This window comes from Polypterus senegalus, chromosome 13 (genome assembly GCF_016835505.1).
Source record: "Polypterus senegalus isolate Bchr_013 chromosome 13, ASM1683550v1, whole genome shotgun sequence".
Classification (NCBI taxonomy): Eukaryota; Metazoa; Chordata; class Cladistia; order Polypteriformes; family Polypteridae; genus Polypterus; species Polypterus senegalus.
The window spans coordinates 107,328,260-107,591,381 of record NC_053166.1 but is presented as its reverse complement, the minus strand read 5'-3'; the positions used below and the strand labels follow the sequence as shown (position 1 = coordinate 107,591,381).

Genomic DNA, 263,122 nt, shown 5'->3' with positions numbered 1-263,122 from the left:
AGACGCGAATCTGTATTTATACGTTTTTGTATCGTTTTTTAATAAATGAGGGTGGTAAAACCGTGGCATAAATGCGATAATACAATTGGCAGAGTAATACGTAATATTTTGGCACTTGATATAGCACTTTGTCATTAAAGGATCCTCTGGGGGAAAACGACAACAGTGCTGTTAATTGAACTAACGAAATTCATTAGAAGCACATGAGGGGAAAAAGAATTTAACATGCTAAATGGAATGTTTACTTTCCCTCCGTACAGCAGGTGGCGGTAAAATACCAAGAGTAGCCAAACCACCATAAAACAGAAAATAAGATATCAAATTGAATTTGACGGTCTACGTCGCACTATGTCAATAAAAAAGTCACATCAGTTACAGAGAAGTGGAAAGTGTTCATGATGTCCGTTAAAAAATAAAGCTTGTGTAGTTTTACTTGTGTTTCGCTTAAAAGATCGGGGTCAATGAGACGAAATTTTCCAACAGAGTCACGCTGCAGACTGCAATACCTCACGGAACGCCCTCCATATCACGGAATGCCCATAGGTTCAGTCACGGAACGCCTTTCAGAGCACAACATGGTACACATGCATGTAATGACGCAATTTATCATAACGCCCTTTCCCAGCGTCACTCGTATCATGCCCTCTGCGAGACAGTGTTGACGCGCTCGTTGTACAGAATGCTGTAGATGCTGTAGTTGTACAAATTACAACAGTTTTCTATCTGGTCAAACAGAAATGACTTCCAGTTTCGTACTTATGCTATCAAATCATTCTAAGCTTTTTCATGATTCTAACACTTCGCCGATATAAAGTACAGTTTTATGTTGTTTTTTTTTTTACTATTTTGAATGGTTGTTCATTACGTTTTCCCCTGAAGTGTTACATTATAGTAAAAGTAACAAATCTTATTACTATCCAGTGTTTCAAACGGAATGTGCCTCATGAAACTCATACCTATAGATTTTCAATCTATAAATGTATTTTATATTCCCACTAGCAAATTATACACATGTGAAACAATAATAAAGCTTCATTATTTTTAGAAGGTTTTCAAAAACAGCGCTACATATAAAATTAGTTTTAAAACTGACAAGGAAACATTTTAGGAAACAGTCATTTATTTATTGATTTGATCCATCATCGTTTTCATTACTAAAAGCTGCATGTGTGAAGTACTGGATGTCATGTCCATATCAATTGAAAGGCATGTGACAGCCAGTAGATTTTACATAATTTTACATTTTTTAACTTTTCAGTTTGAGACAATCGTGATTGTTCTTAAACCTTTTTTGTGCAACATTTAAGTTGATTGCAAAGACCCAACTTATACCAACATAAACTCAAACTGTCTTTGAGTTGTCGTCTTTGCAAAATTTTTATAAATATCAAAAACTGTTACAACTACTAATAATTATAAATAGTGGATCAGTTACAGTGTGCTTTCAGCAGGGAATTATCCCGAGGTGATCTCATCATTAAACATACAGTATTTATTGTCTTGTGCATACAGTACAATAATATTGTTATTTACTCTACATGCCTCTCCAGAACAGTAATAATATAATAAAACACAACAAAGATATAGAATACAATTTACAGTATAGATATATATTCAGTTATATTACAAATATTTATACCTAGTCTTTTTCTTACGTTTCTTATTATGATTGGCTGTTCAGTAACTCTTTAACTAAACACTTTCTTTCAAGCCATACTTAGCGCCATTGGTTCTTTACTATTTGCCAGAAGGGAGGATTAAGAAAAACTTGTGCAGGATGGCCGAGTGTGTAATAATCTTAGCAGAATGTCTTCTAGATATCCTGGACAGAAGGCAGCTGGGTGCCAGTAATAGTTTGTGGCTTTCACCACCCTCGCGTGTGTGCCCTACCAGGATGTGATGCCGCCAGTGAAGATGGTCTCCAGACAGCACATGTGAGACATCTCAGGAAGGCATTGGTGAACTTGGCAATAGGCAAACCATGCTGTTCCCTCCTCAATTCATCAGTGATTGTTACTGTACGAAATTTAAACAAGCTCGCCATTTCCACAACACCCCAAAAAAACAAACCACAGCTTAATCCATTCTCTGAAGTCTATGACCTGCTCCTTAAATTTTGGCCATGAAAGTTCAGATTGTCCTGGGACCACTGAGTTAGCAGATAGACCTCTTATCTGCAAGCCATTTAATCATTGGTGGTGATCAGGCCTATGATGGTGATGTCAGCAGCATTTTTAATGATGGAGCTGGTGTGGTGTCACACATTATCATTATATATATATATATATATATATATATATATATATATATATATATATATATATATATATATATATATATATATATATATATACAGTGGTGTGAAAAACTATTTGCCCCCTTCCTGATTTCTTATTCTTTTGCATGTTTGTCACACAAAATGTTTCTGATCATCAAACACATTTAACCATTAGTCTAATATAACACAAGTAAACACAAAATGCAGTTTTTAAATGATGGTTTTTATTATTTAGGGAGAAAAAAAATCCAAACCTACATGGCCCTGTGTGGAAAAGTAATTGTGCCCTGAACCTAATAACTGGTTGGCCACCCTTAGCAGCAATAACTGCAATCAAGCCTTTGCGATAACTTGCAATGAGTCTTTTACAGCTCTAGAGGAATTTTGGCCCACTCATCTTTGCAGAATTGTTGTAATTCAGCTTTATTTGAGGGTTTTCTAGCATGAAGCGCCTTTTTAAGGTCATGCCATAGCATCTCAATTGGATTCAGGTCAGGACTTTGACTAGGTCACTCCAAAGTCTTCATTTTGTTTTTCTTCAGCCATTCAGAGGTGGATTTGCTGGTGTGTTTTGGGTCATTGTCCTGTTGCAGCACCCAAGATCGCTTCAGCTTGAGTTGACGAACAGATGGCGGACATTCTCCTTCAGGATTTTTTGGTAGACAGTAGAATTCATGGTTCCATCTATCACAGCAAGCCTTCCAGGTCCTGAAGCAGCAAAACAACCCCAGACCATCACACTACCACCACCATATTTTACTGTTGGTATGATGTTCTTTTCTGAAATGCTGTGTTCCTTTTACGCCAGATGTAACGGACATTTGCCTTCCAAAAGTTTAACTTTTGTCTCATCAGTCCACAAGGTATTTTCCCAAAAGTCTTGGCAATCATTGAGATGTTTCTTAGCAAAATTGAGACGAGCCCTAATGTTCTTTTTGCTTAACAGTGGTTTGTGTCTTGGAAATTTGCCATGCAGGCCGTTTTTGTCCAGTCTTTTTCTTATGGTGGAGTCGTGAACACTGACCTTAAATGAGGCAAGTGAGGCCTGCAGTTCTTTAGATGTTGTCCTGGGGTCTTTGTGACCTCTCGGATGAGTCATCTCTGCGCTCTTGGGGTAATTGTGGTCGGCCGGCCACTCCTGGGAAGGTTCACCACTCACTGTGGTTCGCTGGAGTCCCAAAGCTTTAGAAATGGCTTTATAACCTTTACCAGACTGATAGATCTCAATTACTTCTGTTCTCATTTGTTCCTGAATTTCTTTGGATCTTGGCATGATGTCTAGCTTTTGAGGTACTTTTGGTCTACTTCTCTGTGTCAGGCAGCTCCTATTTAAGTGATTTCTTGTTTGAAACAGGTGTGGCAGTAATCAGGCCTGGGGGTGGCTACAGAAATTGAACTCAGGTGTGATACACCACAGTTAGGTTATTTTTAACAAGGGGCAATTACTTTTCACACAGGGCAATGTAGGTTTGGATTTTTTTTTCTCCCTAAATATTAAAAACCATCATTTAAAAACTGCATTTTGTGTTTACTTGTGTTATATTTGACGAATGGTTAAATGTGTTTGATGATCAGAAACATTTTGTGTGACAAACATGCAAAAGAATAAGAAATCAGGAAGGGGGCAAATAGTTTTTCACACCACTGTATATATTAATAATCCTGATTTGTAATATGGCATTGTTTCATACAGTAGTTCCCATATTCAGTCCCAGGGGCTGTATATTTTTTACCCCCAACTAATTTTTGCTTTTAATTAGACTCCCTTCTTGAACTTGCAAGCCAACAGTCTAGGTTTTGAAAATTAAAGTGATGTATCAAAACACACTGTTATAATTACCACATAGGGGAGTGTAACCTGTGGGGGGCATTTTAGCACCCAAACCCCTCAAACAACCACACACACACACACATAAGATCCAGGTTCAAATATGAATTTATTTTAAAGAAATAAAGCACACAATCCCAGTTGGGACATCCATCTGTGTCCTCCATCCATTACATTGGTCATTTCAGTAGACAATGAACTATTGAAGCAGGTCAGAAAGCCAGTCCATCCCCACTTTTCTTTACAATGAATCATTGATCAAATCCACTGAACAAAATGACATCACGGTAGGTTTTTCCACATGAAAAAGAATAAAACACAAAAATCTAATTCGTCGAACAGCAGTAACTGATGGGAATATTTTTTTTAACCCGTATCTCATCAAGAAAAAAGTGTCCTTCAGGCATTCAAAAGTAAATAAGAAGGTGGACATGACTTCTTCAGTCTCTTCATCGTCTCCCCTTTGTTCTTATTTTTCAATTGTGTATGTAACTTCATCCTCGTCCATTTCCAGAATTCTTGGCCGGAGGACTGTCCCAACAAGTTGGTCTTTGTTCGCATCCAGCCAGTCACAAGCAGTTAGGATGTTTTGGATCAATGAAGACTTTTTTTATGAAAAAGAAAAAAAAATACTGCCAAGTACTTTATTAGGAATATCAATATATTAACTCCACTTTTACTCAAAGAACAATCAAATTGGCTTATGAAATAAACACACCAATATGACCACAGCATGTCATAGGAATGCTTAGCTCAATTGATTTCTCTCGCTTTTTGTCTCTACTGCCTGTAGGCATGAGGTGGAGTGAAAAATAAAAAAATAAACTCCAGTGTACAACCACAGCAGTTCATCTTCAAGGGAACTTGTCTTGTTAGAAACCATTCAGAAAGTTCACAAATAATTCAAAATGACTAAGTTCTCTGTAGTGAAAAAAGCATTCATTTTTATTTACTAATACATTGCTGTAAGACCCATTTCAGTTCAATCTGAACGTCTACTGGAATTGTACTGAAGTGAGTCCCTGAAAGACAAAGAGTCCAATTACCACAGCATTGTCACTTGTGAAGGCCAAATTCATCATTTCAAATAATATGTAATTTAATTGTTCCCAGTTTAGTAAGCATGCTTTAAAAACTGCTGAAACATTCACCCAAACATATTACAATAGAAATGCTACATCTAAAAAGTTATACATAATGGAAAGTGTTTACCTGAAGCAAACAATCACTCCATTCTAGACTGGTTGATTTCTGAATGATATTGAAAAGGAAAAAGAAAGTCATCACCTTTAAGGCATTTGCTGTGCCGTAAGAGTCATTTCACTACATACCTGACAGGACTGTGCCTTTGTGAGGTACAATTTGCTAACTTAATGTAACCATAAATATGCTTAATATGATTGTACTGGCATAAATAATTCAGTCAACATTTTCATATTCTTTAGTAATGGAAAAGAAGGGTGGGGGAGAAAAGTCCTTGCTCTTTCCTATCTTGTCTGGAATTGCTGGAAGCAGAAATAATTGCCATTTAATAAATCAGTTAGAGCACAAGCACACAAAACACTCATTTTTAAGACCACCATTCTCTGCCCCCATAACGGCACTGACACACCACAGGGCTGACGAGAGACACAAGTTACTGACAGCCTCACCGGAGACCTGCTGTGTGACCAGTTGGTCAAAGTCTTTTTGTGAAGTTCTATTTAAAATTAGTGTCAGAAAGCTTTTCAACTGATAATTACGAAGCACTGCCCGTGGGGCACAGAATGTCCTTCTTCTCGTGTGGAAAGTGAAGACCGATGTCTTGGCTGGAAGATAAAAAAAAATTAGAAATACTGTAAGCTGACAAATTCTTATAACTGTTCTTCCCTTAAAAAAAGCTTGAAAAGTTACACACCTTTAATGCTGGCTTTGCGAAGTAAGAGAAGACACCACCATCTTCTAATTTTTGGCATGTCTTCCTAAAAAATGTAAATCGGGAAATTACAATAAATTCTATGAATAAAAAAAATCACAATATTCAAACAAATATTACACTTAAACCACTGACCTGACTGAAATCAAATGCTCTTCCAGTGGCAATGTAGAGAGCATACTAAATAAAAAAGCAAGTTATTATTTTAAATCAACATTTACATCTTACTACGGCAAAGTGTCCTCCACTTACCCTGAGCAGTCCAGGCTGTCAATCTGTTTGTGTAGATTCGATCATTTGAAGAGGTGATTAGTAAAGGAGATATCTGTGTGTGTTTTTTGTCTTATACTAGCAGCACATATTTATATTTACATTACCTTCTTCTGTGGTTCTTTCCAGCTACCTGGCATTATTTTAGAGGCAATTTTCCTACAGATAAAATTTGTTTTGTCAAAATTGATTTATATTATATTAATATATATTAAAAACAAAGTTGATATGAACTTTGCAGATGGAATATCATTGTAGAACTGGATTAATAATATTTAATTCTGAAAATGTGCCAATTAATAATTTTATCACACAGAAGAAAGAATTACTTAACCAAAATTTAGCTGGAGCCTTTCATCACTTTTATGACAATGATATTCATTTCAGATTACAAGAGTAGAATTATTAGTAATAGAACAGGTAGAGAAATAGTGAACATCAGATAATATAATCTCTAACAACTTTTAAATGAACAAATAATTTATAAAGGGAGTGACTTTGGCTTCACACATGAGACCACAGCACACCATTACCAATATTTTAGAACCTTGAGGATGTTTTACCACTGTGCCATTACGAATTATTTACACAGCTCTTCCAAAATAGCTTAGTGAAAACTATCCATTCATCCATTTTCCAACCCGCTGAATCCGAACACACGGTCACGGGGGTCTGCTGGAGCCAATCCCAGCCAACACAGGGCACAAGGCAGGAACCAATCCCGGACAGGGTGCCAACCCACCGCAGGACATACACAAACACACACCAAGCACACACTAGGGCCAATTTAGAATCGCCAATCCACCTCATCTGCATGTCTTTGGACTGTGGGAGGAAACCCATGCAGACAGGGGGAGAACATGCAAACTCCACGCAGGGGCAGCGCTACCACTGCGCCACCGTGCTGCCTAGTGAAAACTATTAGGATCAAATTATTTAAAGAAGAATAGTTCAAATGGGCAGCAGTCATCACTAGGTAACAGAAATAACAGAGTAAATAAGGAACAGTCCTGCTAAAATGCTAATTTTGGGAGATTTGGGCTGAGGTTCAAACTGAGTAAATTGAACATATGAACAAAGATATAAAAAAGAACATTAAAACTTTTGAATGCTGGGACTGAACAGTTGAACAAAGATCAAGAACAAAGAACTTGAACTCAGATGGCAGAGGCTGGGCAGTGACTGGTGCAGTGGGCACGGAGGGCAGAGACTGGGTGGTGACCGGTGCCATGGGCACAGAGGACAGAGACTGGGTGGTGACTGGTGCAGTGGGCACGGAGGACAGAGACTGGGTGGTGACTGGTGCAGTGGGCACAGGAGGACGTGCTGTGGGCATAGAGGGAAGAGGCTGGGTGGTGACCGGTGCCATGGGTATGGAGGGCAGAGGGAGCACTTTAGGACCTTTGCCACAATCTGACAAGTGCCTGAGGAACTGACCTTTATGAACTACTGTTTTCTGACAATAACAGCAATGGTAATGGCCTGATCCCTGGCAGTTCAGTGAACACTTGTATATTTTAAAACCTGAAACAGTACAAAGAAAAAAAAATATTCAGAATTATTTTGCTAAACATTTAAAACTTAACGAAAGAAATTCAGATAATCCTTAAATTTAATAGAGTTAAAACAAGCAAATCCTGTCCTATTATTCTTTTAAACAGAACAAACTAAGTAAAGATTCTGTCAATGATGTTTTTAAAAATGTATGAAAATATACTATATGTTGCCTGTCAATTGTAGGCAATGTAATTCCACACTTACATTCTGAAAAATTAAAGTATTTGTAGTATGATCTTTGTCATATTCTACTAAATATTTTAAAAGAGAAAATTGTTAATACACAGTCATGAATTAATCTAAAATTATTCAAAGCTAGCTTTTCAAAAGGTTAAAAAGTACACAGTATACTATTTTGTCAAATAAAATCATGTTGTTAAGGTGGATATCTAGCTGCATTATAGTGTATTAAAAGTGTCAATTAATCAAATTTTACAAGTTACAAGATATATTCTAGAGCACTTCACATACCTCCATGAACAACTACTGTCCTTTTGTGGTTCTGTAAGTGGCTGATGATGCCTGCATAATCTGATCTTTTATAGCAAAACAGACAAGCAAACTCCTGAGCACCAAACACAACTGTAGGTTCCTCTGTGGTCTTCAATATACTTATGTGTCTCTGGTGAATATAAAATAGATATAAAGTTCTTAAAACTGACAAACATGCACGAGGACAATCACTTCACTTTATTTCAATTGAAAAAAAACTTCAAAAGCAGTATTTTTGAAGAATGCAGGAGAGGTGGGCATAAAACATTTAATATTGTTTTAAGAGTTCAAACAAACTGTACTATCATTGAAAGAACTTTATAAAATAAATAATAATAATAATAATAACAACAACAACAACATGATTCTATCCTGGCTGTTCTTTTCCTCATTATTGTCTACAATCTAATTTGAACTTTCTTGAACTGAAGGAAATTGAATATTGCATTCACACTTGCCCTTTGTTTGTAGCTACTTATTAAAATGTTCAGTTATGTACTGTAAATATATATATACAGAACTATGAAAAAAGATCATCTAAAGTGACCTAAGTATATTCAAACTTCAGACTACCAACATTACTATAATTGAAAAACCAGTATATCCACTATTAACTGTGTTTGTCTTAGAAAATTATGCAAACAATAAGCTTTCTGTGGAACATTACCTTATAATGGCTCTATCTCTCTGTATTGTCTTTCTGAAATATATTTTGATATCTAAAATATCAGGGGCCTCATGTATAAACGGTGCGTACGCACAGAAATGTTGCGTAAGAACTTTTCCACGTTCAAATCACGATGTATAAAACCTACACTTGGCGTAAAGCCACGCACTTTTCCACGGTACCTCATGCCTTGTCGTACGCAAGTTCTCCGCTCGGTTTTGCAGACTGGCGGCAACCAGCGTCAAAGCAATGGTACTGTTCCTGTGTGATTAATCATTATTTTCATGACGCGGCTTTATAAATACACCGAAACTAACCACATATTGTTTATTAGTGTAATGCATCTGATTGTAATTAAGTCGTAACAATATAATGGTCCAGGGAACAGCCATAGTATTCCAAATACCATAACTGCTTTATCGTTGTTACTCTCACTGCACCTTCCTCGTCTTCTTATTTTTCTTCTTCTTCTTTCAGCTCCTCCCGTTAGGAGTTGCCACAGTGGATCATCTTTTTCCATATTACTCTCACTGCACCACGCGGAGTATTTATATCACTGTATCTGAGTGTGAATCACAGCAGCAGCTGATCGGAAAGAGAATTATCGGTATACAGCTTCAAGGACACGCTGTCTCAGCCACGGCAAAACGTTTTAAAGCCTTTCCTGTACAGACCTCGCGGTTCAGAAACAGTTTCATCCCAAGAACTTTAAATGCAGTCAATCAAGTGCTCCTTGTAGAACTGTTTGTACTTATAAGTACAATCACCACACTGTAAACTTGCACTACAGTTATAATATCTCACAACCTGAGCCACTTTATAAAGCGCGTATTTACATATGATGACGATATCATTTTTAAGGTGAAATGCAGCAAAATATGTTTGTTAAATTATACAGATAAAATTTTAACTTCATTTAAATAATCTATATTCTTCACTGGGAGTGTCGTTAATTAAGCATGTACTACGAAGATATTTCAATGTTCTTTAAACGTTTTGAAGAATCGGCGCTAAGCTTACAGATGGCTTAACATCTATTACAGAGCTGATTGTATGGCGATCAGTTACTTGGGGAAAGAAAAGAACTGACTGCAGTGACAGCTACGCCAATATATATTGAATATAAAACAGAAAGAGAAAATAACAACACAGCAAAAAACGCAGCGACAAATTTTGGCAAAAGTTAAATGCTTGTGTCATGAGCACAAGGCGGCTATGCAGTGTTTGCAACGGACGTGGCCATCCACCGTGCATGACATTGGCGGGCGAAGGAGCCACCGATTCTTCCTCTGCCCAGTGCCACCACAAGCCTAGAGCCGCCCTGAGTACTGCTGCAATAAATTATTTCATCGAAGTGAAACACATGTTTAATAACGTGCTTTAACTCCTATCATCATGAAAATGACATCACGTATACATCTCAGTATTTTAGTTATTCAGAGAGATGTAATAGCACAAATGTAATGGACTCTGTGTCCAGTTGGAGGAAGAGAGCCGGTTTAAGAAGCAAGTAGTGATTCACACACACAGAGCACATAGAAGATCAAATACAAAACAAAGCATTTAACGTGCTACTTTAATTACGATGTGGTTTGAGAAACTGGTTAATTAAACGATTTTAAGATGAAGTTTATGATGTTCTACTTTAATGACAAAATAAACTACGTGATTAAAGTGGAAATGTTTAGACTGAAGTTGACATGTCGTGCTTTTTCCCCACTGTGTGCCTTTTTTTCTCTGTACCCTAATAAGCTTTCATATGACACTCAGACAGTGGGCTACAACTCGGCTTTTCACGGCAACTTTGATATGTGACTTCTTTTTTATTTCCGGCACTGTGCAATTTTGTGAACGTGAGCTTTCAAGTTTCTCCAACACGCTATGTCACTCGATCAACTTCCTTTTGTTGATTATACCATGGTTTATTTGAACAAATAGTATGTTTTTCCTTTGCCTCCACTTGGTATTTGCTGAAATTCTTATATTTCCCCCGTGCTTTTCCCATTGTCTTTTCACAGAAGGCAGCGCTTAAGGGGGGCGATTTATATTATTTTGCATATTCAAAGAGGCGTAATTCTGGGAGGAGTTGGGGCGTTACATAAAGCGTTGCACGAGCGTTAGTTTTCACGCTGATCGGGATTTATGTAGCAGAAGAACGTGGAAGTTGGAGTACGCACAGATTCCTGCATCTGGATTTTTCTGTGCGTAAGCACATTTCGGCTTTTGTACTTACGCCATGTTATAGTGCGAGTTCTATGCACGGCGTTATACATGAGGCCCCAGGTTACTGGTTACTGGTTTTGCTTCTGATTAACTTGCATATACGTGATATACAGGACAAATGGTGAATGATATTCTGGCAATTATAAGAACTTAATCACGGTAACTTATATTTGATTACAGTCCGTTACACTTCACTATGGTTAATTATACTCAACAATGGTCAATTGCATATTATAACAATTGTTATAAAAAATTATTGACTGCTGAATCCGTCGATTTACTACTCAGAATCGAGTATTCCGATTAGCCCTGTAACAATTAGCTACACAAACCATCCTGTTTGTTGTTTAACTGTTAATACTTTCTTAGAGCGCTTAGTACTGCACGGAACCTGAAAGTTGATTCAACATCTTTATTACACTGTGGTATAATTCGTACCCTAGCAGTAAAGTATAATATTACCTAATACTAGTACAACTTGCAACAAACTCACTGCCATCTTAATTTCCAACACAAACTCTTCTTCTTTCCTCGAAAATCTTTCAGAAAGATATATTCTAAGTCCACCATTCCTCCGGACTCCGACAAAAACAATGATGACGTCTCGAAACTAACATCAGAGGGCGTTCCGTGATTAGTGCTGGGGGGCGTTCCGTGATATGAAGGGCGTTCCATGTCTAAATTCCTAGGTATTGCAGGCTGCAGCCAGACCCTTCTCAAATTTTCACGAGTACCAGACTGCAGGAGGAGCTTGACAACACGTGTTTGCTCCCAGGGCCCAATAGATGCCTCTCAATTTCGAATAGAATAGAATCCAATTGTATCCGGCTGCAGGTCGCAGACTCGGCCTTCCACGCCCCTGGCCTTCCACACCACGCCCCCAGCATTCACATCCGTCTTCTTTCATATCGCTTTCGTTGAAAAACTAGTATCGTTGATTTACCCTGTAACCCTAAAAGAGATATTAATATACCTTCCTCCAATCACAAGGCAAGAATCTGAGTTTCTCTTTATGGTATTACTGTCGTATTTACTTTTAGAAACAAAAAACAGTTTTATAATTTATGAGTAAGCATTCGATAGTTAAAAGAAAGAGGGCATAACATATTTTTAGATTAAGGAAACACCATACTAAATATGAATGTGGTTGCTCAAACTATTATAGTGAATTCTATCATTTAAAATATTTGAAATTATTTTTACAGTACTTGTGTACTAAATGGCATGTTTGACATTTCTGGAACCTCGTTCAATAAAGTAAAATTCAGTTAATGACATTAATTTATTATGTTACAAAATAAATGATGTTCAATAACACAACAAAGCAAAGAACATGCATGAAAATGAAGGTCTAAACTTTCGAGTTCTCAGTAAAAGAAACTTTTAAAATTGTTTATATTGAACAATTTTTTAAATGATCCAGCTTACTATATAGTTCATATACCTTTATTTCCATTGTCTGTCTTTAATTGTGTTTTCTTAATTTTGTTCTACACTGCTGCTATAATTTTGATCAATTTCAAATGGAGTTATTAAACTTTAAAATGTTTACCTGGTTTTTAATTTTAATGTGTAATTGTTCACCCTGGTACCCTAACTTATAAGTATGTACTTAACAAATAAGAGTGAAGCAAATCTCTTAAATTGCTTAATAAATATTGTATTGTTTATTTTTCTAAAGAAGTGTCAAAATTTGCATTATTAAAAGTTCCATAAACCGTCTGTTTTATTTATTTTGTAACTGAACTAACAGGTTTTAAACTTAACTTTAAAAATGTTTTGTTTGGGTACAAAAACAACATTTATTTATATAGCACATTTTCATACAAACAGTAGCTCAAAGTGCTTACATATTAAAGAATAGAAAAATGAAAGACACAATTATAAAACAAAATAAATCAACATTAATTAACATCGAATAAGAGTAAGGTTCAATGGCCAGGGGGGACAGAAAAACAAAAAAACTCCAGACGGCTGGAGAAAAAACAAAATCTGTAGGGATTCCAGACAATGAGACCGCCCAGTCCCCTCTGGGCATTCTACCTAACATAAATGAAACAGTCCTCTTTGGATTTTGGGTTCTCACGGAAAGGCTTGATGATGATGATGGTCACGTAGACTTCTGCCTTTTAATCCGTCCATCATTGTTGGAGCATCATGAAGCTTTGAGTAGGTGGTGGTGGCGCAGAGTAAGAGTGTAGGGTTCAGTACGGATTTTAGAGCCACCATGAATAGTTATTATGAGGAAATTGAACATATAGAGTATCAGGATTAAGTTAAATTAAGATTAAATTGAAGTTATGGAAAGGCCATGTTAAAGTAATGTGTTTTCAGCAGTGTTTTAAAGTGCTCTATTGTATCAGCCTGGCGAATTCCTATTGGCAGGCTATTCCAGATTTTAGGTGCATAGCAGCAGAAGGCCGCCTCACCACTTCTTTTAAGTTTTGTTCTTGGAATTCTAAGGAGACACTCATTTGAGGATCTGAGGTTACGATTTGGAATATAAGGTGTCAGACATTCCGATATATAAGATGGGGCGAGATTATTTAAGGCTTTATAAACCATAAGCAGAATTTTAAAGTCAATTCTGAATGACACAGGTAACCAGTGTAGTGACATTAAAACTGGAGAAATGTGTTCGGATTTTATTTTCCTAGTTAGGATTCTAGCAGCTGCATTCTGCACTAGTTGCAAACGATTTATGTCTTTTTTGGGTAGTCCTGAGAGGAGTGCTTTGCAGTAATCTAGTCGACTGAAAACAAACGCGTGAACTAATTTGTCAGCATCTTTCAGTGATATAAGCGGTCTAACTTTACTTATGTTTCTTAAGTGAAAAAATGCTGTCCTAATGATCTGATTAATATGTGATTTAAAATTCAGATTACAGTCAACAATCACCCCTAAGCTTTTTACCTCCGTCTTGACTTTTAATCCTAATGTATCCAGTTTATTTCTAATAGCCTCATTGTATCCATTATTGCTGATCACTAAGATTTCAGTTTTCTCTTTATTTAACTTGAGAAAATTAGTATTCATCCATTCTGAGATACAAGTCAGACATTCTGTTAGTGAATCAATAGAATCAGGGTCATCAGGAGCTATTGATAAGATCAATAGATGCAATAGATGCAATAATTACAAATTAATTTTTTAGTGATTTTAAATCCTTTAATCGCCATATACAATTTCTTGTATTAGGAATTTGTCATTTGTCGCATAACCCGACTTACTCTCCAAATGGAGATGTGCTTTTTTGTAAATAAAATTACCGTTATTTGGTCATCGGTCTCACTGCTTGCTAAGGATTCATCTCTTCCCATAGTGTGTTCAGCTGTCTTTGACCACTCTGAGCCTGCGTGTGTCCTCCTCACTGTTGTCTAATCTGGTGCAACGCCTGAATCTTACAAACTGCACCCTGGACAGTGTCCTCTCTCGATTAGTTAAGGGTTTTTTTGATTCTGTCAGACCAAGTGCGGTTACTTTAATAAATGCTAGCTTGATTTCTGGTTGTGTTCCTGCTGCCTTGAAACACACTGTGGTGCAGAAACGTATTAAAAAATCAAAATAAGGACCCTCTAATGTGTCAAATTTCAGGAAAATTTTAAACTTCCTTTTTTATCTAAAGTCTTAGAAAAAGTTGTCCTAACGCAAACATTTCTGGATGAAAATAGTATTCTGAAAAAATTCCAGTTCAGATACAGATGTTCTTACAGCACTGAAAGAGCCTTGTTAAAGGTTTATGATGACCTCCTCTTCCCAACTACTAATACTGGTGATTATGTCATTCTTGTACTGCTAGATCTTACCTCAGCTTTTGATATTGTGGATCTTACAATTCTTATATCCTGCCTTGAACAGTTTGCAGGCATCCAAGGTAATGCCCTGAAGTGGTTTTAAGAAATAGGAGCATTTCTATTAATTTGGGCGAGTTCTCACCCTCTGTAGCTCCTCTTAGTTGTGGGGTTCCATCCTTGGACCAGCTATCTTTTTGATATGCATGTTACCTTTAGGCTCCATTGTTAAAAAGTATGGCTTCTCTATGCTGATGACACTCAAATATATTTGCCACTAAAATCAAAGCGAGAAAATATAGACCCTCCATGCATGCTTGAATGATATTAAAACTTGGATGGCAATGCATCTTCTTAAACTAAATTATAATAAAACTGTGATCATGGTGCCCAAAAGTTAACAAAGTTTGAGTGTCTCTGATGTTGCTCTTGGACCCCTTGCCATATACATATCATAAAGCTTCAGTTAGGAGCCCAGGTGTGATCTGTGACAGCTCATTTATAGTTGATAAACAGATACATTGTGAGGTTAAATTAAGCTTTTTCCAGCTGAGACTTTAAGGTAAAGACCTTTCTTTCTTTCAGTGATCTTGAAAAGGCTATCCAAGCTTTTATAACATCTCATTTGGACTATTGTAGTTCTTTATATGTAGGTGTTGGTCAGGCCCTGTTACGACACCTACAACTATTCCACAACTTTGCTGTTCGCTTATTGAATGGCTCTCGTAATTGTGGCCATATTTCACCAATACTGACCTTGCTTCATTGGCTTCTGGTCCGTTTCAGAATTGATTTTAAATTTTTATTTCTTGTTTTCAAATGTTTGAATGAATCAACTCCATCTTGCCTCTCTGAACTTCTTCACTTGTTTGTGCCAACAAGAGCCTTTGCACTCTACTAGCCAGATGCTCTTAGTTGTTTCGAGGTCAAGGCTGAAACAAAGGAGGAATCGGGTATTTGCAGTGGCAGCTCCTTTGCTCTGGAATTACTCACCTTATTATATTAGGTCTGCTCCAACACAGGCCATTTTTAAGTCATCATTAAAGTCTAATTTCTTCTTGCTGTCATTTAATCCGGCAAGAGGTTGAAATTGTTTGTATATGTTGGCTCATGTACATTCATGACTATAAATATGTATATATGGGTATTTTGAGTTTTTCTTTTATGTAATGTTTGGTTATTGCTTCAGTTTTGTGATGTGTAAATGCGGTATATTTGAACTGCTTCTTTTACTCTTTCTTGTACAGCACTTTGGTTCAGTTCTGGCTGTTGTTGTAAATGTGCTTTAAAAATAAAAAATTGCCTTGCCTTGCTTTATAAAACATTATTTTAATACATAACACTAATAAAGTGCAGATCTGAGACAATGGACTGTAAAGATGAAGTTGGTTTGCAACATTTATTACAAAAAAGTTAAAGAAAATATAAAATATAGAACAAGAATTGTAGGTCGTAACTGAACAATGAGAGACATGTATGTTTGTTACATTTTCTTACAAAACACAGTCATTTTCCTTTTTCCTCTCACGTTATCTAAAAACAGATGCATGTCTTCCATATGTGAAAAAAAGGATGATGTAGGGTCTAAGGACATATTCCCTCTCCTCTTCTAGATATTCAGATAGCAAATCAGATTTCTGAGGGGCCTCCTCAATGTCGTCTTTGTCCATTGACAGTAATGAAGGGAGTGAGATGTGCCCGCAGAATAACAGGTTTACTATCAGCACACAACTTCTCTGCCTCAGTAAAAATGCTGAAGGATTCAGTGTTGCTGTAATACATTTTATTAAAAAAAATAAAAAAGGAAATTCTTTAAATGGTCATTATAAAGCTTATAGCCCTTTCCTACACATTTACAAGGAATGTAAGAAAAGGAAAGTAAAAAAATAATGTACAGTATATTCTGAATTCTGCGGTGGGTTGGCACCCTGCTCAGGATTGGTTCCTGCCTTGTGCCCTGTGTTGGCTGGGATTGGCTCCGGCAGACCCCCGTGACCCTGTATTCGGATTCAGCGGGTTAGAAAATGGATGGATGGATATTCTGAATTTGTTATACATTATTAAAATATTAACATTACTGCCGATTCTACAAGTCTTCAATGTTTCATACACTATTATTAACACAGCACACAATTCCTTTCAAATGTTTTAAGCCTGTTAAGAGTACTAGCACTACAGTTTGTCAGAAGATGTAAAACAGGCTTTTAGTCTTTTGGGCTTTGACTCCTACTGCATAACGATTACCAGTAGGCATCTGAGACAAGCATTAAGTTTTTTTATACATTTTATTCAAAATACCATAGCATTATAAGCCAGCATCAACAAATGTAATTCATCTTTCTTATGGAAGTTTACAAAATGATGTGTCTGTACCTGCTTATCTGTGCCATAAACTGGATGTTTGAGAAGGGGGGCTGACGATTCTTCTTAAAGAAAAGATCTGAAATGTGCATGAACACAGTGCTATGGAACAGAATAGCAAGACATTTTTTTTTTCATTTCAGATGTAGTGCAAGTCTTTACTCTGTCTTCTCATTAATGGCACAATAAAGTCTAAACCTGAAAACAGAGAAAATATTTACCTGAGGAAATATTAAAAAAGAGGGGCGGCACAGTGGCGCAGTGGTAGCGCTGCTGCCTCGCAGTTAGGAGACCCGGGTTCGCTTCCCAGGTCCTCCCTGCGTGGAGTTTGCATGTTCTCCCCGTGTCTGCGTGGGTTTCCTCCGGGCGCTCGGTTTCCTCCCACAATCCAAAGACATGCAGGTTAGGTGGATTGGCGATTCTAAATTGGCCCTAGTGTGTGCTTGGTGTGTGGGTGTGTTTGTGTGTGTCCTGTGGTGGGTTGGCACCCTGCCCAGGATTGGTTCCTGCCTTGTGCCCTGTGTTGGCTGGGATTGGCGGGTTAGAAAATGGATGGATGGATGGAATATTAAAAAATAACCAAAAGAATAAGCACATAAAATAAACTTGTTTTGGCTGTCCATTATTTCTATACCTTCTAATTTTTTCTTTAGTTTTTGGCCTTCATTTAGAAGGGTGTTTGCTCGCTCAGTCTGATGTGAGCAGTTACTTCAGTGATTTCAAAAAAGAAGCACTAAGTTTAGAATGGAAAACATTTTGACTATTTGTCTGTGATTTACAATATGGCTAAGTATATTTGCCACATTAGCAAAGAACTGAATGAAAGTTATTAAAGAAAATTTAAATTAAATTTACCCCTTGGGGCTGGAGTTCTCAAGCAGAATTCTACACCAGCACTTCCTCAAAGCCGGCATGTCATTCTAAAAAGGACTGAGCAGAGTCCATTGTTAAAAGGAGTTTAATGTTACAAAAATATTTATGCAAACCATTATAAACATATATCTAAAATATCTGTATTTTGAAAGGTAGGCATTTCCGGAACTTTAAAATACCACTAGGGACAGTATGCTGAAAATAAAAAAAATACAAATATAATAAAATAAACATAACACAAATATCCAACACAAATTGTAGAAGGTGACAAAAATGGGAACCAGCAACCAGATATAATCCTTCCTCTACAAATACTATAATGAAAGAAGAGAGTACTAAAGTTGAGACACAACTCGTTAAAATTGAAGGGGGCATCGAGGATGAAATACAGAGAAACCACAAAATGGTCATTTTGGAACCTGGACACAACATTAAATACAGACAGACACAAAAAGATAGTTACAATATGAAATGGTCATACCATCAACATGACAATTCCACAGTCATGGCTATTCATCTGACTTGCAAGGCCTTAATACAAGGGGTAAAAAAATTATTCAAAGACAAATATTAAATGCTGACATACAGTAAATTGTTGACAATGACTTTTAAACAAAAACAACAATACAAATGGCCACTTAGGACTCACCCTGTGTTACTTCTGTAAATAGTAAAACCTGCCAAACAACGGAAAATGCAGGATTAGCTCAGCTTTTTAAACTGTATTTTGAAAAGTTCTAGTTCAGAAATCTAAACGTCAGTATTGTTTGACAATATGGTCTTCATGACTCTAAAGGCAGGTAGCAGGATGCTGCAGTCTCTTTGCTTTTTACAAATAGGGCACTTGGATTCACTTTGATATTTAATCAATGTAATCAAAGTTGGTTTTATATTCTCGGCCTTTATGGAGAAATATGACTCTGGAAATCAAGACAAAAATAATATGTAATACTAATTTGGCAGAAAGCGCTATCATGCTTTTATAAATAGCTAACTTAACTACAGAAAAATCAAGTCAAATAAGATATTTAACAAATGTTAGTGACAACAATAAACATAAATACCTTTCATATTGTACACTAACATTGCAGATTCTCTACATAACATCTCATAAATAAGTGAAAAAGTTAATATAGATTAAATAATATGGTAAATATTAAAAAAAAATACAAGAGGTAAAAAATAAATAAAAGGAGACATGACATTTTAGTTTTCTCAGTATTCATAAAGATTAAAAGTAGAAAACTATTCAAGTATGCTTTCAGAAAACATTTATTTTGAGGTTGATCAATTATGCTTTGGGAGATATGCAGGTTAGGTGCATTGGTGATCCTAAATTATCCCTAGTATGTGCTTGGTATGTGGGTGTGTTTGTGCCCTGCGATGGGCTGGCGCCCTGCCTGGGGTTTGTTCCTGCCTTGTGCCCTATACTGGCTGGGATTGACTCCAGCAGTCCCCCTTTGACCCTGTGTTATGATATAACTGGTTGGATAATGACTGACTGACTGGTTAAAAATAGGATATGTCAGTAATGACGATAAACAGAGAACACTTGGATTTGCTATACAGCATATAATCGTACATCATATTAGTTTTATTTAATGGATCTAAAGTTTATTTAATTATACTGAGCTTTTTATTCTGTGAGTCCATACCTGGTTCTATTGTGTCATTGTTCCGTGTCGGAAAACGTTTTCAGCTCTTTTTCTTTTACGAATTGGAAAAAATGTACAGCAGCTGTTCTCCTCTTTCTACGGACTGTGGCAGGCAGGAGGCTTGGAAGGCCGAGTCTTCGACCTGCAGTCTGCAGCTTGACTCTGTTTGAACATTCTCATAGAAACTGAGGAGGTTCTGTCATGACACTTCTCCCTCCGTACAGTAGGCGGCACCAAACACCAAAAACTCTTAATATATTTAAAACACAACTCGCCAGCCGCTATTAGGCGAGACATATGCAGTTTGATTCAAAAAAAAAAAAAAATGTCTGAAAACGAAGCTCCCCGTGTGTTTTGCTGTGGAAGATGTCGTGTTGTATTGGTAGATTCAGTTACTTGGATTGGTAATGACCAGGAGGAGACCGCTTTTGTATTTACTGGTAAGCCATACTGACTTTTAAAACTATCTGAGGAAAGTTGGTAATAGCACGCTTTTAATGTACGATGAAAGTAAGAAACGTTTCTACCTTCAATAATTGTATACTTTAATTCAAATATGTTGTTACTGTTGAATTAGTAGCAGAAGTACTAAATCGTGTGATCTGTTGAGTTTAAAGTAAGACCAAACGAAAACGGAAAACTACGCATTTGTGTGCACTTCGCTAACGTAAATCAATAGCCAGTGCAGCGCATTCCAACATTATACGTGGTGTTTCGCTTCTTAAAAATAATGAACACACGTCCCCAGCAGGTCATCAGTGAGTTTAATTTTGTATGGTGGCGCCTTGGCGAAGTCCCACCCTGTTGCTGCATTTTCCTTGGCTGCGCGCGGATGCGAGTTTTTCAATTCAGGGACCTTCAATGTGTTTTTAGAATGAGGCCGAATGTGATTATTTTCGTAATTTGTTTAGTTAATGTTTACTTGCACGATGCAACTGTGGATAAAGAAAGCAAGTAAAAATGAGATATGTTTTGTTTGTATTCCAAAAGACTTTGTTGTATCCAGCTTTAAGTTACAATATATAGTAGTCGGATGAATTGATTCCTGCAACGTGTGGCCATTTGCAAGATGTAAAATTAGCTGATCGCGTTGCGAATTTTGTGTGCCCGTGTTGTTAATACTGTAAACTCTCGTATTATCAGGTGAGTTTTGTCCGTATCAGGTGTAAGAGACCACATATGGGTTAATTTCGTGTTCCGGCACATCTTGTTAGTAGCAGGGTTAAATCAAGTTTGGTATGGCCGCCCCTGTCTCGACAGGTCTTAAACAAGATGATTGTGATGTAATAATAACTTTATCATGAAAAGTACAAAATGTGTCATTTAACATGCAATTAAGGTTAACTTGGATTATTTTGCCATTGAGGGTTATTTATATGATATCTCACTGTTTGATATGAGAACAAGTTAATAGGCAGTATCCCACTTGCTTCAGACATTTTTCTTTCCTGACTGGACACAAACCCATGAATTTAGAGCCATTTCTGCCATGGTGTTGTAAACCAGTAATTGCATTTTCTATTTGAGCAACTGCTGTTTTTAAATTTGCTGTTCTTATTGCGTGATGCTGAAACAGTTGTTATTGCAGTCTCAATTTTGAAAATGAATAACTTTTATTTGTAGAATATGGTAAGAAATTGAAATTGGCCTGACTGCACAGCAATCTTTTGAAAAAATGTGAATGTGCAGTGCATTATTGGGGAAGACCTTATTGTCCTCTTTTCATTGAGTTTTATAAGAGCTGGCTGACAGCCATGTAGTTTATTACTGTGCTAGTTTTGGCAGGCTGATTTTGTGGTGAAAAAGCAGGGAGTAACTAACGGCACAGTATACACAATGCTAATTTATATAATTCACTTGGCCATCCGTGTGTCTTCAAATAGATCAATCAAGTTGTGTTTTCCACAAGTTAATGTTTGGAGAGAAGTTTAAATAGACTTGCAAAAATAAGTCCATGTTCTTAATACAGGTGGGGCTTATTACCACTTTTCTGTTTTACATAATTCTTAACTTGTCATCCTATGAACAATATAACTAATAAACACTGCTTAAACATACTGAAAATCAAGGTAGATTTCAAGCAATTGAGGCTGTTTCTGTACCTTTGACTAGTGTATAGGTTAATTCCAAAATAAAATGTATTTAGGTAATGTTTCAAAATCTTCATATTAACCAGACTGTTACTGTTTGTGGTACAGCTGATGTGTGAAGGACGAGGCATTGTAATGAAATATTGGAAGCAAATTATTCCAGAAAAGCGCAGTTAACATGACTGAACTGTATATACTTAATTTCTGAACACATTCATAAATGCTAAATTAGTTTGATTAACTGAGTTTTTGAAGCCAAAACAATGTTAAGTAAGTTGGGTGTTTGAAGCCAAAGTAATGCCAGTGTTATTTACCAATGTCTCCTCCACGTACTGATTTAAAGAGAAAGTATCAGAATATCAAATGTCACTAAACTGACAATCACTTGTTCACAAAAATGACATTGTTACAAAAAACATTAAAAATTATGCTGACGAAAATTTAATGGTTATATGTAATCCATATGGCAGTGTTATATTCTTTAATATTTTTTTAACATTGAATTTAAGTGGTATGTTTTCAATTACTGTGCAATGTTAGTGAATACATTTAGTATGGTCTCATTAATTGGGTAGTCCATGATGATATTATTACTTATAAACCTTACTTATTACTTAAATCCCCCACCTCTCTGTGTAAAATCCTCATAATCTGTTGTTACACTGTATCAGTGCAAGCACTTTAGTAAGTTGTATGTTTAATACATTAACAATGGATTAATATTAGATTTACAGGCATTCAGGACTCAGATGTGCAAGCCTTCCAATTTTTAGAAAGTTCATCGTGATTTGTGAAAATAAAACCCAACCAAGTTCTGGGCTGCAAGCTGTAACAGACTCAAAATAAAGAGCAACTAGTACCTTTACCACTTAATTGTATGTTGCTCACTTTGCACTCAGTATCTTTTTGCTTGTGTAGCCTTTAACATATTAGGTTATATAGCTATATACGTAAGCATGTAGTTTCGTAAAAAAAATTGGAACCTGCCACCTAGCCAAATTACATATTATGTTGATATTTGAAGTAAAAAAAATAGTAAATAGAACTTCAACAACAAACAAACTAAAACAATGGCATGTTTCTGTAAATTTTAATGTACAGCATTGGTCAAAACTTTTTGGTAGTGACTCAAATGTTGTGTTTTGCAAACTTTGCAGTTTCAGCATTTTCAGAATATTTTTTTACATGTTTCTATAGTATATTGAAGAACAATTATGAAGATTTTATAAGTTTCAAAGTCTTTTATTGGCAATTACATCAAATTTATGTAAAGAGTCAATATTTACATTGTTGATCTTCATAACTTCTGCAGTTTGGTTTGGATTTCAACTTCTGGGCCAAATCCTGACTGATGATAATCCATTCTTGCCTTTTTAATGCTTGTAGTTGAACCAAATTTGTGGGCTTCCTCTTGTCCACCCACCTTTTGAGAATTCATCACAGTTTCTCAGTGGGATTAAGATCTGGGAAGTTTCCAGGCCATGAGTCCAAAATTTAATTGTTTTGACCTCCGAGCCAGTTTGCTAGCACTTTTGCCTTGTGACATGGTGCTCCGTCATGCTGGAAAATACACAAATCATCACCAAATTGTACCTGGAATGTTAGGAGAAGTTGCTCTTGGAGGAGATTTTGATACCATTCTTTATATCAGTGTTCCTGGGCAGAATTGTGAGTGGGCCCACTCCCTTGGATGAGAAGCAACCCCACACATGGATTGCCTCAGGATGCTTCACTGTTGGCATGACACAGAACTTATGGAAGCGTTCATCTTTCCCTTCTCCGGATAATTGATTTTCCAAAAGCCCCAAACAGTCAGAAGGAGGATTCATCTGAAAAAATATTCTATCCTTGTATGTCCTGAAGAATTTCAGTCTGTCCTTGATGGTTTTTCTTCGAAAGAAGTAGCTTCTTTGTGGCCATTCTTGACACAATTCCATTGTCCAGAAGTCTTCGCCTCACGGTGCGTGCAGATGCACTTGCACCCATCTGCCTCCAGTACTGAGCAAGATCTGCACTGGTAGCCGTACAGTTCTGTAGCTGACACCTCAGGAAGAGAGTGTCCTGGCACTTGCTGGACACCTTTAGCTAAGCATTTTGTGCTTTGACCAAAATAAGTGAAAATGGATTTTTGTTATAAAATTAACTTTTTTATGCTAATAAAGCTCTTTGCAGTGAATTAATATGCACCTGATCACTCTGCACAATAATATAAAACCAATGGGAATTGCCACCACAAAAACTGAAGCTGCAAATTTTGTAAAACGCAACATTTGTGTCACTGTCAAAACTTTTGGCCACTACTGTACAGTCATTTATTTGAAATAAAAAATGTAAAAATCAATAAAAGTGATTGTGGCATTTGCAAAAAATGTGGGCACCCTACTAAGTCCATACTTAGTAACACCCCCTTTTGCAAAAATCACAGTTTGCAAACATTTTTTTTGTAGCCAGCCATGAGTTTATGAATTCTTGTTTTTTCTTGCATATTTCTTCCTGCTAAGAAATACTCAAGGGGTCATCAAATAAATCATAACAGTGTATTAACATTTTTATAAAAGTGATACTGATTTCGTATGTTTACTATTGAAGTTGAATTTAGTTTTGTTTTATACTTAAAATTTCAGCAAAATTATATAATTTGTCTTGGGGTATTCAAACATTTGCATAGAACTGTATGTTTGTTTATCCTATTTAATATGTTTTCCAGTTTTGTTTGTTTATTTGAATAATACTCTATCTCTGCTTGTTTATATTAGAAGTGTGTCAAAGAAAATTGATTGTAACACCTTATTTACTGTTATTGTTGAGTAAATGGTGGATTTTACAAATTATTTCTGTAGAGAGAAATGATCAGTCTGATGAGCGCCACTGGGTCTGTTGGCACAGTCTGCATCCTCAGTAGTACTATTAGGAGACTGATGCTCAGTCAGTGTGCAGTAAAACCGTACTCCGAGGTAGCATCTTCAGATGATTTTGCACATTGCTATGCCGAAGCAATATTAAAGGTTTACATTGTTTTATTAAAATTAAACTGAGTTAAAAAAATAGTGTCTATCAGACATATAACAATACTGCTAACGTTAACCATATACAATTAGCTAAGCACAGAGGTAAAACACATTAATAGCAATTTCTTAATGATCCATTAAAAATACATAGGGTTTATGTGTATGGAAATCATGGACATCAGTTCCTCCAAATTCCAAATACATGTTTGAGTACTTAACGTGATGAAGCAAACTGCTTTGAAATTGTTCATTTGAAATAATGTTTCTGTTGTAATTGGCCTGCGATACATTACATTGCTTACCCTGTTATTTTATTGAACGTTGCAAACATAAATATTGTGTTACTGCATTTTTTATTCACTCATATACAAGCAGTGCCCATTATATTGATTTTATTATGTTGCAATTCCTTTAATGTAAAGTAAAGCCATTTTTAAATTAGAATATATTTGGTTTTATGCCTTTTTTTAAAATAAAATTCCAATTAAGATTCTGAACCTCCTTGACAATTCTAGGCACACACTCTTAGTCCTCACCTGACAGAGAATCTGAACTCCTTCAGATAGTTAATATGATTTTCCCCTTAGTTGGTGTTGTGATGCTTCTGCCTTTCATGGCAAATTCCAGTCCAGTTCCAATTCACAGATGGGTCGTCACTGGAAAATGTGTTTATTAGTTAGGAAGGTGACACACTACAATGTGGAATATCTTGTTATGTAATGACATTTGTGCTGTAACATTTTTCACAATGCAAACACGTAATTACCATGAATTTGAATGAAGAAAATTTTAAGTCAATCAATCAATCAACATTTATTTATATAGCACATATTCATACAAAAAATGTATCTCAAAGTGTTTTACAAAATGAATAGAAAAATAGAAGACACAATAAAAAATAAACATAGGTCAACATTAATTAACATAGAATAAGTAAGGTCTGATGGCCAGGGTGGACAGAATAAACAAAAAAACTCCAAAGGCTGGAGGAAAAAAATAAAATCTGTAGGGGTTCCAGACCACGAGACCGCCTAGTCCCCTCTGGGTAATCTACCTAACATAAATCAAACAGTCCTCTTTGTATTTATGGTTTTCATGGAAGGACCTGATGATGATGGTCACGTAGACTTCTGGCTTTCAGTCCATCAATGTTGGTGCATCATGATGCTTTGAGTAGGTGGTGGTGGCGCAGGCCGTCACCACAAAGAAACCGGAAAAGAAACGGAAGAGAGAGTAGGGGTCAGTATGGATTTTGGAGCCACTGTGAATAATTATTATGATGAATTGAACATGCAGAGTATCAGTATTAAGTTAAAGTGAAGTTAGGAGAAAGCCATGTTAAAGTAATGTGTTTTCGGCAGTGTTTTAAAGTGCTCTACTGTATTTGCCTGGCGAATTCCTATTGGCAGGCTATTTCAGATTTTAGGTGCATAACAGCAGAAGGCCGCCTCACCACTTCTTTTAAGTTTAGCTTTTGGAATTATAAGGAGACACTCATTTGAAGATCTAAGGTTACGATTTGGAATATAACGTGTCAGGCATTCCGATATATAAGATGGAGCGAGATTATTTAAGGCTTTATAAACCATAAGCAGTATTTTAAAGTCAATCCTAAATGACACAGGCAACCAGTGTAGTGACATCAAAACTGGAGAAATGTGTTTGGATTTTCTTTTCCCAGTTAGTATTCTAGCAGCTGCATTCTGCACTCGTTGCAAGTGATTTATGTCTTTTTTGGGTAGTCCTGAGAGGAGTGCGTTACAGTAATCTAGTCTACTGAAAACAAAAGCGTGAATTAATTTCTCAGCATCTTTCAATGATATAAGAGGTCTAACTTTTGCTATGTTTCTTAAGTGAAAAAATGCTGTCCTAGTGGTCTGATGAATATGCGATTTAAAATTCAGATTACAGTCAACGGTTACCCCTAAATTTTTTTACTTTCGTCTTAACTTTTAATCCTAGTGCATCAAGTTTATTTCTGATAACCTCATTGAATCCATTATTGCCAATTACTAAAATTTCAGTTTTCTCTTTATTTAGTTTGAGAAAATTACTATTCATCCATTCAGAAATACCAGTAAGACATTGTGTTAGTGTATCGAAAGAGTTGGAGTCATCAGGTGCTATTGATAAGTACAGCTGTGTGTCATCAGCATAGCTAGCTGTGGTAACTCACGTTGTGACCTGAGATAATCTGACCTAACGGAAGTGTACCTTTGTCCGAATAATAACACCTATTTGTACTCCAGTAACACTATAATACATGGGAATTGACAGAATTTGTTTAATAATAGCATTGGTCATCCACATAAATCCAAGTAAGACATTTTCTATTCCTTAAATACTGTTAAATAAAAGGCTATTTAAAGGAATGGGGCCTTCAATTTTTTTGGCCTTTTTCAGCACTTCTATAATCTTTTCACAAGCAATTTTTTTTCAAGATGAGAGGAGACATATGAGGAACACACATTGTGTAAGTTAATCCATAGCTCATAAACATAGTATTACATATAAGAGTGATTAAACCTGCAATTTGTGCATCACTACCATCAACCCCTGCTTCAACCATTTAGTGCCTTCTGTTCTGCAGGCTGCAGCAAGGTGCACTTGGAATGACTATAAAGATGATTCGGTGTTAGTCTGTGTGCAGTAGAGCTGGAAGCTCTGTCACCCATAGTGCACAGGTTTGTTTGGGGGTGCAACCAGACTACCAGAATCAGTGTACCTTATGGGCGAACAAGAGCACAGTCATGCAGGAGGTTGCAGATGTAAAGGCGCATGCAAGGCTGTTTAAAGCTTTGTAAGTTAGTAACAGAATTATATTCAATCCTGTAAGGCAAGTGGAGCCAGTGAAGACAGCGGTGAATGATGCTTTGTGCTCTCTGTTTTGGGTCCTTGTAAGAACTCTTGCAGCAGAGTTTTGAAACCACTTTAGCTGTGAAAACACATTCTAAAACACTTGTTTTATAATGGAGCTGATTGGTAATTGAGAAGTATTAAGTATGTAATATATGTATTTTATTAAAAACCTTAGATTTTTGAAAAAGATAAAGCCACCTGCATATCACACTTTCTGTCGTATATTGTGTGCAAAAAAAAAAAAAAAATTAGAACATTAAAAAGGCAGAGTGGGCAATTATACATAACTATGAGGAAGCACATTAAAATGCCACAAACCAATTATCCTTTTTTTTTCCTTTATATATGATTTTGTTTCTCATTTTAAAATGTTGATTTCTTGTCAACTTTGTTAAACAAAATAAATAAACTGGTCAACAAAAAAGCATTATTAGCCTTGTTTAGAATGTGGTAATAACAGGACTAAGGACAGTATTTTTGAGATCTGGGCTTTGACTAGGCATTTCTAAGACATTTTAAATATTCCCCTTTAAACCACTCTAGTGAGGCTTTAGCAGTAGGTTTAGGTTCATTTTGCCTTACAGCAGGACACTTTTTTCTTTGTCTCAAATTTCTGGCAGAATGAAACAGGGTTTCCTCAAGAATTGCTCAGTATTTCGTGCCGCCATCCATCTTTCCTTCGATCATGAGCAGTTTTCTTGTCCCTGCCAATAAAAAATATCCTACACAGCATGATGCTACCACCACCATACTTCACTGTGTGGATGGTGTTCTTGGGGCGATGGGAAGTGTTGTTGGGTTTATGCTATACATGGCGTTTCCCATGATGACCAAAAAGTTAAATTTTAGTATCATCTGATCAGTGAACCTTCTTGTGTTTGGGGAGTCCATCACATGCTGTTAGGTAAACTCCAAACTTTTTTTTTTTTTTCCCTAACTCTTCTGTAGATCTTTGCAGCTTGTGAATTTTGGTGGGTGGCCTTCTCTTGTCAGACTTGTATTGGTGCTGTTTTCTTTTCAGTTTGTTACAATGGATTTAATGGTACTCCAGGGGATAATTAGCATTTGGGATATGTTTTATAACCCAAGTGTGACCTATACTCCTCCACAACATTGTTTCTGACCTGTTTGGAGTGCTCCTTGGCCTTCATGTTGCTCTTGTATAGTGGTGTTACAGAGTCAGGGGCCTTTCTGAACAGGACAGTTTATATAGACATTATGTGACACCTTGATTACACACAGATGCACCTGATCAACTAATTATATAACTTTTGAATTTAATTGGTTGTAGAAGATGTTATTTAAAGGTTTCATAGCAAAGGGGTGTTTTTGAATTTATACACACATACAAGGTATTTTATTTTCATTCCAGTTCAACAATATTGACTATATTGTTAAGTCCATTACATAAAATCCAAACGAAAATTCTAATTCAATGTTGTAATGCAACACTAAGGGCAAACTCTGAAGGGGATGAATACCATCATTAGGCACTGTAGTTTTCATGTAACTTTTTTCAGTTATCATTTAATTGTCTCTGATCTGCAGACAACATTTCACATCTGGGCATCAAATTTCAATGTCAGTAACTGCGCTTGGTGGCGGCTTTTCTAGGTAAATTCATGCCTCAGGTCCTGGAAGGTTGCCGCGGAGGAAGCCGAGCTTCAAAGTGAAGTGTACAGCCAGTATCCTTTTAAAATGGCAGAATTTTACAATGTTTTGCTTTTTGTCATCCTTAAAACATAATGGATGCACGTTTTTACAATATTTAGGTAATCTCATGATATGATCAGTACTTTTAACATTTTCAGCTTGAAAATTGGACTTATTCGGTAAGTTTTAAGGATATGGGTGTCCACATACCCATCAGCTCTATTATAAAACACAAGAATGGACTAGTTGTTGTGTTTTTTTTGTTTTTTGTTTTTTTTTTAAATTTATAAAATACGCTTAACTTTAGAATGCAATTTCAAGTTGCAAATTAATATATGCCATAGGAGTGTAACAATACACATATTCGTATTGTGCCATTTGGCTTGGTTATGCATTGTGATCCAAGTGAATATAGTCTAGCTTTAATAACGCATTCTACATGCATAATATTTTTTAATGGTCTGATGTTCAGTTGACCAAAGTGTTAATGAGTAAAGTGATACTATACAAAATACAGCATGCCCTCACTTCTTTATTTCTGTGTGCGGTATTAAGATTAGAAGGCTACGTTTTCTCTCCAACTCCATAACAGTGCTGTAACTTAGCAACTGAATTAGCTCTGTGATGCAGTCTCAAAAGTATAGCCACTGCAAAGCCAGAGCGTGAGGAACCCCCAGCATCCTTCAGGTCTTCGTTTTGGAAGCATTTTGGTTTTCCAATGAATTACAGTATCAATTGGCAAAGACAAGTGGTTAACATGAGGGCAGCGTACCAGTATTGTTTAACTGATGTTGTGTACATTGTTGGCAGTGCTTCTAACATGACTACTCATTGGTATCATCCAAATGTAAATATCACCAGTACAAGGAGAAAACATGTGGAGTGAAAACACTGCCAACCATGCCAATTAAGCAACTTCTCCCTGCTAATTCAGATCAGGCAAAAGCAATAACGAAAGCCATTGCTGTTTTTTATCACATGAGATCTGTGTCCATACTTCTTTGTAGATAGGTTGTAAACAAGTTAAAATTGATTGAGGTCTCTCTATAACATCCCCTCTCACCCATATTTCAGCCTACAAGTCATACCAGCCATTTATAAACATGAAAAAGCTGTAGCTGTATCTGAGGCATCAGCCCTTGCTTACATCACTAATGTGGAAAAATGAGTTCTCGTATTAGCAAAGTGCTTCCTTGCTGTACCCGCTACCTCTGTCCCAAGCAAGAGTGTGTTTTCATCTGCAGGTGGCTTAGTTAATGACAGCAGATCTACCATTTCTGCAGACAATTTTTCTAAAAAAAAACATGAGAATAAAATAAATCTGTAACTTTGTACATGCTACACTTTAGTGGATCTTTATTCTTTTAACGTATATTATTATTGTTGCTATTATTTATTTGACATTTAGAAGCACCAAGTTTTGTTAGTAGGTTGCAGCAATATTACCTAGGAATAGGTCTTTCTTAAGAAAGAAACCTCTGTGCCTTTGTTTGCAATCAATGTGTGTTTAGGAAATAATGGCAAGTTTGCCACTGTTCACAAGTTTGTGTATATGTGTATTTCCCTAATTAAATTCATAATAAATGAAAATAAATGTTTTGCATGACTTTTTTTTATTTCACTGCACTGAAAACATACCGAACCATGACTTAAAAACCGTGGTATGTACTGGAATGTGACTTTTGCATACTGTTAAACCCCTAATATACCAAAGAATATGAAAAAATAACTTTGACTTGAAAAATGCTGGCATTATCCTTTTAACACGGTTTGATAAGAAAAATATATTTTTGTGTGAGAGTTTTTTTGCGTACTGAAACATTCAACCCCAAGTGGAAGAACAGATTTTAATTCAGAGTTAAATTATGGTCTATGTTAGAGATCAAACAAAAGGTCCTTTGCTCCCTTATTAATTTTGTTCAAACAAAAAAGAAACTAAACACATCGCCTGTTTAATGTAATATACTCACCAACTAAATCAAACACCCCCAGAAATAATAATATCATTGGATGCAGAAAAAGCATTCGACATGATTGAATGGAAATACCTTCTTACTACATTGGAGAAGTTTGGGTTTGGCCCGAACATTTGTGCATGGATTAAATTACTGTATACTAACCCAGAAGCTTCAGTTTGCATCAACAACATTTGCTCAGACTACTTTAAACTAGAACGTGGTACTAGACAAGGATGCCCCTTGTCACCGCTGCTGTTTGCAATTGCCATTGAACCACTGGCAATACATTGTCGAAATACTGATCAGATAAAGGGGATTAGCAGAGAAGGACTGGAACAGAAAATTTCATTATATGCAGATATGGTATGGTACTGTATATATCGGACCCAGAAAATTCTGTGCCTGCAGTCTTAACAGCACTCACAGAATTTCAAAAGATCTCTGGTCTCAGAATTAATCTGAATAAAAGTGTACTCTTTCCAGTGAATTCTCAAGCATATAATATTAGATTAGATACACTACCTTTTATCATTGCAGAACAGTTTAAATACCTAGGGGTAAACATCACAAGTAAACATAAAGCACTTTATCAACAACATTTCGCTGTCTGCATGGAAAAAATTAAACAAGACTTGCATAGATGGTCAACCCTTCATCTCACACTAGCTGGAAGAATTAACACTGTTAAGATGAATATTCTTCCTAAGCTCCTTTTTTATTTCAAAACATTCCAATATACATTAATAAATCATTCTTTAAGCAATTAGATTCAACAATAACCTCATTTATTTGGAATTCAAAACATCCACGCATCAAAAGAGCGACCCTACAAAGACAAAAGGCAGAAGGTGGCATGGCTCTACCTAACTTCCAGTTTTATTACTGGGCAGCAAATATACAGGTGATGAGAACCTGAACACAAATAGAACATACACAGGCTTGGTCCGCAACAGAAGTAAAATCCTGCAGTACTTCTTTGTATTCCTTGCTTTGTGCTCCAATAATCACACCTTATCGGCAATATACTAATAACCCAATTGTGCTCCACTCACTTAGAATCTGGAACCAATGTAGAAAGCATTTTAAGACGGAGAAGCTTCTATCTGTGGCACCTCTGCAAGAGAACCACCTCTTTCAACCTTCACAAACATATGCAGTTTTAATATCTGGAAAAATTTGGAATTAACTTGCTTAGAGATCTTTATATAGACAACGCCTTTGCATCCTATGAACAATTACATTCCAAATTTAACATTCCAACTACACATTTCTTTCACTATCTTCAAATCAGGAACTTTGTTAAACAGAACCTTCCAGATTTTCCTCATCTTGCACCCACATCCATGCTGGAAAAAATATTGCTCAATCTCAAGGACTTAGATGCCATCTCTACAATATATAAAATCATTTTACAATCCCTCCCTTTCAAAGATCCAAGAGGACACTGGGAAAAAGATCTCTCAATTAATATATCAGAAAAGGAGTGGAAAGTAGCAATGCAGAGAATTCACTCAAGCTCCATATGTGCAAAGCATACAATTATACAACTAAAATTATATATCGAGCACATCAATCTCGACTAAAACTCTACAAAATGTTTCCAGGGCATGATCCAACCTGCTAACGCTGCAAACTAGTTCCAGCCTCACTGGGTCACATGTTCTGGGCCTGCACCAAATTAACATCATTCTGGACAAAATTTTAATTACCTTTCAGACAGCCTTGGACTCACAATCCCTCCTAACCCATTAACAGCTGTGTTTGGGGTTCTTCCAGATGGGTTTAAAGTGGAGAAAGACAAACAAATTGTGATTGCATTCACTACACTCTTGGCACGCAGACTTATTCTGATAAACTGGAAGAACCCAAACTCTCCTCTTTTAAGTCTGTGGGAAACTGATGTGTTATACTATTTGAAATTGTAAAAAATCAAATACTCAGAGGATCTGTACAGACTTTTTTCAAAACATGGCAGGATCTAATCAGTAATATTTTAAAATAAGCTCATAAAGCACAGAGAATTTATTAATTTAGGTATGTTTACAGGTCTTAAATTTCATGCCATTTGGCTTGCTCTCTCTCTCTCAGGGGTGGGGATTGATTTGTTCTTAACTTATTTTTTTTTTTTTTGTAAAAACTTAATTGATTTCTTTGGATTGTAATAAAATTAATAAAAAGGAACAAAAAAAAAACTAAACACATCAAAGTGGTATATGCCATAAACAAAGAATGCTAAAAGGTGTAGCCATACTTTTGGGTGAAGTACATGCTTAAGATGAAAGTGACACCCCTTCATAATTTAGTCTTGTGTTTCAAATTCAGATTTACAGCTGTGTACTTGGTGCAGTTAAAATTTTAGCAGTACAGTTGCAATCAGAAATATTCAACTAAAGGTATTATAGTTTTAAGAATTAAGGTAAATGGAAAATATAACAAGTTAAAAATATGAAATATTGGCACATTTTAGAGCTATTTTGAGAGCATAAATTGACTTAGGTCTGAGTTCAGATGAAAAATGTAATTGTCTTCATAAATGTGCATGTGCACTATTGTTTAGCCCCATCACATTAGTACTTTGTGGAGCATTCTTTAGCTTTATAACTTCTAATAACTGCTTTCGGTAAGTGCTGACAGGCTTCTTCTACCTCTCTTTTGGAATCTTTGCCCTTTCTTCAGTGCTGCAACTGCCTTCTTAAATCCCACCAAAACCTTTCAATGGAATTGAAATCTGGGGACTGAGAAGGCCTCTCCAGGACATTCCATGATCTATTTTTCAAACCAAACTTTGGTTAACTTAGAGGTGTGCTTGGGATCATTGTCTTGCTGGAAATTCCAATGATCATCAAGATTCAAATTCTGAACAGAAGGTACTACATTCCTGTTTAAAATGGCCAGGGGCCTCATGTATAACGCCATGCATAGAATTCGCACTATAACATGGCGTAAGCACAAAAGCCGAAATGTGCTTACGTACAGAAAAATCCAGATGCAGGAATCTGTGTGTACTCCAACTTCCACGTTCTTCCGCTCCATAAATCCCAGTCAGCATAAAAAGTAACGTTCGTGCACGCGCCTTTTGTTCCGCCCCAACTCCTCCCAGAATTACACCTCTTTGAGTATGAAAAGCAATATAAGTCGCCCTTAAGCTCAGCCTTCTGTGAAAAGACAATGGGAAAAGCATGGGGGTAAATTTAAGAATTTCAGCGAATACCAAGTGGAGGCAAAGGAAAAACATACTATTTGTTTAATTAAACCGTGGTATAATCAACAAAAGGAAGTTGATCGAGTGACATAGCATGTTGGAGAAACTTGAAAGCTCACATTCACAAAGTTACACAGTGCCGGGAATAAAAAAGAAATCACATATCAAAGTCGCTGTGATAAGGCGAGTTGTAGCCCACTGTCTGAGTGTCATATGAAAGCTTATTAGGGCACAGAGAAAAAATAGGCACACAGTGGGGAAAAAGCACTTAAATTTTGACATTTCCACTTTAATCATGTGGTTTATTTTTTCATTAAAGTAGAACATCATAAACTTCATCATAAAATCGTTTAACTAGTTTCTCAAATCACATCGTAATTAAAGTATAGCATGTTAAATGCTTTGTTTTGTATGTGATCTTCGTGTGTGAATCACTATTTGCTTCTGAAACCGGCTCTCTTCCTCCAACTGGACACAGAATCCGTTACATTTGTGATATTACAGCTCTCTGAATAACTAAAATACTGAGATGTATACGTAATATCATTTTCATGATGATAGGAGTTAAAGCACATTATTAAACATGGGCTTCACGTCGCAGTGATTGTGCGCAACCTTCGATGAAATTATTTATTGCAGCAGTACTCTTGGGCGGCTCTAGGTTTGTGGCAGCCCTGGGCAGAGAAAGAATCGGTGGCCCCTTCGCCCGCCAATGTCAGTAAGGTAGCTTATGCACGGTGGATGGCCACGTCCGTTGCGGACTCTGCATAGCCGCCCCGTGCTCATGACTCAAGCGTTTAACTTTTGTCGAAATTTGCTGCTGCGTTTTTAGCTGTTTCGTTATTTTCTGTTTCTGTTTCATATTCAATATATATTTGCGTGGCTTGCCCCTGCAGTCCTTGCTTTTCTTTCTCCAAGTAACCGATCGCCACACAATCGGCTCTGTAATAGACATTAAGCCATCTGTAAGCTTAGAGCGCCGATTCTTCATAACGTTTAAGGAACATTGAAATATCTTCGTAGTACATGTTTAATTATTCTATCCTTCACGCCAGTCCCAGTCAAGAATATAGATTATTTAAATGAAGTTAAAGTTTTATCTGTATAATATAATAAACATATTTTGCAGCATTTCATCTTAAAAATGATATCGTCATCGTATGTAAATACGCGCTTTATAAAGTGGCACAGATTGTGTAATATTATAACTGTAGTGCAAGTTTACAGTGGGGTAATTGTACTTATAAGTACAAACAGTTCCACAAGGAGCAATTGATTGAGTGCGTTTAAAGTTCTTGCGATGAAACTGTTTCTGAACCGCGAGGTCCGTACAGGAAAGGCTTTAAAACGTTTTGCCATGGCTGAGGTAACGTGTGCTTGAAGCTGTCTACTGATAATTCTCTTTCCAATCAGCTGCTGCTGTGATTCACACTCAGATACAGTTATATAAATACTCAGAGTGGTGCAGTGAGAGTAATATGGAAAAAGATGATCTGCTGTGGCAACTCCTAACGGGAGCAGCTGAAAGAAGAAGAAGGTGCAGTTAGAGTAACAATGCTAAAGCAGTTATGGTATTTGGAATACTATGGCTATTCCCTGGACCATTATATTGTTTAAAGTTAATTGCAATCAGATGCATTACACTAATAAACAATATGTGGTTAGTTTCAGTGTATTTATAAAGCCGCATCAGACAAATAAAAGAGTAACCACACAGGAACAGTAGCACTGCTTTGACGCTGGGTGCCGCCAGTCTGCAAAACCGAGCGGAGAACTTGCAATCGACAAGGTATGAGGTACTGTGGAAAAGTGCGTGGCTTTTTATGCCAAGTGTAGGTTTTATACATCACGATTTGAATGTGGAAAAGTTCTTATGCAACATTTCTGTGCGTACGCACTGTTTATACATGAGGCCTCGGGTGTTTCTGGGAATCCATGATGCCAGTTACAAGGTCAAGATTGCCAGTTGCTGCAGAAGAAAAACTTCCTCTCATCCGCAATGACCCACCTCTTTGCTTGACTGTGGGGATGGCATTCTTCTGGTCATGAGCCTGGCCTTTCTCATACCAGACATAATCCTGGTCCATGTGTCCACACACCTCCAATTTACTTTCATCAGTCCATAAAACTGTTTTCCAAAACTCTGCAGGCCTATCCAAATTTCCCCTAGCATATTCTAGTCAACCTCTGATGTTCTTTGTGGCCAAGAGTGGATGGAGTGTGAGCGTAAAATCGTTGTTAATTCAGTGCTCATCTAATAGTTGCCACTGATGCAATGGTCCCAGCGTTCATCAGATCATCCTGTAGGTGTTTTGCAGTAACATGAGTATTTTTCTTAATTGTCTTGACTGAGTTAAGAGCTCTTGATTAAATTTTGGGCTTTCTCCCTCAGCCAGGCAGGTTTGCAAATGTGATGCAAGTTTTAAACTTCCTTATAATTGCTCCCAATGTTGCCTCTTGAAATGTTCAATTTTTCAGAGATCTTCTTATACCTGATGCCTTCAGGTTCAATTAAATAATTTCTTCTCTCAGCTTTTGTGCAAGCTCCTCAGTGTTAACCCATGATTGCAACTCATCTTCGCCTTTTGCATTCTATTGATTTTATTAAAATCAAATGGCATTATATTCAAGCAAGTCAAGTTTAACAAAACTAGGTTTGAAGCAAATGAACCCTCACCCATGAGAAGGAGAACTAGGCCAGCAGAGTAAAACTTTAACCTAGTAAAAATAAGTAAATAGATCAATTAATAAATGAATAAAAATAAATAGAATAAAATAGGGGTGAGTATCCGCTTCCTCTATTTAAATGCGTATTCTAAAATATTATTGATTAGATCCTGCCAGGTTTTGAAAAAGTTTTGTACAAATCCTCTCAGTGAGAATTAGATTTTTTCCAATTTCAAATACTGTATTACAGGTGCTGGTCATAAATCAACTTTGTCATTATATTCTAATTTTATTTCAGTAATTCCATTCAACAAGTGAAACTTGTATATTAGATTCATTCATTACACACCGACTGATGTATTTCAAATGTTTGTTTCTTTTAATTTTGATGATTATACCTGACAACTAATAAGAGTCCCAAATTTAGTATCTCGGAAAATTAGAATATTGTGAAAAGGTTCAATATTGAAGACACCTGGTGCCAAACTCTAATCAGCTAATTAACTCAAAACACCTGCAAAAGCATTTAAATGGTCTCTCAGTCTAGTTCTGTAGGCTACACAATCGTGGGGAAGACTGCTGAATTGACAGTTGTCCAAAAGACGACCATTGACACCTTGCACAAGGAGGGCAACACACAAATGGTCATAGCTAAAGAGGCTGGCTGTTCACAGAGCTCTGTGTCCATGCACATTAATAGAGAGGCAAAGGGAAGGACAAGATGTGGTAGAAAAAAGTGTACAAGTAATAGGGATAACTGCACCCTGGAGAGGATTCTGAAATAAAACCCATTCAAAACTGTGGGGGAGATTCACAAAGAGTGGACTGCAGCTGGTCAGTGCTTCAAGAACCACCACGCACAGACATATCCAAGACATGAGTTTCAGCTTTCGCATTCCTTGTGTTAAGCCACTCTTGAACAAGCGACAGCATCAGAAGTGTCTCGCCTGGGCCAAAGACAAAACTGCTGCTGAGTGGTCCAAAGTTATGTTCTCTGAAGAAAGTAAATTTTGCATTTCCTTTGGAAGTCAAGGTCCCAGAGTCTGGAGGAAGAGAGGAGAGGCACAGAATCCATGTTGCTTGAGGTCCAGTGTAAAGTTTCCACAGTCAGTGATGGTTTGGGGTGCCATGTAATCTGCTGGTTTTGGTCCATTGTGTTTTCTGAGGTCCAAGGTCAACACAGCCATCTACCAGGAAGTTTTAGAGCACTTCATCCTTCCTGCTGCTGATGAACTTTATGGAGATGCAGATTTCATTTTCCAACAGGACCTGGCACCTGCACACAGTGCCAAAACTACCAGTACCTGGTTTAAGGACCATGGTATCCCTGTTCTTGATTGGCCAGCAAACTCGCCTGACCTTAACCCCATAGAAAATCTATGGGCTATTGTGAAGAGGAAGATGCAATATGCCAGACCCAACAATTCAGAAGAGCTGAAGGCCACTATCAGAGCAACAGAGGCTCTCATAACAGTGAGCAGTGCCACAGACTGATCGACTCCATGCCACGCCGCATTGCTGCAGTAATCCAGGCCAAAGTAGCCCCAACTAAATATTGAGTGCTGTACATGCTCATACTTTTCATGTTCATACCTTTTCAGTTAGCCAACATTTCTAAAAATCCTTTTTTTGCATTGGTCTTAATTGATATTCTAATTTTCCGAGATACTGAATTTGGGACTTTAATTAGTTGTCAGTTATAATTATCAAAATTAAAATAAATAAACATTTGAAATACATCGGTCTGTGTGTAATGAATGAATCTAATATACAAGTTTCACTTTTTGAATGGAATTACTGAAATAAATCAACTTTGTCATATTCTAATATTCTAATTTTATGACCAGCACCTGTATATAACATCAGTTACCCACTGACTTAAAATTGGTGAATTAGGATACTTCCAAATAAGCAAGACAAGTCTTTGTGCCAACAGTGTAGTAAAGGCAATCACAGTTTGTTAGTCCTTCTCCACTTTAATCCCATCTGGAAGTAGAGATGCACTGATATGGGAATTTTGGGCCGATGCCGATATCCGATAATGTCTATGTACTTATCTGCTGATACTGATATACATATTTATATGATACAGAGAAAAATGAGGCTTGATCTGCCTGGACAAGAATTACAGACAAAGTGAACACTTACAATGCATCCGGAAAGTATTCACAGTGCATCACTTTTCTCACATTTTGTTATGTTACAGCCTTATTCCAAAATGGATTAAATTCATTTTTTTCCTCAGAATTCTACACACAACACCCCATAATGACGACGTGAAAAAAGTTTACTTGAGGTTTTTACAAATTTATTAAAAATAAAAAAACTGAGAAATCACATGTATATAAGTATTCACAGCCTTTGCTCAATACTTTGTCGATGCAGCTTTGGCAGTAATTACAGCCTCAAGTCTTTTTGAATATGATGCCACAAGCTTGGCACACCTATCCTTGGCCAGTTTTGCCCATTCCTCTTTGCAGCACCTCTCAAGCTCCATCAGGTTGGATGAGAAGCGTCGGTGCACAGCCATTTTAAGATCTCTCCAGAGATGTTTAATCGGATTCAAGTCTGGGCTCTGGCTGGGCCACTCAAGGACATTCACAGAGTTGTCCTGAAGCCACTCCTTTGATATCTTGGCTGTGTGCTTAGGGTTGTTGTCCTGCTGAAAGATGAACCGTTGCCCCAGTCTGAGGTCAAGAGCGCTCTGGAGCAGGTTTTCATCCAGGATGTCTGAATGTACATTGCTGCAGTCATCTTTCCCTTTATCCTGACTAGTCTCCCAGTTTCTGCCGCTGAAAAACATCCCCACAGCATGATGCTGCCACCACCATGCTTCACTGTAGGGATGGTATTGGCCTGGTGATGAGCGGTGCCTGATTTCCTCCAAACGTGACGCCTGGCATTCACACCAAAGAGTTCAATCTTTGTCTCATCAGACCAGAGAATTTTGTTTCTCATTGTCTGAGTCCTTCAGGTGCCTTTTGGCAAACTCCAGGTGGGCTGCCATGTGCCTTTTACTAAGGAGTGGCTTCTGTCTGGCCACTCTACCATACAGGCCTGATTGGTGGACTGCTGCAGAGATGGTTGTCCTTCTCCAGATCTCTGGAGCTCTGACAGAGTGACCATCGGGTTCTTGGTCACCTCCCTGACTAAGGCCCTTCTCCCCCAATCGCTCAGTTTAGATGGCCGGCGAGCTCTAGGAAGAGTCTCCAACTTCTTCCACTTACAGATGATGGAGGCCACTGTGCTCATTGGAACCTTCAAAGCAGCAGAAATTTTTCTGTAACTTTTGCCAGATTTGTGCCTCAAGATAATCCTGTCTCGGAGGTCTACAGACAAATTCCTTTGACTTCATGCTTGGTTTGTGCTCTGACATGAATTGTCAACTGTGGGACCTTATATAGACAGGTGTGTGCCTTTCCAAATTATGTCCAGTCAACTGAATTTAGCACAGGTGGACTCCAGTTAAGCTGTAGAAACATCTAAATGATCAGGGGAAGCAGTATGCACCTGAGCTCAATTTTGAGCTTCATGGCAAAGGCTGTGAATACCTATGTACATGTGCTTTCTCTATTTTTTTATTTTTAATAAATTTGCAAAAACCTCAAGTAAACTTTTTTCACATTGTCTTTATGGGGTGTTGTGTGTAGAATTCTGATGGAAAAAATGAAATTAATCCATTTTGGAATAAGTCTGTAACATAACAAAATGTGGAAAAAGGGATGCGCTGTGAATACTTTCCGGATGCACTGTATTTGTATAACAATTTTGCACACCACATTCAATCATTAAAAACAAATGATATCTGCCACATTTGGCTGGCTACCTGTTGGTTATATGGGAAACAGTTTTGCAGGTTGTTGCTTTAAATAACACTTCTCTCTTTCTTTTTGATGGAACAAATACAACAAATTCAACAATAATTGAAAAAATGAAAACTGAAAGAAATGGTAAAATGTACAATGACAATGAAATAAGCAATACCACTTAAGAATAACAACTTTTGCAGATTATTTACAATCATTAAAATGGCTTCTGCTCAACCACATTTGGCTGGATATCTGATCCTTTGTTTTACAGTCTGCAGTATTAAATACCATAACTTTTTTTCTTTCTTTTTGACGGAATAAATCTAACCAATCTATAATTTTAAAAAAACAGAAAAGCGTACAACAGTAAAGAAATAAATAACTTTTTTTCTCGAGGCTTATTATTCTTTTCTATTTTTTATGCATGATGAGGAGGTTTTTCTTAACGAACAACAGCATCTCTGCCTTGTTGGAGAAATTCTGTTTCTCTTTTCGTTGATCACATTAGAAGCCAAACTGAATAATCTCTAGTTGTCCACGCTAGTACAGGTAGCTGACAGGAACTTGCGTGCTCATTTGGCAATGGTAGGAAACCGACTCCAGTTGTTGTTCCAGTATTTCAGTGGATTTTCATTCCTCCGGATTGGTGCTTCAGAAAGAAATCCCTGCACCTGCTGAGTAGCATGCATACATATACAGTATTATATTCTGTGTCATCTTTCATATCTAAAAGATAGATCTGCATTTTGGCTTTTACCAGGGCTGTCCGATTAAGATTAGAATCCTTACAATAAAAATAAGTATATGGCATTTGAATTGAATGCATGTCTGTATTTTATTTGCTGTTTTTTGAAACATTTTGTTATTAATATTTTTGCTTTTCACTGTAGATCATGATCTGCTTACAAATTGCTCATTATTGCGTTAAGAGATTCAGGTGAAAACGGTGACTTCCATGAATGTGATTGGCTCTCCCACAAAAAGCAACGCAAAGAGACATAAGACACGTACCGTACTGGCACTTTCTAAAGACAGATGTTCAAATGAAAAGCAAACAACATTGTCAGTGATTGCTCAAATAAAGTAAATGCAGTCATTTTTTTCTTTTTTTTTTCTTGAGGCCAGAGGACCTTATATCCCTGTGTCTATTTTTACAGTAAATAAACAGAAGCATTGTGACCCTTTAAGTGTTTTACAAATGAAACAAGTGTATTAAATGTTACTTTGTGTAGGTATTTTAAGTATTTTGTGTATTATAATCAATTATTAGCTGACAGCATTTTTCAAAGTAACAAAAAAATGTGTAAAACGAGTTTTTGTTTATTTATGAAAATATTTAGTTAACACGCAGCGAACAAAAATGTGAAGCAAAGAAGCATAGGCTATAGTTGGCTCAGTCGCTTGCTGAAAACTAGCGATCTTTAAAATGGGTGTGTTTAACACAGAAGATGCTGACCGTTTTAACTAATGACTAATAACAATATGGGTTAACAATTTAGAAACATGTATAGACTGATCCTAAAAAGTTACGTGCAAAAACAGATCTGTAAAATCCCCCAATAGTGCCCAGCACGTTTTAAGTAACATCAAGCCAAAGTTAGTGCGAGGTAAAACCAACAACCGCTCTTTTACATTCTATTGCCGTTTTTCTTTCTTGCCTTCCAAAATTTTTTTATACATTCGAATTATGTTACAATAGTGATATTTGATCTGACAGCCCTAGTTATTTACTTAAAACTGTTGTAAAGATCTCCACATAGCTTCTTTTTTTAAAAGAAAACTCACCTCTGTTGCCATCTGGCTGTTTTCCAGAGGCATCAATTGTTCTCTTCAAGACTTTCGTTGTATTGTACATTTCGAAGAGCGTGCATGCCACCTTGTCATTTATCTTGGCCCTTTTCTGTTGTGGACCGTCTGTCTGTGATTCACTCGTTTGCATTTCGTTTGATGCAAGTTCCATCTGAGCTTGTAACATTTTGAGTGCTAGTGATTTTACATCTGCATCGAAATAGCAGTCTTTGTATCTCGGGTCTACAATGGTGGCAACACAGTACATGGATTTTGTGTAAATCTCAATGAAACAATGTTTACAGCATCCAAGAGAGCGTTTTTACTGGTTTTGACTCCGAAGTCAGTATGAACGCTTTTAGGCAACAGTCGTTTTAATGCATTAACTGAGGGAATAACGTTACAAGCCAAGGCTTCAGACTGGCAAATTTCTTTTGTCAGTTGTTCAAATGAAGCAAAGAGTGTGATTATGTTCTCGGTCAAACCCCACTGATTAGGCGTTAGAGTTGCAAGTAACTCAAAATTTGAGGCATAAGCCCCAAGGGCTCTTTTCTGCTCCAGCAAGCTTTGTAACATATAGAATGTGCTGTTCCATCTACAGTAGTTGAAACATCTTGTTGAAGCATTTTTGGCTGCATACCTGTATAGCTGCATGTGTATAGTTTTGAGACGCGAGTTAGCTAATTGTGAATGCTTGAAGTGACCGACTATTTTTCTGACGATCGCTATTGTATCCGAGTCGCTGCGCTGGGATAGTACGCTGTCGTTCACGGCAAGCTGTAAAGTATGAGCCATACATGGCAGACTTGGGATCCCGCATTCCTCCATAGCCTTTGCAACGTTGCATGCATTGTCTCGTAATACTACACGAACATTCTCTTTGGGTATTTTCCATGTTTCAAACTTTCTTTTAAACGCCACAGAGAGTGCAGCACCCGTATGTGATCCGGAGCATTCTTGGGCGTGCAAGATTGCTTTCTGCAATTCAAACTTGCGGTCGATCCACAGAACAGTTAAACTAAGCATACTAATAGCACTCATATCAGATGGCCATATATCAGTGGTAAAGCTTATGGCTGTGACATTTTCAGCAAGGAGTTTGTGCACATGACTTTCCACAGTCTTATGTAACTCTGGAAGCGCTATGTCAGAAAAATAACGGCGACTGGGTACCTGGTAATGGGGCTCAAGATGCTCAAGCAGCCTTCGAAATCCTGTATCTTCTACAACAGAAAATGGCTGATCGTCCAGAGCAGGGGTCCTCAATCACGGTCCTGGAGAGCCGCAGTGGCTGCAGGTTTTTGCTCCAACCCAGTTGCTTAATAAAAAGCACTTATTGCTAAAGTAACACTTCTGCTTCACTTTAGTGATTTTGAGCCCTTATTGCTTAATTTTGTCTTAAACAGCTATTTTAATTGCTCCTTATTATCAATAACATGCAAATGACAAGAGAGAGCAGCATTTCTCAATTTAGCTTATTTACATTTACACCTGTGTGTATTTATCTGCACTATTGGGTTTAATTAAATACTTGGAAGAAAAATGAAGAGAAAAAAGTGAAGGACTGAGAATTACTCGTCCATTTTAGCCTTCAAATCATTTGCATGATAGAAAGGGAACGGAAATCTAGGATATGAGAATGACCTGACATAGCAGAGTTAATTTAATTTCATAGCGTGTTAGTGTTTTATTGGCAAGAATTGCTTTCTAATTAAGCAACCAGGTCAGAACAAAAACCTGCAGCCACTGCAGCTCTCCAGGACTGGGATTGAGGACCCCGGGTCCAGAGCAATAAATTCCATCACCTTTGCAGTAATTGTTTGAGCTTTAGGGTTATCAAATTTCTTTGATCAACACGTTGAGCAACTACAGTTTTTGATTTTGTGGTGCAGGATTCTCCTCTTTTGGTCTGAGGAATTCTGTATATTTGTCAGGATGGCGTGTGTGTAATTAAGTTGGTGGTATTGAAATTTCGCACTTTGGTCCCTCCGCGCAAAACATTAGTCGAACAAGTGTTGTAAATGGCATGTTTTATGTTGCTCTCACTCACTTTGAAAAACTTCCACACCACAGACATTTTCGCACAGTAGCCCAGTCTTGCCTAAACGTCTTGCACATCCGGAACACAGTGAATTCGTTCGTCATCAATATCGGTTCGAATTATCGGTCCAATGCGGATTAAAATTTATTTTAACTCGTTATCTGCCGATACAGATATAAATCCGATATTATCGTGTTATCGGTTAAGGGCCTTGCTCAAGGGCCCAACAGACTAGGATCTCTTTTGGCAGTGATGGGGATTTGATGTGGCAACCTTCTAGACACCAGCGCAGATCCTTAGCTTCAGAGCCACCACTGTTAATTTATTGCATTCCCAAAACATTTAGCCCAATGTTGCTGGTACTTGATTGCAATGTTTGCAGGTTAATTCTTGCCCTGGAAATATTTTGCACAATTTTAAATAAGACAGATGTGTTTGATTATATAATGTTAAGTTGAATAATTGTATGCTTTGTGCATATGGAGCTCGAGTGAATTGTGTGCATTGCTACCTTCCACTCCTTTTCTGAGATGTTGAGTGAGAGATCTTTTTCCCACTGTACTCTGGGATCTTTGAAAGGGAGGGACTTTAAAATGTTGTTATATTACAGAAATGATGTCTGAGTCCTCAAGACTGATCAGGATTTTTTCCTGCATAGAGGTAGGTGGGAAGTGAGGAAAATTGGGCAGGATTTGTTTAGCAAAGTTTCTAATTTGAACGAAGTGAAAGAAATGTGTTGCTGCAAAGTTAATCGCAAATGTTTTCCAGACATTAAAAACTGTGTATGTTTGAGAAGGTGGAAAAAAGTGGTTCTCGTGCAGAGGTGCCACAGATAAGCTTCTCTTTCTTAAAATACTTCCTACATTGGTTCCATATTCTGAGTGAGTGAAGCACAATTGGGTTGTTAGTATATTGGTGATGACTTTGTACTTATTGGGGTGCAAAGCAAAAAATATGAAGAATCTCTGCAGAATTTTATTTCTATTGAGGACCAAGCCTGTGTATGTTCATCTATTTTTCTCAATGTCCAGTTTTTTATAGCTGATATATTTGCCGCCCAGTAATAAAATTGAAAGTTAGGTAAAGCCATACCACATTCTTCCTTAGGATTTTGTAGGGTCGCCCTTTGGATACATGGGTGTTTTGAATTCCAAATTAATGAGGTTATGGTTGAATCTTAAAAAATATTTATTGATGTATATTGGAATGTTTTGAAATAGAAAAAGAAACTTAGGAAGGATATTCATCTTGACAATGTTAATTCTTTCAGCTAAAGTGAGATGAAGGGTAGATCATCTATGCAAGTCTTGCTTAATTTTTTCCATGCAGACGGCAAAATTTTGTTTATAAAGAGTTTTATGTTTACTTGTGATGTTTACCCCTAGGTATTTAAACTGATCTGCGATGATTAAAGGGAAGGTGTCCAATCTAATATTGTGTGCTTGAGAATTCACTGGAAAGAGCACACTTTTATTCAAATTATTTCTGAGACCAGAAACCTTTTGAAATTCTGTTAGGTCTTCAGGCACAGTATTTTGTGGATCTGATATATACAGTACCATATCATCTGCATATAGAGAAATTTTCTGTTCAAGTCCTTCTCTGATAATCCCCTTTATCCCATAATCATTTCGACAGTGAACTGCCAGTGGCAATTGCAAAAAGCAGTGGTGACAAGGGGCATCCTTGTCTAGGACCACATTCTAGTTTGAAGTACTCTGAATTATTATTTTTAATACAATCTGAAGCTTCAGGACTGGTATACTGTAGTTCGATTCATGCACAAATGTTCGGGCCTAACCCCAATTTTTCCAGGGTAGTGAAAAGGTAGTTCCATTTAACCATATCAAATGTTTTTTCTGCATCCAACAATAATATCTTCCGAGTGTTAGACTTTGTGGGTGAATATATTACATTAAACAGACATCAAAGATTGAAAGCTAAGTGCCTGCCTTTAATAAATCCATTTTGGTCTTGTGATATTACAGAAAGCAGCACTTTCTCAATCCTTCTAGCTAGGATTTTGGAGAGTATCTTAACATCTTTATTCAGAAGTGAAATTGATCTGTACAGAAGCTCTGAACTGCACAGTGAAAAAAATTATGGGATAACCCTTATCTCCTGTGTATGTGAAAATATCTTGTACGTATGGGATACTTTCCTGTACATACAAGATAAAGTTGGATTAAAAAAATGACAAAAGTGCACTTCAGGGCTACCTAATTACGCCTTTATCAAGGCTACAGTGCTTTAGTTATACATTGCTTCCAGCTCTTGTAGCGCGGTGATATGAAAAAGCAGATGGGTAGGCGTTTACTGTATGTATTAAAGGAGTATGGGATGGTTGGAGATTGGTCTAACTACAGCCTGCAATAACTATGACGTATGTCAGGTAATGGCCACAACATCAGTCACGAAATGCCCGTTGCATACCTCGTTACACTATGGTTAAGATTAGGCTTGTGAGAGGGTGAGGGTTTAGGTACGTGCTTTAGGTACAGTAATCCCTCCTCGATCGTGAGGGTTGCGTTCCAGACCCCCCCGCGATGGGTGAAAATCGGCGAAGTAGAAACCATATGTTTGTATGGTTATTTTTATATATTTTAAGCCCTTCTAAACTCTCCCACACTGTTTATAAATATTCCCTGCACAGATATACAGCATAATCCCTTTGTATTCTCTTAGATATTAGGTAAGATTCATTGAAGTTCTGTATATAAACACACTGTTTATATACAGTAAAACCTAAATATTATTTTAAAGATATCGAGTGTCTCCGATATCACATATGTTACAGCCATTACGATAGACAGGCCACCAGGAATAAGTACGTACAATGCAAGAAAAATAGTATACAGAAAATGTGTGTACAGTGACACTAAACATACGTACATGTACTAAGTACTGTAAGTAGAAAATTAATTATGGTTACTCACCAACAATGACACGATGACTTGTCTGATTAACAATGAGTTTAATTTTACTGCACAACAAAGGAGAGCGTTACAGCCCTTCTAAAGGAGCCTCTTCAGGCGATTGTGTAGCACTGCCGTTGTTGTTCTTCTGGCAGTCTTCAATCCAAATCCCTAAAGCAGATTCCATCCAGACTACTGCCTTATTACATCCACTTACAACTCGTTTTGCACCCTGGTTAAAAGGACACTGCAGCTGTAGATCTTATATTCCTTTCCTACTTTTTAAATAAAAAGAATCATAGCCTCATTGATGCTGTAATGGCGTCCTACAGCGGTGTAGCTTTTCCCGTCCTTCAACAAATCCAAAACGTTTACCTTTTCGCAATCGTAACATCTTTCATTGGCGCTTGGGCACGGCCCCTGAAGCAGTAGCAGGAGCAGATCATTTTGGAGCCATAATGAAGGGCTTGACTATGCACAAAGATAAACACAAAAGAGCACAAAATTTAACTCTTTACACAGCGAAACACGTTGATGCTGAATGAGTGAGACGAGACTTCCTGGTTAACACTGCATTCAGCACACAGGAACTTAACTGCGTGCTCTGATTGGTTAGCTTCTCAGTCATCCGCCAATAGCGTCCCTTGTATGAAATCAACTGGGAAAACCAACTGAGGAAGCATGTACATGAAGTAAAAAGACCCATTGTCCGCAGAACCCGCGAAGCAGCGAAAAATCCGCGTTATATATTTAGTTATCTATACTAATAAAAGGCAAAGCCCTCACTCACTCACTGACTCACTGACTCACTCACTCACTCACTGACTCATCACTAATTCTCCAACTTCCCGTGTGGGTGGAAGGCTGAAATTTGGCAGGCTCATTCCTTACAGCTTACTTACAAAAGTTGGGCAGGTTTTATATTGAAATTCGACGCATAATGGTCATAACTGGAAGCTGTTTTTCCATTTACTGTAATGGAGATGAGCTTCAACGCCGGGGCGGAGTTTCGTGACATCATCACGCCTCCCACGTAATCACGCAGTGCGTAGAAAACCAGGAAGAGGCCCAAAAGCGCTGAAGAAAACATGCATTATATAATTGAGAAGGCAGCTAAACAATAAGAAGCGCGAAAGTGACATATACAACCATATTCATGAGTTCTGCTACTGAAACAAAGCACAATGTAAACCTACACTAAATTAAGTTCATAGACAGGCTGCGCTGGCGCTTGTAATTTAGTGCCTGCCCATATAAGGTCGTCCGTCAGCGCAATCCAATAGCAAACTGCCACGGGTAAATATTCACGGGTGAAGGACTGTCCTTATGCAGAGGAAGATGAGATGGTCAGGGTGGTGTTTCGCATAAACTCAGCTTAAACTGCGAGAAAGTTTTAAGTGCCAGGACTAAGGTAACATTAAATACAGCCATGGACATAGCACGAGATGGCACCAGCACAGCTGGGAACCTTCGATGCATGTACACCGAACGGCTCACGGAACTGACGCAGTGCACAGATAAAAGCAACAGTTCCAAAGAGCTGAACAAAACCGAATTACACAATTGAAAAGGCAGCAAAAATATGAAGCGCCTGATAAGCATATTCATAAATGCAGCTACTGTGGAAACAAAGCACACGTTGGAAAAAGTCAATGTCCCGCTAAAGGAAGACAGTGTAAAAAAACCCGTGCATGCAGTGTGTCAGGTCTCAGATAAAGAAGAAGACGAGCTGTTTATTGATGCAGTAAGAAACGAATCGATGAATGAAACCTGTCATCTTTAGAACGATTGACAAACACGGAATGTAACTTGAACACAACACATCCTACAAATACTAACCTGATTGAAAGAAATAATGATAATCAAATCCTTGATGACAGCAACACTCAGTAACACTCACAAAACAAATACTGTATATTGACAGTCATGTTACGTTATTTTTAAAATGTTCCCTTTTCTTTTCTAGCTTTTAACACACTACTTCTCGCTACACGGGTATACACGGGTATATATATATATATATATATATATATATATGTATATATATATCCCGCTCTACATACTCGAATAATGGATACTTTATTCGCCATCAATGATTGTTTTGGTAAAGCCATACTCAGTGTATTCATTAGATGAACGGTAAAAAGTAAGAGCGAGGGAGGATGACTTATTGAGGCATGCAGGCTGTAGTGCGCAACTCTATCTGAATTGCACGATCACATTTGAAAAAATATATCTTTTCAAGTTCTATTTACTCCATATGTGTCAAAGTCAAGGCCCGCAGGCCACATCCGCCCGGCGTAATTATATCCGCCCGAGATCATTTTATATACTGTATTATTGTTATTAATGGCCCGGGGATATGAAGCACTGGTAACACAATAAACTACAGATCCCATAATGCAGCGCTTCAGCTGCCTTGCCGTCTCTTCAGTCGCTTCCTTACTTTGAAGGAAGCAGCTTTCTCAGAGCTTCTGCACTGTTTTATAAACGAACATATATAAGAAAGTCCTTTTTCCTTGCTTCGCCAACAAGCAGCCTTTTATTTAATCCACGGTTCTCCGCTGTTTCATTGTTCATTTATTACGATTTTTATAGTTATTGTGTAGGTTTTATTTAATCCACGGGTATTTCACCGCTGCGAAGCGCGGGTATTTTGCTAGTGCTTACATATAAAATCCGCAATAGAGTGAAGCCGCGAAAGTCGAAGCGCGATATAGCGAGGGATTACTGTAAACAGGTATTCGTGTGCATACTCGTATGAAGCCCCTGAGGAGATATGGTGTATTTTTTTTTTTTTTTTCTTCCTGGGAAACAATTTGGTGCATACAATGTACTGCCTCATACCCACCATGTGTATATCTCGTGCCCACCACTTACCATAGTTTGCGCACAAGGTACTTTAAGGTCGCACCTGCCAATACTGTGTGTGTGCCGCATACATTCAGATGAGCACCAAATACCATAGTGTGCTACTGTACATCATTTTCTGGAAACAGGACATACAGTATCAATGAACAGTTTGATGTTTTCCTCACACAGTTACATTCCACAGAAATAGATATTGCCAAGTTTTTAAAAGCAGGCTATGTATTTAAGCCTGGATCATTGGCTCCACAAAAGAGCAGCGCTAACCACTGCACTAATTTTATAGTAAAAGGAAATGACATTAGTTAGCCATCTACTTACTAGCCTGCAGCTTCTTATTCCCACAAGTTACGAAAGGAATTCATGTTTCACGAATTGAGTGCATGTGAGTTTACCCAGTCAAATGTGGGCTCGCTAATTTAATTCTGTGGTAAACCTGGCACAATCAATGGCTTATCTGCACTAATGAACTGTGGGATTTAACGTGCATGTAAAAAGTTAAATCCAAATCGGGGAACTTTAATTCTCACCATTTTCAAAGATGAAATGTACCATTGTTAAAAAGGTAAACTTGAATATCCTAATCTAATCCACTGGCACACTGGGTCATCTTTTGCATTGCGCAAAACAAACTGCAATATTTAAAGGCATAGCAGAGAGCTAAATTGTGTTACGGCTGTTTTTATTGTCACGTTTTTGACAAGATGGATCCCTAAGTTAAATTGCAGAGTATATTAATTGGTTAACTTATCACGTCATTGTGTTTACGGTAATAGGAAAAAGAAAAGTCGCCTTCTTTCAGTTTTATTACATATCAGCGGCACGGACAGTTATTCAACCATTGATTGCCCCATAAACATCAGAGTCCGACTTGTGCTCATATGGGAATGTGTAAACTTTGCTAGAAAAAAAGGACTTGTATCCGCATTTGGCTGTCAAAATCTAACTGCTGTTTGAAAACAGCAGTCTCTCTTGCCACAGAACTATGAAATGAAAGTGAGCCAAACTGATTTAACAATTTAGAGTGTGACTTCAATATTACAATCGGTCCAGTGCCGTTTATATGAAGAGAGATGTATGCCAAATTTACCATTCAATTTGACAATTCTACCCGGGTTGGTCTAGGAAAAATTCGACTGCATTTAACAAAAAAAAAATATATCTCCTTGTCGAAAAACTTTGAAAATTAACGAGATCCAAATCAATTTAACTCTTTAGAGCGCATATTACATATCACAGTCAACTGAAAGAAAGTGTCTTCTTCGCATCACCGATAACAGGGCAAGTTAGTCAATGAATTTCCCTTCATTTGGGCTAAGGATGTATTACCTGCAATTTACCTTAGGGATCCATCTTGTCAAAAACGTGACTTACCCACAAGCCTAATCTTAACCATAGTGTAACGGGGTACGCGATGGGCATTTTGTGACTAATGTTGGGGCATTACCTGACATACGTCATAGGTATTGCAGGCTGCACTTAAACCATCTTTATACATCCCACACTCCCTTAATAAATAAAAGCCCACCCATCTGACTTTTTATATTGCCGCTGTACGAGAGCTGGAAGTGACATGGTTAGATACCCCAGGAGCACACTTTTGTAATTTTTAAATCTAACTTTATCTCATACTTGGGCGAAAACATCTTGTACATACACGAAAGTATCTCGTATGTACGAGATAAGGGTTGTCCCATAATTTTTTTCACTGTGCAGTTTGGAGCTTCCATAGGTCTGTATGATGCACATTGTAATAAATCCTTATTTTGCTTAGAAAAGACAGTAATTAATGCTTGACGAAAAGTTTGAGGTGGAATGTCTCTAGCTTCTGTAAATGTTGCTAATAAAAGGGGGGCTAGCTTAATTGAGAATTTATGTATAAAATTTAGCTGGGTAGTCATCAGGGCCTGCTGCTTTCCCACTCTGAAGTGAGTTTATAGCATCTAGAAATTCTGATAGTGCCAGTAGTTTATCCAATTCCTCTGCATTTAAGTACTTATAGTAGTCTCTAAATTTGTGCATTTTATTTTTATGGTCTGTGATTTTGTCTCCATCTTTGTTGGTGATTGCATTGCGAACTTCCTGCTTGTGGATTTGTGGAGCTAAGATCTTATTAGCTTTCTCTTCATGTTCATAGTAGTGATGTCTTGATTTAAAAATTAGTTATTCTGTTTCTTTAGTTGTCAAGAGGTTGAGTTCTCAATGCAGAGCCTGTCTTTTCCTGTCACGTGCCTCATTTGGACACCTGGAATGTTCTTGATCTATTCTAGTAATTTCACTGATTGGTAATTTCATTGGTTTCAAATTTACTTCTGTGGGAAAGACAGGGGATAATCTGGCCTCTTAACCAAGCCTTCAGGGGTTCCCAGAGTATTTCTGCAGAAACCCCTGAGGATGTATTTGTCTCTAAAAAAGAAATCAATTTGCTTGAATATAAATTCTGTACAGTTCTCATCTGCTAATAAAATTGGGTTAAGACTCCAACTTTGAGATGAGTGTGTAGGGCATAATGATTTTAGCTCCATGATCAAAGGGGTGTGGTTGTAGATAACAATAGCGTTGTACTTACAAGATTTAATTGTAAGCTAGAAATTGTTATCTACAAAGAAACAATCCATTCTTGAGTAGCAGTGATGCACTGGTGAGTAGAAGGAATATGCTCTTGAGTTTGGGTTTTGAAATCTCCAGGGGTCTGATAAGTTGTGATCAGTTACAAACTATGTATTTGTCTTTGCAGTCTTAGATGTCATTGCCCCAGTGGCAGGAGACCTATCTAGGTCTGGATTTAAAACACAATTAAAGTCCCCAGCCATTATTATTTTATGAGTGTTCACATTGGGAATGGATGCAAATACATTTTGGATGAAATCCCTATCATCCACATTGGGTGTGTAGATATTTTATCAAAATCATTTTGCAGTTAAATAAATTACCCATAACAATGACATATCTCTCTTTAGGATCAGATACTACATCTGATAATACAAATGAGATTGTTTTATGTATAAGAATTCCCACACCTCTAGTTTCTTTGTGAAGCTGGAATGTAATATTAGGTCAGTCCAATCTCTTTGCAGCTAAAACTGATCCTTGCTTATTAAGTGGGTCTCCTGTAAAAATATAATTTTAGCGCTTACACCTGTTAGGTGAGAGAATACTTTCTTTCTCTTTAATTTGTGATTCAGACCTTTAACATTCCAGCTCACAAAGTTAACTGTTCGGTCATGGAAACTTTGCTTCTGAACTTTTGTTGTAATTTTGTAGTCTTAACTTTAATATAAGATAGCTTTGACCTTAATTTCCAATTTTCCCAGGAGTTATTTCCATGAAGCCTATTGTTACGTTGGCGCTTATAAGGATTAAAAGGACAGATAAGAGAGAGCATGCTCTGTTTCTTTCCCCCCTAGTCCTCCCTCACACCCTTTTTGCCTCCCCACATGAGGCTGGACCCCACTTCACAAAGACCCAGTCCTCTGACATACCTAGAGACAGAGCATGTCCAAAACAAAACAAGCCCCCCAGCAGCGGCGTATAAGGATTAAAACAGAAATATCTATTGACGATATAGTCCAAATATTATAAGGATAAAATATAATTTTAAACAGTCTTGAGAGACTATACCGAGAGAATGAGGTTAAACAGTAGCCCAGGATAAGCATGGTAAGCCCTAATTCGATAAACCAAGGGTATGATGTTAAACAGTCTTCTTAAAAAAAAAAAATACACATACATATATGCATTTAATTGTAATTAAAGCATAAACAAAAAATGTCCAAGAAGGGAAAAGGATGTATAATTATGGTACCAGTATCATTGCAAGGGATTCGAACAGCCAGTATGATCTTCTTTGCCATGCCAGGATGCGACTCATGATCGTATTTCAAAAAAGTGTCGGGTTCAGTTTTCTTAGCTCTTTTTCTGCTTCCTCCGTAGAAGTAAAAATTTAGAGCTTGCTTTGAATGTCCACTTTCAGGTTGGCAGGATACAAGAGGCTGTATCTGATCTCGGATTTCCGTAAACGCTGTTTACTGTTGTAAAAAGTGGCATGTTTAGCAGCTGTTGAGGGTGAAAAATCAGGGAAAATGTGAATGTAGTTATTTTCAAATATAATCTCTTATTTCTGTCTGAGAAGTGACATTACGTTAAATTTAGATTGTGATTTTTCGAAATGCACGACAATAGTCCTAGGTTTAGAGGTAATTGATCCCCGTATGCGGTAAGCTGCTGCTGTTGTCTTGGTGTCTGATTTGAAGTACTCTCCAAATATGTTAGACAATAGTTCAGGTACGAATTTCACTGGGGTTGGACTTTCACGATTACAATACAGGTTATTTTTTATATAGCCCAAAATCACACAAGTGCCGCAATGGGCTTTAACAGGCCCTGCCTCTTGACAGCCCCCCAACCTTGACTCTCTAAGAAGACAAGAAAAAACTCCCAAAAAAGCCCATGTAGGGAAAAAATAGAAGAAACCTTGGGAAAGGCAGTTCAAAGAGAGACCCCTTTCCAGATAGGTTGGGTGGGCAGCAGGTGTCCAAAAGATGGGGCTCAATACAGTACAATACACAGAACAGAACAAATCCTCAATACAGTATAAAAAAAATTTTTTTAGAAGTACGGAGTAGAATTTAACAGTAGAAGATATCACATAATATGATTTGGATTTGTTTAGAGTCCTGGAGACCTCATCCATCAAGCTGCCTCCCTCATTTGGCCAATCCACAGCTGAAATCGTGCTAATCCGATGAGAGGATCCCTCTTTCCCACGATTCCTGTGATCTTCCATCAGGGATGACTTTAGGAAGACAAAACAACTTGGCAGGTGTGCCGTGGCACCAAGTGCCACATTTGAGTACTGAGAAGAGAAACAGAATAGGTGAGGGTTAGTATCCAATTATAACTATCATATTACTTATGTTTTAGTGCTAATGACTAACAACAGAGATGCAGTCTGTACAGTTAATCAGCAGCTGTAGTCTGGATATGCTAAACTGAAGTAGTGAGTCTTCAGCCAGGATTTAAAAGTTGAGACCGAAGGGGCATCTCTTATAGTAGCAGGCAGAGCATTCCACAGTTTAGGGGCCCTGCAACTAAAAGCTCAACCTCCCACTGTTATTTTATTAATCTTTGGAATCATAAGAAGACCGACATCTTGAGATCTTAATGTGCGCTCTGGTTTGCAAGTCATGATAAGTTCAGACAAGTAAGCCAGACCTTGGCCATTTAATGCTTTATATGTTAAAAGGAGGATTTTGTAATCTGCCCTAAACTTAACTGGACGCAAGTGTAAGGATTTAAGAACTGGAGTAATGTGTTCATATTTTCTTGTTCTTGTAGTAATTCTTTCAGCAGCATTTTGGATTAACTGCAGGCTACATAAAGAACAGTTTGAACATCCAGTGAAAACCGCATGGCAGTAGTCAATCCTACTAGAAATAAATGCATGATTCAATTTCTCAGAATTCTGTTTATGTAGAAAGCATAGACCTTCGATTCTAATATTATTCCTTCTGCATCCATCTTCCAGTGCATCAAGTCTGTCTCAGAGTACTTTGCATTAGGAGTATGCAGCCAGAGCTTTTCCGTCAGCGGTAGATGCCAGTTGTTCAACTATTTCAATTCGAGTCGTAAACATTTGTTTAACTTCTTCCAACTGAGCGCCAGGTGCTCTCCGTTTATTCTCAAACTTGGACGCATTTTCCTGTATTTGCTCCTCAATTTGTTGTAGCATACCTTTTAAAGATTGCCTCAAAGCAATTATTTAAACATTTTTCCTGATCTTTAATAGCCTGAAGCAGCTTCTTGTTTGTCTTGTGTGTGTCATTTTTCTTCCTTATATTATTTATTTCTTTATTTCATATCTTTCTTTAAATCATTCTTGAGCTTCTTTATGTCTTGACCGGTGGCCATTGCAACAATCATTACCTTCAGTTTGGACAGATCATTTTGGTCTTCTCCGCACTACGCAGGTGAATTGGCAAGCCCAGTTAAAGTCGATGTTCCTGGCTTGAAAGGAGTAAATGACAACGCGGAAGGTAAGGGCATTTTCAGTTTCAATGAATCTTCTGAAGTCGACAAGCTATAGTGACCTGATTCACTTGCACATTCACTCCCACTTTTGCTTTTGGCTGGAGATGATGCAGCAGCGCCAGGTCCCAGGAAATCCTGTGCTTTTGCCTGCCTGTTCTAGGTCAGTCTCTAAAAGGCTGTACCTTGAGCTTGGACTTGATGCCAACCTAGGCTTCGATGAAGCTTTACCTTGCTTTTCTGTTTCTTTTTGAGCCCTTTTCCTGCCACTGATGTTTACTGTAATTGAACCCCTTCGGGTTGAGTAAATGTAGGATACCTTGGGATGATAAAAAACAAGAGAAAAGAAAAGAAAGAAAACAACACCGCTGATAACGGTGTTACGCTTTAGACATCCATCTCCCATAACAGACGAGACCCACTCCAATATCTTCAAGGGTGGGTGTGGTTTGTATATAATGCATATATGCATTCCCAAAGGCTTAATTATGTCTCAGTTCCCCCTTTTAGTCCATAAAAACTGTCAGAAGGTTTTAAAAAGATCAATAATATATAGGTATTAAATAATTGTTACATGGCTATATTAATAAAATATCCTGTTACTCATGAATACTACATCATATATTTTCTTTGTTGATTTTGCATATAACTCATGTGAAGTTGTGGCGTATGTTTGGATTAACACTAGACTCTCCGAAGCCTACAAAAAGAGTCGTAATGCTGGGCACCCTTACGTTCCTTAGAACCTCTTCATCTGCGTCTTTGTGTTGCTAAAGTGTCATTCAGCACAAGCAGCCTGCTATTCCATCCCCCATTGACTCAGTTGAAGTCAGTTGCAAAGTTCTCCCAGCTCAAGTCTGTTTATCTGGGTGTGAGGTGCCTTGACTTGTATAGGGTAAATGATAATAATAAAAAAATTACATTTATAGAGTGCCTTTCACAAACCCAGGATCGCTTTACATATTGATGGGGAAAAACATAAATAAAAAAGGTCACATAGAAGACAAAATTCATTGAGGAGGAGGAGGAGAAGTTAATTTAAAGGTGGAGAAAGAGGTGCAATCTTGGAGAGACTGAGGAAGAGAGTTCCGGAGTTAAGGGGCCATAACACTGAAGAACCTGCCTCCTTATGGTTGAAAGTCTGATGTGTGCGACAGTAAGGAAATTACTGTGCAAGGACCTGAGAAAGTGACAAAGAGTGTATGGAGTTGAGTTGAATGAGGTAGAGAGGACCAAGTTATGTAGGGCTTTAACCTTAATTATCATAAATATTTTCCATATATTTAAAGTATTATTAAGTTCACAAATGTTTCATAAAATAATTAGTTTTACATGCAAGACAAAACATATGTATATCTCTTGTGCTTTACGAAAGTACACATTTGAAGTAAAACTGCATGAACGTGTAACTGCTAATTTTGTTTTTTGTCATTTTAGAGACACATCTCCAATGAAATAGATGTTAGTCTAGTGCTTTGTGCTATTCTTTACCTCATACTTTCTCGATTTAGATATATTGAAGTTTCACAGGGTTAGGGATCCATTTAATTATGATGTGGACAGTGCAGATCTGCTTGCCAGTGTTGTTCTGTCATGGCAGGACACTACTAGGACTGCAATTCGAGAGGTCACTGGAAAAATTTTAGTTTGGTGCGATACATGAATATCCATAATTGCCATAAAACTGTTTGTTCCTTTTCCATGAATTTATTTGTGTGAAGCAGGATTTGGTTCCCTTGTGTTCATGAAGTCAAAAACAGCATAGGCTGGATATAACATCAGAGGTGAGATGCGTGCTTTCTACTGCACTCTTAAAAATTAAAGGTTCTAAAAAATGACACTTTACTGTGTTGTGTGGTTCATGAACAGATTTTTGAAATACTAATAGCTAATCTACTGTATTCATGGTTATTTATCGAACCTACTATGGATCTTTATAAAAGTTCTTTCTGGAACCTTCGTGTTGAAAAGGGTTCCAAATCAGGACAGTGGCTGCAGGTTTTCTTTCAGACCAATTTTCTAATTAGAAGACCATTCTTGCTGATCAAGAGATTTGGTAGTTAACTATATGTCTCGTTAGTGCTTTCATTGACCTAAGACAAATTATAATTACACTAGCCGACACCTGCTGTAGCATACGGCGGTGTTAGAATAGGAACGGAAAACGGTGAGAAAGGAATTCAGAAATCAAGAAGAAATAAATACTTTTTGAAAGACGCAGTTGTGAATAGGTGTTTTGGTGGAGACGACAGATAATGAGTCGAAAGATCTAACCCTAAAAAAAGCCACGTAGAACTGACCTTGGCTGAATACTGGTTGTTGTAGATTAACGTAAATCTTTGCAAACGTTTGTCCTTGGGACTTCTTGATAGTCATGGAGAAGGCGAGTCTGAGTGGGAATTGTATGCATTTTAAATTTAAAAGGGAGATTCTGGGAATGAAGATTGTTTGAGAATTTTGGATAGCGATCAGTTTGCACTTAATAATATTTGTGTGTATTCGGGTAACGATGAGTCTTGTTCCGTTGCAAAGACCTTTTGATGGCATAATATTTCGGAGGAGCATAACTACAGCTCCCACCTTCAGATGAAGGATATGGGAGGCATGCCAGTTGGTGTGAGGGTGTGTAAAAGCTCCTGTGGGTACATTGGTTGATCATTAGGATCGTCACTGACTACTGTATCTACACTCTTGAAGAACACTTTTTCACCTTGTATAAGATCAAGAACTTTGTTGTTAATATGTAGAGAATCGTCATTTGTGACGCTCAGTATTTTCTTGCAGCAAGTTCTTGGGGAGTCACAGTCGAGAAATTAATATCACCGTAAAGTTGAGCAACTGGGTCTTGTTGTTGTGGTAAACATTGCGAAGGTAGTTCTGCCGTGTCTGCAGTTTTACCTCCCCCAACTTGAAGAAGCCCTTGAACAAATTTGAGTTTCACTTTTAAGAGCTCTCATATTTTTTGTGAGTTTTAGGACCTTCATTTCATTCCACAGCCTGTGTTTGTTGATGCAAGAGGCAGCAGTGAGGGCTCAAGAACCGCGGAAGGTAACAGGCAGTATTTGGCGGAAATCTCCACCAAGAAGAATGGTTTTATTACCGAAAGATGCATTTTCCTGAGTGAGATCTCGCAGTTGTCTGTCAACAGCTTGAAATACATAACAATGTATCATTGGTGCTTCATAAACTCCAGATGTTGGCATGTATTGATAGAACTCCTGACTTGTTGTGATAACTCAACTTGCGTTGGAAACAACAACAGGAAGAATGTCTCCAAATCTGTCCCAATGTGATGAAACGAAATCTACTGCCCTATGTTGTTGTGAGAGTGCATTGCCATCGTCAACCTTTTGTGTCAAGTAATAACCCACTGATAGGAACAGGCAGTTGCCGGACCCCGGAATAGAGATCACGTTGTACAAAAACCCGTCGACAGAGAAGATATTGTCATTCATTTTATAACAAATGCTTAGGAAACAACCGTCGCAGTATAACAAAAATAGGTAGGAGCAAAACCAATGCCAATGGTCGAGAGAGTACCTTCCTGTAGCAGGCTATGGAAAAGACTCCCAGGCGCACACATGGCCGAAGTGAAAGGTCACTCGGTCAGGCCAGATATAGGGTGGTGACGTGACACCAATGGGGTCATGAGAGATGAGCCGGGAATGCGGTAGTCCGAAGGAGGAATGGGAATTGAGAAAAGCGGCGTGCTGGTCTATGGGATGCCACAGGCAGCGTGGGGAAGGGTTTGGAAGAGGACAAATAGGAATCAAGAAATGCCGTGTCGGCTGCGTGTGGGCGGGACCGGTTTTGAAGAGGAGCCTCAGGGCAGCATGAGGAAGGGTTTGGAAGAGGACAAATAGGAATCAAGAAATGCCGTGTCGGCTGCGTGTGGGCGGGATCGGTTTTGAAGAGGAAGCAGGACGAACTAGAAGAGAAATATATATAAGAGATTGTAGAGCAGGGATCCTCACTTACTGTCTTGGAAGGCCACAGTGGCTACAGGTTTTCACTTCAACCAATATATTCATTAGAACACATTTATTTTCTGCTAATGCAATTTGTTTTAGGGCTTACATTTAGCTTACTCACTTGTTACGATTCAGAACACTCAATTGCTGTTTCAGTTTAAGCAGCTGTATTCAGGTTTTAACTGTTTTCTGTTTCTTAACCAGCTATGCAGTGAAATGCCAATTAAAAAAAAAACACCAGTTGTCCCGCTAACTTGGTTCCATTTACAATTGTGAATGTGTATCTTGAAGTATTAGTGTTAATAAAATGCTTAGAAATAAAGAAAAAAGGGGGAACATTGTGATGTGCAAATCTGTTATTGTCTACAAACCATGGTTAATGTTCTTAGAAAAGAAACTCTATAATGTAATTAAATTTTTTTGATGAATGAAAGCATTAACAAAGCTGGGATTGTAACCACAGTGCTGCAAGACATTAAGTTGCTCGGACATTTGAAGCAGTAGAAGAAAGGTTCTTGATGGAGATAGCACTTGGTGAAGACGAGGACACCAGTTCCCTAGAGGTTACCCCCATAAAGCCAATGATGGAGCAGCCAGGAGGTCACAAAAAGATCAACTGGCCAAATGCAACTCATTAGACAGAGTTGCTGAAAGTCTACTCTGACTTGAGCCAGCGTTTGAAGTTGTTATTTTGAGGCAGAGTAGAGAATAAGCTTACCATTCCTACAAGAGATCATCTTTGATGAGTACAGAGAGAGATTTGGAAAACTTGTAGGTAGAAGTCGATAGCCCCAAACAAAAGGAGAAAGAAGGACATTAAGCAGCTTGTTACAACTATGCTTTGTTTCCATCAGAGGTGAAGGAAAGCTTACATCCAAGGAGAGAGTAGGCTTGAAAGTGCTATAGATGAGTTAAAGCAGTGACTTGCCAAGTTATGAAGAGGATTAGAAGGTAGAGGAACAAAATGGAGAAGCAAAGACCTAATTTCTTCATAGATCTCTTTAAGTATCCTTGCCAAATGTTGGATGAGAAGTGTGAAACTGGATACTACAAAGGAAGAGCTGGAGCAATATATCAAGAATCAGTACAGTGACAACAACTAAGCTATACCTATTGGCTCAGCAGAACATGTGCCACACCCAGCTCTGCCGTCCTTACCTTTTAAAACTTTCCCAACTAAACTGCGGGAGGTGGAGGAAATTATACAGAAGGCAAGGTCGGTGTCATCCTCTTAACCTAATGAGCTCTCCTTTAAACTTTTATAAGAACTGTTTCTGAGTGTTAAAGGTACTATGGGGGCTTGAGAAAACCATGTGAAAGAGGCAGCAAATTCCATTGGAATGGTAGCAATTATCGGAGTATTAATTCCCAAACAGCAAAACTCTTATATCACCAGCCAGTTCAGAAGTATTGCCTAGCTAAATGTGGTGGGGAAGATTATCTTCTCCATCTTGGCCATGAGAATAACCTATTACCTCCTACAAAATGGATACATTGACACAAGCTGCCAAAGGTTTGGAATCCCAAGGATCCCCTGATGTATCAAATATTCTGCTATGATTTGGGAACAAATCCATCACACAAAGAGAGAGAAATGCCGTCTACATGTGTGGTTAGACCTTGACACTTCAGGTAGTGCCATAACCAAGTCCTAGAAAAGCTGGAGAAATGTAAGGAAGTGATGAATCTCACTGCAGAAGCAACAAAACCCACATTTACAACATTCATCAAGCCAGGCAGTATGTCACAAGCACCTGCGTGGAAGAGAGACCTCATGCTCAAACTGGGTAAAGTGTGACAAATGCTGGTGAACCTTGGAAGGCAGTTGGTCTTTCCAAAAAAAAACCATAACAACCACTCTATGGCGATATTTTGTGTTCTGCAGTGGAAAGAATGGCATAGTGATGCTCTGATCGATCAGGCAATTTTTCACTAAAAGGCTCGATCAGTGATCGGTAAATTGGCCGATCACAGAAAACAATCTTTTCTGCTCCTGATAATTTAGTTGCAGGTACTCCAGTAGAAGATGGGAATATTGGCCTTTACATTAAAGAAAGTGTAAAAAAATAAATGGAGAACAGGATTCATAGAAGTCGCCCTGTCCAGTTAGAGAAATGCTGAACAGGATTCATAGAAGTCGCCCTGCCCAGTTAGAGAAATGGCAAGGAAAGCTACTTTAATTTAGACCATTTTATTTTGTCCTTTAATTAAAACTGACGATATTTATCTGAGTTTGGACAGTGAGCAGTGTTCTCCGTAGCATCTTTTAGCCAGGCGCTCCGCCCGGCTAATTTAGTTGAGCGCCCGGCTGTCATCTCGCATGACATTGTGAGAAGACAGCCGCAAATCTAATGATCTGCAGAGATGGCAAGGGACGAGCGGGCGGGTAGGCAGGTGGGCAAATATTTTAGAGGTAGGATCGCAAGTTGCGAGGTGCTAAAGCTAATAGCGAGGACGAGGCGGAGCGGAGTTCGCAAACAAAGAGTATGGGTAGGTGAGCTTTCGAGAGGTGGGTGTACATTGTAATAGCAGGAGTGGTGCATTTTAATTACAGTAGCAAGGAGTATGGAGAGCTGGGCAGGCGAGAGGAGGCTGTACATGGTAATAGCAGGAGCGGAGCAGCACTTCACAAGCAAAGACTATGTGGAGGTGGGTGAGCGAGAGGAGGACTATCCATCCATCCATCCATTCTCTTCCGCTTATCCGAGGTCGGGTCGCGGGGGCAGCAGCTTAAGCAGAGAGGCCCAGACTTCCCTCTCCCCGGCCACTTCTTCCAGCTCTTCCGGGAGAATCCCAGGGCGTTCCCAGGCCAGCCGGGAGACATAGTCCCTCCAGCGTGTCCTGGGTCTTCCCTGGGGCCTCCTCCCGGTTGGACGTGCCCGGAACACCTCACCAGGGAGGCGCCCAGGAGGCATCCTGATCAGATGCCCGAGCCACCTCATCTGACTCCTCTCGATGCGGAGGAGCAGTGGCTCTACTCTGAGCCCCTCCCGGATGACTGAGCTTCTCACCCTATCTTTAAGGGAAAGCCCAGACACCCTGCGGAGGAAACTCATTTCAGCCGCTTGTATTCGCGATCTCGTTCTTTCGGTCACTACCCATAGCTCATGACCATAGGTGAGGGTAGGAAGGTAGATCGACTGGTAAATTGAGAGCTTTGCCTTACGGCTCAGCTCCTTTTTCACCACGACAGACCGATGCAGAGCCGCATCACTGCGGATGCCGCACCGATCCGCCTGTCGATCTCGCGCTCCATTCTTCCCTCACTCGTGAACAAGACCCCGAGATACTTGAACTCCTCCACTTGGGGCAGGATCTCTCCCCCAACCCTGAGAGGGCACTCCACCCTTTTCCGGCTGAGGACCATGCTCGGATTTGGAGGTGCTGATTCTCACCCCAGCCGCTTCACACTCAGCTGCGAACCGATCCAGAGAGAGCTGAAGATCACGGCCTGATGAAGCAAACAGGACAACATCATCTGCAAAAGCAGTGACCCAATCCTGAGTCCACCAAACCGACCCCTTCAACACCCTGGTTGCGCCTAGAAATTCTGTCCATAAAAGTTATGAACAGAATCGGTGACAAAGGGCAGCCCTGGCGGAGTCCAACTCTCACTGGAAACGGGCTCGACTTACTGCCGCAATGCGGACCAAGCTCTGACACCGGTTGTACAGAGACCAACAGCTCTTATCAGGGGTCCGTACCCCATACTCCCGAGCACCCCCACAGGATTCCCGAGGGACACGGTCGAATGCCTTTTCCAAGTCCACAAAACACATGTAGACCGGTCGGGCAAACTCCCATGCACCCTCCAGGACTCTGCTAAGGGTGAAGAGCTGGTCCACTGTTCGCGACCAGGACGAAAACCACACTGTTCCTCCTGAATCCGAGGTTCACTATCCGACGGACCCTCCTCTCCAGAACCCCGAATAGACTTTTCCAGGGAGGCTGAGGAGTGTGATCCCTCTATAGTTGGAACACACCCTCCGTCCCCTTTTAAAGAGGGGACCACCACCCCGGTCTGCCAATCCAGAGGCACTGTCCCCGATGTCCATGCGATGTTGCAGAGACGGTCAACCAAGACAGTCCTACAACATCCAGAGCCTTAAGGAACTCGGCGATCTCATCCACCCCGGGCCCTGCCACCAAGGAGTTTTTGACCACCTCGGTGACTTCAGTCCCAGAGATGGGAGAGCCCACCTCAGAGTCCCCAGGCTCTGCTTCCTCATTGGAAGGCATGTTAGTGGGATTGAGGAGGTCTTGAAGTACTCCTCCCACCACCCACAACGCCCGAAGTCGAGGTCAGCAGCGCACCATCCCCACTATATACGGTGTTGACACTGCACTGCTTCCCTCCTGAGACGCCGGACGGTGGACCAGAATCTCCTCGGCCGTCCAAAGTCGCTCTCCATGGCCTCTCCAAACTCCTCCCATGCCCGAAGTTTTGCCTCAGCAACAACCGGCCGCGTTCCGCTTGGCCTGCCGGTACCTATCAGCTGCCTCCAGAGACCCACAGGACAAAAAGTCCTATAGGACTCCTTCTTCAGCTTGACGGCATCCCTCACCGGTGTCCACCAACGGGTTCGGGATTGCCGCCACGACAGGCACCACCACCTTGCGGCCACAGCTCCGTCAGCCGCCTCAACAATAGAGGCACGGAACATGGCCCATTCGACTCAATGTCCCCACCTCCCTCGGGACGGGTTGAAGTTCTGCCGGAGGTGGGAGTTGAAGCTACTTCTGACAGGGGACTCTGCCAGCCGCTCCCAGCAGACCCTCACAACACGCTTGGGCCTACCAGGTCTGACCGCATCTTCCCCACCATCGGCCAACTCACCACCAGGTGGTGATCAGTTGACAGCTCCGCCCCTCTCTTCACCCGAAAGTGTCCAAGACATATGGCCGCAAGTCCACGACACCACCACAAAGTCGATCATCGACCTGAGGCCTAGGGTGTCCTGGTGCCAAGTGCACATATGAACACCCTTATGCTTGAACATGGTGTTCGTTATGGACAATCCGTGACGAGCACAGAAGTCCAATAACAAAACACCGCTCGGGTTCAGATCGGGGCCATTCCTCCCAATCACGCCCTTCCAGGTCTCACTGTCATTGCCCACGTGAGCATTGAAGTCTCCCAGCAAAACGAGGGAATCCCCAGAAGGTATGCCCTCTAGCAACCCTCCAGAGACTCCAAAAGGGTGGATACTCCAAACTGCTGTTCGCATACGCACAAACAACAGTCAGGACCCTTCCCCACCCGGCGGAGGGAGGCCACCCTCTCGCCCACCGGGTAAACCCCAATGCACAGGCTCCGAGTCGGGGGGCAATAAGTATGCCCACACCTGCTCGGCGCCTCTCACCGGGGGCAACTCCAGAGTGGTAGAGAGTCCAGCCCCTCTCAAGGAGATTGGTTCCAGAGTCCAAGCTGTGCGTCGAGGTGAGTCCGACTATATCTAGCCGAACCTCTCGACCTCGCGCACTAGCTCAGGCTCCTTCCCCTTCAGAGAGGTGACATTCCACGTCCCAAGAGCCAGTTTCTGTAGCCGAGGATCAGACCGCCAAGGTCCCCCCGCCACCACCCAACTCACATTGCACCCAACCTCCTTGGCCCCTCCCATAGGTGGTGAGCCCATGGGGAGGAAGAGAGGAGGACTAATAAAATAAAAAAAGACTTGTGGAACCAGCCTATCAGATATCAGAAAAGGGTGTCAGGAAGTGACGTCTCTGTTCTCAGTATCAGTGCAGTCTGTGTAGTGCTGCTGAGCTTATCTTGACATGTTGACTTTATTCTCATAGTTTGTTGTTAAAGTAGAACATTGTAAACTAAACTAAACTCCACCTAAAAATGAATATTTAATTTACTAGATTTTCTCAAACCCAAGCATAAATTATGTAGTGCATGAAATGCTTTGTGTTATCGTGTGGTGATTGGTTATGTGGAGAAAGAGAAAAAGGAAGGAGAGGAACTGGGGTTTTGGTACGTCAGACAGCACGCATGCAATAAAGAAAGCCCGCTCAGTAGAACATCCATTGAATTCTGTGTTCATGTCTCCAACCACCAGATCACGAATCCAACATTTACACAATATTTAAGTTAAACCTGTGCGATTCCCATTCATAAATCCAGTTTTATGGAGACTCGTCACACATGCCATAAAGTTCTCTACACTGAACGTACACCTGGGGACCCCTTACTGCGAGGGAGCAGCACGACCGCCACACTACCATGCCTGTTTAATACATGCTTTAATGCATTTCATCATGAAAATGATATCAAGTATGTATCTTAGCATTGTAAATGTTCAGAGAGCAGGAATATCATGAAGTTAATGTATTCTGTGCAGCGATCCCTCCCAGTTTCTCCTCAATGCAATAGAAAGTCCGGTTAAGAATCTTGTAGTGATTAACAACTCGGTCAGGGAACATTTAACACAAAGCATTTAATGCACTACACTACCTTATGACGGGGTTTGAGAAAATCTAGTAAATTAAACATTGATTTGAAGATGAAGTTTAGTTTATGACATTCTACTTTAATGACAAAATAAACTATGAGAATAAAGTGGAAATGTCGACTTTAATCTCGACATAAACGGCGAGAATAAAGTCAACATGTCGACTTTATTTTCAACATACAGTTTTTTTTTCTTCACCGTGGTCCTAATACGCTTCCGTAGTTTTGTTAAAGTGTCCCATCTGCCATTCCTTTTTTTGTTCATATCTTGCCCTGCCGTAGTGCAAGTGTACATTGAATATCCAACAGGCTCTCACTTTCCCGCTCAAAAGTCTTATTCATAGGTACTTTAAATTTTTTCCAAACATTTTACCAACATGAGCAAAAAAAAGGTGTTCAGAAAACAACACTGCTCAGTTATTTCAGAAAAGAGACGCCACAAACTAATGAAGGTGCAGCGTCAACTCCTCATGTGGCAATTTCAGACAAGTCATTGCAGAGGCTGGTCCATCAGGGGAAATCTCTACAGCACACACACTGCCAATTGATAAATCTAAGCACCGCTTATCCGGCATAAAAAAACAATGGTTTAAAGATTTTGATTGGCTAATGGTCAAAGAACATGGTATGTGGTGCTCATTGTGCATGAAATATTCAAATAAACATCCCCAAAGGAGGGAGTTACCTTGGGTAAATGTGCCATGCACAAAAATTCGAAAAGAAAGCTTGCTGGATCATGAAAAAAGTAAAATGCACATTGAGTCTTCTGCTGACCTTTTAGGAAAGCGTGTACTAGAGCAAACTGGAATCGGTCAAATTGAAAGATCTGCATCTGTGTTAAATAACTTACAGAGAGATGCCTTTGTGGGAGCTTTAAGATCTCTATTGGTTGGCAAAAAACGAGTTGCCACATACAACGTTGTTTGAAAAGCTGTTGGAACATTGTAAAGAAATGGGTTGTACCTTTTTTAGGAAGAAAACAAAAATAAATATTTAACTGAAGACACCTGCATATGCAAGTTGGCTTTGAAAAATATTTCTTAATTTTTTTAATTGTTTTCACTTTTCGTCCCGACAGTGACAATACTTGTGCCTCTTGGTTTATGTCATAACAATTGTTATTTCAAATTTTTGTTAGGGTTGCAGGATCCTGAATTGGATACTTCTTAAATTTAATAAAAAATATTCTGGCACAAGTGTCAAACATTAAAAAAGTAAGTCATATTGAGCATTGGAAAATAATTAATAATAATTAACTAACCACCAAATATTCCCACCCACCCGGGTACTTTTTCATGCCACCCGGCTGGAAAAAAATTCTGGGCAGAACATTGGTGAGCTTGTGTTAATTACAGCAGTTTAATTATTCCACTGAAAAAATGAAACAATGAAGAATTTGAAATTGCTGCTTAGTAAACAATAGGCTTGTTAGCAAAATGTGTCTATTTTACTTGTAAACATGTTTAGCTTTGTATCTTCTTGATAAATAACTTATGAACAGTTGAAAGATTTGCAGCTTATTAAATGATTTGTTCTATGTTGTTTGTGCATGACGTATAATATGAGTTTTTTTTAAGAAAGAAGTACTGCATAATTAAAATGGCAATCCATATTTTATAATTACACCAAGATTTATGAATGTCTAGCTGGTACAGCGATGAGATAAAACACCTGCATAAATATATTAAATTTATATTTTAAAAGCGACAAAAATGCTGTAGTGCAATTAAAGATTACAATTATTAAAACCTATAAGTACATTTTAGCAATGTTTAATTCCTGCATAATAGCTGCCTCAGTTACAATTTGTTTTGAGTACAAGCACTGATAGCCGTGTACACAGGTATACGCAATAACAAAATGTGATCACTCACATAAGGAAACTTGAAAAAATCAAAACAAAGACTGTTTAACAACAGTAGTTCTGAAATAAGGGATTTATGTTAAAATGACAAGAAACTTTAAAGTAGGGACAAATGTGAAAAAGGAGGGACATATCTGGAAAATAAAAGCACAGTGAGTTTCCTACTTTATTAAAAAGCCTTCAAATGGGATTTCTGTTTTTGCCATGGTATTGAATATTGTAAAATTTCAATGATATTGGTATTCTGACACCTCTGCTACTAATTATAAAATTTAACATCCCCTGGGAAGAGGGCATGATGACAGCCCATGGAAAACATCTCAAGTACACAGGGCTGTCATTGGAATGCCAAGATGCTGGCAGAAAGGCCGAGGTGTACTCCACAGAGATCAGGCTTTGTTAGCAGTTGTTGCAGTAGTTTAACTGGTCCACCGTGCTGGCATGACTGGGTCAAACCTACAGAAAATTGTAGAGTAGCTGGGAGAAGACGCATAGAAAGCTAGATAGTGACTGATTCAATAGAGGAAGTACAACATTTGGGGGTATAAAGCACTGCAAATTCAGATGCATGGGGTGGTGGGGAGACATCCCTAATGCACCATTGTCTCTCCACCAGGAAATATACTTGAGTAGGGAGCTAAACATCAGTGAACGGGGGCCTCCAGCTGATGTCCCTGCAACTGACCCCAAAGGGCACCTGTGGATGTGCAGCAGGCAGAAATGCCAAAGGAAGAATAAACATCTAACATTTGCAACAGTCAGTTAAAAACCAAGTTTCATTATTATCAAAGTCTGTCTTTTAATTGGGAAACTGGTTGGAATGAAGACCTGAAGCCACTGTGAGTAAACATCCCTAATTCTATGGTATCAATCTGAAGAACCACTTTGGCACCTTATTTGATGAGTCACAGTGAGGTTTTAAAAATATGTATTGCCATTGGTATAAAGGAGCCCCAGTAGTATTTCTTGACACACTTCAGCTGAATAGTTTGTTACCTTGAATTCTTAATGATAGTGTATCAGACACAACACTCAGTTTTGTTTTCATTCTGTCCTTCACTACTACTTCCAAAGGGTCAAGATTACAACTAAGCCTGCCTCTTTTGATTCAGTGGGCCTCTTTCAAAGTGATGTTACTGGCTCAGCACTCCACGGCATAGAAAATTCTACTAGCCATCAGAGTTGTAGACCCTGTAAAGGATGCCACTAAAATGGTTAATGGTAATAAGACTGTATTATGGTAAATCAGTAATTACGGTACAGGGGGTCCTCGGGTTATGACATAGTTCCATTCCTACAACAGTGATGTAACCCGAATTTTCATGTAAGTCGAAACACACCCTAGCCTAAGTCACTTACCTATCTTAACACATTTGCCAAATCATAATCTAGAACATAAAAACACAACTAAACCACAGAAAAAGAAAAAGGAGATAAATATACTGTACTGTACACTGTACTGTAGGAACGGAAAAAATGAGTGTAAAAAAAAAATCCTTACCTTTATTTCTTATCACGTCTCAAAGTTTTTATGGGAGTGAGCATTGTAAACTCGAAATGTTGTATGTCGAGATTTTGTAACCCAAGGACCCCCTGTATTTAATTTTTTAGAACACAGGTTTTGCCAAGAACATAATTCATTTAGAAAGGCTAAAAAAAGTGTATGTCAGTTTAATGTTTTGTGTTTTCTAATATTTATGTAACTTTTGTAGATTTATAACCATTTATATTTTTTCTCCAAGGTGTCAACCATAATGTCCACATTAAAGGAAAGAAGCTGATATCTGGCATAGTTGAAACAAATGGCTGGTAAATATTAATATTTACATTCTTCCATTTTCAGCATACTTTGAAAAAGTATAAAACCAAGAATGAGCTAGCTTATGAAGAAAATGTGTAACCTTAATATCCAGAACACTTACGAGCTGTCAACTATTACTGCTTTGTATTTTGCATGCGTTGTTGAGTGTAAACATAAGCAACTACCCTTTAGAGGAGAGAAGTTGCTCTGTCTAAAAATTATAGTAAACAGGGACCAGTAAATAGGACTTAGAAAGGAGGGACATAAATAGCAATATTTAGTACCTGAAATACTTATTCTTAAAGTAACACCAAAAGCTAGACTCTGTCACAAGTATATGCACTTTTCTTCATTAAATTGTGTAACACCAAAGTGGAGGAAAAATTGAGCCATCTGGATGGTACCACAATAGTCATTTAAAGTAAGTGGAAAAGAAATGCCATGTTCCACTAAGTTAGAAAAACCATATTGGAGAATCTGTATTGTACATTGCACTGTGAAGAGATAGAAAAGAGGGTTGAACTGATTTGTTTTATAAGACTTCATTTGTCTTGAACACTATCCCAGTTTCTGCGTGGGTTTCCTCCGGGTGCTCCGGTTTCCTCCCACAGTCCAAAGACATGCAGGTTATTGGCGATCCTAAATTGTACCTAGTGTGTGCTTGGGATGTGTGTGTGTGTGTGTGTGTGTGTGTGAGTGTGTGTGCTTGTGCACCCTGCCCGGGGTTTGTTTCCTGCCTTGCGCCCTGTGTTGGCTGAGATTGGCTCCAGCAGACCCCTGTGACCCTGTAGTGAGGATATAGTGGGTTGGATAATGGATGGATGGACAATAATCCCTGAAGCCTACAAAAAACTCTTAATCCACGGGCACTTTAAATTCCTTCGCTCCTCTCCATCAGCATCTTTTCTTTTGTAAATGTGTTGATCAACACATGCAGCAAGCAGCCTGCTATCCCATTCTTCCACCCTCGATGGAGCTCAACTCGGGCAAAAAGTTCTCGTAGTTCAAGGCTCCTTATCTGCGTGTGAGGTGCCTGGAATTGTATAGGGTAAATAAAACAGTATATCATTATTTTCAACACATGCATTCCATGTGTGTTCTGTGTCAAAGTGGGGGGGGTGGGGGTGGGAGAGGGGGATAGCAGGCTGCTTGCTGCTTATTCTGATGGACACATTTACAGAAGAAAAGACCATGATGGAGAGGTGCGAAGGAATTTAAGGTGGCCTGGGATTAAGAGTTTTTTTGTAGGCTTCAGGGATTCTAGTCCATCCATCCATTATCCAACCCACTATATCCTAACTACAGGGTCACGGGGGTCTGCTGGAGCCAATCCCAGCCAACACAGGGCGCAAGGCAGGAAACAAACCCCGGGCAGGGTGCACAAGCACACACGCACACACTAGGGACAATTTAGGATCGCCAATGCACCTAACCTGCATGTCTTTGGACTGTGGGAGGAAACCGGAGGAAACCCACGCAGACACTGGGATAGTGTTAAAGACAAATAAAGTCTTATAAAACAAATCAGTTCAACCCTCTCTTCTATCTCTTCACAGTACACTGTATAATACAGCCTTTCCTAGGCTTCAGGGATTCCATTGTTAAGCAGTAATCAAGCTAGTGTCATACCTTTTCAGTAGTATTTGAAGTGTAATTTAGTATGTTGGATTAGATATGTGTGTTGAAATCTGTGTTTGGTAAGACAGTTTTTTTATTGTAGTAAGTTACCGTGTATACGACTTAAATGAGTTAAGATAGTTTTGATATGATTCACATTGTTTGGTTTGCTTATATTTTGCCATTTGGCATTGTTTGGCATTACCATCCTACTACTTCTTTTCCATTTTGAGCATTTATCTCCATTTTGTAAGATTTTGGGTTTTCTTTTTGCAATGAAAAGGAATTTGTCTTAGATATATTCTTTGGTTTGTGTTTTTATGACCCTTTGTCTTCCAGGAAAAGTATTCAGACCCCCTTCAATTTTTCACTCTTTGTTATATTGCAGCCATTTTTTAAAATCATTTAAATTAATTTTTTTCCTCAATAATGTACACACAGCACCCTATATTGACAGACAAAAATAAGAATTTTTGAAATTGTTGCAGATTAAATAAAAAAGAAAAACTGAAATATCACATGGTGCTAAGTATTCAGACCCTTTTCTCAGTATTTAGTAGAAGCACCCTTTTGAAATTTCTATCTTTGTCTCATCAGACCAGAGAATCTTATTTCTCACCATCTTAGAGTCCTTCAGGTGTCTTTTAGCAAACTCCAAGATAGAACTTTTTGGCCTTAATTCTAAGCGGTATGTGTGGAGACAACCAGGCACTGCTCATCACTTGTCCAATACAGTCCCCACAGTGAAGCATGGCAGTGGCAGCATCATGCTGCAGGGACAGGACGACTGGTTGCAATCAAGGGAAAAATGAAGGCGGCCAAGTACAGGGATATCCTGGACAAAAACCTTCTCCAGAGTGCTAAGGACCTTAGACTGGGCCGAAGGTTTACCTTCCAACAAGACAATGACCCTAAGCACACAGCTAAAATAACGAAGGAGTGGCTTTACAACAACTCTGTGACTGTTCTTGAATGGCCCAGCCAGAGCCCTGACTTAACCCCAATTGAGCACCTTGGAGAGACCTAAAAATGGCTGTCCACCAACGTTTACCATCCAACCTGACAGAACTGGAGAGGATCTGCAAGGAGGAATGGCAGAAGATCCCCAAATCCAGGTTTGAAAAACTTGTTGCATCTTTCCCAAGAAGAGTCATGGCTGTATTAGCTCAAAAGGGTGCTTCTACTAAATACTGAGCAAAGGGTCTGAATACTTAGGACCATGTGATATTTCAGTTTTTTTAATAAATCTGCAACAATTTCAAAAATTCTTTTTTTTTATCTGTCAATATGGGGTGCTGTGTGTACATTCATGAGGGAAAAAAATAATTTAAATGATTTTAGCAAATGGCTGCAATATAAGAGTGAAAAATTGAAGGGGGGTCTGAATACTTTCCATACCCACTATATATATATATATATATATATATATATATATATATATATATATATATATATATATAAACTGCTCAAAAAAATTAAAGGAACACTTTGAAAACACATCTGATCTCAATGGGAAAAAGAAATCCTCCTGGATATCTGTACTGATATAGACTGGGTAATGTGTTAGGAACGAAAGGATGTCACATCGTTTGATGGAAACGAAAATGATCAACCTACAGAGCCCTGAATTCAAAGACGCCCCAAAAATCAGAGTGAAAAAATTATGTGGCAGGCTAGTCCATTTTGCCAAAATTGAATTGCAGCAACTCAAAATTGTACGCAGCACTTTGTATGGCCCCTGTGTTCTTGTATACATGCCTGACAACATCGGTGCATGCTTCTAATGAGATGACAGATGGTGTTGTGGGGATCTCCTCCCAGATCTGGACCAGGGCATCACTGAGCTCCTGGACAGTCTGAGGTGCAACCTGGTGGCATTGGATGGACCAAAACATAATGTCCCAGAGGTGTTCTATTGCATTTAGGTCAGGAAAGTGTGGTGGCCAGTCAATGGTATCAATTCCTTCATCCTCCAGGAACTGCCTGCATACTCTCACCACATGAGGCCAGGAATTGTCGTGCACCAGGAGCCACTGTACCAGCATAGGGTCTGACAATGGGTCCAAGGATTTCATCCTGATACCTAATGGCAGCCAAGGTGCCTTTGTCAAGCCTGTAGCGGTCTGTGTGACCCTCCATGGATATGCCTCCCCAGACAATCATTAACCCACCACCAAACTGCTCATGCTGAATGATGTTACAGGCAGCATAATGTTCTCCATGGCTTCTCCAGACCCTTTCACTTCTGTCACGTGCTCAGGGTGAACCTGCTCTCATCTGTAAAAAGCACAGGGCACCAGTGGTGCATCTGCCAATTCTGGTATTCTATGGCGAATGCCAATCAAGCTGCATGCTGCTGGGCAGTGAGCTCAGGGCCCATTAGAGGACATTGGGCCCTTGGGTCACCCTCATGAAGTCTTTCTGGTTGTTTGGTCAGAGACATTCACACCAGTGGCCTGCTGGAGGTCATTTTGTAGGGCTCTGGCAGTGCTCATCCTGTTCCGCCTTGCCCAAAGGAGCAGGTACTGGTCCTGCTGATGGGTTATGGACCTTCTAGGGCCCTCTCCAGCTCTCCTAGAGTAACTGCTTGTCTCCTAGAATCTCCTCCATGCCCTTGAGACTGTGCAGGGAGACACAGCAAACCTTCTGACAATGACACGTATTGATGTGCCATCCTGGAGAAGTTGGACTACCTGTGCAACCTCTGTAGGGTCCAGGTATCACCTCATGCTACCAGTAGTGACACTGACTGTAGCCAAATGCAAAACTAGTGAAGAAACAGTCAGAAAAGATGAGGAGGGAAAAATGTCAGTGGCCTCCACCTGTTAAACCATTCCTGTTTTGGGGGTCATCTCATTGTTGCCCCTCTAGTGCATCTGTTGTTAATTTCATTAACACCACAGCAGCTGAAACTGATTAACAACGCCCTCTGCTACTTAACTGACCAGATTAATATCCCATAAGTTTCATTGCTATACTCTGATTAAAAAGTGTTCCTCAAATTCTTTTGAGCAGTATATATATATACTAGCAGAATACCCGAGCTTCGCAGCGGAGAAGTAGTGTGTTAAAGAAGTTATGAAAAAGAAAAGCAAACATTTTAAAAATAACGTAAGATGATTGTTAATGTAATTGTTTTGTCATTGATATGAGTGTTGTTGTCATATCTATCTATTTATATTATATATATATATATATATAGCAAAATACCTGCGATTGGCAGCGGAGAAGTAAAAGAAAAGGAAACATTTTAATAATAACGTAACATGATTGACAATGTAATTGTTTTGTCATTGTCATGAGTGTTGCTGGTATATATATATATATATATATATATATATATATATATATATATATATATATATATATATATATATATATATATATATATATATATATATATATATATATATATATAGTAGTACTAGGTTGTTGTACCGTGTTAGCCATTATGAATGTAGAAAAAGCCAAGCAAAATGACACCTTTTATTGGCTAACTAAAAGATTACAATATGCAAGCTTTGAGGCAACTCAGGCCCCTTCTTCAGGCAAGAACATCTTGCCCCAAGAAGTTGCCTCGAAAGCTTGCATATTGTAATCTTTTAGTTAGCCAATAAAAGGTGTCATTTTGCTTGGCTTTTCTATATATATATATATATATATATATATATAAATATATATATATATATATATAATGAGTCAGTCAGTGAGTGAGTGAGTGAGGGCTTTGCCTTTTATTAGTGAGTGTGTATATGTGTATATATGTATATGTATATATATATATATATATATATATATATATATATATATATAATGACAAGAACAGAGACAGTAATTCACATCTGGGCATCAACAGTCAATAACGGCACTTGGTGATGACTTTCCAAGGTCAATCCATGACCTGAGAGTGAAAGATCACCACGGAGGAGGATGAATGACAGAGTAAAATGCACAGTCCGTCTTCATAAAAAATTCTGTAATGTCTCTATAATGTTTTGCTTTTTTCCTTATTAAAATAACATTGATATGCTATGTAATCTCATGACACAGATCAATACTCTTTAACATTTTTGGCTTGAAAAATTGATGTATTTAGTAAAGCTTTTCATATTAATGTTCCTGTACCCTTTACATCAATTATAAAAGGCAAGAGTATAGTTATTTTTATAAATGTTTAAATTATCCTTCACTTTAGAACACAAGTTCATGTGGCCAATTAATATATGCTATGATTAGGAAGAAATAAATTATACAGTGATCCCTTGCTATATCGCACTTCGACTTTCGTGGCTTCACTCCATCGCGGATTTTAAATTTTTAAATGTAAGCATGTCTATAGATATATATCACAGATTTTTCGCTGGTTCACAGATTTCTACAGACAATGGGTCTTTTAATTTATGGTACATGCTTCCTCAGTTTGTTTGCCCAGTTGATTTCATACAAGGGAATCTATTGGCGGATGGCTTAGAAGCTACCCAATCAGAGCATGTATTACGTATTAAATAAAGCTCCTCAATGATATACGATATGCTTCCTGCGCGTTGCTTGATTGTTTGCTTTTCTCTGTCTCTCTCACTCTCTCTGCCTGACGGAGAGGGTGTGAGCAGAGGGGCTGTTTGCATAGAGGCTGATTGCCTAGAGGATACGGACGCTCCTCTAAAAAATGCCGCTTTATTGCGGTGCTTCGGCATACTTAAAAGCCCAAAAGCACGTATTGATGTTTTGATTGTTTGCTTTTTCTCGCTCTCTCTCTCTCTCTCTCTGACATTCTCTGCTCCTGACACGCATTATTTGAAGAGGAAGATATGTTTGCATTCTTTTAATTGTGAGAAAGAACTGTCATCTCTGTCTTGTCATGGAGCACAGTTTAAACTTTTGACTAAAGGGTGTTATTTCATGTCTAGAGGGCTCTAATAATGTTAACAGTGTGGGACAGTTTGTAAGGGCTTAAAATATATAAAAATAACCATACAAACATATGGTTTCTACTTTGCGGATTTTCACCTATCGCGGGGGGTTCTGGAACGCAACCCCCGCAATCGAGGAGGGATTACTGTACTTTGATATACAAAGTATGATTATACAAATGACAACTTTGAAAGAGATGGGAAATGTTATATTGTGGGATTAGAAGAAAAGGGAATTTCAAGATCAATTGAAATAGGCCTTCTTGCCCTGCTGGTCACATGATATCATCAACATCTTTTTTTCCTTTTTGCTTTATGCAATGCCACTGATATTCAATTTCACTTACATTTTGTATGTATTGTGTGACCATTACCTTTAGCAAGATTGATCTGAAACTTTTAGGATGTGTTCTTGATCCTCTGAGGAAAGTTTTTGAAGGATTCCACATTAAGTTCTGATTGATAAACTGGTAAATTCATAAATATTTTAGCTGTTTTGTTATAACACTTTCCAGACTGATAAGCATTAAGAATATACAGATTGAGCATCCTTAATCTGAAATTCCAATATCCAAAACAAAATCTGAAACTTTTTGAGCACCAGCATAATGCTACCTATGTTCCATCTAAATATTTTTACACTGCTGAGTGGATATGAACAGCAAATGTGCAAATTTCAGACAGGTTTATTCATTCTGCCCCAGGAGGTACAGGTTGTCTTCCATTTAGTGCCATGAAGTTAGGACACATGGTTAAGGGTTGGGTTCCCCCATGTAGCAGCTAGCTCCACTGTTGGGGTTTCCCTGTGAAATGCAGTGACACTGGATAGGTGCTTCATGGCAGTTTCAATATGCTCTGCGGTGGTTTTGAGAGTGAAAAGACAACACCCTGCTATGCATTAAAGGAATGTCACTGGTTACAGCTACAAAAATAGTTTAATTCTAACCAGCTGCCTTTATTGAATATGAGTGCAGTAAATTGCTCTGATTATGCTAGGAAACCAAACACTACTGCAGATTGCCTTTTTATGTTGGCAAAAACTAATTATGTGTTATGTATGTACACAATATACAAACACGAAATCATAGTTCCCATTTACTTTCAAATTTTTTTTTTTTTGTTTTATTGTTTAAATAAAGTGGTTTACTCATAAAATCCCCTTGGGATTAATAAAGTATCTATCTATCTATCTATCATACTGGAAGAAGAATTTCTTCCAACATGCTGCCTTGCTTCTGACTGTACTGCACTAACAGCACCAGATTAAATTCAATTTGATGATTTTCTTTGCATAGTATACAGCTTCCTACACTATTGAGACTAATGTCTCAATGATTGGTTAATTATTTTAGCCATGTTTGTCTCCTGAAGAGTTCACTTACTGTAACTTTGTAACACAAGCTATTTTTTTTTACTTATTTCTCTATTGCATGCACCAGTTCATCTGAACTAGTGGTACTCAACTTAAGTACTGGTGCTCATAATTTTTGTTCCAGCCAACCTGTGCTTTTAATTGGAACTCCACTTTAGTTGCCATTAATTGTCATTATTAGGATACAAGTAAAGGGGAACTCCTCCATATAAAAATACAAATTAATAGGAAAATATTAAAGAAAGGTTGAAAATGTAAAACTATAGGGAAAATACTACTAATTCCTTTAAAAGTAAATTTTACACTACTGTGGTTTTGTCCTTCTAGAATAAGAAAAGTAAGATTTAAAAAAACAGCTTTATCTTATCTTAAATTACCTAATTTACAGATACATTATCCACTTATTGTAAAAAAATGGTTGGAAATTAATCCTGAAGCCACCATGGGATTGGGCTGCAACAATTAGTCGACGTAATCGACGACATTGACTACAAAAAATCATCGACGTGGATTTTTTATTGTCGACGCGTCATATACAGATTCTCCAATAGAGGCTCCAGTCACAAAGAGCCACATTGCTTTTTGTAACTGCAGTGCACTACATGAAGGTCTGGCAGTATTGTTTGTTATTGTTTGTCAAGACTGTACACAGTCATACTAATGAAGAAGAACGTCTGAGGAGAAGAACAATGTAGAGGAAAATAAATGTGGTTGCAATGGCGAGTCAGATAGAGGAGGGGGAAGGAGATGGAAAAAATTTGAGACAAACTTTAAGAAGCACGTCACCAAAAAAGAAAAAAAAGTTAATGCAGATTATGCAAAGCAGAGCTTTCTTTTCATGGCAGCATCACCGCGATGCATGAGCATCTGAAATGCAAGAATCCTGGAGCTGTGATGCCGCCATCTCTTGAGAGTTAAGTTTTTGCGAGTAAAGTTAGTGTCACGTGTCAACATTGACTTTTGTACTATAATGTGTATATCACGGTTTCGACAATGACAGTTAACCCTTAAACCGACACATACTTGGGGGTTAATGCACCCCTGGACGCCAGATACTTTTTAGCTGTACTTTTTAAGTAAACGTCACAATTCACAAAGAAAATGTGAAATTTTAATGGAACACATTTTTTTTTCTTGCAAAGAGCATCACAATTACTGCAACACTGATCATTTTACACACTGCAAATGAACTGTAAAAAATATTAAAAAAAAAAAACTACTGCAACAATCTATTATGTTCAAGGTGCAACTGAAGCCATTGATGAAATTCAGTAAATCACTGAGCCAACTGTGCTTGAACTGGCTGCACGCAAACACACAGAGGTAAATGCTGATGATTGCAGACTCGTGTAGTGCAGTGCCAGAATCCCAGAGACAGTGGTGCTGCAGTTCTGCTGGGGCCAGCAGTGCTCATAAGCTGGCTGCTCAACGAATGTACGGCACTGACTGATCAGCTCTGGTGTGCTGCAAAATTGCTCTGTGAAGCAAATATAGCCAGATGAATGTACATCGACGAATATACTCGCCCCCTGCATGCTGGCATATTGCACTGAGACACGACTACAGCCAGCTGCAGCATTCAATGAATATACATCGCCAAATATACTCCGCTCCGGCGTGCTGGCATATTGTACTGCGAAATAACTTTAGCCAGTTGCAGAGTTCAATGAATATATGTGGCCAAATGTATGTCGCCACATATACTCGGCTTCGGCATACTTCCAAATTGCACTGGGAACCGACTCTAGCCAGTTGCGGCAGTTTAAGGGTTAAGTGAATATAACTTCAGTTTTGTTTGCTAACGTATTTGGAGCTATAGTAAATGAGTGAATTCAGCTGAGCCGTCCTAGTTTTTTTTTTTTTTCTTCTTTTTTCGTATAATATTTAAGTTCATATGAATAGTAAACCATCTCTAACTAACGTTATGTAACTTGTGTTTTGGAGAATATCAGTAATTAGCTTGTTACATATTTTAGTCCGTTATTTTTTTATTTTGGCATAATATAGTACACTAGCCAACCCGCGGTGTACCTTACGCCGCATAATCAGGCCGGTTTTTAATGATTTTTAAGCACAGAGAGAAAATTTACATTTGAAAAATCGGTAATGTAATAAATCAGCAAGAAAAGCAACATTGTAACAATACACGGAACGAACCAACACACAATTGTCCGTGACTGAAAACTGGCGGACCGCAATCGCACCTTCTCTTGCCAGACGGCAGATGGGGGTGCACGGTGCGGAGTGTGGAACGGGAGGAGAGGAGAAGGATGTCCATTCAGCTCCCTCCATCATGCTAGTCTCCTGAATTCTCGTTCAGTATGCACTGCCCGCTCATGTGCCCACTTCCAACTTGTCACTTGAGTCGTTGGCTGCTTTTCTAAATATAATCCACCAAGACACCCGACCATGGCAGTAGCGAGGTGGGAGGGGGGTGTGCACAAAGGGTAGGGACGCAACCAGTGAGAGCGTATGAGTTGCACTTAGTGGGAATTCCACGGTTTGCAGCCCGAATGGGGTTCAACGGCTTACCCACGTCTCTCTGCGCCGTGTAGACACGCGCTCAATCTCATGCATAATTATTTATTGAATGCTAAACACTTCTGGAAAGACACAGTTGTCTAAAATGGGTTGGTGTGAGAATACAACAGTAAGTGAATGAAAAGATGGAACTCTGGAGAGAGCAAAACACAACACAATAGTGAACCCACGGCATAACAAACGCCGCATAATTATTTATTGATGGTTGAACACTTCTGGAAAGACACAGTTGTCTAAAAAGGGAGGGTTTGAGGATACAACAGAAAGTGAATGAAAAGATGGAACTCTGGAGAGAGCAACATATAATTGTCCGTGAGTGAAGAAGACGCATGTTTGTCGCGGATGCGAATTGCTGTATGTAGCGTGTAAAACAGTTTGCTATGGTGCACGCGGCCGTGCGTCGTAACCAAAAACTCGGTTTTTAAAGACTGCTTACTTCATTGTGTTTTAACCTCAGTTGTAAAGGATTGTTCTAAGGATCCCATGGGATACCCCTCGCAAACCGTTTTACACGCTGCATATGGCGATTCACCTCCACGAGAAACATGCCTCTATGAACAGTCAAGGTGGCTCGGAGGTACATGAGGCCTCTATGACAGACGAATATAAATGACGCCGTTCTTTGTGTCGTCGCGGCCGAGTTGGTGGGCGTATCTCTGCGAGTTGTCATCGTATCCAATGGTCTTGGAGTTGGTGGGCGTGGCTCCTCCCAGCGTGCGCCATAGGTGTCTTACTTGTCAGCGGCTTAGTGAATCCACGCCCCTTCCGGCCTGCTTTCCATGGGTGTCTTGCCTTAGTGAATTATATACAGTCCCGATCAAAAGTTTAAGACCTCATGACTGAGGGCCCTTGTCTGTGTGGTAACGACTGGGTTTTTCAACAGGACAACGCTACAGTACACAGTGCCCGCAGGACAAGGGACTTCTTCCAGGAGAATAATATCACTCTTTTGGCCCATCTTGCTTGTTCCCCTGATCTAAATCCAAATGAGAACCTTTGGGGATGGATGGCAAGGGAAGTTTACAAAAATGGACAACAGTTCCAGACAGTAGATGCCCTTCGTGCGGCCGTCTTTCACCACTTGGAGAAATGTTCCCACTCACCTCATGGAAACGCTTACATCAAACATGCCGCAACAAATTTTTTAAGTGATCAACAATAACAGTGGAGCTACTCAGTACTGAGTTCATGTTTGGAAGTTTGATTTCTGTTTTGGGGGGGTTTACAGGTTTTTTTGGAGGTGTGGTCCTAAACTTTTGATCAGCTGTAAAACAGCCTGTTTCAGTTTAATCGTTGTTTTCATTAAATTGCATGCTCAAAAAATGTTTTGTCTCACTCCCATTTCTTCTTGTTGCATGTTGAAGCTCTACTTGGAACCTTGTTAAGATCCAACCATGCAAAATATGATTTTTTGCCATTTTTCAAGTGGTCTTAAACTTTTGATCGGGACTGTATGTAGATGATGTGATAAACTACAACACTTTTCCTTCAGAGTGTGATGATTAAAACATCTTTCTCTGTCTGTAAAATCATTCTTGTGTATTACTGCTACCTCTACTCCATTTGGGCGTCTTCTCAGCAGCTGAGAACATTGTCTCAAAGAAGAGAGCCAGCCTCACACCAGTGCATGTCGAAATGCTCACATTCCTGCACTGCAATCAGGAATATATGAACTGAATCTTTTATAAACTATACATTATTGTTTTATTTTATTTGTATTGAAGCTTTATTTAAACTTTTGGACTTTAAGATATACCAGTGGCCATTTTTGGTTAAGTTAAATGCACTTTTTTTGTTTAAAGACCACGTGCAATTACATTTGTATTGTTTAATGTGTTTCTTTTTTTATTGTGATGGTCACACTAATATAAAACATCTGATTTTCAAATTCATATGTTTCACTGGTTGTTGTTTTAATTTGATTATTTTTAATTTTAATTGTATTAATGCAGAGACATCAGGGTGACATTTACAGGTGGACAGACGTGAGCAGATAAGACATGCACTAGAACTCAGAACAGGATGTGCAACCACAGGTCGCAGGCATCAAATTAGTCAGGCATGAAATAATCGTGACTAATTGGGGAAAAAAAATTGAACGATTAGTCGACTACCAAAATAATCATTAGTTGCAGCCCTATCATGGGACCCCATGCCTGAGCATGAGAGGCTCTGATTGAAACAAGAAATAAAATTTGTCCATGACAGAGATTTCTTTAATAAAAGCAAGCAATATTGTTCACTAAATAAGATAAAAAAAAATTGTTTTATTTAGGTGCAAATTGTAAGCATCACTATATGATTTTGCTTCAATATGTGTATTTGCAGTATTTGTTGATCTGTACACTATTGAGTGTGTCCCATGGTATGCAGTGAAAGTGTGTGTCATTGAATAGAAAAGTCAAACTGTGTATTTATTTCTTTTCTTTTTTATTTTGCAAGTAATCAAAATATATATGAAGCACAAACTAATTCTCACATGTTCTTTGTTTCTGTCTTTCAGCGTATTTTTCCCATTGGTGTGTGATGGTTGTTTTTCTACTGTGGGAAAGATTTACAAAGCAACGTCAAAAGATTTGGATTACAAAAAAAATCTGTTCTTATTATTTGCTAATGCTGTGACAAGGTATAAAATCTTTAACTTTTATTTAAAGGAATAGTTTACCCAGATTTTTTTATCCTAAAATTGAGAGAGAGCCAAAGTTAAAATTTTGCTTTAGACTCTTTCAATAGTATTGGTAAGGTAAGTGCTCTTTCCAGGTAAGCACAGTCTATGCAATATTTCAGAATCTCTATGCAACATCTTTAGATCAAAGTTGTACCACAAAAAAAAAAACATGCAATTAGAGAACTTGAGGAAAGGGAGGTTAATCACTCAGTTAATGGTTTTGCCTTCCACAATAGTGGTAATTATTAAATCAATCAACAAGATGCCTGCAACGGAGATGCCAAATTAATGTAGGCTGAGTGAGGGATCTCTGTTTCACTTTCTAACTGGGACACCAGAAATTTAAAGGAATCTGTACCTTTTATTAACAAGGTTTATAAATCAACAAAAGTCTGCATTGCATGGGCGGCAGCTAAAAGGCTTGAATGAGGATAATTCCGTGCCAGACTGGGACTTAGCAGAGTGAAGTGACTCCTTTTCTCGCTTTTCTACAGACCGTTCACGGGTAATCCCGCCTGGTCCTGATGACATCAAGCCTGCTTCCAACCCCTTTGATGTCAATTCCGGTTCCGAGGCTATGGATGAAGACCCTTCCAGGTCCGGGCCCTCTAATGTCATTTCTGGGCTCAAGCCTATGGAGGAAGACCCTTCCAGTTTTGACCCCCCTGATGTAATTTCCTATGTTTGCCTTTAAAAGCTGCCATTTTTCCCCTATCCCTTCAGTTCTATTTTGGACTCTGAATCATTCACATTAGTGCAATCATTTTGCAAATTTTGCAGTAAGGAAATAATATATGGGTGATTACCCCTAACCTTGCTAGGGCTCTTGGTCAAGTTTGTGACAGTGGTGGAGCCGGCAGGATACAGGGATCCCAGAAGAGAAGGGGACAGGACCTAAAGCCTAACCAGGTGGGAAAGTACCATGGCCGTGTTTCTGAGCGGGTGGTGTGTACTGGGATTCGGAAAGACTAGGTATAGGCTCCGCTCCCAAAACACATCACAGGGCAGAATAAAAAAACATGGGGAGTGTTTTGGAAGAGCACACAGGATTGGGTTGGACCCTATGGGGAAAGCGAAGGGGGCTTACTATGCTCTCTCAGCTAGCTGCTACCCCCGCATATAGGGGTGATAATTGTAAGCAAACATAAAACCGAAGCGTTATTTGATTCTGGCAGCAACATTTTCATTGTTGCCCGGCGGTTTGTGCTACAGCGACAGTGGTTAAAACATAAGACCAGTCTAACCTGCATCCATGGAGAAATCCACTGGTACAGGTCCACCACCTGTACCAGCCACTCCTAAGTCAAAATTGGTTCTAATTAAAGACGGAGATGAACCATCTCAAGCTGCCTCCACGCCGTGTAATCGTGATGGACTGCTCGATACTGACATTTCGACACTGTGTCGAGTTTAAAAAGCGCTGGTGCTCAAAGCACCCCTTCGAGGCTTCTTTCAAATGCGCCCGTCACGTGATTTTGAGGAACGCTAGCGTAATGATGTCATTGATATCTGCAGAGTCAGCAGCCGATTTGGTCAGTCACTCATTGGCTGAACTTCTTTGGCTCAAAGCATAAAAGTAGTTGGCCCTGCTGCATCAGTAAAGTGTGCTGATGCGAGTTCCAATCCTAATTGGATTAATGAAAACACTCGAGCTCTTAAGAGTGTCAAAAACTGGAGCGTAGATGGAGAACAACAAAGCTACATGTCTTTCAAATTGCATGGACAGAGAGTGTTAAAAAATATAAAAAAGCTCTCTTTAAAGCTCACTCAGAATACTATTCTACAATAATAGATAGCAATAATAAAAATCCTCAGGTACTATTTAGAACAGTGGCTAAATTAACAAATGGAAATTCAGATCTACAGTGCAAAATACCAACAGATATTCGCAGTACAGACTTTATGAACTTCTTCAATGAGAAAATTAAAATTATAAGATCCCAGATATCAGCATCACAGTACAAACCGTATACTAGTTTAGCAGACCCTGTCTCACATTGCATTTAGCACTTTAGTAATTTTAATCCTGTAACTGAGCAGGAAGTCTTAACCCACTAGTTGTTCCCTAGATCCAGTGCCAACAAAACTAGTAAAAAGTGGAATGGATGTTCTTGCAGCACCTATTCTAAACATTATCCATAGTTCATTATTGCATGGCACAGTACCTGATGCACTAAAAGTGTCAGTCATTAAACCATTACTTAAAAAGTCAGACCTAGACCCACACATACTTAATAATTATAGACCTATTTCAAATTTACCCTTTCTCTCTAAAATACTAGAAAAAGTAGTTGCCAATCAGCTTCAGTCACACCTTACGCATTACAATTTATTTGAGAAATTCCAGTCTGGTTTCCGCACTGGTCATAGAACAGATACGACACTAACACTTATTTCTTCTGATGAAGGAAACTCCACTGTAATTATACTAGACTTAAGCACACCATTTGACACCATTGACCATTCTATTTTACTGCACAGGCTAGAAAATAATGTTGGCCTTACAGGCACAGTGCTCGCTTGGTTTAGTTCTTATTTATCAAATCGATTCCAATATGTACAGAAATGTGCTGACAGTACTCCATCATTATACACAGAAGTGAGATATGGTGTCCCGCAGGGCTCAGTACTGGGACCTTTACTGTTTTCACTTTACATGCTTCCACTGGGATCTCTCATTAGGAAACATAATGTTAATTTTCAATCGTATGCAGATGACACCCAGTTATACCTTTTATTTAGATCAAATGAAGTTTCTCCAATGTTGTCTTTAATTAGTTGTGTTGGTGAATTAGTGGATGGATGAGAACTACCTGTCTTTAAACACTGATAAAACAGAGATGTTAATTGTTGGAGGGAATGACACTGATCACAACAATATTTTGTCATCATTTAACTCCGTTGGAATCACCATTAATTTTACTGAATCTGCCTGCAATGTAGGAGTTCTCTTTGACTCTAGCATGTCATTTAAATTTGCACATTACAAAAGTTTTCCAAATCATGTTTCTTCCATCTTAAAAATGTTGGGAAATTAAGGTGTTTTCTAAATAAGTAGGATTCTGAGAAATTAATTCATGTATTTTTTTCTAGTAGGATTGACTTCTGCAATGCGGTGTTCACTGGATGTTCAAACTGTTCTTTATATAGCCTCCAGTTAATCCAAAATGCTGCTGCAAGAATTATTACTAGAATAAGAAAATATGAACATATCATTCCAGTTCTGAAATCCTTACACCGGCTCCTGGTTAAGTTTAGGGCAGATTTCAAAATCCTCCTTTTAACATATAAAGCATTAAATGGCCAAGGTCTGGCTTACTTGTCTGAACTTATCATGACTTACAAACCAGAACACACATTAAGATCTCAAAATGCAGGTCTTTTAATGATTCCAAGAATTAATAAAATAACAGTGGGAAGCCAAGCTTTTAGTTACAGGGCCCCTAAACTGTGGAATGGTCTGCCTGCTACTATAAGAGATGCCCCTTTGGTCTCAGCTTTCAAATTCGGGCTGAAGACTCACTACTTCAATTTAGCATATCCTGACTAGAGCTGCTGATTAACTGTACAGACTGCATCTCTGTTGTTAGTCATTAGCACTAAAACATAAGTAACATGATAGTTATAATTTGTTACTAACCCTCAGCTATTCTGTTTCTCTTCTCGGTACACAAATGTGGCCTAAGGTAAAGTCATGCCCTATGGAGGATTGCAGGAATCATGGGGTAGAGGGGTCTTTTCATCGGATTGGCTGGCCCAGAGCTGACTCAGTTGTGGAATGGCCAAATGGGGGAGGCAGCGTGAGGTCTTCAGGACTCTAAACAAATCCAAATCATATTATGGGATATCATCCATCCATTCATTATCCAACCTGCTACATCCTAACTAAGGCAGGAAACAAACCCCAGGCAGGGCGCCAGCCCACTGTAGGGCACACACACACTAGGGACAATTTATGATCGCCAGTCCACCTAATCTGCATGTCTTTGGACTCTTGGAGGAAACCCACGCAGACACAGGGAGAACATGCAAACTCCACGCAGGTAGGACCCGGGAAGCGAACCCAGGTCTCCTAACTGCAAGGCCACAGTGCTACCACTGTGCCACCATGCCGCCCTGTGGGATATCATCTACTATTAAATTCTGCTCCATACTTGTAAATAATTTATTTTTTATACTGTATTAAGGATTTGTTCTGTTCTGTGTATTGTATTGACTCCCTTCTTTTTTACACCCACTGCACGCCCAACCTACATCTTTTTGAACTGCCTTTCCCAGGATTTCTTCCATTTTTTTCCCTACAAGGGTTTTTTTGGGAGTTTTTCCTTGTCTTCTTAGAGAGTCAAGGCTGGGGGGCTGTCAAGATGCAAGTCCTGTTAAAGACCATTGCGGCACTTGTGTGATTTTGGGCTATACAAAAATAAATTGAATTGCATTATAATTGGGGCTCATGTATGCTCCATGTCCAAAGTTTAAAAAAAAGGATTTATTAAAAATAAATAAATAAAAGTTATGTAGTACTTGTCTGTAAGTTTACAAATACGTTTAGGAGACATTATGAGTGATTTACATGAGGTACCTCATTCCTTTGTGTTAAATCAGTTCCATCTAGAATCTGTAACAAATTGACAAGCATATTTTGCGTAAGGCAGCACGTATTATAACAATCCAGAATCTATTCTACCCCATGTTGATCATATCAGAGAGGCTAACAAATGCTTCACTAAAGCTGATGTGGTAATTACACCAGTATATGCGCAAGACACTCCTCATTAAACGTTTTTACTATTCAGTGATTCCCAGCTCTGTAGCTGATATGTATTCTGTTTTTCCAAAAAGCAATGTAAGTAAAAGTGTGTGCTGTATATCTAATCACAACTGTCTTTAAAACAGAATCACTGCAATCGGCAGTGTGTTCTGCAATTTAGGGAAAGCCTCAGGATTTATGTGTTAATGAGATAAAAAAAGTTGAAAAGAAACCTTGTGAATTCATCCAGAGGTGGACATAAAGATCACTCAAGTACTAACAAGAATGAACAGCTGGACAAGCACATCTGGAGCCAAACTTTCAAAATAAAAAAAAAAAAACACCTGACTTTGTCAGCAACATCCTTTCCTTATGAATGAATCTTATCAAAGGCTGCAGTGGGGGGTAAATAAGTAGTCTTCCAAACTGCAGCACAGCAGAGTAAACTATTTATGTAAATAGAATTATTGAAAGACTAAGCTTTTGTCGTTTCTGTATTCTTAGAACATCTTCCAGTTTCACAATCCCCTGCAGTCACTGACACGTTTAAAGTTCCCTGCTCCTTACCTGTCTTGTTACCCAAAGCATCAACACTGAGTGTCATTTAAAGCTTTACCATTCTTACTTTCATACACATAAAATGAGACACATATTTCCTCTACATACGTGTTCAATAATAATAATAATAATAATAACCGTAAACTGGCAGGAATGAGAAAAAGCACAAGATAGGAATATTTTTGAGTAGAGTGTGGGCATCATGGTGAGGAAATGCCTTGTCTCCCATTACGTGAGCTTGTCTGCCACCCCTCAGTTACACTGGCATGCGTTACACTGGGGACAAATGCAATGGAGAATACCAACATTGTACACCTTCAGAAGTGGAATAAATCGACTGTATACTAAAGCATTTCATTGCCAAACGTAAAAATACAAAGTAGAACATTTCGGATAAACGATGAGTTTTGTTAATCATAACATGCAACCTAACTATTATATGTGTTGTTACTTTTTTATTTATTCTCACTTCACCAAACGTTACATATGTACATGGGTAATATGTTTATAATAATTCTCATTAAAATACACTGTCAAAATATATTAATGAACAAATTGAGACACATTGGCCTTTAGGAAATATCAAAAAAGTTTGTGCGCTGTCATTTAGGATAGAATGCATTGTTAACGTCACACACTCTCTACTGCCACGATATCACGAAATAAAAGAAACAGCACAGTCCATGCAAATTCATATCCTCTTTGATTTTTGACCTTATGATTAATTGTCAATATGAAATAAATAGTAATTTTAAGAAGATGACAAGTCCACTATAGTCAGTTGAATTAACACTCCTTTTAAAAAGTTTTCACATAGAGAATATAAAACAGAATCTCAATGATGCGTGACTCACGAGTAGTAACAAATAATATGTGACACTGAGAAATTGTCATAATTCATAATAACAGGAACAAGTAAAAATACGACTTCCTAAAATGGACACTGTAATTGTAGGCATTTCAATATCGATTTAAGAACTAACTAGGCCACCTGTTGTACTAATATAGCTCAAACAGCACTTAACAGTAAATAGTCTAACAACTATAATACACTATAATAAAGGCTCATGCTGTCATTCTGCATGTTTAGAAGGCGCTGATTTTCTGAAACTGTTTATAGCGAATTATCCTATGATGGAAGTGACGCATAGCGATCAGAAATGAAAAGACACATTTAAGCATGCTAGACAGTAGTTTGTTTTTCTACAATACAACTTCAGTATGACACCAGGGTCTCCAAACACTTAAATATGAAGCTTATTACATTTTGCAATGAAACTCTTTACATGCACAATTTAGTTAGGGATGTGTGCCCCCTGGCCGAATACGGCGGCCCAATCTTCCCTCGTTTGCTCGATTCGCTCGCTGTCCATCCAATTTGGAATTTTTTGTTAAATAGAGGAATAAAAAAAATACTTTTTCACAAGAGGAGGATCAACGACACGAATCTCTGGTATTTTTACTGAGAGACAGTTGCAATACCATCGAGCCACCTCTTCTTCTTTTGGCTACTCCCGTTAAGGGTTTGCTACAGCGGATCATCTTCTTCCATATTTTCCTGTCCTCTGCATCTTGTTCTGTTACACCCATCACCTGCATGTCCTCTCTCACCACATCCATAAACCTTCTCTTAGGCCTTCCTCTTTTCCTCTTCCCTGACAGCTCTGTCCTTGGCATCCTTCTCCCAATATACTCAACATCTCTCCTCTGCACATGTCCAGACCAACACAATCTATTAAGCCACCTAATCAGGATAATTAACGGGATTCAACTGAACAACTACTACTACTGTTCTTACCGCAATGGATGTAAACAATGTATGTTGTTTGACATATGCATGTTAAGTTGGCTTAATTTACACAAGAGTATCATTGTATTATCCTAATGAAGACAAAAAAATAATATTTATAGATGTATACTATATGACGTATGGTTTTGAAAAAGTAATTAAAAGGTGCATAAAAAGGTTGCACGATTTAACTAATCCTGTGTTAAATACATCCATACATCCTATATGTGTGTGTGTGTGTGTGTGTCTATATATATATATATATATATATATATATATATATATATATATATATATATATATACTGCTCACAAAAATTAAAGGAACACTTTAAAGAAACACATTAGATACATCAGATCTCAATATGAAGTTGGATATCTATACAAATAACGACAGGGCAATGTCTTAGGAACAAAAGGATGCCAAGTCTTTTAATGGAAATAAAAGTTTTCTGCCTACAGGGGCTCAATTGTGTAGACACCCTAAAATCAGAGTGAAATGAAGATGTGGCAGGCTAGTCCATTTTTCAAAAACTTAATTTCTGCTACTCAAAATGCTTTTCAGTATCTTGTGTGGCCCCACGAGCTTGTATGCATGCTTGACAACGTCGGGGCATGCTCCTAATGAGACGACGGATGGTGTCTTGTGGCATTTCCTCCCAGATCTGTATGAGGGCATCCCTGAGCTGTTGTACAGTCTGAGGAGCAACCTGGCGGCGCCTAATGGACCGAAACATAATGTCCCACAGATGTTCTATTGGGTTTAAGTCAGGGGATCGTGAAGGCCATTCAATTGTTTCAATTCCTTCATCCTCCAGGTACTGCCTGCATACTCTTGCCACATGAGGCGGGCATTGTCGTGCATTAGGAGGAAACCAGGACCTACTGCACCAGCGTAGGGTCTGACAATGGGTTCAAGGATTTCATCTCGATACCTTATGGCAGTCAGAGCACCATTTCCTACGCAGTAGATGTCTGTGCGTCCCTCCATGGATATGCCTCCCCAGACCATCACTGACCCACCACCAAACCTGTCATGTTGAACGGCGTTGCAGGCAGCATATCGTTCTCCTTGTCTTCTCCAGACTCTTTCACGTCTATCACAGCTGCTCAGGGTGAACCTGCTCTCGTCTGTAAAAGTACAGGGCCAGTGGCGGACTTGCCAATTCTGGTGTTCTTGAGCAAATGCCAGTCGAGCTCCACGGTGCTGGGCAGTGAGCACAGGGCCCACTACAGGACGCCGGGCCCTCAGGCCATCTTCATGAAGTCTGTTCCTGATTGTTTGGGTAGAGACATTCACACCAGTGGCCCTCTGGAGGTCATTCTGTAGGGCACGAGCAGTGCTCAGCCTGTTCCGCCTTGCACAAAGGAGCAGGTTTTGGTCCTGCTGATGGTTTGAGGACCTTCTACAGCCCTGTCCAGCTCTCCGAGAATAACAGCCAGTCTCCTGAAATCTCCTCCATGTTCTGGAGATTGTGCTGGTAGACACATTAAACCTTCTTGCTGCAGCACATGTGGATGTGCCATCCTGGAGAAGTTGGACAACCTGTGCAACTTCTGTAGGGTTAAGGAATCGCCTCATACTGCCAGTAGAGATGATTACTCAAGCCAAAACTAGCAAGAGTGGAAAACCAGCCAAAAAGATCAAGAGGGAGAAACTTGAAATGACCTCCACATGTAAAACCAGTCCTGTTTTGAGGGTTTTCTAATTGTTGCCACTTTAGTGCACCTGTCGTTAAGTCCATGAACACCAATACAGCTGAAAGTGATTAACAATGACCTCAGCTGCTTAACCAACCAGAAAATTATCAGACAGGTTTAATTGATTTCATGCCAGGCCCAATAAAAAAGTGTTCCTTTAATTTTTGTGAGCAGTATATATATATATATATATATATATATATATATATATATATATATATATATATATATATATATATATATATATATATATATATATATATATATATATATATATATAAAATATATATATAATAAACTCACCTAAAGGATTATTAGGAACGCCATACTAATATGGTGTTTGACCCCCTTTCACCTTCAGAACTGCCTTAATTCTACGTGGCATTGATTCAACAAGGTGCTGAAAGCATTCTTTAGAAATGTTGGCCCATATTGATAAGATAGCATCTTGCAGTTGGAGATTTGTGGGATGCACATCCAAGGCACGAAGCTCCTGTTCCACCACATCCCAAAGATGGGTTGAGATCTGGTGACTGTGGGGGCCATTTTAGTACAGTGAACTCATTGTCATGTTCAAGAAACCAATTTGAAATGATTCGAGCATTGTGACATGGTGCATTATCCTGCTGGAAGTAGCCATCAGAGGATGGGTACATGGTGGTCATGAAGAGATAGACATGGTCAGAAACAATATTCAGGTAGCCCGTGGCATTTAAACGATGCCCAATTGGCACTAAGGAGCCTAAAGTGTGCCAAGAAAACATCCCCCACACCATTACACCACCACCACCAGCCTGCACAGTGGTAACAAGGCATGATGGATCCATGTTCTCATTCTGTTTACGCCAAATTCTGACTCTGACTTCTGCTATTTGAATGTCTCAACAGAAACCGAGACTCATCAGACCAGGCAACATTTTTCCAGTCTTCAACTGTCCAATTTTGGTGAGCTCTTGCAAATTGTAGCCTCTTTTTCCTATTTGTAGTGGAGATGACTGGTACCCGGTGGGGTCTTCTGCTGTTGTAGCCCATCCGCCTCAAGGTTGTGCGTGTTGTGGCTTCACAAATGCTTTGCTGCATACCTCGGTGGTAACGAGTGGTTATTTCAGTCAAAGTTGCTCTTCTATCAGCTTGAATCAGTCGGCCCATTCTCCTCTGACCTCTAGCATCAACAAGGCATTTTCGCCCACAGGACTGCCGCATACTGGATGTTTTTCCCTTTTCACACCATTCTTTGTAAACCCTAGAAATGGTTGTGCATGAAAATCAGTAACTGAGCAGATTGTGAAATACTCAGACCGGCCCGTCTGGCACCAACAACCATGCCACGTTCAAAATTGCTTAAATCACCTTTCTTTCCCATTCTGACATTCAGTTTGGAGTTCAGGAGATTGTCTTGACCAGGACCACACCCCTAAATGCATTGAAACAACTGCCATGTGATTGGTTGATTAGATAATTGCATTAATGAGAAATTGAACAGGTGTTCCTAATAATCCTTTAGGTGAGTGTATACAGTGGTGTGAAAAACTATTTGCCCCCTTCCTGATTTCTTATTCTTTTGCATGTTTGTCACACAAAATGTTTCTGATCATCAAACACATTTAACCATTAGTCAAATATAACACAAGTAAACACAAAATGCAGTTTTTAAATGATGGTTTTTATTATTTAGGTAGAAAAAAAATCCAAACCTACATGGCCCTGTGTGAAAAAGTAATTGCCCCCTTGTTAATAAATAACCTAACTGTGGTGTATCATACCTGAGGTCAGTTTCCAGTAGCCACCCCCAGGCCTGATTACTGCCACACCTGTTTCCATCAAGAAATCCCTTAAATAGGAGCTGCCTGACACAGAGAAGTAGACCAAAAGCACCTCAAAAGCTAGACATCATGGCAAGATCCAAAGAAATTCAGGAACAAATGAGAACAGAAGTAATTGAGATCTATCAGTCTGGTAAAGGTTATAAAGCCATTTCTAAAGCTTTGGGACTCCAGCGAACCACAGTGAGAGCCATTATCCACAAATGGCAAAACATGGAACAGTGATGAACCTTCCCAGGAGTGGCCGGCCGACCAAAATTACCCCAAGAGTGCAGAGACGACTCATCCGAGAGGTCACAAAAGACCCCAGGACAACGTCTAAAGAACTGCAGGCCTCACTTGCCTTAATTAAGGTCAGTGTTCACGACTCCACCATAAGAAAGAGACTGGGCAAAAACGGCCTGCATGGCATATTTCCAAGGCGAAACCACTGTTAAGCAAAAGAACATTAGGGCTCGTCTCAATTTTGCTAAGAAACATCTCAATGATTGTCAAGACTTTTGGGAAAATACCTTGTGGACTGATGAGACAAAAGTTGAACTTTTGGAAGGCAAATGTCCCGTTACATCTGGCGTAAAAGGAACACAGCATTTCAGAAAAAGAACATCATACCAACAGTAAAATATGGTGGTGGTAGTGTGATGGTCTGGGGTTGTTTTGCTGCTTCAGGACCTGGAAAGCTTGCTGTGATAGATGAAACCATGAATTCTGCTGTCTACCAAAAAATCCTGAAGGAGAATGTCCGGCCATCTGTTCGTCAACTCAAGCTGAAGCGATCTTGGGTGCTGCAACAGGACAATGACCCAAAACACACCAGCAAATCCACCTCTGAATGGCTGAAGAAAAACAAAATGAAGACTTTGGAGTGGCCTAGTCAAAGTCCTGACCTGAATCCAATTGAGATGCTATGGCATGACCTTAAAAAGGCAGTTCATGCTAGAAAACCCTCAAATAAAGCTGAATTACAACAATTCTGCAAAGATGAGTGGGCCAAAATTCCTCCAGAGCTGTAAAAGACTCATTGCAAGTTATCGCAAACGCTTGATTGCAGTTATTGTTGCTAAGGGTGGCCCAACCAGTTATTAGGTTCAGGGGCAATTACTTTTTCACACAGGGCCATGTAGGTTTGGATTTTTTTCTCCCTAAATAATAAAACCATCATTTAAAAACTGCATTTTGTGTTTACTTGTGTTATATTTGACTAATGGTTAAATGTGTTTGATGATCAGAAACATTTTGTGTGACAAACATGCAAAAGAATAAGAAATCAGGAAGGGGGCAAATAGTTTTTCACACCACTGTATATATATATTTTATTTATATATATATAGATATATATAGATATATATAGAGATATATAGATATATATATAGAGATATATATATATATAGAGAGAGATATAGATATATGACAATATATCTTTGACACTATGTATCAGACAAAGGAAATCACAGCAATCCTTAACAACTACTGAATTCTCAGCAACTACCTGAAATGTTGTTTCAGGCCGTCACTTAACTATATCAACTGAAGTATATAGTGTCAATACAAATTACAAAATATAACTAGAGAGTTAAGTGTCAGAGTCTCAAAAATATAGAGGTCAATGCCTTAGAGTGTGTTGAGGCTTAACAACATACCTTTAACTGCTCACCGCCTTGACAGTTTAGTAACCAGTGCGCATGTCTGATCAGTGCTTCGAACTGCATGTCATGATGCAATCCCAGCACGCATGTCTGCTCAGTGCTTCGAACCACGTGTCATGATACAATCCCAGAGCGCATGCCTGCTTGGTGCTTCAAACCACACTTCACGATGCAATCCCAGTGTACATGTCTGCTCGGTGTTTTGAACTGCGTATCATAATACAATCCCAGTGTGCATGTCTGCGCAGTGCTTAGAACCGCGTTTCATGATACAGTTCCAGTGCGCATGTCTGCAATGTTTGGGGGCTACACGGTAAATGTGTTAGTGACTGGGATTGCGCCTCTGTAATAGGGAGATTGCTTAGGAATGATACAGACTGGAGAACTATCATATTTGTTTAAGGAAATGTTTTATTAGTGTATTGTGCTGTGACTAAGACAACTTTTTACTGATCGCCTATCCGGATCTTGCACAATGTGTTCACAAGGGAGGGATGCTGCTGGTAAAGGCAAATACTTTTACGACAGCAGGTCCAGATGTGTTTATCCCGCTGCTTTTTGTAGCCTCAGCACTCGAGGATCTTTAATGCCGACCTTGATACATGCAATGTTCACCTGTGTGAATGTGTCCCGTGTGTGTCTGTCTGTGTGACAGTGTACTGGTGACTGATCTGGACAGTGTCTCTCAGCCACTCTGATGTGCTCCGGATTGACACCTTTGAATGTTTGGTGCAGCAGAGCAAATTCAAAATTTTTTTCCAAAGTGGGTTTGTTATTACCTTATTCAATGATGGGATTCATGGATGTCAAATGGCAATGAATAGAACGTGGAATAATAAAAATATGTGAGCTGCTTTCCGCCATTAGTCATCGCATTTTGATGGTGATTCTAAGTGGGGATGATTCCTGAACAGATCTCTTGTGCGATCCTTCCACAGTATCTCTCAAAATTATTTAGTTCAAACTCATGATAAGATTTCACTCCTGATCATTTTTTAATATTATTAATTTTATTGACTCTTTAATTCGGATCGAACTTGGGTTTGCACTTTGCTCAGAATCTGAAAAGCAATCACCTTAGTCAGCTGAGCCACAATCAACTGTGATGGCGTTTTTTCTTTGTAGCGAACTCGTTAATTTTGTGCTCCACAAAATATTGTAAAGTATTAATAAATGAAATATTTCAATACCTAATTGAATTATAACATCTGTGATTTAAGGATTTCATCTTTCTTAAATGTGCTTACCTATATCATGGCAAAGTACAAGGATAAACCTTTATTTTCTGTCTGCTTTGTTTTAATTAAGTCGGAACAAAGAAAACGTTTAAGGAAAATAACAAGGCTCGTTTTCAATTTGGTTTTTTTTTAAACTACAACATTAGGGCCATGGAACCCCAAACGTCGAACTATTAAATGTGATCTCAAGAAAAGATGAGGGTTAATTATAATACTAATAACAGGAGCAATAATAATGATACAGTGTAAAAGTGAATATTCATTGAAAGAGTTGGGCTCCAAGAGTGAGGAGACTTTTGTTTAACTCTTGCTATCATATAGTACATTCTGCCTGTCGGCGTTAGTTATATATACATATTTTTTTATTTTTTAGACCTCAGACACTGAAATCCACTGATAAGCCCATCTCTTTATTGCTAGTCTGTTGCGGCAAAAAAGTAAAAGCAATAGAGTTTTAACAGACATCATTCAAGTTGATCATGAGTTTATGTTACGTTAATGAAAATGGCCAGGAGGTGTCACTAGAGAGGTGAGTGTCAAATGCTTCGAAGCTTCGATATGATTTCCGACATAATTGCTTCAAATGTTTAGATGCTTCGTGAGGCTTCACTCCTCCAATCACTGGCCAGTGGAGAGAGATGAAGCGGCCTCCCTGAGTGATGTGGCGACTCCCGGACTGTCACAAGCCAATACATCATCAAGTCGGTGCCAAGACAGGACGGGAGGAAAATTACACCCCTTGAGATTGGCCCTGACCCTCTCTCCATCCTATAATACCAATTTATAGAGACGCTGGCTTCTTTTGAAAGGGAGCAGTGGAATGACAATTCCCTTAAGTTTGCAAAAAATGCAGTTGTCCTTGTCCTTGTCAATGGCCAGCACACTCATCAGCCCATGCCACAGGGTCCTAACTTTGTTTTAGAAAACAACCTTTTGTATCGGTTATCCTCACTTTGTTTTAGAAAACAACTTTTAGTATCGGTTAGCAGTACATGAGGGGGAGGTGTGAAAACTGCTGGTAATCCCACAGACCTACTGGCAACACGCCCACCTCCTAGGAGGCCATTTGGGCACCGAAAAACTAGCTTCACTTTTATTGGCCGGGAATAAATGAGGAGGTTTGTTGGTTTTGCACTTCCTGTCTGGAGTGTCAGTTGCGACATATTCCTAGGAAGGACCGTACTTCTCTCATTCCTATTCCCCTAATTGTTGTCTCATTTCAGAGAATCGGGGTAGAATTACTCAGACCCTTAGAACTCTCAGCATGAGGACACAAGTATATTTTAGTCCTCATGGATTATGGTACCAAATATCCCAAAGCTGTTTCGTTGCGCTCAGCTACTTCTAAAGCTATCACACGGGAATTGGTAGGGGTCTTTGCGCAAGACAGCATCCCTAAGGAAGTCTTGACGGACCAAGAGACGCCTTTTACCTCGGAGACGTTCAAGGGAATGGCCAAATTTCTCAAGATAAAGAATCTAAAGACCTTGGTGTGTCATCCTCAAACCGACGGTCTGGTAGAGAGATTCAATCAGACTGCCAAACAAATTCTTCGTAAGGTGGTCAGCAAGGACAGAAGGAACTGGTATCCGCTCCTCCCCCTCATCCTTTTTTCCAATTGGGAAGTCCCACAAGCCTCAATGGGGTTCTTACCTTTCGAGTTATTGTATGGATGACAACCCCGGGGCATATTGGTTATTTTAAACCAAACCTCCACAAACATATTATAATATATTGTACAATTACGCAGTAGATTTGGTAAAATTCGACCCAAATCGATGCCTATCTGATGCCACGAGTGGATGACCTCCTTGAGAGACTAGGACAGGCTGAGTATTTGACCACACTGGACATGACAAAGGGGTACTGACCGGTTCCCTTAACGGACTCCTCAAAGGTTAAGACTGCGTTTAGTAACCCTAGTGGTCACTGGCAGTATTGTGTCCTCCCATTTGGGTTACACGGGGCTCCTGCAACTTTCCAGCATCTGTTGGATAGAGTGCTCCGGCCTCATAACACATATAGTGCTGCCTACCTGAATGACGTGGTCATCTATTCTGGCACGTGGGAGAAACATGTACAGCAAGTGCGAGTAGTATTATAGACACTTGGTGAGGCTGGAATTCGGATTAATCTAAAGAAATGTTTCTTTCTTCCTGATGACGTCAAGCAGATGCTGGTGTCTCTCCAGGTCCTCCCAACATACTGGCCTGCCTGCTGGGTAAGGATTCTTGTTATTATCTGGTCAAAGAGCCTGTCCTTCCAGTTTGATATATTGGGGTGTCCTGTCCAGGCATGGAATTGTATATACTGGTTCTATATGTACAGTATTTTAAATCACTGATTTTTACTTTAGTGTATTATTGGCTTTCATGTTACTTTATGGAATACAGCTATTTGCATATGTTAAGGCATTGTGTGACTTTTAATCTTTCAAATAGTAAAATACTGTGTTCTGGTACTTGACAAATGAGACCCTTCCAACCAAGCCTCTTCCCAATATGTAACACTAAAATACAAATGAAAAATTTATTGTACAACATACATTATTGTGGTGATCAGTGAGTAACTCCTTATCTTCAGAGAGACATATTACTGAAACTCTTGACAATATTTGTAGTAATCAGCTAAAATTTGGAAAATAACTGGTAAATTTGCAATATGCTTCTGATGTGATAAATTTGTGTATTTGCAATGAGGATGAAATATAAGGTTTTTTTTTCTGTTTTTTAGTTTATTAAAGAAGAATCATAATATTTAACTTGTGTGTTATATTTTAGGATTATTTAGATACTAGTGAAATGCCCATTTAATAAAGGAGGAATAGGAAGAGTGAAAGTAAAAGAAAAAAAGGAAAAGGAATTGTATATTATCAGAATATTAGGATTGCAGAATATACCATTTCTGTTAAAGTTAGAATCATGTGATAGATAAGATAGAGCCCATGTTATAGGAAGTGTCATGTGAAAATTTCCTCATCATATACTGATATATACACAGTGGAACCTCGGTTCACGAACGTCTCGGTACACGTGCAAATCGGTTTACAACCAAAAAGTTTGCCAAAGTTTTGCCTTGGGTCACGACCACACACTCGGTATACAAAGAAGCCAGTTTCCCTTTCGGTTTGTACATGCTCAGTCTCTCCCTGGAGAGAGAGAGAGGGGCACACACACGCTAGAGAGAGAGAGAGACACACACACACACACACACACACAGGCGCTCCAGGCTCGCGAGCGAGAGAGCGAGAGAGGGAGGACTGGACACTTAAGGTAGAAAAGGCTTGTTTTTGTTTTCAGTTCTGTTTACAGTGATTGGGTTCATAGCGTGCATTGTGGCAATGTTACTTTTCTTGGTGGTTTATTAAATTATGGATTTTTTTTTGTTCCTAGCACTATAGCGCAAACTATTGCAGTGTTAGTTTTCTCTGTTGTTCAAGGTTTTCTCAGTGTTATTCAATGTTTTTACATTTAGTTTACTATTACGTTGTGCATTCTATGGTATAATCTATACTAATAAAAGGCAAAGCCCTGACTCACTAACTGACTCACTGACTCATCACTAATTCTCCAACTTGCCGTGTAGGTAGAAGGCTGAAATTTGGCAGGCTCATTCCTTACAGCTTCCTTACAAAAGTTGGGCAGGTTTCATTTCGAAATTCTACGCATAATGGTCATAACTAGAAGCTATTTTTCTCCATTTACTGTAATGGAGTTGAGCTTGAAAGCCGTGGGGGGCAGAGTTTTGTGTGACATCATCACGCCTCCCACGTAATTACGCAGTACGTAGAAAACCAGGAAGAGCTCCAAAAGCGCTTAAGAAAACATGCATTATATAATTAAGAAGGCAGCGAAACAATTAGAAGCGAGCGAGTGACATATAAAACCATATTCAGTGGCTTACGTGAACTGACGCAGTGCGCAGACAAAAAGCAACAGTTCCAAAGAGTGCTGAACAAAAACCGAATTATATTGCTACGCTCAAATAGATAAACCACACGCCGTGGCGCAATAGTAGAGGCTTCGCCTCTAGCGCTGACGTTCCGAGGTTCGATTCCCGAGAGGGGATGCACCGAGTATGTATGCATGCATTTTTATTCATTTTACCTTCGCATCCCCTTGGTTTGAAACGTATGAAAAAATATGCGGTTAACGCAGAAAGACAGATCACCAATTGAAGCTTTATGAATAATGGATACTTTATTCGCGATCAATGATTGTTTTGGTAAAGCCATACTCAGTGTATTCATTAGATGAACGGTAAAAAAGTAAGAGCGAGGGGATGGTAACTTATTCAGGCACGCAGGCAAAACCACAATAGCACGCAGGCTCGATGTACTGTAGTGCGCGTCAACTCAATCTGAATTGCGTGATCACATTTGAAAAAATATTATCTTTTCAAGTTCTATTTAGTCCATATGTGTCAAATTCAAGGCCCATGGGCCACATCCGGCCCGGTGTGTAATTAAATTCGGCCCGCGAGATCATTTTATGTACTGTATTAATGGCCCGGGGATATGAAGCGCTGATAACACAATAAACTACAGATCCCATAATGCAGCGCTTCAGCTGCCTTGCCGAACACTTACCGCGTTAATCAAGTCTAGCTTATGATGCTGCAAGTTATTGCGAAGCTAGCCCAGACGATGCCAAAGAGAAAAGGTGATTCTGAACATAGAGCCTTTAAGAACCGATGGGTTGCTGAGTATATGTTTACTGACATTGCCTGTAAACCCGTGTGTCTCATTTGTGGAGCTAATGTGGCTGTAATTGCAGAATTTAATCTAAGACGGCACTATGAGACAAAACATCAGGATAACCTGAAAAACCTGAATGCAATGCACAAGATACAGAAAGCAGAAGAGTTACAGAAGAATCTGACACTTCAGCAGACGTTTTTACCCGTGCAAAATCACAAAGTTATTTCAAGTGAAGCTACTTTTATGGGAGACACAAATGCACCAGTGCAACTTGCCCCACTTTCCCTGTTGCCAAGTAATGTTGAACCAAATCGGCACTACCGATTTTCGTAGTGATCACTTCAATGAATGAAATCTGTTAAAAAAACGCATTACACAATTGAGAAGGCAGCAAAAGAATATGAAGCGAGTGACGCATACAAGCATATTCATAAGTGCAGCTACTTTGGAAAAAAACATGGTGTAAACCTAAAGTTTAAGTTAAGTTCATAGACAGGCTGCCGCTGGCGTTTGTCATGCCTACGACGAATTCGTTATTCGTGAGATACAAGTTTAATGAGAAGACGCAGGGTATAAACAAGACTTTTGATCACTTTGTAACAGAGTTAAAATTGCTGTAACGGAGTTAAAATTCCTGGTGAAGGACTGTGCTTATGCAAACGAATAGGAAGGCAGGGTGTAAAGCTTAACTTTAAATTAGGTTCATAGACACGTTGCCACTGGCGTTTGTCATGCCTAAGACGAATAAGATATTCGCGAGATAAAACTTTTAAGTGCCAGGTCTGAGCTAACATTAAATAAAGCCGATGACATTGCGAGATCCCACGAGATAGCACAAGCACAGCTGAGAAGCTTCGATGCATGTATTCCAAGCAGCTCATGTGAACTACTGCGAAAACCCTCTGATGCTAAACAAGCCTTTGCCTTTGTACACATATCAATAGGAAAGCAAGGTGTAAAGCTTAAGTTTAAATTACGTTCATAGACACGCTGCCACTAAATATTCGCAGGGAAATCCACAACTTCATACCAGGAATGCCTGTTAAACATCTTAGATTCACGAGTACCAATTTGGGTAGTGATCACTTCGATGATTGAAACCTGTTCAAAAAACGCATTACACAATTGAGAAGGCAGCAAAAGAATTTAAAGCAAGTGACGCATACAAGCATATTCATGAGTGCAGCTACTTCAGAAACAAAGCACGGTGTAAACCTAAAGTTTAAATTAAGTTCATAGACATGCTGCCGCTGGCGTTTGTCATGCCCACGACGAATACGATATTCGCAAGATAAAAGTTTAATGAGAAGACGCAGGGTTTAAACAAGACTTTTGATCATTTTGTAACAGAGTTAAAATTGCTGTAACGGAGTTTAAATTGCTGGTATGCCAGGTCTGAGCTAACATTAAAAAAAGCCATGGACATCGTGAGATTGCACGAGATAGCACAAGCACAGCTGAGAAGCTTCGATGCAGGTACCCCCATCGGCTTACGTGAACTGACTTTGCAGGACTGGGAAAGGTTAAATTAAGTTCATAGACACTCTGCCGTTAAATATTCGCAGGCAAATCCACAACTTAATACCAGGAATGCCTGTTAAACATCTTAGATTCACGAGTACCGATTTGGGTTGTGAACACTTCGATGAATGAAACCTGTTATCTTTACAACGGTTGACAAACACGGAATATAACTTGAACACAACACATCCTCTAAATACGAACCTGATTGAAAGAAATAATGATAATCAAATCCTTGATGACAGCAACACTCAAAACAGTGACAAAACTATTACATTGACAATCATGTTACGTTATTTTTAAAATGTTTTCTTTTTTAACACACTACTTCTCTGCTGCGAAGCGCGGGTATTTTGCTAGTTAACTATATTTGTGCTTAAAAACTAAAAAAATATATATTTACATACTGTTTGTACGGGCTGGAATGGATTAATTGTATTTACATACAATCCTATGGTGGAAATTCCTTTGGTTTATGACCAGAGTTTTGGAACGAATTATGGTCGTGAACCGAGGTTCCACTGTAATCTTTAGATAGATAGATAGATAGATAGATAGTGTTATTAATTGGTTTATTTTATGAATTGGGATTGTAGTAGAAAGACTAAAGATTTCTTTCTAAACAGTGTTTTTGGTGCACTTTCTTTCTCCATTACCTGGATGTAATGCACTGAAACAATGGTAAAGTGTACCATTAATTTAAAAACAGTATGGGCCAAAACCTGGTCTAGGAAAAGTACAGTGTCACCTATGAAATTAAAATGCGCCCCAACAATTAAAGGTGCACCATAATGTCAGCACATACTTTTAAAGAATGCCTCCGTCAAAGGCAGTTATCAGGAAAACAGCCTGACAGGGGAACCTTTGTTAAAAATATTTGTGCAGCATTTTCAGAGATAACTATGAGGGGCAGCCGAAGAATAATTCCTCTGGAGCCTGCTAAGTTATAGACACTGGCATTTTGCTAGCCAGCTTCAGCCATCTGCTGAGCTAGCCAGCCTCCGGTAATGTTCTTGTTCTGTTTGATTTGTGCATCCCTTCAATGGTAATGATCTGGGAAGTCTCAGAAGGGGTGCAGCTCTTGAAGGATTTTGTGACCTTTGCTAAGTTAGTGCGAAAATGTAGCCCTTTCAGGATTAGCGATTAGTGCAACTTGTGAATGAGGCAACTTCTGGCCCTTGCTAAGGTATTGACATTAAGGTAGTCCACATCACCCAACACTGAGATATTGAAGCTGAGGGTGCCAGCCTCTGCCATGTGATAAGAATGAATGATGAAGAAATATCACATAGGTAAGTATTGTAGGGTGTATATGTAAATAAAGGCTAATAATTTACAGTATTAACATGTCCACCAAAATAAAAAAATCTTTTATAAACAACTCCAGCAACAGCTTCCTTAAATACTGTTGCACTTAAGGGCTACAAGAGTCCAGTGTCTGTAGTGTTTCTTTGTGGGGCTATTTTACACAACATGCTTCTTAATCCTTAGCAGCATCTTCCATTTTGCTAACTGGCCGTGCACTACTTGCTGGTAGAATAACCTCAAAATTATCAAATGTTATAAGTTGCCCCCTAGTCTCAATTAAAGACGTCATTCCTGTGACCTCAGTTTAGAGGAGAGTCTTACCGTAACTATGTTTGTTACAACAAGGAAATAAAGGAGGCTGGCGACTACAAAAGCAATCGGGGTTAAAATTTATGTTACACAATATTCAAACTGTGTGTTAGAGAGCACAGTACATGTGTGAACTTCTCTGCTTGCCTGTAGTGTACAGGATGCAAAGGCACCTAGCTTTACCATAATTTAAAGAACAAAATCACAATTGTTGAATGTCCTAGATAGAATATTCTGTGCCTTGCTTAATGGAATGAGAGATGGTTATTAATAAATAAGTGGTGTGTAAAAGTTGTAAGTTGAAATGTTTTTTATGAGACATTTTGGGTGATATGTGAGTGAGAAAGTTTTTTGTGCAGCTGGCCTGAATGAATGTGTACGAGCCAGTACTATTACATAGAAGCTTCTGGTGAGACAAAAGGATCACCAATGCATAATGGAATATAGTGGTAAAATACAACTATTAAAAGAAAATTAAGAAGCGTCTCTTCAAGAAATGACAATTTTTTAAAAATGTGAAAGTGTAAGATGAGTTGGGTGGTGGCCAAATGCAGGGACCTTGGCGGTCCGATCCTTGGCTACAGAAGCTGGCTCTTGGGACATGGAATGTCACCTCTCTGAAGGAGAAGGAGCCTGAGCTAGTGCACGAGGTTTAGTGGTTCTGGCTAGACATAGTCGAGCTCACCTTGATGCACAGCGTGGATTCTGGAACCAATCTCCTTGTGAGGGGCTGGACTCTCTACCAGTCTGGAGTTGCCCCCTGTGAGAGGCGCCAAGCAGGTGTGGGCATACTTATTGCCCCCTGACTTGGAGCCTGTTCATTGGGGTTCACCCCAGTAGACGAGAGGGTAGCCTCCCTCCGCCTTCGGGTGGGGGACAGTGTGACGATGTGGGTTCTGGCTCCACACTCCCATGGCTGTTTGGGAACCCTTGAACCCAACACCGTCGATAATGTTACCGAGTGAGCTAGTCAATGGAGGCAAATTACTGAGCAAGGGGAAGGTAAAAAGTGCAAAAGTGCTTTTATTTAAAAACCAACAAAAACAGTGTTCCATAAATAGTGCAGTTTCAATTCAAATTCTTCATCAAATAATCCATAAAAACCCGTGGGGGATAAAACCAATTAACCTAGAAAAAAAAACACATCCTTAAAACCAGAGGTTAAAATCTTCTCTTGGAAGCAGTCTTAAAAACAACAAACAAGCTCCGTGCTTATTTTCTGTTAGCGTCTCACCTGCTTATCCCGTTTGGGCCAAGCAGCAGGCAAGACGCTCTTTGCAGCTGCCCTCTTCTAGACACACACACGAGACTGGAGACCTCCCGATCCCTGGCTCCGGTATGGCACTTATCCCAGTCCCGGAGAACTTGGTTTCCACCAACGGCCAGGTCGCTCACGTTGGGGATTCCCACTATCAAGTCTCCCGACTTCCGCTGCCTTTCAATGGCCTCTCTGCGGCCAGTCGCCTTCACCTGGTCACTCCCGCTACATGGTCGCTCAGCGGGAGCAACCTCAACTCAAACACCTGGGTGTCGGCCTAACACCCAGCTTCCTTGCAGCTGTCCACGAGCGCTCGATCGCGCGCTCACCACACTCACGCACTGCCTGCTTCCTCTCCTGCTCCCGGTAACCTCCGTCCTCTCCTTTCCTTTTTTCTCTCTCCATTTTTTTTTCCCCCCTCCACACCAACTCGCGCTTCTTTTTAAAACGTGAGGGGCCATCACAGCTGTAGCATTAGCCACGGGAGCAATCACGAATGTGGGCAGTTCCTCACCTATGCACACGGTGAGAAACGCCCACATTGACGACTGCCCGCTGCTCGCATAACATCGCCCCTCGCGAAGCCCTCGGTGCGGTGATTATTTATTTAAAATGAATGGCCTTTTGCTCAACTAGCTGTGGACCCATAACACCACAGACAGGTCCTAACTGTTTGCGCGTATGCGCAGTCTGGGGTACCCACCCTTTTTAGAGTCCCTGGAGGGGGTGCTAGAGGGCACACCTTTTGGGGACTCCCTCGTCCTGCTGGGAGACTTCAGTGCTCACGTGGGCAATGACAGTGACACCTGGAAGGGCGTGATTGGGAGGAATGGCCCACCCCGATCTGAACCCGAGCGGTGTTTTTTTTTTTGGACTTCTGTGCTCATCACGGATTGTCCATAACGAACACCATGTTTAAGCATAAGGGTGTCCATATGTGCACCTGGCACCAGGACACCCTAGGCCTCAGCTCGATGATCGACTTTGTGGTTGTGTTGTCGGACTTGCGGCCACATGTCTTGGATACTCGGGCGAAGAGAGGGGCAGAGTTGTCAACTGATCACTAACTGGTGGTGAGTTGGCTTCGATGGTGGGGGAGGATGCCGGTCAGGCCTGGTAGGCCCAAACGAATTGTGAGGGTCTGCTGGGAACATCTGGCAGAGTCCCCTGTCAGAAGTCGTTTCAATTCTCACCTCTGGCAGAACTGCGACAGCGTCCCAAGGGAGGTAGGGGACATTGAGTCCGAATGGGCCATGTTCCATGCCTCTATTGTTGAGGAAGCTGACCAGAGCTGTGGCCGTAAGGTGGTCAGTGCCTGTCTTGGTGGCAATCCCTGAACCCATTGGTGTACACCGGCGGTGAGGGATGCCATCAAGCTGAAGGAGTCCTACAGGACCCTTTTGTCCTGTGGGACTCCGGAGGCAGCTAAAAGGTACTGGCAGGCCAAGCAGAATGTGGCTTCAGTTGTTACTGAGGCAAAAACTCTGGCATGGGAGGAGTTTGGGTAGGCCATGGCGAACGACCTCCGGATGGCTTTGAAGAGATTCTGGTCCACCATCCGGCATCTCAGGAGGGGAAAGTGATGCAGTGTCAACACTGTGTATGTTGGGGATGGTGTGCTGCTGACCTCGACTCGGGACGTTGTGGGTCAGTGGGGGGAGTACTTTGAAGATCTCCTCAATCCCACTAACATGCCTTCCAATGAGGAAGCAGAGCCTGGGGACACGGAGGTGGGCCCTCCCATCTCTGGGACTGAGGTCACTGAGGTGGTCAAAAAACTCCTTGGTGGCAGGACCCCGGGGGTAGATGAGATACGTCCGGAGTTCGTCAAGGCTCTGGATGTTGTAGGACTGTCTTGGTTGACACGCCCCTGCAACATCGCATGGACAGCTCTTTTTAAGAAGGGGGACCGGAGGGTGTGTTCCAACTACAGAGGGATGACACTTCTCAGCCTCCCTGGAAAAGTCTGTTCGGGGGTCCTGGAGAGGAGGGTCCATCAGATAGTCGAACCTCAGATTTAGTGTGGTTTTCGTCCTAGTCGCGGAACAGTGGACCAGCTCTACACCCTTGGCAGGGTCCTGGAGGGTGCATGAGAGTTTGTCCTATATGTGAGGCCCCCAGTGAAGTAGATAGATGAACTCCATTCAGAAGGTAGTGAAGGGGCAGTGAGGAAGGAATTAAATAAATTAGGAGTTGTTGAGCGATGAATGTCTGTAATTATAGCTGAAGCATGGAGAGGAATGGATAGTTGTTTGAGTAGCTGAAGGAAATAGACAAACGTTTGAGATGACAGAGGGGCTTCACCTGATATCAATTTAGGGGCCAGTTTTGAAATGTGATTTGCAGTAATAATTGCAATGAATAATGTGTTTGTATGATGTGTTTTTATAACATTATTTTTTTTTAATAATTACACATGGATATAATGCTTTACTCCAGTTCAGGGTCACAAGGCGTAAGGCAGGAAAGGATGGGGCACCAGTCAATTACAGCACCCATATTGATAAATATCCTTGTAAATTTCTATTTATTTAAGGTAATGTCCTTAAAAATGTGTAGAGCCATCATATAATTTTATCATTTCTAAGTGAAATTTTTATTATTGGTATTTGTTAACTGCAATACATACCGTATATACTCATACAGAGCATTCGATCAGAAGAAAATTTGAAGCTGGTTTTAAATTAAACGTCGTTGAAGTGGCGAAAGAAATTGAAAAATGCAATGCTGCAACAAAATTCGATGCGTCTGAGAAATTGATGTGAGATTGGAGGAGGCAAGAAGATGTAAAAAAAAAAAAATTAAGTCTCATATTTTTGAATGGACATATAAGTTGGGGTCTGATTTTATGATCGATTTTTCGGGTTTCATGACTCGATTTATATGTGAGTATATACAGTGTTCAATAAATATATAAACATAGTTTGGCAAAAAAATTGTACTCTTGTCTTACTTTACTATCTTATACTTAACAAATATATATCTTAAAATGTTAATATTAAATTAAATGTATTATTTAATTACTAAGGGGCTCTGCCCCCTGCTCGCTTCGCTCACCAACTCCCGGATTTGGTTAACTGGATATACAATTTAAAGAGATTTATTTTAATGGGAATTCTTACAAATTCATTATTTTCACTTTTACTTTAAAACTTCAGCAAAAATAATATTTGGAATTAACTTTTCTTCAAGATCACATTGAATTTTGATTCCGTGTTTGGACTTTCAAATACAAGAAAATTTCTTTGTCTGTGGTTTGCAGATAAATTTAGTGCGATACTTTTGGACGTATGGATTTGTATCCATTATTGGCTGTTTAATTTCTAATACTGTACGTCCAGTCATTTAACTCTTTTGATTCTATGTTGTATCGCTTCTCCATGATCTATACTAATAAAAGGCAAAGCCCTCACTGACTCACTCACTCACTCACACACTCATCACTAATTCTCCAACTTCCCGTGTAGGTAGAAGGCTGAAATTTGGCAATTTCCTTACAGCTTACTTACAAAAGTTAAGCAGGTTTCATTTCAAAATTCTACGCGAAACGGTCATAACTGTTGACAACGTTCGCCATGTTGAACTTTCTTATTTATGGCCCCATCTTCACGAAATTTGGTAGGCGGCTTCCCTGCGCTAACCGAAACCAATGTACGTACTTATTTCAGTGGTATGATGCCATTGTCGGACGCCATATTGAACTTTTCAACTGTCTTTGTTACCTATGGGCCCATCTTCAAGAAATTTGGTACGCGGGTTCCCAACGCTAACTGAATCCTACTTACGTACATATATACATCCATAGCCTGCAGCTCAGTCACCGCGTGAGGCGACATTGGGTCCCCCATCCCAACGCCTCCCACATTGTTGGCTGCCTGCCTGTATAAGGCCGTCCGTCGCTCCTGTCTCTACATTCCCTTCCTTGCTTCGCCACGGGATTCACGTCTCCCTGCTGATAACTACAGCCTTTTTATTTAATCCACAGCTTCTCCGCTGTTTTATTGTTCGTTTATTACGATTATAGTTATTGTTTAGGTAGTTTAGACTTACTTTACATTGTTCAGGTACCCATTTCCTTTATCATTCCAACCATACCCCCATTATCATGTCTATCGAGGTGATCACCATTGATCAAAGAACTGTCACTTACCGAGTGGTTTTCATGCCCGGAGATGGCACCTACCTTTTCCATTCTCTGTGTCACATATTGCACGGCCTTATCAGGCTCACTCTTGATATCCGGAGGAACATTGTGTCTTATGTATTGAATGACTGGGACAGGTTCAAGGTGTGGACTGATGACGGTACAGGAGATAATTATACTACACAGGAGCACTAAAAGAGTGAAATGCTTAAGCCCTTCACCTATGGTTCTGCATGTGAGTTGATGGCTGCCGCTGAATTGTACGGTTGTCGCTTTCAAGTGCACAGAAATAGCCAAATATTTTACACCTTTCGACAACCGCCAATGCCTCTTAAACATCTTAGATTCACAGGTGATGATTTCAGTAGTGGACACTTTGATGTTTATGAATGTTTAAACTCTCAAAAGCTGGAAGTGAAGTTATCGATGAAACCGGTTGTATGCTTACAACGCTTGACAGATGCCGAATGTCACTTCAACACAAGTCCTGCAAATACTGTCATAATTGAAACAAACCATGAAACTCAAACCGATTATGACAGCAGCAATCCAAGCTGTGAGATTTGAAACAAGATTACTGTTCACATGGCCAACTGCACGTTGCATGCTCAAGAGTAAGCTGAGCGCACAGCTTGGTCATATTACAACCGGAGGGCCGAACTCAAAATTTGGTATACAGAGAGATCCTTAACAAATAATTATTTGTATATTTTCCCTTAATTTATAAAGGTTTAATTTTCTTCTTAATAAAAATAATCCGTACTTCATCGCTGCGAAGCGCGGGTATTTTGCTAGTCATAAATATACACCTGACCGAATTGTGGTTTCTTTGAAATTAAACTTGCTGTAGCTTTAATTGTTGTTGGACCACAGTTTCTCATGGCATATGATCCATTATTGTGTAAATTCATTTTATGATTCGAACATGAGCAGATTATTGTAGATTCGGATATTTTGCCTGTAGTGTTTGTGGATTTCACTTTCAACAAACAACAAATCTTTTCATTCTGGCGGATACGCCTCTTCATTGGAAAGAAACACTACTTTTCCCTGATGGCAACATGAATTAGACAATCTACAAGTCTTTGACTTAAACTTTAAAGCCTTACAATATCTACATACTATTGACATATCACCTATGTCCATATATTCAATCTCTGTTCACTGTTCCATTATTTCACAGAGTAATAATTTCCGTTTGTTAGCCCTAAAGTGGTCTTTCACTATAATTTTTTTCATATATTCGAATTTTACTGTTTTCATAATCTGTAACTTGCTCTGCATGTGTATCGCAACGTTTTTTTGAGTCTTTCGAATTCCACTGCTTTCATAATCTCTAACCTGCTCTACACGTGTTTTGCCCCAACGTTTTTTAACCTCTTTACGACGTTCTACTTTGTCTTCTACTCTTTGTCTTTTATTTCTGACCCCGCTTGGACCTGCTAGGTTTTCAATTCTACCTGGGCTGGGATGATTATTACTTTCCCTTATTTTACCGAGTAATAATTTCCACTACTTTCATAATCTTTAACTTGCTCTGCATGCGCATCACATCATTTTCTTTTTGAGCCTTTCAAATTCCACTGCTTTCATAATCTCTAACCTGCTCTGCATGTGTATCGCGTCAATGTTTTTGAACGTCTTTATGAAGTTCTACTTTCTCTTTTGCTCTTTGTTTTTTATTTCTGACCCCGATTGGACCTGCAAGGTTTTTAATTCCACTTGGTCTGGGCTGATTATTACTTTCCTTATTTTCAGAATTTGCACATAGATGATTATTATTCTTTTTTGCATTCTTTTCTGTCTAATGCTTATGGCCTCTTTTCGATGCGCTACTCTTTCTTCTTTGCTTAGTCATTGACGTGTCATCTAGAACGTATAAAATTATTGTCCTGATAAAATTTATTATAGCTGAGAGCATAGGAAGTGTGTCTGCCAAAAGCATTCAAATGACTGAGAAGTTAGATGACCTTGATCTTATTTGAAAATGTTTGTAAGTAGGGACTGACTTGAAAGAATCTAATGGCAAAAGTCACCGCCTTGAGGGACTTGCATCCAGTGGTTGTAAGTATGATGTGAATTGAAAGAATCTCATGTTAAAAGTTTCTGTCTCGCGGGACTTCATTCCAAAAAGTCTCTTCAAAAAGTTATGTCTTGTCCCAAGATTTTTTTATTATAATAGAGAGAAATGGTAAAATATTAACTAATGTGTGTAATATTTTTGCTTTTTTACTTCTAGCTATCAACTCGGGTCTACAAATGAGAATTTTTTAAAATATGACACTGAAGATCCAGTTACTCTTGAACATGTATCCTACTTAAGGATGGAGATTAAAAAGGTGAGCATTTACTTTTTTGATCTGTGTTTTAGAAGTAATAGTGTTATATAGCACACTAGCAAAATACCCGCGCTTCGCAGCGGAGAAGTAGTGTGTTTAAGAAGTAAAGGAAACATTTTAAAAATAATAAACATATATACATATACATATAAACATATCAACATATACACATATGTACACATACACACATATATATATATATATATATACACATCTACATATATATACATATATACACATATCAACATATATACTGTATACACATACATATACATACATACATACATGTGAAAAAGTAATTGCCCCCTTGTTAAAAAATAACCTAACTGTGGTGTATCACACCTGACTTTGGAGTGGCCTAGTCAAAGTCCTGACCTGAATCCAATTGAGATACTATAGCATGACCTTAAAAAGGCGGTTCATGCTAGAAAACCCTCAAATAAAGCTGAATTACAACAATTCTGCAAAGATGAGTGGGCCAAAATTCCTCCAGAGCGCTGTAAAAGACTCATTGTAAGTTATCATAAGCGCTTGATTGCAGTTATTGCTGCTAAGGTGGCCCAACCAGTTATTAGGTTCAGGGGCAATTACTTTTTCACACAGGGCCATGTAGGATTGGATTTTTTTTCTCCCTAAATAATAAAAACCATCATTTAAAAACTGAATTTTGTGTTTACTTGTGTTATATTTGACTAATGGTTAAATGTGTTTGATGATCAGAAACATTTTGTGTGACAAACATGCAAAAGAATAAGAAATTAGGAAGGGGCAAATAGTTTTCCCACCACTATATATATATATATATATATATATATATATATACATACATACATACATACAGTGGTACCTTGGTACACATCCTTAATCCGTTCCAGATCCCAGGACTTATACCAAAACAAATTTTTCCCATAAGAAATAATGGGAAAATGATTAATTCGTTCCCATGAAAAAAAAATCCTATTGTTATTGGCATATTATACATTGATGGGGTTGTATAAAATAAATTAAACACTGCTTAATACTGAAATACATAAATACAAAAGCAATTAGATGAAATAAATGAAAATGACTTGTCCGATAACAATGAGTTTAATTTTACCGCACAACAAAGGAGAGCGTTACAGCTCTTCCAAAGGAGCCTCTTCAGACGATTGTGAAGCACTGCCGTTCTTCTTCTGGCAGTCTTCAATCCAAATCCCTAAAGCAGATTCCATCCAGACTACTGCCTTATTACATCCACTTACAACTCGTTTTGCACCCTGGTTAAAAGGACACTGCGGCCGTAGATCTTATATTCCTTTCCTACTTTTTAAATAAAAAGAATCGTATCCTTCAACAAATCCAAAACGTTTACCTTTTCGGCAATCATTAACATTTTCCATTTGCATTTGGGCACGGCCCCTGTAGCAGATCGTTTTGGAGCCATAATGAAGGGCTTGACTATGCACAAAGATAAACACAAAAGAGCACAAAAGTTAACTCTTTACACAGCGAAACACGTTGATGCTGAATGAGCGAGGCGAGAGTTCCTGATTAACACTACATTCAGCACGCAGGAACTTAACTGCATGCTCTGATTGGTTTGCTTCTCAGTCAGGAGAACTTAACTGCATGCTCTGATTGGTTAGCTTCTCAGTCATCCGCCAATAGCGTCCCTTTTATGAAATCAACTGGGCAAACCAACTGAGGATGCATGTACAGGAAGTAAAAAGACACATTGTCCACAGAACCCGCGAAGCAGCAAAAATCCGCGTTATATATTTAGTTATGCTTTCATATAAAATCTACGATAGAGTGAAGTTGCGAAAGTCGAAGCGATATAGCGAGGGATTACTGTACAGGTTAAAACTTTTTTTTTTTTTGAAGGCACGCGCCCGGTATAACACACGTGTTGTTCTAGCACACGAGTCATATTCCAAACAAAGGTCGTATACCAAGCAAAATATTTCGCCTCTAAACAGGACGTATACCAAGTTGGACTTAATCCAAAGCAGACGTATACAGAGGTACCACTGTGTGTGTGTGTGTATATATATATATATATATATATATATATATATATATATATATATATATATATATATATATACATACACACACAGTGTATGTGTCTATATATATATAGCCCGTCAACGTGTCCGCTTGTCTGTGTCCAGGACAGCTTCCACTATATATATATTCAAGGCATTCGTAGTCTGAATCACAATCTGACTGTATGGGTGGTTACCTACCAGGTAACGCTTGTGGTTGGTCAGCAAGTCGGCTAACATCCGCCACGGTGCCCTCTTTCAGTTGCGAGAAGCAGATCATAGAATGGTTGAAATAGTTTTATTGTCAAATAATACAAAGAGTACGCGACACGTGTTTCGCCCTAATTCTGGGCTCATCATACTGTCAAATAAACGAACTACACACCGTGGCACAACGCCAGAGGCTTCGCCTCTAGCGCTGACATACGAGGTCCGATTCCCGAGAGGGGGTGCAGTTTTTGGCAACAAGTTCGTTTATGTTTGGTGTGAGGTTCTGTGTTGTGGAGATTCTCAGAATGGATTGCAGGTGCTCATCAGTGAGGCGACTCCTGTGTGCTGTTTTGTTAGTCTTTATCACTGAGAAGAGCTTCTCACACAGATATGTGCTACCAAACATGCACAAGGTTCGAGCCGCATGTAGACGGACTTTTTTTGTTCTTCAAAGTCACCAAAGCGCCGTGCAAACTCAGTGCGCTCAGTTTATCAGCAAAGTGCATATTTGGGAACACCGTAGTGACGACTTGGTTTAACATTACTTGGCAACAGGGAAAGTGGGGCAAATTGCACTGGTGCATTTGTGTCTCCCATAAAAGCAGCTTCACTTGAAATCACTTTGTGATTGTGCACGGGTTAAAACGTCCGCTGAAGTGTCAGATTCTTATTTAATTATGCTGCTTTCTGTATCTTCTGCATTGCATTCAGGTTACCCTGATGTTTTGTCTCATAGTGCCGCCTTAGATTAAATTCTGTAATTACAGCCACATTAGCTCCACAAATGAGACACACGGGTTCAGTAAACATATACTCAGCCTCCCATCGGTTTTTAAAGGCTCTATTTTCAGAATCAACTTTTCTCTTCAGCATCGTGTGAGCTAGCTTCGCAATAACTTGCAGCATCATAAGCTAGACTTGATTAACGCGTAAGTGTTCGGCAAGGCAGCTGAAGCGCTGCATTATGGGATCTGTAGTTTATTGTGTTACCAGCGCTTCATATACCCGGCTTTAATAACAATAATACAGTATATAAAATGATCTCGGGCCGGATATAATTACGCCGGGCGGATGTGGCCCGCCCTTGAGTTTGACACATATGGACTAAATAGAACTTGAAAAGATATATTTTTTCAAATGTGATCGCAATTCAGATAGAGTTGACGCACTACAGCCTGCATGCCTCAATAAGTCATCCTCCCTCGCTCTTACTTTTTACCGCTCATCTAATGAATACACTGAGTATGGCTTTACCAAAACAATCATTGATGGCGAATAAAGTATCCATTATTCGAGTATGTAGATCGGGATATATATATATACATATATATATACCCATATAGCAGCGAGAAGTAGTGTGTTAAAAAGCTAGAAAAGAAAAGGGAACATTTTAAAAATAACGTAACATGACTGTCAATATACAGTATTTGTTTTGTGAGTGTTACTGAGTGTTGCTGTCATCAAGGATTTGATTATCATTATTTCTTTCAATCAGGTTCGTATTTGTAGGATGTGTTGTGTTCAAGTTACATTCCGTGTTTGTCAATCGCTGTAAAGATGACAGGTTTCATTCATCGATTCGTTTCTTACTGCATCAATAAACAGCTCGTCTTCTTCTTTATCTGAGACCTGACACACTGCATGCACGGGTTTTTTACACTGTCTTCCTTTAGCGGACATTGACTTTTTCCAACGTGTGCTTTGTTTTGGATTTATGAATATGCTTGTATGTATCAGACGCTTCATATTTTTTGCTGCCTTTTCAATTGTGTAATTCGGTTTTGTTCAGCTCTTTGGAACTGTTGCTTTTATCTGTGCACTGCGCCAGTTCACGTGAGCCACTCGGTGTACATGCATCGAAGGTTCCCAGCTGTGCTGGTGCCATCTCGTGCTATGTCCATGGCTGTATTTAATGTTACCTTAGTCCTGGCACTTAAAACTTTCTCTCGCAGTTTCGCTGAGTTTGTGTCAAACACCACCCTGACCATCTCATCTTCCTCTCCATAAGCACAGTCCTTCACCCGTGAATATTTACCCGTGGCAGTTTGCTATTGGATTGCCGCTGACGGACGGCCTTATATGGGCAGGCACTAAATTACAAACGCCAGCGGCAGCCTGTCTATGAACTTAATTTAAAGTGTAGGTTTACATCGTGCTTTGTTTCAAGTAGCAGAACTCATGAATATGGTTGTATATGTCACTCGCCGCTTCTTATTGTTTAGCTGCCTTCTCAATTATATAATGCATGTTTTCTTCAGCGCTTTTTTGAGGTCTTCCTGGTTTTCTATGTACTGCGTGATTACGTGGGAGGCGTGATGATGTCACATGAAACTCCACCCCCACGGCGTTGAAGCTCATCTCCATTACAGTAAATGGAGAAAAACTGCTTCCAGTTATGACCATTACGTAGAATTTCGATATAAAACCTGCCCAACTTTTGTAAGGAAGCTGTAAGGAATGAACCTGCCAAATTTCAGCCTTCCACCCACACGGGAAGTTGGAGAATTAGTGATGAGTGAGTGAGTGAGTGTTTGGCTTTTATTAGTATAGATATTAGTATAGATACTAATAAAAGGCAAAGCACTCACTCACTCACTCATCACTAATTCTCCAACTTCCCGTGTAGGTAGAAGGCTGAAATTTGGCAGGCTTATTCCTTACAGCTTACTTAAAAAAGTTAAGCAGGTTTCATTTCGAAATTCTACACGTAACGGTCATAACGGTCGACAACATCCACCATGTTGAACTTTTTTATTTACAGCCCCATCTTCACGAAATTTGGTAGGTGGCTTCCCTGCGCTAACTGAAACCGATGTACGTACTTATTTCGGTGGTATGACGCCAATGTCGGCTGCCATATTGAACTTTACAACGTCACTAATTCTCCAACTTCCCGTGTAGGTAGAAGGCTGAAATTTGGCAGGCTCATTCCTTACAGCTTACTTACAAAAGTTAAGCAGGTTTCATTTCGAAATTCTATGCATAATGGTCATAACGGTCAACAATGTCCACCATGTTGAACTTCCTTATTTATGGCTCTTTTCTTCACAGAATTTAATAGGCAGATTCCCTGCGCTAACCAAAACCAATGTACGTACTTATTTCGGTGGTATGATGCCACTGTCGGCCGCCATATTGAACTTTTCAACGGTCTTTGTTACTTATGGGCCCATCTTCAAGAAATTTGGTACGCGGGTTCCCAATGCTAACTGAATTCTACTTACGTACATATATATATGTTCATAGCCTGCAGCTCGGTCACCGTGTGAGGCGACGTTGGGTCCCCCATCCCAACGCCTCCCACGTTGTTGGCTGCCTGCCTGTATAAGGCTGTCCGTCTCCGGTCTCTACATTCCCTTCCTTGCTTCGCCATGGGATTCACGTCTCCCTGCTGATAACTACAGCCTTTTTATTTAATCCACGGCTTCTCCGCTGTTTTATTGTTCATTTATTACGATTATAGTTACTGTTTAGGTATTTTAGACTTACTTTACATTGTTCAGGTACCCATTTCCTTTATCATTCCAACCGTACCCCCATTAACATGTCTATCGAGGTGATCACCATTGATCAAAGAACTGTCACTTACCGAGTGGTTTTCATGCCCGGAGATGGCACCTACCTTTTCCATTCTCCGTGTTACATATTGCACGGCCATATCAGGCTCACTCTTGATATCCGGAGGAACATTGTGTCTTATGTATTGAATGACTGGGACAGGTTCAAGGTTTGGACTGATGACGGTACAGGAGATAATTATACTACACAGGAGCACTATAAGAGTGAAATGCTTAAGCCCTTCACCTATGGATCTGCATGTGAGTTGATGGCTGCCACTGAATTGTTCGGTTGTCGTTTTTTTTATTGTACCGAAATGGCCAAATATTTTACACCTTTGGACAACTGCCAGTGCCTCTTAAACATCTCAGACTCACAGGTGACGATTTCAGTATTGGACACTTTGATGTTTATGAATGTTTAAACTCTCAAAAGCTGGATGTGAAGTTATCGATGAAACCGGTTGTATGCTTCCAACGCTTGACAGATGCCGAATGTCACTTCAACACAAGTCCTGCAAATACTGTCGTAATTGAAACAAACCATGAAATTCAAACTGATTATGACAGCAGCAATCCAAGCTGTGAGATTTGAAACAAGATTACTGTTCACATGGCCAACTGTACGTTCCATGCCCAAGAGTAAGCTCAGCGCACATTTTGGTCATATTACAACCGGATTGCCGAACTGAAAATGTGGTATACAAAGAGATCCTTAACAAATAATTATTGGTATATTTTCCCTCAGTTTAAAAAGGTTTAATTTTCTTCTTAATAAAAATTTTAAGGCCGTGCCGACTCTGAGCGCTGTTATTTTGCTAGTATATATATATATATATATATATATATAGATAAACACACGTGTGTATGAGAAATTCATGTAGGAGTCTTACATTTTATTAACCTCATCTTGCAATAGTGGATTGGTCATGTCAGCAGATGAGTTCCATGATTCTCCAGCAGTGGTAGAGGCAAAATTCAGTGGTTCTGTCTGAAAGAAAAAAAAAAAACCAAATAGAATGTATTTTTACTTTGCTGACTTTTATACTATGGAAGTTTGCCCCCAGCACTCTGTGATGGTCATTTTAACATCAGTTTAACCTTTCTGAAAAAGACTGTTGAGTTGGTGTAGGAAAACTAAATGTTTTATGCTGGACAGAAGTACTACATATACAGTGCATCCGGAAAGTATTCACAGCGCATCACTTTTTCCACATTTTGTTATGTTACAGCCTTATTCCAAAATGGATTAAATTCATTTTTTTCCTCAGAATTCTACACACCACACCCCATAATGACAATGTGAAAAAAGTTTACTTGAGGTTTTTGCAAATTTATTAAAAATAAAAAAACTGAGAAATCACATGTACATAAGTATTCACATCCTTTGCTCAATACTTTGTCGATGCACCTTTGGCAGCAATTACAGCCTCAAGTCTTTTTGAATATGATGCCACAAGCTTGGCACACTTATCCTTGGCCAGTTTCGCCCATTCCTCTTTGCAGCAAGTCTCAAGCTCCATCAGGTTAGATGGGAAGCGTCGGTGCGCAGCCATTTTAAAATCTCTCCAGAGATGTTCAATCGGATTCAAGTTTGGGCTCTGGCTGGGCCACTCAAGGACATTCACAGAGTTGTCCTGAAGCCACTCCTTTGATATCTTGGCTGTGTGCTTAGGGTTGTTGTCCCGATGAAAGATGAACATTTGCCTCAGTCTGAGGTCAAGAGCGCTCTGGAGCAGGTTTTCATCCAGGATGTCTCTGTACATTGCTGCAGTCCTCTTTCCTTTTATCCTGACTAGTCTCCCAGTTCCTGCCGCTGAAAAACATCCACACAGCATAATGCTGCCACCACCATGCTTCACTGTAGGGATGGTATTGGCCTAGTGATGAGCGGTGCCTGGTTTCCTCCAAACTTGATGCCTGCCATTCACACCAAAGAGTTCAATCTTTGTCTCATCAAACCAGAGAATTTTGTTTCTTATGGGCTGAGAGTCCTTCAGGTGTCTTTTGGCAAACTCCAGGCAGGCTGCTATGTGCCTTTTACATAAGGAGTGGCTTCTTTCTGGCCACTCTACCATACAGGCCTGATTGGTGGATTGCTGCAGAGATGGTTGTCTTTTTGGAAGGTTCTCCTCTCTCCACAGAGGACCACTGGAGCTCTGACAGAGTGACCATCGGGTTCTTGGTCACCTCCCTGACTAAGGCCCTTCTCCCCCGATCGCTAAGTTTAGATGGCCGGCCAGCTCTAGGAAGAGTTCTGGTGGTTTTCAACTTCTTCCACTTACAGATGGAGGCCACTATGCTCATTGGGATCTTCAAAGCAGCAGAAATTTTTCTGTAACCTTCCCCAGATTTGTGCCTCGAGACAGTTCTGTCTCAGAGGTATACAGCCAATTCCTTTGACTTCATGCTTGGTTTGTGCTCTGACATGAATTGTCAACTCTGGGACCTTATATAGACACGTGTGCCTTTCCAAATCATGTCGAATCAACTGAATTTACCACAGGTGGACTCCAATTAAGTTGCAGAAACATCTCAAGGATGATCAGGGGGAACAGGGTGCACCTGAGCTCAATTTTGAGCTTCATGGCAAAGGCTGTGAATTCTTATGTACATGTGCTTTCTCAGTTTTCTTTTTTTTTTTGTTTTTTTTTTAAACAATAATATCAAGTAAACTTTTTTCACGTTGTCTTTATGGGGTGTTGTGTGTAGAATTCAGAGGAAAAAATAGAATTTAATCCAGTTTGGAATGAGGCTTTAACATAACAAAATGTGGAAAAATTGATGCTCTGTGAATACTTTCCGGATGTACTGTAGATTTGGTATTTATTTCCAATATGGACACTTCGTACTTTCAAAAATTGCAAGACAAGAACTAAGACCTGACAGGAATACCTTCTATCTTATGACATACACATCTGTACTTGATCGTACAGGCACAAGTTACAGTCCCCATTCACTGAACTTCACAGCTCCTGCTTGTGAGTCCTTGCAGGAAATGCTGATAGTTTTTCTGTTTTTAGAAATTCCTGTTTCAATGAGCTCTTTTTGTACAAGAGCCCCTCAAAACATTTCTAAACTTTCAATTTCAGAATTTAAAAAATTTCTGTTAGAGATATTTATAATTCATTTCTTGTGAATGCAGTTTTCCCTGCTTCCTAGTACACTAATGCTAGTGGTCAAAAATACTATTAGGAAAATAAAAAACTAAAGTTAATGGTTAAGTGAGGTGTACTGCAAGATTAAGCGTTGTTGCCTTACAATGAATCTGAGCTCCTTTCACAGTCCATTAACATTTACTATGGTCTTGGTTTTTCTTTGGTGCAAACTATAATATACATTCAGACATGTTTAGGACAGAGTACAGCAGTTTGCATGCCGACGTCAAAGTGAAAGTCATCATGGTTTGCATAGTGCTAATCTGGGAAATAAAAAAAAAAAAACAGAAAATTGAACAATTGCTTTTTAATAAAACTGAATGATAAACTACAATCATATCAAGAACATTTTTACAAATAATAACAAACATGAAACACACAAAGGAATTTTCAGCAAAAATTGTTTATCTAATTAAAAATGAAATAATTTAAATATGCCCCTGACAGATTTAAAAAATATAATAAACAGTATCTGAATTCATTTCCATTGTTAGCCAACATCAATACTGTTGTAGTTTATAGCACTCTGACTCATTTTTCTATTTCACTTGAAAAGGTAACTTGCAACTTCAAATTATTATGCAGAAAAGTATATTGTTGTTGATATGTAACCAGCTTAGAGGCATATTGCATGACTGAGATTTTATCAGGCAGCACATTGTTTGTACTTATGATGTTGCACCAAAGCTGAGTAACAGAGCTAAAGGTATCTGCATATTTAATATACATTTATTCTTTGCAAGTGAGCATGTTTTCAAACCCATGTTTTACTTTTTAAAGTGATATTTAAATGAAACTTATACTTAGTTACCTGTATCGTGTGGGCACATGAATTGTCTCCTAATAGCATGCCACTTTGAAAAGCTGACAGTGAAGACAGATGCATCATGTACAATAAATATGTACCCTATTGTTTAGTGGATGCCTCAGGAGAATTGTTAAGATGAAGCATTGATATAAACTTGCAGCAGGATTGAGTTAAAAAAAAAACACCCAGTACACTGTAAATCTGAGGTTTTGTGTAAAATATACCACCTAAGACTTAAAATTATACAGTCTTGCATAGTTTCTGAACAACTGACCTGCTCAGTTTCAAGTGCTAATATAATGAACTTGCTGTTATCGCTAGAGACAATTTGTAGTTTCTTCAGAATTGCCCTCATACATACACTTGTGCTTTAACACATTTGTCTGCCTATCTGGAAACCTGCTGCAGTTTCTTTAAATTTTGATTTGTCAAGCTTCTCAGCCAGACAGCTTTATTATACAGTAGTTAATGACAAATTGCATGACACTTGGCTCTAAACGTTTTCTGTATATTATTTACTTTTTATTCAAATATGTATTTTTGTTCCCATATTAATTATGCAAATGTCAAATTTGGGGATTGTGAATTCTTTTTTCCTATAGATTAGTCTTGTACTGATGAATATTTGTAAGTACCTCTCCAATAGCGAGTTCATATATGAGCGCTAGAAAAGGTCCAGAGAAGTGTGACTAGACTGATTCCAGGGCTAAAGGGGATGAAATGTGAAGAAAGATTAAAAGAGCTGAGCCTATACAGTTTAAGCAAAAGAAGATTAAGAGGTGATATGATTGCAGTGTTTAAAATTATGAAGGGAATTAGTCCAGAGGATCGAGACTGTTATTTTAAAATGAGTTCATCAAGAATGCAGAGACACAGTTGGAAACTTGTTAAGGATAAATTTTGCACGAACATTAGAAAGTTTTTTTTTTTTTTAAACACAGAGAACCATAGACACTTGGAGTAAGGTCTGCTCTGTGCTGAATAAATAGATTTTTATTTAGTTTAATGAAGTTTATATCAAACCAGCATTTAAATTCCTTTTTATATTACTCCCTTTTTAATAATTTGATATGAGTCTGAAGATCTTAAAACAAACAGAAACCAGCTGAATCCCACAAACGAATCACAAGCTAGCCCCATTCTCCCCATTCTCCCACTGAGTGAGTGAATTTGTGCACGATCAAGCAAAGGGAACCAGAATGGAAAAAAGTGTAAGTCTTCCAAATAGCAAACAGGAGATTGTATGCTGCACTTTTGAACCTCCATCTCCCAACATTATATGCATAAACCAGCCGCATAAACATAAAACTTGAAATAAAGACCAGAGTGTTTCCGTGCTCAGTATAATATACAAAAACACACTAAAAATTAAACGTGAATATTTTGAGCTGCTGTAATTTGACGTTCAGTTCTGTGTAAATGTTTTCCCATTTCTGATTCATTATACTAAAATTTGGATTGTAGTGTCATCTTTATAATTCATAATAGAAAAATGGTATACAATTTAAACAGCAGAGAAGACAGGACACGACCTTGAGATGTCCTGAATTTCACAGAATAAATTCTAAATTTATTCATTTTTATAGAATCATTTTTTACAGAATATAGTTGAGTTTAATGAATTGATTGAAACATATTACACAATTTATGAATCAGTATTTGAGGTTGAATAGTATTAAAAGCGGATACATTTTTCAGGCTTAGTATTCTGAAATGCTGGCCTTATCAAGAAATCAGTAGATTTTAATTAAGATAATCAACACTGCATCTTCTACATTTCTGTTTGTGCAGTCAGCAAATTGCTTGTTTTGTTAGTAGATACCTTTCATCAAATTCTAAGCACTGGAATACAGGTTAGTGCTACTGTCCTATTCCCTTAAACTTCTAAACCTGGAAAAATTAGAAATCTGTGTTATGGTTAACTGTTTCTATAGACCATCCATCCATCATCCAACCAGCTATATCCTAACACAGGGTCACGGGGGTCTGCTGGAGTCAATCCCAGCCAACACAGGGCCCAAGGCAGGAACAAACCCCAGGCAGGGGATGCCAGCCCACCGCAGGGCATTTCTATAGACCAGTTGCATGTTAAAGGTTATCCTGATATACCATCTGTCCCCACTGTCCTGTTAGTTTTGACCTGGACTGAGATTTCTCCATTTAAACTCCGTTGAATACCATTATGGAATAAAATGCACAGCAACTCTCTTTCTGTTTTATTTTGAAGAGAAATTACTGATTTTGAATCTTAAGCAAAAGCCATTTTGCGTGCGCTATCAGCTTGTATCCTCCAGCGTATCTTGGAGGCAGCACATCTTTTCTTTGTTTGAATTGCAGTTTTTTCAACCTTTTTCCATCCACAAGATGGAGTAGAGAGATACAAGATAAATTAAATGAGCTTATGCTTAGGTGAAGTGTGTCTGCAACAGCAGTTCCAAGCAGGGTTATAATGAAAGGGTGTAAAAAATAGAAAAGAAAAAAACAGAAAGCAGGTTAAGAAAAAAACAAAGAGGATTGAACATTAAATTGATTACTTACATTAAGTTACTTTCTCGTTGTTGACTGTGCAATTTGTTCACTACATTATAGTATTTTGTATAACATATGAAGTAATTACACTATATAACTTTTTACAAATCAAGCTATTGATTTTTTTAAGGATTCAATTTGAATCTATTTCTTTTGCATTAGCAACATCTATTCTCTCCAGGTGTGCACAGCTTAAAATTACAGTTTAGTACAGACATCCTTAATAATGTCATATACTGTATTTACAAAAGAATAAATGCACATTTCAGTTTTTCTAAAAAGACTGAATCTTTGTAAAGTACATTAAAGAAAACGTCAAGCAGGCTGAAAACACGAGAGATAATAATAATAATAATAATAATAATAATAATGCATTTTATTTATAGTGCTATGTAAAAGTTTGGGCACCCCTCTGAGGTTGCGTGATAATTTGCTCTGTCATCATAAAAGAAGATCACAACAATATGCCTTTTTTTTTTTTACTAGAAAAATGTAGACAAAGGGATATTTATCAAACCAAAATTCTCAGTGTTGCATTATTGAGTTGTATGAAATAAAATAAAATGAAAAAAAATGGGATGTGCAAAAGTTTTGTCCCCGTTTTTAATTGCATTAATTTGAATACCTGTAGTCATTGCAGCACAGAATTGCTTTGATGAGCTCATTAGACCTTAAACTACAAAGGCAGATGCAACCAATCATTAAAAAGGTTATTTAACATTGGTAATTGCTAGTTGTGCTTGTCCTTGGTTTCTGTCTTAGAGAGTGCAACATGGGAACCTCTAAAGAACTCTCTACTGCCCTAAAAACTAAGATTAATTTTTCGTTTTGAATTAGCAGAAGGGTACCGGAAATGATCACAAAGTTTTGGACTGTGTCTCCATAGTCAGAAATGTAGTTAGGAAATGGAAGGCCACATGAACAGTCCTTGTGAAGGAAAGATGTGGGAGGCCAAGAAAAATATCTGAAAGGCACAGCCATAGGCTGGTTAGAATGGTCACAGGTGACCTCCAGAGAGCTACAAGAACATCTGGCTGCTGATGGTGACATTGATAGATTGATAGATACTTTATTAATCCCAAGGGGAAATTCACATAATCCAACAGTAGTATTCTGATACAAAAAAAAAAAATTAAAGTAAAGAGTAATAAAAATGCCATCATGTTATGGGGCTGTGTGGCTAGCGCAGGTACTGGAAACCTTGTTAAAGTTGAGGGCCGCATGAATTCCTCTCAGTATCGGCAAATTCTTGACAAGAATGTTCAAGAATCAGTCACAAAGTTGAAGTTATGCCAGGGTTGGATGTTTCAGCACCACAATGATCCAAAGCACTGTTCAAAATCTACCAAGGAATTCATGCAGATGCACAAGTACAATGTTCTAGAATGGCTATCCCAGTCCCCAGACCTGAACATCATTGAAAATATATGGATTGAGTTGAAGCAGGCTGTCCACACTTGGAAGCCATCAAACCTGACTGAACTGGAGGCATTTTGTATGGAAGAATGGTCCAAAATACCACCAGCCAGAATTCAAGGACTTGTCACTGGCTATAGGAGGTGTCTACAGGCTGTTATTTCAACTAAAGGAGGCTCTACTAAATATTGATGGATTATTCCTTTGGGTCACCCAAATTTATGCACCTGCCTATTTTGCACATTAAATTGGTTCTGTTGGTCCAATAAAAATGTCACTCCTGAAATGTTGCTGTTTCCATAAGGGATAAAATATGTTAATGAAGTTGCTGCCTCAAAAGCTTAGCAATAATTAGCTGAGAGAGCAGGCTTGAGCAAGATGGCAGGCAGCTAGAAAGGAGAACCCCATTGAGCAGAGCAAGTGGATGACACCTGGGGGCTGAAAGAGTGATTACTCTGGCTGAGCAACTCCGAGAACTATTGTGATATGTGCTAAAAGGAACAGCTCACCATAGAAGATCGGGAAGGCAGCGGGGGTCAAATAGGCTTGGGAGGAGAGCTCTAAAGTGAGCGCCACTGGGGACCCAAGCCTAAGTCTAGAGAGGGAGCCTTACCATAGTCATAGGACAGCAGAGGCCTGGACCTGTGGAAGGTTAGCTGCCACTGTCAGTAAGGCGACTCCTCTGCTGCAAGGCCCATATGGGATAATCAGAGGAGCCACCAGTGAGGAAGATGACACCGAGCTTTTTAGTAAGGGCAGTTTCCTGCCTGATTTTAACCTCATTGTTAATAGATTTATTTAGTTTGATTTTAACCTCCACTTCACCTTGTTTTTAATTGGATTATTTATTTTTAGAATATCTTGAAGCGCTGCACTTTTTGAACACTTGTTGTTTTTTTGTTTTTTTATAAAAGCACTCATCACTTTTATACCATCCCCTTAACTCTAAGTGTGGTTTGTCCTCATCCACCAAGCTCATTTCGGTTACAGTACTGATGGTAATGGGTTCAAGAGGCCCCCATAATAGAAGAGGGAGCCAGGAGCCGACCCACACCATTACATTGCTGTTGTGATTTCATATAGTGATGCTGTAGTCAAAATTAAAGAAAGATATCGTACCAGACAGAGGCACTTCGCAAACTTGTGGATCCCAGTACCTGTGATGGTCTACGTGTGTGTCTGTCTCTCTCTTTCCATTGTTGCAGCGCTAATTACAATGTCCAAAATAATTACTAAGCTTCAGTTAACTGTGCTACAGAGCTCCTGAACTGTGTGGAAGCCGGCCCGGACACAGACAGGCGGACACGTTGATGTCACCCAACACACATTTATTTACAGTCATATTTACAATAATGCACCTCAAAGCCACCAAAGTCCTGGCCACAACAAAATGCCTCACTTCTTCAGGCCACCTTCACTCCTCTCCACCCATCTCTCCTCTCTCCCGAATCTAGCCATTGTCTGAAGGGAGGCGGAAGTGCCGGCTGTATCCCCGGAAGCACTCCGGGTGTCCCTGCACTTCTTCCCCCCCAGCACTTCTGGTTGTGGCAGAAGTGCTGAGATCCAGGGTCCCCAAGGCATTGGAGCACACCCTGGCAGTGACCATGGGCCCCTACAGGGTCGAGCTTCAAAGCTCTGTACCCGTGGTCCCCATAGCAACCAGGGTGGTCACCCCCACGTGGTCTGAGGTGGGCGTACACCCTCTTACGGTCCTCCAAGGCGTCCCGGTCGGCTTGCCCCCCCAGGCATCTGCCACAACTGATAACGGCAATTTTAGCTTCTCTTTAGCATCTCTTATATTAGCAGGCAAATTATTCCACAGCTTCGTAGCCCTGTAACTAAAAGCTTGACCTCTGACTATTATTTTATTAATTCTTGGAATCATAAGTAGATTAGCATCTTGAGGTCTCAATGTTCGCTGTGGTTTGTAATTCATGATAACATAAGTTGTGTTCATATTTTCTGGTTCTTGTAATAATTCTTGTAGCAAAATTTTGAAATAACTGAAGGCTACATAAAGATGCAATTAAGTAAGTATAGCACTGGATAAATGTATTTTTGTATAATAGAAAGTTATGTTTGAATGTCATCTGCATATGAGTCAAAATTAATGTTATGTTTTCTAATGATAGTACCCAAAGGAAGCATGTAAAGTGAAAAAAGAGTAACGGGCTGTAGAATTTTTGATTGATTAATAATCAATATGACAGTCACCCAGGAGGATGACATAATAATGTAAGAATAAAAAAATTAATTTTTAAATTGGTTAATTAATTATCAGTTTTGCCTTCGGTAATACCGGTAATTAATTCAAAAACTCAGCAAGGCTCTTACTTCGTTTACCTCACCTTTCTGTATTTTGTCAGAGACGGGTCTCTGGTCTTTAGACTTATAGCAAGTTACTGAGGCACACTTGTATTATTCTGTTTCTTATCACAATTTATTGATAAACACAAGGATTATTGAAATGTGATAGCTGCATATACTGGATGCAGATAGACTAGACAGACAACCATATAACAAATAGGCTGGCTGGTTACTGGTATTTAGAGTTTTACTTTATCTTAACACAGATAGTTTTACGATACCAAGTCTCTGTGGATGATGTCTGATGTTGTGTGGAGTTGTTGCTCTGAGTTCAAGTGGAAGATTCTTCACGTGTTGGAGTGCACTTGGTCTCTTTGCTGCATGATCCTTGTCAGTGCTGTGCTACTGCTTCTTCGGCTTGCCTTCTGCTGTCTTTTGCCACTTCATAGGAAAAAGGCATTACTTATTCTGGCCAAACAGCTTTAATGCTGAAGGTTCCCTCTTGAAGTCATGGCTTCACAGCCTTGTCAGACTACTGGCACACAGCTTTGGCTTGATAGACTGGGTTTCACTTCCAGTTACAAAATCAGTGTCTTTTAATAGGCGGGTTCTTCTGTCCATCTTAGTTGGACTCCCTTGAGTTTATTTCGTTTCTTCTGGATCAAGAGATCGGCAGAGGGGCCTTTGGAAAGATGTCAGTACAGCTTTGATTTAACTCTGAAGTGCTGCTGTTATCGAACTGAATTAGACTCACAAAATAGACATAGTTAAAATATTTTGCTGCAGGATTTATAGTAGGTATGATTTAAAAACCCTGTGGATTCTGGAATCAGATATTTAAATCCAGTACAAACACTTAATTGTGAAAATCTTTCAAATTACAGTAACAATTTACAAGGATTCCTGTGGCCTTTTAAGGTCAAGGTGAGAAATTAATTTGGTCATGTGTGTTAGAATATAACAAAACAAATAGAAGATACTGTATATGGTAAGGTAAAAGAAAAATGTTAATGTTAACAGTCCTTCCTTATTTACCCATAATTATACACTGCACAACATTTTTTTTGAAAAGTCTAAGTATGCACAAATATAGTTTAGGTTTTACTGCATCACATAGGAACTCTGAGAAATAGACATTTATATGTTTACTGACAATAACGTATTTAGTCACGTTTATGTTTCGCATAAGATATTAAATTAAACAGCATTAAAAGTGTTTTGCTCCTGATTTTCTTTTGTATTCAATGTCTGGTGCATCACGTTGCAATGTCCAACAGTAGTCAGCAAGCATTGATGGATTCCAGTTGCCCTGGTGTCATTTCTCCATCGTAGCAATGACCTGGGGCCTCATGTATAAGTGGTGCATACGCACAAAAATGTTGCATAAGCCTGTTTCCACGTTCAAATTGTGATGTATAAAACCTAAACTTGGTGTATTACCACACACATTTCCACAGTAGCTCATACCCTGGCGTACACAAGTTCTGCGCTCGGTTTTGCAGACTGGCGGCACCCAGTGACAAAGCAGTGCTACTGTTCCTGCATGGTTACCCTTTCTTTTTTAGATCCACATCCCTGATGTGGCTTTATAAATACACTGAAATTAACCGCATATTGTTTATCAGTATAATGCATCTGATTGTAATTAACCTGTAACAATATAATGGTCCAAGGAATGGCCAAACTATTCCAAATATAGCTGCTTTAGCGTTGTTACTCTCATTGCACCTTTTTCTTCTTTCAGCTGCTTCCCGTTAGGGGTTGCCACAGCGGATCATCTTTTTCCATATTACTATCACTGCACCACTCGGAGCAGCTGATCAGAAAGAGAATTATCGGTATACAGCATCAAGCACACGCTGCCACAGCCATGCTGCCTATTTGAACTGCTCTCACATGGCAAATGCTTCAAAACCTTTTCTGTACAGACCTCACGGTTCAGAAACTGTTTCATCCCAAGAACTATCAACGCATTCAATTAGTCCATCAAGTGCTCCTTGTAGAACTGTTTGTACTTATTAGTACAATCACCTCCCTGTAAACTTGCACTACAGTTATAATATTGCACAACCTGAGTCACTTTATAAAACGTGTATTTACATATGATGACGATATCATTTTTAAGAGGAAATGCAGCAAAATATGTTTGTTTATATTATACAGATAAAACTTTAATTTCATTTAAATAATCTATATTGATAATAATTAAACATGTGAGGACACGGTGTCGCTGCACTACCAAGGAACTGACGCTCCGTTCACGGATTGTTCCTGCCTCGCACTGTATGTTTGCTGAGACTGGTGTGACACTGGAAGGATAGAATAATTAAACATGTACTACGAAGATATTTCAATGTTCCTTAAAAGTTTTGAAGAATCGGCGTTCTAAGCTTACAGATGGCTTAACGTCTATTACACAGCTGATTGTGTGGCGATTGGGTATTTGGAGAAAAAAAAGTAAGGACAGAAATTGGGGGTTAGTACGTTTGAAAGAGACAGTACTGATGCAATAAATTATTTAATCGAAGGTCACACATGGCAAAGCAAACATCTTGCGTGAGGCAGGAACAATCACTGCGCCACCGTGTTCCCATGTTTAATAACATGCTTTAACTCCTATCATCATGAAAATGGTATCGAGTATACATGTCAGTATTTTAATTATTCAGAGAGCTGTAATATTACTAATGTAGTGGATTGTGTGTCCTGTCGGAGGAAGAGAAAGCCCAGAAGCATGTAGTGATTCACACACACAGAGCAAATAGAAGATCAAATACAAAACAAAGCATTTAACGTGCTACTTTAGTTACGATGGGATTTGAGAAACTAGTAAATTAAACGATTTTAAGATGAAGTTTATGATGTTCTACTTTAATGACAAAATAAACTACATGATTAAAGTTGACATTTTGTGCTTTTTCCCCCCACTATGTGCCTATTTTTTCTTTTCTCTGTTACTCTAATAAGCTTTCATATGAAACTCAGATGGTGGGCTATGACTCGCCTTTTCACGGCGACTTTGATTTCGGGCACTGTGCGACTTTATGAACTTGAGCTTTCGAGTTTCTCCAACACGCTATGTCACTTGATCAACTTCCTTTTGTTGTTTATACCACTGTTTAAACCGTAAACAGTAAATAGTACATTTTTCCTTGCCTACACTTGGTATTCGCTGAAATTCTTCTATTTCCCCCCATGTTTTTGCCATTGCCTTTTCACAGAACACTGAGCTTAAGGGCTGCTTATATTGATTTTCATATTCAAAGAGGTGTAATTCTGGGAGGAGACGGGGTGGGACAGCAGGCGTGTGCATGTGCGTTACTTTTCACGCTGACCGGGATTTATGTAGCGGAAGAACGTGGAAGTTGGCATTCGCACAGAATTATGCATCTGGATTTTTTTGTGTGTTAACACATTTCCGCTGTTGTGCTTACATCATGTTATAGTGGGAATTCTGCGCACGGTGTTCTGCATGAGGCCCCTGGTGAAACCTTTCACCATGTTCGTCACTGACAGCATTGAGATTTGCGGGGAAGAAGTCCAAGTGTGAGTGGAGGAAATGAATCTTGAGTGACATATTGCACTTCGTCTTGTATGCTTTGAGAAGTATGTCTACCAACTGAATGTAGTTTGGTCTGTAATTGCCCAGCAAATTATCAACAACATCTTTGAAGGCTTTCCAGGCAATTTTTTCTGGCCCAACTAACAGATCTTCAAACCGCTTGTCACTCATAACATATCTGATCTGGGGGCCAACAAAAATGCCCTCTTTGATCTTGGCGTCAGTTATTCTTGGGAACATCTATCTTAAATAACGAAAACCTTCTCCTTCTTTGTTCAGTGCTTTCATGAAATTCTTCATTAGTCCTAGGTTTTTTTGAATAGGAGGCAAAAATATGTTTGCCAGGTTGACAAGTTGTGCCTCAGTTTTTACGGAGTGGCCAATTCTGTCGAGAATAGTGCAACACTTTGGCATGGCTGTCCCATTCGCAGATGAAACAACATTACTTTATATAGCCGAGCTACAGTCCTAGTAACAGAGCAACGACTTTAAGATCTCCACAGATATTCCAGTTGTACCTGCTATACTGGACATGCTTCAGCAACAGTTTCATATTCTCATATGTTTCTCTCATGTGTGTTGCATAGCCAACAGGTACTGAAGGATAAACGTTGCCATTGTGTAGCAGAACAGCTTTCAGGCTTAACATTGACGAATCAATGAAGAGACACTACTCTTCCGGGTTTTGATCACAACCCAAGGCCAAGAACAATCCTTCAATGTCACAACAGAGACTGTCGACTTGTGCAAAAAATGTTATATCGTGATTTCGGCCTCGGAACATAGAAATTTCCATCAACCTGGTGACAGCAAACACCATTCCTGCAGTCTCAAATCCAGCAGTTTGGGTTTTTCTTTTGACAGACCCAAATCTCTGACCAAATCGCTCAATTCGGACTGTGTTATCAGATGTGGATCACCTGATGAGCACGGTTCAAAATCCGGGCCACTGTCAGTACCATGCATTGCAGTTTTTTCATCTGGTTCGTCTAAGGTCCAATCCTCTGGTGTTTTCGGAATTGGAAGACTTATCATGTGGCACGGGTCTCATTGCTGAAGGCAGATTAGGATATTCAATTGACTTCTTGTTTTTGGCAGAGAAACCAGACACATTAGTCAAACAGAAGTAACAGTCCGTCACATGGTCTTTCTGTTCTCGCCATATCATCGGAACAGCAAACAGCATCGTCTGAGCCAGGCTCTCAGACTGACAGCACATGAGGCACCCATTCCTTGTCTTGATCACCAATTTTGCAGCTGAAATACAGATCATGAGCTTACTTCACAAGGGCAGACATCCAACGTCTCTGAGGTGCAAATAGGCGGTATCTGAGGTGGTATATTCACCACAGATATAGCTGAATGTATCGCAGCTGTTACGACATTGACGAGACATATCGCCCGACACCAAAACGTCTATAGCATCAAGCTTACTTACTGTTATACTGCTACAGATACTATGCTTAACTATACTGATACTATACATACACACTGACTATCTATATAAACCAAATGAGCAGGATCAGTGTATGCAAGCCACCTCTGTAGCATCCTGAGACCGCGTCAAGCTCGTTCAGACGTGCCCAGGATGTCAACTTCCACAGAACAGCTGCCAACCTGGCCTGATTCCATGCCTGGACATGCCCAGGCTGCACAAACCGTTGTTGAAAAGTCACTTACAGGAGCGAAAATGTTTGGATACAATTATAAGAAAAACTCATGACAAAACTGAAACAGTACGTGATGGGTAAATTGTGATATTCATGATCAGCACCCAAAAATCTATAAGAAACACCCAACAGTGTTCAAGAAGCAAAAACTTTGTTATGCATTGTTATTAAATGGCATTAATAATGAAGGTGCCAATGGTTTCTTGTATCATTTGTGTTACCCATTGTAGGATTGTACTACTTTTCAAACTGCAGAAAAAATGCATAGTGCAGAGGATGAGAAGTCTCATCAAGAATCTGTTTCTTTAAATGAGTTATCATTTTGAGAAAGTAAAAGAATACCGTTAACCGTTTATATATATATATATATATATATATATATATATATATATATATATATATATATATATATATATATATATATATATATATATATATATATATATACACATACACATACACTGTATAAAAAAGTCAATGTGTGTGTATGTTCCAGCATCACGTCCGAACGGCTTGAGTGATTTTCATGAAACTTGGTTCAAATGTTTCTCAATGGTCAACTAAAAATACTGTATGGTAAAATCAGCCCTAACCCACCCTCTTCTTGGTAGGGTGGGGGTGTGATCTTACGGTCTTGTATGCATGTTATTATTCTGTCGACACTTGGAACGACCACCAGAGGGCAAACTGGAGGTGACTGCTAGCATCTACATATATAATTCACTAAGGCCATGCAAGACAGTGAGCGCAAGCAAGACAGAGCCCCGCCCACCAACTCTAACCCTCCTACCGTGTCATGGGATATGCACGACAGAGCCACGCACGCCAACTGTAACCGTCCTCCCGAGTCCAGCGTCGCTCTCGAGGCATGCAACAACTCACCAAATACAGCCTCAGTCGCTTTCGTCTGTGCAAAAGTCCACATGCACCTCTGAGCCACGTTGACTTTAGTGTATAAATGGTTATAAATAATTGCATGTAAGTGATTCGACAAAATCTGTTGTATGTAAACAATACTGTTTAAAACGTTATTGTTTTTCATCAGAAAACCCGGTTTCCACGTCTACCTGTATTAGTTTAAATGGCACTTTTACCACTCGCAATAGGGCAGACATGCTGACTTATCGTGTTGACTGGGCAACACAGTGAATGTGGTGTCTATCTATATATGTCTGTTTTCCATAGCCTGCTACAGAAAGGTACTCTCTCGACCATTGGCATTGGTTTCGCTCCTTGCTATTTTCGTTATACAGTCAACCCTTGTTTATCGCGGTTAATCTGTTCCAGACTCTGCCGCGATAAATGAATTTCCGCGAAGTAGAAACCATATGTTTGTATGGTTATTTTTATATATTTTAAGCCCTTATAAACTCTCCCACACTGTTAACATTATTAGAGCCCTCTAGACATGAAATAACACCCTTTAGTCAAACGTTTAAACTGTGCTTCATTACAAGACAGAGATGGCAGTTCTTTCTCACAATTAAAAGAATGCAAACATATCTTATCTTCAAAGGAGCACAATCAAAAAATCAATACGTACTTTTAAGTATACAGAAGCACCACGATAAAGCGGCATTTTGTAGAGGAGCGTCCTATCTTCTAGGCAAACAGCTACTGTGTAAACAGCCCCCTCTGCTCACACCCCCTCCGTCAGGCAGAGAGAGTGAGAGAGACAGAGAGAAGCAAACAAAACAAGCCACGCGGGAAGCATATCTTTTAGCATTGAGGAGTTTTAGTTAATATGTAATACATGCTCTGATTGGGTAGCTTCTAAGCCATCCGCCAATAGCGTCTCTTCTATGAAATCAACTGGGCTAACAAACTGAGGAAGCATGTAGCATAAATTAAAAGACACATTGTCCGCAGAAAGCGGCGAACCAGCTTAAAAATCCGTGATATATATTTAGATGTGCTTACATTTAAAATCCGCGATAGAGTGAAGCCGCGAAAGTCGAAGCGCGATATAGCGAGGGATTACTGCACTGCGATGGTGGTTTTCTAAGCCTTTGTTATAGTGAATTCCTTTCTCACCATTTTCCATTCCTATTCTTACACTGCCGTATGCTACGGCGGGCTTCGGCTAGTTCTTTATGTTTGAGCACCACCGTGCCCCTGTTGCTTTTAAAATTAAATGGAGTTCTACCCGTGGAAGTGTGTGTGTTTGTCCGGCCCGGAAGTAAGACGTACAGTCGGGGTGAGGGCTCCAGCTCTGAGGAAACGCAAGCGAGGCCAGCACACGGGCAAAAGGAAACCACCTAAGAAAGACAGTTGCTTAGCTGCTAATGCAAAAACGATTTGAGCACGCCAGCAAAATGATCCTTATAACAGAGAGATGCCCAGAGTAGTTCTGATGATTTCAATACTTTGTAGGATCCCGTGCGACTTGCACAGTTCACATATAGCAGGCGACTGCCAGCATTCTTATGATTAAGCAGCACTGCTCCCCTGCTGCTTTTGAAATTAAATAGAGTTGGCGGTTCCAAGCGCCAACTGGATGATAACATACACACAAGACAAGGACATTAGTGAGTCTTTATTGTTTGTTAATTTATTTTTATTTTTAAAGTTTTTTAATCATGTTCACAATTTAAAAAAAAAAAAAAAAACACTTTATTTTCCTCCCGGGCAACACTAGGTATTTCAGCTAGTCTATATATATAATTCACTAAGGCAAGACACCCATGGAAAGCACGCCGGAAGAGGCGTGGATTCACTAAGCCGACAAGTAAGACACCTATGGCGACACAGGAAGGAGCCACGCCCACCAACTACAAGACCATTGGATACGACGACAACTTCGCAGAGCCACACCCACCAACTCGGATGCGTCAACACAGAAAAACGGCGTCATTTATATTCGTCTGTCGTAAAGGCCACATGCACCTCAGACCCACGTTGACTGTTCATAGAGGCATGTTTCTCGCGGAGGTGAATCGCCATATGCAGCGTGTAAAACGGTTTGCGAGGGGTATCCCATGGGATCCTTAAAACAAATTCCTTAAAAATTCCTTTACAACTGAAGTTAAAACACAATGAAGTAAGCAGTCTTTAAAAACCGAATTTTCGGTTACGACACACGACCGCATGCACCATAGCAAACTGTTTTACTGCTATATACAGCAATTTGCTTCTGCGACAAACATGCGTCTTCTTAGATGCTCCTGCACTTTGTACACATCCCCCTCCCACATCGCTACTACCGTGGTCGGGAGTCTTGGTGGATTATATATAGAACGGCAGCCAAAACCGCACAGAGCAATGAAAAGTCTACGTGATTCACAGGTGCATCTGGACTGTGCAAAGACGACAACGACTCGAGTGACGAGTTGGAGGTGGGCACATGAGCAAGCAGTGCATACTGAACGAGAAATCAGCACACTAGCATGACGGAGGGAGCGGAATGGACGTCCTTCTCCTCTCCTCCCGTTCCACCCTCCGCGCCTGAGCACCGCACGGACGATTGTATGTTGGTTCGTTCCGTGCATTATTACAACGTTGCTGTTCTTGCTGATTTATTACATTACTGATTTTTCAAATGTTAATTTTCTCCCTGTGCTTAAAAATCATAAAAAAAACAGCCTGATTATGCGGGTATGGTACGCCGCGGGTTGGCTAGTACATTATAAAATGCATAGGGAAGGTCTGGGTCACCAGCTTACTGGTGCCCAATATTAAGTTTGTAGATGTGTGCGTATTTTAATGTGCATGTTTCATTGTGTTGGTCTATTAGAAATAATATTTCAGGTATAAAAGAATTGCTATAAGAGTGGTTGGTAAAACTGCATAATTTTAGTCACAGTTATGCTTTTGGATAGATATTTGTTGGATAGCCCTGGGGAGGGCAGCAAGAAATTAGAGTTGTTTATGCATTCAGAGTAGTATTTTAAAGTTGGGGTCTTAACTGGTAGACAGCATTAAAACTGAAGTTAATATGTTATTAAGAAACCTTAACTATTAAATATAGGCTAGTAACAGAACAATTGAAATAACATTTCAGTGAAATTTTGCTGATGTTAGTTTTACTTGAAATGAGTTAACTTTTTTGTATTTTTTTTTTAAATTAGGAAACTGCATTTATATTTCCTAGCTGGAAAAAAAGTCATAGTGGAATAATGTGAGGATGGTAATATTGCACAATGTCACTGATACCTCTGGTCTCAGTGGATACAACTTTGTAACCTATATCATGTCTCGTCAAAGTAATTTTTAAAAATGTTCACCCAGCAAAGTTCTTTCAGTTATATGGTGAATTACATACAGTATTCAAGTCCACTAGTGAAAATTGAGATGAACTGGATGCAGCATATAAGTATATCTAAAACTGTAATAATTTCATAAGATACTGTAACGCTTTCTGTAACCTGTCCCCTTATGTATTTAAAAAGTTGTGGTTTTCATTTACAATGGTTTTGTGTGAACTTTGCCTGTTATTCCTGTGTATACTGTGTTCCCTTGATCTAGACCACAGGTCACTAATCGGCGGTCCGGGTCTGGACCCAGACTCTGTTTTGTCCGGACCCAGACATATCATTGAGTTTTATTTAGTTTTGGCGGAGATTATATTTTTACCGGCGACTCTTTTCAGACAGTGTTTCTACACTGCTACTCAGTGAAAGGGACCTCCTACATGTCTCTGATTGGCCAATACTTGTTTCCTTCGTGGGTTCGAGTTGGTTAGGTTTAAGCATGAAGACTGATATTGGTCAAAGTAAAGGCAAGAATGTCGGCCAATTACAGGAAGAGCAGGACGGGCCTTCACTGAATAGAGGAGTGAAAACCTGCATTCTGAGTGAAAACAGCTGGCACTTTTGTGGCAGCGGCATTGACGTGGGGAGAAAAATATACAGGACTGAGAAGACAAAAGTGACGAAATAGTCAATGTGCCATGGCTTTTGATAAACGGCGGAAGCTTGACACTGAAAACCGGGCTTTTAATCCGGAATAGATCGAGGCGTTTATGTTCATACTTCCCATGGGAAGCTTTAAACCGGCGTGTCTCATCTGCTGTGAGACGGTGGCAGTGGTTAAAAGTGGTAATGTGAAACACCACTATGAAACTAAGCACAAAATTATATTTGAGAAAAGTTACCCACTAAATTAGCTAGTTAGGCTACAGAAAACAAGCAATCTTAAAGCCAACTAACGATTGGTCAATGAGGATTTTAACACATTCATTTACTGGCCAACAACTCGAGTCTTCCCTCAGAGATGCGTGGATTTTGGGACATCACAAAAAACATTCAGTGATGACAACACATGCATGAGAATGACACTGACACCATTCCAGCCCAGATTTCAAATCCTGGCAGACCAAGCAATAGCTCATTTCTCTCACTGAACAAGAGAAAGTAGGCAGTGGGATATGAGGGAAAGAAGGAGGAGGAGATACGTTCAGTTATTTAAAGATGATCAGATTTACTGTGAAACTGGTTATGCCTGTTCAGTTGTGCACATATTAAAAACTCTTATATATTTTATTTTTATGAGGCCAAGTCTTTTTTTTGTTGAAACATTAAAACTTGTTATTATTATAAAAGTACTTATTTGTAATTCTCAGTTGAATGTCAAAGTTACCTTGCTTTTACTTACTTTTACTGTTATTTATTTTTTCTTATTTTATTGTATGTAGCCCTCCAGAGTTGCACTGAAAATAAATATTGTTGAAATGGCATTGAACTTTCTTCGTTTGATTTGAGTCATTGACTTCACACAGTGCAGATGTTGATACAATGGCGATGCTACTTCAAAATATATAAATTAGTTGTAAAAATTATAATGCAACTTAAACATGATGATGCTGCAGACCTGTACATGAGGAAATTTTCTCTTTCCGGGCCTCCTTAAATCATAATTGACTACCCCTGATCTAGACTTTATTTACATCCAGAGTTAGTGCAGAACTTGCCTGCATTGATGCCAATTCTTTATGATACTTTACTGAAAAAACAGGTTCAAAATAATTAAAGGAAGATGGAAGGTTTTGACTTGACATTAATGGTGTATTTATGTTCTTTTATAGATGAAAGAAGTGCTTCTTGCGTTGGATTCCCGACTGTCTGCTTTGGAGTCAGATTTCATGCTCTTTAAAAATTAAGTGTTTTTGATTTGAAGATACTGTCCTGATTAGTTTTAAATTTCTACTGTTGAAGTTCTTTTATATTTACACCCAAAAATGTTTTGTCTATTTAAATGTACTTAAACGTCTGCTTTGAATAAACCAGTTTTGAAATTAATTTCTACAGCATTATAGCACTTAAAGGTTTTTGTAATGCATATCATCATTACATCATTTTCTGTTTACTTTTTCTGATGAAAGTAAAAGTGGCAAAATGCTGAGTTGTACAGATCAGGCCACTGATATACTCAGCAGCTTTTCCCTGGTTTTTCAGGGGACTTCCCAGTTGTTCTCAGCCAGTTGAGAAACATTATCTGTTACAGCATGTTTTGTGAGCACCCGGGTATCCCAGTTGCATCCTCAAACCATCTCAGCTAGCTGTTGTTGATCTGGAGAAGTAGCAGTTCTACTCCAAGGTCGCCTCAAATTGCTGACCTCTTCACTCTGTCAGGTTCAGTGAGCCCAGCAGCCCTGCACTGGAATTTCATTTCGGCCACTTGCAGGTGAGGATGGAAGTGTAGTCTGGTTAATTGAAAGCTTCATCTGAGGTCTTAGATTCTGCTTATTCTCCATGGTCCCAAAATTGCTTTCATGGTATAGATTTGTTGGTGTAATCTCTCTTGTGAACAAACAAAACTCTGGGTGCTTATACTGCTCAGTTTTTCTGAAGGGAAAGTCAGATTTGGAGGAGCCAATTCTTATTTGGGGCACACTGCGCACAGCAGAAAATCATTCCAATGCAGGCTGAAAATCACAGTCGAATGAGTTCAAGAGGATGCATCATCTACACACATCAGTGACACAAGGCTTAGCTTTCCAAACCCTTTAAATCTTGGCCATAACTTTTATGTCTTGGCTATAGAAATCATAAACAGGAGAGGAAACTATTAACACTCTTGACAGCCTCCTCAGATAAACTTCACTTGACACCAACTATATAAACACAACTGCAAAATTGCTGGGACTGGATTGTGCACTGCAAAAACCTTGAAAACTCCATACACTTACAAAACCTTTCACACACATGGGCAATCTTGAGCTTTTTCTGGCTCCACAAAGTAGGTGACAACAGGATTAGCAAACTTCCATGACTCCTCAAATATTTGAACATAAACCAAGAGTTGGTGCAGTGTTCCATGGCCAGGAATCTGGGTTGCTCTTCTTGGATCTGAGGTTCTGCTATCAGTTCAAGTATTCTTTTCAGTACCCCAGCATGAGCTTTTCCAATGGGATTAAGGAGTCCGACCCCTTGGTATATGCAACCTGCTTCGTTGTCCCTATGACTCCAGGTACCCTACCCAGTCTTGGAGTACTGTCCTTGCATTCCACATAGTATTGAAGAGGCATGTAAAAAATAACCCACTATTTCCAGTGCTTTCAGCATTTCCTTTCATGCATTATCAATCCTTGTGGTCTTGCTACCACCCAGCTTTTTAATCAGTGCAGCATCTTCAACACCTCTAATGGATCTATTCCCAAAAATTGTTTCTGGCACTGCCTTCTCCAAGAAATACTTACCGCAAGGTATAGTCGAAGGTGCTTAAAAGCACACCCTCTACCTCTTGACCATATCCTCAGTTCTCTCCATTGCCGATAAAGGTATGAGCAACCTTCTGCCTGCTTAGCTGCTGTTTTCATGGTTTGTCAGAATTTCTTTTGAGGCCCTCTAAAAATCATTTTCTATGTCCTCTCCAAAACTCCCCCCACAACACAGGCCTGAGCTTTGACAATTGCTCTCTCTGCTAGTAACTGTAGTCTAAGGAGGAATATGTTGGACAAAATTAAGTAAATAAATAAACATGCAAATATATTTATTTTGAAATGTGATAATAAATACATAATACATTTATGTAAGTGTAATTAAATATGTTGTGAAATATGTTTTTGTTGCTTATTTCTTTGTGTATTTGTTTCAGTGACATAGCACACAATGTAAAATACGGCTTGAAATGAAAACCGTCTAGCATGTAGTGTGTTTTGATTGGTGAGTCATTCCAAGAATGTGCATACATATTTGGATATCAAATGATACATTTATAGGAAGACAGCACACATCAGATGCAAGTTGCTGAAAGGATGATAATGTCAGAGCTACCTGACTTAAAGTAATTGCTCCACGCAAGTAATTCTGGCCACAGGTGAGCGAGCACAGAGGTCTTTGACCATATACATTGCTAGCATTGGGAGTCCTATAGTTGCTGGGCAGGTGCCAAATTGAGATGGTGAACTTCCTCTCCATTTCTTGACATAAGTAACTACATTCACGTTGTAGCAGGGCTCCATAATTGTGGATGTTTAATGTGTTTTGTGCCGAGTCTTTTTACATCGTCCCATTTACTCCATAGTGTGTTTATATAAATGTCCCCAAGAAACAAACTGGGAAGGATGATGCAGGGAGGCAGCAACCCCTTTACTGGCATTTCCTTTTACCGCAACAATTGCATCCAGGATATTTGTATTTAAACGAGACGAGGGAATTGTCAAAAGAGGAGCCGGAGAGGAGAGAAAGGAGATCGATAGGAGCCGTTTTCGCATTCATTTTACAAATCATCATTTATGCTCATTGCGCAACTTTACCGTTTGCTTTTTTTTACTGTCTGGAAAATCATTACATTAGCCAATGTGGAGAAACCCCGGAGTTTGGATTTAGTTCAACCTTCCTGAAATATCATATCAACCAGTATTTCATTTAATTCAGGACTTTAATAACTTTTGACTCGGTTTATTTCATCCATTTCAATTGCAGTTTGTTTTTGATCTTTGTTTCGTGTTTGTGTTCTGTGTTTATTCATTTATTGTTTTAGGGGCAAGGGAAGGCTTTGTAATATTTTGATTATATATATTTGTGTGCTTGTTTTAAATAAGGTATATAATGTCTTTCACTTGTGTCTTTGGGATAGTGGGGAATTGTGTGTGTGTATATGTGTTGAGAGAGAGAGATAGATCGATAGATAGATATAGATATCTACTGTATATATGTACTGTATATTAGTTTTCACATTTCAATATATCTGCACTTATTTTACACACTGATTTGCATTGCCTGTTTATTCGTCAATTGGAGGAAAGGGCTGCTTGTAAGGGGTACGGCTTGCTATTGTCTTTAGATTCCTCAGTTTAGCCAGGCCCACAGGTCTTGGTTGTGTAGTTGCCGGTCTGGGTAAGGGGTTGGCCATTACAACGTTCTTTTTATTTACCATTGTTATTGTCACACTTCATAAAGCATTTATTTATTTGCTTATTTCAGTGGTTTCACTGAAATAAAATAGATGAAGTAATTTAAGTATATAAATATTTTTGTCAAAATAATTTGTAATATTTATTTTTGCTTACATGTCAGTTTATCATTTCTTTCTTGTTACATTTCACAATACATGTATTTATTTGCATTTCCTTTCTTATGAAGGAATATTTTAGAACGTTAACCAGTGCAGTTATCCTGACAATATAGAAGGTATAATATAATTTAATCAACATTAGAAAGATTATATTAAACAATGTAGTTAATTACCAGGAAAAAACTGTGTGCAAAGAAGACAGAGAAACTGTATTCTGAGATGTTTAAGAAGACAGAATTTTCAAGACATGGTTATATATACTCCTTAATCATGGTGCTGGACAGTGGCGACATGTTGCATGTTGATTAGCTCATGCAAGTAAGAATCTCCATGTACACGTGGCATTAATGACCTTATAAAACTACATACCCTAATCTCAAAATGTAGACTTAAAGAGGGCAGTGTGGGGGAGTGAGTGGCCGCACCTGCACTTAAGTGACTGGAAACAGAGCAGGCCTGAAATCGAAAGAAGAAATGGCAGGAAACTCCCAAGTACCCCTCATTGCAGCTTGCGATATGGGGCATATCTAAATGGAGGTCGAGTTAAACATTTAACTTCACCCATAGTCCACAGACGTCACGCCGCATTCCGTATTGTGTTGGTGACAGTTGTCAGGCTGCAGTGACTGTAAAGGGTCTTGTACCTGATTACACTACTGTTAAGACTAGCATGGAGCTTGGCAGTACCCAAGTATGTGTGACTTTGTCTATGAATTACAGACAGAGTTAAATGTTTAACCTGCCCACGTTTAGCAATGGCACATTCCACATGCTGCTCCAAAGACCTTGTCTGCAAAGTTGCGTGAGCACAAAGAAATCAGAAAAATCTAACATTAATGCACTTGCGCCACCTGTTTATGTGCCATTAGTCTGAATGTAACTGTATAGTATATGTGTGTGTGCAAAAAAACTTTATTATATTGATATGAGTATTTACAGCTTGTTGTGCAGTGGGTAGCGCCTCTGCCTCGCAGTAAGGAGACCTTGGTTCACTTCCCAGGTCCTCCCTGCGTGGAGTTTGCATGTTTTCCTGGTGTCTCCGTGGGTTTCCGGGTACTCCAGTTTCCTCCCATAGGTTAGGTGCATTGGTGATCCTAAATTGTCCCTAGTGTGTGTGTGCACCCTGTGGTGGGCTGGCGCCCTGCCCAGGGTTTGTTCCTGTCTGCCGCCCTGTGCTGGCCGGGATTGGCTCCAGCTGACCCCTGTGGCCCTGTGTTAGGATATAGCAGGTTGTATAATTTCTGACTGACATGACTGGTGCCTCCAATTGCTTAAGCACAATTTGTGTTATCCTAACAACAAAAAAGACAAAGTCCATCACTGACATCAGCACAGGAAATCCAAGCAAGAGGCTTAACCTTCAGGTGTAGAAGTTGCTACAAAAATAAAACGAGAACACAGACTGGTGTCACTTGTGTATTTAGGCCAAACAGAAGCACTGCATCGACTTCCACTGAATGTACCATTGCACTGTAAGCTAACAGTTGTAACAGAAAGCATTCAGTTCAGAACTGACAAAAGGGAACGCTAAACATCATCTCTCCACCTAGCTGGATCTGGCCACAGGGTCTTGCTAACATCACAGGCTATGTATTCATTTGCAAAGTAATGTGAGAAGAATCTTCTGGAGTGACGAATCCATCCTTGTATTGATGCTGCATCAATTTGGTAACAGACTTCTTCCATAGCTTGAATGAGCGGCATCTGGACATACAGCCAGAGATCATACACCTTCCACCGCCATGCTGAGAAGAACTCCTGGATGGGGTTTAGGAAGGTAGGGTATGGTGGAAGGTATTGGACTGTAAATTGAGGTTGTTGATGAAACCAGAACGATGAAGATTGACAATGTATCGCATCTGATCCCTTTGGTTTGCTGCTGTGATAAAGTTGTGTAATCTGTTCAAAAACGTATCAATGAGGTCAGTGTTGTTAACGATTCAAGTTGGCATGGCAATGGAGGACCCCATTCTGTGAAATGACAGCACAAAAGGTAATGTTACTTCCATGTTGCCCTGGTACGTTGACAATAGCCATGTGGAAAATGATCTTTCTTATCACTGTTCTCAGGTTAAATCTGGCCCCATCAATGTAAACTGATCAAAAAAAATTAAAGGAACACTTTGAAAACACATTAGATCTGAATGGGGAGAAAACTCCTGCTGGATATCTCTACTGATATGGATTGGGTAATGTGTAAGGAACGAAAGGATGCCACATCAGTTGATGGAAATGAAAATTATCAGCCTACAGAGGGGCTGAATTCAAAGACACCACGAAAATCAAAGTGAAAAAATTATGTGGCAGGCTAGTCCATTTTGCTAAAATTTCAATGCAGCAACTCAAAAATCATACTCCGTAGTTTGTATGCCCCCCACGTGCTTGTATGCATACCTGACAACATCAGGGCATGCTCCTAATGAGACGACAGATAGTGCCCTGGGGGATCTCCTCCCAGATCTGGACCAGGGCATCACTGAGCTCCTGGACAGTCTGAGGTGCAACCTGGCAGCGTTGGATGGACTGAAACATAATGTCTCAGAGGTGTTCTATTGGATTTTGGTCAGGCGAGCGTGAGGGCCAGTCAATGATATCAATTCCTTCATCCTCCAGGAACTGCCTGCATACTCTCACCACATGAGGCCAGGCATTGTCGTGCCCCAGGAGGAACTCAGGACCCACTGCACCAGCATAGGGTCTGACAATGGGTCCAAGGATTTCATCCCGATATGTAATGGTAGTCAAGGTGCCATTGTCTAGCCTGTAGAGGTCTGTACGTCCACCTACCCAGACCATCACTGACCCACCAAACCAGTCATGCTGAATGATGTTTACAGGCGGCAAAACATTCTCCATGGCTTCTCCAGACCTTTTCACGTGTGTCACATGTGCTCAGGGTGAACCTGTTGTAATCTGTGAAAATCACAGGGCCCACTAGAGGACATCGGGCCCTCAGGCCACCCTCATGAAGTCTGTTTCTGATTGTCTGGTCAGAGACATTCACACCAGTGGCCTGTCTGCTGGAGGTCATAAACTCATGCCAGACTTCCCCCACATCCATTTGCAAAGCTCTCTGAAATACAGTAAAATATCACATTGTGTAGATCAATATACTGTAGGTCTGCTATACAGTAAATTACATGTGCAATTACAAAAAAGATTATGTGTGTGGTGCACAATACCACAGTCAGTAAACAATACTTACCTCCACATATCCACGCCCCAGGACTTTCACCCTGTCTGAATTTCTCTCAAATGGCACTCTATACAGTTGTTTCATCAGAACTTGACGTTTTTTAAGGATACAGGCTATCGTTGACGGAGAGGCTTGTTGGACATTATTGAAAATTGTGTGATCATTGACAATATGGGTTTGAATTTCTCTTAAGTCTGATTGCATTATTGGCCTAAAGGATTTTTATGATGTCTCTCTCTTGCTCTTGTCTGAATATGGGTCCCCTTCCTCCTTGGTGTTCTCGACGTTCAATCCTATGTTGGCCAAACAAAATACATGTAGCTAACTGTAAAATGATACACGAATAGATACCAAAACTGTTGATATACATAGTTTATGCAGTAAGCTTTTCTGTTGACAGAACCTCGGGCTCTTCCTCCACCTTGTTCTCTCTGGATTCCTCCTCTCATCCTCACTCTCTGTCTCCTTCTCTGCAACCATCCATTTTTGTTGAAGACAGATGACCTGCTGCCTCTTTAAAGTGCTTGTAAACCTGATTGGTGTGTCCATAATTATGCACCAGTGTGTGTGCCCACCTGACTGCTGTGTCTAACGTGTGAGATGAGACTTTCTGTCAAGAGATTTTGACAAGTCCCGTCCTCCTCTCAGCCATTTACAACCAATGCCCACGGTCCACTCACCTCTCATTCGTGTGAATGCTATTGTCAGACACAGTTCCTGTGCTCTCAGCTCTTATAAATGTTTACGACAATAATTTTATACGTTCTACATGACACGTCACCAACTAAGTGAAGAAAAAAGGCAGCGCATCAAAAAGAGACCCAAAAAAGAACAATAATAATCTAAATGCAAATTCTGAAAATAAAGAAAGTAATAATCAGCCCAGACCAAGTGGAACTGAAAACCTAGCAGGTCCAAGTGGGGTCGGAAACAAAAGACAAAGAGTAGAAGACAAAATTGAACATCGTAAAGAGGTTCAAAAATGTTGGCATGATACACATGCAGAGCAGGTTAGAGATTCTGAAAGTACTAAAATTTGAAAGTCACAAAAAACTGATTATAAAGATCGCATTAGCGCAAACAAATGGAAAATATTACTCCGTGAAATAACAGAACAGCAAAAAGAGATCAAATATAGGTGATATGACAGAAGTATTGCTCGGCTTTAAAGTTTAAGTTGGAGACTTGTAGATGATTGTCTAATTTGTGTTGCCAACAGGGAAAAGTAGTGTTTCTTCGCAATGAAGAGGCGTATCTGCGAGAAATAAAAGATTTGTTTTTTGGTGTAAGTGAAATCCACAAACACTACAGGCAAAATACCAGAATCTACAATAATCTGTTCACGTTCGCATCAATCAATGCTCAAAACGTAGATTTACACAATTCAGGACCATACGCTATGAAAATCTGTGGTCCAACAATTAAAGCTATGACAAGTTTAATTTTACAGAAACCACAATTCGGTCAGGTGTATATTTATGATCACGGAGAAGCGATGCAATATAGAATCGAAAGAGTTAAACGATTGGATGTATTAGAAATTCTAAAGCCAATAATGGATACAAATCCATTGACAAAAAGTTAATTCCAAATATTGTTTTTGCGTGTTACAGTAGAGGTGTAAGTTTAAAAAGTATTTGAATGTTAATTTCAAAGCAAAACAGAACAAAATCGTATAACTCAACGGATACCTGTAACGCAACATGAAACATAATTTTCTTTCAATTTATTACATTGTTCTATCTTTTACTGTGGTTAATTACTCACTATAATGTAAAATTGTTAGTTCTGTTATGCATATGTAACAATTCCCATGAAAATAACAATGTGTATAAATTGTACACCTGCTTCCCGATACACAAGCGGCAGACCTGGGAAGTGGCTAGCAATGTAGGAACAGCGTGTAGGGGTTGGCGAGTGAAGCGAGCAGGGGGCACAGCCCCTTAGTATTGTAAATAAAGATGATATTTTCCCAGAGTGTTTTGCATTTATTTAGGTAGTGCGCACTAATTGCTGAGTAGAGGTTATAAATTGGCTGGTTTTGTGTGTTTTCTGAAAGTAGTGCTTGATTTTGAATAAAGTTAGCTTCAGGTCAAGTGTTTGATTTTGCAAGACAAGTCAAAGGTTTTGTGAGTGAAGCTTGAATTTTAGCTTAGTGTTTTGAGAAAAGGAGAGATTTTAGGAAATGCATTTTACCAATTCAGAAAAATTGTAAGAAAATGATTCCTTTTTCCAGTTCCAATCAAATGTTAAAAAAATAAAGTTGTTACTGAATGCGAGGTTAAATTCCCAATTTTTATAGATCTGAACACTTGTCCAGCCACATTCTCTTCACAGTCCATTATGTGTCATAAAACATTCCCCTTTTGTCAAATTGTCCAATATCCACTGAAGACCCATTATTTTGCCATGTCATAAACCTCTCGTAGCTGCAGGAGGGTCTGCTCTTATGGCCTCACTGAATTTGTATAATAATTATAGGATTTATTTCAATTACAGGTATTACTAACCTACTTCTAGTTATTCTTTCCTATTTTGGAATGGGACCGGTGAGGAAATATTAGCATAACTAGAGAAACCAAACTTTGGAAACCTGTTGTATTCTACTAAACCCTTGCACCCTAGCTATCCCAGTGGTACTTTGCAAAGTGGCCAGCAAGGGTTGGGTGGTCACTTGTGCAAGTCAGGCTGCCTTTGTCCTGGGAATCAGTAAGACAATTGGTTTATTTTTATTCCTTTTTATGAACATGTAGAAAGGAATTTTGTTTTGCTGTCATTCACTGTCAGACTGCCAGCTGGCTGTAGCACAGCATATTTGTGTGATCAAATTTGTATTGAAATTCAACATGGAAACAACAAACATGAAAACAGCAGTAACAACTCACCGAGTGTCCACCCTCCACACACAACTGCTCTGTAAAAAATATCTGGCAAGGATCAAAAGTCTGCCATGTAGGTGCAGGCTGGGGAGAAAGGCACAACAGACTGAGAGCCCATCAGCAGAGAAGAGACACGTGGTCCACCGTCCTTCACTATATAGTCAGCGTAAAGGAGTGGGACCTTCGCTTATGGCCACACCAGTGTGAACGTGCCCAGTCTCGTCTGATCTCAGTTAAAAATGCTCGGGCTCGGCCAGTACTTGGATGGGAGACCGCCAGGGAACCTCAGGTGCTGTAAGCTTTTGGCCATTACTGTTGAAGTGAACCTGGGCATCAGTGTATGGCTGGGAAACGCATCTACAGCCATTCTATTTGAAGGTGGCTTCTATCGCAGCACACAATGTTCCCAGGAGGTCTCTCATTCAAGTACTGGTTGAGCCTGATGGGGGTGTTAATGTAGCAGGGCTACATAATAATAGGTATATTCTGTGTTTGTGCTGAGTTGCGTTTCATTTCATAGTCCCGCTTACTGTCTGTTATGTGTGTGTATCAGTAAATAGTGTCCCCGTAAGTGAAATTGGGAAGGATGATGGAGGGAGACCGCAGCCCCGAGAAGGAAATCACCTATTGGATCCAACAGTTACATCCGGGACATTTTGCATTTAAACAAAGGGAGCGAAAGGTGAGCAATATCCACCGTTTGCCGGACTTTATTAGCTTTTGGACTCCTCTATCATTTTCATATCCACCGCCGATTATCATTACATCTGTGTTTGTTCAGTTAGTGTTTAGGGGCAAGGCAGGGTTCTTTGTAAATATTTGTATATTCGTGTTTTATATAATAGTCACTGGTGTCATTGGGATAGGGGTGTTTTGTGCACACACACACACATATATATATATATGTGTGTGAGAAAAGGCCAAAAGGAGTTGCATTGCGTCTTTGTGGACCTGGAGAAAGCATATGACAGGGTGCCCCGAGAGGAGCTGTGGTTATTGTATGAAGAAGTCGGGAGTGGCAGACAAGTATGTAAGAGTTGTACAGGATATGTACGAGGGAAGTGTGACAGAGATGAGGTCTGCGGTAGGAATGATGGATGCATTCAAGGTGGAGGTGGGATTACATCAGGGATCGGCTCTGAGCCCTTTCTTATTTGCAATGGTGATGGACAGGTTGACAGACGAGATTAGACAGAAGTCCCTGTGGACTATGATGTTTGGTAATGACATTGTGATCTGTAGTGATAGTGGGGAGTAGGTTGAGGAGACCCTGGAGAGGTGGAGATATGCTCTAGAGAGGAGAGGAATGAAGGTCAGTAGGATCAAGACAGAACACGTATGTCAATGAGAGGGAGGTCAGTGGAATGGTGAGGATGCAGGGAGTAGAGTTGGCGAAGGTGAACGAGTTTAAATACTTGGGATCAACTGTACAGAGTAATGGGGATTGTGGAAGAGAGGTGAAAAAGAGAGTGCAAGCAGGGTGGAATGGGTGGAGAAGAGGGTCAGGAGTGATTTGTGACAGATGGATATCAACAAGAGTGAAAGGGAAGGTCTGCAGGATGGTAGTGAGACCAGCTATGTTACATGGGTAGGAGACGGTGGCACTGACCAGATAGCAGGGGACAGAGCTGGAGGTAGCAGAGTTAAAGATGCTAAGATTTGCAACGGGTGTGACAAGGATGGATAGGATTAGAAATGAGTACATTAGAGGGTCAGCTCAAATTGGATGGTTGGGAGACAAAGTCAGAGAGGCGAGATTGCGTTGGTTTGGACATGTGCAGAGGAGAGATGCTGAGTATATTAAGAGAAGGATGCTAAGGATAGAGCTGCCAGGGAAGAGGAAAAGAGGAAGGCCTAAGCGAAGGTTTATGGATGTGGTGAGAGAGGATATGCAGGTGATGAGTGTAACGGAACAGAGGACAGGAAAATATGGAAAAGGATGATCCGCTGTGGCGACCCCTAACGGGAGCAGCCTGTAACAAGAAGAAAGTTTCACAATTACATAAATTATTCTTGGTTTGCTGCTGCTCAGAGTCCTTTCTGAGCAGAGTGCAAAATCTGGTATGAAGTTTCAGGACCCTTTTCTTATACATAGTGTATGTCTTCTTATAAAGACAACAATAATTAGTATATTGCAAATTTCCGGCCCAGGTTTTGCTTTTATTCTTTTATATTTTGTTCTCACTGCAAACTGCCATGTGGACTATGACTTTTACTGTGAACTCTTCCTTCAACAATCTCCCAACAGCAAGAGATGACAGACGTACGGCTCATACTGGGTTATGTCTGAAGACACTCAGTTAGTTTGAGGTCATTGCTGATGGGAAGAGGAACCACCCACCAATATCCACATTGCAGAGGCAGCTTGTAGATGAAGATGTGGTCAGTATCCATTGTTTTACTTAGGTACCACTGTGTGCACTACATCACCTCATTTATTTTTTTTATCTGTAAAAGCAAACATGAAAATTATTATTGGACAGATTAATGCTAAAAATGTAGCATTTTTTTAAATTGTTTTGTTTTTTAGCCACACAATGTATATCTAATAGCAGGTATGGATGGACTCGGGTGGTTTATATTACATTTTCCAGACAGGAAGCCAAAGTAATGAATGGATGAGCACCGAGACAATATGCTTCTGGCAGTATGCACCTCCAGACTGCACTTCCTCAGAACTGCATACAAAGGGTAATGGATTAGATACCAAAACTAAAACAGCACCACTCTGGACTCTCCATGCCATCCACTGAATGTGGTGATCTATAGAGCACTGCCACATTGAAAAGTTATTGCTATGCCTTGCCATTTATCTTTCTGGCTAGAATGTGTGGGCAATGGAAGAAGAAGAAGAGGAGGACAACCTTTACATGCCTTTCAATAGTGAAGAAGCCTGGTGCTTGAGAGTGGCATGATATCTGGTTTGTATATCCATTTCTCAGGGATCTATCCGATTTGACACAGACTGACAACTATTTTGGCTGTTTAAAGTAACTAGGACCTATCAATGGACTATCTGGGTAGGTGAAGGAGAGCAGTCGTCACCAGGGGTAATATTCTCTTAACTTCTTCTGCATGCTGGCCTCATCTAGTGAATCCTGGGTTAGCTCATTGTACAGTAGTTTCCTCATTATGGGGTAGCAATTACTGTTCAGGTATTTTACATTGAATCTCAGAATCATTCACTAGCCTACAAAAGTTTCATTCTGTTAAAGAAGACTCTTGAAAGTCTGGAGGGGTGGTGTGTCCATATGCTCTTTTGCACGGGGGGTTGTTTTGGGTCTTACCTTTGTTTCTTGTGGAACAGATGACATATTCACTTGGGTTTTCTAATTTCTCTTGTAACTGTTTTCTACATACTGCTAACCTTTTAAAGGGGGAACATACATCGAGGTGCTTTGTGGGGTAATATTGGTCTTACCTTATATGTGTTGCCTTAGCGATCAGGATGGTGAGAGGAAGCAATTGACTCACTTCCATCAATCAGGCTCGGTTCATTACAATTGGAGGAAACTCCTCTTGCACTTCATGGTTTTGGATGCGTGAAGCATGTTGTCAATCAACTGGAAGAAGCTGAGTGCTCCGCAGTTCACAAGAAGTTTCTTAATGGCACCTTGAATGCCTTCCATGCAGTCTCCTTCGGTCCCACTAGTAGATCTTTGAACCATGCCTTCCTTAGTCTTGGCATCAGTTATATGTGGAAACCTTTTTCCAAGTATTGAAATTCTTCACATACTTTATCTCTTTAAAGGAAGTTTTTAGCAGTCTTAAGTTTTATATAAAGAGAAGGCAAAAAATCACTGTGGGGTGGACAAGTGGTTTTCTGGCCTGGAGTCTGGAGTGGCCAGTTCTTTTCCACATGATGGGGATTCTTTAGCGCAGTTGTCCCATTCACAAATGAAGAAACAGGACTTGGTATATCTGTGCTGCATTCCTAGTAGCAGTGCCACCACGTTTAGCTCACCACTGCTGTTCCAGATGGAGTTGTTGCACTGCGTGCGCAGTTTCATGTTTCCATGGGTTTCTTTTATTTGTACCGCATTGCCCTTGAGTATTGAAAGGCTCGGCATTGCCATTGTGGAACAAGACAGCTTTCAGGCCTAAGAGTGACCAATCAATAAAAGGACCCCATTACTGTGGGTCCCGCTCACAACCCAAAGCCAATTGTGGACTAAACAATACAGCTTACTTTTTGGGCACCATATTGGTAGTCTTAAAATATGAGAGGAAATCAGAAAAATAGGTGAGCACAATAAAACAGTATATGGTGGGAATATTTAAAGTTGATTTTTGTGATCAGCAGACCAATATCCATAGAAATGGCCATGTAAAATGTTAAAGAAGGTGATTGTGTTAGTGCTGCTGAAGGGAAAGTTACTGATTTAAAAGGGTTCATTTACTGTACGTCTGCATTAAAGAAAATCTGTTGATTTGTTAAATTTCACAGTCTAATAAACCATGCCCTAAAATCCCTTTTTATGTGTAAGAAGTATTTATTTAGGCGACTGTACATATATATCTCATATGGCATATATCATATAAAATAATGACCACCTTGAAGGGTTCAAAAATATTCAAGTACAACTGTAGATGGCCGACACCTTTATTTAAGATAACTTATACAAGATCAGTACAAATGTTCATACTTTTTAACAAATGGAACACGAGTAATGTCAAAGTCACAGATAGGAACTGAACTAATTTCACACTTATTGCTTTAGTCTCTGTACCATGCTGCCCGCCAGCTCCTAAAGACGGGTGATCTGTGAACATTATCACAGCGAGTGTGGATGGCTGGGCTGTGGGCAGAGGCAGGGCACTCCTGAAATGTGAACATTACTAACATCTACGTTTCTCACCATCTGATCAAAGTTCTCTGCAGCAGCCTATGATGTTGGAATTAATAAGGACACTCCAACTGTGGAGGACGCCCACTGCATTGAACCTTCTAGAGTAAAAACAGCAGGAACTACTTGTGCACATGCCGTACATTTGGGCATTTGTTTGTCCTTAGAAACCCTGTGGTCCTCCAGCATCTCACCAGCTGGGTTTTTTCTTCACTTTTTCTGCCCTCCCTGGCTATTTGACCACAGCGTCCTGTAGGTAATACTTGCACCAGTATTCACTTTTCCAGATCTAGTGACCTGCCTCTGCCAATCAGTGTTGCCTCTTCCAGTTTAGTCTTTGGCATTTTGTCGGCTACTAGGATATGTAATTGATTATGAACACTCCAGCACTGATTTAACGGTTGTACTGTCTGCAGCCACCATTGTGTATATGATGGATGAGCATACACACTGCTGTCTGTTCCAGTTAGTTAGCGATACATACTATGATACAACTCAGACCTACCGATACATGCGAGAAGCTGTCTACTCAGACACTTTCCGGCCGAGTTTAGATATTTAAGGCTGGCCACTGCACAAGCTGCACAAAGACAACACACTTGAAGTCCCATACAGATTTTCTGCTCAGTCTTCCCAGATGAAATTGTGAGCCCCAAGCCACAAGGAAAGAAGGAGAAAACAAGTGATGGAGCAATGAGGCCGAGAGTGACAGGCGTGTTTAATGCTCCAGCCAGCCTGCGGAAGACCCAACCATCACAAACTGTAAAAGCAGCAGCTCAATTAAGAAGGCTTTACAAGTGTAAGCCCGATGAAGTTGGATGAAATGAAACGACAGCCTAAGGAAGCTCTCTAGGACCACAACTGTGCCAAACAGGATAGGTCCTCTCTGGAAGGTTAGGAGGCAATTTAATGACAGTTAAAAAAACTCTAAGATTTATCAGCACTTTTTTAAAAGATACTGAATCCCACCAGTATGCATGTTGATCAGTGAACTCAGCCATCTATGAACTAAACCATGAAACTGAAACGCAGAAATTTAAATACAATGTTGCAACACATTAAAGAGGGAAACATACAATTTGAAATGAGGATGTTGTTTCACTTGGGTTTATATACATTTATTAATATACTGGGAACACGCTCCTTGTTGTCTCCCATAATGCATTTTACTGGTTAATTCAACTGGAACAGCTGGACAATATCAGCAACAGCTGGGTTTATATAAACAGTGGAGGAAAGTACTTGTGCAAAACCTGGAGAATCGAACTAAAAAAGATATCCTTCAAGAATTCTAAATATCTTAAAACTTTAAAAGTCCCAACAGGAATGGATTTCAAAGTCAGCTAAAGTTTGCCAGCAACAGGATTCAAATGTATTTACTAAAAGATTTGATTAAACATCCCAAAGCATCATGCAGGGATTATATCAAAATAATGATTTCAGATGGGATATCCTATAGCGTTGCTTTTTTGTTGGTTTCTTTCTCCAGATATATATATATATATATATATATATATATAGACAGAGAGAGAGAGAGAGAGAGAGAGAGAGAGAGATAAATATACAAACAGCAGAGTCCCCTTTACTTTAGAGAATTCCGCTTTGTGTCATCTCATCTACTTTTTTCTTCTGTTTCTTCATTACAGTTTCAAGTTCTGTTGCCAGCTTTTGATCCTGTGCAAAAGAAAACAAGAACATTACTTCCTTACCTACATTCCAAATGTATGGCTGCAACAAATGAAACTGAACACATCTTTGAAATGTCAGCATTTGTGCCGTTTGCTTTGTCCTGCTCTGACTGAGCGTAAATCAGAGGCCAGCTGAACAGAATATTAGGCTGATTTTTGATGAGAGCAGACTGTTCAACTCAACAGGCCTGCCAGGTCTCTCCACCTTGAAACCTCCAAAACAACATCAACTTGGATTCTCAATGCCCCTACAGTTCAGTCCTACCCTCCACCATACTACTTGTTAATTTATTCCATGTGTCTACAATTTGGGGGAAACTTACCTTTAACACATTTCTAACTGTGTCCCAGTGCTCTTGTTGAACACATTTTAAAGTACTAATTCCTTTCATAATTTTAAACACTTCAATCATGTCACCTCTTAATCTCTGTTTAAACTGAAAAAGTTCAACTTTTTCATTCTTTCCTCATAACTCATCCCGTACAGTCCCAGAATCAACCTAGTCGCTCTTCGCTCCACTTTTTCTAGCACTGCTATGTCTTTTACTGAAACTGCACACGGTATTCCAGATGAGGCCTCACCAGTGCATTACAAAGCTTTTGAGCAGAACCTCCTGGGACGTGTACTCCACACATCGTGCTATATAACCTAACATTCTGATAGCCTTCTTAATGGCTTCTGAACACTGTCTGGAAGATGATAGTGATGAGTCCATGATGACTGACCTTCCCTTGCTTATTTAATAGTCACATTTTAACTTCTTACATGTAGTACTTTACACTTAAATTAAATTTAATCTACAACAAAACTGCCCAAAGCCTGTATACTGTCCAAGACTCTCTGCAATGATTTAACCATAAAAATGATCTCCCAATCCACCTAACATGGTATCATCTGCAAACTTAACCAACTTGTATATTTCTGTCTAGATATTTACTGGATATTAAAAAATAGCAGTGGGTACATCAATGGTCCTTGAAGAATACCACTTGTATTTTGGACACTACACTAAACCTTAAACTTCTACTTCTTTATGTTTTATGCCTAAACTCTCAGGTTGAACGCATCAAAAGCTCTCTGAAAATCAAAATATTACATACACCACTCCAATCGTATCCTTCTTTTATGTCCTCATAGAATTCCAGCATATTAGTGAAACAGGAACTCCCTCATGTAAACCCATGCTGACTCTTGTTCATGCCATTTGTTGCTTCATCCTCTCCTTAATAATTCCTTCTATTAATTAACCTGTAGTGCATGTTAAGTTTAATTTTTCATATAGTTACGTGGATCTGCCTGATCACTCTCTTTATATAAGGGGATAATATTTGCTGTTTTCCAGTCCATTGGAATTCTCAGTGTGAAGTGACCGTTCAAAAATCTGTGTCAAGTATTTAAACATGTGCTTCCTAACCTCCTTAAGCACTTCAGGATAAATGGTATCTGCTCCTGCTAATTTGTTACATGTTTTGTTACTTGGAACCTGCTTGTTGACTTTATTATATAAAGGTTTTCAAGGGCAGTTGGATAGGCCAGCTGAAGGTTATACCGAAAACATGTGCTTTTTTAGAGACTATTATGAACTGTGTTGTATTATTTCGTGCCTTTTTTGCTCTTTGCTAATAAGGTGCATATACTGTATCAGCATTTCTTTTGTATAATATTGGTTCATGTTGACATGTTTACTTCTGTGCTGGGGTGGGAATATTTACCTTGAATTGCTTGTCCGTTACACTGAAGTCATTTTTAAGTAGAAACAATTACTACAGGGAATTACTAAAGACAGACATAAGTGACCACAGTTGGCACTCTGCATCAAAGTACTGATCCAGTGCCAAAACTCTGTAGATTTCATCACAGTAAGAGGCAGGATGGGGCAGCAAAAGGATACGATACTGTGCTTAGTGCTGCTGCATCACAACTGGAGACTGGGCTCAGCTTCCTCGCTAATAAACTATCTATATGGAGTCTGAATTTTTTCTGCATTATCTATGTGGGTTTTTCCAATTGGTATTGTGGGTTTTATGCCACACTCCAAAGATGCATTTACAAGATTAACTGGAAAAATGTAATGTTTCCCAGTACGAGGGTGGTTACTATATGTGAATGAGTGAATATTTTGGTACTCCATCCAGTTGTTCCCCTTAATCAACTGTGGCCAAGATAAGCTTTGGCCCTTCATGACTCACAACTCAATTAAATGGGTCAGAACATGAATGGATGGCTAGGCAGGAAAGCAGAGGCCCCATAGGTAAAAAAAAACAACAATTAGAAATAAAGTGAAATTACCTAAAACTAAAAACATCATTTTGAATGACTCTATTTCTATTGATAGTTTTGCAGTCACTACTAATTGTCACTAAAAATGACAACCTGCCTTTCTTTAATTTTGGAATCCACTGTTTCTGCAGGAAGACTCTTACCTCTAGCAGTCTCTTCTGCACCATGATCTGGCTATAGACTCTGGCGCCCTCCTCTGGACAAACAGTGCGCAGCTCATTTTTGTTGAGAGAGAATATCTGTGCTCCTGTCAGAATTCCCAGTGAGTTGACCGTTCTAAAAAGCCAGAACACACATCAGCTGCTTTATGTGCCCTTCCATCAGTTTTGCCCAGAGACTGAAAGGCTCTACTCACATTTCGCTAAAGCCCTTGGCATGCAGCCAGTTCTTGACATCAGATGGGTTTGACTCGTAGTTTAGTGGCACATTCGTGTCCAAGGACTTGGGGATATGAAGTTGTTTTGTGTGAACAGTGTTTCGCTTAGAAAATTGTTGCAGAAGCTCATCATTCATTACTGCCATCTGCGACTGTCGGTCTACAACATAAACAAACTTTGATATACAAAAGAGTCTGGAAACCCAGTGTGGCAAAGTGACAATGACTAACAACAAAAGCTGTCATGCCTATAAAGAATATGAGGGGCTAGGTGGTTTTAAAACATGCCTAACATCTTCAGATTTGAAAATGAATGATCAGAATATAATAAATACTGCTTGTGAAAATTGTTGAACTCACTGAATAAACTGAATGTTTATCAAAACTCCCTTCTGTTTAAAATTAATGCTGTATTATTCAGAATCTAGTATTAATTTCTTTACATTTCTGTTACACAATTGATCTTTAGCTTCAATCTGATTCAATCATATGTTTCAATAATGACCATATGTTGGAAAGCAAAACATCCAATTCTTGTTGTCCCTGCTTTTCAGAATTATCGGCTCTCCAGTCTTTTCCAATATCAACATCATGGGTTTTCTTTTGCTTGTTAAAGTTGTTTGGTACATGATGACATAATTTAACAGTGAGCCTCAGCATTGGAGGCAAGTACAGATAACAACTTAAAAATAAGATGGAGAAGATGACAACAGATATTTAGAGTCTCCTTGCAGGAAATACTTTAGATACAGTGTGGTAATGGTCTACAATAGCTTACCTTTGTCCTTTTGATCAACTGGTGGGCCATCTGTGGAGTCCCAGCTACCCTGTGAGCTACTGTGGGGACGGTGTGACTTTTTTGGTGGAGTTGGGGGTGGTGTTTTCTACATTAAAAGGAAACAAAAAAATATATGTCAGTGATGATTTAGGATGTGTTTCTCACTGTTTCCTTAAGTGCATACTGATAGAAAGGCTTACTTACCTTCAGACCTGCTACTGGGTCATCCCTCTCCAGATTTATGCGATTTTTAAGTTGCCCAGGAGGCACAACCTCAAGAATGTTGAAAGGAACATAACCGATTTGGCCATAACGGTTCTGGCACTTCCACCATCGTTTGGAATCATCAAGCACCTGTGAGACAAAGCATTCCGTACATGATCCTTGGAAACTTTAAGATGATCCTACTGATTTGCTCTACTAAGACATTGGTTTAAATGGGAAAAATGTCAACTTTTCAAATTTAAAAAATACCTTTGGAAAATTTCTCCTCATAGGAGATCACCATTCCATGTACAAATTCCATGTTATCATTCATTTTCTGAATCATTTTAATCCAATCAAATGTCATGTGGGGACTGGCAGCACTAAATGCAAAGTAGAAAGCAACTTCCACACAGAATGCCTTCGCAGGGAACAGTCAAACATAATGCCTTTGTTGGGCCAGTTAACCTAATATTTTCATCTTTGGGATGTGGAAGGGAATACAAATACATCAACATAAGAACAACATGCTAACTCCACATAGAGAGTGTCTTGGCCAGAAACTGAGCGCTTATCTTGTAAACTATGAGGCAGTACTGTTAACTTGTTGCACTGCAGTGTTGCCTCATAGTATGCACTACCTTTAAAACATATTTAATCCTAAATGAACATGATTAGAAAATAAAAACAAATTTTAAGGCTGAAAACAGCATAGAATGTGATGCAGGTTACATAGACAGACACATATTGTGCCACTAATATGCAGCAAGTCAACTTAAAAAGTAGATCTCACCTTTGTTACAGGAAATACGCCAAGATGAAGCGTACTTGAAAACAGGAATGACATTTGAGCTTCATGTGGCAGAACGCTGTACTTCATCAATGTGACAGCCGTATAATATTCTCTACTTAGTAACAAAAAAGTATATTTACATCTAGAAGCTGTGAATCAGTTTATATGACAGCCAAAACTTGTGAAATCTGAGTTAGAATCAGGCCCAAAATGAGAGCAGGAAAATAATTGATGGGTCCAGAATTTGGTTAAATTTGGGATATAATTTATGAAACTGAGTGGCCAGTCATGCAAACAACCATGCATTGTGACATACGGTCCTGTGACACATTCAACAAAGCACTGCACAACTGATTCTCCAAGTAAACAATGGTCAATGAAAACTGTATGGAGCAGACTGTACTTTGTGCTTCAGAATGTCCCATATACGGTCTAAAAGTGCCAGTGTCCCTTTGGTATTTTGTGAAGAGGGTAGCCATGCTTGATCAGGCATTGCCCTGCTGGAAAATTGTACCAGGCAGATATGCTGTAAAAGTATATGTGAAGATATCTGCATAAATCAACAGCCGCTAACAAACAGCAATCGAGGTAACTTTGTGATAGGCAATGAAGCCCAGCACAGCTACGTTTCTGGTTGTATGCTATTGGACATTGGTGTCTTGATTTCACCATTGTCTGCCATCTTTGTAAAAAAATATGATGGTCATCAGTCCCAAAGTAGAAAATTGTCAACACTAAACGTGTATGTTTTTTGTATAGTGATCCAATTCAATTTTATGTACATTATGTGCTTTATAGAATGCTATTTTGTATTTTATTTTGTTTTCAACTCATATCATGTTTGTATATACAGTAAGTTCCACTCTAAACATAGAACTGGGAAAAAATTCTAAAGATGCTGCTGCAGGCCAGGCAGTGATGGCAAATACTCTGAGAACTGTTGGGACCATGGGCATTGAAATTATATTTGGAAATACTTAAAAGGGTGCCAAATCTGTTCATTTTCAGAAACTGTATATTTCAATTAAGGGAGCCAGGGCCTATCTGGATAGCACTAGGTGCAAGGATGGGATTTAATCTTTTTGACAAGACAATAAGTCAAACCCAGCCCCTTGAGCGACTAACACAATGCCACCCTGACAGATGTTAAACAAATTTTATTTTTACACTGCTGCATTTTTCTTGACAAAGAATTGTTCAGCTCTGCTGTCTGTTAGGCTCATTGAAAGTAAGTTATCAAATCCAGCTCTCTTATCTATTCCAATAAAGTATAAAACCCAATATTCTTTACCTTTGTGACATATTATTTTTGTTTTATTATACAATTTCTGGATATATGGTGATGCTTTTTAGACTTTACTCAAGTGAATGTCCTTATTTATTTAATTTTACCGTTTAATAGTTTGTTATGCACTTTGCTGAAGTATTTGTTAGCAAGCAGTTATGATCAGAAGGATTTGATCCTGAACCTGAAGAGGGTATTCTTCGGAGCTGAGTTTATAAGTAGCAAATGATTAGCTATGGTGTACTAATATATGTTATCTGCAAGTTTTAAACATTTGTGCTTTATAATGTATATTTCTTGCTTTAGATTCAAGTCTACATGTATACCCAAAAAATGCAAAATTGAGCAACACAATACAGAGCGATAAACTTTTGAAGATCCATTCTAACTTAACCAATGTGTACCAGGTCCAGTCTACTTCATATGGCACAGTCAATATCAATAAGAAGGCTGCAGAATTCCATTATAGCAGGATGTCTTACAAACATAACCCAAGGTCTCACCAGCTCTTCACTTTGGCAAAAGAAAAAAATGTTCCTACTACGAACAGAATCAAAGATGGGATAATAGATGCTGTAAAGATCAGTTATAGGTCAGTTTCTCATGAAAATTAAAACATAAGCAACATACTGGCTGCTGAGAAAGTTAAAAAATTATGAAGCATTTCATGTCTAGAGATGAGGTTTTATATAGCTATTACTTCAAACGACAATTTAAGCATAGAGATTCTCCTCCAACACCAAAGAAACTCAAGGTCCAAATCACTGCTGTGTAAGATTATGTGCACACAATTTTATAATGTTGAGGATTTAGTCCATACTGGTCACATGCCTCATAAGGCCCACATAACTAGTCAGTGTTACACCGATTTGCTTCACAATATACCTCAATACGAGTGTATTAGTGTTGACAGAGATTATGTTGAAAAATATATATTGTCTGATTTCACCAGTGTTGCGTTTAATAGATCAGACTCAAAACTTATTTGTCCCTTGTATGTAACAAGCCATTTGACTGCATCAGCTTTAGCAGTGCTGACCATTCTGTGTGTACAAGAAAGTTCCACTTGACAGTACTGTAGGTAACTTTAGAAACTGATCCTACAGTCACAGACTCACCTGAAGATGCTCACCCTGTAACACAGACAGTTCATTGCTATTCCGGGCCACAAAGTCATAGGTGCAGAACACTTGCTTTTCGGATATCTCCTGAAGTCTGCGAAAGTAAGCAACAGAATGAGTTCTAAACCTTCCATGAATAATTAAGGGTATAGACAATATCAGGCAGGACATGTGGAAAAATGAAATACTGTGCATTCGTAAAACATTTAGACCCCTTCCCTTTATCACATTTTGTTAAGCTGCAGCATTATGCAAAAAATCTGTAAATTTATTTTATCTCACATCAAGCAACACTCAACCCAGCATTACAAAGTGAAAACTTTTTGGCAATTTCTTAAAAATAAAAAACTGAAATATCACATTGATACAAAGTATTCCGACCCTCTGATATGAGAACTGAAATCTGGCTCAGGCACATCCCATTCTACAAATTATCACAGACATGATTCTATACTTTTTTGGAGTCCAATTGTGGTGAGTTTAATTGGTTGGATATGATTAGGAAAGGCACACATTTGTCTGTAGAAGGTCCCACAGTTGAACAAAAAACAAACTATAAAGTCAGTGGAATTGCTTGCTCAGTTTAGCGACAGGATTGTGTCGAGGCACAGATCTGTGGAAGCTACAAACAATTTCAGCTGCATTGAAGGTTCTCAAGAGAACAGTGGTCTTCATAATTTTTAACACTAGAATTACCAGAACCTACGAAAAAACTCGTAATTCCGTCCCACCTTAAACTGCTTCTTAAATCCCTTCACTCCTCTCCGCCAGCGCCCTTTGTCTTCTAAATGTGCTGATAAAGAGAAGCCGGCTATTCCATCCCCACCAATTTAGAACGTGCACGAACTTCTCTCAGCTCAGGCCTTGATTGAGTATCTGGGAGTGAAGTGGAGTTTTAGAGTGGAAATAATAGATCGTTGTTTGGAACACACGCATTTCATGTCTGTTCCGTTTCTACAGTAATCTGTGTCAACACATTGTTAAAACAGAAACTTTTTTATATTCTAGTAGTAGATGACAAAATGTAGGCATAAACTATATAATGTATGAAGCCTGAAGTCCAAATAGCAAAGAAACATTTTCACAAGAATAACACAATTGCACTTTTATTCAAACATATAACTGCAGAAACAAAAAGCCGCCTTAACATGCGACATTGACACCAGTTTACTCTAACTGACTCCGTGGCTCAATAGCCCCCGCTTGGGAATCAAGGGTCGCGGTTCGATCCTGCGCCCCTCCATTTTGAGAAGTAAACTGCTCTTGTCTTACTGTTTTAGAATAAAAGCATACATTTGATTTCAGTCTGTAACAGCCGGTGCAGTTTATGATCCTTGTAAAGGTTAGCTTTTTTTTTTTTTTCACTTTTCACTCTCTCAGTCGCGTTCAGAATCAATCCATACAACCCCATCTGACACGGCTGTTTTCACTAAAGACGCGCTATAGCTCTGCAGTGTACCACGATGCATACTAACGCACAATCACCCCCTTTTAGTCAAGTGCACTTTTTCCATCGCCTTTTCCTGTAAGAAGCAGTGTACACACTTCTCTCTATCCAGCATACAGCAACATGCGGGACTGGCAGGAACACTCAATAAAACTGAATAAAAAGAAAATCAAGTGACGGTGAGATACGAAGAAGGCAGCTTCGCCAGTGTTTGTGTGTCAGAACCGGGTGGGGGGGCGTTAGTATGCATCGTGGTACAACGCAGAGCTATAGCGCCTGTATTCTGTTTCTTTTGTACTCAGGGCACGCAGAGGAGAGAATAGTAAAGAGCAGTAAGTTCGGCGCTATATGCAATCATCAGACACTCCCCATCTGCCCGTTGTTTTGTTATACTTTTCAATACTTTTATACTGCTCAAACTGGCATGCTCAAAAATACACGTGTAATGCCACGAAAAGTGCACGCAGACACTTCATTTCGCAAACAAAACAAGTGCACTTTTATTCAAAACTACCTGTATAACCGAAGAAAAAGAAAGCAAGTTACAGTAGGCGATTGATACGACATCTTGCATGGTGCAATGCTAAGAAGTGCAGATTTTCATTCCGTGCTATATAAAATCATCACATTCAAATATTAACAGTTCCCACACACCCAAGGACCGTCCTTCCTACATTTACGACACGTGTACTTGTTGCAGTGTACACACCTCTCTGTGCTATGGTTTCTATTACACTGAATGAGCACCTGACACTGTACTTTCTTCCCTGGGGGAAGGTCCCGCATCAGAGAATTTCCAGTTCCTGCATAAATTCACACCCGATCTGACGCTGTTCGTTTTCAAATAATATTGCATTAGTGCGATTATATTTTCACATATATTGTCTCTTTCTTTCAGGTGTGTAATAGAAACCACAGCATAGAGAGAAGTGTGTACACTGCTTCTTACAGGAAAAGCGATGGAAAAAGTGCACTTGAATAAAAGTGCACTTTTGTTATACTTTTACACCAATATATGTTCCTGTGTTTGAACGACACGGGCAGATGGGGAGTGTCTGATGATTGCATATAGCGCCGGTTACTGGTCTTTACCATTCTTTCCTCTGCATGTCCTGTAGTACAAAAGAAAAGCATACAGCAACATGCGGGACTGGCAGGAACACTCAATAAAACGAAAAGCAAGTGACGGTGAGATACGAAGAAGGCAGCTTCGCCAGCGTTTGTGTGTCAGAACCGGGGGGGGGGTGATTGTGCGTTAGTATGCATCGTGGTACACTGCAGAGCTATAGCGTCTTTAGTGAAAACAGCCGTGTCAGATGGGGTTGTATGGATTGATTCTGAACGCGACTGAGAGAGTGAAAAGTGAATAAAAAAAAAGCTAACCTTTACAAGGATCATAAACTGCACCGGCTGTTACAGACTGAAATCAAATGTATGCTTTTATTCTAAAACAGTAAGACAAGAGCAGTTTACTTCTCAAAAGGAGGGGCGAGGATCGAACCCGCGACCCTTGATTCAAGCGGGGCTGAGTCTATTGAGCCACGGAGTCAGTTAGAGTAAACTGGTGTCAATGTCGCATGTTAAGGCGGCTTTTTGTTTCTGCAGTTATATGTTTGAATAAAAGTGCAATTGTGTTATTCTTGTGAAAATGTTTCTTTGCTATTTGGACTTCAGGCTTCATACATTATATAGTTTATGCCTACATTTTGTCATCTACTACTAGAATATAAAAAAGTTTCTGTTTTAACAATGTGTTGACACAGATTACTGTAGAAACGGAACAGACATGAAATGCGTGTGTTCCAAACAACGATCTATTATTTCCACTCTAAAACTCCACTTCACTCCCAGATACTCAATCAAGGCATGAGCTGAGAGAAGTTCGTGCACGTTCTAAATTGGTGGGGGGATGGAATAGCCGGCTTCTCTTTATCAGCACATTTAGAAGACAAAGGCTGGCGGAGAGGTGTGAAGGGATTTAAGAAGCAGTTTAAGGTGGGACGGAATTACGAGTTTTTTCGTAGGCTCTGGTAATTCTAGTGTTAAAGTACCAAGACTCTTCTTAGAGTTAGCTGCCTGACTACACTTAGCAATCAAGGGAGAAAAGCCTTGGTAAGTGTGGTGACCAAGAACTTGATAATTACTCTGGCTGAAATAAAAAAAAAAAAAAAACCAACACATGAAGAGATGATGTCCTTCTGCAAGTTTCTCCCATTACTGTAACACTCCACTGTCCTGGGCTTTATAGCATGCTGGCTAGACAGAAGCCTCTCCTCAGTAAAAGCCACATGAAAGACTGCTTCAAGTTTGCAAAAATGCACCCAAAGGGCTTTCAAAACGTGAGAAACAAAATTCTCTGCTCTAATGAAACCAAAATTCAACTATCTGGCCTCAGTTCTAAGCATCACATCTGGAGCAAACCAGGCATCACTCAATATCTGTGGTATACTATTCCAATGTTGAAGTATGGTGGTGGCAGCAACCTGCCATCGAGTTGTTTATCAGTCACAAGATTTAGGAAACTAGACAAATGTTGAATGAAAGCTGAACTGAGTAAATTATTGAGATATCCTTAATGAAAACCTACTCCAAAATTTTCTGGACCTCAGACTGGGCCAAAAGTTCACCTTCCAACAGAACAATGATCCTAATCACAGAGCGAAGACAACACAGGAGTGGCTTAGGAACAATATTTGTGAATGGCCAAGCCTGTACCTGAATTTGAAATAAACTGTAGAGATCTGCAAATAGCTGTCCACTGATGGTCTCTATTAAATCTGACTTAGCTTGAGGGCATCCGTGGAGACGTATAGCAGAAAATCCCCAAATCCTGGTGTGCAAAGCTTGTCACATCACATCCAAGAAGTCTCTAGGCTGTAATCGCTGCCAAAGGATAGTTCAGCTTTTTGTTGTTTATAAATTTTCTAAAATTCCTGTTTTTGCTTTGCAATTCTTGAGTATAAAGTGTTGGTTAATGTGGAGAGAAGAAAAAAATATTTTCAACAATTTTAGCATAAGGCTGCAACAAAACAAAATGTGAAAAAATTGAAGCAGTTTCAATACTTCTGAATGGAGTGCACATCCATCCCATCCCACTTTAAAAAAAAAGTCTACAATGTGAAGTACAAAAAAAATTTTAACTGTATATAACATTATTCCCTAAATATCCTTTGAAAAACAAGGTTTCAAAAGAAGTGAAATAAAAATAGTTGTCATTATTACATTAGTTTCAAAGCAGCAATTCTCCACTCAAGGAGTCTCTCTGGGTGAAAACTTCCTCACATTAACATCTACAGCTGCACTTTAACATATAAGCTAAATCATTTTAATGCTTTAAATATGTGATAAAAACACAGACCCAAATGTTGAAAAATGCAAAATGTACAAAAAAAGCATATCAAACAGTGTTATAGGAACAAAAACACTGTAAACATAAAAGCTATATTGGAAGACTAACATCTTTAAAATCTGTATCTAAAGAGAAGATTTGCTGTTCACAGCAAAGTCAGACTTACCCATTTGTGACTGGTGGCTGTGCAGCCTGGTCCATAGATTGCTGAGTTTAAAAAAATAAAAAAGGGGGTATAGTATAAATTAACCATAAAGTAAATGGTATAATTCTCACATCCACAGTACTGCAAATGGTGAGAACTCTACACAAAGAGGGCAGGAATTGTGAGAATGTTCCCATACACCATAAATGACACTTTCACAGTAATATGGTTACAGATAGTTCTAATAATGTGCTACTGATTTGTACTTTTAACTGGGATATCAAGTATTTTATAGAGTGGAATGTGGCACAGCATGGAGTTTAAACGTCTCATGTAATTTGGACTTCATTTAAAATTTTGGCAGTAGTACCTTCTATATGGAGCAGGATCGTCAACAGCTTTGGCACTTATTAGGGGCTTAGCCCCCTCTCGAAGATCATCGTTGGACGCTGGAGATCAGAGGCTAAAGCCCCTGAAACCCCCTCTTTCCACCAAATGACACCACTGATGTGGAATTTTATAAGTTCTGTCAACGTTTTGGTGGGTTTCTTTGCACAGTGTAAAGCTGTCACACTGAATAAAGACTCAAAACTGGCTCTATATGAGAGACAGACTGGAAAATCATGAAAAACTGGGTCTTGCTTGCTGTGTACCTACCTAGGTAAGCTCCAGCTCCTTATGACTAGTAAAAAAGGAGGTGCAGAAAAATTAATAGTCAGATTCATAAATATTGTGATGCGCTGTCATCAGATTGATATGCAATTACTTAAATCGCTTTAGAACATGGGCTACGCATTTCTAACAGCATGGTATTGGGATTAGCTGGTAAGATATGTATCACACAGAAAGTTTATTATTATTGTTAAGTCATACACACAGCATTACTGGTTCATGAGGCTTTTATTTTACTTTTCCCAATTCAGTACACAGATGGCATTATCAATGCAGTATAAAACATGTCTTCTACCAATAACTTAAAGCATACAAATGTTTAATGTTTATTTATATCAGTATGTGCTTAAGAGAAAAAGACACAATTGTGTTTGAGCATAATATAACCTGTATACAGTATACATTTTCCTTAAACTAATAACTAAATATTTAAACTAATTTGTCCTGAACCTTTCTAGGTTTTGTAATTTGGAATGTACTCTAAAAATTCTAAAAAGTTGTGTGTATATGCTTAGGTCAAAACAAATGTATAGCAGCTGTTCTGGTGGGAATACATTTTATAATTGTCTACAGACAGAATTATATCTTTATACTAGTTGTTCTTTACTGTGGTTCCAGTTTCAAGAGAGTTATGGGAATGTATTTTGAAAAGCAGTAAAATTTAAATTCTACAAGGTTGTAGTTCATATCTCTTCCATAATGGAGAGGACTAATTTTGAAATATCAAAGACTTTCAAATGAACATCATGCATTCACATCCAATTAAAAATTTACATTTGCAATTTTACAAACAGTAAAAGAACACAGCATTACTGTTTAGAAACCAAAGTCATTGTAATTGTGAGAATGAGCACACAATAGCAACAGCATTAACAGCTAAATAAATTTATGACTGACTGAAGCACCTTTCACACAGCCACTCCACCATATTTTACAAAAGTAGACATTCAGTTAAGAAAAATATGTTCATATATCAAATTTTAAATTGAGAATGCTGTTGATGCATTATTGCTAAGTATTTTCTCCATGTACTTCCACTTACTGTTACTTTACTCACAGATAAGCTCTAAACAAAAGCCTACGTGTTTGAAAATTAAAACATTACTGGACTAATTTCTATGAGGTCTAATGGGGTTAACCAGCATTGTGATGTGTAATGGACTTTTAACTTTCGCCAAGTTTCTTACTACCTAAGTGGGCACTTTTACACAACATACACTTATATCCTAAATACGAAAAAAAAAACGTTTTGTTACAGCGTGGGTCTGTAACTGTAAAATGTATTATCAACAAGTAAGGAAATGTAACAAAGTGAAACATTAGAAAATATATATATATATATATGATAGAGATAGGAAGAGAGATTGAAGGCAAAAAGAAAAGAAGTATAAGTATAGAAGAGAAAAATCACAGTGCAAGAGTGTGAATATCTCCAAACCTGCAAACGCAGTTCTTCATGTTTATGCTGCAGCTCTACCGAGTCTTCCCAGGGATGGCCATCTGGATCTAAATTCAACGGCTCCCAGCCACTTGTGAATTTGGGGACATAGGGTGAAACACTAGAATTCTTTGGGAATTCTGACCTTCAGAAACACAATGGACACAATGAACAGGGAAATATTTTTAAACTCTGGATTTTCACAGTGTCTCTTGTTATCTGCCAGCATACCTGGGTTTGGTCCAATAGTCCCCTAATGATTTCCACAGGGTTATTTCCTTTGGGTTAAGTGTGTCTTGCATGAGGTTAATGGCATCATTTGTCAAAAGGGGGTTTACAACACTGCTTGCCATGGAAGGATCACCAGAGTGGTTTATTATCTAAAATACATTTTGAGAAAGTTATAAAGCACTCATTATAAATTTGCTCTTCCTAAAAGGTGGTATGCGCTCAGGTCTTTCCTTAAAAAATTAAAATGATGTATGTATATAACATATCTCAACTAAACTTGGTCTTCCAGTGTTAATCTTGACATTAAAGAGACTCTACCCAAGTCTTTTTTTTTTTTTTTTAAGGGCAGCACAGCTTTTCAAAAATGAATTCAAGGCTGTTCCTTCAAATATTTAGAAGCCTCTGTACACCATCACCCTTTACTTATATAAAAATAAAACAGGATTCTTTATAAAATTGATGACATATTATCAAAAGTGATACACACTTTAGACCACCTCTTCCAACCATTCTGAAGGGAACACAAGCACATCCTTCACTGGTTACATTTAACAAGCCCCTTCCTAACTGAAGTAGAGATGTTAGAAGCAATTATTCTGAAGGTTTTTATAAGGTTATTGTCTGGGGGAGTTCGTCCTGCTGTCTCTTGGGATTATTATTCACAATTTACAGGAAAGCATCTTCCAAATTGTAGATCCATCCATTCATTATCAAACCCACTTAATTCAGCTCAGAGTACAAGAGGAGCAAGAGATTATCCCAGAAGCAACAAAGGTTAGGTCAGTCATTAGTAGGACACACATTCGTGCAAATCCACACTTACCCACTCAACCACCCCTTTACTCATACTGAGTAAATGCATACATTGTAATCAACCTAACGTGTACATTTTTGGGAGGAAAGGTCAAAAAGGCAACAGGTAGAACATGCCATGTTCCAGTGCCCTTGTGAGCATTTTGGAAAATACAAAATTGAGAGTTTTATCTGTTTAAATTAAAATTGGTTACTATTTGGTTAAAAACACATTTACTAGGGAAGAAAGTGATAACTTACTGTTTCTAATGGTTGAAACAAGAAGTGGATAAGTTCCTGAGAGTTTGGGTTGATAATATTGGTCTTCACTCTTGCCTGCAAGACAAATTTGACCAGTGAATATCTTAAAAAAATGGTTATAAAGGTTATCTGCTTGTGGTACGTGGCAGGCTTCATGCCTAAAAGTATATATATAGAATTATTGATTTAAAAAAAGTGTGACTGCCTTTGCATTCCTTATGGGCATAAAAATTAATCAGTAGATTTCAATTTATTTCAAATTATATTACAATAGTTTTGACTGAATTAATTTTTCTACACCTACTCAAATGTTTACTTTGAAAGCAAAGTATTAGAGATATGCAATTTTGCAATACACAAAGTCAAAATAAACTTTATACGTAATCAATATGCTGACAATGGGTTTGTCAATCCTGATTACACATCCACTCCACAAGCCAGGCAGCATACACATCTAATAACGTATACTAATGATAAAAAAAGGCCTCCAACCTAATGAAATGCAACATCTGCTACATGTAAAACTGAGTGAATATGGACATGAGTTTATGACAACTGGAAATCCACTTGGGATTTATACCCATAGCATGCACATTTCATAACCACAGTGTGATTACAAAGCTGTGTAGCTTGAAAGGAACACAGTTCACATCAAGATATTTTAACTGAAATGTCTGAATCTATATGAAAACTGACATGTTTTTTTTTCATTGAGAGCAGGTCAACAGATGAATGACAGAAAAACTATAACATTTTCTATACAAACCAAAATAATAAAAAATATAAATTAAGGAGAATACCAACAAGGCATATTCTGTAATTTTGTTCAGCGTGTCTGAAAAAACAGTCAGAGACTCACCAGCAAGCTAAAGGCATATTTGAACTTCTGAAATGTGCTGATGAACTCTTCTTCATTTGGGGGACGTGCTCTCACTGTCAGTAATCCCTCTGTAGAGAATGGGGAAAAAGCCTGCAATGAACCTATGCATCCAGAGTGAAGTTCATCTCCTTTGCGTAGAACTGGACTAATCACTCAGTCTGTAGAAATGCAGCTCATCAAGAATCACTCACTCACCTCCCGCTTCCTTTCTCTTAGATTTCCTGGATTTTTTACGCTGGTCAAGAACTTGCAATGCTTCCTTTGATTTCTTCAGCTTTGCCATGAAGAGTTCAATGTCATCAAAAATGTGATTGAGGATTTCCTATTGGAAGAATGCAAGAGAGGTGAGGAATTCAGACTGGCTAAAATGATCTATAGCACAGTGATGAGGGTTCCCCAGCAAAACTTCTTCCTTAGTTTCTTGGGTCTTCCATGAGGATTAAATCCCTGATTCACGTGGAGATGTTTTAAAGAAAATAAAAGAAAGCCTCCGTTTCCCAGCACTCACCACATCTCTCTCTGATCGGATTATTGATAAGTCTTTCTGCGCAGGAACAACACCATTCACTGAAACAAAATAAAAGAGAAAGGAATGATCAAAAGTCAGATACTATGCTTCTTTTCTGTACCTGAACGGCCACTAGGCAAAAATCACTAAAACCACAAACTGAACTGCATCAACCAATACGTTAACGCTTTAAAGGTTCAAAACCTGACATAGACAAATGCATACACTATGTCCTTCTTCATTTAATAAAATCAATGAGGCTGTCAGTGTCTATGGCTTTTCTTACATTAGCACTTCAAACTAAGTGATTTCTGGTAGAATGACTATCAGAAGTACATAATTTTGTAATAGCAATGATTAACATGAGCTTACTATTTTATTTGCAATACTTTTTTCTTGAGGAGTTCACTGGTTCTGTGTGTGCTTTATGCTAAAAATAAGAAATAGACCTGACTTTTATGACAAGATTGAAAAAAGGGGACTATAATTTCACTTTGCCCTTCTAAAGCATGATTTCAGTGTGTAGATATCTAACATAAAACAACTACGAAGGTGACAAAATTAAGTGTAAACAGAATTACAGAATCAAATCACAGGCTGACCTTTTACACAATACCTAGGAATTTTTCAGGTAGGCACTTATGAAAGTGAAGTGTGAAACCGCTGCAAATTAAAGCCCCCTCTGGCTTACAGTTATTCATTTCACCCCATGGACTCACCTTTCTCTGCAGGAGACCCCACAGGGCCCATAGAACCTGGGGGAGACTTTTTTTTCTCAGGGTTTTTCTGTACTTGGCTGTAGATCGCAGTTGGCTGGATGACCTGAGGCACAGAAGCATGCTTGGGGGGAGATTTTTCTTGTTCTGCCATCTTCTCCTGGCTGAACCTGCAAAAATTTATAGCAAGGAGCAATGAAGGCATGTCTCCAGGGCTCTTGGTTATCTATCTCTACCAGAAAAGAGGTGGTGGTGGTGGTGATGGGGGGTTTGATAATTATGAAGAAGATCCTTGTTGTGAAGAACGTCTTGATTGCAACAATGAATTTCAGAGTTCTTGCACTCTATAAGGTTGACTACCCTGATGTTTACATGAAGTTACTTCTTCCTCCAAATAACAGAAAAAAATGGAAAGGCCTCATGGCACTGAACAGGCTGCAGAGAAGTGGTGTCTCAGTTCACTTTCTTTTTGAAATAATTGAAGTTTTTGGCCACCACCAATATCTACTCTCCCACCTTATCAGGAAAACTTCAAAGATGCAAGCTTCCATTTAGCTTACCTCAGGGCATTGGGCCTCATGGCATTCTTCCCAGATCTGAAATCGGAGACAGCACCATTGATGTCACCACAGATGAGTCTGGCCTGTGCAAACAAGCCCACACTGCAATTTTAGCATCAAGGGAAATACAGAGACAAGAGAAGAGGAGAGAGGAAGATATGAGCAAGAGGAGGCTAAGTGCCAATCAGTAAATAGAACATATTGGAAAAAGTATTCTAGCACTGTGTCTTTTTGATTTATACTTGACTCACGATAACCTGCAGACAGACTGGCTACACTGTGAAAAGTACATGGCAGGGAAAAGATGGAAAATTTACAGTACTGAGTATTTAATGATTGACTGTGGCTTTGGTAAGATTTCAAAATGGGGTGAAGATTTCTACATCTAATAAGGAGGACAGTGCCTTCACTTTGTACTGATGAGAGAGAGAGACAGTGGCCAGCTTTGGTTCAGGGAAACAGATGTCAGAGGACACTGTTGTTTTTCCTCTCAAGCTTTTCTCACTAAATTGAAAATCCCCTCAAAAACCCAAAACAAGTAACCAAGCAAACAGAAAGTAATTCTTGAGGTTTGCTGTTGGATACAAACTCACTAATTCTCTCTGTATCTTCACAGTATTAAAGAATGCAATTAGCAAAGGCAAGTGAAGAGCAAGGCAAAAGTGAAACAGAGCAAGACGTAAGGCTCAAGTTTAGATAGGTACATACCCCGACATTGTCACACTGAAAAAAATGGACATCTGGCTTCTGCTGTGTCATATCCTGAGAAACAAGTAGTAACAGTGAAGGGAAGCGCTTTTCTCCTTCAATGGCATCACAGCGCTGCACTGTAGTTAGGGGGAAGGTCTCCAAGTCATCCTAAAAGAGGAGATATCCATCTGAATGACATCTCTTTGTTAATCAGCTGTCCTCAATTCGTTTTGATTGATGCTTATGTGCAGTTACGCTGTATACTCAACTTCGCAGCCCTGCTCTCAAATACTGTACATACAATATTCATTGAGATGCTACACTCAATGGTATCACTAGCCCTTCTTTCTTTCTCTGTCTCTTACTCACTTAAACAATATTAGGTGGCATTTCTTTTATTTGTGACTGCTCTTTTGAGATTTTGTCCTGTCATGTGGTGCATTTTGGCTGATTTACTTTCTCATGTGGTGCTCTTCTATAACAGTCATTTGCAGCAAAGCACACAACATGGCCAAAACTGTGTAACAAGATTAAAATATTGATTCACCTCACCCACAAAAGAAAAACAACACAATAGCCTCAAACCCACCTAGATAATTCAGAGGCAACAGAAACCTGTGACACCTAGTACTGGTGAGGGATAGAAAGTTCTCTTTTTAGATAATTTCCAGAAGGAATATGTAGTGGAATCAAAAAGTATTCAGACACCTTCACTTTCAGCTTCCTTTATTGCGTTGTAGACTTAATATTAAATAGATAAATTTGCAAATTTTGCCTATCAATCTGTACACAATAACCTATAATGACCTGCTTTCAGAGAGATTTTCAAATGTATGAAAAAATGTAAAATTAAGATCTCATATTACCATAGATACTCGTGTATAAATCGAAAAATTTATGCCTTAAAATTTATTAAAAAAAACAGGGTCGACTTATCCACGGGGCAACACAATTTTCCATAGAATTTGGGTAATGGCACAGTGCTTTTATTTAAAACAATCAAAATCAGTGTTCAAAGCAAACAGTGCAGTGATTCAAAAGAACTCTTCATTAAATAAATAATCCATAAAGCAAACGTGGAGGTTTAAAAATCAATAAAATAGAAAAACAATCTTTTAAAAACCCGCCCTAGCACCCAGGCTACCACACAGCTGCCAGCGAGAGCTCGTTCGCCCACTCGCACCACTTTTCTCTCCTGCTTTCTCCAGCCCCCTCCGTCTTTCTTTCTCTTCCTTATTTTTTTTTTTTTTTTACTCCGTTTTCCTTCCTCTCTAACTGACTCGCGCTTCTCTTTATATGCAGAGAGGACATAGCAGCTGCAGCACATTAGCCACAGGAACAATCAAGGATGTGGGCAGTCCCTCACCTGTGCACTAGGTGAGAAACGCCCACACCGCTGATCGCCTTGCGGCTTGCTAAGTCGCGAGAGCGGTGGTTATTTATTTAAAAACTAAAATGGCCTTTGTTAAGAGAGCTGTGGACCCATAACACCACATAAGCCTTTGTTGGAATTTCAAGCTTTGGCTGGCTAGTGTACGCGGTTTATGAACAGATATGGGCTGTGCCTTCGTCAGCGAACAAAAATCGCACAGAAGCTGTCGAAAGATCTAAAAGAAAAGGTCAGTTCCTTTCATAAATTTATTATCAAGCAAAGACAAAGGCATGACTTTGATCTCAGTAACATTGGTAACATGGATGAAACGCCAATGACATTTGATATGCCGGGGAATCGAACTGTAGCAGGTATTGGTGAGAAGACCGTACTTATTAAGACAACGGGCCATGAAAATCCCAAATTTACCCTCGACTTATACGCGGGTCATAACAAATTTTGTAATTTTCGGCTTAAAAATACACTTGACTTATCTGCGAGATCGACTAATACACGAGTATCTACAGTAAGTATTTAGTTCCTTAATTTAGTACTTTTGTAGAAGCCTCCTGGGCAGCAATTACAGCTTTAACCTGAATTTTGGCACTTTTATCTCATTCTTCCTGGCAAATTTTCACAAGCTCTGTAAGACTGAATGGTAAGTATCTGTAAACTGCTATCTTCAAGTCTCTCCACATGTGTTATATGGGGTTTACGTCTGAGCCGCTCAAAGACAGAGACTTGTGCCAAAGCTGCTCCACCATTGCCTTGGCTGAACATTTCAGGTCATTTCCATACTGAACAATGAACCTTTCACTCCAGTTCACTGGCTTGTTTTCTTTAAAGAAGTCTCTGTATTCAGCTGCATTCACCCTTCCCTCAATTCTGAGCAGTCTCCCTGTCCCTGCTGTTGAGAAACACCCCCAGAGCATGATGCTGCAACTACTATGATTCACCATAAAGATGGTATTAGGGAGGTAGTGAGCAATATCTGGATTTCGCCTGACATAGTGCTTGGACTTTTTCCAGCAGAGTTTAATTTTTGCCTTCTGAAACCAGAGAATCTTTTTCCTCATACTCTCAGAGCCCTTTAAACTGTCATATGCTTTTACGTCAAAGGTGGTTTCCAGGTAGCCACTTTACCATAGATGCCTGATTGATGGAGTGCTGCTGAGATCGCTTGTCCTTCTCAGCAGAGGTCTTCAGGTTCTCTGTTAGTGTGACCACTGGGTTCTTGGTCACTTCCCTGACAACCACCTTTACTACCTGGTTACTCAGTTTGGCCAAAAAGCCAACTCTAGAAAAAGTCCTAGTGTTTCCAGAATTCTTCCAATTCACAGTTATTGTGGTCATTGCACTCCTGGGAAAACTCAAAGGTTTAGGAGTACTGTAGTTTTATACCCTTGCCCTGATCTATGCTTCACCACAGTCTGATGACTGAGGTCTACAGACAGTTCCTTGGACTTCATAGCCTGGTTTTCTGTCTTGACATACAGTGTGAATTATGGGACCTTACAGTATATACACAGCTGTGTGTTTTTTTAAAGTTTTGTCCAATCAATTCAGTCTGCTAAAATGTGCAAGATCTAGACACATCTCGAGCATAATTAAAGCAAACAGGAAGCACCTGACCACATTTTGGAATGTCACAGCAAAGAGTCTAAATACTTACATAAAAGAGAGATTTCTGGATTTGATTTTTAATGCATTTGCAAATCTTTCTGAAAAGATGTTTTCACTATGTCATTATGGGATACTGAGTGTATACCAATGGTCAAAAATGGGAAATGTATTAATTTAAAATTAAAACAACAGTACAACAAAGTGTATAGAAAGTGAAGGGGTCTGAATATTTTTGGATTCCACTTTGTAAGTTTGATTAACAGAGAATCTGTAATGTAAGTGACTGGACATCAGGGTGGAGGGTTTAGTTATTTGAGGAAAAGAAAAGTTGGTCCCATAATGATAATATTTTTCCATCTAAAATATTGGGCTCCATACCTTAGATTCTATGTCAATGAGTGTGATCTTGTTACTTTCCACCTTCAGCAGCATTTCTTGTGTCCAGATCTTACCCTTGGCATCCATAGCAGACAGATTACGAAGTGCATCCTCCACTGTCCGCACATTCTCATTGGGGTCAATTGAGAAGGTCACTAGATGCTGCAAAGGAAAACTCCATGAGATGAGCAGAGATACAATGGCATATGCTTTCATTCAGGAGACAGGAGAGCAGCTTACATTAACAGAGTACTGAGAGGTGTCAGCCAAGATGAAGTTTGTACTCGAATACTTCTTCCGTTGCTCTGAAAAGGACAGATAATTTGTTTTCAGTTTGATTATAAAAAGCCTAAAAAATGATTTATTTTGAAATCATTCTTGTACAATACCTCTATGTTATTGTGCAATATTCTCATAAATGAAGTAGGTTAAAAAAAATGGTTTACCATGCATTATTTCACTTTATTTACTTGCTTTTTCTAATTCAGAAAGCCATTCTCTATTCCAACAGGATTGGGCACAAGGCAAGAATTAGTCCTGGGCAGGGCACCAGTCATTCATGCATTTCTTCTTATGCATTTAAACCAATTAAAACAGGAAAAGTTAAAAAATACAAATTAAACTATGATTTATGCCTTTGAAATGTGAATGGAAAATCAGAGTAACAGGATGGAAAACTGTGCAGGTACAAGGAGAACATGCAAAGTTCATATGAAAAGTAACTAGGCAAGGATTCAAACACTGAAATAGTATACTGTTTGTATGAATTTTCTACAACTTATATGAAACTGCAATTACAAATCCATCCTTTTTTGCATAAAAGAATGAGCATGCAAGACAAGAGCCAGCTCTGGGCCCTGCATGATAAGCATATGTTCAATTTTCTAGTAAGTTAGAGGCACAAATTGGTCTAACTTGCATGTCTTTGGGATTAAAGGAAAATCCTGTGTACCATGTTCATTACAGATCACACATAAAAACAATTTTTTTTTAACGGACTCGTACAAATGTAAAAAAGCAAAAAAAAAAATCAAAAAGAACACCTCAATAACTAGCCTAATGGACACTACATATTTTTATTCTCTGAATATGACAATGCTAATTTTTAAATAAACAATTGCATGTATCTCATTTGTAGCTTGAACCACAGCAACATTACATTTTTTACTTTTGGCAACAACATGTACAGTAAAGGCGTAAGATGTTTTTGGTTTTATACAAAAATTTAAAACATTGTAGTATCTGATTAAAATCGAATATTTAGTATATTATAATATTTAATATAATATAATATAATATTTAATATATTATCTAATACTCAGAATACCTCTGCTTTAATTGTGCTCAGCTGTGGTAATGTAATCACTCTAGTGGTTATGTGCATGTGTAGGCACCACAGTCCTGGTATATGCTTGCACATATAAGCACATGCCCAACTAACACACCTGCACAATCTTCTAGCCATGTTCAAAACATAACATACATACATACAGGATGATACACAAGATGACACTCTGCAACATACCAAGGTATTGTTTCCTACAACACTACATTCAAGATATTTCTTCGATTCTCTCTACATTTTCCTTGATAGAATAGATGCCAAAAATCAAGCATCAGACGTACCCCTACACTGGGGTATGGCAGATGACAGTATATATGTTGAACAGTGATGAATAACTAAACAATATAATTTCTAGCAAATTGGTTAAATAACCAATATTGTTACTACAGAATAGGGTAAAAGGACAGAAACTATACCCATCTAATGTCATACCCTCCTCATCTGGCCCCTTCCTATGTCCCACAGTGATAAAGTACCCGTCACTAAAGGAAACAGGATGGGATGGAAGGTCTTAGGTTACCATATAACTGACATTCTCAAGTTTGGTTCTGGAGTGGCAGTGGTTGTAGGGTGTTATTCCAACCAAACTGATTTGGAGCCAATTATCACTGCTGATGTCAATTATTATTCAATCAACACTATAATGCTTTAAGTTCACGTGCCTTTTAAAAATGCCTTAAACACTTTCTGTAAATGCATCTTAAAATGCTGCATTGTTTTTTATTTGCTTCTTATTTTCTTAACTAGCTGGCAATTAACAAAGAGATAAAAATAACAAAGGTCTCAGCAGCTTACAATCTTGCTTGGTCTCAGTTATGCCTGTGTGTGTGATTATCATGAAGAATCAGTTTGGGCAAGATATTTGGAAAGAATTGAAATCAAGATTTATTAACATTAGAATCCCTGAAACCTACGAAAAAACTCATAATCCTGGCCCACCTTAAATTCCTTTGCACCTCTCCATCAGCATCTTTTGTTTTGTAACTGTAAATTAGTAAATCAGCACAAGCAGCAAGCAGCCTGCTATCCCATGACAGAGCTCAACTTTGGCAAAAAGCTCTCCCAGGTCAAGCCCATGTTCCTTATCTACATGTGTGGTGCGTGCAGTTGTATTGGGTAAATAATACAGTATATCATTATTTGTAATACATGCATTTCATGTGTGTTCCGTATCTACAAAGATCTGGAAAAGTGTAGGATGAAAGGAAATGCGAGGCAAGAAATGCTGAACACATACCTAAAGTAGAAACTTTTCCCATGTTTTACTAATAATAACGTGAAAGGTATAATGTGTGAAGAAAGAAAAAAAAAAACAAAACTCAAAAGCTCAAGCTTAAATGTCAATACATACTCCTGGATGGTGCCAAAGTATGACCTGCAGCCTTATAACCAAAAGGTTGCCGGTTTGAGTTCTGGCACTCTGCATTTTGAGTAGTGAGTGTTGTGGCAGAAACATGCTACTCAAAGAAGGCACACGGAGTTCCAGGAAGGTAGCAAAATCTAATCTTATTGTATGGTGCATACATGGACCCAAATCAAGTAAAATGAGCAATTAGCAAATTCAGTGAGCTTACGTTTATTACCATTCTTATCACTTATGCAAAATACTCTCCTTCTGGCTCTTCCGATCATTACCTAATGTTCAGACCCAACATTACCTAATGTCCATCACTTGACCGAAACTGCCATCATTACTTCATACCCTGTGCAGGTGTCTGAAACTTATTTATCAATCGATTCCCATCAGTAAGTCGGAATAAGGTGGACACCCACTTAAGATATTGGGCTAGAGGTTGGGGCAGCTGTGCCCCTAAAACAATAACGCTGTTTCTTATAAACTACATTTTTATTGACTTGTCATCACCTGTCCAGGCAGGCAGATAGGGAAGCAGAGGCCCAGCCACTGCAAGTGGAAGCAAACTGGTTTTCTCTTATGGCCAGAGCCTTAATGAGTGCATTTCTTAAAACAATGGCCCATTTTGCCCTCTAAAAGTACACAGTATCCTTGACTGAAGTCTGTAAGCTTAGCAGCAAGATATTGGTGGTTTGCAGCTGCAAAGAGAAAATTAATAAAATAGGCAGGCATGGGATTTTTATGGTTTAACCCTGTGGAATTAGCGCTCTATTGGTGCCGACCCGACACAGACTGACAACTGAGGCACAGGTGAAAATGAAACAAAAATATTTATTTTCTTCAGCTCGGGGCCATGTCTTCCCCGTGTCCCCCAGCCCTAACACAGTCCCGAAAAACACACCAAATAAAACACCCCAACACACTCTTCTTATCCTCCACTCCTCCCAGGCGGCTTTGTCATCCTCCTCCCTACTCTGGCGCCCGGAGTGGTGGCTGCTGGCTCATTATATAGCCCACCCGGAAGTGCTTCAGGTGATAATTAACATAATTCAGGATGCACTTCTGGGTGTGGCTGTTTTCCAGCCCACATGGGCTCATTAAGCCATGCAGCTCCCCCGGCGGTGGCCACGGAGTCCAACAATGCTGAGCTCCGAAGTCCCATGCCTGTGGCCCTGATGCAACCCAGGGGGGCTGCCACCAAGCGTTCTGGGGGAAGTAGTGTGTAACCCATGGCAATTCCCCCGGACCAAGTGTCAAAGGGGCGTCCTGGATATATACATGTATATGAATATATGGAAATCATCAAGGTTAAGAATATTCTTTTCTACATGAGCTGCTATTATTATTATTACTATAATATAATAAAAGCATATGTTTGATTTGAGTCTGTAACACCCGGTGTAAATTCTGGCTGCTTGTAAAAGTTAAGAGTATTTTTTTTTTATTAAGTTTTATTCTCTCACCACCCCAGTCCCTAAGGAATCACGTCCTAGTGAGCTGAACGACTTCCGGCCTGTCGCTCTGACGTCACATGTGATTAAGACCATGGAGCGGCTGCTGCTTCACCACCTGAGTCCACAGGTCCACCATGCCCTCGACCCTCTGCAGTTCGCATACCAGGAGAAGGTGGGAGTGGAGGATGCCATCATCTATTTGCTACACCGATCCCACACTCCCACTTGGACAGAAGCAGTGGTGCAGTAAGAATTATGTTTCTGGACTTCTCTAGCACCTTCAACACCATCCAACCTCTGCTCCTTAGGGACAAGCTAACAGAGATGGGAGTAGATTCATATCTGGTAGCATGGGTCGTGGACTATCTTAAATACAGACCTCAGTATGTGCATCTCTGGAACTGCAGGTCTGACATTGTGGTCAGCAACACAGAAGCTCCGCAGGGGACTGTACTTTCTCCGGTTCTGTTCAGCCTATATACATCGGACTTCCAATACAACTCGGAGTCCTGCCACGTGCAAAAGTTTGCAGACGACACTGCTATCGTGGGCTGCATCAGGAGTGAGCAGGAGGAGGAGTATAGGAACCTAATCAAGGACTTTGTTAAATGGTGCGACTCAAACCACCTACAACTAAACCCCAGGAAAACCAAGGAGCTGGTGGTAGATTTTAGGAGGCCCAGGCCCCTCATGGACCCCGTGATCATCAGAGGTGACTGTGTGCAGAGGGTGCAGACCTATAAATACCTGGGAGTGCAGCTGGATGATAAATTGGACTGGATTGCCAATACTGATGCTCTGTGTAAGAAAGGACAGAGCCGACTATACTTCCTTAGTAGGCTGGCGTCTTTCAACATCTGCAATAAGATGCTCCAGATGTTCTATCAGACAGTTGTGGCGAGCACCCTCTTCTACACGGTGGTGTGCTGGGGAGGCAGCATAAAGAAAAGGGATGCCTCACGCCTGGACAAACTGGTGAGGAAGGCAGGCTCTATTGTAGACACGGAGCTGGACAGTTTGACATTCGTGGCAGATCGATGGGCACTGAGCAGGCTCCTGTCAATAATGGAAAATTCACTGCATCCACTGAACTGTATCATCTCCAGACAGAGGAGCAGCTTCAGCGACAGACTGCTGTCACTGTCCTGCTCCACTGACAGACTGAGGTGATTGTTCCTCCCCCACACTATGCGACTCTTCAATTCCACACGGGGGTAAACTTTATTATACAAAATTATCGTCTGTCTGTTATACCTTCATTGTTATCACTCTTTAATTTAATATTGTTCTTTATCAGTTTGCTGCTGCTGGAGTATGTGAATTTCCCCTTGGGATTAATAAAGTATCTATCAATCAATCAATCATGTGGTACAATGAACTTGCCTCTCTGAGTTGAAGCTGTTTATCTCCATTCTTTTCACAAGAGCAGCGATGTCCACAGTTGGTACTGTGGTTGATGCCTGCTCAGAACATGTACCAGCAATCAAAGGTACGATGTCCCATGACGGCTATCAGTCTGGACAAAGGCATGACCGTAACAAAAGGCAGCTTCTTCAGAGCGATTTCGCTGTCTAATAGACTGCTGCACTGCAACACAACTCTGCTTGGCACCATGAAGTAAAATGGGACTTCCATCTACAGCTAAAGTCACTTTAGTACTAAAGCAATTCGCTACACTAGTGTTTAGGTCTGGAAGTGCCATGCTGACGATGTATGCGCCCAAAAAGAATAAGCCTTTGATTTCAGTCTGTAATAGCTGGTGTAAAGTTCTACTACCTGTAAAAGATATCGCTGAAAGGATTTAAGCAGACACAGAAACACCGGTGAATCATATCTTTTTGGTATCTTGTTGTCACTTGGATTTCTTATTATTCAGTTTTATTCTTGAATAAAAGCACACTTGTTTCATCATACCTTTGCGAAAGAGTTCATTTTATATTCCACTTCCACTTATATTTATATTCCACTTAAATGAGATCAAATCTGTCTCTGCCTCTCTCACGCATGCACATACACATTCATACATGAAAATGTCACTATTTGAAAACGCTATGCCATTTGAACATGTTTTTTTTTTCGATCTTGTCCGTACTCCACGTTATGGTGCATGGTACTGAAAATGTAGAAAGACTTCATCTTTTTGAGCGCATACACCATCAGCATGATACTGCCAAATCTAAACACTAGTGTGGCGAATTGCTCGAGTACTGAAGTGAATTTAACTGCAGGTGGAAGTCCCATTTCACTTTATGGTGTCAAGCAGAGTTGCATTGTGGTGCAGCAGTCACAGATTCAAATCAAATGTAGGTTTTTAATATATTATAGTAAAAATAATAATAGCAGCTCACTACTCAAAATGCAGGGACTCGAAGCTGCAACCTTTGGGTTATAAGGCAACGGTTCTTACCTCTGCACCATCCAAGAATACATATTAGCCTTCTGTCTATTGACAATTGAGCTTGGGTTTGTAACTCATTGACAACAACAGGTAAATTGAAAGTTTTGTTTTTTAACTTGGTTATATTCTTCAATAAAAGTGTGCATATTTATTTGATATTTGGACTAAAGTCTTCACACATTATACACTTCACTTCATTATTAGTATAACATGGAAAACGTTTCTGCTTTAGGTATGTGTTCAGTATTTCTGGCCTCATATTTCCTTTCATCCTACACTTAACCAGATCTTTGTAGAAAAGAAACACACCTAAAATGCATGTATTACAAATAACGATATACTGTATTATTTACCATGTACAACTTCGGGCACTTCATATGTAGATATGGTGCCTTGGCTTGAGGTTGGAGGAACTTTTTGCCCGAGTTGAGGTCCATGGGGGGGATTTGGGGTTTTGGTTGGGGTGGTATCACCAGGCTGCTTGTGCTGATCGACACATTTACAAAAACAAAAAGTGCTGATTGAGAGATGCGAAGGAATTTAAGGTGGGCCAGGATTATGAGTTTTTTCGTAGGCTTCAGGGATTCTAGTGTTAATCAGCTATGGTCCACAAGTCACTTGGATAACATCCTTGTAAAGGAAAAATCTACAATCTAAGAATAACCAGTGTGGTGTATGACCGGCCGTTCATCCCGGCCAATACTTCCAAGCCACTAGATGGAGCTCTCCCTGCAGTATGGAGGTGCCCCGAAGACCAGCAGGGCATCATGGATATTGGAGTCTTTATCCACAGCACTGCTGGATACCGTGGGGGCCACTAGATGATGCTGCAGGGAGGAACGACGGTTATTTACCCTACACCCCGGAAGTACGTCCGAGTCACATGGATAAAGGGAATAAAGTGCTTCCAGGGTGAAGAAAAGGACTTTTTTATCTGACCTGGAAGTGATAGGAGATCACATGGACTGGGGATTGGAACACTTCCGGGTCAGGGAATATAAAAGGATTGTGGGAACTCCCAGACGGCGAGCTGAGCTGGGTGGAAGGGTGGCAAGGTGTCTGGGAGTGGTGGATTGGATTATTGTTATTGTATTAGTGAATGTAATGAGTATTGTGGAGAGGAGGGTGCTTTGTGCACTGTGCAGTATAAATAAAGTCTACTTTTGGACTTTTATCTGGTGTCTGGTGTCTTGGACAAAGGTTCAAGGGAGCGATAGCGCCCCCTATCTGTCACACCAGGCATGGCCGAATGAAATCCACAAAATTAAATAACAAGTTCTGTTATCAGCCATAGTTGACTTCTAATTAAGAAATTTTGTTAGAGCAAAATATTGCAGTCACTGTGGCCCTCCAGATCTGAACTTGAGGGACCCTGCCATAATAGGAGGTTATGATGTTAAATACAGTATGTATGGCCTCTGACCCTTTACTGTATTACTTAGTAATGGCATTCTTTATTTAATCAATTTGGTACTTATGGCATTATGTATTCATCACCGTAATTGATAAATACTGTACACAATCTTAATGCTTGGTTAGGTGCAGGTATATACTCCCACCTCGGCCCCAGCACCATCCAGTCATTAAGTTCAACACAGTAACACACGGAAGGCTAACACACTTACTGTACTCCTGACCTTGCATTCAGCACCCATTATCTTCTTGTAGCAAGAGGTATTTCCAACAGGTATAAAGCTGCATTAGTCAAACACAAAGTCACAGACACTAATGCAGATGTACTTTGATTCCATATACAATGCCCACACAACACTCATATATTAGATTAAAGCAGTGATTCTCAATCTTTTTGAGGTCAAGGACCACCAGACACATTTTTTACATGGAACACTATTATCAAAATACACATATATGTTAAATTGTTATTGTTATTATTATTTAAACTTTAAATAATGTTTATTTTATAGTTATTACTAATTTTTTTTATAGCCACACTGTCCTACTGAAACTGTAACCAATTCTAAACAGGTAAGCTGAATGAATATAAACTTTCATTTATTCATTATTAATATTGTAAAAATATTATTATGAAAGAGAAAAAATATAATATCAATAATAAATCTCTCTCTCTCTCTATATATATATATATATATACAATTCAATGTCTGTCTGTCTGTATGTCTGTCCGCTTTCCACAAAAGAACTACTTAATGGATTTAGATTGGGTTTTTTTCTATAATGTGCAAGAATGTTCTTGTTGATTTTACAACTTCTGTTAGAGTGCTAAGTATTATAATTCGTTTGCAGGAACGATTTATCTGCGCTAATCTGAGACAGCGGCTGCAGGAAATGTGATGTCAGGAGTGGGGAGCCAGGCGGGGTTCTCCTCACTCGCGTGCCAGCCTTGGAGTGTACCTTGCTTCCGCTTGACTATGAAACGAGAGAACTACTTAATGGATTTAGATAGTGTTTTTTTCTATAATTTGTCTGAACATTCTGGTTGATTTTGGGACTTCTCTCATTGCAAAAATATCAGTTCGCTTGCGGTACAGATTTATTTGCACAAATCTGAGACATCTGCTGTTGACAGAGGGGAGGGGCCCTCCTCACTCATGCTCCAGCCTCCATTCAAATGGGTCTACCTCTGGCCACGTGCCTTGCCTCCGCTTAGCTAACGATACCTGTTTGTTCATTAATTTTTAAACTTTGTCCTGTTTCACTACTACGTGGGCAGAGCCGCAGAGGACAGCTAGTTTTTAATATATTTAAAAATTACATATAATTGTAGTACAAGATATAAAAATAAAATAGCAAAAATGATTTAATGCCAAATATGTCCTTGATGTTTTTTTCAGCTTTCTGGAATATTACTTTTCTAAGTTTGCTTCCAGTTGTGTTAAATGTTCGGTTATTAAGGAAACAATCTCGTCGTTTTTATCTTGCATTGAACGGAACATTTCAGTGTTCCTTTCTGCAACATGTCTCTTCCACAGTGAAATCTTGTTTTTTTTTCATTGCACACAATTTATCGGTAGATGTAAGAATGTTTTCATGTTTCCATTGAATACTTGTACTGACCGTATTACGGATAAGTAAAAAGATCAGCCAAATATGCTAAATTATTGCACAAATATAATTTTTCAGGTATTTACAAAATGTTTCGTGTTTTTCCATTTCGAAAAAAAAATCGTTTTTAAGATGTAACACGCCATTTAAAACTTTTCCACGTGACAACCACCCAACTTCTGTATGAAGTAAACATTCGTAGTCCGCCTTCATAGCTGAACAAAGTCGTTTGAAATTTCGGCTTTTTAGCCTTTTTTATCTTAATAAAATTTACCAGGGCAACTACTTGATTCAATACTTCGTATTGTTTCTGAGGCATTGTTTTCATGACAAGTGCTTCTCGATGCAAAAAACAGTGAGTAAATATTATATTCGAATTGGTTATTTTTGCCAAACTCACAAACCCTTTGATTGGCCCAATCATTGATGCCGCTCCGTCGGTACAAATACCAACACATTGATTCCTTGATCATTTTAAAGTATTTAAATACAACGTTATTGAATCATATATGTCCTGACCAGCTGTAGCCTACGCCCTTAACGTTTTTTGCAGCATAAAGTGATTATTTTTCTTTCATACAATTTTTCATTCTTTTCATACAGTGTACAATGCCTAGTAAATGATCCCTGCCACTTGTATCTGTTGATTCGTCCACTTGTAATGTAAAAGGCCTTATTAACAAGTTCACTGGTGACTTTCCTATCAGTGTTACAGGACATATCATTTGTTCTTCTTTGAATTGTGTCATCAGATACCGGGATCTTTAAAATTTCACTCTTTGCTTGTTCCCCAAACATAATGGTCACTATTTCACAGCAGGCAGGTAAAATAAGAGATGTTGTCATTGTGCGTAGTTTTAATTTCGATGCTGTTAACTCCGCAATGTTATATGACGCAAGTTGCGCTTTATCACTTATTTTTATAATTTTTTCAAATTGCTTATTTCGTTCACCCTGAGTCTCCAAAAGCCTCTTAAAGTTATCTTTATTTTTGAGGAAAGATGTTGATGCTTTATAGAAAAATGTCGTTTTAATTTAGCGGGCACCAATTGTACTATTTGAGAGTTTCCGCATACAATGCAAAAAGGAATTGGACAATCTTCACTTCCGGTCCAGGTAAATCCTAAATTTAAATACTCTTCATCGTAAAAGCGATTAACATTTCGTTAATTTGATTTAATCTTTCTTTTTTTCAGTAAAATCCTCTTAAACTACTAGTACAAGCAATAGCACTGTCAATGTTTGTAGGAGAGTTTTTGTCGAGACGATACTTTTTTGTGATGAATTTATCCATTATGAAAGAATATTAATTAACAATAATTCTATATTCAAATAATCAATTATTTATCTGATGAAAGACTTACATATAATGTTCATAAATTGATTGAAAGTTGAACGAATTACTATTGTAAACAGTAGGCGAAACTAATAGCACTGAATTCAGATGCCAAATGCACAGTCCATCGTTCACCGAAAAGTAAGTGATCTACGACTCGTGGTGGGTTTGGCGGAACACAGACTGAGAACCACTGGATTAATGAGCAAACTACAGAAGATACGCACCTGCTTAGAACTTTGAAACATTCAAATTTTGTTCACACAAGCTTAAACTCCCCAAGAGAAAGAAAAAAACTGCAACAAGGGGAAGAGCCCTCTTGACATGTTAGCAGTAGGCAGACCTCTTCATGGCAAACAGCTGAATGTCAGGAGGCCAAACGGAGCAGTCTCTCTGCTACCTTCTTTTCCACTTAAGTGAGCAGCACAATCTCTGATACTGAGGCACTTAACACACGAAACGTTGAGCAGCTGCGCCAACGTAATGTAGGAAACAGCTTGACTAATGAATGCAAAACACAATTCAAAGGTTTAACAGAGGAGCTGCGAAAAGGAAGCCAGTTTGATGGCTTTGCTTACCGTAGATTGCTTTAGCGCTGAGTCTGCCATGTCCAGTAAGGCTTCTGTGAAGACAAAGTAATCGGTTAGTTGGCATTCCCGCCCCATATCTGCCTAGTTGTCCATTTGCTCCGAGGCCAATATGCATAATGGCCATTGGTTGGCGTAAAGAACCTGGCTTCATATTATGCTCCCCCTCCTGTTCTTGTTACTAACAGCGGCACCTTGCCGACTGTGTCTTCCGTTGCCACAAATGTTCTATCCCAATAATGACGCAACACAGTTGGGAGTGCAGTTTAAATGAATCCGTTTTCGAGATTATGCCATCGCCACCCCCCAGTAAATCCCGAAGACATTCATCACCTTTTGTAGTCAGGCCCAATATGAAACTAGGCATTTCAAAAAATGACGGCATAAAAAACAAAGCTTTATAACATGAAAATCATAATACGCAAAGGAAACTTACAGAGGGAATTTGATGAAATTCTGTATCGTTGCATTTTCGTGTTATGACTGCATTAATTTAACAGAAAACACACTTTTTGCTTGAACGACAAATGATACGTTTTTGTACGCGCTATCTGAAGTGGCACTATATAGATTAGTGTTAGTTAAATAATTTCGTGTCAAGCACATAACGTGTATCGTAACCTCTGGCAGAAAGAGGGGTAGGCAGCTTTCTTTAGAACATTTACGGCTGTTTGCAGAGCGCAACAAAACAAAATATAGGGCTTCTCGATAGATAACACTAAATGCGCATAATGTGTGTATATATATATATATATAACTACTAGAGACAAAACCACTCCAGGTTTCTTTGAGATCTGCCCTCTTCAATCTGGAACGACCGTAAGTTTCCTTTTCTTGCATTAAAATGATCAGCGTACCTGCATTAGTTTAGTATTTATCTGACTCTTGTTTTAGCTGTGTAAACATTAAATATATAACATAAATCTTCCAGTTCCCTTATCATTTGTACAGTTTTTGTGGATTCCTCAGTTATAACTTTTAGGTCAACAAAGTGTAAATATTCACTCAACTCATCCTGACTATTTATCAGTTAATCACATGACACAATCTTTGAAATATCCTAAATATTACTTTTACTTAGCACCCTCTTAAAATCTTTTTGCTTTACTTGCATACTTTGGGCTTATTCTCATAGGCTATGTTACACTGTCCATATTTAAAAACACAAAATGTATTACAGAGAGGAGGACAAAAAGATCTTGGATGTAGAAACTAAATAAGCAGGGGTTAGCCTTAATTAGGAGATCAGAATAGCACATTTACAGAGTTAGGGAAAAACACGAGAAATATGACATACAAGTCTGTAAACAAAACAGAAGAGTGAAACACCTCAATGCAGAAACAAAATTAAGCTCTCTCTGTTCCTGCTGGATCCACTATTAAAAAACTACAAAAGTCCCCCTCACAAAAATCTGTCAAATATTTACCAACGGCAAGCAACTAATGTTGGCCCCTTAGTAATCACATGCTAGAGCACTGGCATGTTATATTTACTTCAAGTAGCCCATAGTAATATAATAAGTAAATGGCTAGAATCCAACATTTTGTTTGAACGAAAGGATAATCTGATGCTGAACAAGTCACTCAGGATGCTAAGGATTCCTATTCACTCAAAGTCAATTCCAAAGTAAGGAGGAATAACTTAAAAAAGAGGCATTAATGTTGCTTAAAAACTTCATTTTATACAATATATTTAAACTTTGTAACATGTTCTTTCTTTCATTGTAATAACTATTCGCACTTATTCATATAATATCCATCCATCCATTTTCCAACGCACTGAATCCGAACACAGGGTCACGGGGGTCTACTGGAGCCAATCCCAGCCAACACAGGGCACAAGGCAGGAACCAATCCTGGGCAGGGTGCCAACCCACCGCAGGGCACACACAAACAAACACACCAAGCACACACTAGGGCCAATTTAAAATCGCCAATCCACCTAACTGGCATGTCTTTGGACTGTGGGAGGAAACCGGAGCGCCTGGAGAAAACCCACTCAGACACGGGGAGAACATGCAAACTCCACACAGGGAGGACCTGGGAAGCGAACCCTAGTCTCCAAACTGCGAGGCAGCAGCGCTACCGCTGCGCCACCATGCCGCCCATTCATATAATATATATATGATTATTTACGGCAAAATTAAATGCAATCCAACATGTTAACTATACTGAGATGCAATGCATAATCATGTGCATGTGGTGCATTTAATTCTGGCATGGTTTTATTGTGTCGTTATTATGGTTCATAATTTAAAAACTTATCACCCTAATGATCAATTGTTTTTCACTATGGCACACAATTTTCATGTCAGTTTAAAATACATTTTACCAAAGCACATAGCATTTTAATTCATGTCCTTGTACATGAAAGCAAAGCATGTTAATCATGACAACACTGAATGTAATCAAATGACCAATCAGCATCAAAAGGGGCAAGGGGCATCAATGGTTGGGCTAAGAGACATTACACTTCTAAACATCTGTGTGCTTTGGCAGCAAGTATAAGATTTGTCAGTGTGGAGTGATTAAATAAAAGTATGTGTTTCAAGGATGCTACTATAGCAGTTTGAAATCCTTGTCCTGTTGCTACTTTTATTACACTGGCATTTTCCAGCAACCAGGCAACATGGGAGAGAATTAAATTTTAATTTACATTGCCAGTCTCCATCTGTTCAATGAGATGGCAGATCTCCTGTCTTATCAGCTCCCTGTTCACAATATTTAGCACTAGGTGAAAATACATGTAATTATTAAACCTCTTACCCCAAATGTGTGCGCCCCTTGCTACTCCTTTTGACACTCACTGGTCATTACATTCAATTTTGCCATGATTAATGTGTGGTCTTGAGTGAAAATACAACACACTTAGAGTGGCTACTAAGCAAAATGCAAATGTGTTTGCTTTACATTTAGTTATGAAACACAATCTATAGACATGAATTAAAATGCAACAAGTTTTGGTTCTGTATTTAAATCTGAAACAAAAATTATGTGCTTTAGTGGAAAGCAATCAACTGTAAATCTGGATTAAAAAAAGGGAAAAAAACAGGTGCATGGTAGATACTGTCAACTCCTGATTTGTTTTAGATTAAGAGGACCCAAGTAAAAGTTACACCACCAAAGTGGTCAAGTCCATAAAAATTCACAGAGGCCAACCTAATATGTGGAGATACCTGTGGTCTCATTTCTAGCACTAATGTGAACAAAATTACTCCTAATTATTGTACTGTTCAATTTTGGTAGTGGATTTTAACTAGCTAGCCCTGGAAAGCACCTTGTAATGGCGCATGCTGTTAATGGCACTGTAGAATTTGTTGTAGACTGAACTTTCATTTTTTCTGTTGACTTTCCATTGGCCCTCTGCTTAATCTGTTCCTATATTACCATGATCTTAAATTAACACATAGCAGTTTTAAAAACATAATACAATCTTTCTATTAACATATTTCATGTTTATATGTCCAGCCTTCTGCAATGTGTTTTTTTTCATCATTTATATCTATAACATTAAAAATGAATATCCCTTTACTATGACAACAGATTGGAAATGAATGTGCACTTCGTAAAAATAATTCAGTTAAGCAAAGATACATTGATTTGTTCTAGCCACATTCATTATACTTAATGCAGGGTCTAAAACTCAAATATTGAATGCTGGAAGTTTCTGTTATTACTTTGTATTTTGAGGGTGCCTTTACCCAGTTTTCAAGATCAGCGTACATTACAAGTGTACATTTTTTGCAGTTAGTTAATCAACTTGCTCAGAGTTACAGAGTGACCCTTTTTGGAGTGGAATTCAGTTGCTTGGCAACACAAGTTTTTTAGATAGGAACCAGTTCTTGCTGTTTGATCAACACTGCCTACCTCAATGGCTTCAATCTCTGAAACAGCCAGTAGTCCGGGTTATACTTCTGAATAGATTACATCTTGCCTGAAGAAGGGGCCTGAGTTGCCTAGAAATCTTGCATATTGTAATCTTTTTAGTTAGCCAATAAAAGGTGTCATTTTGCTTGACTTCTCACTTCTGAATAGACAAAAAGGCTTTTAGTGCTCATGCACTGATTCAGAGTCACTCACTTGTGATTTGCTTCATTCCAGTTTACTTTTATAAAATTATCAGCCTTTAATTACTTATTTTTTCTTAGTCAACTGCTATTTTACAAAGTCATGGCAATAATCAAGTAGCAAAACATAGACAAGATAATGTGGTAGAATGTGTATGTGTGTTTGCATACGTTTATCAAATAGTAGGTGTTTTTAAAAAACATATAAAAGAGTTTTAGCTTTATAATACAAAGTGATGACATGCTGCCAAAAATCAGAAACAAGATGCAACATTAGATTACATGTTTAAAAAGATAGCGAAAAAAATCTAATTAAGAAATGTGTTTAATGGAAAAAAGGGCCACTCTAGCCCTTCAGAAGAGTTTTATTCTGTTCAAGTAAATTCTGCCATAAACATCCACATGAATCAACTTGCCTATCAAGTGTGATTATTAATATTTTCCAGCTGGTTGTGTTTAAATAAGAAATGCTACATACCCCACAGGAGAGCCGTTCGCAGATCCACCAGAGGTGTAGCTCATGACTGCTTCCTGTCTGTAGGAGCAGAAAAAGAGATTCAGGAATGCTATTTAGCAGTAAGCCAAAATCCACAGATAAGCCCTTTCTAATTACATCCCATTGTGATGACCATGGAACCACACTCATCCACTTTCAGATACAAACATACTCATCCTGTGGCTCCAAACTCATACCAACAGCATAAACATGATGGTCTCCATTAACATCATAATCCATTCTTTGCAGACCTAGAGTTTGCCAGTTACAGCAACTTAAGTAAATGTTGCCAGTCTTGAGCTTTTTATTGCAGGGTATGAATAATGCTGAGAACATTGCCTGTTAATTAAACTTTACAGTGATTATGTCAGTCTTCACAGAGTGTGTCATCCCTGAATAACCACCTTGAATCTGGAGAAATAACTGGCAGAAATTAGCATAACATTCGTTATGCTTCTAAAATGTTAAACAAAATATTCTCTGACATGCAAATCAGAGTTAAAATACCTGACACAGTAAATTTTAGGACTGCCATACATATCAAATACATTGATTATTGATTAACATCACAATGGCACTGCTCCAGCTATCTGATGACTGGTGGGTCAGGAATGGAATGTCTAGTGTCCCAGCAATGAGAATTGCAAGACAGCTGCTAGAGATTCAGTAGAAACACAAACACTCGCCAATCTGGAAGAACAGGTCTGACTGGAAGTTTAATGTTAGGAGGCCTCATAGCGACTGGGTGAATCACACTCCTGCCCTAAAGTTAACTTCTGTCTCTGCAGGAACCATTTGAAAGTGTTATTTAAAAAGCAAAGTTGACATCCAACTGCTTTGCTCGTAGTTACATCTCTTAGGCCTCCTTTGAGGATCAAAGCCAAACCTGATGGAAGTGGTCCAGTCCCAAAATGACCCACACTCAGCTTGTTGTTGTTTCAGGAAATATATTCAAACAATGCCACTTGGTAATTTTGACTCTGCAGATGTAGAAGAGATACTGACACATTCCACTTCCTCTACCCTCAACAGTAACTTCTATTGGGATGACACAACCACACACCTCACATTCCACTTCAGACATTTTAAGCCTTGCTGTGGAGCTGTAGAGGAATGTATTTTTGCTTTAGTTAGGTGTAAATCTACCATCTTCTTTTTGTTTTGATTTTTTCATTTTTTCCATTTCATTTCCACTCACTCTTCTCTAGTTCTGCAGGGAAATACGTCTGCTCATTATACCTTGTAAATAAAGAAACAAAACTCAATGGCTCCTATTTATTGCAACACTTTTATAGTTCAACTTTATTTGTCAATACTCTGTAAACCTAAGATTCATTCAGCACTTTCCATTTCGCTTTCAGTTACTTTTTTATCTTCATAAGGTATGTCTCTCACTTCAACTTAATCCTTCAATACCTATCAAAACAGTAATAGGCAGAAATTTCATGTGACGTATCTCCATTTTATATTTCCTGTTACTCCTTTTAAAGGGAAATACAGTATATACAAAATGCCAGAAAAGCTGGATGGTCTCCTCTAGTGTGTGGTCTTTTTCATCTTCGTATGCCTATCTTTTTGTTTTATACTACTTTTTGACACCAAATGGACAAGACTTATTTTTTCAATAAAAAAATGACATATTCCTTGCAGAAAATACACTTTTGTGTACTACATTTCTTTAAAACTGACAAGAACCAATTTTTTATGCTCATGAGTTTGGATATACATTAGATTACCTCCTTCTGTCATTAATACATTGTCATTCAAGTTTATAATTAATAGAGATTCTTCTTTACTCATTTTCTTTTCCTCTTATCCATATACATCAGCAACTTTTCCAAACAAACCCTAAACCCAGAAACCCCGATCTACTGTCTGTTCATAGTAGCTCAGAGCCTCTTGACATGTATCATTTTCCCCAGTTGCAGCTGTGGAGCAGTGTGACCATCAGCTTAGTCCAAGTTCATGTTGTAAAATGAATCTCATGATTAAAGTCTAAATGAAAAAGAGATACTAGCAATTACCTCTTTACTATTATACTTTCTCTTTCCAAAGTGGCCCTTGAACATTCTCATGTTTATGGGAGACAAAATACAGCTTCAAAACATCCTGTTAAAATATGTACATCATCTCCTTGGTCAGTTTGTTATAGAGCATGATGCGTAGAGTGTGAGTCAAAGGAGGTTATGATTAATGTTTAAAACACAACAGTGGGGCCTCACCTAGAATACTGCACATAGTTTTGGTCTCTAGGCTAAAATAAAACACATAGCAGTACTAGAAGAAGTCCAGAGAAGAGAGACTAGCCTTATTCTGGTAATGAAAGGTATGAGCTATGTGGAATGATTAAAGTAGTCGAATCTTTTCACTTTAAACAAACATAGATTACAAGATGACATGATTGAAGTTTTTAAAATTATGAAACTTTTTATTGGCTAACTAAAAAGATTACAATATGCAGCTTTCGAGGCAACTCAGGTCCCTTTTTTACATCTTGCCTGAAGAAGAGACCTGAGTTGCCTCGAAAGCTTCCATATTGTAATCTTTTTACTTAGCCAATAAAAGGTGTCATTTTGCTTGACTTCTCACTACATTCATAATGGCTAACATGGTACAACACCCTAGTACTACAAAATTGTGAAAGGAAATTGTACAATGTATCAAGACTGTTACTTTAAAATGAGTTCAACAAGTAGATGGGGCACAGTTGAAAATTTAATTAAGGGTAAATTTCACAACTATTATAAAGTTTATCTTCACACTCAGAACCTTTGACAAAACTTGCCATTGCTTTGGAAAAATCAAAAGGACAGAATCAGCTTTGTTGAGACAAACTACCCGTTCTTGTCAAACATTTTCAAACATTTCTGCTATGCTTTAACTTCACTGAATATATAATTTACCTCACAGAATATCCTCACTTCTCACAGCCCATCCTATCTGACTCTTGTTTTATCTGTGTAAACATTAAATATATAACATAAATCTTCCAATTCACTTAGCATTCGTACAGTTTTTGTGCGTTCCTCAGTTACAAATTTTACGTCAAAGTGTAAATATTCACTCAACTCATTCTGACTGTTTATTAGTTAATCACGACATAATCTTTGAAATATCCCAAATATTACTTTTAGTTACTTTTTTACTTTACGGGCATACTTTGGGCTTATTCTCATAGGCTATATAACACTGCCCATACTTAAAAACAGCTGATAAAAAAAATGTATTACAGAGAGGAGGACAAAAACAATTTTGGATGTAGAAACAAAATAAGCAGGGGTTAGCCTAAATTGGGAGATCAGAATATCACACTTACAGAGTTATGGAGAAACACAAGTAATTCAGCAAGGCTGTTGTGAAAAGTCCTCCATATGACACTCTTAAAACTCAAGAAAGAGGAGGCAATTATAATGTAAAAATGATTACTGACTCCATTTACATGAGTCTGTAAACAAAACAGAAGAGTGAAACACCTCAGTGCAGAAATAAAATTAAGCTCTCTCTCTGTTCCTGCTGGATCCACTATTAAAAAACTACAGAGGTCCCCCTCACAAAAATCTGTCAAATATTTACCAACAGCAAGTAACTAACATTGGCCCCTTAGTAATCACATGCCAGAGGAGAGGCATGTTCATGTCAAAGCTTACAGGTGCTGCCTCCTGAAGACCACATGCATTATGTGCACACCCTGTCCTTTGTTACAGATTTGGTCATTTAACAATATTCATCTATGCAAATGTTTGACAACACTCTGTTCTGAAAGGAAGGCAGTTTAATACTTGAGCATGCCAAGGACAAAGCACTTGGTGAGTGGAGGTAAACTCATTAGTTGACAATGCCGCATGTTACTTGCTGAGGAACTGGAACACACATAGTTAAAAAGCTGTGTCAAGAGAAATGAAAAATGCAATAAGATGACTAAAGTCTCTCTTAATACTGTAAAACACTGCCCAAGCTTAGGATAACATAAGGGGAAAATATTGTAAACAGTATAACATTAGCTGCGCTCCAAACACACATCATTTGTGATAGATGGGCTGCTACACAGCTCACTTGTCTGTTGCATGATAAACATTTCTAATCATCAATTACAAATCTCCACCATTTTCACATATACCACACTAACAGTAACCTCACACAGTAGCTCTGAGCCTAACTGACAGGTGATTGTAATTTTACAAATCTTCACCAGTGAACATTTGCACATTAACTTAAACTAAAGTAACTTCTAAATTAACAAAAAAGGTACAGCTAAGACATGTTTTCTCATCAAGACTTCCACATATTTACATTTTCTTTTCCTCTTAGTTAATGTTTCTGTTAAGCAGCCTCTCTTATAAACACAGAATTTAACAATACACCCTATAATGTTTTTATGGAGAGATAATTAATTTGGAAGTAATTATCTTATGTGCAAAACTGAAAATAATGTTTCTTAGATTAAATGAAAGAAAAAAGTTATCAGAAGATCCTGTTGCTGAAAATTGCACACTACAAAATAGTGGGTTTTTTTACTAGAGATAAAATGGGCAGCAAAAAGAGGAAGAGAAGCGCTGAAGAAGAAGTTCATTCAGATGTTAATATTAGCAGTGTAGGAATAATAAATTTTAAATTTAAAGTCAAGATAAATAAATGAGCACATTCTAGCTTTTTCTTGAAATACTACCAACAAGGTTTCTAGATTCTAATGGGAGAATGCCTGTCATGTCTGTTGGTTGCAGACACCGGCCGACAGGCCAGTCAGTACCTATGGAATCAGTGGCAGTGTATAACATGTATTAGCCTAAGAAAACAGCAAAGATTCTTCAAGTGTGAAAATATGCACCAGAACTAAATAAAAATGATCTAAAATGTGGCTAATGAAGCTGGCTTGTGTTCAATAAATTGAAAAACCTGAAGCACACCCCACATTACAAAAACAACTTTTCCCTTTTTCAACAGAAAACAAGAGGTACTTCTGTCAATCATTGGATTCATTTCACTGTATAAAAATGATTGTCTAATGACAAAAACCTGTTATGATTACATTTTGTTACTTTATTTGACTTATTAAATTACAGCCAATTTTTACAGTGAATTTTCAAATCAGTAAGGCTGAAAACTGTTCAAAGGTACAGAATTAAAACCTATTATTTTTAGAACTCAGTGAATTAAGCTAAAAATGTGTTCACACTCTAGAATAATGTGAAGCATTTGAAATCTAACCACTACAACAGAATACCGTAGGAAATTCCTTGAAAAAGTAAACAAAAGCAACAGATGGATATTGGTCAAAATGAGTTAGTGAATAAAATCAGGTGAAACGTCAAGTGCAACAGCCTTTAGGCTGCACAGAATAAACATTTCCCAAAAATGACGACTCATAAGAATCCTGACAACATTTTTAGGAAAAGTTCATCCAAAAATTAAAAAAAAAATCAAAAATGTATTGAACTATCACTATCTGATGAATATTCAAAAAGTAGAACCCAACAGAACCATCTAAATCAAGGTATCCATCAACTTTCTACATCTGAGTATTTAACACCAGGGTCATTGAGAGGTGGAGCCTATATGGAACCATCTGAATATTGAAAGTATCTGATAAGACTCAAAAGAAGTGAGCAGGAACCTTTCAAGTATAATGACTCTAAAGAATTATGTGAAAGGTAAACTGGAGACTCACCTACCTGAACGTAAGAGGAAATGTTAACTAAAACAGGCCACCCATAGACCTAGACTTACTGACATCCTTCTCAAGTGATAATTATGGAAAAAAGTCCTGAGGAAAACAATGAACATCTCTTAAGTTGTTAATAGTGCCTTTTTCAGGCTAGCTTGGATACTTGAGGCCTTCAAGCATATATTTGCTCATCTCGGAGTTTGACAGTAATTAGTGAAAAATCATAAGATTCCCTACACTTTCTCTCTCTCTCTCTATATATATATATATATATCTACTTACTCTCTCTATATAAAATCCTAAACCTAAAAGTGCAATGGTGACGTTTTTATGTGACTTTTTTTGTCACGCTTTAAATCAGGCTTATTTTAAAACCTACATATATATGTTTGGTATCATACACTGTCGATTCTAAATTGTCCCGTGTGTGTGCCCTATGGTGGGTTGGTGCCTTGCCTAGGGTTTGTTTCTTGCCTTGCGCCCTGTGTTGGCTGGGATTGGCTCCAGCAGACCCCCGTGTAGTTAGGATATAGTGGGTTGGAAAATGGATGGATGGATGGAAAAAATATCAAGAACTCATGCCTTGCAAGACGGGACTTTGTGCTAATAGATTTAAGCATACCATGGGCTGAAAATAAAACACAAACAGTAGGACAGCTGCTGTACTGGCTTTTAAATGTTCGAAGCGCAGTGCGAGATGCAGATCAGCAAGCCAGCAGCTGATCGAGCAAAGAGGAGGTAAAAAAAAACTGCATTTGTTTCCCATTGTATCACCATTTAAGAGGGGGTTTCGGAGAAGCAAGCGGCAGAGACACAAAGTGGATGATGAGTGAAGCAAGCAGGGGGAACCCCTAGTGTATGTATATATATATATACAGTATATATATATATATATATATATGATACAGTACCTGTCAAATAATACAAAGAGTACACAACACTTTTTGCACTAACTGGGGCTCATTAGGTGTACACATCTTTGCTTCTCCTTACAGGAATCAAACCTTGGATGTCAGTGCCTGAGGCTAAGCCTCTATTGTTGCGCCACGGCAGCTGGTTCACTTATTCGACAGGGTGAAGATTGGAGTATTACATTCATAGATCTGAATTGCAATCAGATTATTTGGATGGTTACCTACCAGTTAACTGTTGATGTTGGTCCTCTCTATACAGTGACACATAGAAGACAAGGGAGTATAAGAAGTTATAGGATTCTCACTATGGCCCATACAAGAAGCTAGTCAGGAAGTTTATATGTAGTCTAGATGGTAGAAACTCATAGAGAAATTCAGATTTTTACTTATTTTTCTTTAAATAATTACCAAACTCAATCAATTGTGGGGAGAATTTTTAGGTTCAAAGCCAGATGTGTTTGTCAATTTCTTCCAGAATGGTTGAATTAACTAATGAATAACAGCCATCAGTTGAACGAGTAAGGGATCTCTTCTCCAGATTGTGCAATGACTAAACTTAGAGGAATGACAGAGGTACATACAGTTATGGGCCTGCTAGCTCTGGACCACTTTTAATAGAGCATTCACCTTAGAAACAGTTCAGAGGGCTTTTTCTTCCATGGATGTATTGATGGTAAATCAGCAACAGGAAAAAAAAGGGTTAAAGTCAATAGCTCCACTTGCCTGATGAGGAATTCTATCTGCCATCCTGTGTGCTATGCAATAGTTCCAGGACTCATCTTAAGCTCTTCTTTTTCCTTCTGTGTTTCACCTGGTAGTCTAGGTATTTCAGATATTTGCCATAATATAAAATCTTGAAGAATACTTATTGTTTTCTTTTCAGCTATTGATAACCCATAGCCTTAATGGTCTTTTCTCTTTTTATTTTGTTAACCTGACATGTGCAGTGTCTTGGCGTGGCATCTGCATATCTGAATAGTCTCAGTTTGGCTTGCTTTCCCATTAATCAGTAGTCATAATAAAGAAATGTCCGCTTAGACCGAATTAAGGAACAAGACCAACCATGGTTCCTCTGGGCATACCTTAACATCAAGTTTCTGTTGACTGCAGACATTGATCCAGCAATCTCAATCTGGCACAGCCTGATCAAGGTGCCAGAGAGGGGTGACATGTTGCATGTTGATTAGCACATGCAAGTATGAATTTCACTGTACTCTGTAAATGTGACAATAATAAAATGAATACAGATAAATATTATTACTGGAATAATGAATCAATTTTCTAAACCTGCTAACTCCAATTCACGATTGTGGGGAGCAATGACCTGTCCAATTCAGGAACAAACCCAATACAGAATACTAATGTATGCTCAAATACATAAACTCACAAACATAGTGGTGCAAGCTAGCCCAACATGTGTGAGATGTGAGAGAAAACCGGAGCAACTGGGGAAAACCCAAGAAGACACAGTAAGGAAGCACAAGTGCCATACAGATCGTGAAATCTAATCAGAGTCCTAAAGAAGTCATAAAGATGAAGAACACCTCACGCCTGGACAAACTTGTTAAGAAGGCAGGCTCTATTGTAGGAATAAAGTTGGACAGTTTAACATCTGTAGCAGAGCAACGGGCACTAAGCAAACTCCTGTCAATCATGAAGAATCCACTGCATCCACTTAACAGTGTCATCTCCTGGCAGAGGAGCAGCTTCAGTGACAGACTTTTGTCACTGTCCTGCTCCACTGACAGACTGAGGAGATCGTTCCTCCCCCACACTATGCGACTCTTCAATTCCACCCGGGGGGTAAACTCTAACATTACTCAAAGTTATTGTCTGCTTTTATATGCATTTTTTATCATTCTTTAATTTAATATTGTTTTTTGTATCAGTATACTGCTGCTGGATTATGTGAATTTCCCCTTGGGATTAATAAAGTATCTATCTATCTATCTATCTAAGATGTAAAGCAGCATTGCTAACCACTGTACCACTCTACATCCAGGTTTAATGTAAAGTGTAAATATATTGAAAAGACATTAATAAATATTCACCTATTATCATATAGGTATAGCAGGGCTGAAAATCAGGTAGGTGAATTTGACAACAAAAATAAAAGTTTGGTTAAATAAAGTTAAGGTTTCATTGTCAATGTTTGAAAATGAAAGACCATAAGTAAATAAATCAAAGGTAGTAACTCATATCTTTCATGGAATAAGGAGGCTGCAGAGCATGTGTGGTACAATTCATTTCATCACTTTACTACTACAATGAGCACAAGGCGTTGGCCTTAAATGTTGAACAGAGAAGACTCTTCTGCTCAACTCCACTCCTGTTCTCTCTGCGTCAGCATCACAGTTTCTCCAAAGAGGCTGTATTATTTGAAATTCTGGATAAACAAAGCAGACTGAGAGAGACGCACCCTCTTTAGTTGCACGTGGGATTTACTTATAAAACAGAACTGCTGGTGACCCCTATACAGAACAAAAGGACACTGTCCCTAATCTCCTGCTTCCTTTACATTGAAAATATGAAGCAATACAAATGACAGTGATCAAAATGCCTCTGAGATGTTAACATGTCACTGCAGCAGCAAGACTTGACTCCACCTGAATGGTGAAGGAAGGGGGTAGGGCTTGGTCTGACATGCAGCTAAGGAAGTGACATAGAGAAACTGCTGCACATACCTGTGCCACAGCCTGTCACACATTAAAAGGTAGCACTGTGGAATTTTAAATGCTCGTATATGACTCTAAAACGTCCATCCACATATTTTCTAACATAGGCCTCGCTATATATAACAGATGAAAAACACTGACCACTGCGTGGGTACCACATACACTGTACAGTATCTCGGTCAAGAAGGCTCCTCCTTCTAAAGTTCACAACTGCTATGTCCTCCCTGCAGAGTTAGAAAAGGCTCACAAATGTAAGTCTCATCATTTCTTTCTAAAGATAAGCACTCATTACCCCTGTTTAAACTATACAGCTCACCAGACAGAGCTGCTATTTATCACATTCATCTGTCTCTATTGTACAGCAACTAATAATAACAGTGACCACCCAGTTTAATTTTCCAAACTACCATTTCACAGAAAACTGAATAAAGACAGATTGGCTTAGTACACATTTCCTCTCAATAACAGTTATGTTAGTTATATCTATCATCAAGCATCTTCATCCTTCTCAGGGTTAGTATCTCATCCCTTCTTACTCTGTAAGACTCACATTAGCTAGCTTGGGATACAAATGACTAAAGGTTGTGTTCTTCCAAAAAACACTTTCAAGTTAAGTTCCAGATTAGATTGACCTTTCTACTCCACTCCTCCTCATAACTAGTTAGTCCAGTCATTTTTCTCTGTATTGCTCATACCATTTAGGCATTGGATTAGTCCTAAAGGACCCTTGTACTGCACATCAGTTGGCAGTTGCTGATATCAGTCCTATCACTTTCTTACTCCCTATAAAGTCTGCATCACCCAAAATGAAAATTAGTCTTAGCTGATCTTTTTAAGGTTGTAGCAGTTTAGAATTAGAACTCACTCATATACTATTCCTGTAACAAATGGGATTAATCCAGCACCAAAACAGAAAATCCTAAAGAAAGCACACACCAGTTACCTATGGAATTTAGCTCTGTTATCCCTCTCTAACAGTCCGCTTACCTTCTGTGGCCCTCATGACCTCTAACTTTGGGATTCAGCTATACACAGCACTTCTCTAAAAGTGAGTCACAGTACTGATCAGCCAGACTGTCTAATGCTCACTCACCTGTTTCAGCCATGATTGGCCTTCTCTTGACTATTTACTCCTGAAATTAGTCCAGTAAGTTCACTCTGCAAAGCTCACACCAGCTACAAAGTAGGTGTTAACCCAGTTGACCCCAGTATTACACACTCACTGGTCCCATCTGAGTAGATCTTACAGCCCTCTCTTTCCATAACCAGTTAGACAATTGGCCTCTCCATTTTTTCCATCTCTAAAGCAGATACAAATTAGCTCACTTAACCCTGCTATGTCACCTTCAGCAGTTTGAGCCGAGGTTATTCCTTACACCGCACAACTTAGCATAACTAATGTGCCAGGGCTGTCTTTCTTAAAGGGACCAGGAACGACCTTAAATGTGCACACTTAACCTTTATTTACACCGCTCACTTGCGGGGTTCACCTTACGTTTGCTCTACCTTCTCCATCTGTAACGTTTACTTCAACTGCTGCCGAGACGAGTCCAGTCAGAACGTCGTTGTAAAACCGGTACCAGCCACCTGTTTTCTCTCAACCGAAAATAAAGACGACCCCGACTAGTGCTGGGAAAGAGAATTCTTTAATCTCCCTACAAATGGTTTAACTGTACATCAGTGTACTCCACTGCCACGTCTGTTTGCTCCAAGAACTCACCTGTTGCCTCCACAGATGCAGACCTTTCCTCGGACGCTCGTCGATACCTTTTTTCCTGCTCGTCTGCTTTGCCCTAGTTCGAATGTCACTGCCGCATGTTTCGCAGCCGGTATGCTTGTGTGCCGCCTCCCCCCTCCCTCAGTAAGTCGGCTCTGGACTCAGCCCCATTCAGGAATTAGCTTGTCTCCGGCTCGCCCGCACCCCACCTAGGAGTGCCTCAGTCGACATTGGCAAGGCGTGCTCATTGATTTTTTTTTTCCCTTTAGTCACTCGAGTCAAAAGATGCCCATCCCAGGGACTGCGGTTCAGATTTTTTGTTTACAAAATAGAGCGAGGCCGTCCTCCTCCTCATATGTACCTGCCTTCCCCAGAAGCGTGCAGTGACAGTCACACGCACACACTCCGGTCGCGCTGTGCGCCGCCACCCCTGCGAGCCTCCTGCGTCAATCGAGCCTGAATGTGTTATGCCGTGGCAGCCGTCCCTACTTAAGACGCCGTGCATCTCCTGTCATTCCATTGTTCTCGTCGACCAGGGAGGTGCCAAGCGGTCGAGGCAAAACTCTTTTGATTGTTGTCTTGTCAGCGAGCGACTGTAACCATGCGGCTTGACCTTGAGGCGACACCGTTCAACAGTCAATGTGCACCTGCCCGAAGACTGAGCTCGCAAGTTACCTGTCGTCGCGCGCCTTGATTTCACCAACTCGGTCTGTCGTTACTTCTGCCTACTTTCATATTTGCAAATGTTTCTGTGAAGTCTGTCATCGCGGTTCATTTGTCTGATATCTCACAGAAGGTCTGATTATATTTTATTTGCTTTACTCGGAGAATTCTGCCGTCGCATCATATTTTCTGGTTTGCCGGGTTAAAATATTCTAGAGCTTTCTTTTGACAGCTCGCACAACGTCTGCCGCAACGTCTACTTTACCTGGTGGCAAAGCGAGGTTTCCCAACACATATTCCCAGTCATTTTTCTATGGTGTTTTTTTTCCTACTGGATTTTACAGCCCATACATAAGATGTGATATCTTTACTCTGTTAGATTCCTGACCCGTATTATCATATTTTAATTATTATCAATAATGATAATCCTCATGTACTATTTAGAACAGTGGCTAATTTAACAAAAGGAAATTCAGACCTACAGTGCAAAATACCAACAAACATTAGCAGTTCAGACTTTATAAACTTCTTTAATGAGAAAATAAAAATATAAGATCCCAGATCTCAACATTACAGTGCAAACCACATACTACCTTGGCAGACCCTCTGTCACATTGCATTCAAAACTTTAGACATTCTAATCCTGTAACACAGGCATGTCAAACACGCGGACAGATCCTAGTTAGCACTGCACTTGTACAAAATGATTACTATCGTTTGTGACTGAGTCACTCTGCATCTTTGGCGTTACTTATTGACTTTTCTTACTTCTGCCTTCTGACGAAAGCGCGTTTTCCCATGGCATTACGGTACCGGAAACATCATCGGAAACGAGCCTTGACCAAAGTTAATGAGCCTCAATGTCACAACTGAAGTGCTAGGATGCAGCAGGAGCGGCCTTAGGCATGTGCAAACTGTGCACCTACACAGGGCCGCCACGCCAATATATATTGAATATAAAGCAAAAAGAGAAAATAATGACACAGCTGACGGCAATGTGGCCAAAAAAACGTTGTGTTTCTTGTTAATTAGTATGCTGTATTTACTAATGTCGCTCGAGTCAGAGCAGTAAGCTGTATGTAGTATTATCACGTTCTGCCGTAATGAGAATATCATGGGCTGCCACTTGGTTTTCAAGTTACGGACACGCATATAGAAGCGTGTCATGAGCACGAGGCGGCTATGCAGTGGCCATCCGCCGTGCATAAGATACCATATTGACATTGGCGGGCGAAGGGGCCACTGATTCTTTCTCAGCCCAGGGCCTCCCCTGCACAGCCTACACTACTGACTAGGCTGCTGAGACTGGCCACTGGGCAGAACTGACCATCATGAGTAGTAGGCCTAATAGTCCGCATATTTTCACATTTCTTTGCTCTAGTTTTATGTAATTTTGTGCTAGTACAGTATTGTAACATACAGTGCAGACTACAGCTGGACGCGAGAAGTTGATGAGTTGTTTATTAACATATTTTTGTGATTTTGAGTTTGTAAAATTAGTGCAGGTCAGGTGGCTTTTTGCATATCAGCTTATTTTACAATATAAACTTTGAAGTAAACTTAGTAAAGTAAAATTAGATTTTTGGAGGATTTATTTTCCAACTTGAATTACTAAACAATGAATTCAGTGAGCGTTTTCGTGAGTTCAGTTCACACAAACAGGACTTTGCGCTGTTCTCTTACAACTTTGAGAATGCGCCGGAAATATCCAAATGGGATTGATTGAACTGCAGTCAGATTCTATTCTGAAGGCAAAATACAACAAAGTTGGTGTGCCAGGCATGTATGCTTACCTGCCACCCTCGTATGTGCAGATCTGTAAGTTGGCATCGAGAGTACTGTTTATGTTCGGAAGCACTTACCTTTGTGAGAAATTGTTTTCGTTAATAAAAGCTACCAAAACCCTACATCGCTCAAGACTTAGTGTCGAGCATCTTTCATCCCTCATAAAAGTTGCAACTGCACAAGATTTCAAGCCTGATATTGACGAACTGGTCACTAACAAGAGATGCCAAGTGTCAGGACAAAAGAAATAGATCTCACACTGTAAGACTCCTATATAATGTAATGAATATAACATAATAATATAAGGACCTAGCTAAGAGACTAAGACTCTAATTGTATACTGTTGTACGGAGCTTGTATGGAAATAAATAGCTTTTCTTTAAACTTTAAGTGTTACATTTTTAAAGTTTTCAGTATTGGAAAGAAAGCTACAGTAACTTTGTATAATAGTATTTGTTACAGTGCGGCCCGCTGACGCACATATGACAGTGTAACAGAGCAGGAAGTCTAACTTTAATTTCTAAAATGAAACCTGCTAGTTTTTCCTTAGATCCAGTGCCAACAAAACTAGTAAAAAGCACAATGGATGTTCTTGCAGTGCCAATTCTTAACATAATTAATAGTTCATCATTGCTTGGCACAGTACCTGATGCACTAAAAGTGTCAGTCCTCAAACCATTGCTTAAAACGTCAGGCCTAGATAGACCCATTTCAAATTTACCCTTTCTCTCTAAATACATGACAAAGTAGTCACCAATCAGCTTCGGTCGCACCTTACGCATCACAATTTATTTGAGAATTTCTAGTCTCCACAATGATCATAGTACAGAAATAGCAGTAATGCATGTTGCAAATGACATTCTGATATCCTCTGATGAAGGAAACTCCACTGTAATTATGTTGTTAGACTTAAGCACAGCGTTTGACACTCCATTTTACATTTCATTTTACTGCGTAGGCTGAAAATGATGTTGGGCTTACAGGCACTGTCCTCGTCTTGTTTAGTTCTTATTTATCTAATTGATTCCAGTACGTACAGAAACGTGCTGACAGTACTCCATCATTATACACAGAACTGAGATATGGTGTCCCACAAGGCTCATTACTGGGACCTTTACTGTTTCCACTTTACATGAATCCACTGAGATCTATCATTAGAAAACATCATGTTCATTTTCATTCATATGCAGATGACACCCAGTTATACCTTTCCTTTAAACCAAATGAAGTTTCTCCGACATTGTCTTTAATTAGTTGTTTTAGTGAATTAAAGGAGTGGATGGATGAGAACTACTTATCTTTAAACACAGATAAAACAGAGATGTCAGTTATTGGATGAATGATGCTGATCACAACAATATTCTGTCACTATTTAACTCCATTGGAATCACTGTTAATTTTACCGAACCAGCCCATAATCTAGGAGTTATCTTTGACTCTAGCCTTTCATTTAAAGCACTAATTACAAAATTGTCTAAATCATGTTTCTTCCATCTTAAAAATGTTGGGAAATGAAGGCATTTTCTAAATAAGCAGGATTCTGAGAAATTTATTCATGCATTTATTTCTAGTAGGAATGACTACTGCAATACAGTGTTCGCTGGTTGTTCAAACTGTTCTTTGTACAGCCTCCAGTTAGTCCAAAATGCTGCTGCAACAATTATTAGAAGAACAAGAAAATACGAACACATAACTCCAGTTTTTAAATCCTTCCACTGGCTCCTAATTAAGTTCAGGGCAGATTTCAAAATCCCCCTTTTAACATATAAAGCCTTAAATGGCCAAGGTCCGGCTTACTTATCTGAACTTATTATGACTTACAAACCATAGCGTACATTAAGACCTCAAGATGCTGGTCTGCTTGTGATTCCAAGGATTAATAAAATAACAGTGGGAGGTCGAGCTTTTAGTTGCAGGACCTGTAAACTGTGGAATGGTCTGCCTGCTCCTATAAGAGATGCCACTTCAATCTCATCTTTCAAATCCCAGTTGAAGACTCACTACTTCAGTTTAGCATATCCTGACTAGAGCTGCTGATTAGTTGTACAGACTGCATGTCTGTTGTTAACATGATAGTTATAATTTGTTGCTAACCCTCACCTATTCTGTTTCTCTTCTCGGTACTCAAATGTGGCACTTGGTGCCTTGGCCCACCTGCCAAGTTGTTTTGCCTGCCTAAGGTAAACTTATCTCTAAAAGAGGATCGCAGGAATCGTGGGGTAGAGGGGTTCTTTCATTGGATTGTTTGCCTCAGTGATGACTGAGCTGTGGAATGGTCAATAGGGGGAGGCAGCTTGATGGCCAAGGTCTCCATGACTCTGAACAAATCCAAATTGTATGATATCATCTACTGTTGAATTCTGCTCTGTACTTGTAATATTTCTATTGCACTTTTGTATTGTATTGAGGATTACTTGTGTTCTGTTCTGTGTATTATATTGTATTTGTCCCCTATTTTGACACCCACTGCACGCCAACCTACCTGAAAAGGGGTCTTCTCTTTGAACAGCCTTTCTCAAGGTTTCTTCTGTTTTTTTTCCCCTACAAGGGTTTTTTTGGGGACTTTTTCCATGTCTTCTTAGAGAGTCAAGGCTTGCTGTCAAAATGCAGGGCTTGTTAAAGCCCATTGTGGCACTCCTTGTGTGATTTTGGGCTATACAAAAATAAATTATTTTGTTTTGTATTGTATAGCTTTGTTGTTATATCTTCTTTGGACAATTTTTCTCAGCTCCCATATATTAGCTATCAAATACTGCGTGAGAGATATTGCTAATTGATATGAGCCAATCATCACATCTGGACTGTATTTTCACACCAGATTGGTCTCTTGTCACTGCTTTGACTAGTTGGGTTCATCAGGTCCTTGGGACTGGACTGCACTTATGCTGGATTTGCATGCTATGGGACAGATGGGAAATACAAGCTTCCCAGTGAGGAACTTTACATGAATGTCCTTAGAAGTAGAGACTAACATCATATAATTCACAAAAAAATCAATGTTACCCAAATTTGCTGATGCATGATATAATGCTGAGCTCACATCTTATTTCAATATTAAAAAAAAAAATTATCTACAAGTGTAATTTTTTAATATGATAATCAACTAAGATGCTTACTTTATCTTTTAAGTAAATAAAAAAATAAGTACATTTTAACTGTCTTTTGTTCGAATTGATGAACTGATTCAAAGGGGCCAAATATTTCTCCAATGATTCAAACTGTAAATTCACAAGTAAAAAGACAAAATGAGAAGGCGTGAAATCTCAAATGCAACATGAAAAATCCCCAAAGCATGTGAACACAGCTGTATTGTACAGTACATCAGAGTTCACTGAAATTTGTATTTTTTTTAAATAAAAAAAGACTGATAACAACATTCATGTGTGTTAACATCAAGAACTTTGATTGCCATGATGTGCATGTGCTGACACACTAGTCAATTAATCACTTTATAAAATTCAAACAAGTAAAATCAATAACTGATCAAAAGTACATTTCATTAAATATGCAACATTTCTAAATATGATTAAGGCTAGGCGTGGGTTAGGGGTGCTCTAAAAATTTGAGTAAATTGGGATCTGCTCATTGCTCATCCTGAAGAAGTTCTTAGATGTGGCATTGTTAGCTGGAAACGTTTAAACATGTGACAGAAAGAAGGCTACATGTGCTCATCATATACTCTGATCCTCCTTTCTCTATTACCAATAAGAAAAGATGAAGACTGACAAATCCGTATTATTTGACCCATTTGTATCTCAACTAGTAGCCATAACTTCATAGTTTTCTTTATTAATGCAGTATATTGCAGATTTTCCAGTCAGCCTTTGGGTCTGTTAAACCTGAGTTTCAACCTCTTACCATCTGAGCTGACAATTCTCAGCAGTTCTGACTTTTTAAATAAATTCTATTTACTTTGCAATTTCAGTTGTTTTTTTTTAATCTCACTAACTAACTATCTGCAAATGCCCAACTAAAGATGATTTTTGCTTTGTCATAGGCTGTCATTGTTCTACCATTATTTAAAACAGTAAGAATTGAATATTTGTAAAAATTAAAGACTTAAAATGTAAAAACTGTTGCTAAAACATACTAACCTAACAATTGCAAGCTTAAAAATTACAGTTTGAATTGAGTTCATCCTGAACAGAAGACAAGTATCTTAAGTCAGGTTTTAAAATGAGACTTGTACTCCAGTTATGACGTGGGCTTTTTGTGGCACTTAAACATTTTTCAAATTCACTGCTTATACCAAAAGACACCCTTTAGAAAATCTAAGGTAACCATGCAATCCCTATATTTTAGTATCTAATCTAAACTTCTGGTACTACTATTTTCAAAAGCAATGAGTAATGGTGGTTCAATTCACATCTCCCAATCTGGGCGTCACATCCATAAATGATGATTGTTAACGTGGCGCTGGAGAGTGGCTTCACGCATGGTCAAACATGCAAGTAAGAAATTCGCTGTGCTCTCTACACATGACATTACAGTTGAACTAGAACCTAAAAGACACTGCTTTAAGGCAATACTTGGGAGAAAGTATCGTAATGATATTACCTTCCAACTTGGAGTGTTCAGTGGCTTAAAGGATTTTGTCATTCCTGACCATTCCTGGTGTGATGTTCAGTTTTGGCTGTGACTCTGGCATGCATGATTTGTGAACAGGTAACTGAGAACAAATTCAGCACATTTCTTTCAGTCACACAACAAAAGAACCCAACAAGTTCTTTTTCTTTTTTTTTTACTAATTCACATTTATTTTTTAGCAGGTATGATTGTAAATAGTTACATTTTTGCTAAGAATATTTCAGAAGTTCTTGAAAACTGCAAAGTTTTTACATTTTATATTTACTACAGAGAAAGCATTTCTTTTTTTTGGAAAAATGTTTGAAATTAATTTAAAAATAAACATACTTGCAGTATTTATGTGAAATACTGTATTTTTTTTTTTTAGAATGCTCTGAAAATACTGAGGAACAAAAAAGCATTAAATCCAGACGAGAGGCCCTGACCAGTCCATGTGGTGGTATAGTACATGTTTTCAGTCTTGTGCATTAACAGGCATTTGCAGTACGTTCACTGTTGTCATGTAAAAACTGACGATTGGTTGGTTATTTACAATGCTATGAAAACGTATTTGCTCCTGCTCTAATATCTGCCATTATTATACATTTTTGACACAGAATGTTTTTAGGTCTTTAACCAAACCCTAATATTAGATAAAAGGTATGTAAGTGAGCCAAATAACAACAACAACATTTATTTATATAGCACATTTTCTTACAAAAAAAAATGTAGCTCAAACTGCTTTACAAAATGAAGAATAGAAAAATAGAAGACATAGTAAAAAGTAAAAATAAGTCAACATTAATTAACATAGAATAAGTAAGGTCCGACAGAAAAAACAAAACAAAACAAAAAAAAAACTCCAGACGGCTGGAGAAAAAAATAAAATAAAATCTGCAGGGATTCAGACCATGAGACCACCCAGTCCCCTCTGGGCAATAAAATAACAGATATTTTTAAAAATTTTAAAAGGTATGTAAATATCTGATGAACACAATTATTCAGCACCAACAAACACTGTGTGAAAAGGTGATTAAGTTAATTGAACTCAGTTAAAAAGATTAAGAGTGAAGTGTTTGAACACAGCCATTCCTGTTCAAATAAACCTGACTTATTTTGACCCTTACCACCAGAAGCATGTTGCCAACACAAAGATTTAACAAACACATAATACTATGATTGGAACAAATTCATGTAGAGCTTACAAAAAAAGTTTTTAACATCAAGCGGATTGGATTGGGATTTTTGGAATGATTATTACTACATGCAATACAAAATACATTCAAAAGATGGTGCAATGCAAACATTAACAGTACGGTCTGCGCTGATTTATTTGATTTTATCCAATCTTAGATGGGCAGAACAGCTAGAAATATAAGAATATTTTTTTATTTATTGAGCTTCTGTACAAAATCCAAGTTTCCCACTGGGAATAAATAGACAAAGCTCTGTTTATATCACATAGCCATGCACTGCTCAAGCCACGTTACATTGTGGAATTTATTATGTTTACAATCTTGTGCGTATGCTGCAATTATGACCTCAAGATGCAGAAGTAAGTAAGTGTACCATAATAAAAAATAAAAATAAAACTCCCCAGCAAATGGGGTGCTGTAATAACTTATTAATATTATAAATACCCCATTGGTCTCTGCATTTAAATAAAAGCTTTGTGAAAAGTCAAGTGTTTTAAAATGATTAATTTATTATCCATTTAAATGATTTTTAAGCACAGCTCAATGGTGTAATTTGCGCTGGTTACTTAAATGCAAGGAATTGAATTACTGGAGAAGTGCACTAGTTAACTGGCGTCAACTGGAATTAAGGACGGATTAAAGGGGGACAGATAAATGCTTAGGAGATTGAAGATTAAAAAAGACAATGAGAATGACATGACACGACACAGTGTTAACTCATCAGAAGATCAGTTTGTTGGTGAGGGGACAGGATGGGCAGCATTGGCTCTGTTAAGTTACAGAAATGAGAAGGACATATGGCTGGAGTGGAGGTTCTACGGTACGGTTATATTTAACCCTGATGACCTTCAACGAACAGAAGAGAATGGAGAATAATAAACAGAAAGAAGGATCAGTGCAGCAGCACCCAAACTGAGGGCAAGTAACTGGGCGAGCTGCACTGGCACCGCCCGAGGTGGCAGATGGTGATGTGGCTGGCTGCACTGCAGCAATCCATTATGAAGTTCTGATGAGGAGAACTGTGAATACCGGGATTTTAGCAGTATTTCATGAATTTATTTGGATATATTTATGGAGCATCTCCAAAGAAGCACTGCTTTTATGAGCATGACTTTAAAGAAGACATATTTATTGAATAACTGTGTAGGCACTGTTGCACTTTAACACTTTAATTTGTAGGTTTTGTTTAGTAAATTTTGGTGCACTTGTGAATAGAAAGTCTCACTCACCCTGGTCCATTTCGATTCATGACTATCAGATGTCAGAACAGAAGGTGGTGCCCAAGGCTGCAGGCAAAGAGGCTTCATAGGCTCCTGGTATACTTGTTTTTTAATAAATATAACAGTCATTATACTATATACTGCCAAGTTGTTCTCATTTCTTTTTGTGTTCCATGTCCTTTGTTGGCTTATGGCATTACTGCCATTTAGATCAAGTTATCCCTTCTGGTACTGGAAAGATCCCTTAAGGAGACATTGTCATTACCAGTAACAGGCTTCTGGTTATTGGATCTAAAATCACAAGCATTTATTTACAGTATCTGCAACATAACAATCTTTATTTTACCAATGCCTGTAGATACTTATATACTGGCAGATACTGAATTGTGTTTTCCAGTTTTTCTTCAATGTTATCTTGCATTTTATTTACAATGTGTATTGCACTTAAAACTTGAATATAATGAACTCCAGGGTTGGTTCCTGCCTTGTGCCCGATGCTGCTGGGATAATCACTAGCTTCCATCAGCCCTGAACTGGATTACGAACTTTGGGGAATGACATGCTGTGATATTTTGCAATCTAGAACTTTTACATTTTCTTGTTGAGCACAATAAAATCCTTACAAGCACTTAAATGCAGAGGAGGGTTGTCAGAAAGGTTTTTAGAGGACTTCCAATTATTAGCACAATATTTTAGTGGCTCGCTTGTGAGCACTCGTGCGTCACAGATTCTTGATAGCATTTTTATTCTTGCATTATTGCTGAACAGCAACCCTGCTCAGAAAGCCACCCACACAAATATAAAAAAAAAGGTCTCGAGGCAGCAGTCAGCACCCACTTACCAAGTTCAGAGATGGGCAGCATATGGTACTCACTCAGTTAAAGGGTTTCTTTAATTGTCACAGTTTGTTCCAATTCCTTGTCACGTCCAGACTGGGGTACAGAGAAGGATTAGGGGCTTGAATGAGAGGCTCTAGATGATTCAAATCATGTTCTTGCTTTTCTTTAGGGAAACTAGAAGGCAGCATGATTCCTACCCAGGAAGACAATGACAATGTCCATCAGGAAGTTACTCCTCTCGAGGTTTGCAGAATGTCAGTATTGGACCAACCCTGTTGATGAATTGACCCAAGATGGATCTTTAAAAGAAGCTCCCAGAAACAGTGAAGGCAGCTAGCATCTGCTTGGAGCCAACCAAGGAAAACCACCCTTTGAACGCTGCTCTGTATACATCAAGTGGGATTAAGCCCACAAAGAGAAGGAACTTAAAGACAAAGTTTTATTTAAATGAGAAGCGACTTTGAATCGCTCTTCAAGATGTATTGTTTTATTCAAAATGTTTTGCTGGCTGTTGTTGCCATACAGATATGAATAAAATTACTTCATTTTTAAATTGGAATGGTTTAGGTATTAGTTCTATTTCTGGTGGGTGGAGTACATCCTACAGGCTACAAATGGCATAGTTGGCAGAATACAAGGAATGGAGAAGATGAAAACTGCTTGTGGATGTTTAGTGTTACACTTCGAGTCCCATTTAAACTGTGTCGGGGCAGAGGAAGAACAAACCTCCAAGATGGTATAAATAAGCAGCAGAATTTCCATAACTTAATATGCTCTTCAATCACAGAACAATAAACAACAGCTGCAATGCATGCATAAAGACATGAAAGAATACCTGACAGCGGAGATAACCATTTTTGCAAAGGGGCATTCCACCCAGGAATTTGTTATGGTTGCTCACCCTTCTTCATATGCTGTCATCCGGTTAAGAGACTGGTTGCAAGACGACTCAAACAGGGAATATTGCTTTGATTTTTTTTTCATTTTGTGCTGCTCTGTTAGAAACAGGGCTTGAATAAAACAAGCTGATCAAATAATAATTGAATGTATGTGCAGTTGATTCCAAACCTGTAGCTGGCATTTGTATTCGGTGTAATATCCTGAGCACTGGGACTGTATTAGCAGCAGGTGCTGGAGATCCCAATAGGGACGGACAACCCACTGCAGACAACTTTAGAGGTGATCAGCATTTTAAATGAAACATGGAATAGCCAAAGGAGAAATACAACTGGGCATGAGCATGATCAGTGTACAGTGCCTCAGAAACCTGTTGCACTGTGTGACTGAGAAGAACTGTAATGTACTGATGCAGCTATTAAGTCCCCATACTGGAGGAATCTGTTCTAACTCACAACCTCCCACTCAGCGGCCACTTAGAGACTGAAAAAAATACGGAGAGGCTGCTGCACTGGTACCCTTGGCCCATCATTCTCCGCTTATACCTATTGTTGATAATTTGTTTGAAAGGAATAGTGTTAGGCCACTAACAACGTCAGCCAGGAGTCACCAGAACGTATTGGTAATCATAGACTACACAATATATCACCCCTAAACAGACTGGCTGGTAGAGCTCCAAACAGAACACAGAAAGAGAAATTTTGTAAGGCGATGCAAAAAGACGGAAAGTACTAGGACTTGCTTCTACGCTTCCTGGTCTTTACCTATCAGGGGGTTCTTTAGGCTTTGACTGGATTGTTACCTATTACGTTGTTGTAGCAGAGACAACTGCAAGCACTTTTGGACGTGGCAGAGAGATATGGGAAGAAAAACCCAACTCACAGAGCAGCATTGTTGACCATATGCGCAAGCTGTGAAAAAAAGAAACCACTCATTTGTGAACACTTGTAAGTCTGAGTTGTCAGTGTCAGAGTAGGAACACTTGTACAACCTCACTGTCACAACACGCCAAGTTTCAACTGGGGGAATCTTGTTATGCTTCTTATTCCCTTCTCCCAAACCAAATTACCAGTAAGCTGTCAGAGACCATATGAGACCAAAAAGAGAAAAGGGCCAGAGGATGATGGAATCATCAGAACTGACAGATGGAAGATTAATCATGTTAACATTTTGTGGCCATAGCTGCCACATGATGTAGAGCTAGGAGCAGTTACCAGAATTTTGGGGAACGGCTTAATTGGTGGCAAAGTAGTTATAAGTAAAAGCCTTTCTGACATACAAAAACACCAGCTCCTACACCTGCCAATACTGATGTTCTGTGCAACAGAGAACAGAGCCCACTATACTTCCTTAGAAGGCTGGCGTCCTTCAACATCTGCAATAAGATGCTGCAGATGTTCTATCAGACGGTTGTGGCAAGTGCCCTCTTCTACGCAGTGGTGTGCTTGGGAGGCAGCATAAAGAAGAGGGACACCTCACGCCTGGACAAACTGGTGAGGAAGGCAGGCTCTATTGTAGGCACGGAGCTGGACAGTTTGACATCTGTGGCAGAGCGATGGGCGCTGAGCAGGCTCCTGTCAATCATGAAGAATCCACTGAACAGTATCATCTTCTGCTGTCACTGTCCTGCTCCACGGACAGACCGAGGAGATCGTTCCTCCCCCACACAATGCGACTCTTCAATTCCACCCGAGGGGGTAAACGTTAACACTACACAAGATTATAGACCGTTATACCTGCCTCACATTCTCCACCTTGCATTTTTTTTCAACTTGCACTGCGCTTTTATTGCTCTTTAATTAATATTGTCTTTATCAGTATGCTGCTGCTGGAGTATGTGAATTTCCCCTTGTGGATTAATAAAGTACTGTATCTATCTATTAAATACACAGATATTGTGAATGATAAGCCATGACATTCAGACCAATCCAGGAGTTCTGATAAGAGAAAACCCTTATACCTGAGATTAAAATTTGCTAAAGACAAAGCAGAAATGTAAAGATTGCTGGTCTTGAATGTTAATGAAAAAAGAATAAATACATGGTCTAGTAACACTGTACTTGTGGCCAAGCCAGATGGCTAATTGCACTTATGTAACAACTTAAGAAAAGGTTAGATGTATTTTTGTAAAACTAGGTTCATTACATTAGATAGGTAGATAGATACTTTATTAATCCCAAGGGAAATTCACATACTCCAAGCAGCAGCATACTGATAAAAAAACAATATTAAAGAGTAATAAAAATGCAGGTAAAACAGACAATAACTTTGTATAATGGTAATGTTTAACCCAAAGGGTGGAACTGAAGAGTCGCATAGTGTGGGGGAGGAACGATGTCCTCAGTCTGTCAGTGGAGCAGGACAGTGACAAAAGTCTGTCGCTCAAGCTGCTCCTCTGCCTGGAGATGACATTGTTTAGTGGATTCTTCATTATTGACAGGAGCCTGCTCAGCGTCTGTCGCTCTGCCACGGATGTTAAACTGTCCAGCTTCATTCCTACAATAGAGCCTGCCTTCCTCACCAGTTTGTCTAGGTGTGAGGCGTCCTTCTTTATGCTGCCTCCCCAGCACACCACCGCGTAGAAGAGAGCGCTCGCCACAACCGTCTGATAGAACATCTGCAGCATCTTATTGCAGATGTTGAAGGATGCCAGCATTCTAAGTAAATATAGTCGGCTCTGTTCTCTCTTGCACAGAGCATCAGTATTGGCACTCCAGTCCAATTTATCATCCAGCTGCACTCCCAGGTATTTATAGGTCTGCACCCTCTGCACACAGTCTCATCTGATGATCACGGGGTCCAGGAGGGGCCTGGGTCTCCTAAAATCTACCACCAGCTCCTTGGTTCTGCTGGTGTTCAGGTGTAAGTGGTTTGAGTCACACCATTTAATAAAGTTTTTGATTAGGTTTCTATACTCCTCCTCCTACCCACTCTTGATGCAGTCCACGATAGCAGTGTCGTCAGCAAACTTTTGCACGTGGCAGGAGGATTTTTGTCCATTAGTAGGTTCCATTAGGCTGCATTTCATTCCTATCATCTTTATAACCAAAGGATATTGGCAGGTTCTTTAATTAGCAATGCAAAAGAAAAAGCAGTTTATCACCCTAGTGTCCATTTTATCAACGGTATCAGCTGTTGACTGGTAATCAAAACTTCACGGGTTTGATCCTGGACAAGTCTGTTTTGAGAAGTGAGCTGCACGTATTCTTACTATTTTAGAATAAAAACATACATTTGATTCCAGTCTAACAGCCGGTGCAATTTATGATACTTGTAAAGGTTAGCTTTGTTTTTTTTTTTAATTCATTTTTATTCTCAGCCGCATTCACGATCCCAACATTCCCCCTGCATTTGACACTGCTATTTTTACATAAAGACGCACTATAACAGAGGTCAATTTAGATCATGACGACGGGTTCTACATCGGAGCAAGAATGCACTTTTGCCATCGCCGTACTTTGTATATGTACATGGGAAGCTCTGCACTCTACTTGTGACTTTACGCTGTAGGAAGTAAGTAGATAAATAAAGGTAAATATCATTTGATTTGGCTCTTACATACAATGGACAGCATATGTAAGGATGGTGCATGTGCCCAAAACATTAACATATGTGGCTGGCCGTCCGCTAATCTATGTTTTAACTTTGTTTTATTGTTTTAGTTTATCCCAACGATCACTGTCCTACGATCGTGATTCTTTACTTGACATATTTTCTGGTTTGCTTTCCTCTCAATTTTCATCTCCTGGTGGGATATTATGTGAACCTCCACCTTTGTTTTATTCATCTCCTGACCTCTTCACCTGGACGGCAGTGTTCACCTGTATCAGTGAGTTGAATGCCCCTCGGAGACGCAAACGCACCTGCTGCCGTCATGGAAAAAGAGCCGGAATTGCTGTTAAACAATGCCGACTCAAGTCCCAGAGCTTGGATTCCTGATGCCTGTGAATTGTCTATGACCCATCTTCTCCTGCACAGGACTCCATCCCTGGTTCATGGGCGTTGGACACCGGATTGAAGTTCTCCATTTCAAGGTGGCATCATTCCTCCTTGGTGAGCTCTCGGGCAGTAAACGCTGCTAATCTCTGCATGGTCACCCGTGCTCACCCCGCAATGAGCTCATCTACCTCTAGGTTGCTCTCTTGAACGTGAGATCAGTGTCTAATAAAACTTTTATTACCTCAAATAATCTGGATTTCTTTTTCATCACTGAGACCTGGATTTTAAATGGTGACCCTTCATGTTTTACTGACTTGGTACCGTTACGTTATTCATTTTTAAACTCTCCGCGGCTGACTCGTCATGGTGGGGGCATTGCCACGGTTCTTAAAAGTATGTTCTTGTGTCCGAGCCTTACAAAGTGTCCGTTTCGCAGCTTTGAACTGCAACTGTTCGAAATGTGCAGCTCCCCTTCTTTGCTGTTTGCCGTGGTTTATAGACTTCCTGTAATTAATGATACCTTCATTATGTGAAAACAGCAGTGCCAAATGCAATGTTGGGGTCTTGGGATCGTGAATGCGGCCGAGAGAATAAAACTGAATTAAAAAAAAAGCTAATTTATATAAGTATCAAATTACACCGGCTGTTACAGACTGGAATCAAATGTATGGTTTTTATTCTAAAATAGTAAGAATACGTGCTGTTCACTTCTCAAAACGGACTCGTCCGGTATCGAACCCGTGAAGTTTTGATTACCAGTCAACAGTTAATACCATTGCGCCACCGAAGCGATTGTAACAAATATGTGTCAATGTCGCACCCTAACGCGGATTCTTTTTCTGCAGTTATATTCTTGAATAGAAGCTCACTTGTTCTGTTATATTTGTACCTTTTGTGAAACTGTTTCTTTGATATTTGGAATTCAGGCCTCACACTTCATACACTTCATGTCTACATTTTGTCAATTATTTCTAAAACATGAAAAACGTTTCTGTTTTAACAATGTGTTTACATAGATCGTTGCAGGCACGAAACACACATGAAATGCATGTGTTCCAAATAACAATATCTATACTAATAAAAGGCAAAGCCCTCACTCACTCACTCACTGACTGACTCATCACTAATTCTCCAACTTCCCGTGTGGGTGGAAGGCTGAAATTTGGCAGGTTCATTCCTTACAGCTTCCTTACAAAAGTTGGGCAGGTTTCATTTCGAAATTCTACACGTAATGGTCATAACTGGAAGCTGTTTTTCTCCATTTACTGTAATGGAGATGAGCTTGAACGCCGTGGGGGCGGAGTTTCGTGTGACATCATCACGCCTCCCACGTAATCACGCAGTACATAGAAAACCAGGAAGACCTCCAAAAAGCGTTGAAGAAAACATGCATTATATAATTGAGAAGGCAGCGAAACAATAAGAAGCGGCGAAAGTGACATATACAACCATATTCATGAGTTCTGCTACTTCGGAAACAAAGCACGATGTAAACCTACACTTTAAATTAAGTTCATAGACAGGCTGCCGCTGGCGTTTGTAATTTAGTGCCTGCCCATATAAGGCCGTCCGTCAGCGGCAATCCAATAGCAAACTCCCACTAAATATTCACGGGTGAAGGACTGTGCTAATGGAGAGGAAGATGAGATGGTCAGGGTGGTGTTTGACACAAACTCAGCGAAACTGCGAGAGAAAGTTTTAAGTGCCAGGACTAAGGTAACATTAAATACAGCCATGGACATAGCACGAGATGGCACCAGCACAGCTGGGAACCTTCGATGCATGTACACCGAGCGGCTCACGTGAACTGACGAGTGCACAGATAAAAGCAACAGTTCCAAAGAGCTGAACAAAACCGAATTACACAATTGAAAAGGCAGCAAAAATATGAAGCGCCTGATAAGCATATTCATAAATCCAGCTACTGCGGAAACAAAGCACACGTGGAAAAAGTCAATGTCCCGCTAAAGGAAGACAGTGTAAAAAACCCGTGCATGCAGTGTGTCAGGTCTCAGATAAAGAAGAAGACGAGCTGTTTATTGATGCAGTAAGAAACGAATCGATGAATGAAACCTGTCATCTTTACAACGATTGACAAACACGGAATGTAACTTGAACACAACACATCCTACAAATACGAACCTGATTGAAAGAAATAATGATAATCAAATCCTTGATGACAGCAACACTCACAAAACAAATACTGTATATTGACAGTCATGTTACGTTATTTTTAAAATGTTCCCTTTTCTTTTCTAGCTTTTTAACACACTACTTCTCCGCTATGATACGCTGGTATATATATATATACCCGATCTACATACTCGAATAATGGATACTTTATTCGCCATCAATGATTGTTTTGGTAAAGCCATACTCAGTGTATTCATTAGATGAACGGTAAAAAGTAAGAGCGAGGGGAGGATGACTTATTGAGGCATGCAGGCTGTAGTGCGCGTCAACTCTATCTGAATTGCGCGATCACATTTGAAAAATATATCTTTTCAAGTTCTATTTAGTCCATATGTGTCAAACTCAAGGGCGGGCCACATCCGCCCGGCGTAATTATATCCGCCCGAGATCATTTTATATACTGTATTATTGTTATTAATGGCCCGGTATATGAAGCGCTGGTAACACAATAAACTACAGATCCCATAATGCAGCGCTTCAGCTGCCTTGCCAACACTTACGCGTTAATCAAGTCTAGCTTATGATGCTGCAAGTTATTGCGAAGCTAGCTCACACGATGCTGAAGAGAAAAGTTGATTCTGAAAATAGAGCCTTTAAAACCGATGGGAGGCTGAGTATATGTTTACTGAACCCGTGTGTCTCATTTGTGGAGCTAATGTGGCTGTAATTACAGAATTTAATCTAAGACGGCACTATGAGACAAAACATCAGGGTAACCTGAATGCAATGCAGAAGATACAGAAAGCAGAAGAATTAAATAAGAATCTGACACTTCAGCGGACGTTTTACCGTGCACAATCACAAAGTGATTTCAAGTGAAGCTGCTTTTATGGGAGACACAAATGCACCAGTGCAATTTGCCCCACTTTCCCTGTTGCCAAGTAATGTTAAACCAAGTCGTCACTACGGTGTTCCCAAATACGCACTTTGCTGATAAACTGAGCGCACTGAGTTTGCACGGCGCTTTGGTGACTTTGAAGAACAAAAAAAGTCCGTCTACATGCGGCTCGAACCTTGTGCATGTTTGGTAGCACATATCTGTGTGAGAAGCTCTTCTCAGTGATAAAGACTAACAAAACAGCACACAGGAGTCGCCTCACTGATGAGCACCTGCAATCCATCCTGAGAATCTCCACAACACAGAACCTCACACCAAACAGAAACAAACTTGTTGCCAAAAAAAAATGCCAGGCGTCCAGCTCTAAAATGACATATGAGCAAAGACAACTGAATGATTTGATTTGTTATTGCTGAAAGGAACACATTTTATTTATATTTCCAGGTTTTGTTATGCAGCATGTTCATATTTGAATTTGTATAATTTTGACAGGATATATTTTTATGGAGAGCAAAATCTTTTGGGATATTTAAAATCTAAGTTTATTTTTTATATAAAATTACATAAGAGTAAAGAAATTTGAATGTTTGTTCTTTTAACGTTTACTTTATTTCTAACTTGTATAATTTAGACAGGATATATTTTTATGGAGAGCAAAATATTATAAGTTGTTTAAGGTTTCAGTTGATTTTTCAGGAATAATATTCCTGTCTGTTTTTACCATTCCTACCAAAGATATTTCTGTCGACCAAATTAAAAATTTCTTCTATTTAAAATTTAAATGAACAAATACGATAGTTCATAATATCCACGCAGACTTGCACGTAAGAGCGGAGTTATCCATTTTAACAAGCAGCGTATTGCACTGATACGAAATAGCTGTGTGTGTATATATGTAGATATGTATGTATATGTATATATATGTTTATATATAGGTGTGTGTGTATGTATATATATATATATATGTATTTGTGTGTATATATGTGTGTGTATGTATATGTATGTGTATACATGTAGATATATACTGTATATATGTATGTATATATGTGTATATGTATAGATATGTATATATATATGTTTGTGTGTGTAAATATATATATATGGCAGCAACACTCATCACTCACAACAGTGACAAAACAATTACATTGACAATCATGTTACGTTATTTTCAAAATATTTCCTTTTCTTTTTCATTGCTTCTTTAACACACTACTTCTCCGCTGCGAAGCGCGGGTATTTTGCTAGTAGTATTTATAATCATTTTGCTTGACTTCTCACTCTATACAACTCTAAGCAATGGACATGCAGATAAACAGACTAGAGCCGAGACAACTGTGCGGGGTGGGGGGTATGTGATAGCAGACTGCTTGCCATTTGCTGCTTATTCACACATTTACAGGACAAAAGACGCTGACGGAGAGGTAAGAAGGTGGGACGGATCTACAAGTTTTTTTGTAGGCTCTGGTAATTCTAGTGTTAAAGAAGCTATGTAAGCTATCAAGTGTATTACAGAAGTGAATTAACTAATTTGTATGATTTTTCTATTGGATTAAGCAGGTTTGCAAAAAAAAAGTGGATTAACATTCTCTTTTTTAAACTTTTAAAATACTTTGTTCAATTTCATGTTAAAAATCAGAAAAAGTAGTTCTCATAAATAAATGTATTACATACTGTATATTACATGTGGGAAATAATTGGGTGTTAGTCAGATACGTGTGTGCATATTCATATTACAAATACAGACTTTGTGGACATTTCTGTAATCTCTTTTAAGTGTAATTTTTATTTAGATCTATATATAGATCAACCATTAAATGTAAATATGTTCAGAGATTTTTAACATGAGGAAGACAGACATTTTGTGGTAAGGTAATGCTCACTAATCATGGCGCTGGAGAGTCTGATGTTGATTAGCACATGGAAGTAAAGAATTTCAGTGCTTTGTGTACATTTGTTGACAATAATGACCTGATAAACCTATAAAATGGAATGGTTGTGGTGTCAACTCTCTTACCAGTGTTTGAGCACCTTTTGGGGTTATATCATAGACAGACAGAAGGCCCTTGTACACATTGCCACATTTTTTGTTTGCATTCATTGATGAACTGTTCTCTGCATTGACTGCAAAAAAATATTGAATTGTAGAACTCACTTCATGTGTGGCTTTGAATGGAGCAAAACTCTAAAGGCATTAAAGCATTCTCATAATAGATACATACATATAAGCTTTAAGTACTAGGGTGTAGAGATGTCATTTTGCTTGACTTCTCACTACAAATACACTTTAAGACTAAACACATGAAACTGGCAAACAAATTATTCTTTTTAAATCTGCAATTTTTTAAATTCAAGTAAGACATCTACATCTTTTCAATCACTGTTGCTTTAAATTCGCTCATTTTCCAAAAGCATTTATTCCAAAATTAGGTCACTGGAGGCCAGGGTTTATCCCTGCAAGGATGAAACCAGCCCCACCCCAGGTGAGTTTCCAGTCCAATTTAGGGCACAATCTCACTAAGACCTACACTGGGCCAATTTAGTGTTGTCATTCAACATTAACTTGCATGTCTTTGGGACGTTGGAAGAAACTGGTGAAAACCCATGCAGACAGGGTGAGAACTTTAACATAATGAATAGTATATTTACCATTTGAGACTTTGCCTTATTCACAACATGGTTTCTCACAACACACATACATTTATTTTAGATTGTTTGAGGACTCTAAAATGGCCCAGAATGAGTAAGTTTTTTGTGATTATGCCAAGTGTTGGCACAGCACCAAATTCATCCAGAACAGCCTCCCATACCTCATCATTCTGAATTGAGGGGCTTTTAATTCCCTTTTAACTGTCAAATGTCACTACAGTAAAATTTGAAGGCTCTGCCATTGTAGCTCAGGATTGCATACAAACTCGGATAAATCCTCAGATAACATGCTGGCAGAGCCAGATACATTTTGAATAATGCTTTCCAGTGAAACACTACACACAGGACAACATTACAACAATAATTTTATTCTTGTTTCTGTGCTTAAAGATTGCTGCAGCATTGCAGCAAAAACAATATAGAGATTTATATTCATATATGTATATTTTTTCTTTTTGCCTTTCTGTATAAAAAAAAACAAGTTTCCATGCCTTTATTGCACATTAAGATTCAAACAATGCGTGTTAAAAAAAGGTTTAACTATTAACCAGTACACATAAATGAAAAATTCAGTCCTTGCCAGATAGCAAATACTGGTCTGAAACATGCAGAGTTTCTTTAGGCAACCACTGGCACCTGCTACCTGACTGTAATGCACTTATGTCTGGTCCATGGGACACAAGATACTGACATCATGGGGGCTTTTGGCAGAATGACTGCATTTAACTGCAGAATAAGACAGTTTAAGTGAATGCCACACTCGTAGTTAGCATGTTAGTCTTGAGGGACAGCTTTGAGACAGCAGGAATAACTGAGCAGGGGTCATAAGTTATTGGTTCTTGCACTCAGTATTTCACTTGGACAATGTTCAAACTATACCCTTTACTTAGTCAGTGAGAAGATTGCACCCCAAACAATTTAGTCCATTCACATAGGAAACTCAAGAGGCTACAATAAATGGTTTATGTAAAAATACACTTTAAATAACAGTCCTGCTGACAATCCCTGAGTCTCTCACATTTCACTCCACAAATACATTTTTCACTTTGGGTAGTTAGGCACAAATATGAAGAATGCTTAAAAAAATAAAAATAAAGATTTGGCATGACCAAAACACTTTAAAAAAAAAAAAAACAGGGGAAGAACACCAGTGTGTTAAGAAACTCCGCAGGTCTTCAAAGACATTAATCCAGCAGAAAAGTGTTAAACCCCCCCCCCTCCCCACCAAGAAGGGGAGGCTACCAGTGAATACCATTCACATTTTTTTTTTGAACTTGAGTGTCTTCAGAGGACAGCATTAACACGTGTTGTGTGGCACCAAGGGGCGCTGGCAAGTGTATTATCAAACCTAGTAACAGACAGTGTAACTTGGCAAACAATTTCTTGAAAACACTGCCATGGCCAGGAAGAGATACAAACACGTGAAAGGCTGCCTCAGAAGTTGTCTCTAAAATAGCATTCAGAAATAAAAATAATATAATAAAAATATCAAAGCAGTGATTTTCTTTGCCTAAAAAAAGAAAAACATAAAATAAAGGTCACATTTCTATTCACCGAAGACCATAAAATATTACAGTGCAAATAATAACATGCATAATAGTTACTGTTGGTCACCAAGAGATTCATTTTTGGCAATGCAATTGTAAAAATATCAGACAGATAAAATGAAAATACAAACATGTTCTGGGAGATAAACACTAACACTGGCACTGCCCAGGGACAGCACTGTTGCCTGGATGAGAGTAAAACTAGAATCACCCCCCAAGAAGATCAGATGCTGATTCTCTGCCATCCCCTGCAGGACATTTAGGAGCTAATGAAAGGAAAAGAAAAAAAATAAGAATACTGATGCAGGGAAGGTCCAAGTCTGGAAAATGGCAATTCAGGAAACTTTCTATCCAGCATTATTAGTTTGTGAGCCCACCACAAACTTCACCACCATTGCCCTTGTCTATCAAGCCACTCTTCTCACAATCTCAAAAAGAGAGGTACACCAAAATTGAAAACCATTTAGTATACTCAATCAGAGGCAGCTACCTGGAGAATAAAAAATGGGTAAGAGGATGTTGCTCCTACCAAACCAGTCAAAGTAAAACGAATCTATTTATGAAGCATCACTAGGGACAAGCACAACCTTTCCCACAGGCTTAAAGAGATCAATTAAACTGTGCAAAATACAAAACTGCCCAAAGTCCCAATAATGTAGTAAACTAGAAATAAATGCTGCATGTGTAAAAATGCAATTAAAACCCCTAGAGGTACATTTCAAATAATTTTCTCTAGGTTTCTTGTATATACACTTTGTTCAGGGCTTCCAATAAACAAAACAAAACAAAAAAAATGTGAATTTACATTCTTTCTGACTGACTGCCACCAGGCGGCCTGCAAACTGTGAGAGCAGAGAGTAAAATCAGGTAGGAACAAACAAGAAGTGAGACCTCACAATTAACATTTTGCTCACAAATTACTTTCTAAAAAAGTATGCTGGTGAGAATGGGAGGGTGAGGGATGGTTCTTTATATTTCTGCCCTTCCAATTATGATGGACATGCAGACTTGTGTTTCTGCACACATACACAAAATATCATGACCATTTGAAAACTGTCCAAGAGCATTTAAGATTCCATTACATTGTCTCCTACAGTAAATACAACATGCTGGTTGATAGCTATAAGCAGTGCTGATGTATAGACACATTTTATACAATGAAATGTACTTGTAGAGAGGGGCTTCATAAGCAGTTAATGGCAGTCTTTGCTGATTACACTGCATATCAGTGAAACCAGTGTTTCACAAAAACAGTGCTCAAGGAAGGAATAGAAAGCTTCCTGCCTTCAAGTGACCAGAAAGTAGGAAAGGGTCACTGTGAGCTTATCTGGTCTTCTGTTTGATGAGCTTCAGTACTTCTTTGCTATTTTGAAAGCTTGCTGATGACTCGGATCAATGCAGCATTTTCATCTTTTAGTCTCTGGTTATCAGCTCGTAGGTCTGCCAGAACCTAGGAAAGAGGGCAAGGTACAAGTTAGTATCAAGATCCATATTCATGACAGGGGAAAAAAAAGACATGGTAAAAAAATGTCAGAGTGCCATGTACGATGTCTTTTAACAAATAAACCCCAGCCATTTATGCAATCTCCTATTATTTACTCTCCTCACCTTAAGCTCCTCTTCTAGCTCTGTAGCCTTCCTTTCCAAGGCTCTTCTTTCCTGCAATCATAAAAAATGAAGCTTAATATAAGCATAATCTGCAAATCAAGCCAATTTTTATTTTTTCATGTATGATGTAGTTAGTGTTCACTGTAGAAAACCTGCTGGATTGAGAAGGGGTGATCAACTCCATCACAGTAAGTTATTTAGTAATTAGCATTCTAAGATTCTTAAAATATATTCACAATATTTATAAAAATACACACTTACAGAAAGTCTGAAGTAATGCACCTGTTACTCATTAACAAAAACACCATTTCCCATTTAGTTAAAGAGCTGAAATTTGTCAGGATGGTACATCGAGTGCAGTAGGTATTCATTAAGAAAGCAAATTTTGACATATCAAAATTTAGGGGTAAAAGCCCCCTTACTGTAGTAAAAGTAAACAAACCAAAATATCAAAAATGCCTTGATGGCTTTAATTAAAATTTGGTGACATTTTGGAAAAAGCAAAATTTTTATTTCTTGTTATTTGTCAATTATAAAGCTGCGGTGAGTGGGTTATTCTTAGGCAACACATCCTTTTTTGTCTCAGCTGTGCTCACTTGGAAAAATGCAGGTCATGCAAATGAATGGCACCAAGCAGAACAGCGCCACCAAAAAAGCTGATGCTGTAATCATGCAGAGAAATATGGCTGGTGGAGAGTCAAAAAGGGCAGATGTCCTGCACAGAAAAAAAGATAAAGTGGTGAGCTGCACAGAAAATGAGATGGGAAGTGCATAAAATTAGGTCAGAACTCAAAGACTACAATGCTAGCAAGTGGCCTCCTTGGGTACATGTATTCTGTTGGCTTCTTCTTACTGCTCACAATGCGGTACAAAATATATTCAAATTCAAGTCAGACTGAACTGTCAAGTGCTCTTACTGTATATACACAAACTTCAAAGAATGGGGAGATGGGAGGGCAGTTTGGTAGTGAAATATATATAGTATTACGGAAAACTGGGATGCCCCCTTTGAGTTTAGACTGGGATGTGTTGCTATACTCTGGATTGCAAAGACCAAACGCAGAAAAGCAGATACAGCATACTAGCTCAGTTCAAGGCATATGTATAACACATGCCGTGAACAACGGTATGCCCTAGTCCAGGGCAATTCAATTGTGCCAGATTTTCACACCAAGAAATTTAGCTGGGCCAGACATTTTCAGCAGGCGGTAAGCCAGCAGGTAATGACAAATTTTTAATTTTTACAGAAATTAATCTATTTAAAAACAAGTAATGTTTATTCATTGCTTCCCTTTTAAAAACCTGACACAGGCATATCAAAAATGTATTTAAAAAAAGCAACAAAAAGCTATAACTGAATAGAATCTGAAGTAGTAGCAATACTTTTTTCCCCACTTTTGAAATAAAAAAACAAACATCTTGCTCACATCTCATAGTGCATAAAATAAAAATAAAAAAATGCACAGTACTAGCAATTACATTTGTTTCCCTTTTGAAATATGAGACCCTCCCACAATTTAAAAGGGGTGGTCATGACAGGCAAGGGATTTTTTTTTTAATGGAACTTAACTATTTTATTCGCACGTTTCTAATCAATGATATGACACAATTTAAATTTGAGTTCCACAATGCCTTTCCTGTTGAATTTTTTTTTTTACCCCAGAAGCTGCACATATGGAATGAAAGTGGATTAGTACATTTATTTTAATATGTCTTTGTACAGAGTTGTTGGATGTCAAGTAATTATTACTATTATTATTTTTACTAAATAATTTTCCAGGTTTCTTTGTTGACGAGTTGCCGTTGAAGAATTTATTAGTAACAGAACATATTGTGCACACGCCAAAACGACTGAAGTAATAACTAACGAAGTACAATTTTGCCATTTTAACAATGTTTACTGTCTGCTGTCGATCACTAAGCACCCTGGTAAAATAACAACAACAACATTTATTTATATAGCACATTTTCATACAAACAGTAGCTCAAAGTGCTTTACATAATAAAGAATAGAAAAATAAAAGACACAATAAGAAAACAAAATAAATCAACATTAATTAACATCGAATAAGAGTAAGGTTCAATGGCCAGGGGGGACAGAAAAAACAAAAAAACTCCAGACGGGTGGAGAAAAAATAAAATCTGTAGGGATTCCAGACCAGAAGACCGCCCAGTCCCCTCTGGGCATTCTACCTAACATAAATGAAACAGTCCACTTTGGATTTAGGGTTCTCACGGAAGGTAAAATGACAATAATACACTTTCAACCTTAAAATGCAGACTTCATCACATTGCTGTGTATGACGAAACAGTGGGCAGGCAACTGCTTGCACATGTTTACTGACGGACAGGCCGGTATTTTGCATGAAGTATGCATTAAATCAAAAGACAAACAGCATGCAAAGATGCACAAACACAAGGAGATTGGTGACAATCACACCTTAGTGTGCCTGCACGAAGTCAGAAGGGACAACTGAATTCCACGGGGCAAAGATATCTTCGTAACAGAGGACGTATATGATGGGCAGAGGAATTTTAAATGTTTTACATGCTTACCTTTGGTTTTGATGACCGGTTGCATCATATCCAGCCTGTCATTGAAATTGAGCCGTCCCCTTGGCAGCGCTGTGTACTTAGAAATGTTTTCCCGCATGCATCTCCAACTCTGATGTAATTTTCACCGCGACTCCCTCATACCCAGCGGGGGATATAAAACAACCTTCATGCAGCTCAGGGATATGCTAGGGGAGCCCGCATCCGACACATATGTTAACGGGACATACGCTCAACAATATATATATATATATATATATATATATATATATATATATATATATATATATATATATATATATATATATATATATATATATATAAAAGCCTTTTGCATCTGTTATAATATACTGCTTTAAAGTTTCAATGACACTTCGCCACTGGCAAACTAAGTAGAAATTATATTAGTCATACCTATTTTTGGTTGCATTTGTGATAATTTTAGTTTAAGTCTGGAGCCCTGACGGGACCACGGGCTGGGCCAGTCAGAGGTTGCTCCTGGGTCACATGTGGCCCATGGGACGCCATTTGAATAGGCCTGCCCTAGTCAGTTTAAATGCTTGCACAACTCAGTAAAGGAGTTCCCCTAAAACAGAACATAGTGGAATTGGACACTGTATGTAGTTCACACTATTATTTCTTTTAACCTGTTCTTATCTATACAAAGCTTACAGTACACAATTAGTTCATTTTGTGTGACATAAATATTGCTGTATGCAATGAATTAATACTAGAATCCCTGAAGCCTATAAAAAACTCGTAATCCCGGCCCATCTTAAACTCTTTTGCACCTTTCCATTAGCGTCATTTGTTTTGTAAATGTGTAGATCAGCAGAAGCAGCCTGCTATCCCATGACCCACTAGATGGAGTTCAAATCGGGCAAAAAGTTGTCCCAGCTCAAGCCTAGCTCTTTATCTCCATGTGAGGTCCCTGGAGTTGTATAGGGTAAATAATACAGTATATCATTATTTGGAATAAATGCATGTCAAGCGCGTTACGTGTCTACAAAGATCTGGGTAAGTGTAGGATGAAAGTAAATGTGAGAGAAGAAATGCTGAACACATACCTAAACCAGAAACGTTTTCCATGTTATACTAATAAAGACGTGAAGTGTATAATGTGTGAAGACTTTAGTCCAAATATACAATAAACACGTACACTTTTATTCAAGAAGATAAAGTAAAAACAAAATAAAAAATTCAGTTTACATGTTGTTGTCAATGAGTTACAAACCCAAGTTCAAATGTCAATCGACAGAAAGTTAATATGTATTCTTGGATGGTGCATAGGTAAGAACTGCTGCCATTTAACCAAAAGGTTAAAAGACCCGGCACTTTGCGTTTGGAGTAGTGAGCTGCTGCTATTATTATTATTACTATAATAAAAACATACATTTGATTTGAGTCTGTAACACCCAGTATAAATTTTGGCTACTTATAAAAGTTATCGCTTTTTTTAATCAGTTTTATACTGAGTCTCATTCACGTGGTACAACAAACTTACCCCTTCCTCTCTGAATTGATGAAGTTTGTCTCCATTCTTTTCACAAGTGCAGCGATCACCACGGTTGGTGCTGTGGTTGACACCTGGACAGAACTACTTGTTGTACTGGCAATCAAAGAAATGAGGCCCTGTGACCACTATCAGACTATCATGCAGAATTTGCCCTTTGATAACAAAGACACCCATGCAGAACATGTGAAAAACAACAGATTTGCTGTCATCTCGGACCTATGGCAAAATTTTGTTTTAATATAAATATTATAGAACTACATGGTTGATTTATTTTGACGTGTTTACATTTATGAAGTGTTGTTCTACACTTTATCTGAGGATGTCTTGAGACTAATATTTAAGAACGAGATGCATGTGTAAACACTGAATCTACTGTCTCCTCATTTATAAAAAATTCCAAGACAAAATATTTGTTGGTTTTTTGAGTCTGTGCCTGTTCAAGAAAACTGACGTATATTTTGTGGCCTGAGTTAGACTTGGAATTCCTGGCCTGAATAACCTTATCAGTCTGGTCCTGGTTGCGGTGCAGCAGTCTATTAGCCAGCAAAAGCACTGTGAAGAAGCGGTCTGTTGCTATGGTCCTGCCTTTGTCCAGTCTGATAGGATTCTCAGAACATTGTATCTTTGATTGCCAGTACAACAAATAATTCTGAGCAGGTATCAACCACAGTACCAACTGTGGTCATTACTGCTCTTGTGAAAAGAATGGAGGCAAGCTTGTTGTTCCACATAAACGTCAGTGAGAGAATAAAACTGGATATTAAAAAAAGCGGTATCTTTTACAAATAGCCAAAATTTACACCGAGTGCTACAGACTCAAATCAAATGTATGTTATTATATTACAGTAATAGTAATAGTAGCAGCTCATTACTGAAAACGTGAAGTGCCTTGAACCGGCAACCTTTTGGTTATAAAGCAGCAGTTCTTATCTCTACACCATCCAGAATATGTATTAGCTTTCTATTGATTGACATTAGAGCTTGGGTTTGTAAATCATTGACAAAAACATGTGAACTGAATGATATATATATTTTTACTTTAAATATATTCTTGAATAAAAGTACAGGTGTTTATCTGATATTTGGACTAAAGTCTTCACACATTATACACTTCATGTTATTATTAGTATAACATGGAAAAGTTTCTACTTTAGGTCTGTGTTCAGCATTTCTTGCCTTGCACTTCCTTTCATCCTACACTTTCCTAGATCTTTGTAGACAATGAACACACATGAAATGCATGTATTCCAAATAACGACTCCAGGCACCTCACACACAGATAAGGAGCCTTGTCTTGAGCTGGGAGAATTTTTTGCCAGAGTTGAGCTCCATTAAGGAGGGGATGGGATAGCAGGCTGCTTATGCTTACTGACACATTTACACAACAAAAGACATTGATGGAGAGGGGCAAAGGAATTTAAGGTGGGCCAGGATTATCAATTTTTTCATAGGCTTCAGGGATTCTAGTGTTAAAGAAAACCAAGATTCATTGTGTATTTCTTGTGATGGAGCGGGTCCAGCTCCATGCTGCCTCTTCCATAATAGAAGCCTCTTGAACCCAACACGATTGCTATTGTAACTAGATGAGTGTGGCAGATGGAGACAAAACACTCTAGGCAAAACGGGTTGGTGCAAAGTGTTAAATGCTTTATTAAAAACATTTTATTCAAGAATCCAAATAAACAAAATAGTGAAGTGCTTCCAATAAATAAATAAATAAATAATCCATAAAAAACAGTGAATCTGGTGATTAAAAGCAAGGCTAAAAAGGGGAATAAATGGCACTGGGTCAAAGGAATTGAGCACAACTCCTTCCTAATCTCCCTAGCTCACCCATTGCTTGCTCAGCTGGCATAGACTTCAGCAGCCATGGTCCTCTCCATCCCAACCCCTGTCGAGGCTGCCGCCATTGGCATCTGCCAGACCGCTTGGGGTCAGCTGTCCTCTTGTCATCCTTCACACTCACGCAGTTGTCCCTTGGATCTCTGAAGAGGATGCCACCTTGAGCGCTCCCGACCCGCTACACAGTCGCTCCACCGTGGGACCACTGACCGCGCTGCCCTCTCTCTCTCTCGGGGTGGCCCGTTCTCTTTTTTGCCTCCAATGCCGCACTCTCACTATACCTGCCTTCATTTCTCTCTAGTTTGTTTCCTTTCATAATCTCTCTTTGTTCTCCACACTTTCCTGTGCCGGCCCATACCTATAAAGCTCCGTGGGTGCAGCATCTCAAATCACACACCGCAGGAAGCCAATAAAGCAATTGAGAAAGACTGCACCCTCAGCTGCAGGTGTGTCTTGCCCCCAAATACTTCACCAACTCCCTGCAGCTGTGTGAGTGCACCCACAGACATGGACGCAGCCAACGGATTATCTAATAAAATAACCGTTCTTTCAGAGCCGTGGAACTGCTATACCACACTGCTTTTAATCTAAACTCTCCTGAGCCTTGAAATAGTACAAGATTATAGATCAAGGTGTCACATTCAAATCTGATGGAACCTGCCATTTATACATTATGCCTTCTGCGATCCTGGGAAATGTGAACTCAATACCAAATAAGATCAACGAACTGGCTGCACTGGTGAAAAATGTCAGGACCTACAGAGAATGCAGTTTGCTGAGTTTTTGTGAAACGTGGCTAACAACTAACATCCCAGATGCTAACATGGGGCTACCCAGGTTTAGCACAGTTTTAGCGGACAGACAAGCAAATACTGTACCTGCGGGAAGCAGAAAGGAGGAGGGCTCGCTCTCTATGTGAATACAAGGTGGTGCAACTCTGGACATGTAAACGTTAAAATCTCCACTTGCTGCAGGGACATCGAACTGTTGGCCGTAAGTCTGCATCCCTACTACTTTCCCAGAGAGTTTGGACACATCATTGTTGTTATTATTTACATCCCCCATCAGGCGGACGTTGAGATAGCGGTTGACATCATCCATTCCGCTGTTCCTAAACTACAAACGCAGCACCCCGAGGCGCTTGTGCTAATCGCTGGAGACTTTAACCATGTGACGCTGGACAAAACATTACCTGCCTTCTCCCAGTATGTGGACTGTAACACCCGGGGAAATAGGACTATTGACCTACTGTATGCAAATGCTAAAGACGCATACAGCGCCACCCCGCTGCCTGTGCTTAGGAAAGCAGATCATAACCTGGTTCTGCTTCAGCCTCACTACAAACCAAGAGTGAGGGAGCTACCTACAACCACATGCTCATTCAGGAAGTGGTCCCCTGAGGCAAAGCAGGTTCTGAGAGACTGCTTTGAAACTACGGACTGGGATATCCTGCAGGGATCTTATAGTGAGAACATTGAGGAGGTTGTTAATTGCACTACTGACTACATCAGCTTCTGTATGGACATTGTAGTTCCAGTAAGAACAGTAGGCTGCTATGCTAACAACAAGCCATGGATTACAAGTGACATCATGAGCCTTTTGAACCAGAAGAAAAAGGCTTTTAACGGCAGTGATCAGCATGAGCTCACATGTGTCCAGAAGGAACTCCGAGTCCAGCTCAGGGCAGCGAAGGAGCAGTACAGGAGAAAGCTGGAGCAGAAGTTGCAGAATAACAGCATGAAGGAAGTGTGGGATGGGATGAAGATCATCACTGGCTGTAGCTTGAAGCGGGGTGCCACCACTGAGAGAGATGCGGAGAGAGCAAACCAGATGAACAACTTCTTTAACAGGTTTGACCACCCTAACCCACTCTGATACCAGCATAGGAGAGAGTTTCCGCCCACCCAAAATTACGGCAGCCGAGGAAAGAAGAGAGCTGAGGAGACTTAGTGCCAGCAAAGCTGTGGATCCAGATGGAGTACCGCCACGACTAGGCGAAGTTTCATGGTATTAAACGGTATTTTTTTCCCCATGCATGAGTGGATGTTAACCACATTTTCCACTGCAATTACTGCAGTAGACTGGCTAAAACTAACCTATTCCACTGTCATGAGCACTGTACATTGTACAAAAAAACATTTAAATGTGCACACAAGTATTAATACAGGTTTGCATAGCCCCATAAAGTGATAGTTTTCAAGAGGGTGGCACTAATGAAGAGAAGGAATCACATTGCATGACAGATGCATTCAAAATATAGAACCTTTTTATTGAACAAATTTTGCAAAAACTTATAAACTACAATTTTGACAACATATTTTCAACCATCCAAAGAGGCATTTAGACTTTAGTAAAATATCCAGAGGTGCTTGTCAAAAGTTGCATTGCACTAAATATGTCTTAGAAAAAGAATAGTAAATATTTTTCGTAAACCAACTACACTTTCTGTTAATGTTAACAATCTCTGTCCACTGACATGTTAAAGTGACTTTTTAAACAACTTTACCATCATTAAACTTCATAACATTTAAACTAATAAATAATAACAATAAAATAAATAATAGTTCAACTTCCAGTAATAATACTATTGCTTAAATACTTCAAGCCCAGGTGCATTACACAGTATTCACCAAATAAAAATAAAAAAAAATAAAAAAATAAAATGCATTTCATCATGAAAATTATATCAGGTATTTACCTTAGCATTCTAAATGTTCAGGGAGCAAGAATATCATGAAGTGAATGTATTCTGTGCAGCGACCACTGCTGGCGTCTCCTCAGTACAAGAGGAAGTCAGTTTAAGAAGCACGTACTGATTTAACATGGCTTGGAGAACACTTAACACAAAGCATTTAATGTGCTATGTAACTTATGACGGGGTATGAGAAAATCTAGTAAATTAAATAGTGGAACCTCGGGTCACAAGCATCTCTGAACACGTACAAATCAGGTTACGACCAAAAAGTTCGCCAAACTTTTGCATCTGTTCACAACCACACACTCAGGTGACGAACAAGTCAGTTTCCCTTCTGGTTTGTACGCGCCGATGAGTTCTGCATGTGTTCAGTCTCTCTCTGTGCATTCGCAGTGAACTCTTTGTGCTCTACAGTGATCCCTCGCTATATCACGCTTCGACTTTCACGGCTTCACTCCATCGCAGATTTTAAATGTAAGCATATCTAAATATATATCACAGATTTTTCGCTGGTTCGCGGATTTCTGCGGACAATGGGTCTTTTAATGTAAAGTACATGCTTCCTCAGTTTGTTTGCCCAGTTGATTTCATACAAGGGACGGTATTGGCGGATGGCTTAGAAGCTACCCAATCAGAGCATGTATTACGTATTAAATAAAACTCAATGATATGCGATGTGCTTCTCGAGTGGTGCTTGATTGTTTGCTTTTCTCGGACTCTGACGTTCTCTGCTCCTTATGGAGGGGGTGAGAGCACAGGGGCTGTTTGCCTAGAAGATACGGACGCTACTCTAAAAATGCTGAAAGACTACCTTCACATTGCTCCCTTCTTTGCGGCTGCTTTATCTCGGTGCGCATACTTAAAAGCCCAACAGCACTTATTGATTTTTTGATTGTTTGCTTTTCTGTCACAAGCTCTCTCACGCTCTCTCTGACATTCTCTGCTCCTGACGGCGCTCCTTTGAAGAGAAGATATGTTTGCATTCTTTTAATTGTGAGAAAGAACTATTATCTCTGTCTTGTCATGGAGCACAGTTTAAACTTTTGACTAAAGGGTGTTATTTCATGTCTAGAGGGCTCTAATAATGTTAACAGTGTGGGAAAGTTTATAAGGGGGCTTTAAATATATAAAAACTAGCAGAATACCCGCGCATCGCAGCGGAGAAGTAATGTGTTAAAGAAGGTACCAAAAAGAAAAGGAAAAATATTAAAAATAACGTAACATGGTTGTTAATGTAATTGTTTTGTCATTGATATGAGTGTTGTTCTCATATCTATCTATCTATCTATATATATACCCGCGCTTGGCAGCGGAGAAGTAGTGTGTTAAAGAAGGAAAGAGAAAGAAAAGGAAACATTTTAAAAATAACGTAACATGATTGTCAATGTAATTGTTTTGTCACTGTTATGAGTGTCGCTGTGATATATATATATATAGCAAAATACCCAGCGCTTCGCAGATGTCATGTGTTAAAGAAGTTATGAAAAAGAAAAGGTAAAATTTTAAAAATAATGTAACATGATTGTCAAAGTAATTGTTTTGTGTATTTGGCGGCAGCGCCACAAAGTTTTTTCGTCTAGCTGCATCAGAAAATGTACCACAACGTCTGACACGCCTCCTTTTTAGTGTTTTCTCACAGCTTGGATTGCTGCTGTCATATATATACACACACACACACACACATACATATATATATACGCATACATATCTTCATATCTACATATCTATATACATATCTACATATACACATATATATATATATATATATACATACCTATCTACATCATATATACACACACATACATACATACACACACACAAATTATATATATGTGTATATGTATGTATGTATATGTGTGTGTGTGTGTGTGTGTGTGTGTGTGTGTATAAAAATATATATATATATATATATATATATATATATATATATATATATATAATGTAGATAGGGGTGTGTGTGTGTTTATATATATATATACACATACATACATACATATATATACACATACATATACTTGTGTGTATGTTTGTATGTGTCTATATGTGTGTGTATAGCTTTGGTCACTGAGTGCAAGGGAAAAATAATAAAATATAGTCTATAAGTTATTAAACAGTAAAACATTAACGCTTTAAGAAGTACAGGTACATTGAGCACTACTGGAGTGGTTTCAGGTAAACTATATTTTAAAGACTGTAACACAACAGGTAAGTAACTAACAGCAGCTAAAATGTATATGGATCATCTCTGGGTAGTAGATCCCTTTTGAAAGGCGCTACACGACGGCTGTGGTATAGAAATTACATTTTCTATGTGAACGTTCAAATTTGTGCCTCTGGTAATGTGCCTTACCGGCATTTAAAGAAAATTAGTTTTGTGTCCTCTGCACTGTTAAGAGAGAAAGGCTTTGGTTTGGGATAAAAGGTGTAAAGAAAGGAAAGTTGCCTTTTCTTTTATATAGTATAGAGAGATGTGTTCTCTGACGTTATGATCGCCTTTTGGGGACAGTTGCGTTGGGTCTTGTGTAGACTGGTGAGACGTCCCTGCCATTAATCAGCTGTGATGACACTGTCAGTCCTCCACTCGTGTGCGTGTCTTCATAATCCGAGGTGAGGATCTCATAATCGATACGTGCAAAAGAAAGTGTGAATCGCCTTAATATTATTTTGCCGTGGTGTATAAAAGGGGTCCCGTGTTTGCACTTGTCTGGGCTATAGCGCAGGGAGGATGAAAAAATTAAAAGTGCTCACTTTGACTTAAGGCAGAAGCGCAGTCAGCGCCTCAAAGGCCGGCACAGCTATGCACGCGCGCTGGCTGCTCGACTTTTGCTGGGCAGGAGACCACAGTTTTTGCAGACACGCTCATGATATCAAGTCTCAGCGCTCTTTGGAGGTCATTCATATATTATATATATAGCAAAATACCCGCTACCGCAGCGGAGAAGTAGTGTGTTAAAGAAGTAATGAAAAAGAAAAGGAAACATTTTAATAATAACGTAACATGATTGACATTGTCATGAGTGTTGCTGTCATATATATGCCTGCCTAAATAAGTCACCCTCGCTTTGCTCTTACTTTATTTACCGCTCATTTAATCATGGCTATTGGCGGAAAAATTATAAAATGGAAGGAGGATGGCTTTACCAAAACAATTATTGATGGCTAATCGATTATTCATAAAGCTTGAATTGGTGATGTTTTTCTGTGTTAACCTCATATTTTTCAGACTTCTTCTCAAACTAAGGTGGTGCCCGCGTATCGCAGGAGAAGTAGTGTGTTAAAAAGCTAGAAAAGAAAAGGGAACATTTTAAAAATAACATAACATGACTGTCAATATACAGTATTTGTTTTGTGAGTGTTACTGAGTGTTGCTGTCATCAAGGATTTGATTATCATTATTTCTTTCAATCAGGTTCATATTTGTAGGATGTGTTGTGTTCAAGTTACATTCCGTGTTTGTCAATCGTTGTAAAGATGACAGGTTTCATTCATCGATTCGTTTCTTACTGCATCAATAAACAGCTCGTCTTCTTCTTTATCTGAGACCTGACACACTGCATGCACGGGTTTTTTACACTGTCTTCCTTTAGCGGACATTGACTTTTTCCAACATGTGCTTTGTTTCCGCAGTAGTTGGATTTATGAATATGCTTGTATGTATGAGACGCTTCATATTTTTTGCTGGCTTTTCAATTGTGTAATTCGGTTTTTGTTCAGCTCTTTGGAACTGCTGCTTTTATCTGTGCACGCGCCAGTTCACGTGAGCCACTCGGTGTACATGCATCGAAGGTTCCCAGCTGTGCTGGTGGCATCTCGTGTGATGTCCACGGCTGTATGTAATGTTAGCTAAGACCTGGCACTTAAAACTTTCTCTCGCAGTTTCGCTGAGTTTGTGTCAAACACCACCCTGACCATCTCATCTTCCTCTCCATAAGCACAGTCCTTCACCCGTGAATATTTACCCGTGGCAGTTTGCTATTGGATTGCCGCTGACGGACGGACTTATATGGGCAGGCACTAAATTACAAACGCCAGCGGCAGCCTGTCTATGAACTTACTTTAAAGTGTAGGTTTACATCGTGCTTTGTTTCCGAAGTAGCAGAACTCATGAATATGGTTGTATATGTCACTCGCTCCCTTCTTATTGTTTCGCTGCCTTCTCAATTATATAATGCATGTTTTCTTCAGCGCTTTTTTCAGGTCTTCCTGGTTTTCTATGTACTGCGTGATTACGTGGGAGGCGTGATGATGTCACACGAAACTCCCCCACGGCGTTGAAGCTCATCTCCATTACAGTAAATGGAGAAAAACTGCTTCCAGTTATGACCATTACGCGTATATAATTTCGATATAAAACCTGCCCAACTTTTGTAAGGAAGCTGTAAGGAATGAACCTGCCAAATTTCAGCCTTCCACCCACACGGGAAGTTGGAGAATTAGTGATGAGTCAGTGAGTGAGTGAGTGAGGGCTTTCCCTTTTATTAGTATAGATTACACTGTGCATTCTATGGTATAATTAACTATTTTTGTTCTTAAAAATCTTTAAAGAAAATATATTTACATACAGTTTGTACGGTCTGGAATGGATTAATTGTATTTACATACAATCCTATGGGGGAATTACTTCAGGTCACGACCAAATTGGGTTACAACCAGAGTTTTGGAACGAATTACGGTCGTGACCCAAGGTTCCACTGTATTCATTTTATGATGAAGTTTAGTTTACGATGTTGTACAGTGATCCCTCGCTATATCGTGCTTCGACATTTGCGGCTTCACTCCGTCGCGGATTTTAAATGTAAGAAAGTCTAAATATATATCACGGATTCTTCGCTGGTTCGCTGATTTCGGCGGACACTAGGTCTTTTAATTTATGGTACATGCTTACTCAGTTTGTTTGCCCAGTTGATTTCATACAAGGAACGCTATTGGCGGATGGCTTAGAAGCTACCCAATCAGAGCATGTATTACTTATTAACTAAAGCTCCTCAATTATATACGATATGCTTCCCGCGCGGTGCTTGATTGTTTGCTTTTCTCTGTCTTTCTCACTCTCTCTGACATTCTCTGCGCCTGACGGAGAAGGTGTGAGCAGAGGGGCTGTTTGCCTAGAGGATATGGATGCTCCTCTAAAAAATGCTGCTTTATCGCGGTGCTTCAGCATACTTAAAAGCCCAAAAGCACGTATTGATTTTTTGATTGTTTGCTTTTCTCTCACGCTCTCTCTCTCTCTGACATTCTCTGCTCCTGACACGCATTCCTTTGAAGAGAAGATGTGTTTGCATTCTTTTAATTGTGAGAAAGAACTGTCATCTCTGTCTTGTCATGGCTCTAATAATGTTAACAGTGTGGGAGAGTTTATAAGGGCTTAAAGTATATAAAAATAACCATACAAACATATGATTTCTACTTCGCAGATTTTCATCTATCGCGAGGGATTCTGGAACGCAACCCCCGCGATTGAGGAGGGATTACTGTACTTTAATGACAAATTATGAGAACAAAAGTCAACATGTTGATTTTAATTTTGACATAAACGGAGAGAATAAAGTCAACATGTTGAATTTATTCTCATCATAAGCGTTGATAATAAAGTGGAAATGTCGAGAATAAAGTCAACATGTCGTCACACTATTAAACAGTACCCAGGTACATTACACTGTATTGAAAAAAAATAAAACAAGTACAACTTGGCTTGCAGTATTATTCAGTAGTATAGAAACAGTATTCAGACATTTAAACATAATGGTCTACATTTGACCTTTAAAAACCAAAAGTATTTCCAGGCAACGGGCGTGACTCCTTTTTTCGGCAAAAGTTCTTCTGTGTCATCATGTTCAACTTTATCGTCAGCTACAGCTTCAGTTTCGGAACGTTCTCTGACCATTTTCAACGTGCAACACATCCACTAACGCATGTACTCCGTTTTATGTGATTAGCAGTGTAGCAGTGAAAAGGGTCCCCCCCTTGAATAGTTTCCTGCTGTGCCATGTTCCGAACGTCATTTAGCTGGGGAGTCCTCTACAGCGCATCTTCAACCTGAGCCTGGAACAGGGGAGAGTCCTGAGGCTTTGGAAAACATCTTGCATCACCCCAGTCCCAAAGGTATCATGTTGTAGTGAGCTGAATGACTTCCAGCCTGTCGCTCTGACGTCTCATGTGATGAAGACCATGGAGCGGCTGCTGCTTCAACCCCTGAGGCCACAGGTCCGCCACACCCTCAACCCTCTGCAGTTTGCATACCTGGAGAAGGTGGGAGCGGAGGATGCCATCATCTATATGCTACACTGATCCCTCTCCCACTTGGACAGAGGCAGTGGTGCTGTAAGAATTATGTTTCTGGACTTCTCTAGCACCTTCAACACCATCCAACCTCTGCTCCTTAGGGAGAAGCTGACAGAAATTGGAGTAGATTCATACCTGGTGGCATGGATCGTGGACTATCTTACAGACAGACCTCAGTATGTGTGTCTCAGGAACTGCTGGTCTGACATTGTGGTCAGCAACACAGGAGCGCCGCAGGGGACTGTACTTTCTCCGGTCCAGTTCAGCCTATATACATCGGACTTCCAATACAACTCGGAGTCCTACCACATGCAAAAGTTCGCTGATGACACTGCTATCGTGGGCTGTATCAGGAGTGGTCAGGAGGAGTATAGGAACCTAATCAAGGACTTTGTTAAATGGTGTGACTCAAACCACCTACAACTGAACACCAGCAAAACCAAGGAGCTGGTGGTGGATTTTAAGAGGACCAGGCCCCTCATGGACCCCATGATCATCAGAGGTGACTGTGTGCAGAGGGTGCAGACCTATAAATACCTGGGAGTGTAGCTGGATGATAAATTTGACTGGACTGCCAATACTGATGCTCTGTGCAAGAGAGGACAGAGCCGACTATACTTCCTTAGAAGGCTGGCGTCTTTCAACAGCTGCAATAAGATGCTGCAGATGTTCTATCAGACGGTTGTGGTGAGCGCCCTCATCTACACAGTGGTGTGCTGGGGAGGCAGCATAAAGAAGAGGGACGCCTCACACCTGGACAAACTGGTAAGGATGGCAGGCTCTACTGCAGGCATGGAGCTGGACAATTTGACATCCGTGGCAGAGTGACGGGCACTGAGCAGGCTCCTGTCAATCATGGAGAATCCATTGCATCCACTAAACAGTATCATCTGCAGACAGAGGAGCAGCTTCAGCGACAGACTGCTGTCACTGTCCTGCTCCACTGACAGACTGAGTATTGTTCCTCCCACACTATGACTCTTCAATTCCACCCAGGGGAGAGGTAAACGTTAACATTATACAAAGTTATTGTCTGTTATACCTGCATTTTTATCACTCTTTAATATTGTGTTTTATCAGGATGCTGTTGCTGGATCATGTGAATTTCCCCTTGGGATTAATAAAGTATCTATATATCTATTTACAGGATATGCTAAAGTGGGAAACTATATGTAAATATCCACAATTCCCACTACTCCCACCAATTATCTGTCTGAATTAAAAAAAAAAAACAACACACTGCTTCCTCTAAAATTGTGTTTTACAATAACCATCAACAAAAGTCAAGTTGCTAGGGAAAGCAAGAACTGATCTATGGCAGGAATGTTTTACTTTTACTGTGCAATTGTATGTAGAATGTTCAAGAGTGGATGGAATGGTGGCAGAGTGGTGGTGCTGCAGCCTTTCAATAAGGAGACCAGGGCTCATGTCCTGGGTCCTCCACGTATGAAGTTTGCATGTTCTCTCCCACAGTCCAAAAGCATGAAGACGGAAATGCTAAATTGGCTGTGGTGTGTGTATACCCTGCGATGGACTGTCAAGCTATTGTTCCCGTTTTATTTGTAGATTAGATTAGATACATTTGATTAATTCCTTTGTGAAATTCAGATTCATATATCAGCAGAAACACAAAACACATGGATAGACACTCAAGGATAAATGATACAGTCAATCAATAAAAATAATTGTGGTGATATTTCAAAATGAAGTTGAAGAGTATGTTGGAGGACACACTGAATTGCCTAATAGCCATGGGCAGAAAAGACCACAAGAGGCACTTCATTCATGGTGGAATGAGCCTGTGGCTAACAGTGCTCCAACAGAGTGCCTCCTGGAAGAGATTTTCCATGATGGCACCCGATTTTGCCAACATCGTCTTTTCCACAACAGATTATAGTGTGTCCAGGGTTCGCCCTGTGATGGTGCAGGCTTTCCTGATAAGTATGCTCATGCATTGTGCTTCTTTTGCACTCAGAAGAGTGCTTGCCCAGAAGATTGCAGTGTAGACCAGCACACTGGATACTATGGATTGATAAAACATTTCTAGCAGCTTGCTGGATACATCAAAAGATCAAGTCTCCTAATTAGGTACAGCCTGCTCTTGCACTTCTCGTTCAGTTTCACTGTGTTGACCAGTCCAGCTTGTTGTTTATGTGAACCCCCCAGGTACTTCCATGTCCTCCTCCTGAATGAAGACAAGTCTCAGAGGCTCCTTGGAATGCCAGAAGTCCACCACCAGCTCTTTTGTCTTGCTGATGTTGAGTTACAGGTTGTTGTCCCTGCACCACAAGAAAGAGTCCTCCACAACTTTCTTGTACTCTTGCCTTGTTTCTATTTTTAATGCAGCCTATGATGGAGAAGTCATCTGAACGTTTCTATGGGTGACAAGCGGTGGTATCGTACCGGAAGCCAGATATGTAAAGGGTAAACAGCAAGAGAGACAGGACAGTTCCCTGACATGCTCCAGTTTAACACTCACTATTTCTGCCATACTGTCCCTTACAAATTGCGGTTTGTTGATTAAGTAGTCCTTGATTCAATGATGTTATAGGCACTTGAAATATTGAAGAACATTATCCTGACTATGATGCTGGTTTTGTCCAAGTGGAAGCAGGCTCTGTGGAGCAAGTACTGTAGATCAGAGCATATCCTTCAAACCTGTATGTGTCTGACAGGCAAACTGAAGAGAATTCAGGTGTTCTGACAAGGGGCTGTAACTGTTTTAGGACCAGCCTCTCAAAGGCCTTCATGATGTATGAAGTACAAGCAACTGGTCTGAAGTCCTTGGGATCACTAGAACACCCTTTCTTTGGTACTCGGACCACACAAGATATTTTACACAGCTGGGGAACCTTCTGCAAATTCTGGGAAAGGGACAACATGTTCTAAAAGACTCCACAGCCTCCATTGTCCATTCCTGCATGGTCCTAGTAGTGGTTGGCAGCATATGCAGGTAGGAGCTGTATCAAATTATGGTCCGATCAGCCTAAAGATGGCAAAACAATTAGTTGTATCCGTAGGGCTGGGCGATTTTGCCTAAAAATTCGAGTTTCGATTCGATTTTCGATTTTTTTTCCCCAATGCACTTAAAAAATGGCTGCAGACATCAGATATAGTGTCAAAAGTGCACCTTTATTGCTATGATTGTCCTCAAGAGTTAAAATGCGTAGAATCCCAAAACAAAAAGTAAATGAGGCTCTGTCATTCAACAATTTCAAGCTTTAACCCAGGTTTAAGCAAAAGTGCAACAGCTTCACAGTAGCTTAAATTTTCTGTTCAAGAAATCAGATAATTACAAATGTTGTAACATATAACATTACAATTAAAAAAAATAAACTCTTCTCAGTATAGTGTGAATATAAAAAATGAAACATGCCTGTGGAAGACATATAGCCTGCTCAAAGAATGAACAAATGTAAACTTTTATCTATAACAACAAAACACGCGCTTGTTAGATCTCTGAAACATTGTGCATGCTCGTTCTAAACATTTTTTGCAAGAAAGATGAGCCTGTCCACAACCTCTGGCTTAAGGCAGGCCCGGTTGCAAGTAACTATTCCTCCACCCACACTAAATACCCTCTCTGAGGGGGCACTAGTGGCTGGAATAGAAAGATATTTTTTAGCCAGTAAGCTTAGCCTTGGAAAGTTGGGCTGATGCAGCTTCCACCATTCAAGAGGATCTGTGTCTGGCTCTATGTCTGGAATAAGGAAATACGTTGCAAGCTCAGTCTCAATTTTTGTTTTCTCAGATTGTGGGTGTGGCGTGGTGGATGGTGCACTGTTTTTAAAGAAGGCACCCAGAGTCATTTTCTTTTTTGGTGGGGTGTTCTCTTGAACAGCTGAGGGACCAGCTTCCTCTGTGGTAGAGTTGCAGAGAGCAGAGATCTCAGACACCGCTCTTTTTTTGACAACTTCCAGTTTGCTTGCATCAATGTAGGTTGTACGGAACAATGTAGGTTGTATTAAACACAGTTTAATACATAATGTATAATGAATGCAGATTAAGGAAAAGTCAGGTTTATTTATGTAACCCAGTCTATGTGTGTAAACCAGTTGAAATATATACCATGTTCTGGCTATTAAATTATAAGCAAACAGTACTTTACAATGTGCAAGTATGTACACCTATTTATTCTTACACCAACTCTTACCTATAGCGTTGTGGAGTCTGTGGCCAAAACACTGCAAGCTGGGCCAGTTGTTGTCCTTAAGGGCTTTTATGATGTTGGTGCCACTATCAGTTGTCATGCAGACGAGTCGTTCCTCCGAAAGTCCCCAGGAGCTGAGAGCGTCTTTTAAGCCATGGGCAATTATGTCATCAGTGTGGTTGTTGGGGAAATACGCTGTCTGAAGGCAGATGCTGCGCAGAGTCCAACTAGTGTTGATGTAGTGAACCGTTAGACTCAGATATGGCTGCATCGTCCAGCTGGACCACAGGTCCGTTGTGGCTGAGTAAAACTGCATCTCCTCCAGCTCACTGCGGATCTTTTCCTGAGTTGTATTGTACAGGTGAGGCAGCGCTAAATCAGCGAAATACTTGCGACTGGGGACAACGTACCTCGCATCTAATACTTTCAGCATGTGATTAAAGCCTCGCTTTTCGACAGAATAACTTGGCAGCATGTCTGTGGCAATATAAAACGTGATCGCTTTCCATCGCGCTCCGTTCTTATCATAAGGTACACAGTTTGTAAAGCTCTCTGGAAGTGTAGTTTTCTTTTTAGCAGGTGTGCTAGAGGAGCCATTTTCGCTACGGAGTCGGCTGCACTTCTCCCATTCTTCGGGATGTTTATTCCTCAGGTGCTGGAAAAGTAGCAACAGCCTTGAAACATTTTGCAGCAAGGCTTCTTCTGTGTTTCGTCTGCTGCATCAAAACCAAACCAGTTCCAAATTACGGAATTACCTGTGCCTTTCTTTGGAAGTAGTTCTCCGCTACACGCTGCCATGTTGTTCTGACTGTGTTAGGCGGGGCGGGGGCTGGCTCATATCACGCTACGGTAACCAACAAGGACGAAACGCGGAAAAGTCCGAAAAAACTATTGTGGCAAAAAACTCGAGTTTGCAAAATGAAAATCGCTTTAAACTACAAAATCGATAAATCGATGAAATCGATTTTTTGCCCAGCCCTAGTTGTATGCATCTTTAACATTGGACATATAACAAGTGCAGGGTCCTGCTTTCCTTGTTGCACAGTTCATAAAGTGGTACAAATTGGCAGAAAGAATGTGAACCATGGTTGAAGTCCTCAGAAATCGAAATGAAAGAATGGGGACGGTCAGTAGTGAGTTTATTACAGAATATACTGTGCTTCTTCTGATTGCTGTGGCTCCCGAGGGGAGATGTAAATAAGACTGAATTATTGTTGTTATCCCCTTTAAGACAATGTATTCTCCTTGTGGGCATGTACAGATGTTGTTGGTTTTTTTGCTGTTTTTGCTGTTTGTATTGCAGTTCTTTTTCAGTTCGAAATTTTCGTTAGTATTTCACATTCAAAAGGGTGTGCTTAGTGAAGACTAACAGTAAACTGTCACCACAAGGGCATCTGAAAACTAATTTGGCATATAATGAGGTCAGAACCCAACAGCAAGCAGCTCAACATTGGGGTTGCATACCTGTGCTTTAACTGTAATGTGTCCAGGGTTGCACCTTTTTTCATTCACAAAAACAGCAACTCCACTTTCTTTCTGCCACTTTTGTTCCTTCTTCTATCCACCCACATGACATTAAATCTCTAAGCCACATCTCTGTGAAGCACATAAGACTGTTGAGTTTTTATTCTCTTTGGCTCCTGGTCAGCACTGAGACCTCAGCCATTTTATTTGCCAGCGATCTCACATTGCCCATAATAATTAAAGGCAGGTACAATCTGTGTATCTTCTTCTTTTGTTGTTGCAGAGTCGGGTTACTGCTTTCCTTCCCCAGTGAATTTATAGTAGCTCTGCTGGCAGCAGGGCGATTAGTCCCGCTGCTCTGGGAGACGAGGGACGCAGGTCCAGCAGTTGCTGTTGAATGTAAGTGAGTGTGAGTCCTTCTTCACAACATTAAGCAGGCTTAGAAAATTAAATGGTATTGTATGGAATGTTCAAGAGCAAGGGGCACAAATGTTGTATACAGAAAGCACTCACATAGTACTTCTGATACATCCAATTAATCCTCAGCACTATAACTAAGGCCTACTGTTTTAGGAAATTTTCAGGCTGAAGCTGTACAACACAGCTAGTTAATAAGAAAACAAAGAATCATTCCACTTATATCATGTTGACTGTGAAAGTATATTTCACATATCTCCGGAGCTTCTATTATAACTCTGAGAAGAATAACCTATGGTGCAGGTATACCATAATTGTTTGTAGTGAGACTGCCAGCCAATAATTTAGATTAGAATGTTTAATATTTAAAATATATTGTTTGTATTTATGTGAGCGGATATTTCAACTTTTAGGGATACATACATTTACATTACCACATTGGGTACACAATTAGTATGCTATTTGTGCAATTATTTACTATTCTTTCATACACAAAAAATGTGTTGAACACTATTCAGTTCCCAAATGCTGATAATAGTTCTGTGCTAATTAATTAAGCAGGAAAAAAATACAGGTATTTAGCATTGGTATGCTATGTCAGCGAGTAGAATGATACTCAACTGCTGAAAAAAGGGATGAAGTTGTACCTGAATGCAGTTTAAAAATGCATCACTCAGCACTGTCCATGTTATTTGGGCAGACACAGAGCAATTTGTTTTGACACTGTGTTGAGGCAAGGGTTTGAACTAAACCAGTGGTTGCTAGGTGTTTGTCTCTACGTGGTATATTGAATTTCTCCCCTCTTGAATGTGGGTGTGCACCAATGCACATGAAAATTAAAAGAAGCCTTAAGTGTTTAGCTTTGCCAGACCTGTTTAATGAGTTGTAGGCCTCTCATCACAGTATATACATAAACACTCAGCAAGTGAGTATTGTTCCTTTAAAACTAAATTATGAGTTAGTCTCTTTGATTAGGATAGATGGATTGCCTCTTCAGAAAATGCCAGATATGAAAGGAACTCCCAAGGGGAAGTATGCCCCGTACATGTACTGGTTGTCACTGAATATCAACAGGCAGTGGCGCCAGTGACCACAAATAATTAGCTGTGATCAAATGGTGAAAGACTACTTGGCTGATAGAAGGAAGAAATCAGAATCAAGCCAAAAAAGTGTAAGTAACAGGTTGGACCTTTATAGGGAAAGGCAGTAGGAGGGCCAATGTACAGAAGCAGCCATTCAAGTTTTAGCGGATGCCACATTTGTTATTATTCCGTGGGCAGTTTACTGCTCCTTGGGGTGCATTGCAGGGAAAGTGGACACTGTAAATACACCTTTAAGGGGGAGGTCATAACACGGTTAGGGCGGTTGGTGCTGAAGACTTAAAAACCGGAAAAGAAGGGGAGAGAGAGAGACATCTTGTGGTGGAGGAAAGAGAAGAGACGAGGTAGCGCCAATTAAAATCTCTGCTGGAAAAAGTTTTTTTTTTTTTTTTGAAGTCTCAGCGACACAAGGGAGACGCGTCTCTGAAGACGGACTCTTTTTTTCTTTGGTTTCGCTGACGATTACTTGGACCGGTAGGATTGAACTTTTTTGTTATCGGCTCGACGGCCGGCGTATTCTGGTAGGATTTTTCTTTGCCAAAAATAGTAAGGGCAGTAAACCTATTTGGACAAACTGGTTTCTCCTATTCATGGACATCGCGGTCCTAAACCGGGAGGGGTGGTTTCTATTGCTATGTACTTGTTTTGTTTGTTTTTTTTTATATGTAAACTATATATGTGTTATTCTTTTGCCTCTTCTTTATTTTGTAATATGGCTTGTAGTTTAATGCTGAGGTGGGATTTGTGGTGAGGGGTCAAATAAAAGGACAAGCGTTGGTCACGTTGCCCGGTAGATTTTCGACATTGAACTGCTTTACTCCGGCAGTTTTCTAATCGTGTGGTAGCCTGGGAGATGGTTGTTTTCCCGGGGTAGCAGTACAAAAGTCCAAGGAGAGGGACTTAAGGTTGCAGAACACATAGGGCTACTACGAGGAGGTGTAACCAGGTATTGATTTTGAAAATATATGGTCACCATTGTCTTTGAAATTAAGTCTGGGGCATGGCCAGATTGGACTCACGGAATAAGTAGAAAGCTAAGCATTAGCTAGGGGTTCACAGAATGTAATGATTTAAAAATTGGGGACAAACACTTCACTAGTGGGAAGATGTGGTGCGTTGAGAGACAGATGAACAAAAAGAGAGTCAAGAAAGTGATTATACAACATGTTGATTGACAGGTGGGGCAACTACCCCATCTAGCCATCAAGGCTCCAAGGCCTATGGAGTTCAACATTATTATTTTGTACTTTAACTTCATCTTTAGTTCTGCATTTTGAGTATATGAGGAACCATTTCTGATATTCTAGTGATATTGTAGGTTTCAGAGACAATGGAATAGTGTTGCACCTTGTTTGCTGTGCTTAACATATAGCTCATCAATGATTGAGCACTTGAACTAGCTGATTCATTGAAAACTGCAATCTTAATTGTCACATGGAAATTAAAAATGTTAGGAGCTCACATCTCTAAATGAGGTGACTGTCTGGTTCATTTACATTGCAGTAGATGACCAGCTTACGAGAGAGGTGGTCTGGCTGAAATTGTTTGATCTGAATTAATCATCAAATGAATAGCCATTGAATGGCCAATGCCCTTCTAGTGTCTGGCTCTAAAACTTAACTAAATCTGGCCTTATCCTATTCATTAAGTGTGCACACACAAAACCAGGAAAAGGGGAGTAATCTGGCAGAAACTGGATTCTTAAAAACCTCTATTTGTAGGCTTCTGGAGTATTCCTTTGGCAAAATGCCATTAACTGGGCAAAAAAAAAAAAAAAAAGTTAAATGTCATCATTGGCCACTGTGCATCTGAAAACAAGCATGAAGCCTCTGATAATTTTCTGATATTTTATAGTTTAGTCCTTCATGTGCTGTGAAGACAATGACATCCATTTCCTTTTCACATCCTTGACCTGAGCCACCGACGATTCACAGTATGAACACTGGCCGCTGCATCATTCGATGAAACTGTTTTAACATATATATATATATATATATATAAGCAAATGGATGAAAACTAAACTGACACTTTATTTATAGGTTTCAGTTAGAGCAGGGGTTCTCAAACTCGGTCCTGGGGGCCCACTGTGGGTTCAGGTTTTTGCTTCAACTAGACTCATCAGTGACAATTGATAACACTGATCCCAATTATTAGCTGGTATTTTTTTTATCTTCTCTTATTCTACATTAAGAAAGCACAGCGGCATGATTTTTACATTTAGTATAAGACATTTCATTTTTGCTATAGATTTAAATGCTTAACTCTCTCTTTTGTTGATTTCATTCCATTTTGTTCTTTCTCCGTGCAGTTTGCTCCCTTCATAGTATCGTAATAATGACAATTAAAAATGAGCAGAGCAGACACCCATGCAAATGACACTGAATTGTGAAAGGCTGCAACTACTTCAGCGCCAGACCCACTAATTAGAAAACAATGGATTAATTAAACAATTAGAACACCCAGTAAAATAGAATGAACATCAAGATGAAAATATTGTTAAAAAAAAAAAAAAAAAATTATTCCCATATAATTGCTTAGTACATTTTGTTTTTTTAAACCAAACTTACAAATTGCTATATTGTTCCTAAAACAGAATCTGGGCAATAACAGTTCATTTAATTAGCCCAGGATTCCAATTAAAAACAAAAACCCGCAGCCACAGGGGGTCACCAGGACCAACCTTGAGAACCCGAGTTAGAAGACTGCATGCAGCACACTCTTTTCTGCTTGTCTATCTGATTGTGCTCTGCAAAGGACTGGCATACCAGTACTTAAGCATCTTGCTTTACACCCAGGGCTGCTGGGATAATAATGCAGGCATTTTTATTTCACTAAAATTTATAATGCATTAAGCAGCTTGTTGCTTTAAAAAGTAATCTGACTACATAACACTGTTCCCAAGTTTGTACTGCTTAGATTAGCACAGTACATTCAGATAATCAACATACATTTAGCGATTTCTGAAATATTGAGACAGATTATTTTAAACAGGAGAAGAAATAATGTGATTTCCTAAGCATTTGCCTCAGGAAATGCATGTTTTGGAAACTTCTACGAATGGCTGCTGGAAGAAACTAACAAAATACAACGGACTACAAAATCCTTAGGTTAATCAAGGTTTTACATAGCCAAAAAACCGGGATCCTTGCGGAAAATCCTGTTACACAGAGACCGATATCCCAGTTTCTCTAACCAGAATAAATGTTTACATGGCATTTTAGAAACCAGCTTTCTGTGAATTATTGGGTTATTAAAGCACAGGTAAACACACTCATTGTTCTTTTTCATTGTGGGTGACTGCAAAATCTACATTTACATTCCTACATGTAAGAGTACACAAATCGAGTAATTTGTTCATGGCTTTCTACTTTTTTCTTGTTCATTATTTCTTAACCGTATTAATTTCAAGTATTTATCTATTATTAGGTATTTAGTGTCTGATATTAGTTTGTATCTTGCGTTACTGTCATCTGTGCTTTTTTCCTATTGTATTCCTTTGCATATTTGTGAAGCACTTTAAATATGGGAAAGGCACAATAAAAACAGAATACTATTAGTTAAAGCAAAACAACGTCAGCAGGAGATAAAGGATTACTCCAACCAAAAATTGTATATTTTACTTGGCCAATATAGTTTAAGGCGATTGCGGAGAAAAAAAAAAATAATCTCAATTTTTTTTGAAAATGTAGATGTTTCCAATAGAAGAGAAGCTTATGGTGACCAACACTGGACAACAGCAAACAATAACAAAAATGTTCATGAAAAAATTCTCAGTTACTTGTGTTGAATAATCCTAATGTTGAATCATCCAGTCATATGCTCAACAAGGTGCAAAACACATGCATTTTTGTTAAAATATTGGTAAATAAATTCCTCTGGAAAATTAAAGTAGTCTACAGACAGAATACCCCTTCACATTGGGTCACCCACCTCCCACCTTATTCACTAGTCAAGAGTTCTGTGTTCAATTGAAAACATAAAAAGTTTTTTCTTGGTTATCAAACAAATTACATTTACATGAGACCAGTAAAATATAAAAATATCATGCTTGGGGGGAGTATTCCTTTAAAAACAGAAAATTGGTAAGACACATGTTAAATGCAAGGAGAATTCTGAAAATCAAACTCTTATTACAGGAGAAACTCAGAGAGAGAGAGAGAGAGAGAGAGAGAGAAGATAGATTCCAAACTCTAAAAAACGTGCGCTTAGGTACAGCACCAATATCTTTCTCAAATATTTACAATAATCTGTTCTTTCAACCAGTCTTTCAACCCTGTTTTGCACAATATTTAATCTTCCAACTAGTAAAGTAATCAAATAAAATATATGCCTTCAAGGGAACAAGCCTTAATCAAAGACCTTATTACAGACATTACGTTTATATAAAAAAAAAAAAAACACCACTTAATCCCATAAACCCACTCCAAAGAATTTAGAGAACAATTTGACAGAAAGCACCCAATCTGAAAAGGTTCCTCCTATACTCAAAACAGAAAATGCATAGCGGGAACATGGCAAATTGAAAAAATAACTGCGCCTTGGTAAGAGAAAATGTTACAATTTAAAACAATATGAAGATTATGGGGGATGGATTATTCCATGCCTTGCCAAAACATTCAGATTCTTGTTACTGTATAACAAATCTTTTATGATGTGCTGATTCCATTAACACAGTTAATTCTACTGTCTGTGACAGAGCTCAATTTTCTGATAATTTGACAGATCAAAGCTGCCTATAATAAATAAAAAAAAGAAAAAAATCAAACGAATGTGCTCTGATGTGATTTGTTACATTAACCTGCAACAACTTTAAGCAAGTGGTTATTTAATTTCAAAAACACTTTATTTTTGAGACTCCCTCAAAAGATCATAGCACACATATATTCTTATGTTTTTTTTATATCTCCCGATGTACACTATATGTTATTTGTTTTCTGTTCAGTTCAGATCTGCAGTTTTTTTTTTTGACATGGCAAGGTTGCAGTGAATAAATTAGGCAGTTCTAGTGCTTTACAGCTGATGAGTTGCATGTTAAGCAAGACGTTAGACAAAGAATATTTGCTGCACACAGGTCTAATTAGAACAATTAGAACAATCTAGACGAGAACAGGCCATTCAGCCCAACAAAGCTCGCCAGTCCTATTCACTTGCTTCCTCCAAGAAAACATCAAGTCGAGTTTTGAAAGTCCCTAACGTCTTACTGTCTACCACACTACTTGGTAACTTATTCCAAGTGTCTATCGTTCTTTGTGTAAAGAAAAACTTCCTAATGTTTGTGCGAAATTTACCCTTAACAAGTTTCCAACTGTGTCCCCGTGTTCTTGATGAGCTCATTTTAAAATACAAGTCTCGATCCACTGTACTAATTCCCTTCATAATTTTAAACACTTCAATCATGTCACCTCTTAATCTTCTTTTGCTTAAACTGTAAAGGCCCAGCTCTTTTAATCTTTCCTCATAATTCAACCCCTGTAGACCTGGAATCAGCCTAGTCGCTCTTCTCTGACCTTTCTAGTGCTGCTATGTCCTTTTTGTAGCCTGGAGACCAAAACTGCACACAGTACTCAAGATGAGGCCTCACCAGTGCATTATAAAGGTTGAGCATAACCTCCTTGGACTTGTACTCCACAGATCGTGCTATATAACCTAACATTCTGTTAGCCTTCTTAATGGCTTCTGAACACTGTTTGGAAGTTGATAGCTTGGAGTCCACTTTGACTCCTAAATCCTTCTCATAAGGTGTACTCTCGATTTTTCGACCGCCCATTGTGTATTCAAACCTAATATTTTTACTTCCTATGTCGGACTTTACTTCAATTGAGCAAATTTGATTCATTACTCTTGTTAACAAGTAAGGACCAGTTTCAATCTGGCTACCCAAGGAAAACTAGAGGTGTGGGATCTTAACACATAAAACACTCATTTGTGGCATCAGATATATCTGTTGCTGAAGGGTGCTATGTCGTGATGATGGGTAATATATTCATATCTAATCTTTCTCATAAAAATAAACTGGAGACCAAGAAGGCATCAGAGTTAATCAGCAAAGTTTACAGAATAGATCATAAATATGCTAGATCTCCAAATGAGGCACTTTAGAGGAAAGGACAGAGTCTATAATCAGATTTTAACCACTTGATAACAAAAGAAATGGGACAACTATTTTTTAAATCATGAGATTATTATTATGAAATGGAGATAAGGCTAATAAGATCTTCACTCAACAGATCAACAACGAGGAAGTTCACAACACAATAACAGAATTTATCAAGGCAGATGGAAATAAAATAATTTGATTATAAAAATATAACCCCACAAATTTAGAGAGCACTATAAGTTCTTCAACTCAATTTTAAGGAGTTTAGAAAACTTGTAAGCAGTTTTTTGATGCAGTACAAATACCACAGCTCAAAACTCATAATGCAGAGGCACTAGACAAACTTCTAACACTCTCAGAACTACTGGATGCTGTAAACTCACTCCAAAGCGGGAAAGCAGAAGGCCCTAATGGCTACCCAGTGGAATTTTATTAAAAAAAAAGAAATTCAACTAAGATAACTCCACTACTATTACCAAAGTTTACAGAAACAAAAACAACAAAATTCTACCTTTAACTTTTTGCCAAGCATTAATTACCATCTTTCCAAAGAAAAATAAGGACTTACTACAATGTGCATCATACAGACCAATTTCACTTCTGAATAATGATGATAATATACAGTAATCCCTCGTTCCAGAACCCCCCGCGATAGGTGAAAATCCGCGAAGTAGAAACCATATGTTTGTATGATTATTTTTATATATTTTAAGCCCTTATAAACTCTCCCACACGGTTTATAAATATTCTCCGCACAGTTATACAGTAAACCCTTGTTTATCACGGTTAATCCGCTCCAGACAGATAAATGAATTTCCACGAAGTAGGATTCTTTATTTATAAATCTAATATTTTCGCAGTTAGAGCATAGAAAACCTGTTTACGACCTTCTAAATACGTTTTTTAACATTATTAGAGCCCTCTAGACATGAAATAACACCCTTTAGTCAAAAGTTTAAACTGTGCTCCATGACAAGACAGAGATGACAGTTCTTTCTCACAATTAAAAGAATGCAAACATATCTTCCTCTTCAAAGTGCGCGTAAGGAGCGGAGAATGTCAGAGAGAGAGAGTAAAGTAAACAATGAAAAGCAATAGGGCTGTTGCGCTTTTAAGTATGCAAGCACCGCGATAAAGCAGCGGCAATGAAGGGATCAATGCGAAGGTAGCCTTTCAGCATTTTTTACAGGAGCGTCCCTATCGTCTAAGCAAACAGCTTCTGTGCAAACACAGAGAGAGAGAGAGAGAGTAAAGTAAACAATGAAAAATCAATAGGGCTGTTGCGCTTTTAAGTATGCAAGCACCGCGATAAAGCAGCGGCAATGAAGGGATCAATGCGAAGGTAGCCTTTCAGCATTTTTACAGGAGCGTCCGTATCTTCTAAGCAAACAGCCTCTGTGCAAAAGCCCTCTGCGCACACCTCCTCCGTCAAGCGCAGAGAACGCCAGAGAGAGAGAGAGAGAGAGAGAGAGAGAGAGAGAGAGAGAGAGAGAGCGCGAGATTAAAGCAAACAATCAAAAAATCAATAAGTGTGCTTTTGGACGCACCTCGATAAAGCGGCATTTCTTAGAGGAGCGTCCGTATCCACTAGGCAAACAGCTTCTGTGCAAACAGCACCTCTGCTCACACCCCCTCCCGTCAGGCGCAGAGAATGTCAGAGAGGGTGAGATAGAGGCAGAGACAAGCAAAAAATCGAGCACCGCGCAGGAGGCATATCTTATAGCATTGAGGAGTTTTAGTTAATATGTAATACGTGCTCTGATTGGGTAGCTTCTAAGCCATCCGCCAATAGCGTCCCTTGTATGAAATCAACTGGGCAAACAAACTGAGGAAGCATGTACCATAAATTAAAAGACCCATTGTCCTCAGAAATCCGCGAATCAGCGAAAAATCCACAATATACATTTACATATGCTTACATATAAAATCCGCGATAGAGCAAAACCGCGAAAGTCAAAGCGCGATACAGCAAGGGATCACTGTACCCTCCAAGGTTTTAGCTAGAAGGATTGAGAAAGTGCTTCCGTCTGTAATTTCACAAGACCAAACTGGATTTATTAAAGGCAGACATTTAGCTTTAAACCATCAGCATTTGTCTAATGTAATACACTCACCTATAAAATCTAATATACCTCAGATCTTATTATTTGTGGATGCAGAAAAAAAGCCTTTGACAGAGTCAAATTGGACTACCTACTCACAACACTGCACAACTTTGTGGTTGTACCAAATACATGTGCATAGATAAAATGACTTTATACCAGTCCATAAGCCTCTGTCTGTATTAACGATATGACCTCAAATTACTACAAACTAGAAGGTGGTACTTGACAAGGGTGGCCTCTATCACCACTGCTTTTTGCAGTAGCTATAGGCCATTCACTTTTGAAATGTATTAGAGATAAAGGGGATTATCAGAGAAGAATTTTAACAAAAAAAGTCACTATATGCAGATGATATACACTCACCTAAAGGATTATTAGGAACACCTGTTCAATTTCTCATTAATGCAATTATCTAATCAACCAATCACATGGTAGTTGCTTCAATGCATTTAGGGGTGTGGTCCTGGTCAAGACAATCTCCTGAACTCCAAACTGAATGTCAGAATGGCAAAGAAAGGTGATTTAAGCAATTTTGAGCGTGGCATGGTTGTTGGTGCCAGATGGGCCGGTCTGAGTATTTCACAGTCTGCTCAGTTACTGGGATTTTCACACACAACCATTTCTAGGGTTTACAAAGAATGGTGTGAAAAGGGAAAAACATCCAGTATGCGGCAGTCCTGTGGGCGAAAATGCCTTGTTGATGCTAGAGGTCAGAGGAGAATGGGCCGACTGATTCAAACTAATAGAAGAGCAACTTTGACTGAAATAACCACTCGTTACAACCAAGGTATGCAGCAAAGCATTTGGGAAGCCACAACACGCACAACCTTGAGGCGGATGGGCTACAACAGCAGAAGACCCCACCGGGTACCACTCATCTCCACTACAAATAGGAAAAAGAGGCTACAATTTGCACAAGCTCACCAAAATTGGACAGTTGAAGACTGGAAAAATGTTGCCTGGTCTGATGAGCCTCGATTTCTGTTGAGACATTCAAATGGTCAGAATTTGGCGTAAACAGAATGAGAACATTGATCCATCATGCCTGTGCAGGCTGCTGGTGGTGGTGTAATGGTGTGGGGGATGTTTTCTTGGCACACTTTAGGCCCCTTAGTGCCAATTGGGCATCGTTTAAATGCCACGGGCTACCTGAGCATTGTTTCTGACCATGTCCATCCCTTCATGACCACCATGTACCCATCCTCTGATGGCTACTTCCAGCAGGATAATGCACCATGTCACAAAGCTCGAATCATTTCAAATTGGTTTCTTGAACATGACAATGAGTTCACTGTACTAAAATGGCCCCCACAGTCACCAGATCTCAACCCAATAGAGCATCTTTGGGATGTGGTGGAACGGGAGCTTCGTGCCCTGGATGTGCATCCCACAAATCTCCATCAACTGCAAGATGCTATCCTATCAATATGGGCCAACATTTCTAAAGAAGGCTTATAGCACCTTGTTGAATCAATGCCACGTAGAATGAAGGCAGTTCTGAAGGCGAAAGGGGGTTAAACACCGTATTAGTATGGTGTGCCTAATAATCCTTTAGGTGAGTGTAGTACTGTATATAAAAGACCCACAATCATCTTTTCCAGCAGTCCTTAATGTACTTGCAGAATTTCAAAAATTATCTGGACTCAATCATTTGAATAAAAGTGTTCTTTTTCTAGTGAACTCTCTAGTACACAATATGAAACTAGACATCTACCCAATCATTTTATCAGAGCAGTTTAGATATCTAGGGGTAAATATCACAATATACAAATTTTTTTCAAAACAATTTTGCTATCCACATGGAAAAAAAAAATCGAACAAGATGTGAACAGATGGTCTTACCCTCTATCTCACATTAGCAGAGACAATCGATACTGGCAAATGAACATCCATCCAAAGTGCTTTTTCTATTTCAGAGCATCCCTATATATACAGTGGTGTGAAAAACTATTTGCCCCCTTCCTGATTTCTTATTCTTTTGCATGTTTGTCACACAAAATGTTTCTGATCATCAAACACATTTAACCATTAGTCAAATATAACAAAAGTAAACACAAAATGCAGTTTTTAAATGATGGTTTTTATTATTTAGGGAGAAAAAAACCAAACCAAACCTACATGGCCCTGTGAAAAAGTAATTGCCCCCTTGTTAAAAAATAACCTAAATGTGGTGTATCACACCTGAGTTCAATTTCCGTAGCCACCTGCAGGCCTGATTACTGCCACACCTGTTTCAATCAGGAAATCACTTAAATAGGAGCTGCCTGACACAGAGAAGTAGACCAAAAGCACCTCAAAAGCTAGACATTATGCCAAGATCCAAAGAAATTCAGGAACAAATGAGAACAGAAGTAATTGAGATCTATCAGTCTGGTAAAGGTTATAAAGCCATTTCTAAAGCTTTGGGACTCCAGCGAACCAGTGAGAGCCATTATCCACAAATGGCAAAAACATGGAACAATGGTGAACCTTCCCAGGAGTGGCCGGCCGACCAAAATTACCCCAAGAGCACAGAGACGACTCATCCGAGAGGTCACAAAAGACCCCAGGACAACGTCTAAAGAACTGCAGGCCTCACTTGCCTCAATTAAGGTCAGTGTTCATGACTCCACCATAAGAAAGAGACTGGGCAAAAATGGCCTGCATGGCAGATTTCCAAGACGCAAACCACTGTTAAGCAAAAAGAACATTAGGGCTCGTCTCAATTTTGGTAAGAAATATCTCAATGATTGCCAAGACTTTTGGGAAAATACCTTGTGGACTGATGAGACAAAAGTTGAACTTTTTGGAAGGCAGATGTCCCGTTACATCTGGCGTAAAAGGAACAAAGCATTTCAGAAAAAGAACATCATACCAACAGTAAAATATGGTGCTGGTAGTGTGATGGTCTGGGGTTGTTTTGCTGCTTCAGGACCTGGAAGACTTGTTGTGATAGATGGAACCATGAATTCTACTGTCTACCAAAAAGTCCTGAAGGAGAATGTCCAGCCATCTGTTGGTCAACTCAAGCTGAAGCGATTTTGGGTGCTGCAACAGGACAATGACCCAAAACACACCAGCAAATCCACCTCTGAATGGCTGAAGAAAAACAAAATGAAGACTTTGGAGTGGCCTAGTCAAAGTCCTGACCTGAATCCAATTGAGATGCTATGGCATGACCTTAAAAAGGCGGTTCATGCTAGAAAACCCTCAAGTAAAGCTGAATTACAACAATTCTGCAAAGATGAGTGGGCCAAAATTCCTCCAGAGCGCTGTAAAAGACTCACTGCAAGTTATCACATTGCAGTTATTGCTGCTAAGGGTGGCCCAACCAGTTATTAGGTTCGGGGGCAATTACTTTTTCACACAGGGCCATGTAGGTTTGGATTTTTTTTCTCCCTAAATAATAAAAACCATCATTTAAAAACTGCATTTTGTGTTTACTTGTGTTATATTTGACTAATGGTTAAATGTGTTTGATGATCAGAAACATTGTGTGTGAGAAACATGCAAAAGAATAAGAAATCAGGAAGGGGGCAAATAGTTTTTCACACCACTGTATGTATATATGTATATATATATGTGTATATATATATACATATATATATATATATATATATATATATATATATATATATATATATATATATATATATATATATATATAT

The 263,122-nt window shown here is 39.1% G+C and overlaps 3 protein-coding genes and 1 long non-coding RNA gene across 6 annotated transcripts in view; 2 read left to right on the top strand and 2 right to left on the bottom strand.

The window, feature by feature from the left end:
* The first annotated feature begins 20,212 nt into the window (after nucleotides 1–20,212).
* mis18a (MIS18 kinetochore protein A) lies at nucleotides 20,213–140,558 on the top strand. The gene is made up of 5 exons (XM_039775003.1): nucleotides 20,213–20,350; nucleotides 70,830–70,896; nucleotides 83,832–83,954; nucleotides 112,976–113,075; nucleotides 140,345–140,558. Exons 1-5 carry the CDS (start codon nucleotides 20,236–20,238, stop codon nucleotides 140,417–140,419), a joined length of 480 nt encoding a protein of 159 aa, XP_039630937.1. The 5' UTR covers nucleotides 20,213–20,235; the 3' UTR covers nucleotides 140,420–140,558.
* A 13,868-nt stretch (nucleotides 140,559–154,426) lies between these two features.
* Nucleotides 154,427–205,697, bottom strand: LOC120541851 (epidermal growth factor receptor kinase substrate 8-like protein 1). Of its 2 annotated transcripts, XM_039773746.1 has the most exons (21): nucleotides 205,321–205,697; nucleotides 194,332–194,388; nucleotides 189,778–189,821; nucleotides 178,529–178,593; nucleotides 178,289–178,450; nucleotides 174,934–175,083; nucleotides 174,226–174,308; nucleotides 173,669–173,835; nucleotides 172,950–173,008; nucleotides 172,637–172,763; nucleotides 172,421–172,509; nucleotides 171,562–171,636; nucleotides 170,509–170,657; nucleotides 170,278–170,422; nucleotides 168,189–168,229; nucleotides 163,224–163,320; nucleotides 160,028–160,177; nucleotides 159,824–159,929; nucleotides 159,025–159,205; nucleotides 158,813–158,945; nucleotides 154,427–156,374 (listed from the first exon to the last, which is right to left on the bottom strand). In XM_039773746.1, the coding sequence occupies exons 2-21, from the start codon at nucleotides 194,373–194,375 to the stop codon at nucleotides 156,288–156,290; spliced, it is 2,154 nt and encodes a 717-aa protein (XP_039629680.1). In that variant the 5' UTR covers nucleotides 194,376–194,388; nucleotides 205,321–205,697; the 3' UTR covers nucleotides 154,427–156,287. The 2 variants fall into 2 exon arrangements, with proteins under 2 accessions (XP_039629680.1, XP_039629681.1); XM_039773747.1 differs by lacking the exons at nucleotides 194,332–194,388; nucleotides 205,321–205,697 and adding an exon at nucleotides 186,465–186,534.
* Nucleotides 205,698–205,714: 17 nt separating this feature from the next.
* On the top strand, nucleotides 205,715–216,145 carry LOC120541852. Its single transcript, XR_005636103.1, has 3 exons — nucleotides 205,715–206,024; nucleotides 212,720–212,791; nucleotides 215,756–216,145. It is a non-coding gene; the product is annotated as an uncharacterized LOC120541852 (long non-coding RNA).
* Nucleotides 216,146–227,048: 10,903 nt separating this feature from the next.
* ppp1r12c (protein phosphatase 1, regulatory subunit 12C) overlaps nucleotides 227,049–263,122 on the bottom strand; it is a 252,081-nt gene continuing 216,007 nt past the window's right edge. For both annotated transcript variants that reach the window (XM_039773835.1, XM_039773836.1), the window contains exons 20-21: nucleotides 229,255–229,305; nucleotides 227,049–229,096 (exon numbers count right to left, since the gene is read on the bottom strand). In XM_039773835.1, coding sequence (XP_039629769.1) covers nucleotides 229,010–229,096; nucleotides 229,255–229,305 — 138 coding nt within the window. In that variant the 3' untranslated portion in view covers nucleotides 227,049–229,009. The remainder of the gene's footprint in view (nucleotides 229,097–229,254; nucleotides 229,306–263,122) is intronic.

What these genes read in the sequence shown, in the direction of transcription:
- LOC120541851 (XM_039773746.1), bottom strand. Translation starts at nt 194,375, where the DNA reads ATGAGCTACACCTCTGGTGGATCTGCGAACGGCTCTCCTGTGGG. An exon ending in CAGCGCTAAAGCAATCTACG is followed by an intron (nt 178,594 to 189,777) that starts GTAAGCAAAGCC and finishes TGTCCTTTTCAG; the next exon opens with AGCAACGGAAGAAGTATTCG. An exon ending in TCCGATCAGAGAGAGATGTG is followed by an intron (nt 172,764 to 172,949) that starts GTGAGTGCTGGG and finishes TTCTTCCAATAG; the next exon opens with GAAATCCTCAATCACATTTT.
- mis18a (XM_039775003.1), top strand. Translation starts at nt 20,236, where the DNA reads ATGTCTGAAAACGAAGCTCCCCGTGTGTTTTGCTGTGGAAGATGTCGT. An exon ending in ATAGTTGAAACAAATGGCTG is followed by an intron (nt 70,897 to 83,831) that starts GTAAATATTAAT and finishes TCTGTCTTTCAG; the next exon opens with CGTATTTTTCCCATTGGTGT. An exon ending in TTTGCTAATGCTGTGACAAG is followed by an intron (nt 83,955 to 112,975) that starts GTATAAAATCTT and finishes TTTTACTTCTAG; the next exon opens with CTATCAACTCGGGTCTACAA.